General features: G+C 43.4%; 1 protein-coding gene across 1 annotated transcript; it reads right to left on the bottom strand.

Moving 5' to 3' along the window:
• Positions 1–119,397: 119,397 nt before the first annotated feature.
• LOC141084426 (uncharacterized) lies at positions 119,398–248,310 on the bottom strand. The gene is made up of 9 exons (XM_073569151.1): positions 247,905–248,310; positions 247,769–247,829; positions 247,612–247,695; positions 247,286–247,481; positions 246,068–246,227; positions 244,896–245,957; positions 172,189–172,309; positions 123,997–124,240; positions 119,398–119,504 (listed from the first exon to the last, which is right to left on the bottom strand). The coding sequence occupies exons 2-9, from the start codon at positions 247,826–247,828 to the stop codon at positions 119,398–119,400; spliced, it is 2,034 nt and encodes a 677-aa protein (XP_073425252.1). The 5' UTR covers position 247,829; positions 247,905–248,310.
• Between the last annotated feature and the right edge of the window lie 40,048 nt (positions 248,311–288,358).

Genomic DNA, 288,358 nt, shown 5'->3' with positions numbered 1-288,358 from the left:
CTAATTCCAACCCTAATCCTAATTCTATCCCTAACCCTAATTCTAACCCTAACCCTAATTCTAACCCTAACCCTAATTCCAAGCCTAATTCTAACTCTAACCCTAATGGAAAAATGAAAATAAATATATTTTCTTTATTTCATTATCTTTCCCTAACTAAGGGATTGATATGGGGGGGTTATTTACTATTTTTTTTAATTGTGATAAGGTTTATCACAGTGATCAAAATGTACCTGTAATGAATGAATGGAATCTGTCAGCCGGCAAATTTGGCGGGCATACTGCGCATGCGCCCGCAAATTTCATCCCAGATGAAGATGCCAGTGCCTACCGGAGGACGCAGGAGGGCCCGAGGTTCACCGGGAGGTACCAGGGGGGATCGGGAACCCTATTTCTCTCTCCTCTGATGTGCAAAAATAAATGCACAATCGCAGCTTTTTTTTGTGGTTGCCATTATATGGTTAATAATCGCAAAAGCGGGGTCGGTAAAAACCGACCCGAATCATGTTCTCTGGGGTTTCAGCTACCCCGGCTGCTGAGACACCGCAGAAAATCCGACTCTGGGGGGCGCTATACACTTTTTCCACAGCACCGTGAATTCACAGTGCTGTGGTTTAAGTACCCTTAACTAACGCCGTAAAAAGGCGTATCGGCAGTCGTTAAGGGGTTAAGTTTGAAATCGTGGGTGTAAATCCATTTTGACCATTTGCTTGGTCGAGTTATGGAAACTGTGGCACAAAAGCTAATCTGTTCACTAAACTAGATTCCTGAGTAGAGCCTGGACTGTTATATTATCCTTTTTCTGTTTGGTACAATATAGATTGACTCATATTTGTCATGTTTTAAGTGTGATAAGATCCGAAATACAAACTTCAGAATCAGTGTCCGGTGTAATCTTTTTAGCATTGCCATTTGTTGCAGTTCGTGAATCCTCTCACCTGACTGAATCCTGCAGCAAGTGTCTTAGCTCTTACAGAATGACTGTAATAAAAGAATATGTATCTCATTTTTTCATCGCATGCAGGGGGCATTTATGCACACTTTATCGAAGTACAGTTTATCAAAGTACTGGCAGTTATAACATGGATGAAATATGACACACATCTCTATTCTCTTCATACAGGTAACCACTTCTTTCAATCTCTGCTCTGAATCAACTCCTCCATTCAATGTCAGCAAGCAGTTAATCCTGAATGCTCTATATGTCTTTTCAACTCTGCAAGCTTATATCTGGTATATATTTATTTCAACTTACTCTGCTTGTCCCCTTTTGCTCTGAGGTCAAGAAAATTTTCAAAGTGGTTTATGATGCATGTAGGCCTGTACATTGGTTTGTCTGATAATTATCTTTATTGTGCCCTGCTGTCTTAGTTTAGTTTGATTGATTAACGAGAAGAGAGAGAGAAAAAAAAATCTAAGCCTTAGATTCCTATATATTCAGACCTAGCTTGGGGGAGCATTTATGCACACTTTATCGAAGTACAGTTTATCAAGGTACTGGCAGTTATAATACGGCAGTTAGACAGGGCAGGAGACAGGTAAGACATTTATATACATCTACTCCCTGTACATTTGGAGTACACCAAATATATACCATATGCATTTGTGTAATTTATATCCTGGCCGCTGCATTCACACACATCCACCGCCCTGGCATTAACTCTCTACACTCCATCCATATCGGCCCCTCACTCCTTTCCTCTCCTATGTATAGCACTCACACTCTTTTCACATTGTTAAATTGCACATATCCATTCAGTCCAACCATTCAACATAAGAGACGCTCCCACAAATCACTCAACCATCTGGTCACTCTTTCTATCCTCCTTCTCCTAGTTGCAGTAGACATTGCTCCCAACCCTGGTCCCCCATGTTATAGAAAGTCAAACCCCCAACTGCTACACTCAGAAACCCCTCTAATCTTATTAATATTCCCTGCATGCCTTCTGTCTCTCTTAATTGTGCCCTTTGGAATTCTCGCTCAGTGTGTAATAAACTCTCCTTCATCCATGACTTCTTCCTTTCTAATTCTCTTAACCTCCTGGCTCTTACTGAAACCTGGATCCAGCAGTCAGACACTACCGCTGCTGCTCTTTCATATGGGAGATTACACTTCTCTCATACCCCAAGATCAGACAAAAGAGCAGGTGGAGGCGTTGGTCTGCTTCTATCACCAAAATCTACCTTTCAGGTTATCCCTCAAGTATCCTCACTAGTTTTCCCTTATTTTGAGGTCCATGCTGTCAGACTCTACACCCCCTTCTCTATGCGAATGACGGTAGTGTATCGTCCTCCCGGCCCCTCCCATCAGTTCCTGGATCATTTTGCCACTTGGCTTCCACATTTTCTCTCCTGTGACATCCCTACCCTCATCATGGGCAATTTCAACATCCCCATTGCTCTTCCCCTCTCCCCATCTGCTACTCACCTTTTATCTCTAACCTCCTCGTTTGGCCTTTCACAGCTTACTAATTCTCCAACGCATGAAGACGGAAACTCCCTTGACTTGGTCTTCTCTCGGCTTTGTGCAGTGGATGATTTCACAAACTCCCCTCTCCCGCTCTCTGATCACAACCTTCTTTCATTCTCCATCAAAAACTACCAGGCCGCTCAGGTCACCCCCACTGTCCATACTTATAGAAACATACAGGCCATTAACACTCAGAAACTTACGATGAACTTGCGGTCTTCATTGGCCCCTATCTCCTCCCTCTCATGTCCTGATTCTGCACTGAAGCATTACAATGAAACACTTCAAACTGCCCTGGATGATTTTGCACCTCCTATACATAGAATAACACGACAAAGACAGCGACAACCCTGGCACACCCTGCAAACACATTTCCTGCAGTGGTGCTCCAGGTGTGCTGAACGTCTATGGAGAAAATCCAATCTATACGAAGATTTCATCCATTATAAGTTCATGCTTAGAACATACAACACTGCCCTTCACCTCTCCAAACAAACCTATTTGAACACCCTCATCACCTCACTGTCCAATAACCCGAAACGTCTCTTTGACACTTTTCATTCCCTGCTCAACCCAAGAGTGCAGGCCCCAACCACAGAGCTTCGAGCTGACGATCTGGCCAATCACTTCAAAGAAAAAATTGATAATATCTGACAGGAAATTATCTCCCAATCATCTCATACCATGCACTGTCCTCCCTCCCCCACTGCATCTAGCTCACTCTTTGAGTTTGAATCAGTCACAGACGAAGAAGTAAGCAGGATCCTTGCATCTTCTTGCCCAACCACTTGCACCAGTGACCCATTTCCGTCACATCTGCTCCAGTTCCTTTCCCCTGCTGTCACTCCTCACCTAACTAAAATATTTAACCTCTCTCTCTCTTCTGGTATCTTTCCCTCCTTATTTAAGCATGCCATCATACATCCACTACTTAAAAACCATCCCTCGACCAAAACTGTGCCGCTAACTATAGACCTGTCTCTAATCTTCCCTTCATCTCTAAACTCCTGGAACACCTGGTCCACTCCCGTCTGATCCGCTATCTCGCTGATAACTCTCTTCTCGACCCTCTCCAATCCGGTTTCCGCTCTCTACACTCTACTGAAACTGCCCTCACTAAAGTCTCTAATGATCTACTAACAGCTAAATCTAACGGTCACTACTCCTTGCTAATTCTCTTGGATCTCTCTGCAGCATTCGACACAGTGAATCATCAGCTCCTCCTCACTATGCTCCGCTCCATCGGCATCAGTTACACAGTTCTCTCCTGGTTTTCCTCCTATCTCTCTGACCGCTCCTTTACTGTATCTTTTGCCGGCTCCTCCTCCTCTCATGTTCCCCATACTGTTGGGATTCCTCAAGGATCGGTTCTAGGCCCCCTCCTCTTCTCCTTGTACACTGCCCCTATTGGTAAAACAATCAGTAGATTTGGTTTCCAGTACCATCTCTATGCTGATGACACCCAATTATACGCTTCTTCTCCTGATATCATGCCAGCCTTTCTAGAAAACACCGGCAATTGTCTAAATGCTGTGTCTAACATCATGTCCTCACTATATCTGAAACTGAACCTGTCAAAGACTGAACTCCTTGTGTTTCCTCCCTCTACTAATGCACCAATACCCGACACTCCCATTTCCGTGTGTGGTTGCACTATTACTCCCCAGCAACATGCCCACTGTCTTGGGGTCATACTTAACTCCGAGCTTTCATTCACCCCCACATCCAATCACTTGCTCCCTTTTGTTATCTGCATCTCAAAAACATTTCTAGAATTCGACCTTTTCTTACCTTTGACTCTGCAAAAACTCTTACTTTTTCTCTTATTCATTATCGTCTGGACTATTGTAACTCTCTTCTAATCGGTCTCTCTCTTACCAAACTTTCCCCCCTCCAATCTGTATTGAATGCTGCAGCCAGGATCATATTCCTCGCCAATCGTTACACCGATGCCTCTACCTTGTGCCAGTCCTTACACTGGCTACCCATCCACTCCAGAATCCAGTACAAACTTATTACCCTCACCCACAAAGCTCTCCATGGCTCAGCACCACCCTACATCTCCTCCCTTGTTTCAGTTTACCACCCCACCCGTGCCCTCCATTCTGCTGATGACCTGAGGTTAGCATCCTCAATAATCAGAACCTCCCACTCCCGTCTCCAAGACTATACACGTGCTGCGCCAATTCTTTGGAATGCACTTCTCAGGTCAATATGAGCAGTCCCCAATCCCTATAATTTTAAGCGTGCCCTGAAAACTCTTTTATTCAGACTGGCCTACCGCCTCAACACATTAACCTAATCTATCCCTGTGTGGCACAGTCAAAAGTTTTACCATAACCAGGTTCCCCGTATCATGTTCCCACATGCTTTATGCATCTATTTGCCCTCTGTGTCCGTACTGTTACACACTTAACATTATGGCTGGTCGAAGCAATCAGGGCAATTGTTACCACCCACCTTTCGTCTCTCCCCTTTTTCCCTCATAGATTGTAAGCTTGCGAGCAGGGCCCTCATTCCTCTTGGTATCTGTTATGATCTATGTGATTATTGTTATGCTGTAATGTCTATCGTCTGTACAAGTCCCCTCTGAAATGTAAAGTGCTGCGGAATATGTCGGCGCTATAGAAATAAAATTTATTATTATTGTTATTGTTATTATTATTATCGCAAGATGTCACCAAACAGTTAAGTCATATTGCTATTCCATTTCTGTTGCATGATGTAAAAAGAATACCTAAGGTCCACTCATATATCTTTTGCCGTCTGACACATCTCAATATATGAGATGCGTTGCTCTTTGAAATCTTGTGACCCAGCAAGGAGTCCTTTAAAACCATGTTATAACAGAAAACCTTTCTAGATGATAGGCAATCCCCAGTTTACACAAATAATTGAGCTGCCACACACTGATAACAGAGAAATATGTCCTGTATTATCTGAAGAATTGCACAGAGAAATTCTGACATGGGTGACCTTTTTAGGGCAAAAAAAGACACAGCAGTCCCATTGAGCAATCAGGTAGAGGAGTAAAGTGACTCGATTCAATGCTGAAACACAAAGGTGACAAGAGTCAGGAAGGAGAGAATTTGAGATTTTCAAGGAGAGCTTCTGTGTCATCTCCCGTGAAATATTGCCAGACACGTACTTGGCGAACAGCAGCAAAAGTGAGATGGACACATCTGAAAGGCAAATTGAAAACCAGCCTTGGTGGGGGCCTCGTAATAATTTTATTAAGTGAAGGAGTTTTACTAGTAAAAAGATAAACTGTAGAAGAAGTAAGATGATCACTTCAATGTAGGACTCACACATTCTGGTCTTTATCTGGATGTCAAGGCTAAAGTATTGTCATTCAGCATAAGAGTAGGACTTATGGATAAATGTTGATGGGTAGTTTTCGGTTGTTTCGGTGTAGACTAATTTTTTCCATATTTCAAGTTTTATTAGGGTCTAGATGGTCTTAAATCGACTATTCACTTCCAAAATTTGACTTCGAGATATGTTCAGAATTGGATTATCAAAAATTAATTCAATAGATAAATCAGCCCCATTTCCTGTAATGAACAATGCATGACTTGCTCAGCTATGAAAGGCAGCCAGTCCTCTTCATATACATTTTCATGTGCCATAACTTGAAATGCTGGAATGCTTAAAGATAATAATCATGGAACCTTTAGTGTGCTCTGCAGCAGGGTTGCCAACTTGACTTTTTATTTTTTTCTGGACAGGTTATTAAAAAATCACAGATAGACAATATTTTTATGGACACATTGGAAAGCTATAATAAATCATTATGATAATAAGTGATACATGACTAGAGCCCACAATTCTGATATGAAGACATTATCTGCATTAACTGTAAACTGTTAAATGTTGATAATTACAGTCAAAACAATCTATATAAGTTTCCTCAGCTTCAAAAAATCATGGACACCTTAATTTTTTTACAGACAGGGCAAAAAGTGCTCAGTTTTTACATACTGTCAGGAAATTTCTACACGGTTGACAACTTTGTATGGCGGCCACCATGGAAGAAAAGTCACATTGGCTGGCAGTAATAAGCCTCAGTGTTTATCTGGAGTGTCATTACTGTGAATCCAACAAACATAAACGAGCCAAAAGGGACAATGGATAAGAGAAAAAGAGAAGTTGGTAAATGAGTTGTTCACTCCTTTTTATCCAAAACAGAGTCCAACATCATCAAAAATAAAAAAATATATTTTCTTACCAATTGCTCCCGCTGCCACAAAGGATTGGGCCCCCAAGTGGTCTCCGAGCTTCATGTTCCAGAGTTCTCCTCTTCATCATGTGCCACTGTAGTTATTTGTTAACTGCAGCAGTGAACAACACGACACCAGTGCATCCAGTCACATATCTGTATCACCAGAATAGGATGTATAGAGCATAGAGATGACCAGAGACATCTATATATGAAGCTATTATGCCACTTATAACATTTGTAAAGTTTGTTTGTGAAATGTAAAGTAATTGAAATTCACACTAAATATTCAAACCATCTTTTCTTTAAGGGAACCTCACAGCAGATTTATGGTGCTGAAGAAAGGACGACAAGATTCTCTCCTGGGGCCCCTACTTTTTCCCATCTATATTCTTGGCCTAGGACAACTCATAAAACCCCATGGCTTCCAGTACCACCTGTATGAAGATGACACTCAGATCTACCTCTCTGGCCCAGATATCACCTCTCTACTGTCCATAATCCCAGAGTGTCTATCAGCCATATCCTCCTTTTTCACCTCTCGCTTCCTAAAAATCAATGTAGACAAAACTGAACTCATTATCTTTCCTCCATCTCATGTATCTTCCCTACCCGATCTATCTATTATGGTAAACGGCATCACGCTCTCTCCCGCACCTGAAATCCGCTGCCTCGGAGTAACTCTCGACTCTGCCCTGTCCTTCAAACCACAGGTACAATTCCTTGCCACCTCCTGTCACCTCCAACTCAAAAATATTTCCAGAATCCATCCCTTCCTCAGTCCTCAATCTACTAAAACTCTTGTACATGACCAATGACCTTCTGACAGCAAAATGTAACGGTGAACACTCTCTGCTCATTCTTCTCGACCTTTCTGCAGCTTTTGACACTGTTGTCCACCGTCTCCTACTCCATAGGCTCCAGTCACTAGGCATTAAGGACACTGCTCCCTCCTGGTTTCTGACCGCTCCTTCAGTGTTCTGTTTGCTGGCTCCATGTCATCTCCTCTTCCTCTCTCTGTCGGGGTACCTCATGGCTCAGTCCTTGGACCCCTTCTCTTCTCTCTCTATACGGCCCCAATTGGACAGACCATCAGCAGATTTGGCTTTCAGTACCATCTTTATAATGATGATGAACAACTATATACGTCATCCCCGCTGTACTACAGAATGCCAGTGACTGTCCGCAATCTCCAACGTCATGTCCGCTCTCTACCTGAAACTTAACCTCTCAAAAACTGAACTTCTTTTGCTCCCGTCATCTACTTACCTCCCTAAATCTGACATTTCCCTCTCCGTGGGTGGCACCATAATAACACCCCGGCAGCAGGCACGCTGTCAGGGTGTTATTTTGACACCAACCTCTCCTTCACATCCCATATATAATGCCTTGCCCGCTCTTGCCGCCTACACCTAAAAAACATCTCCAGAATTCGCCCTTTTCTCACCATGGAAACAACAAAAACCCTCACTGTAGCATTGATCCACTCCTGCCTGGATTACTGCAACGTTCTATTAATTGGCCTCCTGGCTACTCGACTTTCCCCTCTCCAGTCCATACTTAATGCAGCAGCCAGGGTCATCTACCTGGCTAATCGGTACTCGGATGCTTCTGGTCTTCTCCATTCCTTACATTGGCTGCCCATTCATTATAGGGTCCAATTCAAAGTACTTGTTCTCACCCACAAAGCTCTCCACAGTGCAGCACCCCCCTACATCTCCTCCCTCATTTCTGTCTATCGGCCTAGCCGACCGCTGCGCCCTGCAAAAGACTTTCGACTAACCTCTGCACTAATCCGCACCTCCCACTCCCGACTCCAAGACTTTTCCCGCGCTGCGCCAATCCTCTGTAGTGCTCTACCACAAGAAATTAGGACTATCCACACTTTGCACAGTTTTAGGCACTCTCTCAAAACACATCTATTCAGAGAAGCCTATCACGTTTACTAATCAGTCATTTTATGTGCAAGTGTGAGTATGTAGCCCATTCACTATCTCTGTCCCCCACCTTCTCAAGATGGCTGGACCATTATTGTAAATACATCATTGTAAATACACACCTGTACTTTGTATCTCCCCTTTGTAGATTGTAAGCTCTCACGAGCATGGTCGTCTTATTTTACTTTAATTACTGTATTGTTAACGTTGTTACTTATGACTTGTGCTTTGAAACGGTTAAACTGTAAAGCGCTGCAGAATATGTTGGCACTATATAAATAAAGATTATTACTATTATTATTATTGTACATACCCTCATCATCTCCCATCTAGACTACTGCAACACTCTCCTATGTGGCCTCCCTGCTAACTCTCTTGCACCACTCCAGGCTGTCCTCAATTCTGCTGCCTGACTAATCCACCTCTCTCCTCGCTACTCCCCTGTCTCCCCCCTCTGCAAATCCCTCCATTGGCTCCCAATTCCCCAACGAATCCAGTTCCAACTACTAACACTGACCTACAAAGCCATCCACAACCTTTCCCCTCCCTATATCTCTAATAATAATAATAATATAATAAATTTTATTTTTATAGCGCCGACATATTCCGCAGCACTTTACATTTCAGAGGGGATTTGTACAGACAATAGACATTACAGCATAACAATAATCACATACAGTAGATTATAACAAATACCAAGAGGAGTGAGGGCCCTGCTCGCAAGCTTACAGTCTATGAGGAAAGAGGTAGACATGAAAGGTGGGTGGTACCTCTGAACTAATCTCCCAATATCTTCCCTCACGCAATCTTTGATCCTCCCAAGACCTCTTACTCTCCTCCACACATATTCATTCCTCACACAACCGCCTCCAAGATTTCTTCCGAATATCCCCTATCCTCTGGAATGCCATGCCTCAACATGCCCGATTATCCACCACCCTCGGATCCTTCAAACGGAACCTTAAAACCCATCTTTTCAGGAAAGCTTACAGCCTGCAATAACCATTCTGCCGCCTCACCACCGCCTGAGCTGCCACCACCTCACCACCAGAACTGGTGCACCCCGACCTTCTGTCTCTTCCTCACTATCCCCTAGAATGTAAGTCCGCAAGAACAGGGTCCCCTCCCCTCTGTACCAGTCTGTCATTGTAAATTTGTTTACTGTTAACAATATCTATAACTTTGTATGTAACCCCCTTTCTCATGTACAGCACCATGGAATTAATGGCGCTATATAAATCAATAATAATAATGCTAACATCAATCAGAAATGGGCTGCATTATTGCAGCTGTGCATGTTTTAATTTCATTTTAGAGAAAGCATACATCTAAAAACACAGACAGGTATTATTCATCTTGAATGCCTATTCCAAGATGCCGGTTCCTGGTGGCTTCTCTTCAGCCTGCTTCCATAGATTGACAGGTCTGCACCTACACACATAGGAGAGATCTGTCAGTCTAGTGTAAAGGGGCAGGGAGAAGTCATTGTCAATAGTCATTCAAGACACTGTGACTCCAATTTATCAAGACTATTGTGAAAAACCTTGATGAGGAGGTATGTTAGAATGAGATGAGCCTGATTCTTTAGGAGGTGCATATCTTGTCAAAAATCAGACCCATGTGAAAAGTTGGTTGAGCCTCTTTGCATCTCGCCACAAACCTTACTTCATATTTTGTCAAAAATAAGATGCGCTGTAGTGTCACACTCATTCCACCACAGTCCTGCTCCAAATCTGACCATTTTGATGAAGTTGGGTGAATCTGTCACAAAAACGCCAAAAGTCTTCTCAGTTCGAAATGTAATTAAGAAATGGCAGTTAACAGGAACAGTGGAGGTCAATATAAGGTCTGGAAGACGAGGCAAAATTTCAGTGGAGCTGCTCATAAGATTGCTAGAGAGACAAGTCAGAACCTCCGCTTGACTGAAAAAGACCTTCAGAAAGATTTAGTAGACTCTGGAGTTGTGGTACATTGTTCTACTGTTCAGAGAGAACTGCACAAATATGGCCTTCATGGATGAGTCATCAGAAGAAAACCTCTACTGCAACCTCACCATAAAATTCAGCATCAGAAGTACTGTGTGCAAAAGAACATCTTGTCAAGTCTGATGAATTTTGGAAATGATTCCTGTAGACTGATAAGGTTAAAATAGAATGGCCATGATGATCAAAAGTATATGTGGAGGAAAAAAGACACAGAATTTCCAGAAAAAAAAATGTCACCAACCATTAAGCATGGGGGTGGATCAATAATTTTTTGTGGCTGTTTTTCAGTCAACAGTATGGGAAAAAAAATCATGGGTAGAGAGAAGAATGGATTCAATGAAATTTCAACTTGATGCAAACATAACACCATGTGTAAAAAACTGAAGTTGAAAAGAGGATGGCTTCTGCAAATGAATAATTATCTAAAACACAAGTCAAAATCCACAATAGACTACCTCAAAAGGTGCAAGCTGAAGGTTTTATATTGGGTCTCACAGTCCTTTGATCTAAACATCAATGAAAATCTGTGGCTAGACGTCAGAATATCAGTGCATTAAAGACGACCCAGGAATCTCACAGAACTGTACAAATTTTCCAAGGAAAATTGGATGAAAATACCTCAAATAAGAATTGAAAGACTCTTATCTGGCTACAAAACGTGTTTACAAGCTGTGATGCTTGCAAAAGGGGGTGCTATTAGGTACTTATTAACCATGCAGGGTGCCCAAACTTTTGCATTGGCCCATTTTCCTTTTTGTATTTTTAAAATGTAAAAGATGAAAATATATATATTTTTTGCCTGACATCTTTAACTTTAGGCCTGTTAGAGATCATTTATTCAACTTGATTAACTGTTTACATTAGCAGTACTTTTGATCAGTAGTGCCTAAACTTTTACATGCCACTGTATATTATATTAATTTATCTGATCTATGTCATGAAGGCATGCCTTCCTGCTCCACATCATAAATAACAGGAACAATTTTGCATTAACAAGTTACACCTAGAAGACGAAAGGAGAAATACTTAGGTAAAAATCCAGTTGCAGCAATATGGATTTCTCCAAAGACTTAATCCGCAGAATTTCAGGAGGAACGGATTGCCATGTGTTGTATGTTACAGATAACATCTCCCAAAGGCAGGTGATTTGCCGCCTGCTACAGCACAATCAAACGACAGTACATCTCTAAGTAGAATTGAATGTTCTGTGTCTTTAAGTGAAAGCTGCACTGTTGTTGGGCAAATAAATTTAAACCACTTAACATGGCAGAGAAGGTCAAGCAAGCTTATTAAAGTGATCATAGCGTTACGGCTATTGCGATTGACCGCTGCTCTTTGGAATCGCCAATAATCAGGTGCCGGGAGCTGTGTTTGCTGAGAAAGGTCATCATTCATTTTTCCGAAGCATTAATATCTTTTGTTTGTTTGGCTCAACATGAAACAGGGATCAATAGAGGTAATTCACAGAGCAATTAGCCCCTCATCTGTCAAACCACATCTGGGTGTGTTTAACAGAAAAGGCCTTTGGAAAGGTTTAGATGGAGGAAAGTGTCTTGGTCCAATCAACAATTTATATGCATGCATGACACATCGTATGTATATCCGAGGGGGATGAAGCCTGTTATACCCTTTGGGACAAATATATTGTAAGCTCCAGACATCATGCAGTGACAGAATGTGGTCTCACTGCACACTGACCTGGACAGATTGCTCTCACCCCTGCATCCTTTCTGTGTTAAGGAGCATTAAAGCAGCTCTATCCATTTTCACGCATAGAAAAGCCCTCTGCTCTCTCTGACATTGAAATTCCTTATGGTACGCTGACCAGTCTTTGCCATTAATGCTAAGTACTTATGAAAAATTCATTCACGAGACCAGCAGTGTACATAATACATAAAAGCAACATGTAATTTGCAAACCAAGAGAGTAAGCAACATATATAACACAGGGCATTTCTTCATTTTAACCATTGCGCACCCTTCTTAGAATTGTCTTGTTCCAATACATTGATGCAAACTACTAAGAGTCAGTTTGCCAAAACAGTATTTTTGAAGCCTTAATAAAAACCAACATATGCTCCAGCCATGGCAAGTAGTTTCATATTTTACTTCCATAGTTTGATGGATCTGTAAAGGAATTGGTTTGGTGTTGTGCATGAGACGAACCGCTTTACAGCAGAGTTGAAGTAAGGTAGAGCCGTAGAACTATGATGTAGTGGTCGGTCCATGGTGATAGAGTTTTTCCCCATTCATGGACGATGAGGGGATGCAGTTCAGTAGCTTTACTCACAGGTATGCAATGGGCTTGATGGATTCACAGTCTTGTAAGAGGCATCAAATAGAATTAAAAAGAGGTAGGCAATCGTCATTTGCAGCAGCGATAGCATTGTAGAAGAAACAAAAATGTAGAACTCACCAGTGCATAAAATTCAGAGACTTTATTTCCAAATAGAGAAAGCTAACAGTGTGGTAGTGAATGGCATGCACCTTTGTATGGAGGACAAAAGCCGTTTCACACCAAGCAGGCACTTCTACCTGGTCCTGGGTGAGTGCCTCATGGGTGACTGCTGTAATTTATTTTCTTCTACAATACTATTGGAATTTCTATATATTTATTGCTTAACATAATAAAAAATGAATGGGATAACAATCATAACATGTTTTTACGGAGTGCCGATATTTTTCCTTTCTATTGGACAATTTGCAGAAGTGAGTTTACAGTGGATTTTACCAATATGTGAAACCGTTTATTAGCATTCTCCTCAATAGAACCTTCCCCACTCAGGTTCAGTGTCTGTATAACTTTCCCAGCAAGAGGTCTCTCAATTCCATCCCCACCTCTGGTTTCATTGGCATCAAACTTCTGAAGTAGATTGTTTGAAGCATTTCTCACTCTTGTGGCTTACCCTTCAGTTTCCACGTCACTTTCAAAGACACCTACCGGCTACCTTCTTTTTAAAGGGAACCTGTCATCAGGTTTGGCCAACATAAGATGCGGCCACCACCTTTCAGGGCTTATCTACAGCATTCTATAATACTGTAGAAAAGCCCCCAATACTCACCTACGGGGTTGTCCAGTCCGATGGGTGTCGCTGGTCCGGATCCGGCGCCGACCATTGTCTTACATTACCGCCTTCCTGCTTGCTTCACAGGCTCCCCAGAATCGTGCTCCTGCGCAGGTGTACTTATCTACCCTGTTCAGGGCAGAGCCAATTCCTGTAGTGCGGCCTTTCTGACCTTTCCCGGCACTTGCAGTACTTTGCTCTGACCTCAACAGGACAGAGAAGCTTGCCTGCGCAGTAGCACAATGCCAGGGAGCCATGAAGCAAGCAGAAGGGCTGCGTCGCAAGAAGATGGGAGGTGCCAGACCCGGACCTGCAACACCTATCTGACCGGACAGCCTCCCGGGTGAGTATAATAAATTTTATTTTTCTTATCTTTCACGTCGGATTGGGGGCTTTTCTGCACCATTATAGAATGCTGTAGATAAACCCTGAAAGGCAGTGGCCCTATGTTATACTGGCAAAAACTGCTGACAGGTTTGCTTTAAAGGTGGTACTCTCTCGTGGTCTGGTCTCCTCCACCTGGGACAAACAACACAGGCTCCACTTAAAAAGATTGTTTTAATAAAATGCATCAAATTACCATTGTACCCTTATTTCAGATGTTGTATTAATCTAGCCTGATGAAGAGACCTGAGTAGTCTCGAAAATTTGCAATTTGTTACCATCTTTTCAGTTAGGCTGGAGTCACACACAGCGAATAAAAAATCGGTCCCATTTTAACGGTACGAAATTGCACAAAGAATTCTTGTCCAGGGATCCGTCTGTCATGCCATTTTCCGGTGAAGAACCGATTTTATTTGCATCTAAGCATCAAATTGACATCCAATGTCAATGCCAGATGCTCTTTCTTGTTGACCTGGAGAAGTCTTGCAATTTAATCACAAGTCATACGTGTGGTGCGTTTTCAATGCGATTTTTAATCGCATACATAAACTTGCATTGTCAAATCCGATCCGAAAATCGGTGACAATCGCAGCATGCTGCAATTGTCTCGGTCCGAGGAACGGATGCGATAAAAAAACGCATGATGGGAGCAGCAACATAGAATAACATTGGGACGAATGCAATGCGATTTTTTATCGCATTGCATTCGTCCGATTTTATCGCTAGTGTGACTCCAGCCTTAGCCATTAAAAGGTATCAACCACTGAGGACTCTCAATTCTAAATATTATTCCATTGTGCCCTTAAAATTTTTCACAGAAAATACAATTCCTCCTGCAAAATATCTTCATTAGTCTATATTTATTGGAAGATAAAAATGATATAGCTTTTCGAATGTAGAGATGAAAAACAATATGTGCAACCTTAACGGGAAAATTAGGGTCTGTATTCTTAATGTTTTAAAAAAATGTAGAAAAAAGCAATAAGAAACGCTCCAGGGTGTCACTTGACATTGCTACATTTTTACAGACTGTTATCTATGTTGTGCTGTACATACCAGATCCTGAACACAGTTGTACACAATCCATGGCTAACCATATCAATTCATTACACATTCCATTTAGCTGCATCGTGGTCTTGCAGATGACCGTATTTTCAGACTGGGCGTTATCTGGCAAAATATCGACTCACGCTCAGAAGGAAGTTATGCTATGGATCTGTGCACATGTCAGATTTTTTTCCTAGGGTAGAGCATCTATGATTTGTATCTTGCATTCGAATCGCACTCGGCCATGCAAGTTAATGAATTTGTGGAAAACATCGGACCACACTCAGATAACATTTGAGTCCGATGTGATTTTGATGGACTGACAGAATGAAGACGTTGGAGAATTTTTGTTTCCATCTTCTCCACATCTGAGAAAATGAGAACATGTTGGGATCAAACTCTGTTTACAGTGTGATCAGAGTATGATTAGCATAACCGGCCTAACTCTCTCAGGTGAGAGAAAATATGTGGGTGTGACCCTAGCCTTAGTGTATTTCATATAGGAGAATATGAATATGTGATTAACATCAGAAACTTGCTGATCGGAAGTGTTAAAGATATTATTACTATTGAAAATTTTTACTGCTCCAGTAGTTTGGAACTTGTCAAACTTTAAAGAATAATAGGTCATCATCCATGAACAATATATTAAAATATTTCATTTGAATGTAGAATTGCCAATATAATGGAAATTTGAAGTAAAGACAAAAAAGTCTGTAGCATATTTCATTACTATTGAAATTAATATAAGAACACTTATCAACTATTTCTTAGTTACTAAGAGTTCAATGAAGTCGAGTTCCAAATTAATAATTTGTCATAATAAAATAGTGTTTTTTATCTATAAAAAGTGATCAACTTTTTTTTACACTGCCCACATTTGAATTGGAAACTTTATTCTCAGTTTTCATCAGCATTTTTGCCAGATTTCAAAGCAGGATGGAATACTGACAGAGTCCATAGTAGTTAGGTTGTCTTATGATAGTCTAAAATGTTCAGGTCCAGTGAAGGTTCAGCCTTAAAGGGATCTTGTCAGTAAGTTTTTACACCCCAGGCTAATGTCACCTATGTAAATTGCTGCAATGTTGATTAAATACACTTCTTTGTTTTACAAATCCTTGATTCCATTTGTAAGTCTATTCGTGCACAAAAAATCCATGCTCATTTTTATACAAATGAACTGCAAGTTCAGCAAGTATGTCATTGCAGCTCTCTGGCCTCTCTCCCTATTTCCCCGATCTCCACCTGTCAGTGACTGACAGGTCACTGTTGTCTCCCTAGCCCAAGTTCTCCTGATGAAGAAGGTCCTGATATCATTGTGAGAGCCAGGCTATCGATCTGCACATGCACCACTCCAGGTAGTGATGGCACCTGCGCAAGATCTCTTTCGGGGTGGAAACCACTCTTTCAGCCCAAGACCACTGATAGTTATCAACTAACCCACCATTTACTCAGTAACTCAACTATCAAGCCTTACCAGGCAAAAGAGCAAAACCGTCCTTTACTCCAAAGCAATTTCAACAGGCAAGCTCTTCCCACAGCCTTCTATAAGATCCTAAAACATGTCCCTATTTTTGATCCATCAAATTAATTCATGACAGTGCTCAGATCAACTCCACCCTAGTCCAGGACCTTGTGGGGCTAATAGCTTACTTTGCCCAATGGCACAACACCTCTTCAATTCATGAGCTTCAGCTCACATGAATGCCAAAATCAAATATACAGTGAGACAAAATTAAAAACCTGGACAAAGTCATGGGCCAACCTTGATTTTGATAACATTATTCTCAACAGAAAAAAAAGCTGGGAGGGGTGGGTTGGCGGAATTTGCCTAGGTGCCTTTCTAGAAAACACCAGCGATTGTCTAAATGCTGTGTCTAACATCATGTCCTCACTATATCTGAAACTGAACCTGTCAAAGACTGAACTTCTTGTGTTTCCTCCCTCTACTAATGTATCTATACCCGACATTTCCATGTGTGGTTCCACTATTACTCCCCAGCAACATGCCCGCTGTTTTGGGGTCATACTTGACTCCGAGCTTTCATTCACCCCCCACATCCAATCACTGGCTCGCTCTTGTTATCTGCATCTCAAAAACATTTCCAGAATTCGACCTTTTCTTACTTTTGAATCCGCAAAAACTCTTACTGTTTCTCTTATTCATTCTCGTCTGGACAATTGTAACTCTCTTCTAATCGGTCTCTCTCTTACCAAACTCTCCCCCCTCCATTCTGTCTTGAATGCTGCAGCCAGGGTCATATTCCTCACCAATCGTTACACCGATGCCTCTACCTTGTGCCAGTCCTTACACTGGCTACCCATCCACTCCAGAATCCAGTACAAACTTATTACCCTCACAAACAAAGCTCTCCATGGCACAGCACCACCCTACATCTCCTCCCTTGTTTCAGTATACCACCCTACCCGCGCCCTCCATTCTGCTGATGACCTAAGGTTAGCATCCTCAATAATCAGAACCTCCCACTCCCGTCTCCAAGACTATACACGTGCTGCGCCAATTCTTTGGAATGCACTTCCCAGGTCAATACGATTAGTCCCCAATCCCTACAATTTTAAGCATGCCCTGAAAACGCATTAATTCAGACTGGCCTACCCCCTCAACACATTAACCTAATCTATCCCTGTGTGGCATAGCAAAAAGTTTTACCATAACCACGTTCCCCGTATCAAGTTCCCACATGCTTTATGCATCTATTAGCCCTCTGTGTCTGTACTGTTACACACTTAACATTATGGCTGGTCCATACAATCAGGGCAATTGTTACCACCCACCTTTCGTGTCTACCTTTTTTTCTCATAGATTGCGAGCTTGCGAGCAGGGCCCTCATTCCTCTTGGTATCTGTTATGATCTATGTGATTATTGTTATGCTGTAATGTCTATCGTCTGTACAAGTCCCCTCTGAAATGTAAAGTGCTGCGGAATATGTCGGCGCTATAGAAATAAAATGTATTATTATTATTATTATTATTATTATTATGTTAGATAGAATCCCAATACTGCAGGAGAAGTTAGGGTTGTGGGTATGGTAGATAGCAGTATATAGAGAATCCAAAGGGTATTGTGACTGACAAAAAGAATGAAATATATGTAGAGAACATCAGATGTATAAAAACAGCACTGAAACAATAATATTCAGGGAGTCAAGATGCTGGGGATTAAACAAAAAGGGTAACATCTCAATACAAAGGGAAATGATAACACTGTACAAAAAAAAATGAAGAAGACATGATGAAATAGAGAAATAAAATAAATCATGGCACAAGCACACCGACTCAGTAGCGAACCTGTGCCCTGCTTGTGGAGGATGTAAAGGGTCATAGGTGCTATGCATGCTAAGAGTAAGGGAAAGCCCAAGGGGAGTGTGCGTTGATGTAGGGAGAAAAGAAGGGAACTTCCAGCTTACGTGAATGCCGGTGAGGAAATGGGAGCGTGCTACTATGGGGTGAATTGTAAACAGCCTTGTAGTAACCAGAGAGCATGCCGTATCGGAACCGCGTAATCTGTAGTATTAGGGGTGCATCCAATGTCTTCCAGTGGACCAGCTCTAGTAGACATTTGGTATTTTCTCACACACTAAATATAATTACATTACGGGCTAGATTTGGCCTGCAGACCTGAGTTTGATATCTATGTTCTGGAATCTGACTTCTTCATATTGTTACAAACAGAAGTGCCACATAGGCAGCCCTATGCCTGAGACAATGTTTTTTTTGTTTTTTTGTTTGGCTTTTATTATTCACACTCCTTAGTGGAAATTAAGATATATCATATAGTCGCTTACTCTCAATAATTTATAGCCATTGGTCCCAACTTACATAAGTGTGAATGAACTATTTTTTAACCATGCATTTTCAAAAAATGAAAAAAACAGTTATTAAGTCAGTGTTTTGATTAGTCAGGAGGAGCTGAAATAATAAACACTACTAGGTATACAGTAATAGTACTACTGAGCAAATCAGTGCAGTGAATGTGATTTTACCATTTGTAGTCCGCAGTGGGCAGTCTTCTAATGGACTTTCCACATTAAAAAGCACACATCATTGGTCTCAGTGTCTCTGTCTGCTGCAATAATGCTGTATCAGGCCTTTCCCAATTCTATCAATACAATCTAAACTGCATTCCAAGAAGCTTCACAGAGACCTGAGTGCTAATGAAATGATATACTCACAACTGTGCTCCATGCTGACTTCAGCTGTACAATACACAAGAGGCCACTTGTTACTGGGATAAAAGCTTCATTCCTAATTTGGATTTGTATACAATAAAATGCAATGGTCATTTCCCAAAAATCATCTGTGTAAATTCTAGTGGGAAGCCAAATAGTTTGCAATTAGCAGCTAGGTTATGAATACTGTATCGATAATCATAAAAATCTAAATATTCACTAAAAGGTTTTAGATATTAATAAATATTAGCTCTAGGTTTTCCTCTTGTATGTTTAATTCAGATGTAGGAACATGAACTAGATGTGGATTTATGTACATTTATATGTAATACTGGAACAAGGCTCATAGAATGGTGTAGTGAAAAAAATTGGCACAAAAAATATTCCCCTTCCTGTCAAGAGCCGAAATCCATGTTTATTGAGGTAGCTAGACCAGAGTCTGAAGAAATGTTCTACTTCAGTATTTAATAAAAACAAAGGTAACTGCACATTAACATACTTTCTACTTATCATCACAGAGACCAAAAAATGTATCCTATGTCTTGGAGTTTAGCGTAGCCTGCCAACCAAATCCATATGATGTAATTACGTTAGCATGATGTTCTATTATTACCCATAGGCACAGCACTGAATCATGTTTGTCTGTAGACAAGAGAGTGAGTTGATTCAAGTCAAATTGAATTCTCTTTACGATTCCCCAAAAATCCAGATTTGTAAGAAGGCAAGTATTGTTGCCACTTGATTTGAGGGCAAATCAAGCAAAATGATGGCCGGCAAGGCACAAGTCTCTTTGTGGGTATGCTTGCTCCTACTGTTGGCTTCTTATGGACACAGATCCTGTCTTATGAAGACAGCAGCATGAACAACAACACCCACATAGAGACTCAAGCTGTAACCAAGTTTCGTGATGGACTGAAATGTCCATGAAATCAAGCAAAATGATGGCTGCACTGCCTGAGTCTCTGTGTAGTCTCTTTTGGAGAGATCTGCTGTCTTCTGAAGACAACAACAGGTACAAAGACAACCACAAAAAGATTCAGACCATGACAGATGTCTAGAAGGGCATGAAGCATTGCCCTTCACAGTTTAAATGGATCCAATGCTGATATCCAAAAATAACTACTTTTTTAATCGCATACTGAAAGGTGTGGTTGTCTACTATATAGTCATTGGTGATAATTTCTACCTCAGTGCTCTAGAAGACTGCCCTGGGTGCCAACCATCTAACAGCACATGTGAATAAGACTTGGGTATACTAATAGATCATAGACTGAATATGAGTCAACAGTGTGATGCAGCAGCAAAAAAGGCAAATGCAATTCTAAGATGTATTAACAGAAGCATACAGTCTAGATCACGTGAAGTCATTATTGCCCTCTACTCCTCTTTGGTCAGACCTCATCTGGAATACTGTGTCCAGTTTTGGGCACCACATTTTAAAAAATACATCAACAAACTGGAGCAAGTTCAGAAAAGAGCGACCAGAATGGTGACCGGTCTGCAAACCCTGTCCTATGAGGAAAGGTTGCAGGATTTGGGAATGTTTAGCTTGCAAAAGAGAAGACTGAGAGGAGACTTAATAACTGTCTTCAAATATCTCAAGGGCTGTCACATTGTAGAAGGATCATCTTTATTCTCATTTGCACAAGAAAAGACTAGAAGCAATGGGATGAAACTGAGTGGGAGGAGACACAGATTAGATATTAGAAAAAACTTTTTGACAGTTAAGGCCCTTTTACATTTAGCGATGCACCAGCGATCCGACCAGCGATCCCACCCGGTCAGGATCGCTGGTGCATCGCTAAATGATCGCTAGTGAGCTTTCATACAGAAAGACCTCACAGCGATTCAGCAGCGACGCAGCGCACGATACTTACCATTCACACACAGCGATCCAGACGTCCTCCCGCCCGCCTCCACGCGTCGCTGGTAGTGTTGAGCATTCCGATACCGCAAGTATCGGGTATCGGCCGATACTTGCTGTATCGGAATTCCGATACCGACTTCCGATATTTTTTCAATATCGGAATTCGGCATCGGAATCGGAAGTTCAAAGTTGATTGACAGACTGACTGCATCATGATGCGCGGTGTGTGCGCATCATGATGCGCCGTCATTTCGGGCCTTCCGGGGGTCTCTGCCGGCCTGCCGGGGGGGCTGTGTGGACTGCCCGGGGTCTGTACCGGCCTGCCGGGGGGCTGTGCCGGCCTGCCGGTGGTCTGTGCACCCTGTGGGGGTCTGTGCCGGCCTGCCGGGGGGCTGTGCCGGCCTGCCGGGGGGCTGTGCAGGCTCCGGGGGGCTGTGCCGGCCTGCCGGTGGTCTGTGCAGGCTTCGGGGGTCTGTGCAGGCATCGTCCGATGGGACTACAAGTCCCATCGGGCGATGCCTGCTACCATGACAGTGATTGACACATTAGCCAATGATGGGACAGTAGTAGTCCCATCATCCGGCTAATGTGTTAAATGTTAAAAAAAAAAAAAAAATACTACATACATACTACATGCATGCTACATACATACTACATGCTACATACATACTGCATGCTACATACATACTACATACATACTACATGCATGCTACATACATACTACATGCTACATACATACTACATATATACTACATACATACTACATACATGCTACATACATACTGCATGCTACATACATACCACATACATACTACATACTACATATATACTACATGCATGCTACATACATACTACATGCTACATACATACCACATACATACTACATACATGCTACATACTACATACATACTACATACATACTACATACATGCTACATGCATGCTACATGCATGCTACATACATACTACATGCATGCTACATACATACTACATGCATGCTACATACATACATGCTACATACATACCACATACATACTACATACATACTACATATATACTACATGCATGCTACATACATACTACATGCATGCTACATACATACTACATGCATGCTACATACATACTACATGCTACATACATACATACATACTACATATATACTACATGCATGCTACATACATACTACATGCTACATACATACCACATACATACATGCTACATACATACTACATATATACTACATGCATGCTACATACATACTACATATATACTACATGCATGCTACATACTACATGCATGCTACATACATACTACATGCTACATACATACATACATACTACATATATACTACATGCATGCTACATACATACTACATATATACTACATGCATGCTACATACATACTACATATATACTACATGCATGCTACATACTACATGCATGCTACATACATACTACATGCTACATACATACATACATACTACATATATACTACATGCATGCTACATACATACTACATGCTACATACATACCACATACATACTACATGCTACATACATACCACATACATGCATGCTACATACATACTACATATATACTACATGCATGCTACATACATACTGCATGCTACATGCATGCTACATACATACTACATACATACTACATACATACTACATACATACCACATATATACTACATACATACAATACATTCATACAATACATACATAGACATACAGTACATATAACATAGAGTAACATACTTACCAATACTTGTCACATTGTTCCCCGAAGCCATTGTCGTCTACGGAATAAATATTAACATAACAAACCACAAAAATACTCACCCACGATCCGAAGCAGTCCACGAGTGTGTCCCACGACGATCTTGGGTAGAGAACTGCAGCATCAGATGATGCTGCCGTTCTCTACGGGCTGCAGGAATCCAATGACGGAAGGTAGGTATCCTTCCGCACTGTATTCCTCCGCCACTTAAAAAAAAAAAAGTCCCTAGTCTCACTTTATGCCATTGCTGCGTGGGAAATTCCCACACAGCAATGGCATAAAGTGAGACTAGGGACTTTTTTTTTTTTAAGTGGCGGAGGAATACAGTGCGGAAGGATACCTACCTTCCGTCATTGGATTCCTGCAGCCCGTAGAGAACGGCAGCATCATCTGATGCTGCAGTTCTCTACCCAAGATCGTCGTGGGACACACTCGTGGACTGCTTCGGATCGTGGGTGAGTATTTTTGTGGTTTGTTATGTTAATATTTATTCCGGAAAGACAATGGCTTCGGGGAACAATGTGACAAGTATTGGTAAGTATGTTACTCTATGTTATATGTACTGTATGTCTATGTATGTATTGTATGAATGTATTGTATGTATGTAGTATATATGTGGTATGTATGTAGTATGTATGTAGTATGTATGTAGCATGCATGTAGCATGCAGTATGTATGTAGCATGCATGTAGTATATATGTAGTATGTATGTAGCATGCATGTAGTATATATGTAGTATGTATGTAGCATGTAGTATGTATGTAGCATGCATGTAGTATATATGTAGTATGTATGTAGCATGTAGTATGTATGTAGCATGTATGTAGTATATATGTAGTATGTATGTAGCATGTAGTATGTATGTAGCATGCATGTAGTATATATGTGGTATGTATGTAGCATGTAGTATGTATGTAGCATGCATGTAGTATATATGTAGTATGTATGTAGCATGCAGTATGTATGTAGCATGCATGTAGTATATATGTAGTATGTATGTAGCATGTAGTATGTATGTAGCATGCATGTAGTATGTATGTAGTATGTAGCATGTAGTATGTATGTAGCATGCATGTAGTATATATGTAGTATGTATGTAGTATATATGTAGTATGTATGTTGCATGTAGTATTTATGTAGTATGAATGTAGCATGTATGTAGTATGTAGTATGAATGTAGCATGTATGTAGTATGCATGTTGTATGTATGTAGCATGTAATTTTTTTTTTTTTTTTACATTTAACACATTAGCCGGATGATGGGACTACTACTGTCCCATCATTGGCTAATGTGTCAATCACTGTCATGGTAGCAGGCATCGCCCGATGGGACATGTAGTCCCATCGGACGATGCCTGCACAGACCCCCGAAGCCTGCACAGACCACCGGCAGGCCGGCACAGCCCCCCGGAGCCTGCACAGACCACCGGCAGGCCGGCACAGCCCCCCGGCAGGCCGGCACAGCCCCCCGGAGCCTGCACAGCCCCCCGGCAGGCCGGCACAGCCCACCGGAGCCTGCACAGCCCCCCGGCAGGCCGGCACAGACCACCGGAGCCTGCACAGACCCCCTGGCAGGCCGGCACAGCCCCCCGAAAGGCCCGTACAGACCCCAGAGAGGCTGTACAAGGGCAGGAAAGGGTTTTTCTTATTCCGATACCGGAAGTCCCATAGACTTGAATGGGACTTCCGGTATCGGAATCGGCGATACCGATACTTTTTTTAAAGATCGGCCGATACCATCCGATACGATACTTTGAAGTATCGGACGGTATCGCTCAACTCTAGTCGCTGGACGTCACAGCAGGAAGTCTCAGCAGGAAGCGCCCGACGAGAAATGGAGCCGGACATTCTCGCGCGATCAGCGATGGACAGCGGGGGAGCCGGTCGCTGGTAAGTATCACACATAGCGATATCGCTAGCAATATCGCTATAACGTCACAAAACCAGTGACGTTTTAGCGATATTGCTAGCGATATCGCTTAGTGTAAAACCCCCTTTAGAGTGATCAAAGAGTGGAACAGGCTGCCACGAGAGGTGGTGATATCTCCTTCAATAGAAGTTTTCAAACAGAGGCTGGACAGACATCTGTCTGGGATGATTTAGCGAATCCTGCTTTGAGCAGAGAGTTGGACCAGATGGCCCAGGAGGTCCCTTCCAACTCTACCATTCTATGATTCTATGATTCCTCTTGCAGACAGTAGCTCTCTCTGTTAGGAATGGCGGAATGCACTAAATAAAAATAATAATAAAGTGCGTTCGCCGCTCGGGGTCCACCGTGCAGTAGGTGATATAACCGCTGCTAAGTGGTGGCAGGAGCAATATGGTGGTAATGTGCATAGGGTTAAACTTCACCCAGGTGCGCAGAGCAATCTCAGTTAAGTCACAGAGATGCAAAATAAACACAAATACAAGGACTGAGCCTGTTGAGGTCACAGTACTCAGTATAATACACACACGGTATCTGGTCACAGGAGTAGCCCAAGACGGCGGCACTACGTCCGTCTAGACCTACCGTGTGTGCGGCGTCGGAGCTATGGATGCTAAGGAGAGCTGCTACTGCAGCGCGGCGTGGACACTGCCGCTAAACGCCAAAGCTATGACGCAAGCACAATGTTGGAGGCTAGCAGCTGTGGATGTTGCAGCAGAGGAGCGCTGGCGCTTATTCTAACTCAGTCCCTGACCACATACGTAATATCAGAGGGAAGGGGTTTCATAATGAGTCATTCACCAGAATCATACATCCGTCCTCATACACATACACACAGCAGCAAGTCTATACTAGCACATGGCGGAACAGCCATGCGCGCCTTTTATAGCAGCCGTTACCTTCCACAAGCCTCCATATCTCTGAGATGGACCAATGAGATCTGGAGCGGGACCTGAGCACATGACTCCCGATGTCCAATGGGAGATCGTCCCATGAGCATGCTCAGTAGGAGTACAGAAGGACAGCCTCAGGAGAGATTTGCTGCAAGGCAATCTCCTCTGCAATCTCCTCTGCAGTAGATAAAGAGCAGGAAACTGCAGAATGTGAGGGTCTGGATCCCTGCGGAGTAAACGCAGAAATCCGACTCCTAACACTCTCTATCTTAATGCTTATGAATGCCTCAAAGGTGAAGCTTCCTCATTTGGCAACACTCCCGCAAGTACTCCAGGAGAAAGTTTAACGCCATATGTATAGAATCATGGATATAATGTTAAATCTAAAGATGAGCAGATCAGGCAAAATTCAAATTTGTCTTGAGTTATGACTCTGAAGAGGCCAAAGAGTGTTCTGCGCAGACGTGCTTAATATCACAATGTAATGATGTCACTGCCTATTACCTTGCGCGTACAAGCACAGTACAATCTTGGGCCTCAAAAGAGCCAGATGTTTCGGAGATTCAGTGCTTCTTGGTGATGATAAGAACATGCCTTGCGGACCAGACTATTGACTAGGGATGAGCTTTCCAATATTGAAATATCGGAAATCGGCCCAATATTTGCGATATCGGAATTCCGATTTCCGATTCTGATATTTTTTCACATCGGAAATCGGAAATCCCATAATCCTTCAGCCTCTGAGCGCTCTGTGGAGCCAATCAGGAGCTGAAGAATTGCTGACAACATTTTGTAACTCCCCTAAGCTTGGTAGGGGATGTGATCTGGCTGGATGGTGTGATCAGGCAGTATAAAAGGCTGCGCCTGCCATTTTAGCCTCACTCTACTGTGAAAGCAGATAGGGATAGGTTGCTGTTGGAGATAGGGAGAGATCTCGGATCTAATAGTTTTATAAATTGTTTTTCAGCGACTGTAGCAGCCCCTGTGTGTTACAGAAGCAGTCTTTTTCCTCACTGACCCCGCTTAGTTTCATTTTTTGTGCTGTGCAGGCTCTCAGTGAGGTGCTTAGTGAGACAGTGCAGAGCACATTCACTGCAGCTGCTGCAGCACTGTGTGGTGTGTGTCTCACTGCCTTTTCTTTTCATCCCTTAAATCCCCTTCCCCTATTTTTTCCTAAAAGTTAAACACTATATAGGGATTGAGCTGTGAGGGACCCAAACAACCTCTGTGACTGGTGCCACACAGCACCTGGCCCAGTCCCGGAGAATCCTTTTTTTTTCGTATCACAGCAGTGTCATTTACTGCGCTGTGACATCCGACCGTAACGTGTACACCAATACCACAAACACACGTTACTCTTTGTGTAGGCCATACTAGATTCAAATAAACTGTAGCAGACACACCATCATCACACAGTGCCATTAGTGTTTCTTATACCAGTTTGTAGTCCTACAGGAATAAGCACACTAATTCCTAATAATTACTTTCTTGCCGTTCTGAATCCATCGATAGAGATGAAGAAGACAGGGAGTAAGGGACGTCCCCGCGGTGGCCGTGGAAGAGGTGCATCAGCAGCTAGACATGGTGCACATCCAGAGCAAGCAGCACGCCCAAGTCACTCAGCACCTACTTTCACTCGGCAGCAGTAATTTATTCGCAGCTTGTTAGGAGCACAGGGCCATAGGCTGATAAGAGAGGATCAAGTAGAAACCGTTGTTGGTTGGATGGCAGCTGAGGAATCCACCTCAATGAGCACAGCATCCTACCAGGACCTCTCCACCACATCGGGTCAGGCCACTGAAGAGCAGCACCCATCTGCTTCTTCACCGCCCACTAAATTGCCCAGACATTCAGAGGGCCCGGAGCCAACCTTAATCCTCTTCTCAGAATCTGTTGGCTTTGAATCTGTGTGCCATCCAGACAGCACTCCTGCATCTGAAGAAGAGGTAGTGTGCACAGATGTGCAACCACTGTGTCCATCTGAGGAAGAAGTGGAGGGTGGGCCAGTGCCCAGTGACCAGACCCCAGTCAACAGATGATGATGAAACTCAGCTGCCTGTTTCTGCTGATGAAAGTGTATTGGATGATGAGGTCCTTGACCCATCATGGCATGCTGAGGGGCAGCAAGCAAGTGGGGATAGCTCAGAGGAAGAGCTTGCAGGTGTGGTGCAGCATGGCCGTCCACGTGGGAGAGGAAAAGGGAAAATTTGGTTGTCGGCTCCCTCAACTTCAGCACCCATTAGGAGCAGGGCTCTTTTAAAGAACACAAGGGGTGCACCCAAGAGTTGTGGTGCATGGGCCTTTTTCGACCAAGCTGCAGATGACGCTACAGTAGTCAGATGCAAGCTTTGTCGACAAAGTGTGCGGAGAGGGAAGAACATCAGCAACCTTAATACCACCAATATGTTGACGCATGTCAGGAAGAGGCACCTTGTGGAGTGGCAGCATCACACCCAAGATGGTTCACCACCTGCAGCTGGTTCCCCACCTTCCACCTCTTCAGCAACAGTGGCCACCTCTTACTCCAGCTTGCAAACAGCTGCTCCCGCTTCCTCGCCAGAATGCCAGGGTGCATCTGCAGGCAGTGTTGTGCGTCGGCACAATGTCTGTACTTCGTCAGCTTCAGCATCCCTATCGCTGGCATCCTCACACTCCCAATCCAGTGTGCAGCCATCTGTCACACAGGTGTGGGAGAAAAGGCGCCCGTACTCGGTAAACCACCCATGAGCACAGGGCATGAATTCTCGCATTGCCAAACTGCTTGCACTGGAAATGCTACCATTTTGGCTGGTGAGCAAGCTAGCCTTTATCGATATGTTGGGGTTTGCAATCCCACAATACAGCGTTCCCAGCTGCTTCTACTTCAGCAGGCAAGCCGTCCCCATCCTGCAACAGCATGTGGAGCGTAAAATTAAGCATGTGCTACAAAATGCAATTAGTAGCAAGGTCCACCTGACCACCGACGCGTGGACCAGTCAGCATGGCCAGGGACGCTACATTTCCATCACCACCCATTGGGTAAATGTAGTTGAGCCTGGAACTGAAGTAGACAGTGCAAGTGCAGGGGTACTGCCAACTCCACAGATTACAGGCCTCTCCTCCGTACAAATTGACTCCTCCTCATACTCCTCGTCAGACTCGCCTGCACCCAGACGTACCACAGCAACCGATTTCAGCAATGCATCAGCCAAACATCAACAGGCCATGTTGAAATTGGTTTATCTGGGTGATGTTAGCCACACTGCATCCGAGCTGTGGAACAAGCTCAAAGAGCAGAGCAACATGTGGCTTGCGCCGCTCAACCTCCAGCCAGGTATGGTGGTGTGTGACAACGGCCGAAACCTGGTCGCGGCTCTGGGCCTAGGTGGTCTGACTCACATTCCATGCCTTGCCCATGTCCTAAACTTGGTGGTGCAGAGTTTCCTTAGGAACTATCCTGACCTTGAAGAGCTGCTGCACAAAGTCAGATATGAGTGCTCTCATTTGCGGCGTTCAAGCATGGCTGCATCGCGCCTTTCAGCCATGCAGCCAGGTTGGGCCTGCCCGAGCACCACATCATTGTTGACCTCCCCACCAGGTGGAATTCGACTTTGCATATGCTGCGGAGGTTGTGTGAGAAGCAACCTACAATTATGGAGTTGCAGCTGCAGCAGGCGCAAAGTAGGCGACACACATCTCAGCCCTCCCACTTTACAACCACAGAGTGGGCATCCATGAAGGACATATGCACCATTTTGAAGTGCTTCGAGGACTCCACTCTGATGGTGAGCGCGGATGCTGCCCTACTCAGCCTGACTATTCTCCTTATATGCCTTATAGAATCATCACTTAAAGGACTAAGGGATGAGGTTTCTCTGGAGGAGGAGGAGTATGATGAGACACTTGGACCAACCAGGCAATCTTCATCGGCCCGGTTGGTACAAAGCTCTGTGGGTGCCTCACAAAGATCCAGGCAGGACACAGCAAGTGAGGAGGATGAGGAAGACTATGAGGATGAGCCAGAGGAGGAAAGTAGACAGCGCTCTACTAGTAGTCACCAGATAGAGCGTGGATGGGGTGATGCAGAGCAGCCAGAGCACATCCCCCCAGCTGGTGACAGCGATGCATGGCCAGTTGGCAGCCTTCAGCACATGAGTGACTTCATGCTGCAGTGTCTGAGAAACGACCCACGCGTGGCTTGTATTCTCCACACAAATGACTACTGGGTGGCCACCCTCTTAGATCCACATTACCAGGACGGCCTTCAAAGCCTAATTACACCATTGAACCGGGCACTTAAAATGCAGGAGTACCAAGATGCACTGGTTAATTCACTCATGTACTCTTTTCCACCGCATAGCAGTGATGCGCGTGCACTAGCAGGCACCTCAGTGCGTCCTGGGCCTAGCGGAATCCGTTCAGAAGCTGGTAGCAGAAGCAGTACATCTGCTACTGACAGGTTCAGTATACCCAACCTGTTCCCACGGTTTCTGATCCCGCAAACAGTTCGGGCACCATCAGCACAGACAGTGCAATGCACTAGGAGGCAACGTTACCGTGACATGGTGGCACAATACCTCTCTACCCCTGTCAGTGTGCTTCAGGATGGATCTGCCCCCTTCAAGTTTTGGGTCTCCAAGTTGGATACATGGCCCGAGCTTAGCCAGTATGCCTTGGAGGTCCTGGCTTGTCCTGGTGTCAGTGTGATTTCTGAACGTGTCTTTAGTGCAGCTGGCAATGTACTAACAGACCAACGTACCAGACTATCCGCTGCAAATGTGGACCGGCTTACATTCCTAAAAATGAACCAGGCCTGGATTTCAGGTGACTTTTGCTGCCCTGGGCCAGAGTAGACAGGTTACATGCATGGTTGGTAGCAGTATGCATGCTCTGTCATGTGCCTATGTTTCACACAGCGTCATCTGTTATGCCAGTGCTCTGGCCTCTACTACCAACATCTAGCTCCTGGTTCTGTGACTGACTCTTTCACCTCACACTGTTTTCCATGGGCTCTAGTACCGCCAGCTAGTGCCCATTTCCGTGACTGCCACTTTCACAGCATGCCATGTTTCTAGGCTCTAGTACTGCCAGCTAGTGCCCATTTCTGTGACTGCCACTTTCACAGCATGCTGTGTTTCTGGGCAACAGTAACACCAGCTGTACCTCGTTAGACCAAAGTGGAAAAAAAGGAAGACAGATGACAAACACCTATAGGCAGAAGCACAAGAGGTGGGATCCAGCCACGCCGGCTGTTTCCTGGCAGTGAAGTGCGGACACAAGTGCCTATCCCGAGGGGTAAACCGAGTTCCAGCATCGCCAGCTGGTTCTCGGGAGTGCCCAAGGGCACGGGTACCTCCTGCTTCAAACCGTGTTTCGACAACGCTCGCCGTTACATGGTTGTGTCCGCTGCACTGTTCCACGCCCCCACCGTACATCATTCCAGCTCAGTTTGCTGTTATCCGTGGTGTCGGCAGTGTAGGAGCCCCCTACGTGGACTCCGGGACCTGGCGCTCAAGGCTGGTCTCGACAGTGCCAGTAGGCCCTCCTCCTCCCCTGCTGCGACTGTGGAGTAAAGAAGACTGTGTCCAGGTTGCGGGGGCAAATGTGGCTCTTGCACCTTCTGCTGAGAAGACATTACTCCGGTAGAAGACCCAAGACAGGAAGACAGATGCAGAAGACCCAAGACAGGAAAACAGATGCAGAAGACCCAAGACAAGAAGACAGATGGAGATGTCCCCGGACTCATGTCTTTTTGCTCTTTAACTTGCATCTTTGTGGGGTTTTTTTGGGCTTCTCGGCAGTGCTTTTGGCTTATGTCACTACTACATTGTGGTATCCGGGCTACAGTAATGTCAGCTGTTGCCCAGTACAGCCACTGCCACGTTTACCTTCTGCTGCTTATCTGGGTTCCTGTAACGTCAGCTGGTTCTCAGTAGAGTCAATGGCTTATGTCCCTCCTTTGTGGTATCCGAGATCCAGTAACGTCTGCTGGTCCTTGGTAGTGCATTCTGGCACAGGTTACCTCCTGCTTAGTTATCGGCCTCCGGTAGCATCAGCTGGTGCCCGTTAGTTCCATTGGCTCTTATGCTGATTTCTGCTGCATATACGGGTTCCAGACTCACCAGCTGGTTCTCTCAAGTTCCTGTGCCTACTGTTACTTCTGCGTATTTCCTCTGGGTTTGGGACATTCTGCGATTCTGGATTACTCTAGGAAGTTTTTTACAACTATGTTTGAATCCTAGAGAAATCCATACCATAAGTGTAGATACAGTGAGCGTCTGTTAAAGGGGTTTTCTAGGTTGAAAAGACATTCTGCAGTTAGTCTCTGTGGCTGCAGACTGCACTCACAACTGATGGGTGCTGACCGCTGTTGCTACACCCAATGCACTAATTGTCGAATTTTCTATATGTTAAATGTTTTATTAAAAGGTATATTGATGATACATGCTTGAGGAAGCTCTTTGGAACTGAAACGTTGCACAGGTGAATAATAGTTTTATTTCACTGGACGTGCTGCTTAACTCTCCATATCTTTTGACTATTGGTGACAGTTGATCAAGTCTTTAGTGGAACATATCCCCTCTTTGAAATTGTCTGTGCTGCTGCCTTTCCTTTAACTACCTTTGGTGACACATTAAATTCTTGACACTTATATGGACTCTATGGAAATACACTTTATAAATTTCATGTATGATATTGCATTTAAGATGGTGTTAGTTATTGGGGATGCAGTATCTGATTTGCTGATGCCTAATCATGAGTCTGACAAGCACTGTAGCACTCACGAAATGCCAAACAACACTTTTGTTACATCGGAGTGTATGAGTGACTTGTCAGCAGCACCCTCAGAGCAAGTAGGAGTGACACAGTCCATGCTTGAGAAATTCACTTGGCGCAAATAAATACAATCATAGCTAACAGATTGATGAATAATGTGTAAGTAGAAACATAGCTGCTTTGCTACAAGTATGGAGCAATAAATAACTTAATTTTACTTTGGAACTTCTTGGAAAGCGCTGTCTTAATTTTTCTTATATATATCGGAGAGGGTATCTTTTCATATGGGGGGAATCTTCTCGATTCTGCTTTTAAGATTTTCTTTCGTCTCAGATCATTGCCTTTTATCAGTGTGAATGCACTCTTGTGTATGATGTCCGAAACAACCAAGGAAAGGTTCATTCGTTCCTTTGAAGTTATCCATCAGAGAATACAGAAACCACAGTGGATTGAGCATAATTGGGTAGGTGAAAGGGAATGGTCAGTAATCTAGGTCCTATAAAGTGTAATTAGACTCATAGGCAACAAACAGCAAGAAATAAAGCCAATTGTGTTCCACTTGTCCACTGTGGCTCTGTTCCTCTTCAAATATTAGTCCAGTTTCCAAACCCTTTCTGTTCGGTATATCAATTCTAACTCAGCCTTTAGTTGTATCTTCATTAAGCCAATCTGAAGCTCTTAGTCTATGAGATCGAAAGGAGCAATGTACTTGTAGAGGTTTGATTTAAATCTCCTGAGTTAGCACTTGACGTATTGTACCTGTAGATCATTATCTTACCACAGTATAGGCACCTTCGCTGATCCATACATTTCATTTTATTTGATATTCAATCACACGCTAAGACTATGAAACTCCCATTCTGTAAAGATTCTGTAACAAATTGTTCTTTTGTACCAATGCCAACCTTTAAGACTTATATATAAAAAAAAATAGCAAGGAAAAGTCTAGATAAAATTCAATGATGGCAAAATTAGAGACCCACTAATAAAACCCTATTTTCCTGACACTTTAAGTCAATGCAAAAATAATTGTGAGAATATAAAAGGTTTTTTATGGTCAATTATTCTTGTCTTTAGTAAGTATCTATAATCATAACCACCTTGGAATAGGTAATAATCTTCAATGGGCAGAAGGAAACTTCCCTGCAGTGCCATAAGACGGTAAAACGTTATCACTTTCATGCATAAAATATGCCAATATTGAAAGAATGCCGATGTTAAGGTCATACGGTGAGACATCTTTTTCCAAGGTGATATACTAGGCAACATTATTGGATTATGACATGCTAGCTGATTTGCATTACACATTGCTGGCAAGCGTACCAAGAATACTTTAGTACCTTCTTGTGATGGGTGTTAAGATATCAGTTAAGAGCATTAGTCGAATTTTAAGAATAAGAGAACGATTTAAGGACTGTATAAAACATATATTACGCAAGGACAAATCACAATGAACATCAGGTTAATACAGGTTTTCTAAGAACTGAAAGGAAATTATAAATGTCTTGGATAGATATAGCGCTATTCTAAGTATATAGCAAAGGCTTTTAAATTTGACTATGGGTTTTAAATCATGCAAGAATATGGCAGACTAGATGGTTCATCCGGTTCTACGTCCTATAAAATTCTGCAGGTAATGTATTAATGGCAAAACAGTGAACAGTTATTATTCCAAAAAAGACACAAGTCTTCAAGGATGACATAAACTGTGCTTTAACACAAAGACCAGGGTGTGAAAGGTAGATAAAAAGCTTCATAGCAGCTACTGCGTGTATTATCTTTATCAGGCTATGTCACAAAGTATCAACAGTTTTCCTGAAATGCTCTTTCTTTCTCTTCTACATCCTCAAAGTTCTATGGTGGAGTTCAGACAAGTTCACGCCGTGATGGATTCCCACATCTTTACCACCTTTAAGTTTCTGTTCAATGTGGATATTTATGATATGGGCTTTAATAAAGTTTTAAATGGAATCCATAAGCATTAGAAGATTTACAGTCTTCCGTATGATCTATAAAAATGCCCTAACTTGTCCAGATCCTGCCTGTGCTATCATAACCATTTAAAAGGTTTATTTCTTCATCATAAAAGCAGCCTGGGTTTTATAGCCAATAAGTATGCTCCTTTGTTGCCTATTGGAATTGGAATAGGGATCGTATTCAGGCAAGATAGATAGATAGATATACCTGTTTTTTTCTCCTTTATCTTATCCACAGTAGATATACATTGTTTGATTATTGATTTCCAAGGTATTGTCCCCTTAACTAAAGCAGGCCTTACTAATGATCAGCTAATTGACAAGGGTCTGACATCTAAGGAGCCAGTGCCCAGTAAAGGCTGCACCACATTGCAAAATGAAGGATTTGCTATAATATAGTCAGTAGTGTTGAGTGATACCTTCCGATATCGGGAAATATCGGATCGGATTGGATCGGACCGATACCCCAAAAATATCGGATATCGCCGATTCCGATACCGGAAACCAATGCAAGTCAATGGGACACAAATATTGGAATGAAAATAAACCCTTACTTTCCTTGTAGGTTAATTCTACATGAAGGAAAACAACTAAGAATAATGTAGAATGTATTGGGGGAGGTGGAGGAGACATTAAAGGCATAGTGGTTTAGCCCAATCAAATGGAATAGCAGGAATTATTTTTTTTTAAGACGTTCGGCGTTACAAAGATATTGACTATGTTAAGCTTTTTTATATTTTGTCAGATATTTATGTTTCACTACTTCCATGCTCTTCACCTTCTTTTTTACTTCTCCCACACTTTCTCCTTCATCATCCTCTTCAGGGTCATCTTCTTGGTCTTCTTTGGGGTGGTCTCCAGGGTCGCCGTCTCCAGGGTCGTCGTTTTCGGGGTCGTCGTCTTCTTCAGGGTGGTCTTCAGGGTCGTCGTCTTTAGGGTCGTCGTCAGGGAGATCCAGAGTGATTACCAAAAACCATTTCAAAAAGCTTGAACTTGGAAATGTAGCAGAAGGTACAAGAAGGCTGAGGAACTGCTGAGAACCAGCTGACGGTACTGGAACCTGGATGGGTAGCCGAAGGTACAAGAGCCAATGGAACTACCCAGGACCAGCTGATGGTACTGGAACCTGGTTACTAAGCGGAAGGTACCTGTGCAAGAAAGCACTACAAAGGACCAGCTGACGATGGTGGAACTCGGATACCGAGAAGGAGGCACCAAAGCCAAAGGCTCTGCCTGGAACCAGCTGACGTTACCGGAACCCAGAGAGACATATTCAAGATTGACTCCAAAGAACCAGCTAATGGTACTGGAACTCAGATAGGCAGCAGAAGGTACACATGAAAAAAAAGTTGCAAGGCCGCGAGCCGGCCGGAGTTACCGAAACCCACAGTCCTACAGGGGGAGCTTGTCCTATTGGCACTATGGAACCAGCCTTCATTGCCAGATCCCGCAGTCCACATAGGAAGCACCTAAACTGCAGGCACCATAGAGACGGTTAACCCGACTGCAACACGACAGTACAACGTATTGGAGGCAAAGTGACGTTGACACTACCCGGAAACAACTGGCATGCTGGAACCAGGCTGGGCAAGAGGGAGTACCCATGCCAAAGACACTTCTGAGCAGCAACTGGTGGTGTTGGAGCCCAGAGATTACAGTAGAAACAGAGTGTAGCCAGAGGCCTAATTGGAGCAAGTTTAGTATCTGTAGTAGTGTGAATGTCGACAGAGCAGGAGAAATTGCTGGACACAAAGCAGGGAATCAGCTGACGTTACTGAACCCCAATAGCTCTGGAGCATGTGTTGACTGTGCAGACGGCACTTATGAGCAGCAACTGGCTGTGTTGGAGCCCAGGGATTACAGTTAAGGTGGTAGAAACATGAACACAGCAGGAGGCCTGGATACTGTTGCCACTTGCCAACCAATTATTTAATCTGGAAGAGGACTGGCAAATTCTGGTGAGATCCAGGCCTTGTTCATTTTCAGAAAAGTAAGCCGGTCAACGTTATCGGAGGAAATTTGCGTGCGACGGTCTGTTAGTACACGACCTGCGGCACTGAAGACGCGTTCCGATAATACACTAGCAGCAGGGCAAGCCAGCACCTCCAATGCATACTGGCTAAGCTCTGGCCATGTATCCAGCTTAGAGACCCAAAACTTGAAGGGGGAACAGCCTTGTGGGAGAACACTGAGAGGGCAAGACATGTAGTCTGTCACCATCTGATGGAAATGTTGCCTCCTGCTGACTGGAGCCGTCTGTGATGGTGTAGACATTTGTGGTGGGGACACAAAACTTTGCCACATTTGGGCCATACTGGTCTTGCCTTTTTCTGAGGCACTGCTTCAGCGCCCTCTTTGTGCAGAGCTTCCTCCACTGCCTTGACTCACTGAGCTGCTTTGTAAAGCACTAGCACCACTGCTCTTGGGTGGAATGGAGAACATGATGGAATGCACCAGTGTGTCTTGGTACTCCCACATTTTACGCTTCCGGTTCAATGGTGTTATGAGGCTTTGTAAGTTGTCCCGGTAGCAAGGATCTAGGAAAGTGTACACCCAATAATCAGCCGTGTTGAGAATGTGGGCGATGCGGCGGTCATTTCTCAGGCACTGCAGCATGAAATCAACCATGTGCTGCAGACTGCCAACTGGCCAAGAAACGCTGTTCCCTACTTGAGGCATCATCTCTGCCTCCTCTGCATCACCCCTCCCTCGCTCTACATAATGACTACTAGAGCATTGTGTACCTCCCTCCTCTGGACAGATGTCTTCCTCCTCCATTGACTCCTCCTCATCCTCCTCACAAAGAGTCCCCTGCCTAGGCCTTTGTGAGGAACCACGTTGCGCAGACTGTCCAGAAGCAGATGGCATTTGTGACTCGTCATCCTCCACCTCTTCCACAACCTCCTCCCTTAGGGCTTGCAGTGTTTTTTCAAGCAGGCAGATAAGCGGGATTGTCATGCTGACTAGTGCATCATCTGCACTCGCCATCCTCGCGGAATCATTGAAGGCACGCAAAACGTGGCAGATGTCCTTCATAGAGGCCCACTCAGTGGTGGTGAAGTGTGAATGGCGCGCAGTGCGACTTGTTTGTGCCTGATGCAGCTGATACTCCGTTACTGCTGCCTGCTGCTCACACAACCTCTCCAACATATGTAACGTTGAATTCCACCTGGTGGGTAGGTCACATATGATGCGATGTTCCAGAAGGCGGAATCGGCGCTGCAGAGCTGCAATGCGCGATCTTGCCATGCTGGAATGCCGCAAGTGAGCGCACTCTATGCGGACCTTGTGCACCAGTGCATCAAGATCCAGATGGTTCCTCAAAAAACTCTGCACGACCAAGTTGAGCACATGTGCCAAACATGGGATGTGAGTGAGGTTGCCTAGGCCCAGAGCTGCCACCAGATTTCGGCCATTGTCACACACTACCATGCCTGGCTGGAGATTCGCTGGCACAAACCACACGTCGCTCTCCTGCTTGATGGCATTCCAGAGCTCCTGCGCTGTGTGGCTTCGATTCCCCACAGAAATTAATTTCAATATGGCCTGATGACGTTTGGCCATGGCTGTGCTCATATCGGTCATAACAGGTAAGGGTTCACGGGTCCATGTAGAGGTAGACTGTGATGGCTCCTGCAGCGCTGATTCAGAGGAACTGGAGTATGAGGAGGAGTCAATGTGTACAGACTGGATTCCTGCAATCCTTGGAGTTGGCAGAACACGTACAGCACCACTATCAAGATCTGTACCCGGCTCCACAACATTTACCCAATGGGCAGTGAGGGAAAGATATCATCCCTGTCCATGGTTACTGGTCCACGCATCGGTGGTAAGGTGGACATTGCTACTGACGGCGTTTAGTAGCGCATGTTTAATTTTTCCCTCCACATGCTTTTGCAGGGCAGGGACGGCTTGCCTGCTGAAATAAAAGCAGCTGGGCATGTTGTATTGTGGGATTGCCAATGCCATGAAGTTACGGAAGGTGTCAGTCTCCACCAGCCTGAATGAGAGCATTTCAAGGGACAGTAGTTTTGCAATGCCAGCATTCAGTGCCTGTGCTCAGGGATGGTTTGCCGAGTATGGGCACCTTTGCTCCCATGCCTGTGCTACCGATGGCTGTAGACTGGCCTGGGAGTGTGAGGGTGACAGGGAACGTGGTGCTGTGGGTTGAATGACACTGTGTTTCTGTACAACAGTGCCAGAGGTTCTTCCATGGCGATCCTGTGAGGAAGCCGAACCAGCTGCCTGTGAGCTGGAGGAAGAGGCTACAACACGAGCTGAAGAGGTGGTAGGTGGCACTGTAGGTTGGCCTAGGTCTTCAGTGTGTCTTTGTAACTCCACCACGTGCTTGGTCCGCACATGTTTCCACATATTTGTGGTATTGAGGTTGCTGACACTTTTCCCTCTTTTCACATTCTGATTACACAGCTTGCATTTGACAAAGCAAATGTCATCTGCAACTGTGTCAAAAAAGGACCAGGCACTGCGAGTCTTGGGAGCGCCAGTTTTGGGTTTTGGAAGAGGCATGCTCCTAATGGGTGCCGAAGTGGAAGCTACAGGCAACCGAGTCTGCCCCCTCCCTCTCCCTCCTTTTTTGGCCGTTTGGGGAATCTCTTCCTCAGAGCTGCTCCCACCACCTTCCTGTACCTCACACCATGATGGGTCAAGGACCTCATCATCTACACTACCCTCTTCAAACGACTGCTTCTCATGGGTAGTCTCGACAGCACAGTACGCACCAGAAAGTGGCACCTGAGTCTCATCATCAGATGCGTACTGAGGTGTGCTGACCATAGGCACTGGCCCACCTGCCTCTTCAGATTCAGAGAGACAAAGCTGTTGCGCATCACTGCATACTACCTCTTCTTCAAATTCTCGAATGCTGCTTGGCTGGCCCCCTCTTTCCAAGCCAACAGATTCAGAGAACAGAAGTATAGATGGCTCCTGTCCAGTGCTCTCTGACTGCCTGGGCAATTTGGCAGGTGGTGAAGAGACAGATGGATGCTCTTCAGTGCTCTGGACCTGAGAGGATCTGGAACTAATGAAGTCGATGCGCTAGCTGCCATCCATCCGACAACGGCTTCAATTTGTTCGTCCCGCTGCAGTGGGGTATGGGGATCTCCTACAAAGCTGCGCATAAAGGACTGTTCCCTGGGAAAACTGGAGGATGCTGAGTCACTGGTGTCCGCAGCAGGCACAGAATCCCCACGTCCTCTCCCTGCCTTCTTCATCTTGGTAGACTGATAAAGATAGGCAGAAAAGTACTAAGGGCTTAGTGTGCTTATTCGTGAACAGCTGCTAACAGTTATAAGAAACACTAATTTTATAAAGTGTGGACTAGACTTTAATATGAGCTAATGTGGCCTACACAACTGTAAAGTGGAGTGTTTGGTAAACTTTATTAACTTTTTTTTTCACAAAAAGACACTGGATGTGCCCAAAGATGTAAAACCGATAGTATCACAAACTGTTTGTAGCTATTACAATGCAGGAAGGTAACCTACAATGCAATAGATGAGGCTCCAAAAAGAGGCTAATACTTATCTGGCTGGGGCTGCAGGGCACAAGCCAGCAGAAAGGCTCCTCCATCTACTCCTATATAGTGTTTTCAAATATTCTAGCTGGATATGGATGGAACCACACTAATAGGAGAAATCTGGAAAAATGAGCAGCACTAATGCAAAAAAGTACAATGTATGAGGCAGTGACCAACACTGAGCGGACTACAACCGGAGGTGGCTGCAGAACACACTACAGCGTGAGCTGCACTCACACACAGAGACCTCGCTAAAAGCCGTGAACAGCATTGCAAGGCAAAAGAAAGCTACAGCGGTTGATAAAGTAGTCTGGGAAAAGCACAATATAGCAAATCGCTAGGTCACACAGTCCCTCAGAGCAGCAGCGTCCTATGCTTAACTGAATTCACAGCAGAGTGAACCCAATGCATCATGACATCATTTCAGCAGCCAATCACAGCCATGCCAGTAGTTACATGCCCAACATGCTCTAACAGGATGTGCCCACACTTCTTAGGGTCCTCATTAGCTGAATAAAATCAAACTGGCTCATTGCATTATGGGAACTTCCGATTCCGGTATTTGATATACTAAAAGTATCGGAACTCAGTATCGGAATTCCGTTACCGTGAATATCGGCCGATACCCGATATTGCAGTATCGGAATGCTCAACATTCGTAGTCAATTGTTAATTAAAAAAGACAAAAGATGAGAAACATTGCTGGAATGCCGAAGGTGAGTAGCACAGCCTTATATGGAACGGCACTACCACTCTACCTTGTATTTGCTATAAATTATTATGTTATTGAGGTTCTCTGGGCATCTTGGTTGTGGCTTAACAGTTCAGTTCATCTTCTTACCTTCAATATGTCATTCAGTATGACATGACCCAACAATTGGTCTGTAACCAAAAAATACAGCAACTCAACGCCGATAGAATAGGGGAGAGGAATTCCCTGACAATAGGGAACCAGGGACGGTCACCTCCTGAGCTCCAACCTGAGCCTGTCCCTGCTCTTACCTATCACTCTATGCAGGTCCTTGCCCCTGCCAATATCAGGATACCTCATCCCTAACCTGTCACCTCAAACTGCCCTTGCTAGTGCACTGGCCAGCTTAGGATGCTAGCCTAGCCACTACAGCTAATATACACAAGGGGAGGGGAACAGACACAGAAAGGACGAGGTAACAAAAGTACAGCACTTAGCTTAAGCACCACTGCAAACTCCACACCACAGATAGCACAGCAACAGGACTCCAATACACCAGACTTGGCTGTACACCAGAGAGCTGCTCCTGCTTGGTTGGTCTCCAGAAAGGACCTGTATCACCAACAGTCAGCTGATGCATCAGGTGACCTTTTGAAGGAAGGTGGGAGTCGTCACCTCCTGCATCAGCAAACCCAGCAGCAATGTTATTACACCAGCAGGCCAGCAGGGGGGGGAAATGACATTAACCCCCAATGGCCTGAAAGGAAAAAAGTTTTAATCTGCCACAGATCCAAAAATGGATCTTGCCAGTTCTATCTATATTTGCCTTTCTATAGCTACTGTAAAACCAGAGCTGTCAATCAAGAATTAGAAAGGAAGGTGAACTTGAACTGTTAGGCCATGCCAAGATACCACAAGGGCAGCTCATTAGCATATATAAATAATAATTATTGGTAAACACTGCAATGGATTTGGACAGTAAAGGTAAGATATTTATTACAGCTATATCCACTTCAAAGTGCTTGGTTTGAACAGTCATTTTGTGCCCTTTGAATTAACCGGCATAATAAAAATGATGCATGCTATATCCTAGACAGGTAGGCTGATGTGTTTCCAATACTCCTCACGATCTCCAACAGGTCAAGTTCTTAGGATTTGCTTAGTATTGCACAGGTGGTGGAATCATGAATTCTCTCACCTATAAAAACACTATGGAAATCCTGAAATTATGACCTTTTCTGGGCCTTGAGGACTGGAGTTTCGGAAACACTGATCTGAATGATAGACATCACATGTAGGGCCTCTTGGTCCAATCCAGCAGCATAATTTAAAGGAATATATTAGTTAATTCAATCCACTTCCAGTCCATTGATATACTTTTTTAGTTTTAAATTATAAGTAATTCTGCTGTATTAATAAACTCACTTGATATATTATGAAAATAAGGCTGGAAGTGGGTTGGTGCACTTCCACTGCCTTGGCTTACAGCTTCATACTCCTCCCTTTGCTAAGTGATTTATAAGCTTGTCTGCACTACTGCAGCATGTCAATCACCTAGCGGAGGGCGGAGTTAGGCTGAGAGCAGAGTTGGGACCCGAGGCAGCGGAGGTGCTCTGTCTCACCCGGTGTACTTCTGGCCTAATTTGCATTAAACTTCTAAAGTTGACTTTTCAACAATATATAAGCACTTTTTTAAATAACCATATATAATTACTTATATTCTCCGCCTACAGCACATAGTCAGTGTCATGTAATCAGTTTAGGTTGACTGAACTGGCAGATTTCCTTTAAAAACTAAGAGAATTACTGTGACATACATCAGCAAGTTGTTACCTAGTTGTACACGTAAACAGCATCTTTATTAAATGAATTTTCTAGACTTTAATATTGATTAGTTATCGTTCATTGCTGATTACCTATCATTCACCACAGTGGCAGCCATTACTTTATTTACGTATTAGTTGGAAATCCACTTTGATAGAATAGTCAAACTTCCCTTGCAAAATAAAAGAAATATATACAGTTATCAACAAACATAGGACATCAACTAAAAAACTAAACAATGCCCAGAGTCTTAGCTGAGTGTAAACATTAGATGCAGGGATGCATATACATCATAGCTTTTCTTAAACCTTTTTAGTCTTCTTACTTCAGGTCAAATAAACTTCTCCGGCAGAATATGACCCATCACCTGCGGAGATGTTTGAACCTCGGTTTCAGATGCCGGACAGATGACCGATGCATTTGTAATTTAACTGGCTGGGGAAGTCAAATTGTGATGAGAGGCTTTTCTTGTAATCTTCTTAACATCTTCATGCTGAAGTGCTTGTGAAGTGGAAGCCCTGTTGTCTGTGAGTACTGGGGCTGGAGGTTAATGCAGGAGCATGAAGTATCCTACTGTATGTCTGACCTGATAAACATTCATGTGGACACAGACAGAGCTATTCATTACCTTCTGAGCCAGAGATGAGCTGAGCTCTTACCAATTGCAGCTTGTTAATATTGTACTGTAATCCCAGTTGTCTGGTACCATAAATCTCAACAACAGTCGACATATCCGTATAGGTTATGTAAGCCAGGGCAGCAATATCTTAAAAGTCAGTAAAAGAGCCTCAAAATTTGTCAGTGGGCACTTATAAATGTTTAAATGCTGTTACCCCAAAAAACCCTTACCTGCTATCGTGGCACATAATAAGCCAAGAAAATCAGCAGATTTGCTTAAATTAAGCCCAAAACTTTGATTTGCGCTGAATACATTTATTCAAATGACAATTGAATATACATTATTATGCTCTGAAGTCTCGGCTGACCCTGCAGCATAATAAGCATAGATAAAACTACCGCAAACAATAAAAAAATAAAATTATATATGGTACTCACCTGAATCTCACCTGTCCGTCTGCACAGCCCCACTCTAGTCCTGTCATCTTCCTATGTTCAACCAGTGTTTTTCAAGGGCATCTTTCGTGCCACCATCAATCATGGTATTTTGCTAGATGTTATTAATGTGAATCATAAAACATTTGGATGCAATTACATTAGAATTTTCTGTAAAATTTGAGACAAACTTATGTACTTTGAACCAATATACTCATCTCTAACCAAAATTTATATTACAATATTATTAGTTCATTTGAAGAGAAATATTTGAACCTACTTTTACCCTTTTCTGATTTCAAAGAAACAGTTCCTATACAGTATACTCTTACTATATACAGAATTGATAAAGCAAAGCTGCCAGTTCAAGAAATTAATCTGCTAGAAAGAAAGACTAAAGAATTAAAGAATAGCTGCAAATTACATCTCTACTTTTGGAGGCACCAGAATGGTTATACATTAAAAGAAATCTGTCAACATTTTTTTTGTTAAGTTTCCAGCGATGTATCACTTAGGCTAGTTTCACATTTGTGTATGGAGGAGCTGTGGAGGGCTGTGGACTTCCTCCATGAAACTCAGCCCCCTGCCGCTCCTCCTCTGGTTAGCACCGCCTTCTGAATGCTGCCTCTGTACCCTATCTTTAACATTGGGTACTCAGGTCATGTGGATGTATGTGGATGCTTCCGCATGCATCGTTTTGATGATGCGGCAACCCATTTGCCCATTGGCAAAAAGGTCCTCCGTGCTGTGATGGGCAACCGCAGCTATTGAACAATGGTAGAGTGAAGCTGCTATCAAGCACTGTAAACACACCAAGGTAAAGGTGTGAACAGAGTGCAAAATACCTGACTGTTACTCCACAGAGTGTTATTACAAGAGGAAACACTCGAGACTATACCTTGTTAGATGTTACAGGAGTATAGCGGTAATGATGCTAGTTGGAGGTTCCTATAGCTACCCTCCAAGGAAGACTAGGCTGGTGGTTGTGCTCACTGTGACACTCGGCTGTGCTAACTGCACATGCAATTCAGAACCCCCAGATTCAGATGCTGATCCATGGGGGAGTTCCCACCCTTCCTTTTATACATTCCGTTCAAGTCTAGTCAGACAGGACCTGTTGTGAATTCACTTTCTGGCCTACCTCTGGTTGCTAGTGAAGGTAGTGGAGCTGGTTGTATTGACAGAGGAGTCACAAGTTCTCTTTCCAGGCTACCTCTGGTGGTTACAGGAGGTAATGGAGGTGATCTAATTGACAGAGGCCTGCCATCTGATAATGAGGAGGACGATTGGACATCTGGAGTCTCTGACTGGATTGAAGACAGCCGACTCCCTCTATCCCTGCTGGTGATTTTTCCTGCCTCCTGAGGTCTTAGTTTCCAGTTCAGTCCCTGCATGCTCAAGCTAAGTGCTCTTTGCTATTGTTCACATTTGATTTGGTTTTGTCTATTCAGTTTTGTGTGGTCAGTCAGCCCCGGCTGGGGCTGTGCTGAATTTCCATCCTTATGTTACTGTATGTGCCAGTTTGTTTTTTGTTCCTTATTAGATTGGCCTCGTTTTGCTCTGCTTTCTGAATATGCCAGAGTGCTGATATAGTGGGTGAAGTCTAGTGACTTCAGAGTTTTTTGCTATCAGAAGTGTTGGACATTTTTGCAGGGTTTTTTGCGTGATTGCAGACAATGTCTTTCCTTTCCTGTCCTTTCTAGTTAGTATGGGCTCCATCATTTGCTCAGCCTATTTTCCTACCTATGTTTTTGTTTTCATCTTATCTCACCGACAATATATGTTTGGGGCTATCTATTCCTTTGGGGTCTGCTCTGGGGCAGTTTAGATTTCCCCTTTTCTTGCTTTAGGCTTATTTAGTTCTTCGACTGTGTCGAGGCATCTAGAATCATCGTAGGTATGCTCCACGGCTACTGCTAGTTGTGTGGATAGGATCAGGAGTCTGCAATCTGCTTAGTTACCAACCTCTCTGGTTTTCTGTGGCTTAGCTTGGTCTTGTTTTCCTCCTCGGTGACACAATTATAACAGGACCTTGCTCATGGACCAATTCGGAACTGCTATGTCACCCGAACAGCTGAAAACCGACCACCAATGAGAGGTCGCCACCTCACGAGTATGATCAGTAGGGTTGATTTCTGGATTTAGCCTCTGGAATGTCTGTTTGCCGCTGCCTATTGCTAGTTACTAAAGCTTTGGCTGGAGAGCCAGCAGTAACCAAGCAAAAAGCACAAGTCTAAGCAAGTCGCTGTGAATGACGTCTTTGCTGAGCAGCTCCCACTGCGGCCAAAGCAGAATGGGAGACCGCAGAGGCAGACAAGGCTTGGAATCTACCCCGTGCAGAGGGAGAATCCTTGTGCCTAACACATTGCATACTATTCTATCTCCTTGCTGACTGGCACTTTTCCATAACTCTTAGTGGTAGAAATGTGCATGCACGTCTAGCAAACCAATCTACAGTGAAGAAAATAATTCTTTGATCCTTTTGCTAATTTTGTAAGTTTGCCCACTGACAAAGACATGAACAGTCCATAATTTTAAGGGTAGGTTAATTTTAACATTGAGAGATAGAAAATCAAAAATAAAATCCAGGAAATCACATTGTGTAAATTATATAAATGTATTTTCATTTTGCTGTGAGAAATAAGTATTTGATCCCTCTGGCAAACAAGACTTAATACTTGGTGGCAAAACCCTTGTTGGCAAGCACAGCAGTTAGACATTTTCTGTAGTTAATGATGAGGTTTGCGAACATGTCAGGTAGGGATTTTGGTCCACTCTTCTTTGCAGATCATCTCTAAATCATCAAGATTTTGAGGCTATTGCTTGGCAAATAGGAGCTTCAACTCTTTCCATAAGTTTTCTTTGGGATTAAGGTCTGGAGACTGGCTTGGCCACTCCATGACCTTAATTTGCTTCTTTTTGAGCCACACTTGTTGTCTTGTCTGTATGTTTTGGGTGATTGTTTTGCAGGAAAACCAAGCCATTACCCATTTTTAATGTCCTGAAGGAGGGAAGGAGGATGTCACTCAGGATTTTACAGTACATGGCTTCATCCATTCTCCCAATGAAGTAGTGGTGCCCTTAGCAGAGAAACACCCCCAAGACATAATGTTTCCACCTCCATGCTTCACAGTGGGGACGGTGTTCTTTAGGCCATAGGTTGTATTTCTCCTCCTCCAAACACGGCGAGTTGAGTTAATGCCAAAAACCTCAATTTTTGTCTCGTCTGACCACAGAATCTTTAATCAATCACTCACAGGATCATCCATGAGTTCAATTGCAAACTTGAAAGGTGCCTGCACAAGTGCCTTTTTCAGCAGAGGGACCTCCTGAGCACTGCAGGATTTTAAACTTTAACGCCATAACGTGTTACCATTGGGATTCTTGGTGACTGTGGTGCCAGCTACCTTGAGATCATTAACATGTTCCCCTCGTGTAGTTTTAGGCTGATCGCTCACCTTTCTCATGATCAAGGATACCCTATGAGGTGAGATTTTGCATGGTCCCCAGATCAATGTCGATTGACAGTCATTTTGCATTTCTTCCATTTTCTTACTATTGCACCACAAGTTGTCTCCTTCTCACCTAGCGTCTTACTTATGGTTTTGCAGCCCATTCCAGTTTTGTGCAGGTCTATGATCTTGTCCCTAATAGGTATAAACATAGCACTCAACTTAAGTGTAATCAAAGGAGATTTATTGTAGTATGAAGGTAAAATGTTTCAGTCAATTGATGACCTTTTTCAGTTACGTCTTTATAATAGTTTTCTTGCATTAGGATGTGAACCTATTGAGTAGCTCCGTGTGCTCAGTATAGGGACAGACTGTCCTCAGACTGGCCTGGTAAGCTTAGTATGGTGTGGAGCAGGGGCAAACGTGCCTCCAGATGCGTGGTCTTGCGGTGGATCCCCCATCTCGAGACACCAACTAGATGGCCTCAGAGAAAAAAATAAGAAAGAGGGGATGTGTTACTTCTACGCTCATAAATTCTATGCATACATTGCAAAGCCAATTAAAAAAAAAATAGGGTCATCCAGTCATTCCTAAAACCCATAAGGCAGCAACTGGAGAGCCTCATTAAAATATTGAACAATAAAACAATAAAAACACTTTATGTGCTGTTGTCATCTAGTGGTGTGGAAAATTCTTGTCTAATCCAGTGTTTAAGAGAATCATAGAATCATTGAATGTTAGAGTTGGAAGAGACCTCAAGGGTCATCGCATCCAACCCCCTGCTCAATGCAGCTCAGGATTAAGTAAACAATCTCTTACAGATGACTGCCCATCTTCTGAAGGAGAACTCATTACTAGAGATGAGCGACTTTGCCTTGTTTAGGGTCGAGTCGGGTTTCATGAAACCCGACTTTCTCAAAAGTCGGGTTGAACGAAATCGGCCGACTATAGGGAAAAGTCGGAGGCCGACTGAAACACGAAACCCAATGCCAGTCAATGGGGAAGCAAAGTCGGCAGGGAGTGGAGGACAATAAACACACCTACAGTGCCCCTTTCAATGCCAAAAACATCAATTCTTATTACTGAAGCTTGTCAACCTTAATTTACTTTATAATAATAGTTACGCACTGAAAACTGGGGGTTATTTGGATAAAGTTGTGTGGGGGTAGGGTAGGTTTTCGTGTGCCCTGGGCCAAAAAGTGTCAGTGCGCCCCTTTAACACATACCACAACTCATGATGCTCCGATACGGCACAGAAATATAGGTATAGTACAGTGACAAATACATCACTGCTTCCATGACATGACTGATCTATTTTAAATTGTGCAAAAGCTCAAAAAAAGGACAGTATATTACTCCATACAGTATTATGGTCACCACATTGTGTGCCCTGGGCCAAAGAGCGCCCCTTTAACACATACCACAACTCATGATGCTCCAATATGGCACAGAAATATAGGTATAGTACGATGACAAATACTTCACTGCTTACATAAATGACTGATCTATTTTAAATTCTACCATAGCTCAAAAAAAGGACAGCATATTACTCCATACAGTATTATGGCCACCACATTGTGCGCCATACAGAATAATGAGCCCCATATATTTCTCCATACAGAATAATTGTTCACATATAATGTTCCATACAGTATATGATGACCTCCACATAATACTACAGTATATGATGGTCCCCATGGACGATGCTCCAGTGTGCTATGGGCCCAAATAATGCTCCATATATAATGGGCCCCATTTCTAATGCTCCAGTGTATAATGTGCCCCATAGATGCTGCTCCAGTGTCTGATCTGCCCCATTTAGAATGCTCCAGTATATGATGGGCCCCATAGATGATGCTCCAGTGTTTATGGGCCCTAATAATGCTCCATATATAATGGGCCCCATTTCTAATGCTCCAGGGTATCATGTGCCCCATAGATGCTGCTCCAGTATATGATGGGCCTCATGGATGATGCTCCAGTGTCAGATGTCCCTCATTTGGAATGCTCCAGTATATAATGGGCCTCATGGATGATGATCCAGTGTCAGATGTCCCCCATTTGGAATGCTCCAGTATATGATGGGCCCATTGATGCTGCTCCAGTGTCTGATCTGCCCCATTTAGAATGTTCCAGTATATGATGGACCTCATGGATGATGCTCCAGTGTCAGATGTCCCCCATTTGAAATGCTCCAGTATATGATGGGCCCCATAGATGCTGCCCCAGTGTCTGATCTGCCCCATTTAGAATGCTCCAGTATATGATGGACCTCATGGATGATGCTCCAGTGTCAGATGTCCCCCATTTGAAATGCTCCAGTTTATGATGGGCCCCATTTTTAATTAACCCAGGCATGGTATGTGAAAAAAGCTCACTGGAGTAATCTGAAGTGTGTGCTGCCGCATCCATCACTTTTGGTGTGGGTGAAGGACACAAGGAAAGTGGTTGCTCCTGACCAGAAGCCTGCACTTACGACTCAGTGCTTGCATTTTTTACAACTTCAGAAGAGGAGGTGATAGAGCTGGAGGCTGTTTCAGCAATGTAAGCCAAAAACAGTTCCTGAGGCTCCACCATTCAAAGCAGTTTGCCTACTCCCAGAAAATGGAGCCTTACAGGCCTTCCAGAGCTACACCATGACGCAGGCTCAACACCTCCTGCCTTAGCTGCTATTGCGTTTTTGGCACTACCAGCAGATGCACCACCACCACCATCAGTACCAGGTGGCCCCCCACGCCCACGTCCATGTCTTCTTCCACCATACTTCCTCATGTTTTAGAAAATTGACCCAAAATACCAGCAGAGATATGGTACTTTATCAGAAGCGTACAGCTCTATACAGTCTAGGGATAACAGTAAATCTCTGTATATATTTCATGAGTCATGCACAGATGCTCACAGGCTCAGTATGGATTACCCAATAAAATAAAAAGGTGAAAAAGGGTACAGTATCACCAGATACAAGGTATATATAGTATAGTGTTAACATTCTGAATCTTCATATACATTTCAGGAGGCAGACACAAACGCTCTCAGGCCCAGTATGGATTACACAAGAATATGAAAAGCTGTAAATGGGTAATGTAACACACGCGTACAGCTGTATACAGTGTTGGCCAAATTTGAAATCTCGGTATAGATTTCCGGAGTCACCCTCAGACGCTCACTCAGTCTGGGTTTGACCATAATAAAAAATAATGGAAAAAAGGTACTGGATAACAAGATAGCAAGTATATATATATTATAGGGTACAATTGAAATCACCGTAATGCTAAATGTCGAACAAAGGTACTGTATAACAAGATACAAGCTGTATCGAGTATAGGGTAAAAATTGGTATCTCCGATTCACCGTATACACTCACTGGCCACTTTATTAGGTACACCTGTCCAACTGTGTGTTAAGACTTAATTTCTAATCAGCCAATCACATGGCGGCAACTCAGTGCATTTAGGCATGTAGACATGGTCAAGACAATCTCCTGCAGTTCAAACCGAGCATCAGTATGGGGAAGAAAGGTGATTTGAGTGCCTTTGAACGTGGCATGATTGTTGGTGCCAGAAGGGCTGCTCTGAGTATTTCAGAAACTGCTGATCTACTGGGATTTTCACGCACAACCATCTCTAGGGTTTACAGAGAATGGTCCGAAAAAGAAAAAAAATCCAGTGAGCGGCAGTTCTGTGGCCGGAAATGCCATGTTGATGCCAGAGGTCAGAGGAGAATGGGCAGACTGGTTCGAGCTGATAGAAAGGCAACAGTGACTCAAATTGCCACCCGTTACAACCAAGGTAGGCAGAAGAGCATCTCTGAACGCACAGTGCGTCGAACTTTGAGGCAGATGGGCTACAGCAGCAGAAGACCACACTGGGTACCACTCCTCTCAGCTAAGAACAGGAAACTGAGGCTACAATTTGCACAAGCTCATCGAAATTGGACAGTAGAAGATTGGAAAAACGTTGCCTGGTCTGATGAGTCTCGATTTCTGCTGCGACATTCGGATGGTAGGGTCAGAATTTGGCGTAAACAACATGAAAGCATGGATCCATCCTGCCTTGTATCAACGGTTCAGGCTGGTGGTGGTGGTGTCATGGTGTGGGGAATTTTTTCTGGGCACTCTTTGGGCCCCTTGGTACCAATTGAGCATCGTTGCAACGCCACAGCCTACCTGAGTATTGTTGCTGACCATGTCCATCCCTTTATGACCACAATGTACCCAACATCTGATGGCTAGAGTTGAGCGATACCGTCCGATACTTCAAAGTATCGTATCGGATGGTATCGGCCGATCTTTAAAAAAAGTATCGGTATCGCCGATTCCGATACCGGAAGTCCCATTCAAGTCTATGGGACTTCCGGTATCGGAATAAGAAAAACCCTTTCCTGCCCTTGTACAGCCTCTCGGGGGTCTGTACGGGCCTTTCGGGGGGCTGTGCCGGCCTGCCAGGGGGTCTGTGCAGGCTCCGGTGGTCTGTGCCGACCTGCCGGTGGTCTGTGCAGGCTCCGGGGGGCTGTGCCGGCCTGCCGGGGGGCTGTGCCGGCCTGCCGGGGGGCTGTGCAGGCTCCGGGGGGCTGTGCCGGCCTGCCGGGGGGCTGTGCCGGCCTGCCGGGGGGCTGTGCAGGCTCCGGGGGGCTGTGCCGGCCTGCCGGGGGGCTGTGCCGGCCTGCCGGTGGTCTGTGCAGGCTCCGGGGGTCTGTGCAGGCATCGTCCGATGGGACTACAAGTCCCATCGGGCGATGCCTGCTACCATGACAGTGATTGACACATTAGCCAATGATGGGACAGTAGTAGTCCCATCATCCGGCTAATGTGTTAAATGTAAAAAAAAAAAAAAAAAATTACATGCTACATACATACAACATGCATACTACATATATGCTACATTCATACTACATACTACATACATGCTACATTCATACTACATAAATACTACATGCAACATACATACTACATATATACTACATGCATGCTACATACATACTGCATGCTACATACATACCACATATATACTACATACATACTACATGCATGCTACATGCATGCTACATGCTACATACATAACACATATATACTACATGCATGCTACATACATACTACATGCTACATACTACATATATACTACATGCATGCTACATACTACATGCTACATACATACTACATATATACTACATGCATGCTACATACATACTGCATGCTACATGCATGCTACATACATACTACATACATGCTACATACATACTACATATATACTACATACATACTACATACATACTACATGCATGCTACATGCATGCTACATACATACCACATATATACTACATGCATGCTACATACATACTACATGCTACATACATACTACATGCTACATACATACTACATATATACTACATGCATGCTACATACATACTACATGCTACATACATACTACATATATACTACATGCATGCTACATACATACTACATGCTACATACATACTACATATATACTACATGCATGCTACATACTACATGCTACATACATACTACATATATACTACATGCATGCTACATACATACTACATGCATGCTACATACATACTACATGCTACATACATACCACATATATACTACATACATACAATACATTCATACAATACATACATAGACATACAGTACATATAACATAGAGTAACATACTTACCAATACTTGTCACATTGTTCCCCGAAGCCATTGTCTTTTCCGGGATAAATATTAACATAACAAACCACAAAAATACTCACCCACGATCCGAAGCAGTCCACGAGTGTGTCCCACGACGATCTTGGGTAGAGAACGGCAGCATCAGATGATGCTGCCGTTCTCTACGGGCTGCAGGAATCCAATGACGGAAGGTAGGTATCCTTCCGCACTGTATTCCTCCGCCACTTAAAAAAAAAAAGTCCCTAGTCTCACTTTATGCCATTGCTGTGTGGGAAATTCCCACACAGCAATGGCATAAAGTGAGACTAGGGACTTTTTTTTTTTAAGTGGCGGAGGAATACAGTGCGGAAGGATACCTACCTTCCGTCATTGGATTCCTGCAGCCCGTAGAGAACGGCAGCATCATCTGATGCTGCAGTTCTCTACCCAAGATCGTCGTGGGACACACTCGTGGACTGCTTCGGATCGTGGGTGAGTATTTTTGTGGTTTGTTATGTTAATATTTATCCCGGAAAAGACAATGGCTTCGGGGAACAATGTGACAAGTATTGGTAAGTATGTTACTCTATGTTATATGTACTGTATGTCTATGTATGTATTGTATGAATGTATTGTATGTATGTAGTATATATGTGGTATGTATGTAGCATGTAGTATGTATGTAGCATGCATGTAGCATGCATGTAGTATGTATGTAGCATGCATGTAGTATGTATGTAGCATGCATGTAGTATGTATGTAGTATGTATGTAGTATGTATGTAGCATGCAGTATGTATGTAGCATGTATGTAGTATGTATGTAGTATATATGTAGTATGTATGTAGCATGTAGTATGTATGTAGCATGCATGTAGTATATATGTAGTATGTATGTAGCATGCATGTAGTATGTATGTAGTATGTATGTAGCATGCAGTATGTATGTAGCATGTATGTAGTATGTATGTAGTATATATGTAGTATGTATGTAGCATGCATGTAGTATGTATGTAGTATGTATGTAGCATGCAGTATGTATGTAGCATGTATGTAGTATGTATGTAGTATATATGTAGTATGTATGTAGCATGCATGTAGTATGTATGTAGCATGCATGTAGTATGTATGTAGTATTTTTTTTTTTTTTTTTTTTTTTTTAACATTTAACACATTAGCCGGATGATGGGACTACTACTGTCCCATCATTGGCTAATGTGTCAATCACTGTCATGGTAGCAGGCATCGCCCGATGGGACTTGTAGTCCCATCGGACGATGCTTGCACAGACCCCCGGACATCAGCACAGCCCCCCGGCAGGCCGGCACAGCCCCCCGGCAGGCCGGTACAGACCCCCACAGGGTGCACAGACCACCGGCAGGCCGGCACAGCCCCCCGGCAGGCCGGTACAGACCCCGGGCAGTCCACACAGCCCCCCGGCAGGCCGGCAGAGACCCCCGGAAGGCCCGAAATGATGGCGCATCATGATGCGCACACACCGCGCATCATGATGACGTCAGGCCGTCAATCAACTGAACTTCCGATTCCGATGCCGAATTCCGATATTGAAAAAATATCGGAAGTCGGTATCGGAATTCCGATACAGCAAGTATCGGCCGATACCCGATACTTGCGGTATCGGAATGCTCAACACTACTGATGGCTACTTTCAGCAGGATAATGCGCCATGTCATAAAGCTCGAATCATCTCAGATTGGTTTCTTGAACATGACAATGAGTTTACTGTACTCAAATGGCCTCCTCAGTCACCAGATCTCAATCCAATAGAGCATCTTTGGGATGTGGTGGAACGGGAGATTCGCATCAGGGATGTGCAGCCGACAAATCTGCGCCAACTGTGTGATGCCATCATGTCAATATGGTCCAAAATCTCTTAGGAATGCTTCCAGCACCTTGTTGAATCTCTGCCACGAAGAATTGAGGCAGTTCTGAAGGCAAAAGGGGGTCCAACCCGTTACTAGCATGGTGTACCTAATAAAGTGGCCAGTGAGTGTATATAGAAGGCATAAACCACACACGCTCACTCACTATGGATGATACCATAATACAAAATTTTGAACAAAGGTACTGTATCAGCACATACCAATTTCCGTCTATACTTCCGGAGTCAGACACAGACACTCACAGATATGAAAAAGATACACGAACACCGATTATAATATATTATATATATATATATAATATATAAAAGCACACTGAACTTTGAATGCAGTAGTAGCTGTTTATAATAATTACGTGTTTACATTGCACATGGCACGTTATACTTATATAAGTGATTTATTATTTGACACATATATAAAAAAGTTTTCTTTGAATGTTTCACTTCATATTATTTGGTCACAATAAGTTGTTCATTGCTTATACACAATTTTTCATATGTATATTTTTGAGGATTGCATATATAAATATAAAATATAATTAGGTCTACAATATCAATAATTTTTTGTCCCATTTGTGCACAATGTTTTAAATTGGTTTTTATTGTATTACCACCTATGACACTAATAAAATTCTGTACAACATATCCTGTTTGGTCTTTCCTGTCTATGGGTCCTTCGGTGGTTTAGGATTTGTTTTTATAGACACTCACAGGCTCAGTATGTATTACACCAGAATTTAACAAGTAGAAAAAGGGAAAGGTAGTTGAAGTGTACAATAGTATACAGTGTTGTGGTACTTTTAAATCTTCGTATATATTTCAATCTCAGTAAGCCAGTCCAGACTCTCCGCTACTGGAAACTACATGGATACAAGTACAGACGGAAATTCGAGTGTTATCAGCTACATCTTAACCATCATCGATCAATACACCAAATTTCTAGTGGCCGTCCCTGTGAAGAATTTAACTGCCCAGATTACACAGCGGTGGAGCAAGGAGAGGTAAGCATTGCAGCTTGCAAGTGCTGTGGCCATGACCAAGCAGGGTAGGCACACTCATGGTCAACGGTACTGGCACAGGGCCCCTCATAGTACGCTGGTGTGTCTGACGGTGAGTGGGCCCCCCCACCGTCAGAGACACTGTATTGTACTATGAGGGGCCATTTGCCAGTGCCGTAGGCCATCTGTGGGCCCATCCACCTGTTCAGAGCAACGGCACTTGCCCGGGTGCGCCACGTGTTGACCCGAGCCATTGGGGGGGTGGGCAGCCCACTTATGGAGGTCTAAAAAATGTCATATGTTGATGTGTTGGCAGGACATTCAGCTGCTGCAAAGGGTGGAATTGGGCAAGTCCAAGGAAGAGGAGGACGAAAGCTAGGGAGTTTTCTAGGAACCTATGTGTCATCAGGAGAAGGTGGGACAAAATCCTTTGCAACCCATTCATGGTTCATTTTAATGAAGGTTAGATCATCAACATTTTGGGTAGACAGGCGGGTCCTTTTTTCTGTCAGGATTGATCCAGAAGCACTGAAGACTCTTTCAGATAACACACTAGCAGCAGGGCAAGCGAGCTCCTGTAAGGCATATTGTGCCAATTCAGGCCAGGCATCCAGTTTAGAGGCCCAATAGTCAAAGGGGAATGACTTGTGAGTGAGAACATCGATATGGGAGAAGTAGTTTGTAACCATAGTTGATAACTGCTGTCTCGTGTCACTTTTAATCGATGCAGTGTTAGCAATCGTGAGAGCGGTACTTGAGAAATCATTCCACAGCATGGTCATTAAACCCCTGTCTCCAACGCCGCTTCGGCTGTGTGCAGCACGAACACCTCTTCCATTGTGCCCACTACGGCTCATGGGAGAACCAGCACCGCTGCTGTGTGCTGGGAAAGCCTCAAACAATCTGTTTACCAGAGATGCTTGTTTGTTAGCCAATATTATCCCTAGGTTCTCCTGTGGCATGATGTTGTGTAATTTGCCTTTGTAGCGTGGACCAAGGATGCTGGCCAGCCAGTAGTCGTCATCTCTCATCATTTTGGAAATGCAGGGGTCCCTTTTTAGGATCCGCAAGGCATAATCGCACATGTGGGCCAATGTTCCTGCTGTCAATGATGCACTGCCAGTGGTGGGTGGAGGAGCACATTCTGGCAAATCCACATCCCTACAGTCACGCACAAACACTGTACCTGACCTTGGAATGCCAACATTTTATCTTGCCCCCTGAGATGCATCCTCTTGCCCAAAATAATCATCCGCCTCATCTTCCTCCTCCTCTTCCTCTTCTTTCTCCACCTTGTCCAGGACAGTTCCCTGACCAGACAATGGTTGACTGTCATCAAGGCTTCCCTACTCCTCCTCTGCAGATGCCTGATCCTTAAAGTGCGTCAAACTTTGCATGAGCAGATGCATAAGTGGGATGCTTATGCTTATGATGGCATCATCTGCACTTACCAGCCGTGTGCATTCCTCAAAACACTGAAGGACTTTACAGAGGTCTTTCAGCTTTGACCACTGCACACCTGACAATTCCATGTCTTCCCTCAAACTACCTGCCCGTGTATCCTCCCACAAATGCATTACAGCCTGCCTCTGTTCGCACAGCCTCTCAACCATGTGAAGGGTGGAGTTCCTCCTTGTTGCAACGTCTATGATTAGGCGGTGCTTGGGGAAGTGGAGCAATCACTGCAGCTTCTGCATACGACTGGAGTGTACTGCCGAGCGACGGATGTGCGAGCACAGTCTTTGCACCTTATGGAGCAAGGATGTTGAATCCGGATAATTATTAAGGAAGCACTGCACCGCCAGGTTCAAAGTGTGAGTCAGGCAAGGTATGTGTGTGAGTTTTGCACGGGCTATGGCTGCCACAAAATTACAGCCGTTATCAATGACTACCTTGCCTGCCTCAAGATTTAGACTGACCAGCCATGACTCTGTTTGTCGCTGCAAGTAGTTGGCCAGTATCTCCACGGTGTGTCTGTTGTTGCTCAAAGACATCATCTTTAATACAGCCTGCTGATGCTTACCACTAGCTGTTCGATAGTGGGACACCTCGTGTGCAACACTGCCAGCTGAGGATGGAGTGCTCGTTCGGCTGCGTTCTGTGGACGAGCTTTAGCTGATGGAGGAGGAGCGAAAGCCTACAGCCAACTGTTTCCTATGCCGTGGGCTAGGCAGCACTGTTCCACCGCCGCTGTCCCCAGTGGAGCCTGCATCCACCACATTAACCAAGTGCGCAGTGATGGACACGTAACGACCCTGGCCATGCCTACTGGTCCATGCATCTGTTGTGAAGTGCACCTTTCCACTCACTGACTGTTTTAGTGCATGGACAATGTGGTCTTTCACATGCCAGTGGAGGGCAGGGATGGCTTTTCGAGAAAAGAAGTGCCGACTGGGTAGGTCATAGCCTGGGTCAGCGTAGACCATGAGGTCGCGGAAAGTTTTGCTTTCAACCAAATGGTAGGGCATCATCTCTAATGAGATTAGTTTGGCAATGTAGGCGTTCAAAGAAAGTGTACGTGGATGAGACGATGAGTACTTTCTTGTCCTACTCAGAGTGTCTGGTAGGGTAAGCTGGACTGGAGAGCTGCATATGGGGGAAGTAGCGGTGGACCGGACGGAGTGAGAGGGTGTTGGTGACAGTATTGTTGGTGATGGCCTAGATTTAGTGTTGTCTTGCAAAGCCATTGTGATTCCCTGAGTGCTTTGGCCTTGCAACGACACTTCCACATTTAGTGCTGGTGGTGTGCTTAACGGTGGCGGTGTTCTTACAGTGGGGGAAGCGATGGAGCGCTGCTGGCTACCTTCAGTCGGAGCAGGTGCACATGTCCTACCTGAGGTTTTGTAGTCCGTCCACTCTTGTAAGTGCATATTGATTAAATGTCTAAGCATGCAACTGGTATTAAAATTTCTGAGTTGTTTACCTCGGCTAAAGGTCCTAACGCACTTCTTACAGGTAACCTTTGCCTCATCAGTAGGATTTTGGACAAAGAAATGCCACACTGCACTCTTCCTACTATGGTATACATTTTCTGGCCTTGCACGCTGTACTAAGTTGACCGTCTGGGTAACCTGTCCTGCAACTCTTTTAATTTTTGGCCCATGTTTTTGGACAGCTACGGGCCTGCCAGATAACACCTGCTGCGATGTCAATGCCTGCTGCGGATCCTTCTCCTTATCTGAACTCTTGCCAGCGCCACCCTCCTCCCCCAATGGATGCCAATCTGGGTCAAGAACTGGGTCATCCATCACCTCCTCTTCAAAGTCATCTGCACATTCCTCTTTACCTTCCTCTGTGTCATCGTGTAAGGTGGTATAGTATGATTGAAGGGGCACCTGAGTTTCATCAGGGTCAGATTCTGGCTCAATAGACTGCGAGGGCAATGTAGTGCTCTGGGTCGATGTACCAGCAGAATCATCTAGCAGTGGCTGTGCATCAGTGCACTCCATGTCAGATTCATCTTGGACTGGGGAATTCTGGATTTGACTGGATAACCCAGGCATGGTATGTGAAATGAGCTCCATAGAGTAATCTGAAGTGTGGGTTGCTGCATCCTTAACTTTTGGTGGGGGTGAAGGACACAAGGAAAAGTGTTTTTTGTTGACCAGAACCCTGCACTGACGACTCCGTGCTTGCAGGTTTTGAACGTTCAGAAGAGGAGGCAAAAGAGCTGGTGGCTGTTTCGGCTATGTACGCCAAAACCTGTTCCTGATGCTCCGGCTTCAAAAGCGGTTTTCCTACTCCAAGAAAAGGCAACCTTACAGGTCTTCTTGGGCCAGACGATGACGCAGGCTCAACACTTCCTGCCTTAGCTGCTATTGTGCTTTTGTCAGAACCAGCCGATGCACCACCAACATCAGTACCAGCTGCGCCCCCCTGCCCACGTCCGCAGACTCTTCCACCATACTTCCTCATGTTTGGGAAAATGTACCAAAAATACCAGCAGAGAGATGGTACTGTGTGAGGAGCGTCCAGCTGTGTAAGGTGTATGAAAAAAATTAAATCCACATATATATTTTGTTAGTCACAGACGCTCTCACAATATGTATTGGACTGTAATCCAACAAGCAGATATATGGAAATGTATCAGAAGTATACAGCTGTATACATTTTTTGTGTAACTAACAATCTCCGTATATGTATTTACGGAGTGTCACACACACGCTGACTCTGTACAGATGTTACTGTAATGCGAATGGCAGATATACAAAACTGTTTTGAGAATCAGACAGCTCTATACAGTGTCTGTATGGAAAATTGTCAATCTCCGTCTATTTGTATAGGGACTGACACACGCTGTCTCTGTCTAGTTTTCACTGTAGTCAAACAGGAGATATACGAAACTGTTTGAAAAGCGGACAGCACTCTAAGGTGTAGGTCTGGAAAAATGGAAAAACTCCTCTGCTTTTTTTTCCAGAGTATCACACAGATAGCTTCTATTTGTCCATGATACCAGCCGGTACACAGTAATGTGTGAGGATCGTACACCGCTATACGGTGTCTGTATGGAAAATTGTCAATCTCCATCTATTTCTATAGGGACTGACACACGCTGTCTCTGTCTAGTTTTCACCGTAGTCAAACAGCAGATATACGAAACTGTTTGAAAAGCGGATAGCACTCTAAGATGTAGGTCTGGAAAAGCGGACAAGCTCCTCAGCTTTTCTTCCAGAGTCACACCCAGATAGCTTCTATTTATCCGTGATACCAGCCGGTACACGGTAGTGTGTGAGGAGCGTACACCGCTATGCGGTCTGTGAAAAAATGAACGCTCAGTAACTCACCAGGACAAAATAATAAAAGTTGGAGTGCTTTGAAAAAAGCAGTTTGAACACCAGTGTGCACACAGCAATGCCGCTAGCAGGTAGTCTTACAATGCAGTCTAATCGTCACCAGCGCTGCTGCACAAAAGCAAAAATCCTCCCCTTTCACTGCACACTAACTGTACATTGAAAAGCGCTATCAGCAGAAGCAGTTTTATTTTTCTTCTTCCCTGCCTAAAGCTCTCCCTATTCAGAATCAGCAGCAGCACCTCTCCCTATGCTAAGATCGGCAGAAGTAAGATGGCGGTCGGCGGTCACAGCCTTTTATACCCACTGTGACGCCACACAAAGCCAGCCAATCACTTCAATGCCCTTCTCTAAGATGGTGGTGGTCGCTGACTATGTCATCGCATTGCCCACAGTGTGCGTCCTCCATCATTGGCTGAAAAAAGGCGCTGGAAGCATCATTTGAAACGCGACTTTGGCGCTCGGGTCGCCGACCTCATGGCCGACCTCACTCTATGGTCGGGTATCGTTTCATGAAACCCGACTTTGGCGAAAGTCGGCGATTTTTTAAATTGACTGAGCCATTTCGCTCAACTCTACTCATTACCACTTGTGACAGCCTGTTTCACTCACTGATGACCCTCACTGTCAAACAGTTTTGTCTAATATCTAATCTGCATCTTCTCCCTTTCATTTTCATTCTATTGTTTCCATTTGATAGTTAGAATAAGGATGATCCCTCAACACTGCGACATCCCTCCCAATATTTGTAGACAGCTATTAAGTATCCTTTTAACCTTCTATTTTTGCAAGCTAAATATTCCCAGATCCTTTAACTGTTTTTCGGAGGACATAATTTGCTCTCCTCTCACCATCCTGGTAGCTCTTCTCTGTACTTACTCTAGTTTTTGCAATGTATTTTTTAAAATATGGTGCCCAGAACTGTACACAGTACTCTAGATGAGGACTGCCAAGGAGGAGTAGAGGGGGATAACTACTTCACCTGATCTAGATTCTATGATTCTCTTAATACATCCTAGAACTATGTTTGACTTTTTGCTGTTGCATCACAGTCTGTGATCTATTAGCATACCTTTTTCACATGTGCCATTGCTTAGTTCTATTCCTCCCCTTCTGTAGATGTAATTTTCATTTTTCTTGCCCATATGTAGAATCTTGCAATTCTCCTGTTAAATACCATTCTATTAGTTGATGCTAATTGTTATCTAGATCTTTTTGAATCTTTTTTCTGTCTTCTCTAGTGTTAGCTATCCTTCCTAGCTTTGCATCATGTGAAAATTTGATTAGTTTACATTCAGTTCCTTTATCTGGATCTTTATAAAATTGTTGAACAACATTGGGGCCAGGACAGAGCTTTTTGGTATCCCACTTGAAACACTCTTCCAGTTGGATGTGAAGTCATTTATTACCACTCTGAGTATGAACACTGATCACATAGCCATATGATATCATATTATCACATAACCATAGCCTTTTCAATCCCATACTTGATCATTTTTTCATTAAGGATAGTATGAGAAACTTTTTTAATGCTTTCCTGAAGTCGACATGTACTATTTCTACTGCATTTCCCTTATCCACTCAGTCAGTACTTCCATAAAAAGAAGGAAATTAGATTAGTCTGACATGACATGTTGGTTGCAAATTCATGCTGGCATTGGTTAATGACTGTATTCTTATCCAAGTATTTGCATACATGCTATTTAACAATTTGCTCAAAGATATTTCCTGGGGCATAAGTAAGGCTCACTGGCATGTAATTTCCAGGCTCCATCTCCTTTTATTTTTTGAAGATAGGGATATTTGCCCTTTTCCATTCTTTTGGGACTCCTCCTGTTCTTCAGGATTTTTCAAAGATTCTGGCTAGTGATTCTGCAATTTCCTCTGCCTACTCTTTCACTACTCTAGATATATACAAAGTGTCTCTTCAGAGAGGACTAGAACTCTAGTGCCACCTTTAGGTATTAGCAATCCTAGAAGTCAATGTCGACCCTTTATTGACTTCATTGACTTCTAGCATTGCTACTTCCTATAAGAGGCACTAGAGTTCTAGTCCTGTCCCTCTCAGAAGAGACAATTTGCATATTTCGCAGAGGAGCATTGTGGCTTTAAGTCTCCTCATCTCTACATACTTAACATGTCACTTTCTGCAAGGAGAAAGGGTACCCCTTGAGCACTCCAGGATGCAATTCATCTGCACCAGGAGGTTTAAATTCATTTAAATTAGCTAATTGTTCCCTCACCATCTTTCTGTTTATAAATAGTGTGGATTCTTTTATTCCTTCAGTGGCACTGTGAAGATCAGTTGATGTTACCATTGCTTTCTTAGAGAACATAAATGCAAAACAGTAATTTAAAAGTTTTAAAAGTTTCTCAATCATTTTTGAACACTTCACTCTTTTCATCCTGTGAAAATCCTATAGCATCTTTGACTTTTCTTTTGCTTTTGACACACCCCCAAAATCATTTTTTATTCCTTTTGGTCTCACTTGCAAGCCTAAATTCATTACAGGATTAAGCTCTTCTAACTCTTTCCCTGCATTCCCTGCAACAGCATTATATTCCTCCTTAGATATGCCCCCCTCTTTCCATTTGATATACATTTCTTTTTAACAAGCGATAAAGTTCTGTGTTAATACTTCCTGGTCTCTGTAAATGCTTTAATTTCTTCCTTTTTTTGGATTGTTACCGATTGTGCAGTTTGAATTTCATTTAGCAAAGTCTCCCATCCTTCTTGGACATTTCTGTCCTTTAGAACATCCAGCCTTTGGAACTTTTCTACTGTTTTTCTGAGTCCCTTAAAATATTTAAATCTGCCTTTCAGAAGTGTAACCTTAAAATCCAAAATTCGAGGATAGCATGATCACTGCCACGTAAATTCCCAGCCACCTATACTTCCTCCACCATTTCCTCCCTGTGAGTAAAAATTAGGTCCAATAATGCAGATCCTCTTGTTCTCTCTTCTACCTTTTGAAAGATAAAGTTGTCAGCAAGAAAAGATAACAATTATCTGGACTCATTACTTTTGCCTGGGAGAGATTCTGATCTTCTCAGATTTCTGTTCTTCACTCCTTGTATTCTTACCCAATTTCTACAGAGCTACCAGTCTCTGAAGCTTGGATCCCTGTGGAGACATAAGTTTTCCTAACATACAATACAACACCTCCCCCCTCTTGTTAATCTTGTTTCTAATAAATAATTTGTAGCTCTAAAAGTTTGTATTCCAATCATGTGTATCATCCCACCAAGTTTCAGTGATGCCTTTGACATCATATGTCTCTTACAGTGTTAGAAGCTCCAATTTTCCTTGCTTATTTCCCATTTTGTGCATTTGTATAATAATAATAATGTAATAAACTTGGCACGCAACTTAAATGTTCAAAAGATTTAATGCTTTCCACGGTTTAGTACATCAGTTTCACAAACGTTTCGGTCATATCTTGACCTTCTTCAGTGTACCGACTGCTAATGTGAGGACACTGGTATGAATCGGAAAAGATCTCTGTTGTGAGTTCATTTTTCCCTTCACCATTGAGGTCTGATGAACTCCCTCCTCTAGTGAAGGAAGGTAGTGAGACTGATTGCCAAACACCTGGGCAGCTAGATGATGACTGGGTGGCTGGAATTGAGGACTGGATATAAGGCTGCCGACGCCCTTCTTCCTGGCTGGTGATTTTCCTGCTGGATTCTTGGAGACCAGTCTTATTCCTGCATCTCAAAGCTAAGTTTTTCTGCTCTGCTTTGTACTCTTCAGTTTTGTTTTTGTTTTACCTTGTTTTTTGGGAGTTCTGCCATCCCTGGCCGGGGGTGAGCTGAATTTCATTTTTGACTCTGATCTGTTGATATTTTGCTCTGTCTTCAGAATATACCTGAGTGCTGATATAGTCTTTTGAAGCCTAGCGACTTCAGGGCCTGTTTTTCCTATCAGTCGGTTGGCTCATTTTGATAGGGTTTTTGCGGATGGCAGACAGCAGCTTTCCTATCCTGTCCTATGTAGTTAGCTTGGGCCCCATCATTTGCTCAACCTATCTTTCTATCTGTGTTAGTGGTTTCATCTTGCTTCACCGTCATTATATGTTGGGGGCTGCCTATTGCTTTGGGGTCTGCTCTGGGGCAGTTTAGTTTTTCCCCTTTCTGTCTTTAGGCTATATAGTTCTCCGGCTGTGATCGAGGGGTCTAGGGCACCGTAGGAATCCCCCACGGCTACTGCTAGTTGTTGTGGATGGGTTCAGGGGTCTGCAATCCGATAGCTGCCAACCTCTCTGGTTTTTCTGGACTTAGCTGGTATTTTGTTTTTTCCTCCTTCGGTGACTCATCATAACAGAATCACCAGCCATACCGCAGATCCTAGGATACTCAATAGCAGGAGAGAATTGTAAAATAAAAAAAAAAAAAAAAAAAAAAAAAGGTGTCAGAATTTTTTTTTTTTGTGTGCATATTTTTTCCTCTATATCTTTGAGGCCGTAGGTGGAATTTTTCTCTCAATGGAGATGAAGCAATTGTCTGATCGTGTGGAGCAGCTCGCTGCTGAAGTGCGGGGAATTTCTGCCTATCTTGCTCATTCACATGCTGCTGAACCAAAGATTCCTACTCCTGATGTATTTTTAGGGGATCGGTCTAAATTCTTGAATTTCAAGAATAATTGTAAATTATTTTTTGCCTTGAAGCCTAACTCGTCGGGGAACTCTGCGCAGCAGGTTAAAATTGTCATCTCTTTGCTGCGCGGCGATCCCCAGGATTGGGCGTTTTCTTTGAAACCTGATGATTAGAGTTGAGCGATACCGTCCGATACTTCAAAGTATCGTATCGGATGGTATCGGCCGATCTTTAAAAAAAGTATCGGTATCGCCGATTCCGATACCGGAAGTCCCATTCAAGTCTATGGGACTTCCGGTATCGGAATAAGAAAAACCCTTTCCTGCCCTTGTACAGCCTCTCTGGGGTCTGTACGGGCCTTTCGGGGGGCTGTGCCGGCCTGCCAGGGGGTCTGTGCAGGCTCCGGTGGTCTGTGCCGGCCTGCCGGTGGTCTGTGCAGGCTCCGGGGGGCTGTGCAGGCATCGTCCGATGGGACTACAAGTCCCATCGGGCGATGCCTGCTACCATGACAGTGATTGACACATTAGCCAATGATGGGACAGTAGTAGTCCCATCATCCGGCTAATGTGTTAAATGTAAAAAAAACAAAAAAAAAAAATTACATGCTACATACATACAACATGCATACTACATATATACTACATGCATGCTACATACATACTGCATGCTACATACATACCACATACATACTACATACATACTACATGCATGCTACATGCTACATACATAACACATATATACTACATGCATGCTACATACATACATACTACATGCATGCTACATACTACATGCTACATACATACTACATATATACTACATGCATGCTACATACATACTGCATGCTACATGCATGCTACATACATACTACATACATACTACATGCTACATACATACTACATATATACTACATGCATGCTACATGCATGCTACATACATACCACATACATAACACATATATACTACATGCATGCTACATACATACTACATGCTACATACATACCATATACATACTACATGCATGCTACATACATACTACATGCATGCTACATACATACTACATGCTACATACATACTACATATATACTACATGCATGCTACATACATACTACATGCTACATACATACTACATATATACTACATGCATGCTACATACTAAATGCTACATACATACTACATATATACTACATGCATGCTACATACATACTACATGCATGCTACATACATACTACATGCTACATACATACCACATACATACTACATATATACTACATGCATGCTACATACATACTACATATATACTACATGCATGCTACATACATACTACATGCATGCTACATACATACTACATGCTACATACATACCACATACATGCTACATATATACTACATATATACTACATGCATGCTACATACATACTGCATGCTACATGCATGCTACATACATACTACATGCTACATACATGCTACATACATACTACATATATACTACATGCATGCTACATACATACTGCATGCTACATGCATGCTACATACATACTACATGCTACATACATACCACATATATACTACATACATACTACATACAATACATTCATACAATACATACATAGACATACAGTACATATAACATAGAGTAACATACTTACCAATACTTGTCACATTGTTCCCCGAAGCCATTGTCATCTACGGAATAAATATTAACATAACAAACCACAAAAATACTCACCCACGATCCGAAGCAGTCCACGAGTGTGTCCCACGACGATCTTGGGTAGAGAACTGCAGCATCAGCTGTTGCTGCCGTTCTCTACGGGCTGCAGGAATCCAATGACGGAAGGTAGGTATCCTTCCGCACTGTATTCCTCCGCCACTTAAAAAAAAAAAGTCCCTAGTCTCACTTTATGCCATTGCTGTGTGGGAAATTCCCACGCAGCAATGGCATAAAGTGAGACTAGGGACTTTTTTTTTTTTAAGTGGCGGAGGAATACAGTGCGGAAGGATACCTACCTTCCGTCATTGGATTCCTGCAGCCCGTAGAGAACGGCAGCATCATCTGATGCTGCCGTTCTCTACCCAAGATCGTCGTGGGACACACTCGTGGACTGCTTCGGATCGTGGGTGAGTATTTTTGTGGTTTGTTATGTTAATATTTATTCCGGAAAAGACAATGGCTTCGGGGAACAATATGACAAGTATTGGTAAGTATGTTACTCTATGTTATATGTACTGTATGTCTATGTATGTATTGTATGAATGTATTGTATGTATGTAGTATATATGTGGTATGTATGTAGCATGTAGTATGTATGTAGTATGTATGTAGCATGCATGTAGCATGTAGTATGTATGTAGCATGCATGTAGTATATATGTAGTATGTATGTAGCATGCATGTAGTATATATGTAGCATGTATGTAGTATGTATGTGGTATGTATGTAGCATGTAGTATGTATGTAGCATGCATGTAGTATATATGTAGTATGTATGTAGCATGTAGTATGTATGTAGTATGTATGTAGTATGTATGTGGTATGTATGTAGCATGTAGTATGTATGTAGCATGCATGTAGTATATATGTAGTATGTATGTAGCATGTAGTATGTATGTAGTATGTATGTAGTATGTATTGTATGTATGTAGTATATATGTGGTATGTATGTAGCATGTAGTATGTATGTAGCATGCATGTAGTATATATGTAGTATGTAGTATGTATGTAGTATGTATGTGGTATGTATGTAGCATGTAGTATGTATGTAGCATGCATGTAGTATGTATGTAGCATGTATGTAGTATGTATGTAGCATGTAGTATGTATGTAGCATGCATGTAGTATATATGTAGTATGTATGTAGCATGCATGTAGTATGTATGTAGCATGTAGTATGTATGTAGCATGCATGTAGTATGTATGTAGCATGTATGTAGTATGTATGTAGTATATATGTAGTATGTATGTAGCATGTAGTATGTATGTAGCATGCATGTAGTATGTATGTAGCATGTATGTAGTATGTATGTAGTATATATGTAGTAAGTATGTATGTAGCATGCATGTAGTATGTATGTAGTATTTTTTTTTTTTTTTTTTTTTTAACATTTAACACATTAGCCGGATGCTGGAACTACTACTGTCCCATCATTGGCTAATGTGTCAATCACTGTCATGGTAGCAGGCATCGCCCGATGGGACTTGTAGTCCCATCGGACGATGCTTGCACAGACCCCCGGACATCAGCACAGCCCCCCGGCAGGCCGGCACAGCCCCCCGGCAGGCCGGTACAGACCCCCACAGGGTGCACAGACCACCGGCAGGCCGGCACAGCCCCCCGGCAGGCCGGTACAGACCCCGGGCAGTCCACACAGCCCCCCGGCAGGCCGGCACAGCCCCCCGGCAGGCCGGCAGAGACCCCCGGAAGGCCCGAAATGATGGCGCATCATGATGCGCACACACCGCGCATCATGATGACATCAGGCCGTCAATCAACTGAACTTCCGATTCCGATGCCGAATTCCGATATTGAAAAAATATCGGAAGTCGGTATCGGAATTCCGATACAGCAAGTATCGGCCGATACCCGATACTTGCGGTATCGGAATGCTCAACACTACTGATGATCCTATTCTGAATAATGTGAACGCATTTTTTCAAACCTTGGGGTTGTTGTATGATGAACCTAATGCTATTGATCAGGCTGAAAAGACCCTGTTGGCATTAAGCCAGGGTCGGGATTCGGCAGAGTTGTACTGTCAAAAATTCCGAAAGTGGGCGGTCCTTACTACCTGGAATGATGGTGCCTTGGCAGCCCTCTTTCGGAAGGGTTTGTCAGAAACTGTAAAAGATACTATGGTGGGATTTCCTGTTCCTTCTGGTCTTGATGATTCTATGTCATTAGCCATTCAGGTGGATCGGCGTTTACGTGAACGCAAAACTACACGAGAGATGTTGCCACCTGTTGATCAAATGTCTGAACCTATGCAATGTGATAGAGTTTTGTCTAGGACGCAACGTCAGGAGTTCAGAAGGCATAATAAGCTGTGTTTTTTTTGTGGAGATGCCTCGCATATTATTTCTGTCTGCCCAAAACGAGAGAAACGTTTTGCACACACGTTTTCTGTGGGTGGTGTTCAACCTAAGTTTCTTCTGGCAATTACTCTGATCTGCTCAGTGTCCACATTTTCCGCCAAGGCTTTTGTGGATTCAGAAGCAGCTCTGAACCTGATGGACTTGGATTTTGCTAAACGTTGTGGATTTCCTATGACACCTCTGCGGACGCCTATACCTTTGAGGGGTATTGATGCTACTCCTTTGGCGAAGAATAAACCTCAGTTTTGGACCCAGGTGGTAATGCGGGTCGCCCCAGACCATCAAGAAAATTGCAGATTTTTGGTGTTGCATAATTTGCATGATACCATTGTTCTGGGGTTTCCCTGGTTGCAAATCCATAGTCCAGTTCTGGATTGGAAATCTTTGTCTGTGGTGAGTTGGGGTTGTCGGTGTGCCCTTAGTGATGCTCCTGTTTTCTCCACCTCTCCCCAGTCACATGATGTTCCTGACTATTTGGCTGACTTTTATGATGTATTTAGTGAGAATGAGTCTGCGTCTTTGCCTCCTCATAGGAGTTATGACTGTGCTATTGAGCTGAACCCGGGGTGTAAATTCCCCAAGGGTCGGCTTTTCAATTTATCTGTACCCGAGCATGAGGCTATGCGATCCTATATTAAGGAGTCTTTGGGGAAGGGTCATATTAGACCATCCTCTTCACCCTTAGGTGCTGGGTTTTTTTTCGTGGCTAAAAAGGATGGTTCATTAAGGCCTTGTATTGACTATCGTGCCCTCAATAAAATTACTGTTAAATATCAGTATCCGTTACCCCTGATTTCTGATCTATTCTCCAGAGTTAAAGGTGCTTGCTGGTTTACCAAGCTTGACCTCAGGGGGGCGTATAATCTTATTCGCATTAAGCATGGGGATGAATGGAAGATGGCGTTTAATACTCCGGAGGGACATTTTGAGTACCTGGTGAGACCTTTTGGGCTCACTAATGCCCCTTCTGTCTTCCAGTGCTTCATGAACAATATATTCCGAGATTTTGTGGATAAATTTTTGATTATCTATCTGGATGATATTTTGATCTTCTCCAAGAATTGGGACTCTCATGTGGAACATGTTCGGACTGTGTTCCGGATTTTGAGGGAGAATTCCCTGTATGTCAAGGGATTGAAATGCCTTTTTGGGGTACAGAGGATTTCATTTTTGGGATTTATTTTGTCTCCGTCAACTATTGAAATGGACCCGGCCAAGGTACAGGCCATTTATGATTGGGTTCAGCCCACTTCTTTGAAGGCCCTCCAGAAGTTTTTGGGTTTTGCTAATTTTTATCAGAAATTTATAGCTAATTTTTCTGGTATTGCCAAGCCATTGACGGATTTGACTAGGAAGGGTGCTGATGTGCTGAATTGGTCTCCGGAGGCTGTTTCTTCCTTTCAGGAGCTGAAGCGAAGATTCACTTCTGCTCCGGTTTTGTGGCAACCTGATGTCTCACTCCCGTTTCAGGTGGAGGTGGACGCTTCTGAGATTGGTGCAGGAGCGGTGTTGTCCCAAAAAGATCCTGTGACATCTAAAATGAATCCTTGTGCTTTCTTTTCCCGAAAGTTCTCCCCATCCGAACGTAACTATGATGTGGGGAATCGGGAACTGTTGGCCATGAAATGGGCATTTGAGGAGTGGAGACATTGGTTGGAGGGAGCCAAACACCAAGTCGTGGTCCTTACTGACCACAAGAATTTGATTTACCTGGAGTCGGCCAAGCGCTTGAATCCTAGACAGGCTAGGTGGGCCTTGTTTTTCACACGTTTTGATTTTGCAGTCTCTTTTCTTCCAGGCACTAAGAATGTCAAGGCAGACGCCCTCTCTAGGAGTTTCCTTGCTGATTCTCCTGTTGTGACTAAGCCTGTTACTTTCTTAGGCGAGGGGTTCGTTCTTTCTGCCATCTCGCCCGATTTGAGACGTGCTCTGGAAGAGTTTCAGGAGGACAAACCTGAGCGTTGTCCCAGTGGAAAGTTGTATGTTCCTGACCAGTGGAGGAAGAGAGTGATGTCTGAAGTTCATTGCTCTGCATTGGCTGGTCATCCAGGTATTTTTGGTACTAGAGATCTGGTGAGTCGATCTTTTTGGTGGCCCGCCTTGTCTCATGATGTCAGGAATTTTGTGCAGTCCTGTGGGACTTGCTCCCGGTCTAAACCTTGTTCTCGCTCTAGTGGCTTGTTGATGCCTTTGCCGGTGCTCAGGAGGCCATGGACCCATATTTCAATGGATTTTATCTCTCATATGCCTGTCTCTCAGAGAATGACTGTTATTTGGGTGATTTGTGATAGATTCTCTAAGATGGTCCATCTTGTACCACTCCCTAAGTTGCCATCTTCCTCTGAGTTGGTGCCCTTGTTTTTGCAACAGGTGGTTCGCTTGCACGGGATTCCTGAGAACATTGTATCTGACAGAGGAGTTCAGTTTGTGTCTAGATTTTGGAGGACTTTCTGTTCCAAGCTGGGAATTCAGTTGTCCTTCTCCTCTGCGTTTCACCCTCAGACCAATGGGCAGACAGAGAGAACAAACCAGACTTTGGAGTTGTATATGAGATGTTTTATTTCTGCCGATCAGGATGATTGGGTTTCATTTTTGCCCTTGGCCGAATTTGCTTTAAATAATAGAGCTAGTTCTGCCACTTTGATGTCACCTTTTTTTTGTAACTTTGGTTTTCACCCTCGATTTTCTTCAGGGCAGGTGGAGCCTTCTGCCTGCCCAGGTGTTGACACTGTGGTGGAGAGAATGCACCAGATCTGGGACCAAGTAGTGGATAAGTTGTCTCTCTCCCAGGAAAAGGCCCAGCGGTTTTCCAACTGGCGTAGGACCGTTGGTCCCCAGTTTAAGGTGGGTGATATGGTTTGGTTGTCATCAAAAAATATCGCTATGAAGGTGGCTTCTCCTAAGTTTAAGCCTAGATTTATTGGACCTTACAAGATTTTGGAGATTATTAATCCGGTGTCTTTTCGGTTGGCTCTTCCTGTCACATTTAAAATTCATAATGTGTTTCATAAGTCCTTGTTGAAGAGGTTTGTTGAACCAGTAGTTCCTGTGGTGGCACCTCCTGACCCTATATTGATTGAAGGTAACATGGAATATGAGGTAGAGAAGATACTGGATTCCCGTCTAGCTAGACGGAGACTCCAGTATTTGGTTAAGTGGAAGGGTTATGGTCAGGAGGATAATTCCTGGGTCTCTGCCTCTGATATTCATGCCGAAAGATTGGTGCGTGCCTTTCATCGGGCTCACCCGGATCGCCCTGGTGGCATGGATGAGGGTTCGGTGACCCCTCCTCAAGGGGGAGGTACTGTTGTGAGTTCATTTTTCCCTTCACCATTGAGGTCTGATGAACTCCCTCCTCTAGTGAAGGAAGGTAGTGAGACTGATTGCCAAACACCTGGGCAGCTAGATGATGACTGGGTGGCTGGAATTGAGGACTGGATATAAGGCTGCCGATGCCCTTCTTCCTGGCTGGTGATTTTCCTGCTGGATTCTTGGAGACCAGTCTTATTCCTGCATCTCAAAGCTGTTTTTCTGCTCTGCTTTGTACTCTTCAGTTTTGTTTTTGTTTTACCTTGTTTTTTGGGAGTTCTGCCATCCCCGGCCGGGGGTGAGCTGAATTTCATTTTTGTCTCTGATCTGTTGATATTTTGCTCTGTCTTCAGAATATACCTGAGTGCTGATATAGTCTTTTGAAGCCTAGCGACTTCAGGGCCTGTTTTTCCTATCAGTCGGTTGGCTCATTTTGATAGGGTTTTTGCGGATGGCAGACAGCAGCTTTCCTATCCTGTCCTATGTAGTTAGCTTTGGCCCCATCATTTGCTCAACCTATCTTTCTATCTGTTAGTGGTTTCATCTTGCTTCACCGTCATTATATGTTGGGGGCTGCCTATTGCTTTGGGGTCTGCTCTGGGGCAGTTTAGTTTTTCCCCTGTCTTTAGGCTATATAGTTCTCCGGCTGTGATCGAGGGGTCTAGGGCACCGTAGGAACCCCCCACGGCTACTGCTAGTTGTTGTGGATAGGTTCAGGGGTCTGCAATCCGATAGCTGCCAACCTCTCTGGTTTTTCTGGACTAAGCTGGTATTTTGTTTTTTCCTCCTTCGGTGACTCATCATAACAGATCTCCTTTGAGGTCTTTTGAGCTATGTTGAGCTTTGTGTGAGTATGTATGAGTATCCTACAAGACAAGTTACTTCAAACATTTGAGTACTATAGTATGAAAAGGATGACATAGTGTTCCAGCAGGACAACGTCTTGAAGCATACGTCAAGAATGGAGAAGAACTAGTTAAATGACAATGAAGTACAGGTGCTGAATTGGCCCCCAGAGTCCCCAGTCCTCAACCCAATTGAACATTTGTGGGTAGAGTTGAAAATAAAGCTGTTTACACAACCTAGTGACCAGTATGCACAAACTTTGAACACTCCATGTGATGGCATGGGGCTTAGTAAATGGAAGACCTGGAAACAAGATGGAAGATGATAGGTTTGTTGAATTGAGGCCAGGACACGCAAGAGTTGAACTGAGAGGCACAAGGACAGGTAGCTAAAACATTTTTTAACTACTACCTGGCAATTCTATTTTCATCACATTTTTTCAATACAAATCAAATTTACCTTATGAATTGAGCAAATCTGTCCATGTCGAATTCCGGAAGATTCGATCAACTCTTGTCCTAAGCATTGGTCATCAATATGAGATGTCTGGACAAAAAAAATATATATTTTATAATTCTTTTTATAATTTTAAAGTATTGTAAGAGATGTTTCAGATAATTTTACAATTTATTTCTATCAATCAGTTTAATTTTATCATGTATTTGGTGGTTAATGTACTATACAATATATTGATTAAGGATCATATATGCAGTTCTTTCAAACTTATAGCAGAAGAGTGACTCATACTAAAACCTTTGGGAAAAATTGACATTTTATACCAAGGATTTGAATGCAAGACATCACATTAATGATCCAAAGAACTATATGTAGTAATTTTCCAATCCATAATTAATGTTAATATCTTTTTATGCAATTTTTGTTTTTTAATATGGAGAAAAACTGTGGAGTAAAATTCCAGTGACTTCCTTATTTTTCTTCTGTTGTGTAAGAAAAGGTTTCCTTATTCATTTTTGCAGTCAGCATACACTTAGCATTTACTTTGAGAAATAATTGACAAGGCAAAAGACACCTGCCTGAAAACAGGAACCATAAATCAGAAATAATTTCCAAAATTGGTTGAGTGTTGGAAGCTTTGAATAAGCAAACATAGGTAAAAATCTCTTTATTAGGGCTGACAGAAATAGCAAATGTCAGCAAAGTATTTTATAATATATATGGTGAGATTAATTTTGTGGTGGTTGATTTGTGAGGTGGACCTGCTTCATTTTTGTCTTCTGCAATCTAACAAGTCTGTTTTTACAAACCTGCAAAGAAGCAGATTTGTTTAATTGATGAATAGTCACTCTGAAAGGTTATTCATTTTATTTATTTTTTCTATCCTTCTTTTTGCCTTTTTTTATTTACATGAATGAATAGAAACCCTACCACTAATTGTGCATCTCGTCCCCTTACGGAAGTTTTTGGCAGTAAAATATAGGCGTTCTGATGTCTTCTCAGTGAGGTATTAGGAAGCTTGGGTGTGTAAGGATGTCCTGTAGGCTTTACCTGACGTTTAATTAGCTAACCAAACATAGCAGATCTAGCTACTGAAACTAACAATGTAATTTTCTTGCATCAAGTGAAAGAAATTCACTGTGAATCAGGGCCTCTTTTTTGAAGATCATTTGTGATAAAATTATGAGTTCAGATCTTTTCATTTTAGTCATTGAAATATTATAGTACATTCCATTTATTCCCACACGTGTTTAACATATTTTGCACCAATACACAATCAAATTTCACCTTCCCAGACAAATTATAGACAAATTTATTGGAACAAGGGGAACCTGGACAAAACAACCCCTTAAGGGGTTGTCTGACCTTAGGGTACAAGACTGCATTCACTCTATGTGACTACAGACTTGTAAATTCTTACAGCACGTGTACTGCTCGCTTTGAGCATTCTTCGGTGCCGGGAGCGGGCGGTAATGGGACCACAAGTATGTGATTTGTATACTCTCGGCAATATTCCAACTAGACATGTCTGGCCTCGCTCAATACACTTGCATAGGTCAAGGCCATATGCATCTAGTTGGCACGTGACCTCATATATATTTTAAACACATACTTGTGATCATGCGCCTGGCATTGGATCACCCCGCTTTAATGGATTTGTTACCTTTGGTCAGTTTAAAATTCAAGATCGTAGCACTCTAAGGCAACAATGAAAATTATGAAATTATGTTACTCTGCCTGCTCCATCACATTTCAGTCAATTGGGCACCATGTTGTCTTTACTACAGATGATCAGTGATGGCCAGCTGGTTTATATGAATTGGCAAAGACCTGATCTCTAAGTCTAAATTCACATGACAGTATTTTAGGTCAGGATTTCAGATCAGTATTACTAAGCCAAAGACAAGAGTGGAGGGAATATATAGAAATGGTGACGTGTTTCTATTATACTTTTTCTTTGATTGTTCCTCTCCTTGTTTTGGCTTACAAATACTGATATGAGCTAATGCCCAAAATACTGCCACATGAACATAGTTTTATACTTTGCTCAGTTGATCGTTTTTCATATAGATAGAACATGTACTCATATAATCTTTGGAGCTGTTGTGTTTCTGCAAAAAATCACTATGGCAAGTTCTTTTTGAATTTGTGTCAAGGATAAAAATTACCCATACAGAACTATGGGTCCATGAAAATCACAAACAGCACATATTACTTTGAGTGTGCAGTCTGAGTGTTGACTGTGATTAACATTGCCATGTGGAGCGCCCTGCGGGTCCTGGGGGTACTCGGTACCGGGCACGTCGACTTCAATGGGGGACGGTGTCACGGCGGCGGCGACCCGGTCTGTGGCCCAGAGGCATCCAGTAATAAAATAGGGGAAAGTTGTGTGGTATTTATGTGGTAAAAATAAAGATAATGTTTATAGATGGTGAAATACGTGACGCCACCTGTGGTATTCTGGTCAGAGGTGACCAGTGCTGTGGTGTTGTTCCTCTCGGATGGATGTTGGGCGCAGCTATGATATTGTAGCCCTCCACAGATAGGGCTGTTGTCCCAGGGCAAAGATGTTAAATATATAGTAAAAATGGCTGTAAACGTTGGGGTGCAGATAAATGAGAGAAAGACACAGAGAGGTGCAGTTTCTTTACCTTTTACTGGTAATAGGTTGCAGTCCGGAGTACCACATACAGGTGATGGAATGAATCCGGCTCGCCTGGAGGCATTCAGGGAATCCACCTTGCCAGGTGGGGATTTTGGACCTTCCTTTCTGCGCTTTGTGTGTGGGTCTCCGCTATATATAACTATGCTGCGACCCTCTATTCATGATGGTTTCACTAACCTGTACGGCTGTCAGCGTGAGCTTATTCAACGGGTACCGTTCTATTCACCGTCGGCCCCGGGCTCCTTATCCGCTGCCGTGCCCTCAGGTGTTCAATGTGCACAGGAATTTACAATCCCCTGCACTTTCAGATTCGGCTATCAGGACTTACAGCTCCTATCAGCCTAGGACTCTGATGTCCCTTTTCTCTTTATTAGCGCTTCACTCAGGGGTCTGCTATATGCAGTATTTTGGCTTCCCTAGAGTCTCTCAGTCTCTGCTCTTGTCCTTTCCCTCTTCACAGATCAGCTGCCTGTCTTGAACTGACAGGATCTTCCAGAAAGATCTCTTTACCTCACGTCCTCACGTTTAACTGTCATTTTTCCTCACAGCTCACAGCTGCTTTGTTTCCATGACAACTCCCTCAGCTGATTTCAAGCTGACTCACCAACCCCCTCTGCTGGCCAGAATTTATAAGGCATCTCCCTTTTCTGACCTGCAGCAGGAAATTGTGATTAAATCTATTACCTGGCATGGGGGTCCCTTTCTGCCTCCAAGCATGACTTCACCTCTTAGAGGGAGGTATTGTCACTGTGACAACCGGACTCTGGGGTGTCACACATGTATAGTAGAATCTTTGCAATTTATTTATTTTAAAATATATTTCAATCAATGATGGTAAAAAGTGAACATGCATATTGCCTCTTCAGAGAGTGAGATGACTTTTAGTCTAGTGCCACCTACACGAAGTGGCAATCCTAAAAGTCAATAGTGACCGGGATCATGGAGAGAGGCGGGAAGGCTGCGCAGGACGTCGGAAGGTGAGAATAACAATATTTTTTTTTATTATTACTTTTTACATTCTATCTTTTACTATTGATGCCGCATAGGCGGCCTCAATAGTAAAAAGTTGGTCACACTCGTCAAACACTATGTTTGACGAGTGTGACCAACCTGTCAATCAGTTCTCCAAGCGATTTTCCCGCGGAATGGAATTCCGGAATTCTCACGGTAATTTCAGCGAGAGTTCTGCTACATGTGAACCCAGCCTTAAAGGTAAAAGTTATACGACCACCTCCAAGCAGCTAGATGTTCCTGTGACTATAGTTCCACATATTATTCAGAAATTTAAACTCCATGTGACTGGTGCCAACCTTCCTGGACATGGCTCCAAGAGGAAAATTGATGACAAATCAAAGTGATAATAATAATAATAATAGTAATAAAATTTATTTTTATAGCGCCGACATATTCCGCAGCACTTTACATTTCAGAGGGGACTTGTACAGACAATAGACATTACAGCATAACAATACATAGATCATAACATATACCAAGAAGAATGAGGGCCCTGCTCACAAGCTTACAATCTATGAGGAAAAAAAAAGGGAGACACGAAAGGTCGATGGTAACAGATTGTATGGACCAGCCATAATGTTAAGTGTGTAACAGTACAGACATAGAGGGCTAATGGATGTATAATGCATGTGGGAACATGATGCGGGGAACCTAACTATAGTAAAAACTTTTGGCTGTGCCACACAGGGATAGATTAGGTTAATGTGTTGAGGCGGTAGGCCAGTCTGAATAAATTAGTTTTCAGGACACGCTTAAAATTGTGAGGATTGGGGACTAATCGTATTGACCTGGGAAGTGCATTCCAAAGAATTGGCGCAGCACGTATATAGTCTTGGAGATGGGAGTGGGAGGTTCTGATTATTGTGAATGCTAACCTCAGGTCATCAGCAGAACGGAGGGCACGGGTAGGATGGTATACTGAAACAAGGGAGGAGATGTAGGGTGGTGCTGAGCCAAGGAGAGCTTTGTGGGTGAGGGTAATAAGTTTGTACTGGATTCTGGAGTGGATGGGTAGCCAGTGTAATGACTGGCACAAGGTAGAGGCATCAGTGTAATGATTGACGAGGAATATGATCCTGGCAGCAGAATTTAAGACAGATTGGAGGGGGGAGAGTTTGGTAAGAGGGAGACCGATTAGAAGAGAGTTACAATAGTCCAGACGAGAATGAATAAGAGAAACAGTAAGAGTTTTTGCAGAGTCAAAGGTAAGTAAAGGTCGAATTCTAGAAATGTTTTTGAGGTGCAGATAACAAGAGCGAGCCAGTGATCATATGTGGGGGACAAAGGAAAGCTCGGAGTTGTCACGGCACCGCCAGACTCAGGGACTGCTGTCCCGGCCTCGGCCAGTAGGAGGCGCCGGACTGTCCTATCACCGTCTGACCCGTGGCCTGCAGTTTCGGCCTTGGTCTCTGGGAGGCGTTGTGCTTCAACCCCGAGTGATGGCTGCGATAGTCATGAGGCTCCTGCGCAGGCGTCCGCTGGACGCAGGCTTCGCTCCTCGGTCAGTCATGAAGGGGCTGGTGCATTACCGTCCTGGGGGCGGTCCGGATGACATCATCAGGCCACGGGCCTGTAAGGGATGACCTGATCCCTCAAATACCTTGGGACTGCTCTTGCAGGCCGCCGGATATATTCTTGGTTCCCCTGCGTGTTACTGTGTGAATTGCTGTTGACTGACTCTGACTTTTGCCTGGACTTCTGACTCTGCTTCTGCCTAACGATTCTGTACCTCTGCTGCCCTCCTGGTTTATGACTCTTACTTCGGCCTGGATTCTGACTCTGCTTCTGCCTAACGACTTTGTACCTCTGCTGCCCTCCTGGTTTATGACTCTGACTTCGGCCTGGATTCTGACTCTGCTTCTGCCTAACGATTCTGTACCTCTGCGACTCTCCTGGTTTATGACTCTGGCTTCGGCCTGGAATCTGACTCTGCTCCTGTCTACTGTTTTTGTACCGTTGCTGCCTGACTGGTTTAGTCTCGGATATCATTGCCTCTGTGTCCTGTATTGGAACACCTTTCTGGCGACCGTCCTGCTCTGGTCATTGCTCCTATTCAGACAGCGCCTCCTGGGCTCTGCTATAAATCCAGATCCCTGTATAGGGGTAAAGGGTATCAGTGTTTCTCGGGGTGCTGTCTGGCTGCAGTCCAGACCGCAGGCAGACGCCACATTATATCCGGCCCAAAAAATAAAACGGCTTTTTGTGTCTATACTTAACACATATAAAAGCAGTTTTCCTCACCTTTTTTTTTCCTTCCTCCTGACTGAGCTGATTCTTGGCCCAAACACCTGTTACATTGCACAGCCTGGAAGGTCACTCTCAGGCTCAAGCATGCTGCAGCCTGGAAGCTTCAAAGAAAATGCTGGCTGTTGGAAATCCACATTCCTGGATCATCACCCCCTGGACAGCGCTGGGGGTCAGGTATTGCCCGCAAATGCGGCCAAACTGTTGTTACCAGTTTCCCTTTCTTTTGCTAAGAAACGTCTGTGTGTGAAGGCTTATGTGGATTGTGGTGCTGCCGGCAACCTTATGGATTTTTTATTTGCTAAGAGCCTTGGTGTACCTCTGTCAAGGCTTAAAGCGCCTATTTAGACTACTGCAATTAATGGTACATCAATATTCCAAGGAGGCGTGGAATTCGTTACTGCCGAAATTTCTATGTCAGTGGGGACATTACATAACGAACAAATGTCATTTTTTATTATATACAATTTATCAGATCCAGTTGTGTTAGGCATGCCATGGTTGCACCAACATAATCCGGTTATTGACTGGCGCATAGGTGACGTTGTGCGCTGGAGTCCACGGTGTCAGAGTAACTGTATGTCTTTTTCAGTAAACAAGATTAAAATTAAAACACCTTCTATTCCATATGCGTTTAGGGATTATGAAGATGTTTTCTCTATAGTGGAGTCGGAGAAACTACCTCCTCACAGAGAATACGATTGTCCTATTGAATTGGTCCCTGGTGCCCGTCTCCCTAAGGGGAGAATTTTCAACCTCTCTGGTCCTGAGCGTGTAGCCATGAAGGAATACATAGCAGACAGCCTTCGAAAAGGCTTCATTAGACCTTCCACCTCACCTGTAGGAGCTGGGTTTTTCTTTGTAGAGAAAAAAGATGGTGGACTCAGACCATGCATTGACTACCGTGAGCCGAACGCCATAACCGTAAAAAATCAATACCCGCTGCCACTCATTCCTGATCTGTTTAATCAGTTACTGGGAGCTCGCTGGTTTACTAAGCTTGACCTCCGGGGGGCATATAACCTGGTCCGCATAAGAAATGGGGACGAATGGAAAACGGCCTTTAATACACCCCTTGGCCATTTTGAGTACCTGGTAATGCCCTTCGGACTCAGTAACGCTCCTGCAGTATTTCAGCACTTCGTCAATGATATTTTCAGAGATATTTGTGGGGTGTATGTCGTCGTATATCTGGACGACATTTTGATTTATTCTGCTGACCCTGTGACACATGCTCAACACGTCCGTTCAGTACTGCAAAGACTGCGCGAAAACTCTTTGTTCACGAAATTTGAAAAATGTGTTTTTTTTTGCCGAAGAGGTGCAGTTCTTAGGATGCATGGTCTCAGGCAAGGGGTTCCGCATGGATCCCGCCAAGATTCAACCCATTAAGGATTGGGTACAACCCAAATCGCTGAAAGCACTACAGCGATTTTTGGGATTTGCGAATTATTATCGCAAATTCATCAGGGGATTCTCAGAGATTGCCAAGCCACTCACGGACCTTACCCGGAAAGGGGCGGATGTGACTAATTGGAATCCTGAGGCAACCAGGGCTTTTGCTACACTAAAAGAGTGCTTCGTGGCCAACCCGGTGTTGATTCAACTAAACTTGGACCACCCGTTTATTGTGGAGGTAGATGCCTCCGAAGTCGGAGTGGGAGCAGTGCTCTCACAAGGCACTGCATCCCTCACTCAGCTTCGTCCATGTGCCTTTTTCTCCCGCAAATTCTCTGCCACGGAGAGAAACTATGACATCGGCAACCGAGAATTATTGGCAATTAAGTGGGCCTTCGAGGAATGGCGCCACTTCCTCGAAGGCGCCAAACACAAGGTTACGGTTATTACCGATCACAAAAACCTAACCTACCTAGAGTCGGCTAATAGACTAAACCCTAGGCAGGCCAGGTGGGCATTGTTTTTCTCCAGGTTCGATTTTTTAATCACCTTTCGCCCCGGAACCAAAAAATGTGAGGGCAGATGCCCTCTCCCGCAGCTTTTGTCACACACACACCGAGGACTATGAACCAGCTCCCATATTGGCTAATGGCATTGTCGTGTTGGCAGTATCTCTGGACCTTCTGGAGGAGATCCGTAGGTCATCAGAACAAGCTCCTGACACTACGCCCCCCAAAAAATTATTCGTCCCAGCTACCTTTCGCTTACGAGTGTTAAAAGAATCTCACGACTCCGTCCTGGCAGGCCACCCTGGTCTCAATAATACCACTAGGCTGGTAACCAGGAACTTTTGGTGGCCAACGGTGGCCAAGGACTGTAAGGAGTACGTCTCAGCATGTGAAGTCTGTGCCCGCGCCAAGTCCCCCCATAACCGTCCTGCTGGCTGGCTTCAGCCCTTGCCCACCCCTGAAAGTCCATGGACCCACATCTCCATGGACTTCATTACAGACCTGCCACCCTCCGAGGGGAAAACTTGTATTTGGGTGGTGGTGGACAGGTTCAGTAAACAGTCTCACTTTGTTCCCCTGTCCGGCTTACCCAACTCTGAAACCTTAAGTAAGTTGTTTGTTCTTCACGTTGTACGTTTGCACGGCGTTCCGGCAAATATCGTATCCGACAGGGGTACCCAGTTCGTCTCGAAGTTCTGGAGGGCGTTCTGTAGACGTATTGGTGTTGAGTTGTCCTTTTCCTCGGCATACCATCCCGAGACGATTGGTCAAACTGAGCGTGCCAACCAAACGCTGGAGCAATACCTCCGCTGCTATGTCTCAGCACATCAGTCAGATTGGGTGGAACATTTGCCATTGGCAGAGTTCGCTCTCAATAATAGATACCAAGACTCCATCAAAACCACCCCCTTCTTCTGTAACCTTGGACTACATCCGCGCTTTGGATCATTTTCGGCCAAGATGTCGGAAATCCCAGGGGTTGAGCAAAACATACATCGTCTAATGACTATTTGGTCCGAAGTAAACTCTAATTTAAAAGGGGCTCAAATTAGACAGACTTCGGCAGCTAATAGACGACGATCCCAGGGGCCGCACCTGGGAGTTGGTGACAAGGTTTGGCTCTCTACAAGAAACATCAAACTTAAGGTACCGTCGGCCAAACTGGGTCCCAGGTTCATCAGCCCATATGAAATATTAGAGGTAATTAACCCGGTAGCGTTTCGGTTAAAGCTCCCGCAGTCTTTTAAAATTCCTAACATTTTTCATAAGTCCCTCCTCAAGGTATACTGCTCCCCAATTCGTCCCGTCCGGTCCCCTCCTCCTCCAGTTTTGGTCAAGGGCGCCTTAGAGTACGAGGTCCAAGGCATATTTGATTCCCGTCTAGTGAGAAACTCGGTACAATATTTGGTGCATTGGAAGGGCTACGGCCCAGAGGAGAGGTCCTGGGTCCCCGCTAGTGACATTCGTGCTAAGAGGTTGATTAGGAGGTTTCACCTCCTCCACCCTGACAAACCGGGTTTTGAGGGTCCGGAGGCCCCTCTTAGAGGGGGGGGTACTGTCACGGCACCGCCAGACTCAGGGCCTGCTGTCCCGACCTCGGCCAGTAGGAGGCGCCGGACTGTCCTATCACCGTCTGACCCGTGGCCTGCAGTTTCGGCCTTGGTCTCTGGGAGGCGTTGTGCTTCAACCCCGAGTGATGGCGGCGATAGTCATGAGGCTCCTGCGCAGGCGTCCGCTGGACGCAGGCTTCGCTCCTCGGTCAGTCATGAAGGGGCTGGTGCATTACCGTCCTGGGGGCGGTCCGGATGACATCATCAGGCCACGGGCCTGTAAGGGATGACCTGATCCCTCAAATACCTTGGGACTGCTCTTGCAGGCCGCCGGATATATTCTTGGTTCCCCTGCGTGTTACTGTGTGAATTGCTGTTGACTGACTCTGACTTTTGCCTGGACTTCTGACTCTGCTTCTGCCTAACGATTCTGTACCTCTGCTGCCCTCCTGGTTTATGACTCTTACTTCGGCCTGGATTCTGACTCTGCTTCTGCCTAACGACTTTGTACCTCTGCTGCCCTCCTGGTTTATGACTCTGACTTCGGCCTGGATTCTGACTCTGCTTCTGCCTAACGATTCTGTACCTCTGCGACTCTCCTGGTTTATGACTCTGGCTTCGGCCTGGAATCTGACTCTGCTACTGTCTACTGTTTTTTTACCGTTGCTGCCTGACTGGTTTAGTCTCGGATATCATTGCCTCTGTGTCCTGTATTGGAACACCTTTCTGGCGACCGTCCTGCTCTGGTCATTGCTCCTATTCAGACAGCGCCTCCTGGGCTCTGCTATAAATCCAGATCCCTGTATAGGGGTAAAGGGTATCAGTGTTTCTCGGGGTGCTGTCTGGCTGCAGTCCAGACCGCAGGCAGACGCCACAGGCGTCAAGTATGACCCCAAGACAATGGGCATGTTGCTGGGGAGTAATAGTGGAACCACACACGGAAATGGCAATGTCGGGTATAGGTGCATTAATATGGGGAGGAAACACAAGGAGTTGAGTCTTTGACAGGTTCAGTTTCAGATATAGTGAGGACATGATGTTAGACACAGCATTTAGACAATCGCTGGTGTTTTCTAGAAAGGCAGGCATGATGTCAGGAGAAAAAGTATATAATTGGGTGTCATCAGCATAGAGATGCTACTTGAAACCAAATCTACTGATTGTTTGACCAATAGGGGCAGTGTACAAAGAGAAGAGGAGGGGGCCTAGGGCTGATCCTTGAGGAACCCCAACAGTAAGGGGAAGATGAGAGGAGGAGGAGCCAGCAAAAGATATAGTAAAGGAGCGGTCAGAGAGATAGGAGGAGAACCAGGAGAGAACAGTATCCTTGACACCAATGGAATGGAGCATAGTGAGGAGGAGCTGATGATCCACAGTGTCGAATGCTGCAGAGATCCAAGAGAATTAGCATGGAGTAATGACCATTTGATTTAGCTGTTAGTAGATCATTAGAGACTTTAGTGAGGACAGTTTCAGTAGAATGTAAAGAGCGGAAACCGGATTGGAGAGGGACGAGAAGAGAGTTATCAAAGAGATAGCGGATAAGATGGGAGTGGACCAGGCATTCCAGGAGTTTAGAGCTGAAGGGAAGATTAGAGACAGGTCTATAGTTAGCGGCACAGTTTTGGTCGAGGGATGGTTTTTTAAGTAGTGGATGAATGATGGCATGCTTAAATGAGGAGGGAAAGATACCAGAAGAGAGAGAGAGGTTAAATATTTTAGTTAGGTGAGGGGTGACAGCAGGGGAAAGGGACTGGAGGAGATGTGACGGAAATGGGTCACTGGTGCAAGTGGTTGGGCGAGAAGATGCAGGGAGCCTGCTTACTTCTTCTTCTGTGACTGGTTCAAAATTAGAGAGTGAGCTAGATGCAGTGGGGGAGGGAGGACAGTGCATCGTATGAGGTGATTGGGAGATAATTTCCTGTCAGATCTGGTCAATTTTTTCTTTGAAGTAATTGGCCAGATCGTCAGCTCGAAGCTCCATGGTTGGGACCTGTACTCTTGGGTTGAGTAGAGTGTTATGAACGGGTAGCCGAGGATAAAAAACAAACAAGCTAAGTCTCAGAAAACCAAAGAGGTTGGTAACTATGCATACTGCAGACCCCTGATCCTAACACGCAACTAGCAGCAGTCGTGGAGCGTTCCTACGGTGGTACTAGATGCCTCGTCACAACCGGAGAACTAAATATGCCTAAAGCAGGAAAAGAGGAAAACTAACTGCCCCAGAGCAGACCCCAAAGGATAGACAGTTAAACAAGATGAAAACACAAACAAAGGCAGGAAAATAGGCTGAGCAAACGATGGGGCCCGACTAACTAGAAAGGACAGGAAAGGAAAGATACTGTCTGCAATCTGCCAAAAAACCCTACAAAAATGTCCCACACAACTGATAGCATAATAAACCCTGAAGTCACTAGACTTCTCCCACTATATCAGCACTCTGAGACAGAGCAAAAAAAGGCCAATCCACTAAGGGACAAAAAAGACAATTTGGCAAATAAGTGTGGAAATTCAGCACAGCCCAGCCGGGCTGGCTGACCACACAAAAAAACTGAAATGACCAACAAGAGCAAGTGTGAACATTAGCAAAAAACAAACTTATCTTTGGAAGACTGGAACAGAGCTGAGTCCTAGACCTGAGAAGCAGACTGAATCACCAGCACCTGGATAGGGCATCGGCTGTCTTATATCCATTCTGATACTCCAGAGATTCAATCGTCATCTTCCTCACCAGGTGGCAGATCACTACCACTTAAGCCGACCTCTCAACCTCCTGTCATCACCAGAGGGAGAACGGAAGGGGAACTCTCAACTGGTGGAGCAGAAAATGAGCTCATAACAGTAGAGAATGAAAAGTGTCAAAGAGACGTTTAGGTTTATTGGACAGTGAGGTGTTGAGGGTGTTGAAATAGGTTTGTTTTGAGAGGTGAAGGGCAGTGTTGTATGTTCGAAGCATAAACTTATAATGGATGAAATCTTCGGGTAGGTTGAATTTTCTCCACAGACGTTCGGCGCACCTGGAGCACCGCTGCAGGAAACGTGTTTGCAGGGTGTGCCAGGGTTGTCGCCATCTGTGTTGTGGTGTTCTATGTATAGGAGGTGCAAATTCATCCAGGGCACTTTGAAGTGTTTCATTGTAATGCTTCAATGCAGAATCAGGACATGAGAGGAAGGAGATAGGGGCCAATGAAGACTGCAAGTTCTTCATAAGTTTCTTGGTGTTAATGGCCTGTATTTTTCTATAAATATGGACAGTGGGGGTGACCTGAGCAGCCTGGCAGTTCTTGATAGAGAATGAAAGAAGGTTGTGGTCAGAGAGCGGGAGAGAGGAGTTTGCAAAATCATCCACTGCACAAAGCCGAGAGAAGACCAAGTCGAGGGAGTTTCTGTCTTCATGCGTTGGAGAATTAGTAAGCTGCAAAAGGCCAAACGAGGAGGTTAGAGATAAAAGGTGAGTAGCAGATGGGGAGAGGGGAAGAGCAATGGTGATGTTGAAATTGCCCATGATGAGGGCAGGGAAATCACAGGAGAGAAAATGGTACATATACAAATGGTACAAAAAGCACCCAGAAAAACTTCTAAACAGATTAAAGGTGAACGTCAAGCTCTAGTAACATCAGTGTCAGATCGCATCTTCCGTCGTTGTATGAGCCAAAGTGGACTTCATGAGAGACGGCCAAGGATAACAACATTGTTGAAAAAAAATCATAAAAAAGCCAGACTGGAATTTTCCAAACAACATGTTGACAAGCCACTAATCTTCTGGGAGAATGTCCTATGGATAGATGAGACAAAAATGGAACTTTTTGGCAAGGAACATCAGCTATATGTTCACAGACAGAAAAATGAATCATATCAAGAAAAGAGCACTGTACCTACTGTGAAATATGGAGGATGCTCTTTTATGTTATGGGCTGCTTTGCTGCATCTGGCACAGGGTGTTTAGAATCTGTGCAGGGTACAATGAAATCTCAAAACTATCAATGGATTCTAGAGAGAAATGTGCTGCCCAGTGTCAGAAAGCTTGGTCTCAGTCGCAGGTCATGGGTCTTGCAACAGGATAATGACCCAAAACACACAGCTAAAAAGACCCAAGAATGGCTAAAAGGAAAACATTGGACTATTCTGAAATGGCCTTCTATGAGCTCTGACCTAAATCTTATTGAGCATCTTTGGAAAGAGCTGAAACATGCCGTCTGGAAAAGGCAACCTTCAAACAAGAGACAACTGGAGCAGATTGCTCTTGACGAGTGGGTCTAAATACCTGTCAAGAGGTGCAGAAATCTAATTGACAGTTACAGGAATCATTTGATTTTAGTGATTGCCTCAAAAGTTTGTCCATCAACATATTAAGATAAGGGTACCATCACTTCTGTCCAGGCCTATTTCATGAGGGGTTTCTTTTAATTCTGTGGAAGCATGGTTGAAAAGCAAAGTCTGACTTTCATTTGGATACAGGAAAGATGTATATCTTTGTACCATGTTAGCCAGTAGATAGAAAAATATTTAGAATTGAGAGTCTTCAGTGGTTAATACCTTTTATTAGCTAACTGAAAAGATGGTAACAAATTGCAAGCTTTTGAGACTACTCAGGTCTCTTCATCAGGCTAGACTAATACAAAACCTGAAGAATCACATAGTTATTGTGCTGTGTTGTGCATAAATATGTGATTCTTCAGATTTTGCCTGATGAAGGGACCTGAATAGTCTCGAAAGCTTGGAATTTGTTGCCATCTTTTTAGTTAGCCATTAAAAGGTATCAACAACTGAAGACTCTCAATTCTAAATATTTGACCTTCATTTGTTCATTTTCATAGATTTTTGATTTATTTTCACCTTTGTCAGATTCAAGTTATTTCTGTGACCATGGTGGGCTTTTCTGTCATTAAATGAGGGTACCAACAATTTTGACCATGTGTGTAGATCTGCAGCTTTTCCACATGAAGTATGCAATAGAATTGGCAAAATGTGATGCAGATTTTGCTGAAGAACGTCTACAGCAGGTGAGTCTTGTGGTGATGTGATTTTAGACTTCTCACATGGAAATCTTAGCTGTTATTCCAAGCTGATGACTCCTAAATGGTACATTATAAAACCACGAGGCAGAGTGTGGTCATTTAAGTGAAGATTAAGTAAAGCAGGCTAATCAGTACAGGTACACAGACACTGGTCCGGGAGAGTGGTGATCAAAAAGAACTGGTCAAAACAACAAAAACAAGCATACTTGTCATGTTCCACGACTTGGGAATCATACAGTATTGTATTATCAATCACTGAATTGTTATTGTTGTTGTTATACTTCTATGCAATCAGGTTAGATTCTTTTAGCAGTTTGTCCTGTCTCTCTCCCTGTAGCTGGTACTGGTTCAATACAAACATCCATAGAAACACTGTCTCTAGAGCCCCTCACTTGCAGCCTAATTATGGAGTCAGGATAATAGCCAGAAACTTTGATGCTCAGGTAAGCTACATCTGCAACAGGGATGTCCATATAGTCAGTCTTAGGGCTCACTCACATGAGCCAATATCAGGGCCGAATGATATCTAATGTTTTATTTGATAGCACTCAGACAAGTGTTAATCTATGGGGCAGCGGAGTTCTGCAATTTTTTTTCTTTTGCCAATGCTACATGACAAAACAATAACATCATACTGCGAGTGGCTGTGAGATTCAGCTCACATGCACTGATAATAGTCTATGGGTGCCTGTGAAACATCGGCCTGCAATCTGATGTCTTCTGATTGCAGTGCAATTACACAGGTAATAGAGAAGATGGAGGAATTACATTCTCTGTCTTTTCCGTATCTGTGCTGCGTTCCTTTCACGCAAGAGTATTGGAGCATAGTGCACTGGAACACGAATCTAACTCTGACAGAGCTTGATCCAAAAGTATCTGCATAATCGGCCTCGATTTTCTCGCTTGAAAGAATCGACGGCCATGTGACCCCGGTCATATTCAGACATTGGCAGAAAACCACTTGATACAAGTAGCCTCGTAGCTGTTTTTGACAATTTTTTCAGTCTGGTTCTTGATACAAATTTATTTGTAACATTTGGAGTAGCCATAATTGTATGTTTTTTGTGCATTTCTTAGCTATTTACCTTGGCAATATAAATGTAAAAGACAAGAAAAATATTGTTTTTTAATGAATAGTAGAGAAAGCATCTGTCATGATCCAGGTTGGATATGACAGGTTTTTAATAAGTAACCTTTTTTTTCCTTTGAGCTGGTTGCTGGGAGTTGGTTTTGCCCCCGGTGTCCATTAGGGTTATTACACAGCGATGTCTTTTGTTCTAGTTTGCCCCCAGTGGTGGTGAGCGTCATTGCACATGATAATGAAGCAGGTATCATTCCTTGGGTCCTGCCTAATAAATGTGTAGCAGGTGGTTTCACTCACAGTTGGTGATATTGGTCTTTTCCAACCATCCTTGGGGAAGGAGGAACTTGAGAAGAGTCCTGGGCAGCTCAGTCAGATTCCTGGAGTGGCAGCTATGGTGTCAGCGAAGAGTTCTTGCAAAGCTTGGTGGAGTGGCAGCTATGGTGTCAGCGAGGAGTTCTCGCAAAGCTTGGTGAAGTGGCAGCTATGGTGTCAGCGAGGAGTTCTTGCAAAGCTTGGTGGAGTGGCAGCTATGGTGAAAGCTGCACTCAGATGTTGGACTCTGTTGCTGGAAGAGAGCTGCACTCAGATGCTGGACTCTGTTGCTGGAAAGCTGCACTCAGATGCTGGACTCTGATGCTGTGAAGCTGCACTCAGATGCGGGACTCTGATGCTGGAAAGCTGCACTCAGGTGTTGGATCTGGTTGGAGGAAAAGATGCACTCAAGGAGTCGGACTCTGTTGATTGGCGCATTAGCAGCAGAGCAAAGTTAAGTGGTGTTTCCCTGTTTGTCATTTTCCTCAATGTGTGTTTTAGTGCAGTGGTGGGATTAGTTTCTGCACCGTCCACTTCACTAGTAAGGGATTGGTTCAGGGCGAGCTAGGGATTTCAGGTATCCTGATCGGCACCCGGTGTGGAACCGGCCTACGGATCGTTAGGAGTGTAGAGACACTGACTCATGGGAGTGCAGGAGGTCTCCACATCCCCGTTCCCTATCGCAGGGCCACCATTGTAATTGTTTTCCTGGTTTCCCCCTTTATTCTGAAATTCGCCCTGCTGTAGGCGGTGTATCTAGACATACGTGTACTACTGAAATTTGCCTGCTGGAGGCGGTGTATCCGGCTGCACATTCTATTATTTAAATTCACCCTGCTGGAGGCGGTGTATCCAGGGTCACGCGTGTCATATAAATTCGCCCTGCTGGAGGTGGTGTGTCCAGTCACACGTGACCATGACAGCATCAAGTCAATAAATACAGCAAAATTGCATTAAAAATTGTGGCAAAAACACACAAGGTTGCATTTTCCTGTTCACATGAAAAACAAAACAGGGAGAGATGCTTACTTGTATAAACAGACCTCAATACAAATGCACTAACAGGGTGCAGCGGACCCAATTTCACATGAAATAAAAGTTAGTTGCTAGTGGATGAGAATATTTTAAGGGGATTTTGAGGCGAAAAAAAACACATAAAAATGTTTAAAACGTTTTTGCGAACATACAATTCTGTTATGTGGGATTCATTTTATGTCCTACAAAATAAATCAGGACTATAAATAATGGAAAGTAATGAAAAACTAGAAAAGTAAAATATTTGATCAAACATCTTAGTTTTAGGCATCACATAGACATTCACAGGTAGAACATGTGCCCATTATTGTCTTCATAGCTGTTCGCGTTTGTAAGGCTTTCCAGAAAAAATTCCCAGAAACATGTCTATATTTGATTAGACTCACAGATCATAATCACCAATGTAAGTCTATGCGTTCATGAAAATAATGGACAGTACATAGATGACATCATTGTGAAATCCGCATGCTGTCCTTGGTTAGAACTTCAATAAATCAGAGAAACTTGGTAATTTATATATTTTTTCTTTCGAGAAAAACACTGATGGAAACTGATGGTGAAAATTGACACTGCAAATATTGGTGAAAATTTGATTAACCTTTTAGTGACAGAGCCAATTTTGTACTTAAACCCTTTCTGACATCAGGCGTAATAGTATGCCAACATCAGACTCCCTCCCTTTGATGTGGGCTCAGGCGGTGAACCCACATGTTTCCCAGGACATGTCAGCTGTTTTGAACATGTGCCCAGAATAGCCAAGGGTGGAATCGTGATCCACCCACGGCTAATTAACCCGGTAAATGTGGCTGTCAAAAGTTGACAGCGGCATTTAACTAGCGCTTCCGCACACCAGTGACCCACGTCATGTGATCACGGATTACCAATTCATTGGCATGACAACCAGATGTCTCCTGGAGACCTCTAAGTTTGTCAGTGCCGGCTTGCTGTGAACGCCACCCGGTGGTCGGTGCTCATAGTAAGTGAGTAATTCTACTATATAGAGGTGATCTGACCATCGCCTGTATGTAGCAGAGCCGATCGGGTTGTGGCAGCTTCTAGTCTCCCATGGAGACTATTGAAGCATGCCAAAAGTAAAAAAAGTTTTTAAAAATATTTAAAAAATTAAAAAAATGAAGCTATGTGCACACAATGCGGATTTGTTGTGCTTCCGCAGTGTTTTTTTCTACTCAGAAATGCACCAAAAACGCAAAGGATTACTAAAGCAAGGTTAATCAATGACAATCCTGAATTGTTGTGCATATGATGTGGAAATTTCCGTCCTTATACGCAGCATTTTATTTTCCGCAGCATGTCAATTTTTCTTTTGGATCTGCAGTGTTTTTCACCCATTGACTTCCACTGAGTCACTCAAATCTGCAGCAAAAATGCAGGTGTGAATAGGTTTGAGGATTTGGTGCAGATTAGCTGAGGATTTGGTGCCAAAAGCACAGAAAATTTGTCAAAGAAAATGATGTCAGAAGGAGGAAGAATGTATGGGCGGAGAATATAGAATAGTGCCCATCTTGGTTGAAGCATATTAACAATGGAGGTTGGACAAGGAAATTACATCACATTTTTTTTAAATACTATATCTTTATTTAGCTAGCAAATCCGCAAACAATTCGTCATACAAATGCGCATGTAAATCCACACAAAAACGCATAAAATCCACATAAAAACACGTGGAATTTCCACTGAGTTTTCTGCCAAGAAATACAGAAACCGTGCAGAAATTTACGCAAGCAAATCCGCAATGTACGCACATAGTCTTAAAGTTCAAATCACCCCCCTTTCGCCCATTCAAAATAAAGCAATAAAAAAACAAACAAGCACATATTTGGTATTGCCGTGTTCAGAATTGCCCGATCTATCAATAAAAATAGGTTTAACCTGATCGCTAAACGGCGTAATGAGAAAAAATCAAAGTGCCAGAATTACGCTTCTTAGATTGCGGCGACATTACATTAAAATGCAATAACGGGCGATCAAAAGATCGTATCTACACCAAAATGGTATAATTAAAAACATCAGCTCGGCTCACAAAAAATAAGCCCTCACGCAACCCAAGATCACGAAAAATGGAGACGCTATGGGTATCGGAAAATGGCACAATTTATTTATTTTTTAACAAAGTTTGGAATTTTTTTCCACCACTTAGATAAAAAAGAATCTAGACATGTTTGGTGTCTATGAACTTGTAATGACCTGGAGAATCATAATGTCAATTTCACCGCACTTGGAATAGTTTTCCTTCTTTCTAGTACATGACATGGTAAAACCAATGGTGTTGTTCAAAAGTGCAGCTTGTCCTGCAAAAAAAAAGCCCTCACACGGCCATATTAATGGAAAAATAAAAATGTTATGGCTTTGAGAAGAATGGTAGCAAAAAACGAAAATGCAAAACCGAAAAAAGCTGCGGTCATGATGGGTTGAATGACCAAGCCAGTTTTTACAATTCTGACCACTGTCAATTTATAAGGTTGTGAGGTTATAACTCTGGAACGCTTCAACGGATCCCAATGATTCGGAGAATGTTTTTTTCATAACATATTGTACTTTTTGTTAGTTGTAAAATTTCTTCAATATGACTTAAGTTTATTTATGAAAAAAAACAGAAATTTGGCAAAAATTTTGAAAATTTTTTCAATTTTCAAATTTTTAATTTTTGTACCCTTAAATCAGAGGATCATATCACACAAAATAGTTAAGAAATAACATGTCCCACATGTCTGCTTTACATCACCCTAACGCTAGCTCCAACCCTAGTCCCAACCCTAGCACTTATCCTAACCCTAGCTCTAACCCCAACACTATCCCCAACCTTAACCCTAGCCTCAACCCTAACCATAGCTCTAACCCTAACCCTAGCTCTAACCCTAACCCTAGCCCCAACCCTAAACCTAATGGAAAAATGGAAATAATTTTATTTATTTTTTATTTTGTTATTTTTACCTAACTAAGGGGGTGATAAAGGGGGTTTGAGTTACTATTTTTTATTTTGATCACTGAACTAATAGGAAAATCTTCTATTGTTGCCGGGTGCTAGCCGACAGATCTCGGTGGGCGCACTGTGCATGCGCCCACCATTTTCTTCCTGGATGACGCCGATGGTTGGTGACAGAGATGGAGGTTCTACGGACACCGGAGATACCAGCGTAGGGCTTGAGGGACCCCATTTCTCTCTCCTCTGGTATGCTAGATCATGTCAGAGGAGAAAGAATTAAATGGTAAATCTGAATTTTTTATGCGGTCACTGGGGATGGTAAAAGCTGACCCGAATCATGTCCTATGGGGTCTCGGCTACCCCTTGTAGCCGAGATCCTGGAGATTTTCTTATGCTTGGGGTGCTATTACCTCATTTCTAGGTGCCATTAAAAAGTGACCCTGAGGAATAAGAAACCTTAACTGCTGCCATTAAAAGGCGTATCAGTGGTCATTAAGGGATTAAAAACACTGATGAATTTCTTCCTTTTTTACGTACGTGAAAGATCACTGACGTATGTGGGTCGCCCTCCCAGGGCTGTGGGGTACTCGGTACCGGGCCCGATGAGCTTCAATGGGAGCTGTCACGGCAGCTAGGACCTGGCCCGTGGCCCTGGGAGCCCATTGTAAAAAGGGGAAAGTTTATAAGTGACTCGTGACGCCACCTGTGGTGTTCGACAATGTAGATGTAAGCTGACGCTCCAGACAGATCCTCTGGGACAGATGGTGTGGTGCAGCAGTGATGTTATAGCCCTCCACAGGCAGGGCTGTAGTCCCAGGGCAGAGTAGGTGAAGTGACACTTAGATGGTGGAGTGTCGGGCACAAGGGATGTAGCCGTGCTGGGCGTGTTGGTGCGGGAATAAGTGGAGGACACCAGGGCATGTAGTTCCAAAGCTTTACTCACAGTCTGTTGTGGTACAGGTGCCCGCATCCGTGCTGTGTCCTCCGGGTTAGGAGCTCAGCCAACTTCCAGGCAAGATGAAGTACCCCTTTACAACACTCCACCAACATATGTGCCTTCTCTGAACATCTCCTCTTATAGCGCCTTTGAGTGAAGTACTCACAGTACTGAGTTACACTGGAGTTCCTCCTGTCAGATGTTCTTGTGAACTCTACTTGTATGGCAGACAGCTGTAGCCTGCTTCGAGGACTCCTTACTACCTAGTCCCGGCTCACTATTGTTGCTGTTGTGCCCCCAAGTCTTGTGTGGGAATAAAGTGGTCACTATTTCTATTCCTCTGGTGTCTGCTGCAGGACCATTAGTATCCATACAACCTCGGGGACCGGACCCCGGCCATGCGCTTAGAACTTGGGAAGGGTTCTCTCTTCCAACCCTGATCTTTAGTCCTCCTATTCACCTTACATTCTGTACAAATCCTTTCCAATGGAGAATCAAGCTTCCTTTCTCTGTCTCTTTCCTGTGCCAGCAGACCCAGATCACTGTGGCCTGCTGCAGCACTTCCTTCTTCCATCCCTCTCCCGGGGATCTTCTCTTCCTCACTCTCTGTCCTTCTACATCCTCACTCACTGACTGAATGAAAGACTGACTGACTGACTCAACTCTTCCCGCTCTTTTATGTGAACTAAACTCCACCCACCTCCCAGCACGTTTTGTGTTCCAAGCAGGGAGCCACCAAGGGGTGCTATGCTACACTCAAAGCAGGGAGCCGCCGAAGGTGCTTTGCTACACTACTTTGTGGTGTGGGGTGCAGGTGTTGGAGTGTGGTCAGGTGTCTCCACCTTACTTGAATGGTGGGGCACCACACCTCAGGAGGAGGTGCAGTACCTCTGTGGCGACTGAACCCTCAGGGGCGCCACATATGAATGAGACCTTAAAGGGAATCTGTCAGTACCCTTTTGCTATGTAATTTGAGAGCACCATAATGTTAGAACAGAGACCCTGATTACAGCGATATGGCATTTATTGGACTGTGTTTTGCTATTTCATTGCAATCAGTGTTTTCTCAGGAGAAAATTATCACTACAGGACAACTGGCCTTGTGCCTACTAGTCCAACAAGACCCCTGCACTGATTAGCGGCTCTCTGACACAGTGGCTCTCAATGTGCACAAAAAGATGCTAATTAGTGTTGTGTGGTTGGGATTATACACAGATCAGCAATTGAGCTCTGCTAAATCTGTATTTGAGAAAATTGTGATTCTATCTATTAAACTGAGTGACACATCGCTGGCATCAGGATTTGTATCCATAGCTCATGATGCTTTCAGATTTCATAGCAAAACCTGCTGACAGAACGTTATATATCACAAGGAGCAAATCAGTTTGTCACTAAAAGGCAAATAGCTATCTACCCAGCCATGGTAGGGTCTACAATAGCTATTGATCCCCCAAAAAGGAGCTTACAAAAAAAGTATAGCATTTAATATGCAGGAAGTGCTGCATGGCTTTAATCAATTTTCTATCCACTGTTTAAAAATATTCAGACAGTAAGAACTCAGGAATTCCTTTAATAGTAAGGACGATTTAATTAATTCCTTGAATGACTACTCGGAGGGATTATCAACTTTACAGTGTGAAATTTACATGAAAAAGCTTTCAGCCGATTTTATTTCTGTCCACACTTTGTTATGTTAGAAAAACATTTATTCATCTCATGTCATTCCATCTCATTAGTGTGTTCCGACTGCTCCTAATTCCCACTTCCCTGTCAGCTTAGTTCTACCTATCATCTCGTTCCATGCAAAAGATGCAATTTGTCAAGAAAATACCAACACATCTATGGATGAGGAAGATATCTTTATCAGCTGAGCTGATGATTTGGCCGTGAGCTGGAAGGGGATGGGAACTTGCATCAAAAGACAGCAGCGCAGAATAAAAAGCAACATTTTCCCCAAAGCATTATTGGAAACACTCATTCTGAAGACTAGGATGGCACCTTGGTACCGTTACAAAACACATAAGTAGAGAGAACAGGACAACCAGTCCAGACATGGTGACAGCTGCGCCAGATCTTGTGATAAAATGTATGCACAGCAGCGTGGATAAAAGAACACATATCTTTTGTTAGAATTGTACAACCTGCTCCCAGTGTGCAAAGTCACAGTGTGCTCAAATCAGTTTACTACATAAACTATATATATATATATATATATATATATATATATATATATATATATACACCGTATTTTACGGATTATAAGACCCACTTTTTTTCCCTAAAATTTGTGGGGAAATGGGAGGGGGTCTTATAATGCGTATATACTTTACCGGTACCTTTGCTGCAGGCTGGGATGAGGGGGTGCCCGGCGTTGCTGCTGGGGTGTCTGGCTTTGCTGCTGGGGTGTCCAACAGTACTGTGGGGGTCTGAGGTGCTGCTGCGGGGGATCTCTGGTGCTTCAGGGGGCTCTGCCGACATTTTGTGAAAGGCCAGATACCCCACAGTCCTGTGGTTTCCTGTGCAGTGGACTACGGGAAAATGGCCGCCCGGCAGCGCTGAAATCTCATCTCCCAAGGTCTTGATGCTGAGATCTCCATCTGTGCATGCACCTCCCCCCAGCGGCCATTTTCCAGGACTCCACAGCACAGGAAACCATGGGACTGTGTGGGGGCTCTGGCCTTTCACAAAATGTCGTCAGAGCCCCCCGCAGCACCAGAGACCCCTGCCGCAGCACCGGAGACCCCCGCAGCACCACCAGACACACAAACAGCACCGCTCCGCACCCACAGCATATGACACTCCAGCAGGATCGGACACCCGCAGCGGCGCACTGCACATTGGACACCCTCTTCTCCCAGCCTGGAACCTGCAGCATCACCCCACTCCTGCCTCCTCCTGAAGCGACCCTGGGACCCCGCTTCACCGCAGCCACCACCCTCAGTAAGCAATAAGATGCATGGATTATAAGAAGCACCAACATTTTATTAGAAAAATTCCTATTTTTCTCCCCAAATTTTGCGGTGCGTCTTATAATCCGGAGCGCCTTATAATCCGAAAAATACGAAAGGGAATTTAGATTGTGAGCCTCATCAGGGACAGTGCCAATAATGTCTGTAAAGCAGTGAGGAATTAATGGCACTACTGTATATAAATGAGTAAAATAAATAAAATAAATTTGTGGCTTGATTTCACCCCTCCCGATGACATAGTGTTACGCCACCTGTCACGCCTCTCTCACCTGGGGCAGGGCCCCCGGCCCGGCGTCACCTCTTCAGGTGTCGCGGCCCCTCTGGGGGTCCCATCGGGTGCGCACGCGCACCTCTAGCACCTAGTTCCATGGTTGCTCAATGTTGCTAGTGCATATGCGCGCTCTTCTCAGCTCTGTCTACAGCTATGTCCTCTCTATGGTCCTGGAGGACCTGACCCAGAAATTCTAGCACTCGTGCCCTATATCAGGTTGCCTCTTCCCATGGGAGGTGCCTGATTATTGTTGTGCTTCCTGGCTTGGTCTCCTTTGTACTTGCTGTGCGCTGTATTCGGGTCCTCTGTCTTGTGCTCTGTTGTGCCTCCTGGCACATGTTCTGTCCCTGTACTCTGCCTTGTGCTCTGTTGTGCCTCCTGGCACATGCTCTGTCCCTGTACTCTGCCTGGTGCTCTATTGTGCCTCCTGGCACATGCTCTGTTCCTGCACTGTGTTCTGTCATGCCCCTTGGCACACGCTCTGCTCTATGCTCTGTTGTGCCTCCTGGCACACCTTCTGCCTAGCTTTGCACTCTGGCATGCTTCTTTGCATGCACTCTGCTTTGCTTGCTACCGGGCATGCCAGTCTGTGCACACCATACGTGCCCTCGTGTATCCATCTTGCACTATCCTGTATCTAATGCACTCCCGTGTACACACCCTGTACCGTCCTGTACCCGTTGTGTCCCCGTGTCCACGCTTTGCACATTCCTGGTTGCTATACACTTCTCCTTGTGTCTCCTGTGAGCCAGCCATCTGGTGCCAGCAGTCATGGTAACTTACCCCCTTGGGCTTGCCCCTGACATTCCCTAGTAAATAATGAAGGTAGTGCAATAAGGCATATATAACATGTGGGGGAAAGAAAAATGTGTAATCAACAATCATAAGTTGTAGTTAGTATCCCACCCACATGTGCACCTAAGGACTGTAGATGACCAGTTGTAATAACATGCAAAGCACAAACGAGTGGACGAATCCAACAAATACAACTGAGGGTCATATGTAAAATTGCTTTATTGTGATGAAGGCAAGGTACAAGCATGACATGCTATACAGACGAAGGTGTTCCGAAACGCGCGTTGGGGCGGACACTGGGACCCCTGCTCTTCCATCTGCCAGCTGCTATTTTGTTCAGGTAAATTATTATGTCCATACGTAATTATATCTTTGATTGCTGCCTGGTTCACTATCATCTAGCTTGCTATTTGTGCACCTTTTAATGGCTACCTTATTTATTTTTGTCTTTAACTTGTTATCGTTGGTTGCCTTTGCTCTTTGAGCAATATATATATATATATATATATATATATCACTACTATGTAATCATAGGCGCTATTTAGTGCAGTATTGGCAATTATTTATGATAGTTAGCAATATATACCATTGCCTATGTAAACATATGTGTCATTTAGTGTAGCATTGGCAATCATGTATGATAGTGAGTAAGATTTACCATTGACAATATAACTATACGTATTATTCAGTGCAGCATTGGCCACATGGGTCCTTGTGTCCCTATTTTGTTGTTTTTATTACCTTTTTTTGGCTGTATAGCATGTCATGCTTGTAGCTTGCCTTCATCACAATAAAGCAATTTTACATATGACCCTCAGTTGTATTTGTTGGATTCGTCCACTCGTTTGTCCCTGACATTCCCTGTATAAGGGGTGGTCCTCACTAGGTCAGCTCACCCTGAGAGGGTTGGTGCCATGACCCAGAAGGTACACTCCAGGAGTCGTTACACATAGCCTAGGTATTTGGCCTCTTCCTTCCCTATGGCACATTTTTTCAGATTTATGGTTAACCATGCATTTCTTAAAGCATCCAGAATCACCTGTACCTTTGTCAGATGACTAGCCCAGTCAGGGCTGAAGACCACAATGTCATCAAGGTACGCTGCAGCATATTTCTTATGCTGAGCTAGGGTCTGATCCATAGCTCTATGGAAGGTTGCCAGGGTCCCTTGCAGTCCAAAGAGCATTCTGTTGCATTGAATACACCTATCAGGAGTCAAGAAGGCCGTCTTCTCCTTGGCACTCTGGGACATGGGAATCTACCAATAGTCGTTCTTCAGGTCAGGGGTTGTAATGTACCTCACCAGTCCAAGTTTCTCAATGAGTTCGTCCATAAAAGGCATTCGGTATGCATCAAAACTTGAGACTTCATTCAGCCTGCAGTAGTCAATACAAAACTGCCACTCACCGTCGGGCTTTGATACAAGGATGGGACTTGACCATCCACTTTTCGACTCCTCTATCACTCCAAGGTCTAGCATCCTCTTCACCTCATTTGATATCACCTCTCAACATGCTTTCAGAATTCTATAGGGCTTACATGTGGCTCTGTATACACGCCATGGTCAATCACCTCCGTATGACCTGGTATCTGCGAGAACAGGTCACGGCTCCGCAGCAACAGCTCCAGACACTGTTGCTTCTGGCCTGGCATTAGAGTCTCTGCAATGGTAACATCATCCACTGTGGCTCCCAGGCAAGGGGTTTCCAGCATTTCCTGGTCTCACCAAGGCTTGAGCAAGTTCACATGACAGATTTGGTGAGGCTTTCTTAAACCTGGCTAGTGTGCCTTGTAATTCACCTTGCCCAGTTTTTCAACCACCTCGAATGGACCTTGCCACTTGGCTATGAACTTGCTCTCCACCGTGGGGATAAGCACTAGCACGTGATCCCTGGGCTGGAACTGCTTCAGCCTCGCTGATCCATTATACACCTTTGCCTGTGCCTCCTGTGCCTGGAGAAGATGCTGCTTCATGATTGTCAATACTTTCACCATCCTCTCCTGCAGCTGGGCAACATGCTCTATGAAGCTCTGGTGTGGCACTACCTCAGCTTCGCAGGTTTCCTTGACGATGCCCACTAGCCCTCACGGATGTCGACCATACAGGAGCACAAAATGCGAGAAGCCAGTAGAGGCTCGGTGAATGTCTCTGATGGAAAAGAGCAGAAACGGAAGCAGATAGTCCCAGTCTCGATCGTCCTCAATGACCTTTTTAGAGCATGGCTTTTAAGGTTTTATTGAAGCTCTCTACTAGGCTGTCGGTCTGTGGATGTTAAACTGAAGTTCACAGCTGGGCAATCTGGAGGACCCTACACAGCTCTTTCATTACCTTGCTCATGATGGGGGTTCCCTAGTCTGTCAAAATCTCCTTTGGCTAGCCTGTCCTAGCAAAAATATGGAAAAGTACACTGGCTATATTCTTGGCCGGAGAGTTCCTTAGTGGTACTGCTTCAGGGTATTGGGTCGCATAGTCCATGGTCCATAGTCCTGCCCTCATGCAGGCTTAACTAAAGGACCTACTAGGTCCATGGCAATTCTCTCAAACAGGATCTCTATTACAGGTAAGCGGACTAGGGCACTTTGGAAGTGAGTAGAGGGAGCGGCTATCTGGCAGGTGGGGCAGGACCACGAATAACTCAGGATATCCCGGTAACATCCTGACCAGTAGAACCTCTGCATTATTCTCTCCCATGCTTTCTCTATTCCCAGATGTCCCCCCCAAAACATGCGAATGGGCCATGTCTAAAATCCTCCACCAGAATTACCCTGGAACTTACAGCTGCTCTACTATCTCACCTCTCCGCAGTGTGGTCACTTCATACTACAATTTGCCATTGACTTCAAAGTGTGGGTACCTGATGTCAGCCTGGCTCTCGAGAAACCCCATCAATCACAGACACATTTTTTCAAATGCCCCTTTTAGTGTAAGATCCCGCATTTGAGCAGTCCCAAAATTTTCACAAGAAACCCCCAGTTCATGAACTTCAGCCCCACTGGTCAGCGTTTCATACTCATCACCAGCTAGGACACACAAGGGGAACGCCTCCACCTCTGACTGCGATGGGGATTCATTAGGGTTGCACTTGCTCCTGTCTTAGTCACTTGGCACCCTTGCCTTTCCCCACAAGTCCCAGAACAGGCTAAAGTCCTTCCTGATTATCACAGTGTGTAGCAAGTCTCTGACTACCCTTACCTCATGGAACTCCATACCCCGGCTCATTTTTATCAACACTCTGGCAATAAGCTAGCCCTTGGAGTCCACATTGATACAGTGGACGCCCACATGTTTCCCTGGGATCAACTGGTGGGGAAGTGTGGCTCTTTCAGGTTCAACAAACTGCCTGAGTCCAAGAGTCCTGACATCAGTACTCTGTTTATGGTCACGGGACATGGCTGCGGCCCCTCTCTGGGCTGACAGTCCACACTGCAGGTGGGATAGGCATAGTATGAAGAGCATCTTCCTCTACTCAGAGGACATAGGAAAATGAGCAGCTGTGTCCAGTCTCGTGGCATCTCCAGCAGATCAGGTCTTTTCTAGTAGCCTTTGGCAACCCCTCAACAACTCTTTGGCAGGTTTGTTACTATAATATGTCCAATGATGAACCCTTTTGGGCTCTGACAGACATAGAGACCCCTGAGCATGCCAATATCTCTGTATTTTACTTGGTATCCTGTAAGGCCATGTCAAAATAGGCTTTCTGAGGTTTGCCAGTTAGATAGGGGGCCAGCACCTCTGCCAACTGCTCCAGGAGCAGCCTCTCCCGCTCTGCAACTCATTCAAAAACAGTCAAAAAGGCCTCTATATCATCCCTTAGGGTCATCTTTTGCATAGCTCATCTTACTGCTTTCCAGGCATATGTGTCATCACCCTGATGTGGGGGAGGGGAGGTTTCTCTGCTGCGGACATCTCCCACCAGGATGTCCATTTGCTTTTGCTGTTGATGAATCTGTTGCATCAGGAGTTTTTTCGTCTCCTGCTGTATCTGGTGCTGCTCACCAAACTGTTTCTCTTGGTGCTGCTCCTGCTGTTGATGCAGTTGGTGTCTCAGCTGTTTACTCAGGATCAGATGCTTAATCAGCTCCTCAGAATTGAGAGTCCACAGTGGTTGATACCTTTTAATGACTAACTGTTAGCAGTTAGCCACTAAAAGGTATCAACCACTGAGGACTCTCAATTCTGAATATTTTTCTATCTACTGGCTAACACGGTACAAAGATATACATCTTTCCTAATCAGTTCCTCCATTTTTTCCTACCATTGTTCCATCTCTGTAGCTGCCTTCACCCAGGACATATGATTTGATATCACTTCTGATGATTGCACCCCGCAGGTCATCGACATGCATCACTACAGAGGTCTTTTGGCCTACCCGTTTTGATTACCATTAATTAGCAATGTTCTGACATGGTGGAATTCCACTCTGCACATGTTGCAAAGGCTGTGGCATGAAGCGATGAGTTCAGATGCAGTATGTAATTTTGCATAGCCTGGGCCAACGCCGTCTAGATGAGGTGCACATCATGTTTGCGGAGTGGGCACAGGTGAATGACCCCTGCACACTTCTTCATAGTTTTGAAATGGCTACTAAGATAGTTAGCACTGACAATGCCATCATAAGCATAGTCTGCATGAGGAGGTGATGGTCCCAGAGGAAAAGGTTGAAATAGAGGAAGATGTGGAAGGGATGACAATATCTCAAATTTCCAGACTGTAGCTGCACAGGGAGGGTGGTTCATGGTACCAGACAAACTGTTAGAAAAGATGCAGGAGCTGAGGAACAAATGTAGGGTGACAAGGTGATAGACATGCAACAGTCAGGAGATGAAGAGGATAATGATCTGCTCTCTGTTGTCCGTTGTTGGCGAGAGGGGGCAGAGGAAGCGACCTTGAATGTTACCCCACCTTCTTACTGCACTATCTTCAACACGATGCCCACATTCTTAGGGTAAGAAATAGTGCTGACTAGAGATGAGCGACTTTGCCTTTTTTATGGTCGGGTCGGGTTTCATGAAATCCGACTCTCTCAAAAGTCGGGTCGAACGAAATCGGCCGACTATAGGGAAAAGTCGAAGGCCGACTGAAACACGAAACCCAATGCAAGTCAATGGGGAAGCAAAGTCGGCAGGGAGTGGAGGACAGTAAACACACCTACAGTGCCCATTTCAATGCGAAAAACATCAATTCTTATTGCTGAAGCTTGTAAACCTTAATTTACTTCATAATAATAGTTACGCATTGAAAACGGGGTTATTAGGCTAAAGTTGTGGGGGGGTAGAGCTGGCTCCAGGTTTTCTTGTGCCCTGGGCCAAAGAGTGTCAGTGTGCCCCTTTAACACATACCACAACTCATGATGCTCCGATATGGCACAGAAATATAGGTATAGTACAATGACAAATACTTCACTGCTTACATGACATGACTGATCTATTTTAAATTGTGCAATAGCTCAAAAAAAGGACAGTATATTACTCCATACAGTATTATGGCCACCACATTGTGCGCCATACAGAATAATGAGTCCCATATATTTCTCCATACAGAATAATTGGCCACATATAATGTTCCATACAGTATATGATGAGCTCCACATAATGCTACAGTATATGATGGTCCCCATGGACGATGCTCCAGTGTGTTAGGGGCCAAATAATGCTCCACATATAATGGGCTCCATTTCTAATGCTCCAGAGCATAATGGGCCCCGTAAATGCTGCTCCAGTGTCTGATGTCCCCAATCTGGAATGCTCCAGTGTATGATGGGCCTCATGGATGATGTTATAGTGTGTTATGGGCCTTAATAATGTTCCATATATAATGTGCCCAATTTCTAATGCTCCAGTGTATAAAGGGCCCCGTAAATGCTGCTCCAGTGTCTGATGTCCCACATTTGGAATGCTCCAGTATATGATGGGCCTCATGGATGATGCTCCAGTGTATGATGGGCCCTAATAATGGTCCATATATAATGGGCCCCATTTCTAATGCTCCAGTGTATCATGTGCCCCATAGATGCTGCTCCAGTGTCTGATCTGTCCCATTAGGAATGCTCCAGTATATGATGGGCCTCATGAATGATGCTCCAGTGTCTTATGGGCCCTAATAATGCTCCATATATAATGGGCCCAATTTCTAATGCTCCAGTGTATAAAGGGCCCCGTAAATGCTGCTCCAGTGTCTGATGTCCCACATTTGGAAAGCTCCAGTATATGATGGGCCTCATGGATGATGCTACAGTGTTTGATGGGCCCTAATAATGCTCCATATATAATGGGCCCCATTTCTAATGCTCCAGTGTATCATGTGCCCCATAGATGCTGCTCCAGTGTCTGATCTGCCCCATTTAGAATGCTCCAGTATATGATGGGCCTCATGGATGATGCTCCAGTGTCAGATGTCCCCCATTTGGAATGCTGCAGTATATGATGGGCCCCATTTTTAATTAACCCAGGCATGGTAAGTGAAAAGAGATCCATGGAGTCATCTGAAGTGTGTGCTGCCGCATCCTTCACTTTTGGTGTGGGTGAAGGACACAAGGAAATTGGTTGCTCCTGACCAGAAGCCCACACTTACGACTCAGTGCTTGCATTTTTTTAAACTTTAGAAGAGGAGGCAATAGAGCTGGAGGCTGTTTCAGCAATGTAAGCCAAAAACAGTTCCTTATGCTCCGGCTTTAAAAGCAGTCTACCTACTCCCAGAAAACATAGCCTTACTGGCCTTCCAGAGCTACACCATGATGCAGGCTCAACACCTCCTGCCTTAGCTGCAATTGTGTCTTTGGCACTACCAGCAGATGCACCATCACCACCATCAGTACCATGTGGCCCCCCATGACCACGTCCGTGTCCTCTTCCATCGTACTTCCTCATGTTTTAGAAAATTGACCCAAAATACCAGCAGATATATGGTACTGTGTCAGAAGCGTACAGTACTGCATCCGCTTGTAAGTTGACGTCCATTACAAATGGTAGCCATTGATCATCTGAAGGTAGAGGCCAGCAGGAAAGGCCATAGCTACAGCTTACCCATCATCGATCAATAAACTAAATTTCTAGTGGCCGTCCCTATGAAGGATTTAACTGCCCAGACTACACAGCGGTGGAGCAGGGAGAGGTAAGTATTGCAACTTGCAAGTGCTGTCGCCATGACCAAGCAGGGGGCACACTCGTAGTCGACAGTACTGGCACAGGGCCCCTCATAGTATGCTGGTGTATCTGATGGCGAGTGGGCCCCCCCACCGTCAGAGACACTGTATTGTACTATGAGGGGCCCAGTGCCAGTGCCGTAGGCCATCTGTGGGCCCATCCACCTGTTCAGAGCAACGGCACTTGCCCGGGTGCGCCAGGTGTTGACCCGAGCCATTGGGGGGGCAGCCCACTTAGGGAGGTCTGAAAAATGTCATATGTTGATGTGTTGGCTGGACATTCAGCTGCTGCAAAGGGTGGAATTGGGCAAGTCCAAGGAAGAGGAGGACAAAAGCGAAGCAGTTTTCTGGCAACCTATGTGTCATCAGGGGAAGGTGGGACAAAATCCTTTGCAACCCATTCATGGTTCATTTTAAGGAAGGTTAGATCATCAACATTTTGGGTAGACAGACGGGTCCTTTTTTCTGTCAGGATTGATCCAGCACCACTGAAGACGCTTTCAGATAACACACTAGCAGCAGGGCAAGCGAGCTCCTGTAAGGCATATTGTGCCAATTCAGCCAGGCATCAAGTTTAGAGGCCCAATAGTCAAAGGGGAATGACTTGTGAGGGAGAACATCGATATGGGAGAAGTAGTTTGTAACCATAGTTGATAACTGCTGTCTCCTGTCACTTTTAATCGATGCAGTATTAGCAGTCGTGTGAGCGGTACTTGAGAAATCATTCCACAACATGGTCATTAATCCCCTGTCTCCAACGCCGCTTCGGCTGTGTGCAGCACGAACACCTCTTCCATTGCCCACTACGGCTCATGGGAGAACCAGCACCGCTGCTGTGTGCTGGGAAAGCCTCAAACAACCTGTTTACCAGAGTTGCTTGTTTGTTAGCCAATATTATCTCTAGGTTCTCCTGTGGCATGATGTTGTGTAATTTGCCTTTGAAGCATGGACCGAGGATGCTGGCCAGCCAGTTGTCGTCATCTCTCATCATTTTGGAAATGCGGGGGTCCCTTTTTAGGATCCGCAAGGCATAATCGCACATGTGGCCAATGTTCCAGGTGTCAATGATGCACTGTCATTGGTGGGTGGAGGAGCACTTTCTGGCAAAACACATCCCTACAGTCACGCACAATCACTGTACCTGACCTTGGAACACCAACATTTTCTCTTGCCTCCTGAGAAGCATCCTCCTGCCCAAAATAATCATCCTCCTCCTCTTCCTCTTCTTCCTCCACCTCGTCCAGGACAGTTCCCTGACCAGACAATGGCTGACTGTCATCAAGGCTTCTCTCCTCCTCCTCCGCTGCAGATGCCTGATCCTTAATGTGCGTCAAACTTTGCATGAGCAGATGCATAAGTGGGATGCTCATGCTTATGATTGCATCGTCTGCACTTACCAGCCAAGTGCATTCCTCAAAACACTGAAGGACTTTACAGAGGTCTTTCAGCTTTGACCACTCCACACCCAACAATTCCATATCTTCCCTCAAACTGCCTGCCCATGTATCCTCTCACAAATGCATTACAGCCTGCCTCTGTTCGCACAGCCTCTCAACCATGTGAAGGATGGAGTTCCACCTTGTTGAAACGTCTAATTAGGCGGTGCTTGGGGAGGTAGAGCAATCGCTGCAGCTTCTGCATGCGACTGGATTGTAATGCCGAGCGATGGATGTGCGAGCACTGTCTTCGCACCTTATGGAGCAGGGATGTTAACTCCTGATAATTATTAAGGAAGCACTGTACCACCAGGTTCAAAGTGTGAGCCAGGCAAGGTATGTGCGTGAGTTTTGCACGGGCTATGGCTGCCACAAAATTACGGCCGTTATCACTGACTACCTTGCCTTCCTCAAGATGTAGACTGCCCAGCCATGACTCAGTTTGTCGCTGCAAGTAGTCGGTCAGTACCTCCGTGGTGTGTCTGTTGTCGTCCAAAGACATCATCTTTAACACAGCCTGCTGACGCTTACCACTAGCTGTTCGATAGTGGAACACCTCTTGCGCAACACTACCATCTGCGGATGGAGTGCTCGTGCGACAGCACTCTGTGGACAAGCTTTTGCTGATAGAGGAGGAGGAGGATCGAAAGCCTACAGCCAAATGTTTCCTATACCGTGGGCTAAACAGCACTGTTCCAACGCGATGTCCCCAGTGGAGCCTGCATCCACCACATTAACCCAGTGCGCAGTGATGGACACGTAATGGCCCTGGCCATGCCTACTGGTCCATGCATCTCTTGTGAGGTGCATCTTTCCACTCACTGACTGAATTAGTGCATGGACAATGCGGTCTTTCACATGCTGGTGGAGGGCAGGGATGGCTTTTCGAGAAAAGAAGTGCCGACTGGGTAGGTCATAGCGTGGGACAGCATAGGCCATGAGGTCATGGAAAGCTTCGCTTTCAACCAAACGGTAGGGCATCATTTCTAATGAGATTAGTTTGGCAATGTAGGCATTCAAACACAGTGTACGCGGATGAGAGGTTGAGTACTTTCTTGTCCTACTCAGAGTGTCTGGTAGGGTGAGCTGGACTGGAGAGCTGCATATGGGGGAAGTAGCGGTGGACCGGACGGAGTGAGAGGGGGTTGGTGATGGTATTGGTGGTGATGGCCTTGATTCAGTGTTGTGTTGCAAAACCATTGTGATTCCCTGAGTGCTTTGGCCTTGCGACGACACCTCCACATTTAGTGCTGGTGGTGTGCTTAACGGTGACGGTGGTCTTACAGTGGGGGAAGCGTTGGAGCGTTGCTTGCTACCTTCAGTCGGAGCAGGTTCACATGTGCTACCTGAGGTTTTGTAGTCCGCCCACGCTTGCAAGTGCATATTGATTAAATGTCTAAGCATGCAACTGGTATTCAAATTTCACAGTTGTTTACCTTGGCTAAAGGTCTTTCCGCACTTCTTACAGGTAACCATTGCCTCATCAGTAGGATTTTGGACAAAGAAGTGCCACACTGCACTCTTCCTACTATGGTATACATTTTCTGGCCTTGCACGCTGTGCTAAGTTGATCGTCTGGCCAATCTGTCCTGCAACTCTTTTAGTTTTTGTTCCACGTTTTTGGACAGCTACGGCCTGGCAGAAAACCGCTGCTGCTATGTCAATGCCTGCTGCGTATCCTTCTCCTTATCTGAACTATTGCCAACGCCACCCTCCTCCCCCAATGGATGCCAATCCGGGTCAAGAACGGGGTCATCCATCACCTCCTCTTCAAAGTCATCTGCACCTTCCTCTTTACCTCCCTCTGTGTCACCTTGTAAGGTGATATAGTATGCGGGAAGGGGCACCTGAGTTTCATCAGGGTCAGATTCTGGCTCAGTAGACTGCGAGGGCAATGTAGTGCTCTGGGTCAATGTACCAGCAGAATCATCTAGCAGTGGCTGTGCATCAGTGCACTCCATGTCAGATTCATCTTGGACTGGGGAATTCAGGATTTGACTGGATAACCCAGGCATGGTATGTGAAAAGAGCTCCATAGAGTACTCTGAAGTGTGGGCTGCCGCATCCTTACCTCTTGGTGGGGGTGAAGGACACAAGGAAAGATGTTTTTCCTGACCAGAACCATGCACTGACGACTCCGTGCTTGCAGGTTTCGAACGTTCAGAAGAGGAGGCAATAGAGCTGGTGGCTGTTTCGGCAATGTACACCAAAACCTGTTCCTGATGCTCCGTCTTTAAAAGCGGTTTTCCTACTCCAAGAAAAGGGAACCTTACAGGCCTTCTTGGGCCAGACGATGACGCAGGCTCAACACCTCCTGCCTTAGCTGCTATTGTGCTTTTGCCAGAACCAGCCGATGCACAACCTCCATCAGTACCAGCTGCGCCCCCCTGCCCACGTCCGCGGACTCTTCCACCATACTTCCTCATGTTTGGGAAAATGTACCAAAAACACAAGCAGAGAGATGGTACTGTATGAGGAGCATCCAGCTGTGTAAGGCTACTTTCACACTTGCGTTTTTTGTGGTGCGTTTTTTGCGCACACAAATGCATGAAAAGCGCATACAAACGCTGCATTTTTTTTTAAAGCATTTTTATGCGCATGCAGGAAAAAAATGCAGCATTTGTATGCATTTTTAGTGCGTTTGTGTTGTTTTGCACATTGTTTGTCCTCACCCCAAAAAAATCTAGATAACAATCTTGTCTGGAATTGTTGCAGACACCTGCAGGGCTCTCTGGAACTTTCTTTGTCCTGAATTTATGCCCCTGCCCACCGCTGAAAAGTGGATGGAAATTGCAGACAAATTCTGGACAGTCTGCAATTTCCCCAACTGTTTGGGAGCTGTTGATGGTAAACACATATGGATCATCAAACCCAAAAGAACTGGATCTGAGTACTATAATTACGAAAAGTACTTTTCAATAGTACTCATGGCCATTGCGGATGCCGGATGCATGTTTGTAGCAATGGACATTGGAGCATTTGGCCGTGGTAATGACTCCCAGGCTTTTAAAAACTCAGACATGGGCCGGAGGTTGTATGGCAACCAATTTAATTTCCCTATGCCACGGCCCCTTCCACACACCGAAGCTCCGCCACTGCCCTTTGTAATAGTTGGGGATGAGGCTTTTCAAATGTGCGCAAACCTACTGAAACCCTACTCCAGCTTTGACTTAGACCACACCAAAAAAATCTTTAATTACAGGCTTACCAGGGCCAGAAGAACTGTAGAGTGTGCTTTTGGGATTCTTGTCTCCAGATGGCGAATTCTCGGCACAGCCATTAATCTTAAACTTGAAACAGTTGATGAGGTGGTGAAGACGTGTGTGGTTCTACATAATTTTGTGATGGCTAAAGAGCACCCGACCTTTGAACTCGATGATGCTGCTCCTAACCCATGACCTGAATTCACTCAGCAGCCTATCAGATCATCCGTTGAAGTTGGCCAAATGAGGGACCAATTTGTGGTCTACTTTATCTCTGATGTAGGATGGGTGCACTGGCAAGATGAAATGGTGTAGAAATGTTTTTGTGTGTGTATGTTAATAAAAAACCTGTTTTGATACCAGTTCCGAGTGCACTATGTTTTTTACACTCCAATAAAATAAAAAACTTCCCATGTATACCTGTGAATTCATGATGTTCTCACACCTGGGCAGGTAAATACACACATGAGTTAAACTGCAGCATTGCTAGTCTGCGTGAAATATATTGGTACGTAAGCAACGCTGCAGGTTAAATATGATATGTGTATTAACCAGGCCATGATTGATAAATAGTTATGATTAGAGTTGAGCGACTTTGGTAGGATCGGGTTTCATGAATCCAAATTCGTTTCAAATGAAACTGGTCCGACTAGTGGAAAAAAAGTCGGAGTTTCGTTCAAAATCCGACCCCAATGCAAGTCAATGGGGAATAAAAGTCTGCATTGAGTGGATGAATGTAATCCGCTCAATGCCGACTTTTATTTCCCATTAACTAACATTGTGGTAGGGTTTTGAACGAAACTCAACTTTTTTTTGCCAGAGTTTCACCAGTTTGTGTTTCATGAAACCAGATCCTTGTCGGTCAACTCTAGTTAGTATACTAGGCCTTGGTATATAACATATGACGTGTATTTTACCCATCAGTGGATTCAACACACACGTAATAAGAGTATGTTGTTAATTACAAGGTATATCAATAATCCCCCTTGCCTAGTATCACAATAAGTGAAATGAGGATGGTAAAAACAGCCAATCCTCAAAACACTTTTTATGACACCTTGCAAAGTTTAAGGCGCATTGTGTGTATGGCGCAGTGTGTGTAGGCGACACCAAAAACATTAATCAAACTTTGTTAAGGTGAACCAGAAATTTAAATTTATTTTTAACCAAAAAATTATAAAAAACTTTATTTTTTTCTGTGTTTGGGGTCAGATGGTTGCAAGTTGGGGGTGTGCAGTGAAGATGAACAGCTTATAGTTGATGAAGGTGTTCTAGGGGAAGGGAGTCCAGTTATGGGAATGGAACTAGACACACCAGAAGGAGAGGACAGAGCTTCAGCTAGAGTGGTCCTAACTGTTTGTTTCCTGGCCTGCCTGGACCTACTTGGGCCCAATGCCCGCCTTGATTGTTGACGCCGCCTGGAACTTGGGTCAAATAAGGAATGTGGGTCCGCCTGCTGCTGTGGCTGCTGCTCTATGGTGGCGGTGGCAGTGCTCGTCCTTGCAGGAGGACTGGTGGCGGCAGTGACGGTCCAGGTTTGAGGAGTGGTGGTGGCAGGGCTAGTATATGTTGTAGTGTTTACTGTGGCTGTGCTCCAAGCATGCATGGGTGTGGCGGTGATGCTCCAGACAGGAGCAGCGCTTGCCATGGTGGTGTCGGTGAAGTGACCAGCAGCACCCAGACTTGTGGTGGTGTAATGGTGGGTTTCCTGGCTTTGAATAGAGGTGTCCGTGCAGTGGTATGCAGCACAAGTCGGTAGTGAGGTGAAGCGAGTCAATGGTGGCACAGTTGGAAATGTCACCACTGACTGCTGCCCGTACCAATTATGCTGCATAGCCTGCAAGAAAGCATTGTTGCAGGCCTGCAGCACACTCAGCTGTTGCTCAGGACTAAGGTGTTCCGCCATGCCCTTTTCAATCTTACTAAAAAAATGGTGCGCTGGTCTGTTGAGGTCAGCCTCCAGACGGTCAAGGCGCTGTTCGACAGAATGAAAGTGGTGTTCCAGGTGGCTAAAACCTCGTTCCATGAGTGAAAAACTGCTTTCCACTCTGTCTGACAGCGGCTTGAGGCTGGCATTAAAGGCCTCGCTCAAGTGCATAAACTCGGGCAAGACATTCCTGTCCAAGGCCCTCTGCCGCTGGTGGGTAGTGTCCGCATAACCAGTGGCAGAGACCTGGGACAGGGGAACACCTGATGGACCAGCTTCCTGGTCACCAGCTGTCTGTGTGGCTGACCTGCAAGGTGCTTCCTGGCTGTCGGATGGCTGGGACGGGTCAGAGGACGTCCGATGAAGGACCGCTCCAGGGCCAGGTTGCAGGGTGCTGCTCCAGGTGCTGTGGAAGAAAGGAAAAACATTACTATCATGCCTTTACAAGAAGCATCAGCTGTGGATTAGAAAAACACAGATTAATAAAAATATAAACCAAAAAATTATAATACTTACGATCTGGTGGCAAGGACCGGTCTTAGGAACTGCAACGCTTGATAGTACAGGTATCTTGTTCTTGTCCTTGACGCAGAACCACTGCGAACCTGGCCCTCAGCACGAACATCACTGTCGAAGCGGTCCTTGATCAAGCGCCAACGTGTTTGGACTTTGTCCACTGTTGGAAAAACAAACAAACAACATTTAACAATTGTGTATGATGCACGACATATGCTATCACTAAACCCAACAGTGCCATCACAAACAAAAGTCAATGCGGCACAATACAGCAATACAATGCCCAGAGCAGTCACTGTTGAGCCAGATGACACTGTTGGGTTTCCTGCTAGAATATATCTAGCATGAAAATCAACAGTGCCATCAAGGACAATAGTCACTCCGGCACAATACAGCAATACAATACCCAAAGCAGTCACTGTTGTGCCAGATGACACTATTGGGTTTCCTGCTAGAATATATCTAGCAGGAAACCCAACAGTGCCATCAAGGACAATAGTCACTGCGGCATAACAGAGCAGGGAAATACTTACTAAACGCCTTTTTGGAGGATGCAGTGGCGCTGTCCCAGCCATCCATCAACACTGCGGCCACCTCATTCCATAGCCGCCGAGTCACCACATTGTCCTTGGCAGCCGGTCACGGCTGTCCCACAATGGGGCACGCTCCTGGACCAGGCGCATAAGGTGCTCATTATCCAGGTAGACGTCTTCATCCCATTGTGGAACCTAGACAAAACACATTCATTAGAATATTCAAATTTTGTGTGAATAAAAAGTTAAAAAAAGATCCAGAAAAGAGGAAATATAGAAGATAAAAAATAAAGAACATTACAACTCATTTGATACTTACATTCCGTATCACCACCGGGACTTGGCTTGGCTGCTCATGCCGTTCGCCCTCACTAGTCGCGCCCGCTGAAGATGACGATGTCTGAAAAAAAAACAACAAACGTTAGAGATTTTGAGAAGCAGCAGATATACTTACCAAATGCACGAAAATAATCATCTCACGGTCTGCTTGCGCCAGTTCCTGCCGGGATAGTGAACATTCCGATTCCGAAGACATACTGCATGTAAAAATAATACAAAGCATTAGTACATATGCAATTTAAAAGGATAGGCATACATTTTTAGATGTAATAATACTCACATTCTTGCCGCTGAAGCTGGAATTGAAAATGGGGTCTACTTTTGCAGTCTTTCTGCTCTCCAGGCTGTCTCTATAGTTATGGTACAGTGCTGGCAGACACCTCCTTTTATATAGAGATGAAGTTTTTTTAGGTGGGGATTTTTATAACTAGTCTAACCAATGGACACCAAAAAAACGCATGCGCAAAAAAAGCATACATGCGCATGTCAATGCGCACGTATGCGCACCCATAGACCATAATGGTAATTTTTTGCGCAAATCACATGCGGTTTTTTTAAGCGTTTGGGCAGACCAAAAAATGCAACGCATTGCTTGCGTTGAGAAACATGTGATGGTGTCTCCGCGGCTTGTGTTTTGCATATTTTTACATATTTCCCATAAGGGATGGGGGCTTTGCTCTAGAATCACTGTGTTGAGAAACATGTGATGGTGTTTCTGCAGTGTTGGATGTTGATCTCCATGAGTTCATTCATCCTCATTTTTCACAGTCTTCTACTAGGCATTGCTCCTACTGGCCAGTTTCCTACTCCACACTGATGAGGGGCAATACCCCGAAACAGCTGTCTGTGGATGGTTACCATGTTTTGACATAGGTGGTTTCCTTCATTGGAGACTGCCCTTCCCGTGATTGTTCCTTCCCGGGGAAAGACCTGACTAGTCATTGCTTGCGTTGAGAAACATGTGATGGTGTCTCCGCGGCTTGTGTTTTGCATATTTTTACATATTTCCCATAAGGGAAAGGGGCTTTGCTCTAGCTTTGACCGAAGTCAAACAGCAGATATACGAAACTGTTTGAAAAGCAAACAGCACTCTAAGGTGTAGGTCTGGAAAAACGGAAAAACTCCTCGGCTTTTTCTTCCAGAGTCACACCCAGATAGCTTCTATTTGTCCGTGATACCAGCCGCTACACGGTATTGTGTGAGGAGCGTACACCGCTATACGGTGTGTGAAAAAATGAATGCTCAGTAACTCACCAGGACAAAATAATAAAAATTGGAATGTTTTGAAAAAAGCAGTTTGAACAGCAGTGTGCACACAGCAATGCAGCTAGCAGGTAGCCTTAAAAGGCAGCCTAATCACCACCAGCACTGCTGCATACAACAAAAATCTTCCCCTTTCACTGCACACTAACTGTACAGTGAAAAGCGCAGAAGCAGTTTTTTTTTCTTCTCCCCTGCCTAACGCTCTCCCTGTTCAGAATCAGCAGCAACACCTCTCTCTCTTCTAAGATCGGCAGAAGTAAGATGGCGGTCGGCGATCACAGCCTTTTATACCCACTGTGACGCAACACAAAGCCAGCCAATCACTTCAATGCCCTTCTCTAAGATTGTGGTGGCCGCTGCCCATGTAATCGCGTTGCCCACAGTGTGCGTCCACCTTCATTGGCTGAGAAAAGGCGCTGGAAGCATTATTTGAAACACGACTTTGACGCTCTGATCAGTGACCTCATGGCCGACCTCACGTTATGGTCGGGTTTCGATCGGCGAAACCCGACTTTAGCTAAAGTCGGCTATTTTTGAATTTGACCGACCCTTTTCGCTCAACTCTTGTGCTGACAACTGGGTTGCCACTCTGTTAGATCCACGGTACAATTGTAAATTTATCCAGATGCTTCCCCACCTGGAAAGGGATGCACATATGTTGGAGTATCGATACACGCTTGTAGACAATTCCCTAAGACAGCAGTGAGGCATACAGTGTGCATCCCAGTTCTAGATGTCCAACTCTGGGAACGTCAAGGTGTCATCCAAAAAACATTAGCAGCAGCGTAAGTGGCATAAGCAATTTCTGTGAGTCATTTAAAACATTTTTTAGACCAGCCGTGCATCAGCATAACAGAGTACGCGTCTGAAATGTTGTGAATGACTGGAGAAGATGGTCCAGGAGTATCTGGAGCTCAATATCAATGCCATTGGAAGGTTTGAATCCTTTTGCATTTTGGTCATCAAAAATTGAAGAGTGGCCTGAGCTCGCCTGTCATGCCTTGGAGGTTTTTTCATGACCAGTAGCCTGCGTTCTCTCAGAACGTGTCTTCAGTGCTGCTTGTTGTGTCCTGACAGATAAGCACATCCGGCTGTCCGCTGAAAGTGTAGACCGCCTAACATTCATCAAAATGAACAAGCCATGTATTGATCTCGTGTTATTGCAGTCTGTGGCATCTTTGTGGTGTCTTCTGTGCCTGCTGTTGCTACTGCTGCTGATTTTACAAACAACTTTTTGAAATATGGAGACTCCAATTTGGGTATCCATCTGGTGGGTTGCATGTACTAGAAAGTGTGTCAGAGGCTGGTTATACTGTTTCTACTCTGTGGAAATTGATGTCACTTTGGTGGAGTGTGAGAATATTTTTTATTTAAATGTGGAGACTCAAGGTTCAGTCTCCATATGGTGGGTTGCCTGTATAAGAAGGGCTCCCAGACAGGCAGGTCTGCACTCACTTTCCGTCAACTTCCTGTGTTACTTACATTTTTGTACAAATAGTACTTTAGGAAACTGATGTTTGTGACATCTGAGTGTGGCTGTAAAAAAAAAAGAAAGGTGTTGCATGAGGTATCGCGGCTCTCAGATAAGAAGGCTTACACTGCTCCCTTAGCCACCACGTCTTAATTTAAACTTAAATTCAAAGGTCTAAATGCTGGCACAGAACCTGATACCCTAAAACCACATGCATGGGCCATGGCTGATTGCTTCTGTGCCATTGTGAAAGGTTCTACTCTGGGTCAATTGATCAGTCAACTACCTGTGTTACATTTTTCTACCAATAGTACTGTATGAGACTGTTTTGTTCGTTGAACATGTCTAATCGACTGGCGAATTGAACTGAATCAAACCTTGAAAGGTTCACTCATCTCTAGTTGAGGACACTTATTCTATGTGGGCTGGAGAATTTTGTTTGCCAGGACTGCTTTTTAGTCCCAATCCGACCCATGCCACATGTCACTGTTAACAGAGTTTTTCACATGGGGACTGTCATTGGGTCTTATCATACTGATCACACACCAACTGGCACACATAGTTAAGAATTCATCTGTTTCAGTTTTTAATAACAAAAGTGTCACCCACTAGTGATGAGCGAGCATGCTCGATAATGCTCGGTGCTCGCGATGCTCGGCGGGAGATCTAGTCCCTGTCTTGCATGTTTGGCATTCCTTAGAGCGCCAATCAACATGCAGGCAAAGTCTGTTGTGCACTGTAATGCCACAACCATGTTGGTTGTGGCTGGCCACGCAGCCTTATTAAGTCTATATCAGACCTGGCACCACTCTGCTCGTCCCAGTCAGCTCTGGAATCACCAGTGTAGGGAAAGTTGCTGCAGTGATAGGGACAGAATAGGTGGGGTATCAATTATTGTGGGTATACCATTGTTGAACTCACAAATCCAGCTAAGCCAACAGTCCTTCTAAGGACTAACTATGGGGTATATAGATATCAGTGATAGGTAGGCAGGCAGTGTATGTGGCTATATATATATACTGTGTATATATACAGTGGGGCAAAAAAGTATTTAGTCAGTCAGCAATAGTGCAAGTTCCACCACTTAAAAAGATGAGAGGCGTCTGTAATTTACATCATAGGTAGACCTCAACTATGGGAGACAAACTGAGAAAAAAAAATCCAGAAAATCACATTGTCTGTTTTTTTTTCATTTTATTTGCATATTATGGTGGAAAATAAGTATTTGGTCAGAAACAAAATTTCATCTCAATACTTTGTGATATATCCTTTGTTGGCAATGACTGAGGTCAAACGTTTTCTGTAAGTCTTCACAAGGTTGCCACACACTGTTGTTGGTATGTTGGCCCATTCCTCCATGCAGATCTCCTCTAGAGCAGTGATGTTTTTGGCTTTTCGCTTGGCAACACGGACTTTCAACTCCTTCCAAAGGTTTTCTATAGGGTTGAGATCTGGAGACTGGCTAGGCCACTCCAGGACCTTGAAATGCTTCTTACGAAGCCACTCCTTCGTTGCCCTGGCGGTGTGCTTTGGATCATTGTCATGTTGAAAGACCCAGCCACGTTTCATCATCAATGCCCTTGCTGATGGAAGGAGGTTTGCACTCAAAATCTCACGATACATGGCCCCATTCATTCTTTCATGTACCCGGATCAGTCGTCCTGGCCCCTTTGCAGAGAAACAGCCCCAAAGCATGATGTTTCCACCACCATGCTTTACAGTAGGTATGGTGTTTGATGGATGCAACTCAGTATTCTTTTTCCTCCAAACACGACAAGTTGTGTTTCTACCAAACAGTTCCAGTTTGGTTTCATCAGACCATAGGACATTCTCCCAAAACTCCTCTGGATCATCCAAATGCTCGCTAGCAAACTTCAGATGGGCCCGGACATGTACAGGCTTAAGCAGTGGGACACGTCTGGCACTGCAGGATCTGAGTCCATGGTGGCGTAGTGTGTTATTTATGGTAGGCCTTGTTACATTGGTCCCAGCTCTCTGCAGTTCATTCACTAGGTCCCCCCGCGTGGTTCTGGGATTTTTGCTCACCGTTCTTGTGATCATTCTGACCCCACGGGGTGGGATTTTGCGTGGAGCACCAGATCGAGGGAGATTATCAGTGGTCTTGTATGTCTTCCATTTTCTAATTATTGCTCCCACAGTTGATTTCTTCACTCCAAGCTGGTTGGCTATTGCAGATTCAGTCTTCCCAGCCTGGTGCAGGGCTACAATTTTGTTTCTGGTGTCCTTTGACAGCTCTTTGGTCTTCACCATAGTGGAGTTTGGAGTCAGACTGTTTGAGGGTGTGCACAGGTGTCTTTTTATACTGATAACAAGTTTAAACAGGTGCCATTACTACAGGTAATGAGTGGAGGAAAGAGGAGACTCTTAAAGAAGAAGCTACAGGTCTGTGAGAGCCAGAAATCTTGATTGCTTGTTTCTGACCAAATACTTATTTTCCACCATAATATGCAAATAAAATGAAAAAAAACAGACAATGTGATTTTCTGGATTTTTTTTCTCAGTTTGTCTCCCATAGTTGAGGTCTACCTATGATGTAAATTACAGACGCCTCTCATCTTTTTAAGTGGTGGAACTTGCACTATTGCTGACTGACTAAATACTTTTTTGCCCCACTGTATATCTATATATATATATATATATATATATATATATATATATAAGTGCTAGTCAAGCAGGCGGTGCATGTGGCATACTTTATTGCATACAGCAAGAGCGTCCATTCCATTACTGTCTGCTGCTGCTTGTTACAGATATTGACCACATATACATAGCCCCAGGTATCAATGTGTCAGGAATTATTTGTTTTTGCAATCTTAATCCTGATTATTTTATTTAAAAGCCATCCAGAGGACACTTTTTTTAAATTTGATTAGGATGGAGGTACTGCACCATATTAAAGTGAGAACTACCAGACACTCTGCCCATGGAGGCGGCTTAAAGTGGTGTTACAAGTATTTGGTGACTTTTTTACTTCAGCATTTGTAAGCCAGAACCAAGAGTGGGTAAAAAATGCAGAAATGGTGCACATGTTTCTATTATATTTGACCTCTTATTGTTCCCCTCTTGGTTTTGTCTTGCAAATAGCGAGGCAAAAAAACTAACCAAATACTCAGCGTATGCACGTGGCCTTAGTCATCTGCTCAGCCACAGATTTACAAGAAGCCATGTCTATTTTTGGCAACGTCATATCATTGTTCCGCAAGGTACAGAAAGTACCTAAAACAAAAAATAAAAAAGGGGAAAGTCATGAAAGACAGTTATTTTTGTGCAAATTACACTAAAGTTCTAGTGCATTTACCTTGATAAATATGCCCCAATGTGCATAAGGTAGAAATAAGTAAGGATGAATTTCAAGGTTCCACACAGTGGAAATCCTAAAATGAAAGCTTCTGATAAGATGAGATATCATTAACAGTAAAAGCTAAAATTTTAGTGTTACCTCAGGGGATGGACACCATGATGTCAGAGTCCTACTCATTATCGTAAGCCCAAGGGCAGAGTGAAGCAGCTGCAGAGGATACATGTGATGAAGGAAGACAATATGGAGAGTCTTGGAGGATTGGATGGCAGGTTGTGGAACAGGTGAGAATAGAGGGGTTTATTTAACCTTTTGCCAGCCGTCTACATTCCAGATAAATGGTGGCTGACTATCTGCCATTTTGCTAAATTCCTGAGAGGCAAATTGCCGAAAATTTGGATTCTTGAAAATCAGAATTTTTTGCAAAATTCAAAGAGTTCTACTCAAAAGTAATTGTTCTTCTCTAGTTGTCTCTAATGGAAGGATTCCTTTAGGGCCAATTTATATTTAACAGCCTGAAAATCATCCACGACATCTGATGGATATTTTTTTTATAATGGCAGCAATAACGGATGACCGTTGGGACTTTGTAAATATAAATGTCATTATGAGCGACATTTAGTGATACTTTTATGTGCGCACTATTACGATCAATCAATATTTCTATTAATGATAGCATTATCCATTCATTATAAATTATGACATTTAGATTTGAAATATAAACTGTTTCTATACAGTAGGCGTTAAATGTCCCACAGTCAAGTATTCTATATAGGAAACACAAGTGAAAGGGACAGCTGTAAAATAAAAGTTCAAAGCTTGTAGAAAAGAGTTTAAATATCCCAGAACAGTAATTAATCCCAGGTTTTATGTTTGTTTTATGAGTTTGCTGGAACCAGTAGAGTGAATGGGGGGGACCTCCAGTAAGGAGAAACATTTAAAGGCAGATCATCTTCAAAAGAGGCAATGAATTATCTGCATATAAAATATTCTTTAAACTTGAAGCAGCTACCTCTTGTGGTCTGACGCTGACTTTATACTGCGAACCGTGAGTTATGAGACCTTGCAAAACAGCAGGTCCAGCAGAACTGAGCTATACTTGCTGCTGTCCTGTACCAGCGAATGCCTGATTAACCTTTTCAAGGCTCTAGTTAACCACATGAAAAGGATTTTACGTCATGTTCTGTTATATCATTTATCCATTGAAACTGTAATTTTATCCAGTTCGCTAAAAATTATTTTTGGATAAATGCATATATAGTATCCTTGTCCACAGATCACAGTTTACTAGTTGGACAAAACGTCATATATCCCCCATAGAGCATAATGTGAACCACATTGACAATGGAGGACATTTGACCACCCTTCTGTTTCTATATTTGCCACTATATTTTTTTTTTCATATTTTTTATATATTTATAGTACAGCTTTGAAAACTTTTATAAAAATAAAAACAAATGTTTTATATTATTCCCACATATATAAATTATTAATTTTGATATAAAAATGTTTAGAATTGAGAGTCCTCTAAATATTCAACTGGCTAACATGGTACATAGATAGATATCTTTCCTGTATCAGTAATTTTGATATAGTAATGATTCTAATGGTTGGCATATACTTCAGCTGTTTGTCAGATGAACCGATGACAGACTCCAATCCTCATACGTGTTAAAATTTTAAACATAGTAAAAAAATTAAAAAAAAGTTTATAGATTTGGTATCCCTGTAATCATACTGATGCATAAAATAAAATCAGCATGCACCGAGAAATCTCTGAAAAAAATGAAACCTAAAAACAATGGCAGAATTGCTGGGTTTTTTTTAAAATTAAATTAAAGATTTTTTTATGTGTTTTTCCATACTTTAAGGCTACGCTCCCACAATGAGCTTTTAATGAGTTTTTGATGTTGCAGATTTCTGCACCTATTAAGTAAATTAGGCTGGTTTCACACTTGCATTTTTTTTCGCGGTATTTTAGCGCTAAATAGCGCATGCGTTTTTTTTTCCTATACTTTGCATGGGATGCGCTTATGTGCGCATACACATGTGTTTGTACGCGTTTTTCCGCGCATGCGTTTTTTTGCGGTATGCGCTCGGGCGCACAAAATGCAACCTGTTGCATTTTTTGGTGCGTCCGACTTGCCTCAAAAAAACGCATGCGCGTGCAATGCGTTTTTTTACAGCAAGACACCCATTATAGTCTATGGGTGCGCATATGTGCGCATTGGCATGCTTATGTATGCGTTTTTTTGCACATGCGTTTTTTTTTGTTAACCATGGAATTTAGGGGTTTGGGTTAGAGTTAGGGTTAGTTAAGGGGGTTTAGGGTTAGGGTTAGGGTCAGGGTTAGGGTTAGTAAAGTCATGGTTTGGGTTAGTGTGAGGGGCCACCTAATGTTTGGAAAAAACGCAAACGCGGTAAAAACGCACTAAAAACGCATACAAACGCATAAAAACGCTGCGTTTTTTTCATGCATGCTCATAAAAATGCTTGAAAAAAACGCAGCAGTTGTATGCTTTTGTATGTGTTTTTTCAATGCGTTTTTTTGCGGGAAAAACGCGCTGCAAAAAAAAGCAAGTGTGAAACCAGCCTTAGGCTGATTTTTTAGTGCATTTTTGCGTGTGATTTTTACATGTGTTTTCATCCTGTTTTTGACACTGCAGTTTGTTATCTCTGGTATGTCATGTGTTATACAGAGTGGCTTTGTTTCTTATGCTTCCTGGTATTTGGCTTTGCCAAAACTTTATTGATATAGTCAGTTGGGGACTACATGCATTTTTTATGTGTTTCTGCAGTGGATAAGCACTAAAAATGCATGTGTGTTTTTTCCTTTTGGATTTTCCGCATTTAATTCTAGTCTATGGGAAAAATCTGCGCATAAAACTCTGTGAACCTGCAGGAGAAAATGACATATTGCGGATTTGAAATCCGCACCACAGGTCAGTTTATGCTGAGTTATAAAGGGCGCGAAGTGGGAATGACACCTCTATAAATCCCATCCACTTTTCTGTAACTGTAAGATGCTGTGTTTTTAGCACAGCGAAAATATGCAGCATGAAAAACTCACCAAAACTCATCGTAGGCACACATCAGTATTTGTAAGCAAAAACCAGGAATGGAACAATCATAGAAAACGTATTATAGAAGTGCGTCACCACTAGTGATGAGCGAATATACTCATTACTCGGGTTTCCCAGGGCATGCTCGGATGTCCTCCAAGTATTTTGGCATGCTCGGAGATTTAGTTTGTGTCGATGCAGCTGCATGATTTGCAGCTGCATGATTTGCAGCTGCTGGACAGTCTGAACACATGTGAGAAATGCCTGTTTGTTAGGAATTCCACACATGTTTTCAGGCTGTCTAGCAGCAGTAATTTCATGCAGCTGCTTCGACAAAAACTAAATCTCCGAGCAACGAGTATAATCGCTCATCAATAGTCGCCACTTCTGTATTTATCACTCACTCTCTTTTTGCTTACAAATACTGATGTAAAATACTGACGAAATACTGAACGTGTGAACGTGGCCTAAAGGTACATTTAATTGTGCTATTTTTGGAAAAAAAAAGAAAAGGTGAAAGTGAAAAAGTGTAAAAAGGAGATAAAATAGGGTTAATGAGATTTATAATATACTAGCTGAAGAGCCCGGCGCTGCCCGGGCATAGTAACTAACTGTGGTCAGTTGTAGCAAATTTTAATTATCCTCCATCCCATAGTCCCATGCCCATATACCCATCACACATCCTCCATCCCATAGTCCCGTGCCCATATACCCATCATACATATCCTCCATCCCATAGCCCCATGCCCATATACCCATCATACATATTCGCCATCCCATAGTCGAGTGCCCATATACCCATCATACATATCCTCCATCCCATAGTCCAATGCCCATATACCCATCACACATCCTCCACTGCACTTTTCAATCTATTGACAATTTCTTTAAAACCTCCCTACGTGCAACACACATTGGATGTAGATATACCGTGACAATACTACGGGCACACACTGAAGATAAGCATTAAGATATTAATGTATAATCCATAGAAACTGTGCTGTGAAACTAACAATTCCTATTCTTGATAAATGAGCCATTATGTAAAGTTTAAGGAAAAAAAAGTGGACAAAACCTACATGAAGAGGTTATGATTTTCTCACATTATTAGTGCACCACAAACAATACGTTATTTTAGTGTAACAATGCAGTCTCCCACCCTTTCTATATTGCATGGTGTGGTCAAAGCAAGTTTCTGGGAAAAAAACGTATTATGTTTACAATGTCTTGACAAGAACCAGAAGGACAAGTCAGTGAGATAGGGAAAAATAAAGAAATGTCTCTCTCAATTATTTATTTCTCAACATCTAATATATCTAAAGCTAATAAGAGCACAAGTCCGCCGTACACTGAGCAAATTCCAGGAGAATTCCAAAGGCATGAAGACTCTTTATACCAGACTGAGTTAAGTGGTCTGCATCTCTTCCCTTTTTTTCCTCCCAGATACATTTTTCAGATAGTAACAAAACACATTTTCCGATGAGAAACTGCAGCTTTGAGTAAAAATAAAATGAAGTGATAAAAAGCTCCTCCTCTGGCCAGGACATGTTCACAATTGAAGAACGTCTACGAAACATGTAAGCACGGTTAGACTTCATGGACAGAGGAAAGCGCCATTGATAACATTACACAGGTCAGACGCCGAAATCAACCTTTTCCAACTACTTTTAGCTCGGTTCAAAGGAAACAAGTACAGGAAAGTAAACGAGTGCATAACTATTGTGATTATCTTAAAACAATAAAGACATTGTGAATATCAAAAAATATATTCAATTAGATTAAAAGTAAATTATAGTAAAAATTATTAAAAATTGTGCATATCACCATAGAGCTTCATAAAATGGAGCTTTGTAACACAGTACTTCAACCACAAGGTGGAGTAGTCAAAAAAACATTTTTTTTAATCTGAACCATGCTTTTCCTTTTAGAGTCTAAACATACAAAGCAACTGCAGGTTTACAGGATACAGTTGAGGTGCATACTGTTAGAATGAAGCGCAACATGACAAAGGGGCAGGCAACCTGATTCCAGTGATGTATCACTTACTGGGCTGCTTGCTGCAGGTTTGATAACATCACTGTTTGATCTGCTGCAGATCTTCCAATTCTCTGGATACTCAGCTTTGTATATCTATGTGCTTAAAGGGTAGTGTGCTCTCTGGATACCGTACTGAGCTTTCAGCACTAGCCTACACAGTGTTCCTGCAGCAATCTGAGACTGATGAAGGTCTTCTTTATAGACAGAATCGTTTCATGCTCTTTGGATTGCTATCACAAAGTAAAATTCATCCTTTTTGAGTCACAAACGAGTGCCAAAATTATATATTTTACGTCTCACTGTGATAGGATCCTACTTGAGCACCAACCCACTGGAAATGCCGCGGTTATCTAATTAATCATTTATTTTAGCGATGACTTTATTCATTGTAAATCAAATTTATTTTTACATTTTTATAACATGAGTGAAAAATTATTTAAAAGAATTATGATCACCCAGCCTTTACATGATGGAGTTGCCAATTTGGTCTTCACTAGGCTACCTTTCAGTGCATCCTTATCTTCAGGTCCTCATACTCTGACTATGCTGTGATGTTATTATGTTACAGTACTTGACATCATAGAGGCACAGTTGAAACAGGATCTGATGATAGATGTTAGGCTCTAGAAGATGACAAAAATGGCCCAGTGAATACCGTGCCGAGATTAGAAAAAGGTTGAAGAAATGCAGGACTCACCCATAAGCTGTAATAAATAAAGTCCTTTATTCAACCATACAAGATCTTTGGACACAGTTCATGGGATAAGCACGTGCAGGAGGTTAGCGGGGATAGAGCCGGACACCTGGACCTGTAGAAGCGTCTGCGATGTGAAACATCCGTCGTCCGGCTCTATCCCCGCTAACCTCCTGCATGTGCTTGTCCCATGAACTGTGTACAAATACCTTATATGGTTGAATAAAGGACTTCATTTATTACAGCTTATGGGTGAGTGCTGCATTTCTTCAACCTTTTTCTAATTTTGGATGTTTTTCAATGCTGTGCACCAATAGCCCTAAACGAGCATACCGCTGCTCACTCTATGCCGTTTTCTCCAGTACTGCCAGCCTGAAGATTTGATCTTAGTACCATTCACTTTCCTCTCATTTTTTTTTAATCCCGTGCCATTAAAGGGACCAAAGTAATTAGGTGAGGGTCAGATAAGTAGTAATTTTTTGTTAATTTTTTTAACCCCTTTCTGGTCCTCTGGAAGCCAGAAAAATGGTGACCAGTTGGCCTCCATTTTGCTGTATAATACAATTGCAAAAAATCAGATTCAGGCAAAAACCCAATTTCTTTCATTCAAAGTGAATGAATGCAATTTCTAAGCAAATCTTTCATCTTTAATTTATTCAGTGTCACTGTTACTTACCACATTAAGATCATGCCAGAGCATATGTAAGTGAATTTTCTTCTGTATATGTAGGATTCTACAATGTTTGTGCTTTGCCTATATTTTAATTATTATATAAAATATAAATTACCGAAGTGGCCCAGAGTTTAACACAGTGGTCATCAATTTAGTCAGCCAATGACAACACGTGCATAAAGTGTGTTCTCCCATATTTCTGCACTTATCTTCCAGGTACTTTTGTTTCTTCCTAAACTTCAAAATATGCTGCTAAATAATTTGACTTCCATGGAAACTAGCCCTTGTATGTGTGCAAGATGTAGGGAAATTAGATTGGAAGCACATTATGGGACAGGGACTGAAGAGAATGGGAACAGACTATGTACAGCGCTACAAAATAACTCAGCACCGCGTAAGCAACCATAAACATATCCATTTTCTCCGCCCTATAAAAGAAATCACGTACTGTACAATTGCATTTAACTGCATTCACAATCATAAATATAATAATAATGACACTGTACAGTCAGTATTACTGACATGATTGACAAATAATACTGGAGCATAGCACATAAGTTGGACAACTCCATGATCACCTGAAAGTGATGAGGAGACAAACGAGTTATCCTTCTGGAAAAGCAAAATGAATTTGCTCTGGTCAAGATAAAATTAATTAAAATTATGCAATGTTGCCCTTGTGTTATGTTTAACACAGAGGTTGCAGTGATTTAGGACTACAATTAGTTCTAGTGTTGGAGATAGGAGTTCTGTAATGGAGACAGGACATTTTAATAATCCTGGTTATAAACATAAAATGCATCATCTTTAGGGACTCACAAACACATTGTAATTAACTTTTACAACAGAAATCAATCAGATTGCATTAGCATATTGAAAAAGAAAAAACATTTGCATGATTGAAAGCAAGCTGAGAATATGACATCGGGGCATGGTCTGCGGAGATATTATATTTCATTGTTAGGCCACTTTGGTGTGGCTGTTAATTTACCTATTTTATCATTTTTAGACCCATTTCATACATGACCAAAAATAATGCATAATTTTTGTAAGGCGAGAAAATTGTATCACTTATGATGTGATAGTTGTCATGGTCATTTATATTTATTGGGAATGGATTATATAAATAGATGCAACAAGACAAATAAAAATATAATGCATGGTTAAGTTAAATGTTAGTTATCTTTTCATTACTTATTTATTTTAAATAATATTTTGACCAAATGTTAAATCTAATGGAATTAAACTATTTAATTTAAGAAACTTTTTTTTAATTTAAACTGTTAAATAACAAAGTCAGCTTTCATTGGAGATTTTGTGTAAATGTTTCCACCTTGTAAAATAGTAACACTAAGGCCGGGATCACACACAGCGAGATACGGCCGAGTCTCGCAGGTTAAAACCAAGCTCTGGCGCCGGCACTCTGGAGCGGAACGTGCAGCCGCACAGCAGTACATGGAGCTGCATGCTCCGCTCCGGAGTGCCGGTGCCATAACTTGGTTTTAACCTGCGAGACTCGGCCGTATCTCACTGTAGTGTGATCCCGGCCTTATACTCACCTCCGGTGTCAGTGCCATTCCAGCGGTGTCAGCACTGGCTCTCCCAGGGATCATTTGACGTTATGTCACGCAATCAATGAGGATTCACTCGCCTTTGTCTACCTTCAATTCCAGTTGGTTATGTAGTTCACACTGAAACAGCACAGAAAGAGGACTTAAAAATCCTCCAATAATAGAAAACAGCAAAAGAGCAAAAAGGTTTACCCGTCCAGGCCTCCATACAAATGCACTATCAGGATGCAGTAGACCCATATAATTAAGATGGAAGCAAAGGTGCAAGAATACCGATAAAACAACCGCTCACAACCTACCAATACATGGAGGGGGCGGATGCCTGGTATGTTGATGCGCAATAAAAAACTTTTATGCGGCGCTGTTCACACTATGGCCATGCACAGCATCCAGGCCAGTCTAGTAGTGACACCCTTCTATTAGCCCAGGCGGGCTGGCCCAGCGCTATCAAAATGCATGCCATGTGAACAGACACCGCAGTTTACAAGACCAAATGGGCCCAACTGCACACGGGTAAACCTTTTTGCTCTTTTGCTGTTTTCTATTATTGGAGGATTTTAAAGTCCTCTTTCTGTGCTGTTTCATTGTTAGGAATTAGTGTTAGGTACCCGTAAATGTGGAGACCTTTGGCGCAGGTTACGGGCTCACATATTTTGGCCAAAATATCAGTTAATATTTTTACACTTTTTATTCAGGGTGCAGTTGGGCCCATTTGGTTTTGTAAACTGCGGTGTCTGTTTACATGCATTTTGATAGCACTGGGCCAGCCCGCCTGAGCTAATAGAAGGGTGTCACTACTAGACTGGCCTGGATGCTGTGCATGGCCATAGTGTAAACAGCGCCGCGTACAAGTTTTTTATCGTGCATCAACATACCAGGCAGCCGCCCCCTCCATGTATTGGTAGGTTCTCAATGGTTGTTTTATCAGTATTCTTGCACCTGTGTTTCCATCTTAATTATATGGGTCCACTGCATCCTGATAGTGCATTTGTATGGAGGCCTGGACGGGTAAACCTTTTTGCTCTTTTGCTGTTTTCTATTATGTAGTTCACATGAAAGAAGCCTATGAAAACATGAAACAGCTTTTAAGGTGCCGGAACTATGACCAACATTTGTGGTCCCTCTGTGGTTGCTCTCTTACTTGGTCTTCAGTTAGCCATGCAAGAGAATGTCATTACTATAAAAGAGACTGGCCTCTTAGACATTCATTTCAGCCACGGAATATAACTGTACTGCATCCAACACTTGTTGACCCACATAAGATTTTGTAACCACAATTGCATATCAAGTTGGGCCTAATGAAGAACTATGTAAAGGCAATGGATAAAAATGTACAAGCATTCAACCATCTCATTTATATATTTCTGAGGTTGAGTGAAGCAAAGGTAAAGAAAAGCGTCTTTATTGGACCTCAGATTCGTACGTTTTTTCAAGATGAGGAGTTTCTCCATTTGTTGCAGGGCAAGCAAAAGGCTTTGTAGTTACCTTTCGCATTAGTGGTAACTATTTTTTCGGGAAGTTCAAGAGCAAATAGCTATGAAAAGTGTGGTGGAAAATCTCTTCAAAACATATAAGGATCTTGGTTGGAACATGTCCTTAAAGTTTAATTTCTTATTTTCACATCCAGACTTTTTTTCCACTAAACTGCGGAACAGTGAGCAACGTGCATGGTAAGAGATTTCACCACGATTTTGCAGCTATGGAGAAAAGATATCAAGGAAAATATTCCATCAATGCTTGCAGATTACTGTTGGATAATTGTAAGAGATGATCTGATGCAGGACTACAAGAGACAAGCCAAAAAGAGTAGTCACTGAATAAGGACCAAATTTTGTAGGGAAATTTTGGTGCCATTTTTTCCAACCAACAGAAGTCAGGAGAAAAAAGGATCATGCATTTTGAATTATAACAGAGGTGTTTGGTAAAGAAAGGTGTCTTCCCTCTTTAGAACACATTCACAATCATCTAAGCTAACTAAAATGGATGACCATCCTTTAGGCCACATGGATATTGATGAGTTATTGTTCTGTACAAGTTTTATAGAACAGTGATATGCTCAATAAAGACATATTGAGCCAAAAATTTCCTTAATAAGCCTCCAATTTGCTAAACAAACATGCATTTTTTCTGGAAAATGTACTTTCAATTGTGTCATGCACTATCAGACACTAAGCTAGGAAAGTATTCTTACCTAAAAGTATTGTTACTAATGAATGGGGCTTATCATTGGAGCACAACAAAACACAGCTCTGCAAATTTACTATAAATTTTGCAAGAAATTGGGGCAAATCCATTTGAGCATCTTCAGTATTTGGAGTAGATTTCATTTTCTGTCATAACAATGGCCTCAAGAAATGCCTCTTAACAAATTTGGTATATTTTGTACTTATAGACTGTTGAAGAGGAATCTAGAAACAAGAAATATATCCACTGTGGATTAATCACACAAATTTTATTGAACAATGTATACAAAATATTCAAATACACAGAATAAAATTAGTAAACACAAGTAAGGAGCCACATGATAAATGATGTAATGGTCAAAAACAGACAAGAGGCAAAAGAAAGTCCTATGATGTTATGTCAAAAAATTCTATATCTAAGATGCCTATGATTACCAAGTGAACTAGGAATAACAACAAAATACATCATAACAATGAGATGTACCAAATAGGGAGAGCCCCCACTCCGACGTATGTTTCGCACAGAGTTTTCTCAAGGAGTGCTATTATTTATCATGCGGCTCTCTACTTGTTTTTACTTATATTTATTATGTGTATTAGAATATTTTTTTATTCATCATTATTCAATAAAATGTAGTTGATTAATCTGCAGTGGATATATGTCTTGAGTCTAGGTTTCTCTTTATACTTCCAATGATAATATGCATGATTATTAGTATTGGCAAATGTTTAAGACTCATGTATGAAATGCCAGTCTTAGTAAAGTGCCCCCATAGTGAATAACGCATTCATATTGCCATACTGTACACATTCGAGTCAGATAGCACTGCCATATAGATGAAGCCGTATACATGAGCCCTGATATATTCATTGCTTTAATCAATGAGTAGTAGACTTTTGTATGTTATATCACTTATGTTTGATTTAGTATTCTCTTACAATGAGAATACATAGCATTGACCTATACTTTGATTATTTTTATTTGTATGAAGACATTTTTAAATCACATTGTTTATTACAGATTAACATGGTTCATAATGAAATTTTGGCATAAGCCACTTGTGCTTTAATATGATATTTACTTTACTTTTCCAAACACTTAATGTTATTCTGTTGGCAAACTAACAATACAATTTACTGTCCAAAAGGAGTGCAGAAAAAAATAGTTAAATGGATAATGATTTTGTTTTTCATGCTTTGTCCTTGGGAGGGAATTGGTGTTTATTTTTGTAGACTTTCTGCCACAAATTCTTGTAGCTACACTGATTGCAAACAGTTCTGGATTTAGAAGCAAACACGTTCTGGTACTCTCAGATATTTTTCTTTTCTAAGAAAAACACAGGTATTTCAGATAATGTGAGAAAACTTTTTATAGTCCAAACAGAGCTGCTATAAATTACAAGAAGTAATTAAAGCGATAAACAGATGTTTAAATTGATAGATTTCATAAATAATTATCATAAGAATTACAATAAGAATAATGACACTTCTGATATCTCGATTCATTGTTTTCACTTTGATTTAAAAAATAAAAAAGTAAAACGACAAGATATTTTTAATTTATTCTGTTATTTTCTTTTCGTTGATTATGTCAAATAAAGAAATAAATAATTAGTGAAAAAAATCGAAAGTAACATTAACCCCACCTTCCCCACAATGCCCCTTGAAAAAAATAGAATACATAATGATGAAGTGCTTTAACCTTTTTTTAACCACTTCATGAAAGAAGCATCAATACTACATATAACTAAAGCAGAAAACAAAACTGAGATAATACAAATGGCTAATGAAATATGATGCTTAAATAATTCTATACTTTGATTGCTATAAAATTATCTATAAATAATATTTGATTCATTTATTAAGGGGATTGTTTTGTGCTGGGGCATAAAGTACTTTGCTTGATTTATTAGAGTCAATGTCCATAATTCCAAAAGAGGCAATAAGGTTCAGGTGTGCCACACAGTTTTCAAAATTGCACTGACTATATAAAATGTTATGCCAAAATTTGGAACTTTTCAGAAGTATTTGTTCCTGCAGTTGTTAATATGCAGATTTTCCTTTTCCATGAAATCATACATTTGCAAGCATTGATGGTTCAGTGGTAGAATTCTTGCCCGACATGCAGGAAAAATGGGTTCGATTCCCAGCTAATGCAAGCAACACTTAAACATGAAGTCAGTCACATATTGATCTAGATTCTTCACTTCCTATAGATACTTATTTGTTCTTTGGAATATAAGACAAATGCAAAATTCACAATTGTGATGTTATGCTGAACCAGAATTAAAGCACAAGTTGTATTTCTACTTATAAAATGGCATAGCTATATCATAAAAACTCAGCAACATCAAGAGATCTTGGCGCCCTTGAAGAAGACGAAAGGTGAAACTTGAATTGGTCTCCTGTGTTTTTCTAATAAGATGATCTATTTATGTAATTTTGTAAATATAAATAAATTTTGCACTTTTATCCTGGTTTACTGGATCATCACTATTTTGGATCCCCATTTCGCATTTATCTTATTTTCCACACCACTAACAATCGGCTCCTTTGAACTTAATGGCTTCAGATCTAGAGGTGCTTCTCACAAAATTAGAGTATCAGCAAAAGATAATTTATTTCTGTTCTTCAATACAAAAAGTGAAACTCATATATTATATAGAGTCATTACAAACAGAGTGATCTATTTCAAGTGTTTATTTCGGTTAATGCTGATGATTATGGCTTACAGCCAATGAAAACCCAAAAGTCATTATCTCAGTAAATTAGAATACTTTATAATGCCAGCTTGAAAATGATTTTAATATCCAAAATGTTAGCCTACTGAAATGTATGTTCAGTAAATACACTCAATACTTGGTCGGGGCTCCTTTTGTATCAATTACAGCATCAATCCGGTGTGGCATGGAGGTGATCAGCCTGTGGCACTGCTGAGGTGTTATGGAAGCCCAGGTTGCTTTGATAGCAGCATTCAGGTCATCTTCATTGTTGGGTCTGGTGTTTCTCATCTTCTTATTGACAATACCCCAAAGATTCTCTATGAGGTTAAGGTCAGGCAAGTTTGCTTGTCAATCAAGTATAGTGATACTGTTTTTTAAGCCAGGTATTGGTACTTTTGGCAGTGTGGACAGGTGGCAAGTCCTGCTGGAGAATGAAATGTCCATCTCCAAAAAGCTTGTCAGCACAGGGAAGCATGAAGTGCTCTAAAATTTTCTGATAGACGGCTGTGCTGACTTTGGTGTTGATAAAACACAGTGGACCTACACCAGCAGATGACATGGCTCCCCAAACCATCACTGATTGTGGAATCTTCACACTAGACCTCAAGCAGCTTGGATTGTGGCCTCTCCACTCTTCCTCCAGACTCTGGGACCTTGATTTCCAAATGAAATGCAAAATTTACTTTCATCTGAAAACAACACTTTGGACCACTGAGCAACAGTCCAGTTCTTTTTCTCCTTTGCCTAGGTAAAGACGCTTCTCGCATTTTTTATTGGTCTTGACCTTTTTAAACGCTTAGGAAGCCTTTGCAGGTTTTTTGCTAAATTATTTTAATTTACTGGGATAATGACTTTTGGGTTTTCATTGGCTGTAAGCCATAATCATCAGCATTAACAGAAATAAAACCTTGAAATCGATCACTCTGTTTGCAATGACTCAATATAATATACGAGTTTCACTTTTTGTATTGAAGAACTGAAATAAATTAACTTTTTGATGATATTCTAATTTTGTGAGAAGCATCTGTATATGTGACTGAGCTGATGTTAAAGAAACATCAGCATAGCAACTTCTGCAGGGACAGGTCCTTCTGAGATAAGTTTCAAATTTGGACTTTAGAGGAAAGGTTGAATTTCATATTATTTTTTGTTAGCAGCTGTATGGCTCATAGTTAGAAGTCAGATGTCTTTTCTGAATATACCTTAAGCGGGAGTCACACATAGCAATCTCACTAGTGAGATCGCTGCTGAGTCACAACTTTTGTGACACAACAGCGATCTCACCAGCGAGATCGCTGTGTGTGACAGTGATCAGTGACCGGCCCCCCTGCCAATATCGCTGATCGCTGCAAGAAACCTCTGGACATATTTTTCATCGCTGGTCTCCCGCTGGCCAGCACGCATCGCTGCGTGTGACAGGCGGGAGACCAGCGATCAGCTGTAAAAAAATATTAAAAAAAAATAAAAAATATTGTTATTCTCACCTTCCGACGTCCCGCACAGCCATCCTGCCTCTCTCCACGCTTCCGGTCCCAGTGATCCTTTACACGAATGACAGCAAGATGTCGCGCTGCCGCGAGACCGTGACATTCTCGCGGTCATTCTCGCAAAGGATTACTGGGACCGAAGCGTGGAGAGAGGCAGGATGGCTGCGCGGGACATCGGAAGGTGAGAATAACAATATTTTTTATTTTAATTCTATTTTTTTACAGGGATATGGCATCACGCTAACGAACACAGCGATGCCGGGCGCTCGGCATCGCTGTGCTGATCGCTGGTGAAGCTGTCTGCTTGACAGCTCACCAGCGATCACATAGCGACTTACCAGCGATCCTGACATGTTGATATTGTTGTCGGGATCGCTGGTAAGTCGCTATGTGTGACTCCAGCTTTAAAGGGGCTGTCCATGTGTGGACAAAAGCTTGCAGTCATTGTATGCAACTGCAGACTGTCGAATCGTGACAGTGGATGGTGCGCATCAGTCTTGTGACCACATGTATGTGATTTGCATAATTGTGTAAAATATTATTCTACTTCTCAGAAAAGAAGTGAATTGAATGAAGCTGGAGGAGATTAGTGAAATAGCAAATAACGGAGAGGTGGGCACTATCAAAATATCATAGGAAATATTTGATGAAGGAATCACTGGCAAAGCATGTATGTTATCAAAGTATTATATAAGAACAAAGATGGCTGCTTGACTCAATGATGAAGTTGCTTTAAGGCCGTGATACACTTAGAGAGTTGGTCATACACCTTTTTCCACACATTTTGTAGGTTTGGTTGGTTTTTATTTTTACTAAAGTCACTAACGACTTACTAACCGCCAAGAGCAAGCGACTCTACTCTGTCCTCCTTCTCCTGGACCTGTCCTCTGCCTTCAACACCATAGACCATTCCCTCCTGCTACAGACTCATCTCTTGGCATCACAGACTTGGCCCTGTCCTGGATCTCATCATACCTAACAGACCGAACATTTAGTGTCTCCCTCTCACACACCACCTCCTCCCCTCGCCCCCTGTCTGTCGGTGTTTCTCAAGGCTCTGTCATAGGACCCCTACTATTCTCCATCTACACCTTCGGCTTGGGACAGCTCATAGAATCCCACGGTTTGCAGTATCACCTCTACGCCAATGACATGCAGATCTACCTATCTGGACCCAACCTCTCCTCCTTACTGACTGAATTCCCACAATGTCTGTCTGCTATCTCAGCCTTCTTCTCTGCTCGCTTTCTCAAACTAAAAATGGACAAAACAGAATTCATCATCTTTCCCCATCTCACTCTACCCCTCCACGAGACCTATCCATCAATGTCAATGGCTGCTCTCTTTCCCCAGTCCCACACGCTCGGTGCCTTGGGGTGATCCTCGACTCTGCGCTCTCTTTCAAACCACATATCCAAGCCCTCACCTCCTCCTGCCGCCTCAAACTCAAAAATATTTCCCGGATCCGCTTATTCCTCAACCACGAAACCACAAAAACAATAGTGCATGCTCTTATTATCTCCCGCCTCAGCTACTGCAACCTCCTACTCTCTGGCCTCCCCTCTAGCACTTTAACACCACTCCAGTCCATCCTACACTCTGCTGCCTGACTAATCCACCTGTCTCCCTGCTATTCCCCATCTTCCCCCTTATGCCAGGCCCTTCACTGGCTTCCTATTGCCCAGAGGCTCCAATTTAAAACCCTAACCATGACATACAAAGCCATCCACAACCTGTCTCCTCCATACATCTGTGACATGGTCTCCAGGTACCTACCCGCACTCAACCTTCGATCATCTCAGGATCTCCTTATCTACTCTCCCCTTATCTCTTCTTCCCACAACTGAATACAAGACTTCTACCCGTGCTTCCCCCATACTCTGGAACTCTCTGCCACAACACATTAGACTCTCACCATCAACGGAAACCTTCAAGAAGAACCTGAAGACCCACCTGTTCCAACAAGCCTACAACCTACAATGATCCTCGGTCTAGTGTACCACCGCACGACCTTCTCTACCCTCTCCTACTGTATCCTCACCCATCCCTGTTGACTGTGAGCCCTCACAGGCAGGGTCCCCTCTCCTTATGTACTTGTGTGTCTCTTGTCTTTCACATGTTTATTATACTTGTCTATATTTCCCCTTTTCACATGTAAAGTGCCATGGAATAAATGGCGCTATATAAATGCATAATAATAATAATAATAATAATAATAATAATAATAATAATAATCTGCCTTTCTTCTACAATGTTTAATGCCATATTTATGTTTTATGCTGCCTTTATCTTTCACATGTTCAATTTATTAATATTTTAACATGGTGAATTGATGATTTTCTTTGATAAATTACTTTACTAGTATTTGTCTACTTCTATCTGATCTTTGGTAGTGATCAACCACTGGTATATAGTGATTTTGGTGCCAACGATGTCTGAACGGTTATAGGTGAAGTTTATGGTGCTGATAAAGAACATGACTTTGATTTTGTTAGATTGGCTCTAATTTCTGAGATATTTAATAGTTAATTAAAGTAGAATTTTGGCTTCAAAAAGTCGATTTTATAGCAATGGAAGCCTACAAATAATTATATGTTAAAGAGCCAAAAGACCAAAAGAAATTGCTGTTGTTATCACACACAAGTCGCATTATTTTCATGGAAAACTAGAATCAGTTCGGCAAAAGTAATGGGATTTTAGAATTCCAGTCCCTCAAAATACTCTGAATCAATTACAAAAATATTGGCACCTGAACTATATTTTTTTGTAGCCCTGTGTTTTAATGTGTGTTTTTTGGTATGTATTCTCCATGTTTGTCATCTTGTCTTGGGATAATAGTCTTGGTCCTGAGATAATACTCATGTATACACTATTGATTGTTTTAAGAGTTTTTAAATGTCTTGCTGTGTAAGTCTTTATAATAATAATACTACTAAGAATAATCTTTATTTATATAGCGCCAACATACTCTGCAGTTCATATTTTTATTTGTTATCACTAAAAATCAACTTTAATAACTGTGACATGCAGTTATTCTGTTTGTTTCTTTTTTCTTAAATAGAGGGATAAGAGCAGTCGGCATGCATTCGGTAGTATGCAAATGCCCAACTAGCACAGGGAATAACAGGGATTCATGAGAGCATGAGCACCAAATGCTTTCATGATTCAGCAGTCATATAGAGTGACTGCAGACTTTTTTCCCATGCCTTGGCAACCCTTTTAATTGCAAAGGAACATGTATAAAAAGACTTGTGTTGTGATACAGGAAATGTCATAGTTATCATAGAAGTTTCGACAAACTGAACATGAACAGGAAGTCCAGGATCCGCCACTGCCAAGACTTCCTATTTATCTTTAGTTTGTCCAAAGGTGGAGACAGTGATGCCAGTACTGATTGGGCGCCGGGCATCACGTATCATTTCCATGCATCACAGCCCAGGGACTACGAATGCCAACACCGCTGGAATGATGCTGGCACAGGAGGTGAGTATAGGTTTATTTATTTTATCAGGGCCAAACATTTAGTTTAGGAAGGAGTTGTCCTAATAGTGGACAACTACTTCAAATTTTTTTTTTTTTTGAAGATGGCATAAATAGATACTGCAACAGTGGTATTACCTTATTTTAATGCATTCCTTGCTTAAAAAAATCTAGGACAACTTATTTTGGCTTTTCTTTGCCTTTTTGAGATAGAATTGATTTGACAATGTGAGCAGATGGTAAATGATGACAATATATGTACAACACAACCAAATGTGTTAGTGCTATATAAGCAATAAGAATAAATAAATAACAAAATATGCAGCCCTTAGTACTATTACAGGAGAGTTATTTATGTATTCTACAAAATTTTTCAGATTTTAAAACAAGAAAGGAGATGGACAGTCAGAATGAATGACAAAGAAAGAACTTTGTAGCTTAAAAAAATTCACAGGTTTGTTGCTAGTAGGGACATCCACAATTGAGCGGCTCTTACTTAGACCTCTGGAGGAACCACAAAGGGTTGCTTGTTGGCCCCTTGTAAGTTATAGCAACTTCTTACAAAGTCTTCTGTAGCTAGAAAAAAAAAGAAGTGCAGCACAGCTGTTCCCTGGAGACTGTCCTCATTGATTTAAATGAGCTGTGAGTTAATTAAGACAAGAAAGGGAACCTGTTGAATAATTAACAATCCATTTGCCTAAAATCAATAACTTAATTGCCACACCTAGTGTTAAGCTGGTGTTTAAGCTATTGAAAACCACTTCTGTCTGTTTGTTAACATGGTGATTGGTGGATTATTTGGACCTCCAGGAAGAGTTGTAAAGTGATAATTTACTGAAGAATCAATTTCACTTCTTCAACTAGAGAAAGATGATTAGCCGCTGGCTTGGAATGTGATCAAGGATAGCTAATGTCGATAAAAGATTACTATGTACTTACACATATACATATATAATATATTTATTATTATTATTATAATTTTTGTGTTTTATTAATATTATTATTATTATTAATCATCCAGTTGACTTTGCTATTTTTCACAAGTCACTGTGATTTCACAATATGTTTATCATCTTCCACAGGACAGTGGAAGAGAGGGCATAATATTTAAGTGATCATATATACAGTAGAAACAATTAAGGACAAGTTTAGCTCTGCTACATCTAAGCCGGATTCTCCTCCTGTGTTACCACTCATCATAACACATGTGCTCTTTCTTTTTTCCATGCCTAAGTGTCATTGTGTCTTTAATGATATGTAGATTATGCCTCTCTTTCCTTTTGTGTTTCTGGATGATGAAGTTTGTCTTTAATCCTTTGAATGTCCCAAGCTAAGAAAGCAGACCAAGGTACCAAAGACGAACATTAGGTGCACATGTAAGCAATCCATGATAATCTTTTCAAATTAGCACAGCAAAACCCTCCGAATTCTCATTAGATGCACAGCTAAGATTTATCAGAGCTCATTTGCCTAATATGGGGCCTAACTTTAAGCCATTTCGCCCTTCCGGTAGGGGGTACGACAGAATACAGAGAAGTCCTTTGTCATAGCTGTACAGCCTCACTAATTTGCTCCTCCTAATACACTTATAAATGAACAGAGCTTTTCACATACTGCCTTTATAGGTTATAATAACCTTGGAACCCCATAACCTCCCGCTAGCTGAATTAATCAGATCATTTTAATATTTCTTCTTACTTTCTTTTAACTGGTTCTTCTCTTAATTAAAGGGGGGGCAAAGATGTAAATAGGTTAGGTGTCGGGAAACGTAGCATCACATTATAAACAAGGCTCATTAAAAAGATGGATGTGCCAGCAGATTGTGAAAATTGCTTACTCCGCAAGTGCGCATTTTATAATTTCCTGACGACTAAAAGGGCTAATGCCAGCCTCATTTTTTCCTATTTCCTCCACGTTTATGAAAGATGGTAATTTTTGAACACAGGGGGGAAAAAGGCAAACCCGAGCAACCTATTAATCAAAGTGAATAAAGGTCAGGAATATGGCTTCTCCACCATTCAACAATGAAAAAAATCTTTCTATTGGAAACCAAACTTTAAAATAGAGTCTGTGAACATGACAATGAGTAATTCTGATGTTACCAACTACTATAAAAAGTTACTAATGTCATTAAAGTGGCAACACACCTCAAGTAACAGTCGCCTTGTACTATTAATATACATACATTAAATGATGGAAACATTCTAGTGAATGCAACTTCATAACATATAGACAAACATCTAGACTAAATGTGAAAAAACATATTGCAAGTTTTATATCATAAAACAAATAGCAAACATGCAAGATTTATGAATTACCCAGAAAGGGGTCTCACCTGCTGCAGGGCTGCCCTGATAACTTTCATGTTGCAAGGTGCATATGGGAAGGTAAACTTTGAAAATCTTCTTTTGGGTTATGTGGGTTGCATTTAATTAATTTTCACAAAGGCAAATAAATGCAGAAATATATAAAATAAAGTTTGCATAAATTGCATAAAATGCAAAATGACCATGATTTCTTTGGGACTCAGGTTCACAGGTATTTAAATGGAACCGATCATGTCCTCAAATATGATTAACCTGAAGATATGGTGAATTTGCAAGTTAAAGTACTGTCCAGTTGTTTTACTGAAAACACAGCTACCGGAAGGAAATGAACTTTATTCCTCCCTGAAGCCACTAACTTTCAGTTATAGTCTAAGAGACTACAGTCATCGTTCACAACATTGTGATTAGTGGCTGTAAGCATGCTCCAGCACTTTGATCGACCACTCACTCTGCACAGTTGTGCTGCAGAGTGGGCTGTCAATCAAAGTGCTGGGGTGTGCTTACAGTCGCTGTACTATGACTGAAAGCTGGCAGCTCCCAGGAGGATTAGATCTAATTTTCTCCTAGTATAGGTACAAATGACAGACGGACAGCATTCTAAAGTTACTAATCTACAGAATCATCCCATAGCTACAGGTTAAGAAGTCTTGGAGACATGATAAGTTCTCTTTAAAAATAAATGCACTTAAGAAAAGCATTAGACATCAATGACTCAATATTTATCTTCCCATCATGGTGAGGTTGGAGTTTTAGACTAAGTCGGTTTCTGTTCTCTGAGCTCCAGTTAATCGATATCATAATTCAAACTTTTAACCAATAGTTCCACCTTATGCTGCTCTGCAGTTTTAAATAACCTGCACTTCTAATAATTTATTGGTGGATATTCATAAAAAATGTTTAATTTTTATAAACTGCAAACTAAAGGTGCACCAACACTGGATTAAATGATCACTGACTGGCAAACTGTTTGACTCCGCTTCCAGATGTGCATTGAATGATCAGTAATAATTTGTTTTGTGCACATACGCTGTCATTGATCTTGACAGCTCCGGTCCTATTTTTTAAAAAAATGTGTTCTTGAGAACACTGATCTTTTGTACAAAGCAAAACATAATTTCATGCATCGAACTAGATGTGCATTTCCTGAAGGAAGTACAGATAGTGGTTTGAAATGGTGCCCGGGCTGCCCCTTTAAGAGAGACTTGCCTGCTGCCCCTGCAAGACTTTCAACTCAGGATCCATTTTAACTGTGGGTGCCTCTCAGGGGCCACTTTGGCCTCAGGGTCTGATTTGGTGGGTGGGGCCCCTCAGGATATGATTCATTGGCCTGGGCTCCTCAGGGCTTGAATTGTTGGCCGGGATCCCTCAGGCTCCTATTTTGTGGGTGTGGCCCCTCAGGGTCGGATTTTGTGGGTGGGGCCCCTCAGGGTCCAATTTTGTGAGTGGGGCCCCTCTGGGTCCAATTTTGTGGGTGGGGCCACTCAGGGTCTGATTTTGTGGTTGGGGCCCCTCAGGGTCCAATTTTGTGGGTTGGGCCCTACAGGGCCCGATTTTGTGGCAGGGGCTCCTCAGGGTCCGATTTTGTGGTTGGGGCCCCTCAGGGTCCGATTTTGTGGCTGGGGTCCATCAGGGTCGGATTTTGTGGCCGAGGCCCCGCAGGGTCCGATTTTGTTGGGGCCCCTCAGGGTCTGATTTTGTGGCAGGGGTCCCTCAGGGTCCGATTTTGTGGGTGTGGCCCCTTAGAGTCTGACTTTGTGGGCAGAGCCCCTCTGGGTCCAATTTGGTGGGTGGGAACACTCTGGGTCCGATTTTGTGGGCGGGACCACTCTGGGTCCAATTTGGTGGGCGGGGCCACTCTGGGTCCGAATTAGTGGGCGGGGCCCCACAGGGTCCGATTTGGTAGGCGGGGCCCCTCAGGGTCTGATTTCGTGGGTGGGGCCCCTCAGGATCCGATTCGGTGGCCTGGGCTCCTCAGGGCTTGAAATGGTGAACAGGATCCCTCAGGGTCAGATTTTGTGCCTGGAGCCTCTCGGTCCGATTTTGTGGATGGGGCCCCTTAGGGTCCGATTTTGTAGGCAGAGCCCCTCTGGGTCCAATTTGGTGGGCGGGTCCTCTCTGGGTCCGATTTGGTGGGTGGGGCCACTCTGGGTAAGATTTGGAGGCTGGGGTCGCTCAGCCTCCGATTTGGAGGCCGGGGTCGATGAGCTTCCGATTTGGAGGCTGAGGTCAAAGAGCCTCCGATTTGGAGGCTGGGGTCGATGAGCTTCTGATTTGGAGGCCAGGGTCAATGAGCCTCCGATTTGGAGGCCGGGGTCGTTGAGCCTTCGATTTGGAGGCTGGGGTCATTGAGCCTCCGATTTGGAGGCCGGGGTCGATGAGCCTCCGATTTGGAGGCCGGGGTGGCTCAGCCCCCGGTTTGGAGGCCGGGGGTCGCTCAGCCTCCGATTTGGACCCCAGGGTCGATCAACCTCCGATTTGGAGACTGGGGTCTCTCAGCCTCCGATTTGAAGGCCGGGGTGGCTTAGCCTCCGACTAGGAGGCTGGGGTGGCTCAGCCTCCGATTTGGAGGCCGGGGTGGCTCAGCCTCCGATTTGGAGGCCAGAGCGGCTCAGCCTCTGATTTGGAGGCCGGGGTGGCTCAGCCTCCGATTTGGAGACCGAGGTGGCTCAGCGTCTGATTTGGAGGCTGGGGTCACTCAGCCTCTGATTTGGAGGCCGGGGTGGCTCAGCCTCCTATTTGGAGGCCAGGGTGGCTCAGCCTCTGATTTGGAGGCCGGGGTGGCTCAGCCTCCGATTTGGATGCTGGGGTCGATCAGCCTCCGATTTGTAGGACGGTTTGGCTCAGCCTCTGATTTGGAGGCTGGGGTGGCTCAGCCTCCGATTTGGAGGCCGGGGTGGCTCAGCCTCCGATTTGGAGGCTGGGGTGGCTCAGCCTCCGATTTGGAGGCCGGGGTGGCTCAGCCTCCGATTTGGAGCCTGCGGTCACTCAGCTTTCGATTTGGCGTGTCGGCCGTTTTAGACTCATTTTGGTGCGCCAGCCCTTTAACAATCATTTTGGCGCGTCGGCCCTTTAAAAGCTAGTTTGGCTCACTGGGCTTCTAAATCAACTTTGGCGGACATTCCCTCTCAGGGTCATACGTCATGTGATGAAGCTAGATTTGCATTTGTGCTGTGGATTTTGCTTTAAGAGCTGATATTATGTGGCAGAAGCTCTGTCCTGGCGGTGTCATGTGACGTTCGTAGGCATTGGCATAGTACCTGGGTGTGCCTGCGCATATCAATGAGCTTTACTGCCATTTCAATCGCCTCAGGGCACGTTTTAAGTTTCCCATTGAAAAGCATTGAGACAGTGCATTCCAATGACGGGAAAAAAAATTTCAAACGCAAATTACGCAAAAACTACAAATCTGATCGGCACGAAAAATACTTAGCACACCTCTCGTGGACGCTGTCTTCGAAACGACACCTCAACGGAGTCTGTGCGTGTAGTGGTTCGGGCTGTATTAATTGCGGGAAGAAGAAGAAGAAGTTCGGATTACAATATAGTGGTTTTTTCAAACCACTATAACAAGTGTTTTGTTAGTTCATCGGCTGATCTGCAACCCATTTAGACTGAATGATTATCCTGAAATGAGTTCTAGGAATGTTCTATCTCGATAATCGTGCATAATGCATTGTGACTTCTAACTGCACCTTTTGACTAGACAGTCTTTAAATGTGCCAAATTTATCCATATGCTGTTTAATTATTCTGTTTAATTTTAAGACGATATAGCCTAAGATTCAACCATCTATTACTGTATATACTATAAATTGACACGAGTATAAGCTGAGGCACCTAATTTTTCCATGAAAAACTAGGAAAAATTATTGACTCGAGTATAAGCCAGGTATACGCTGTCTCATCATCCCTATCCTGGTATGCAAGGCTCTCCCATCCCTGTCCTTGTAGACATGGCTCCTTATCCCCTATCCTTGTATGCATGGGTCCTATAAAAAAACACATCCTACTTACCTTCACTGTGTGCTCTCGCTGCATATCTTTCGGCACTAGCACCTCTTCCGGCGATCACGTGACCCCGCTCTTTAAGGTAATGAATATTCACTCCACTTTAACCCCTTAACTCCCCGAGCTCTTTTCAGTTTTGCTTCTTCCCAGAGCCATAACTTTTTTATTTTTCCGTCATTATGGCCAAGTGAGGGGTTATATTTTGTGGGACGAGTTGTAATTTTGAGTGACATCATTGGTTTTAGCATGTTGTGTACTTGAAAACGGGAAAAAAATTCCAAGTGTGATGAAATTACAAATGAAATGCAATCCCGCACTAGTTTTTTGCTTAGCTTTTTTGCAAGGTTCACTAAATGCTAAAACTGACCTGCCATTATGATTCTCCAGGCCATTACGAGTTCATAGACACCAAACATGCCAAGGTTCTCTTTTATCTAAGTGGTGAAAAAAAATTCCAAATTTGCTAAAAATAAATAATTTGCGCCATATTCCGATACCCGTAGCGTGTCAATTTTTCTTGATCTGGGGTTAGGTGAGGGCTTAATTTTTATGTGCAGAACTGGCGTTTTTAAGGATACCATTTATGTGCAGATACCATCTTTTGATCGCCTGTTATAGCATCTTAATGCAATGTCGCGGCGACCAAAAAAACGTAATTCTGGCGTTTTGATTTTTTCTTGCTATGCCGTTTAGTGATTGGGTTAATCCTTTTCTTTTATTGATAGATCGAGTGATTCTAAATGCGGTGATACCTAATATGCGTATGTGTGTTTTTTTATTGTTTTATTTTGAAAGGGGCGAAAGGGGGGTGATTTAAACTTTTTTTTCATATTTTTTAAAACTTTTTTTTTATTTTGGCATGCTTCAATAGCCTCCATGGGAGCCTAGAAGCATCCACAAGTCGATCGGCTCTGCTACATATAGGCGACGAGCAGATCGCCTATATGTAGCAGAATTACAGTATTGCTATGAGAGCCGACCACCGCAATGACTCATCAGCAACCATAGAGGTCTCTATGAGACCTCAGGTTGTTATGGCAACGCATCGCTGATCCCCGATCACGTGACAGGGGTCAGCGATCCTCTAATTTCCGGTCCAGCAGCCGAAAGCGCCGGTTAAATCCTGCTGTCAGCGTTTGACAGCGGGATTTAACTAGTTAATAGGCGCGGGTGGATCGCGATTCCACTCGCACCTATTGTGGGCACATGTCAGCTGTTGAAAACAGCTGACATGTCCCGGCTTTGATGCGGGCTCACCGCCGGAACCCTCATCAAAGCGGGGGATCTGCCATTGGACGTACTATTGCGTCCAATGGCAGAAAGGGGTTAATGAGCGGGGCCACGTCATCGCTCGGCCGGATTAGCTGCTGGCACCTGAATGAACAAGATGCAGCTAAGGCGCACTGGGAAGATATGTAGGATGTGTGCTGAAAGCAGGCATCTGTGGCTGTAACTGTGCGCGCTATAAGAGAAATGAATATTCACTGCCAGCTCAGTGAATATTCATTTCTCTTTAGCAGCAGGCACAGTTACAGCCACAGCCACCAGCTCTTGCTTTTGTGACCCTCTGCTCTGCCGCTCCCCCTCCCCTGCCATCTTTCTGGGACAATGACTCATGTATAAGCCGAGGTGGACATTTTCAGCACAAAAAATATGCTGAAAAACTCGTTATACATGAGTATATATGGTAATTAATTATATTGTACCAGAAACAAGAGCCACAATTTTGCCATACTTTTTAATTCATTGTGTTGCATATTAAGCCAGGCTCTTTGTCCAAAAAGTCACACCCTTTCCAGCAAGGTCACACCCCCTATTCAGACAAGTTATAAAAAGTCTCAAAAACGCATCATTAAAAAAGGTTTGAAAGACTGTTTTTTGAAACAAATTGCTCCAAGATTTGGGTACACTTAGCTTGGTAAATCTACCTTAGGCCTTTTTCACATGTTCAGTGTTTGGTCAGTATTTTACCTCAGTATTTGTAATCCAAAACCAGAAGTGGAACAATCAGAGGAAAAGTATAATAGAAACATGTCACTAATTCTGCATTTTTCATCCACTCTTGATTTTGACTTACTAATACTGATGTAAAATGCTGACCCAATATTGATAGTGTGACCATGACATTACTGTGTTTTAGATTGCCTATTAATCCTTTAGACTTTGAAGAAAAGCAAAGTGCCATATAATGTTAGGTATTCACTGCCAATTGTTATATCTCTTTCATGAAGAACTGAGTCAACTATTTCAGTATACTATATTATATATTTTCAATAAATGTGCTTACCCCTAGATGCAATGACTTCAAGCTAGGCTAAAAAAGGCAATTTCATTTCATTGATGGACTGCGAATTTTTAAAGGGCTTCTGTCAGCCTAAACTGTCAGTATAAAGTAAGCACATAACCGTGTGGGGGATATTGCCCCTATAAAAGCCACACCTTTAGTTGTTATGAATGAGTCACCGAGGAGGAAAAAACAAAAAGCAAGCTAAGCCCAGAAAACCGGAGAGGTTGGTAACTAGCGGATTGCAGACCCCTGATCCTATCTACAACAACTAACAGTAGCCGTGGAGCGTGCCTAAGGTGGTCCTAGATGCCTCTTCATGGCCGGAGAACTAAATAAGCCTAAAGAAAGAAAGGGAAAATCTAAACTGCCCCAGAGCAGACCCCAAAGCAATAGACAGCCCCCAACATGTATTGTCGGTGAAACAAGATGAAAACACAGACACAGATAGAAAGATAGGCTGAGCAAATGATGGGGCCCTCGCTAACTAGAAAGGACAGGAAAGAAAAGCTGCTGTCTGCAATCACGCAAAAAACCCTGCCAAAAAGAATGTCCAACACGTCTGATAGAAAAAGGCCCTGAAGTCGCTAGACTTCAAATCACTATATCAGCATTCAGGTATATTCTGAAGACAGAGCAAAAGAGATCAACTGATCAGAGACAAAATGGGGATTCAGCCCAGTCCCAGCCAGGGCTGGCTGAGCACAAAAACTAAGTAAACCAGACAAAAACTCATATGAACAATAGCAGAGAAAACTTAGGTTTAGAAAGGCAGGAACCAAACTGGAAACCAGGAGCCAGAGTCAGGAAAAATCACCAGCAAGAAACTAGGGAGTCGGCTGCCTTAAATCAAATCAGAAACTCCTGATGTCCAATCGCAGTCCTCCTCCTCAGGTGGCCAGCCATTTAGATCAGCTTCATTACCTCCCTTCACCAACAGAGGGAGTCCAGGTAGAGAACTCATTACTCCTCTGTCAGCACAGCCAGCTCCATAACCCTCACCAGAAGCCAGAGGCAAACTCGAAAATGAGCTCACAACATTTAGTGCTCAGTGCACAGTTCCAGTCACTAGCTTTGCATGCTCCCACCCATGATTGACAGCATGGACTTTCCTAAGCTTTGTTTGAAGGCAGTGCTTAGTCTAGGTAAACCAATGATTGCAATCATCAGTAAGGGAGGTGGAGGCTTGGAAATTTAATGGGTGCTGTACCTCTTGGTCCCTGTAATGGTGCTCTGAGCACATTAGTTAGTATTTTTGATTAACCATCAATTTCTACAGAATGGTGGCAGAGAATGGAACACTAAAGGTGCAATTTTTTTTGAGGCTATTACTGTTACAAAGCTTTGTGCTTAGGCTATATTGTCAGTGTGGGCTGATAAACTCCCTTTAAAATTCCATCTTAATTCACTTTTGAGGCCATTAAGATTTATTTTTATGAAAATGTCTGCTATATTTCTGCTTTGGGAATATCACAGAAAACCAAAAATCATAAAGTAAGGGTGTATGCACAGTGGCATGGAGCCAATATGACAGCCCATTCACACTTGACAAGCCTATGGCACTGGTTCAATGTTATTTCCATCACAATAAAGGTTTAGTGTATAGATCTTTGTCCACTGGAGCATTCTACACCAACAGCACCGTCCTACCGCAAATGAAATTCCTACTCGTACAGAGATTTTGGCTCACTGAATAGGGAGCTGTATACAGCCTCCACATACTGGATCAGTTAGAATTCAAAAGACATAATGTCAGCATTACTTCTAGGGCATATATACCCCATACTTAGGCCATTTGATTGAACATGCTACACTTTTTCTGGTGATATAGGCTCAAAACATGTTAAGGCCATCCTTCAAATCCCAGTTTTTCATAGCTTAACCCCTTTGTGACTGGCCAATTTTTTTAAATTCTGACCAATGTCACTTTATGTGGTCATAACTCTGGAATGCTTCAACAAATCCCAGTGATTTTGAGACTGTTTTTCCGTGGCACATTATAATTTATGATAATAGTAGATTTAGATTGATATTTTTTGTGTTTATTTCTAAAAAAAATATCAGAAACTTGACAAAAATGTAAAAAAAAATTGCAATTTTCAAACTTTGAATTAATATCCCTTTTAATCCAGATAGTCATACCACAGAAAAACATTAATAAATAACATTTCCCTCATGCCTGCTTTACATCAGCACCATTTTTAAAATGCTAGTTTATTTTGTCAGCCTTTTAGGAAGTTTAAAAATGTAGCAGTAATTTTTCATTTTTTCAAGGAAATTTACAAGATTTATTTTTTTGAGGGACCTATCCATGTTTGAAGTGACTTTGGGGGTGCTATATATTGGAAAACCCCAAATGTGATACCATTTTAAAAACAGCACCCCCTGACATATTGAAAACTGCTGTCAGGTAGTTTATTAACCCTTCAGGTGATTTTCAGGAATTAAGGCAAAGTGGTATAGCCGGAATAAAAAAGTGTTTGTTTACCACCTAAATGTCACTAACTAATGAACTGGCCGCTGTAGCCGGGAGACTCTAAGGCCGCTATTTGGCCATGAACAGCTATGGCAAGCATCAGGACCACACAATCATGATCTCGGTGTGTCAATTAGATTAAAGTGCAAGCCTCCAAAATCTATTAACCATTTATTTGATGTAGTCACTTTTGACACCAGCAACTAAGGGGTTAAACAGATATGGACGGTGCCAACACCGATCATTTGTGATAAAGCAAATTGTCAGATATAGTGGACAGCCGAAAGCTGCTGGATTGTCACCTGTATAGGGATGATATTCCCTTATATCTCAGGTCAGTAAAAATACGTATTGGCTGTCATGAAGGGGTTAATTTGTCTCAGGATATATTACCCAATAATCATTTTTTTCTCACTGCTTTATTTATTGGTCTGGATTTTAAAATTATCCTATCTATAATATATATGGAACTCCGCTTTTACAAAAAAAAAAAACATAAAAAAAGTCTTTTCACAGAGCAGCCAATCAGAAGAGGCAACATTCCAGGAGTAGAGCGATAGGAGCAGCCTGAGCCAATGCTCACCTAGGAGGTGTGTCTCAGACTACTTTAGACTTCATGTAGGAACTGTAGCTAAACTGTAGTCGCAGATCAACAGCTCTACCCTGATCGATGTGAGTTCAAAGACAATCAAGAGAAAACATTGATGGAAATAAATAGTGGATAATAAATAGTGGACTTTCATAATGTGGGATGCCAAAATATATTTTAAAAATGGATCAGAAAAAAATTCAAGTATTGTTACCATAAACTCCATAAATGGGCTTTTAACAATAGCACCTAAGTATCAAACTATGGAAACATCACATTGTATGGTGTCGCCCATAATACTACATCTTTACAAGTTTATGATACTTTATGACACCTCTTTATGCCTTTGATTTTATACAATCCAAAAGGATAAAAATCTCAAGCCACATAAGGAAAATATTCTCCTTTAAAAGAAGCGCTCCCAGAAACATATACGTCTGCTATATGGGGTTACACACAGCTACCATATGGCTGCTTTCTGCATTACTCGAATGCAGAGATTCGATGCACGGTGCATGCCCAAAATATCTATGGTAGTGGTTATTGGACCTCCCGTAAGGTAAAGACTTTACCTTAACTAGGTACAACCATTTTTTTCTTTAAATATCATATTTTTGTTACATGCCTAATCACATCAAATGAATAGGTGTCTTATGCAAGAAACAGAGTTTAAAAAAAATCAATTTTTAAAAAAAACCTATATACAAAGGAAACTGTTGCTTTATAATTATTTTTAGCAGTATAAGTGTAAAATATATATTTATAGAAAACTGAAATGTCAAGACTTTCCCTGGCTCTATGTTCTGGTCTGTGCGGCAAATGATTTGTTTTCTCTGCGGTACAGTAGCTGTTTTGTGGATGAGGAAAAGTCCTTTTGACAGAATGATGCATAGCACTGCCAGCCTCAACCTCTCGGCTTCATGAATAAATTACAATTGAAAGTTCAAACCAATACCTGTGTCTGCGCTAAAAAAAAAAGGCTTTAGTCTAATTTACCTAAACATTGTGTGGGGAGCATGGCGCAGAAGGAAAATGTATAGGTGAGAGGTTAATAACAGTGTTTAAATGGAGGGATGGAATCTATCCGGCGCTGTGATTAACAATACAGTATGTTGGCGAAATAGAAAATATTTTAATCAATTCTATGATGACAAAGAATGGATTGTGATGCCACTTTTGATATTATATTAAGGGCTGAATATATATGATGCACTATAGACATGATTACATAGCTAAGTGTACGGTGAATACAGCAAAAAATGTTTCGGGGAACAGCGGCATAGTTTACGTGAAATAGTCAAGCGCTGCACTACAGCAGGTTTTCCATATAGCATTGCTGGCTCTTCTTAGTCAATAAACTTCAGTGCAAGAGAAAGAAACTCTGAAATCCTATTTCTATATTCGCACAAGCTATATCCTTTGGATTTTTCTTTTTGTGCTGGAACAAACATTTCACACCTTCCCCTATTTGTACATCCTAGTAACTACGAGGTTCATGGCAGCTATGCTAGAGTCATTACTCCGACCTATTATCGGGTTGTCCTATTGATTTCATGTTGTGACATCTACTCTTCAGTAGCTCTCTTTATTAGCCAGAGAAGATCAATCCTTGTATATTCACCTAGTGGGCCCTATATATGTACAGTATACTTGACGAGCCTTAACTTCTCTGATCCTCTGATTGCTGGGCTTTAATTTAAAAAGGGTAATCTTTGATAAAAAATAAAACCCTTTAAATTATTTGTAATGCAATCATAAAAAAAAAGTTTCTTCCATAGAGACAGCTAAGCTCCTTTTTAAAGTGAATCTGTCAGTAAACTAATCAGAGAGCAGCATAATGCAGAGACGCTGATTCCAGCGATGTGTCACTTACTTGGCTGCTTAGTGTAGTTTTGACAAATTTTCTGTTTTATCCTCAGGAGATTATCATTAAAGGACTCATAAACCTGTGGCCATACAGTCCTTCATATTCATGAACTCCGTATAACCCCATCCCCACCAGTGATTGGCAGCTTTCTGTGTGCACTGTGCATACGCAGAAATCTGCCAATCAGTTGTATGGGTGGGGTTATACAGAGCTCAGCATTCAGAGAACTACTAAATCTGCAACAGATAAAACAGTGATTTTAACAAAATGACAGTAAGCAGCCAAGTAAGTAGCACATCACTAGAATATGGGTCTCTGTCCCTGCATTATGCTGGTCTCTTATGAGGTAGCAAAACCTTGGTGACAGTATTCCATTTAAGAACTTTTATAATGTCTACTAGAACATACATTACGTTGCTAAATTTATTATTATTATTCATCTTGATCTTAACAAACAATTTAGACTTTTCAGAATCCAAATTATTAGAGATTCCTTTCATCTGAAATCATCTGTGGCACGTATAAAAAAATACCTTCCTGCTCACCTGTCCTACCACTGCAGTCCCTTGTTTGATGCTCCACACGTCCTCTTTGCCCTGCCGTCATCATCAATCTTCACACTTATGGTGCTCAATAGGCCTCAGATATCATGAGACATGTTGTTATGTCACAACACATGCCCTGACATCATGATGCATGACACTCAAGTCCTAGCAAGCCCCTAAGGCATTGTGACATTGTAGTATACTTGATGGCGAGAGAAGATGACAGAAAAGTCAAAGAGGACATGTGGAGGACCAGATATGCAGAGGCCAGCAGATGGAGCTGCCACAGGGGGGCAGGTGAGCAGAGAAAGTTGATTCCTGAGTTTTCTTCTTTTTTTTCCCACCCAATGTTTACTATGCTCTGGGGTCTACAGGGACCCCAGAGAATGATAAAGAGCTTTCTGTTTGCATCAGATAACCTTTATGCAAAACAAAATTAATGGCCAAATTTGAGACTGTTAAATTTGGATTTTGGCAGATTCGATAGTAGTGATAACAAATGTATCATTGGTGGAGAAAGGCTGGACCTTTCAATCTACGTGACTATAAATACAACCTGTCAAAGCCCCCCCAAAAAAGCTAATGAGATTCCTCAGGATTTGTTAGAATTTTTTATAAAATGTGATGACTGCATTAAAAGGATTGTCAGAGATGTAAAACACTGCACACACGTTTCTAGTACTAAACCAAGGAAATAATGCTTCACCCTGTGATCCCGGCCAGTGTTCTCACTGTTCTGTGCCAGTATGCTTTTTAGGCTGACTCTAGATGTCACATCTTATGTATACCTCATGTGACATCTGCAACCGAAAACTGGCCTCGGTGGTATATGACCCAAGACAGCGGAGGTGAGTGATTGGCTGCAGACTACATGTGGAGTATTTATGGCCTGTGACATCTGTAGCTAATATAAATTGTATACCATTTTAAATTGATATTCTTATCTTTCACATTTATGGCATGCATTTCCCTTTGGAAGCATCGGTCGCACGGAATTGGAAAAATGAGGGTCGGTTATGAGGACTCTGTTTTTCTTATTCTTTTCACACATTTATATATATCCTGTGAAAAATGGGAATACCCTTTCGTTAAAAAAAAAGAAGAAAAAAAATCCATAAACTGGACAGACTCCAGATGTTTTGCGTTGTGCATTGCCTTCAAAAATAATTTCGAAGAAATGAACCAAATCATTATGTTCTGTATTACTGCAGTCATTGTTTAAGTTTTAACAAACATGACCACGGCGCACATGAAGACAAGCAAAATAGCAATAACGTAAAAGGCAACAAAAGCAAAACAAAGTTTCCTAACCATGAAACTTCACACTAAGCTTAGCCGTGTTCTCTGTGAACAATAAATGACCTGACATCCCTGGAGTGCTTGATGTGGAGCGGAGAACAAATCCAACAGGCTTTTCAATAGTTGTTTCTGTTTTTGAAAGTCTGAAAGAGCAACACACGTTAATTTCCACATTGTGAATCGACACATGGCCCTACAAAAGACCCCCTCCTTTGAAATGTTATTATTCTGTCATGAGTCCTCCATAGGCCAGGATATTACTTCATTTCCAGCTTTTGTTTGGGGCAGAATGCGAATGATGCTCTTTCAGCAATATACTCTCCATTGCACTCCCTGCTGTAGCCTTACATAAATATACAACACCAGTCTCGGCCTATAACTCACTTCATGGCTGGAAAAATAGTGACTTCCTTTATTGGTCATATTCTCTTGCAATTCCCAACAGCTGCATGTTCTCACCTCAGAGGATCCTTATCTCCAAGTTTCCATTTGTCTCAGCACAATTCTAGAGGAGTGCCAATAAAATTATTACCATTTTTATAACCCCTGAGAACAAATGGAGAAGGCTTTATATATAAATATCTTGATCGTTATAAGTAACTATTATTTACATGTGCTTTACCGGACAGCACTAGATGACATCTAATAACCTTTATTACTGACCAGGACAAAACTAAACCATTAGATTTTTTTCTGAACTATTCCTAAGAGATATCTTTATTCCCTTCCTTTTTGAGATGCCACATTGTATCATCAGTTTCTTGCATTGTTAAAGAAACAACACTTGAACCCTAAAAATGCTGTTTTCACATTTTCTATAGAATGTGTGTTTTATCAGTGTAAGGACCTTTTTCCATCATGGCCATATTTTAGAGTACACAATATTTGAATCTTTGCAGTTCTTCTTGGCTTCGCTTATGCCACAATGAGGTTTTATGGTGATATAGGTTTATTTGAGTAGAACCAAGGGGACTCCAGCGTTGAGGCAGTAATACTATAAGATCTGGAGTCTTTTTTGGTTTAAGGTGTAATCTAAAAGATTTGTATTTGGCATCTCAAATACATATGTCAGACAATGATGCAGGTGATGTACACTAATTTCAGAAATTAGAGTTTATGTAGTATATACTGTAGATACAGTGGGGAAAAAAGTACTTACTCAGCCACGAATTGTGCAAGTTCTCCCACTTAAAAAGATGAGACAGGCCTGTAATTGACTTCATAGGTAGACCACAACTATGAGAGACAAAATGAGAAAACAAAGCCAGACAATCACCTTGTCTGATTTGGCAAGATTTATTTTTCTGTCAGCCATCAAAACCTGTTGTATGGTTCCATACTATTCCATATGCTTTCTAGCTAGCTATGTCAATGGCTTGGGTTCTTATGTCAACCCCTTGTGGCTTTGAGATGCCACCTTACCAGGTGAGCCCTTCCAATCACTCACAGATAGGCGGTATGTAAGATGTAATAATCTGTAACAAAGGTTTCCTGTATCCCAATAATATTCCCAGCTCTTGGGACAATTTTGACTTGCCGGAAAGATGGCACAATGTCCAGAATTCATTTCTGTCCCAAAAAATGTCATACTAGTACAAATATAAATTTCATACAACTGACAATTTTACTTGTTTACGTTCGCAAGTAGCTCGAAACACCGTGTCTGCAAATTGAGATTCTGATTTGGCTTTCATCCTAAGTATATTGTATATTAGCTGGAGAGCCCGGCGCTGCCCAGGCATAGTAACTAACTGTGGTTAGTTATACCAAATTATAATTATCCTCCATCCAATAGTCCCGTGCCCATATACCCATCATACATATCCACCATCCCATAGGCCCATGCCCATATACCCATCATACATATCCTCCATCCCATAGTCGAGTGAACATATACCCATCACACATCCTCCATCCCATAGTCCCATGCCCATATACCCATCACACATCCTTCATCCCATAGTCCCATGCCCATATACCCATCATACATATTCGCCATCCCATGGTCGAGTACCCATATACCCATCACAAATCCTTCATTTCATAGTCCCATGCCCATATACCCATCATACATATCCTCCATCCCATAGTCCCATGCCCATATACCCGTCATACATATCCTCCATCCCATAGTCCAGTGCCCATATACCCATCACACATTCTCCATCCCATAGTCCCATGCCCATATACCCATCATACATATCCTCCATCCCATAGTCCAGTGCCCATTTACCCATCACACATCCTCCATCCCATAGTCAACCATTATGACATCATAATGAGCGGCGGGGCTTGCAACCTATGATGACATCAGCGTCGCCATGGCAACCATTATGACATCATAATGAGGGGCGGGGCTTGATACACACATTTTTTCCCCAGTATGTAGATGGGGCAAAATTGTTTGGTGAATTTGAACGCACAGGGTTAAAATTTCGCCTCACAACATAGCCTAGGACGCTCTCGGGGTCCAGACGTGCGACTGTGCCAAATTTTGCGGCTGTAGCTGCGACGGTGCAGATGCCTATCCCGGACATACACACATACATACACACATACATGCATACATACATACATACACACTTTGAGCTTTATATATTAGATTGCAAGACTCGTTAAAGGGTTGATTGTGACTTGTAGGATCGCTACTTCAAACAGGTGGTGTTTAAATGATAATTTTTCTTGATATTTTTTATGTGGTTGTGCGTGTGACATAGTTGTTGTGGTAGCAGGGCACAGGCATTTCATATATGGCTCATACTGTATATAGGGAAATATGTTGTGGCTCATACTGTACATAAGGGCTATGTGAGGGCTCATACTGTATACAGGAGACTATGTGAGGACTCATGCTGAACATAGAGAGGCTATATAGAGGCTCATACTGTATATAGGGGTATGTAGGGGCTCATGCTGTATATAGGGAACTGAGTGTGGACTCATACTTTATATAGGGGTGCTGTGTGTGGACTCATGCTTTACATAGGGGCATATGTGGGCTCATATAGTATATAGGGGCTGTGTGTGGGCTCATACTGTATGTGGGGGGCTATGTGGGCCAATAACGTATATAGGAGTGCTATGTGTGGACTCATGTTGTATATAGGGGGATATTGGCATGCTTAATTCTACTCAATAATAAGTGATGTATTTAATATTAATATAATTTAATAATTATAATTAATAAGTTAATGATAATATAAAGCAGAATTAATTTCAGCCTATTGTATTGACTCAATTTCCCACCCCTAGTCCATTATGGATAGTGCTGTATATAAGGTTAAAATAAGTTTGAACGTTGCACATAGGGTGCTACTGCCACTGCCATTTTGCATCTACAGATATGTACGAGAGCATAGGTGTGTTAATCACATGACCTATCACATGATCTACCAAACCGGATCATATGACGTGTCACATGATACATCGGGGGCGTGTCTTCTAAACTGCCTGGGGCCCTGGCTACTCTTAAAGGGAATCTGTCACCCCTTTTTTGAGATATCATATAATGATATCATTCAATTGTGTGTCACATAAGGATTCTCTTAGTACTTTTGCTTCCCCCTGACAACGCACCCTTCATGCATAAATACCTTGTTTATATCGGTTCAGATGTATGTAAACTGCTGCTGTCCAGTCCGCTGGGTGGGGCTTATTCACCTGCTCTCCCCCCTCCCTGTCTTGCTCTATGCATTTCTTCTTGTGTAGAGCAAGACAGGGAGGGGGGAGCAGGTGAATAAGCCCCGCCCATCGGACCGGACCGTGGCAGTTTACATACATCTGAACCGATATAAAAAAGGTATTTATGCATGAAAGTTGCAGGGTCAGGGGGAAGCAAAAGTACTAAGAGAATCCTCATGTGACACACAATTGAATGATATCATTATATGATTTCTCAAAAAAGGGGTGACAGATTCCTTTTAATCCGCCCATGGTGCCAGTAAATCTTTCTTACCAACACTTTAGCCTCCACTGTTTTGCAGCATAGCCACTGTCACTATGATAAGGTCACCATAGATCTTTAAAAGAATTTAAAAAAAAAATAACTTTTAAGTTATCGAAAGACCTAAGAAAGTGAGTGATAAGTTCTCAATGTCTTTTTTCCATGTAAATCGTTAGTATACAAATTACTCAAAGTTGAAGTTATTAATTTCTCTTTAATTTATACACAGCTCAGCATTGACCATAAAAATTAACAGTTAAAGCAGCATTTTAGGAAGGTAACAAGCATATGAAAAGACTAAGGATTAGCACTTTGATAACAAAAAGGGCCCTCATGCTGTGGCATAATGTAACATAAGGTCTTTGTAATAAAAATGTCCATGCAATAAGTAACTAGTGCCAGATGTAGATTTAAGGGGGTTTTACACTAAGCGATATCGCTAGCAATATCGCTAAAACGTCACTGGTTTTGTGACGTTATAGCGATATTGCTAGTGATATCGCTATGTGTGATACTTACCAGCGACCGGCTCCCCCGCTGTCCATCGCTGATTGCGCGAGAATGTCCGGCTCCATTTCTCGTCGGGCGCTTCCTGCTGAGACTTCCTGCTGTGACGTCCAGCGACGCGTGGAGGCGGGCGGGAGGATGCCAGGATCGCTGTGTGTGAAAGGTGAGTATCGTGCGCTGCGTCGCTGCTGCATCGCTGTGAGGTCTTTCTGTATGAAAGCTCACTAGCGATCATTTAGCGATGCACCAGCGATCCTGACCGGGTGGGATCGCTGGTCGGATCGCTGGTGCATCGCTAAATGTAAAAGGGCCTTTACTGTGAGAACTGAAGATTATTGTTTGCATAATCATTACCTATCTATCTATCAATCTATCTATCTATCTATCTGTCTACGTATCATCTCTATCCATATGACTTTAAACACCGCTTTTATTAATTTTCTCAACATTGTTTAATTTTCCTTTCCTTTATTAATAGGGTCTTAATAGGACAAATCTATTAAGATTACTCAGACATGAGACTAGAGATCACGATAATTGATTTGTAATAAATAATATTAATTACTAATTTCTTGAAAAATTCGAATTCCTCAGCATCTACATTTTTCAGGCTATGATTCGCATTAATCTACCAAAATGGTGGCCATTAGTGTTGAGCATTCCGATACTGCAAATATCAGGTATCGGCCGATATTCGCTGTATCGGAATTCCGATACCGAGTACCAATATTTTTACAATATCGGATACCGGAATCGGAAGTTCCCATAATGCAATGAGCCAGTGTTGTGGCTGTGATTGGCTGCTGAAATGATGTCATCATGATGCGCGGTATGTGCGGGCCTGCCGGGGGTCTGTGCGGGCTGCTGGGGGTCTGTGCGAGCTGCCGGGGGTCTGTGCGGGCCTGCCGGGGGTCTGTGCGGGCTGCCGGGGGTCTGTGCGGGCCTGCCGGGGGTCTGTACGGGCCTGCCGGGGGTCTGTGCGGGCTGCTGGGGGGGTGTGGGGGCCTGCCGGGGGTCTGTGTGGGCCTGCCAGGGGTCTGTACGGGCCTGCCGGGGGTCTATGCGGGCTGCCGGGGGTCTGTGCGGGCCTGCCGGGGGTCTGTGCGGGCCTGCTGGGGGTCTGTGCGGGCCTACCGGGGGTCTGTGCGGGCCTGCTCGGGGTTGTGTGTGTGTGCAGGCATCGTCCGATGGGACTACAAGTCCCATCGGGCTATGCCTGCTACAATGACAGTGATTGACACATTAGCCAATGATGGGACAGTAGTAGACCCATCATCCGGCTAATGTGTTGAATGTAAAAAAAAAAAAACATACACACTACATACATACTACATATATACAACATTCATGCAACATACATACATACATACATACTACATACTACATATATACTACATTCATATAACATGCATACATACTACATATATACTACATTCATACAACATACATACTACATACAAACTACATTCATACAACATACATACTACATACATACTACATATACTACATTCATACAACATACATACATACTACATACTTCATACATACTACATATATACTACATTCATACAACATACATACATACATACTACATATATAGTACATTCATACAACATACATACATACATACTAAATACAATACATTCATACATTCATACAATACATACATATAGACATACAGTACATATAACATAGAGTACATACTCACCATCACTTGTCACTTTGATCCCCGAAGCCAGTGTCATCTCACTGTAAAAAATATTAAAATAACAAACTAGCAATATACTCCCTGATCCGCAGAAATCCACGAGTGTCCCACGACGATCTCCTGCACTGCATCACTGAGAGGTTACTATAGTTCACTGGTCTCACTTTATGGCAAAAGCTGAGTGGGAACTTTCTCACACAGCAATGCCAAAAGTGAGACTAGGGATTATTTTTTTACAGTGGCGGAGGAATACAGTGCGGAAGGATACCTACCTCCCGGAGCACCTAGAGAGTGGTCGCATCAGCTGATGCTGCTGTTCTCCACGGGAGATCGTCGAGAGACACTCGTGTATTTCTGTGGATCAGGGAGTATATCGGTTGTTTGTTATTTTAATATTTTTTAAAGATGACACTGGCTTCGGGGATCAAAATGACAAGTGATGGTGAGTATGTACTCTATGCTATATGTACTGTATGTCTATATGTATGAATGTATGAATGTATTGTATGTAGTATGTATGTTGTAGGTCTGTAGCATGTTTTATGTATGTATGTATGTAGTATGTACTATGTATGTATGTTGTATGAATTTAGTATGCTTGTTGTATATATGTTGTATGAATGTAGAATATATGTAGTATGTATGTAGCATGTAGTATGTATGATGTATGAATGTAGTATATATGTAGTATGTATGTAGTATATATGTAGTATGTATGTAGTATGTATGTTTTGCTTTTTTTTCCTTTTTTTTTTTACATTCAACACATTAGCCGGATGATGGGATTGCTACTGTCCCATCATTGGCTAATGTGTCAATCACTGTCATTGTAGCAGATATAGCCCGATGGGACTTGTAGTCCCATCGGACGATGCCTGCACACACACACAACCCCCGGCAGGCCCGCACAGACCCCTGGCAGGCCCGTACAGACCCCCGACAGGCCCGCACAGACCCCCGACAGCCCGCACAGACCCCCGGCAGGCCCGCACCGACCCCCGGCAGGCCGCACAGACCCCCGACAGGCCCACACAGACCCCCGGCAGCCCGCACAGACCCCCGGCAGGCCCGCACAGATGCCTGGCAGGCCCACACAGACGCCCGGCAGGCCCGCACAGACCCCCAGCAGGCCCGCACAGACCCCCGGCAGGCCCGCACAGACCCCCGGCAGGTCCGCACAGACCCCTGGCAGGCCCGCACAGACACCGAGAGGCATGTACAGACCCCGCCCGCACACACAGACACGCACAGTGTCCGCCCACACTCTTCCCCCCTCCTGAACTGGATGTACAAGTAAAGAAAGGGTTTTTTTTAATTCCGATATTTCTGTCCCATTGACTTGAATAGGGTTTCCGGTATCGGAATCGGCGATACCCGATACTTTTTGGGTATCGGTCCGATCCAATCTGATACAATACTTCACGATATCGGATGGTATCGCTCAACACTAGTGGCCATGCAGTAACCATTTTGCTGGATTTCTTATATAGCCGGGAAAAGGTTAAAATCCATTAAATGACTATACCAACTTGCTTTAAGCCCACTCCTCATCTATCCTCCCATTGCAGCTCCCATCTGGGTCTTCTATTCATTTTGGGGTGTTGCTGTCTTTGGTATTCTTGTCTTCGGTCTTCTCACCTACAGTGATCTGTCGTTGACTTTCTGGCAGTAAGAAGGCTTTATAATAGCCAGTATAAAAGCAGATGCTGGAAAGACAGCAGCAATTTTAGAGCTAATCTGCCTGAAATGAATTTTGGGACAAACGCAGCAGCCAACATTTTACTTTTCAGCACCATAATATGGTATTTACGCTGGTGTGTGTACAGTGAATATGTGTCAGCAAGCGTTACTAATAATGACCTTCTTTTAACAATGAGTTGTCCCTATACTAAACAAACATACACAACATGGATAATGTATTATTTTACGGGAAGATTCATAATCACTGTAAATAAACACCTGTGTGCAGCACATGGTCATTGATTGATGAGTTGAGGTAGAAAGTCGTCGTCATTTTCACAATCTTTTCTTGGACAGTGCACAGGCGACAACTTGCTTTGAATGAAAATCTAAAATAAATATGACATAAAAGTCAATAAGATAAAAATTTACATTTATCATCTCACTGCCCTTTGTCTAACAATAGTGGAATATGCATGATCAACTTGTTCTGAAAAAATAAACTTCACTCCTTATTTTAAAATTTATATGTGAATAACATACCTATCCAGTGATAATGTTAATGTCACTTACAAGGACAAAAAATATGTACACAGCCTTAACATAGTGATGGAACCGAGTGTAATGTATGAATGCACGTCATCATCACGTGCACTGCACAGTAAAGATGACCAATGAGGCTTGCTTTATCACCACCCTCTGTTCATCACGGCAATCATGATCTAATTTACCTTTCAGATGTACACACAAAAGGACCATCATTTGGTCTATGGGAAATTACGGAATGAATTTTGGCTTTCCTTGACATAACATTTAATGCATGTATGCTAAATGTAAGCTCCAAGTGTCATATCTCCACCCAGGTTTGGTCTAGCAATATGTGATTCTATCGCAAGGAGCTGCCATTTTCACTCTTTAGGAGGACCTGGTAATGGAGATGTTATCTCTGGGAGACACAAATGTTATCCTGCCAAAGACAGCGAAACAAGCATTGGTCTGGTGACCTGCTTGTCTATGTGGGGAATATGGGTTAGAGCCATGAATGATCACCATGCATCTTTGAGCTTTCTTGAAACAGTGGAGCAGTGTGGTTTTTCTCCACTGAGATACTCCAAATCATAGTCATAGTTGTGTTGGAGAGATGTGATGCATCTAACAAAGATCTGATTCTAGGGCAGCACGGTGGCTCAGTGGTTAGCGCGCTGGGGTCCTGGGTTCAAATCCCACTAAGGACAACATCTGCAAGGAGTTTGTATGTTCTCCCCGTGTTTGCGTGGGTTTCCTCTGAGTACTCCGGTTTCCTCCCACACTCCAAAGACATACTGATAGGGAATTTAGATTGTGAGCCCCATCGGGGACAGTGATGAAAAATGTGTGCAAACTGTAAAGCGCTGCGGAATATGTTAGCGCTATATAAAAATCAAGATTATTATTATTATTCTATGTTTAGGCACTGGCACTTAACTCTTATTTTTCTTGGCTAAAATCCCTCACCCCATACACTTAATAGCTAGTCTTGTATCATCTTAGCTTTTCAATTGAACTTGTCTATTTATATTTGTTTGTATACCTGCCCTTTGATATTTTGAATACAATTACAATATTATTAATTAATTTTTCGACTCCATATTTTTCTATATTTAATACTGTTGTGGCTGGGACCTGTGATTCTACTCTGCCAGGCTGAAGGGGGGTGTGCTGTCCAGCAACTAAGCAGAAGTGTTACAAACCTGTCCTGGATATCCGGGATTCTGCTTTCTTCTCCTGAGACTGCTGTCCTTTGTTGTGCTCCACCTCAAAGTTGCACAGCCTGGCTAAATGGCATCATCTCCCTAAATGGTGCACCAGCGATCCCGACAAGGATACAACCTTGCAAGGTTCGCTGGTGCATTGCTACATGATCGCTGGTGAGCTGCCAAACAGGCAGCTTCACCAGCGATCAGCACCAGCGAGGACGCTGGTTTCTAAGGTAAATATCGAGTTACTAAGCGGTGCATGTCACTTAGTTTCCCGATGTGTACCTTAGAAACCTATGTGCTCGCTCCGGGAGCTGCGAGCACGCAGGTTTCTAAGGTACACATCGGGAAACTAAGTGACACGCACCGCTTAGTAACTCGATATTTACCTTAGAGACCAGCTCCCAGCACCTGCTTAGAGCCCTGGGAGCGTCGCTGATCGTTGGCTCCCACTGCCACACGCAGCAAAGCGCGCTGGCCAGCAGGAGAGCAACGATGAAAAAATGGCCCAGGCCGATCGAACATGATCAGTGATACCCGGCAGGGGGCCGAGTCGCTGATACCCGTCACACACAGCGATCTCACTGGTGAGACCGCTGTGGCATCACAAAATCAGCGATCTCGCTAGCTAGATTGCTGTGTGTGACGGGGCCTTAAGTCAATTTAAGGCCCACTCAGACATGCCTGTGTTTTAGGATAAAGGGCCCCATCACACATAGCGATCTCGCTAGCGAGATCACTGCTGAGTCACAAGTTTTGTGACACAACAGAGATCTCACCAGCGAGATCGCTGTGTGTGACAGCGATCAGCGACTGGCCCCCTGCTGGTATCGCTGATCGCTGTAGGAAACCACTGGACATTTCTTTTGTCGCTGGTCTCCCGCTGGCCAGCACGCATCGCTGCGTGTGACAGGCGGGAGACCAGCGATCTGCTGGTAACTAACGTACACATTGGGTATCCAAGGGATGTGCGTCCCTTAGATACCCGATGTGTACGTTAGTTACCAGCTCCCTGCATCAGCGCGCTGGTAACTAACGAACACAGCGACGCTGCGCGCTCGGCGTCGCTGTGCTGATCGCTGGTGAAGCTATTTGTGTGACAGCTCACCTGCGATCACATAGCGACTCACCAGCGATCCTGACACGTTGATATCGTTGTCGGGATCGCTGGTGAGTCGCTATGTGTGACTCCAGCTTAAGGCTGCTAGTTGTTAGTTTGATATGCTTCATCCTTTGTGCATTCTGTGCTCTTACCCCACAAGACCTCTGAGTTGCTGCACATCTTAGGCCTTGAGGGGTATGTGTTGTTTGCCATCTCCTGGATTATCCTCCAGTTGCATTAACTCACAGACTGTGTTGACTTTGCTCATACTATTCACTATATATCTGTTGCCCCTTGGCCTAACTGTGAATATTGCCCTTGACAGGTCCTGTCCTCACTACATCTGTCCTCCTGTGGTCTCCAGTGTGTCAAGTCCTTGCTCCTCACGTGCCTTCCTGCCTGCTGCACCAACATCTGGGGTCCATATGCCAATATGGGCATTAGGTTTTGTGAACCCACCTCCCCAGGTGAGCAAAAATTATTAGTACTCAGCACCCTGCTGTTGCCAATGGGACAGTATCATATTGTAATGGTCAATGACCTCACAATAGTTCCAGCTGCACCATGTTGTCTCGCCCATATGGAAATATTTTTATTAGGTGTTAGGAAATATTATTTACAAGCAAAAATGACAAAAATATATATATTATTGAAACCCTGAAAATGTACAAAGACTGTGGACATGTAATTTACAATATAACCTTGCTGGAACTTTTGAGGAATAGAAATGGAAACTTTTATTAGTTACGTGATGGTTCGAAATATTATGCTCATTAGTTTGTATCATTTAAGGCCTCTTTCACACATCAGGTTTTCGCCGTCAGGTGCGATCCGGCGCTTTTGACAGAAACCAGATCCGGCGAAATGCAATGCCGGATCCGGTTTCCCCCCCATTGACTTGCATTTGCGCCGGATCGCGCCGGATGGCCATGCGTTTCATCCGGTTTTCGCCGGATCCGGCAATGTGTCGCGATCCGGCGTCTGGAAAAAACGGCTACTGTAACGTTTTTTGTCTCCGGCGAAAAAGCCGGACACGCCGGATCCGGCCCGTCCGGCTTTTTCACACAATGAAAGCCTATGAGCGCCGCAATGCGCCGGATCCGGTTTTTTGGTCTGAGCATGCTCAGTAGCTCTGCCCACAGGAGATATATAAAAGCAAGACAATGGGACCCTCAGCCACACCCAACATGCCACCCAAGCCAAGAACCAGGAGCAGGAGAAGGCAGCAGACATCTGCAGCAGCAGCACCATCAGCACCACCCCAAATGGAGCAGCAAATGGAACATGCTGAGGAGGGGAGTCCAGCAGCAGATGAGAGACGGTAATTATCAAATCCCCCATTCCTCCAAACTAGGGCCATGGAATATCAAGATATTCATTGGCCCTTTGTTTCTCTTTATTCAACAGCCGCCAAAGAGATGCAGCAGCAGCAGCAGCATCAGAAATGGCATCACTGGCAGCAGCAACAGCAGCAGCAATACCCACAGCCATGGAGTCTGGCCATCAACAGGACAGCACATCTTCTTCTGGGAGCCCTCCCTCGCATCGTCAGCGTTTGACGGTAAGTTTTTATTTCCAAAATCCATCATCTCTGTAATATATGTCTATTCATTGCCTTTTATTTCAAAACAGGAATCACAAGATGAAGAGGAGCTCCCAGAAGAAGAAGGAAGGGGTGGACAGACACCTGGAGTGGGCTCACAATTGGTAAGTTTTTTGCATCAAACGCAGAAACACAACATCACACTACACACAACACATAGAAAACAATGTTCTGCAGACCACACACAGCAAACAAATGCCTACATCCAAAGACATAACATTTTTTGTTTTCTTCTCTAGTCTTCCCAATCTGGTGCTCGGCCAAGAGGTCCTCGCAGTGCCTCCCAGGGTCGTCGGCGACAGCAACGCGGCGGTCACCAGCGTGTAAGTATAAATATGTTTGCTTTGTTTTTTTGCACTTTTTATTTCATTTCTTTTGTGGAGGCTAATGTTATTTTTGTCTTTTTCTTTAACAGCCTTCACAGCGTGCTCCCGACTCTGACGGTGAGGATGGAGGACTCGATGTGGACCACCTCATCGATCTCGTCAGACAAAGGGAGCCGCTCTGGAATATGGCTGACCGCCGCCACGCTGACCTTATCGTTACCCGACGACTCTGGGAGGAAATCTGTTCGCTCCTTGTGGGCCGCTGGGAGGACCTCGATGTTCGGGCCCAGATTAAAGAGCGTAAGTATATACAGTACCGGTTGCTTGATGTAAACCAGTGTTTCCCGAACTCCAGTCCTCGTGGTCCCCACGGATCATGTGTTCAGGATTTCTATTTACTATGGAAATCCTGAAAACATGACCCCTGGGGACCATGAGGACTGGAGTTTGTGAAACACTGATGTTGTATACTAACCACTCCTTTCTCGTTTCAGGGAACAGAATTGTGAATCGGTGGCGGTCTGTGAGGGATTGTTTCAAGAAGGAGTTCAATAAAGAGATGCGGGCCCCGAGTGGATCTGGAGGACGCAGGAGCAAGTACAAGTACGCACAAGCCCTGTCGTTCCTCCGGGAAACAATGCTCACCAGAAGGTAAATATTACACACCACATGTGAAAAAAAATGTTAGATGTAACTTTTTTTTTTCAGCCAGGGCCATACCATGTCAGTATTTTAATTGTTTTTTTTTCTCTTTATTCCACAGCACGGTGAGCAGCACTCGGGAGCCTGCACGATTGGACCCTTCTGAGGCGATCCCTGAGGAGACCGGCACCGAGGGACACTTCGACCGCCCCGGTACATCTGCACCTTCCCAGCCTTCCCACACATTCGACCCATCTGTCCCATCCACCAGCACAGGAGCATCGTGGCCGCCTACATTACATGAAGCTGCTGGTGAGGAGATCGCTTTCCCTTTACCCCACCCTTCTGCCCCTGCCACCTCTAGTACACCTGCGGGTACTGGGCGGCAGCGGCAGAGGGGTCAGGAAAAGAGTTATGCGCAAGAGTTCTTGCATCTGAATGCATCTTTCCAGAACTGTCTAAAAGTCTTGTCAGAGCAAATCTCCGCAGGCTTTCAGCAGATCAACTCCAGCATTCTGGAGGTGAAGACACTTCTGCAAACCATGCATTCAGAAGCAAGATCTTCGCCAAACCACACCTTTTTCAGGTCTGTTGTGGAGCGCATGGCAACACTATCTCCTACCCAGCAGATGCATGTAATGCATTCGTGCCACGGTGCTCTACAGCAGGTTACCTCCCAACCTCCACCTCCCACCACTGTAGTTCCTCCACCTGCACCCCCTCCAGCCACTTTCCATCCTCCCCCTCCTATTACATCTGCACCCCCTCCAGCCACTTTCCATCCTCCCCCTCCTATTACATCTGCACCCCCTCCAGCCACTTTCCATCCTCCCCCTCCTATTACATCTGCACCCCCTCCAGCCACTTTCCATCCTCCCCCTCCTATTACATACCAGCAACCTCACCAGTACCAGCAACCTCCCCAGTACCAGACATCTCCCCACTTCCAGCAACCTGCCCCGTACCAAACTCCTTCCCCGTACCAAACTCCTTCCCCGTACCAAACTCCTTCCCCATACAACTTTCCATCAACATCATCTGCTCCTACAGTCCCTGCCCAACCCTCCACTCCACCGCCCACCACCTCTTCTGCCTCCAACATGTCCACCCATTCTGTAGCTTTTTCCACACCTTCACCTCTAACTGTTCCTTCCCCACCACGATCCCAGTCCTCTCTCCACACACCCAGTGTCGAAGTGTCCCGCAGCCCCTCCAGCAGTATTTCCACCCCACACTACACAGATTTATGATGTGTTTTGTAATAAAAATGCCCATTGGGTTTAAAACCTTTATTAAAAAAGTTTTTTGCACTTTAAAAACATTTTACAAAAAAAAAAAAAATTTTAAAGAAAAGTTAAATTATCGTTTCACAATGGTTGTCTGTCTTTTCTTTCTGCGGCGAACTATGTTTAAAAAAAAGGTTAAATACAGGGTATTTCAAAGGTAAAAAGGTATTCAAAACCAGGTATATAACTGTGGGTAAATTTTAGCTTTTTGCCACAGTTGTGTTCCTGGTTGTGTTTGAAGCAAAGTATTTCACCTAAAAAGTTGTGTTTATTGTTGGTGATTTCCTAACAATGTACACAACTTTTGTTAAAAGGTGAAATACTTTGCATAAAACACAACCAGGTACACACCTGTGGCCTAAAGCTAAAAATAGTAGACCATGACAAGATAGCCAACTTTGGTTGGCAAAGGTATATACTGTTGGTCCAGAAGGTACACAAGTTTGGTTAGGGCACAAATCTTTCACACTCTGTCATCCTGCCAGTGTACTCTGCCTTGAGGGGCCACAAGGGTCAATTTTAAAAACCGGATCCGGCGTAATCCGTCGAAAAACGGATAGAAAAACGGATGAACCGGATGAGACGGATCCGGTTTTGTCTGTCAAGAACAAGATGGATCCGGCAGAAAACCGGATCCGGCACATCAGGTTTTACAAAACATTTGCCGGATCCGGCATTCCGGCACGACGCCGGATCGCGCCTGACGCCGAAAACCTGATGTGTGAAAGTAGCCTAAGGGAACTGGCAAACCTCTGGGGAGCCACATGCAGGGAGTCTAGAACAATTTGTGATTTCAATGACCCACTTTCTAGATTTATACAGTATATCTAGGTTTTCACCGTCCTACACCAAACAATGTGCAGAAGTTACTCACACAGTAATGCATTTTACAATACATTACATTTAAAGTAGCGCTCCAAATTTTTTTGTCTGTACATTGCAGCATAGGTTGTTTTTAATTCCTTTACCCCCAAGGGTGGTTTGCATGTTATTGACCAGGCCAATTTTTGAACCCCCATAAGTGACTCCATTTTGGAAACCAGACCCCCTAGGGAACTTATCTAGATGTGTGGTGAGCACTTTGAACCCCCAAGTGCTTCATAGAAGTTTACAACGTAGAGCCATAAAAATAAAAGATCATACTTTTTTTTTGCAAAAATGATCTTTTGCCCCCATTTTTTTATTTTCCCTGAAAGGTCACCTGAACCGCACACAGAGGACACCTTAGAGTTAACCCTAGGGGGCGTCGCTTAGCCCCCACTTGCCTACGATCGCTCTGATTGGCTGTTAAAAGTGAAACTGCCAATCAGAGCAATTGTAATATTTCATCAAAGAAATTTGATGAAATATTACAATTCCAACCATGGCCGATGCTGAAATAGCAACGGGCATGGCTGGAGACACTGAACCTACCCCCCCAACTGACTGACAGCGCTGATCGGCCACCGCCACCATCTGACAGCACCGATCGGCAGCTGCTGTCAAAATCTGCCCCCCCGCCTTCCCTCCGGTCTCCCTGCCCTCCGATCACCCTCTCTCACACTCCACGAGGCCTCTGAACTCCCTCTGGCCATCCCGGTGTCCCGCCATCCCGGATCATGGGCGCCACCATCTTGGAAAATGGCGGGCGCATGTGCCGTGCGCCTGCTGGGAATCTGCGACGCTGCAGATTCAATCATTTATTTTGATCACTGTCACAGTGATCAAAATAAATAAAAAAGTAAATCACTGCCCCCCTTATCACCCCATAGGTAGGGACGTATAATAAAATAAAGAAAATATTTTTATTTTTATTTTTCCATCAGGGTTTGGGCTAGGGTTTGGGCTAGGGTTAGGGCTAGGGTTACGGCTAGGGTTAGAATTAGGGTTAGGGTTAGGGCTAGGGTTAGAATTAGGGTTGGAATTAGGGTTAGGGCTAGGGTTAGAATTAGGGTTAGGGTTGGAATTAGGGTTAGTGTTGGAATTAGAGTTGGGGTTGGAATTACTGTTAGGGCCGGAATTAGGGTTAGGGCTGGAATTAGGGTTGGGATTAGGTTTAGGGTTGTAATTAGGATTGGGATTAGGGTTAGCGGTGGGTTGGGGTTGGGATTACGGTTAGGCTTGTGGTTAGGGTTAGAGTTGGGATTAGGGTTAGGGGTGTGTTGGGGTTAGGGTTGTAGTTAGGGTTATGATTAGGGTTGTGATTATGGGTGTGTTGGGGTTGGAGATAGAATTGAGGGGTTTCCACTTTTTAGGCACATTAGGGGGTCTCTAAACGCGACATGGCACCACAATTGATCCCAACCAATTTTGCGTTCAAAAAGTTAAACAGTGCTCCCTCCAATTTGAGCCCCGATGTGCACCCAAAGAGTGGTTTACCCCCACATATGGGGTATCAGCGTACTGAGGAAAAATTGCAAAACAACTTTGGGGGTCTAATTTCTCCTGGTACCCTTGGGAAAATGAAAAATTGGGGGCTAAATAATTATTTTTGTGGAAAAAAAATATTTTTTATTTTCACGGCTCTGCTTTATAAACATTTGTGAAGCACTTGGGGGATCAAAGTGCTCACCACACATCTAGATTAGATCCTTGGGTGGTCTAGTTTGTAAAACGGGGTCACTTGTGGGGGGTTTCCACTGTTTAGGTACATCAGGGGTTCTGCAAATGTGACATAACACCCGCAGACCATTCCATCAAGTCGGCATTTCGAAATGTCACTACTTCCCTTCCGAGCCCCAACGTGTGCCCAAACAGTGGTTCCCCGCCACATATGGGGTACCAGCGTACTCAGGACAAAAACTTTTGGGGTCCAAAAGTATCCTGTTACCCTTGTGAAAATAAAAAATAGTGGGCTAAAAATCATTTTTTGAGGAAATTTTTATTTTTTTTATTTTTACGGCTCTGCGTTATAAACTTCTGTGAAGCACCTGGGGGTTAAAAGTGCTCACTATGCATCTAGATAAGTTCCTTAGGGGGTCTAGTTTCCAAAATGGGGTCATTTGTGGGGGAGCTCCAAAGTTTAGGCACACAGGGGCTCTCCAAACACGACATGGTGTCCGCTAACGATTGGAGCTAATTTTCCATTCAAAAAGTCAAATGATGCTCCTTCCCTTCTGCGCCCTGCCATTTGCCCAAACAGTGGTTTCCCCCCACACATGGGGTACCAGCATACTCAGGAAAAACTGGACAGCAACTTTTGGGTTCAAATTTATCCTGTTACCATTGTGAAAATAAAAAATAGCGGGCTAAAAAAGCTTTTTTGAGCAAAAAAAATGATTTTTATTTTCACTGCTCTGCGTTATAAACTTCTGTGAAGAATTCGGGGGTTCAAAGTGCTCACCACATATCTAGATAAGCTCCTTGGGGGTCTAGTTTCCAAAATGGGGTCACTTGTGGTGGAGTTCCAATGTTTAAGCACACAGGGGCTTTCCAAACGCGACATGGTGTCCGCTAACGATTGGAGCTAATTTTCCAATCAAAAAGTCAAATGGCGCTCCTTCCCTTCCGGGCCCTGCCGTGCGCCCAAAAAGTGGTTTAGACCACATATGAGGTATTGGTGTGCTCAGGAGAAATTGCCCAACAAATTTTAGGATCCATTTTATCCTGCTGCCCATGTGAAAATGAAAAAACTGAGGCTAAATAAAATGTATGTGAAAAAAAGTACTTTTCTTTTATGGATCAATTTGTGAAGCACCTGGGGGATCAAAGTGCTCACTATGCATCTATATAAGTTTCTTGGGGGGTCTAGTTTCCAACATGGGGTCAGTTGTTGGGGAGCTCCAATGTTTAGGCGCACAGTGGCTCTCCAAACGCGACATGGCAACCGCTAAATAATCAAGCATATTTTCCATTCAAAAAGTCAAATGGCGCTCCTTCCCTTCTGAGCCCTGCCGTGCGCCCAAGCAGTGGTTTATGACCACATATGAGGTATTGGTGTACTCAGGAGAAATTGCCCACAAAATTTAGGATATATTTTATCCTGTTACCCATGTGAAAATTATAAAATTGATGCTGAAAGAAAATTTATGTTGGATAAAGTAAAATGTCCATTTTTTTCCTCCACGTTGCTTTAGTTCCTGTGAAGCACCAGAAGGGTTAATAATCTTCTTGAATGTAGTTTTGAGTAGCTTGAGAGGTGCAGTTTTTTAGAATGGTGCCACTTATGGGTATTTTCTGCCATATAGACCCCTCAAAGTGACCTCAAATGTGTGGTGGTCCCTAAAAAAAATGATTTTGTAAATTTTGTCGTAAAAATGAGAAATCGCGAGTCAACTTTTAACCCTTATAACTTCCTAACAAAAAAAGTGTTTCCCAAATTGTCCTGATGTAAAGTAGACATGTGGGAAATGTTATTTATTAACTATTTTGTGTAAGATAACTCTCTGGTTTAACAGAATAAAAATTCAAAATTTGAAAATTGCGAAATTTTCAAAATTTTCGTCAAATTTCCATTTTTTCACAAATAAACGCAAAAATCATCGACCTAAATTTACCACTAACATGAAGCCCAATATGTCACAAAAAACAATCTCAGAATCGCTAGGATGCGTTGAAGCATTCCTGAGTTATTTCTTCATAAAGGGATACTGGTCAGAATTGAAAAAAATGGCCAGGTCATTAAGGTCAAAATAGGCTGGGTCATGAAGGCGTTAAGAGTTCTGACCCCTATAGACCAGATAGACGTTTCAAATCAACTCATTACCTGCATTAAAGACAACTCTCACATAGTAACCGTTATAAAAGACTCCTGTCCACATACTCAATTAATCAGTCAGACTCTAACCTCTACAACATGGGCAAGACTAAAGAGTTTTATAAGGATATCAAGGACAAGATCATAGTCCTGCACAAAGCTGGAATGGGCTACATAACCATAAGCAAGACGAGGGGTGAGAAGGATACAACTGTTCGAGCAATAATAAGAAAATGGAATAAATATAAAATGACTGTCAATCGACATCAATCTGGGGCGACATGCAAAATCTCACCTCATGGAGTATCCTTGATCATGAGGAAGGTGAGAGATCAGCATAAAACTACACACGGGAACTTGTTAATGATCTCAAGGCAGCTGGGACCACAGTCACCAAGAAAACCATTGGTAACACATTACGCCATAAAGTTTTAAAATCCTGCAGTGCCTGCAAGGTCCCCCTGCTCAAGAAAGCACATGTGCAGGCCCAACTGAAGTTTGCGAGTAAACATCTGGATGATTATGTGAGTGATTGCGAGAAGGTGTTGTGGTCAGATGAGACAAAAATTGATCTCTTTCTTATTAACTCAACTTGCCATGTTTCGAGGAAGAGAAATGCTGCCTATGACCCAAAGAACACTATCCCCACTGTCAAGCATGAAGGTGGAAACATTATGTTTTGCGGGTGTTTCTCTGCTATGGGCACAGGACTACTTCACCTCATCAATGGTAGAATGATGGAATCATGTAACGTAAAATCCTGAGTGACAACCTCCTTCCCAGGACACCAAAAATGGGTCGTGGCTGGGTCATCCAGCAAGGCAATGACCCAAAACATACAGCCATGGCAACAAAAAATTGGCTAAAAAAGAAGCATATTACGGTCATGGAGACGACTAGCCAGTCTTCAGACCTTAATCCCATAGAAAACTTATAGAGGGAGATAAAGCTCTGAGTTGCCAAACAGAAGCCTCAAAATATTAATGATTTAGAGATGATCTGCAAAGAGGAGTGGACCAAAATTCCTCCTTACATGTATGCAAACCTCATCATCAACTACAAAAAATGTCTGACTGCTGTGCTTGCCAACAAGGGTTCAACCACCAAGTATTAAGTCTTGTTTGCCAGAGGAACACAAGTACTTATTTCTCACTACAAAATGCAAATAAATTTATGTATTTTATACAATGTGATTTTCTGGATTTTATTTCTGATATTCTATCTCTCATTGTTAAAATTAACCTACCTTTAAAATTATACACTGTTCTGTCTTTGTCAGTGGGCAAACTTGCAAAATCAGCAAGGGATCAAATACTTATTTCACCCACTGTATATTGCAATCATCATATTATATAGCACTGTGTACTTACAATTGCTCATTTTCACCTTCTACCCAGTTCATTATTCTCTTTTCTCTGCTCTATGCAGAAACAGGCAGTCTCTTGCCTTTGCATTTATCGCTCTCCTCTACAGCTCCTGAGCCATCTGCTCCCTCATCACCCTACCATAGACTTTTGCAGTGACTTGTGCAAATGAAATTGACCTTCTCTTTCTACGATTCAGCTAGACAGTTTTTAATCACATGATGTTATAGATTTAATTGAAAACAGAAGAATTAACTGAGTAGAAAGGCAAAATGAGCAATTGTAAGTACATATTGCTATATAATATGACGACTGCAATATATTAAATAGATAAAGAATTGAATGGGAGGAGAGGTTCTTTAATAAACCCTCAAATAGACTTTTATCTATAACAAGAAAATAAGTTCTTGTAAAATACATTAAAGCTAGAACAACAAAAATGAGTAAATAGATAATTTGAAATCTCTTGCCTTGTTAGAGGCCAACTATCTGTACTGTGAGTTAACAAACAGTTAAAATAATAACATCTATATCTTCTCGACAGATATACACAATGAGAGAAGGTGGTTTCTATCATAAAAGGTTGTATAACCAAAAACACTATATTTATTCATTTTTATCTCTTAATCAATAAAATTAAACGATCACTTTATGATGATTAAAAACCCAAGACCGACTTGCAGTGAAATCACTATGTTGTGGTACGGCGGGGAATGCAATGTCTTGCATATGATGTATGATATTTTCTAGGAGTTCGAAGAGCAGATACATTAAGAAAATAGCGCTAATGATATTAAAGTGCTTTACAAGTCTTGCTGCAAAGACCTGACAAACCTGTCAAGAGCATAATGTAGGAGGCCATCGTAACATCTTCAGAAACCCATCCCTCCTCTACCCCATTTCTCTGCAATCTCCTAATAATGGAGCTGAAATAAATTGTAGCCAGCAATGAGATGGAGCCATGGCTTTTCACCCCAATGTGAAGACATGATAAATATAAAAGAAAAAGACTATCAGTTTTGGCGCCCGAACCTTATTACAAAGTCTTAAACTTACTGGCCTCAGCACCTTTTATCATTGCCTTGTTATGAGCTGATGGCTTTTTTATTTGCTTGGAGATGGAGGATGTGTCATGTTCTGTCCGTTTATGAAGCCCAACCTCTGTCATCTTAGATATGTTTTTTCCCCTCCCTTCTATATGTTTATCAGCATTTAACTTCTGTGTAATCACCTGGAATTAATTTTTATAAATGGGGTAAGACAGATTTGGAGGTAGGTTATATGATGACAAAAAAAACTTGGTTAATGGAGGTCTTGCCTGGAGATCATAAACTTTTTTTTACATTCTAGATTTTTTTAAATGGCTATTCTTTCAATTACTATATTCTTTTTTAAACACTGTTGGTTTGCAATTACAATTCTACTAAAGTAGTAATAAAGTTACTGAAACAGTACTGTAAGTATGGACACAACATTACTGCAGCACAAGAAGTCATTCACCATCGCTGGTGTCCTGTAATTACTTCAACCCTTAAAGAGTGGACACAGAAGGTTGGTATGATCAGGTGCATGATATGTCTTATGAACTTAACAAACTCCGAAGAACTTCTGATTGTTTCCCCCTTTAGTTTTCTTACAGATTCTTGATTGATTTTCTGACATGTGTAATGGAAATGTAATATCTATGATTCCTTAATGCAAATGTACTCAGGTCTTCATCCTGATGTGGAATGACTTATTGCATCAGGATTTATAAATACCGTATGTCTTAGGATTGGTGTGCACAGAAGCCACAGCAAGAGTAGGATCAGCTGAGCTTCCACTGTACCTACTTGGAGCAGAGCAAGCAGCAGTTTAATTCCTCACATGCCATGATTAATAACAACCACAGCATCTGAGGAGTTGACAGAGGAAGAAGGCTCCCTCAGTCAGCCCATCACCACCCTCCCTTGCTCATTCAAAGGTTTATTAGATTCTGCTCCAGACTGGGCCTCTTGTTAATGCAACACTTACAGACTAAAGTAGCAATCACATGATCGCATGTTCAAGTCCTCTTTTGGAACTAATAAATATTGTAGAAATAAAATATATGTATGCATTTTTAAGTGTTTTAAGAAAAAGGTCACTATTTTTCCAAAAATTGGTTAAGTTTGAAAAATACCAAATGTACCAAAAAAAGTTAATGAAAAATAATGAAATAGAAAGTCATTGAAAAGTTGTATGAATACCAATCTGGCAACAATGAAAACTACAGGTCTTTATGCACAAAACAGTAAAGCCATGTAAACAGAAGAATTAAAAAAGCTATGGCTCTCAGAATATGACGACCAAAAGAAATGTTTTTTTTTTTTCAAAAGTGATTTACTTGTGTAGAAGTAGTAAAAACAAAAAATCAACTATGTAAACTGTGTATCACCATAATCGTATCAACATATACTATAAAAATACATACATAAAAAACAGCTTAAAAAAATATGAAAAGCAAAAACAGAGTTGGCGACTTGTCCTTATACTTTCTATCAGAATTTAAAATAAAATGTAATGAAAAAGTTGTATGTACTCAAAAATGGCATCAATGAAAAGTGCGTGTTGTTCTGCAAATGTCAAGCTCTCACACAGCGCTCTATCCAGAAAACTAGAAAAGATTATAGGTCTAACTTTTTAAATAGTAGAAAAAATTATAACATCTGTATAGATTTTGCATTATTAGTATTATTTAGACAGGGAGAATAGAGACATCATGTCAAGTATACTAAGTCTCCTTTCACATTGCGTTTTTTCCTACGTTCGTTGGTCACACTGGGGATTATATCCAACCCCCCCAAAAAGCATTATTCGGGCATATGCACCGACTGAGAAATAAATTATAATGGTGCCGACAGACTCAATGTGCGCTCTGTCAAGCATCATTTTAGGAAGTATACACCTATTGGAGGTGGACACTCAGATGTAGTCTACTACATCCTGAAATGATATACGACATAACAAGCATTGGCGCATACACCCGAATCCAGCATTGCAGGGGTTTTCAGACCTAAGCCCCGACGGTATCAACGAACATGGGCAAAGCGCAATGTGAAAGGAGCCTTACTGTTGAATGATATTTTAGAAAACAAAAAGTGTGATTAAAAACAATTTAATGAAAAGTGATCAAAAAGTCATGTGTATCACAAAAATAGTACATATGAAAGCTACATATTGTAATGCAACCAATATGCTCTACTGACGGAAAACAAACGTATGGCTCTCAGAACAGGGTGAGGCAAAAGTATCTGATCGCCTATACTGAATATGTTTATATTTTCATAAAATGAATCCAAAACGTTATAGTCCCTTATCTATGCTTGTCTGCATAAGAGATTGTTGGTGAAGTCTTAGAAAAAATTGAGAAGTAAATTTTCTCGCATATATCAAGTCTATGCTCTGGCGTTATGTGACTTATTCCCACAAGTAAGTACAGTATATTTCCTTTTAAAAGTAATACTCTCATTAAGTATCAAGCAGGGAAGATGAAGAGAATGTAAAGTTAACCAAAGCCAGACTTGGACACAGTTCACTCAGAATATTCCGGGAGAAAAGATGTCTCACACTTATCTAAATATTGTTGTTATATCAAATGCCTCACTTCCTGTCTTCCTTACTTGAGGCCAAAAAAGCACAGACTCCCCTTGAAATCAGGATTCTTCAGAGGGTTTTGTCTTATTAGAAAAACAGATATCTAGTATCAGATATTTGGCAAAATATTTGTTTGCAGCGTTTGGCCTTTGAAGTTTTCGAACATGGTCTCAATAATGTGCACTATTGATGACACAGGAACATGAGTGCCTAAGTGCAGGCTAATTGTAGGACACGAGAGTTAAGGGCTACCATAATGCGTGAATATTTGAAACATATATAAGAATTTGGTCAAGTTACAGGTATCTGGTTTACATTAAATTCTCTAATATGAATAGTGTGACAGGGACAAAAGAATCTATGGAATGGGAAAAAGCTATTTGTATTCTTCAAACTTGAACTGGCTTATCTTTGCATCTCACTTTAGCTACTTACATACAATGTGGCAAGTCCTGAAACTATAAGTTGAGTATTTGCTTGCAGAAATTTCTGCAAGGTTTCTGCATCTCTTGGCAGAAAAAAAATGCTGTGGCGTTTTGCAGAGATTTTTGATTTTTGCAGCGGTTATGTGTGCATTTTTGCATGCATTTTTGCTTGCCTTTTTGTACAGCAATGAAGGCTTTTTTGAGCTAAATAAAGATGCTAAAAAAGTTTTGTGATGTAATTTCTTGTATCAACACGATCTTTTTCATTTCATACCTTTTTAGCATCGGAGTAATGGGATTAGGGCTTGGTGTCAGCAGCAGTCATTGGCACCTAGCTCTAGGCTCAGTAATGAAAAGGCATCAGCCAAACACCCTTATTACTAAGTCGGTAAGTAAACACAAACTCACACAAACACACAAACATACATTGTCACCAGCCTATGAACCTACATAGGCTGTAACCAAACAGCAACTATTAATTTAAAGAAAAAAATGAAAAAAAAAAAAATTGTGTGGGCTCCCACATAATGTTCATAACCAGCAGAGGGAAAGCTGTTGGCTGAGGGTTGATGTTAATATTCTGGCAAGGAGCCAATATTCATAAAGGTTCCCAGGCTATTAATATCAGCTCACAACTGTTTACTTAGCCTTTACTGTCTAGTTTACAGGGGGGCCTCAGAAAAAAATTGACATAGGGTCCCCCTATAAAATCTAACCAGTTAACACTAGGCAGACAGCTGGGGGCTAATATTAATAGCCTAGGAAGGGGCCATGTATATTACCCCCCAGGGTAAAAACATCAGCTTTCAGCCACCCCAGAAAAGGCTTATCTCTAAAATGCACCAATTCTGGCACTTAGCCTCACTCTTCCCACTTACCCTGTAGCAGTGGAAAGTGGGGTGATGATTGTGGAGGTTGATGTCACCTTTGTATTAGCAGGTGACAACAAGCCCACAGGCTAGTAATGTAGAGGCGTCTATAATTACTAACCCCATAGTGATATTGTAAAAACACAGACACCCAGAATGAAGTTCCTTATTTGAAATAAAACCATATTTACCGAACGCCTAATCCACTGATGCCAACATCTCCTGCAACAAAAATAAAATAATAAACCATAATATTCCTCACCTGACCGCAGAGAAGATAATAATCCATAATTTCCCACAATGATCCTGATGATTTTGAGAGCAGTTACTGATGTGACTGCTCTCAAAGATAGACAGTGATACACTGACAGGAGGTAATCGCTCCCATAGTGTATCACTGAGATGCCGGGAGAGAGGTCACCGGAGTTCATAAGCTGATCAGCTCCGGTGCTCTCACTTGTGGCAGCACCACTGGGTGAGAAATTTCTCTCACACAAGTTGTGCCATAAGAGAGATCACTGGAGCTGATCAGCTGATGAATTCCGGTGAACTCTCTCCTGGCAACTCAGTGATACACTGCGGGAGCAATTACACCCTGTCAGTGTATCGCTGGTGGCTAGGTAGAGCAGTCACATCTCCCAATGTGACTGTTCTACATGTGAGATCGCTGTGGGGGCACTCAGGATTACATGAACTTTTGCAGACAGGTGGTGTATTATTTTTTATTTTTTCTAGGAGATATTGGCATCGGGGTTTGGGCGTTAAGGTGAGCATATTTTGTTTTTTACTTTGCATTTTTTCTAGGAGACAAGGGCATCAAGGATTTGGTGTGAGGTGAGTATAATATGTTTTTCATTTTTATTTGAATATACAGCTCTGGCAAAAATTAAGAGGACCACTTTCAAATGTTCAGTTTGTCTGATTTTTCTCTTTATGGGTATATTTTGAGTAAAATGTCAACTGTTCTTTTAGCCTATAAACTTCTGACAACATGTCTCCGAGTTTCCAAGCAATAAATTTTGTATTTTTTTTCAGACAAAGAAAAATGCTCAAAATAAAAAAAAATGTGTTTTCAGACATCAAATAATGCAAAGAAAACAAGTTCATAATCATTTAGAAACAACAATACTAATGTTTTAACTCAGGAAGAGTTCAAAAATCAATATTTTGTGGAATAACCATGATTTTTAAAACCGGCTTTCATGCGTCTTGGCATGCTTACCACTAGTCTTTCACACTGCTTCTGGGGCAAAAATTTCAGCAGTTCTTCTTTGCTTGATGGCTTGTGACTATCCATCATCCTCTTGAATACATTCCAGAGGTTTTCAATGGGGTTCAGGTCAGGAGAATGTGCTGCCCATTACAGGGCTTTGATGTGGTGGTCTCTTAATTTTTGCCAGAGCTGTATATGTAATTATTTTACATGTGTTTTTTTAAGTGTTAGTACAGGTGCCTGCTGATGAGAGACTGTCTCCCATCAGCGGCTCCTGCTGTCATTGTTCTCAGAGACAGAAGATGTAGGCTGATGGGAGCAGTAGACTCATCAGCCCACACCTACTGACCTGCGGTAAGCATTACACTGCTGGTCACTGCTGCGGGCCACAGCTGTGGGGGCATGATGACACCTGACAGCATGACCCTGCAGCGCTCTAACCGATGGTCTTACCGGCGGTAGCATTGCTGTCGATAAGAACCACTGTGCCAGTGTTTCCTACACTGTCTCACAGGTGATAGCATGGGAAACACCATAGGAAGCCAGTAAAAATGCAATAAAAACTCAGCAAATCCGCAAACATTATTATACCTTGGTTTTTGCTGCAGATTTGACTGACTCAGGTGAAGTCAATGTATGGAAAACTTTACAAATCCACACAAAGAATTGACATACTGCAGAAAAAATGCGCTGTTTACTGATCATGTGCACAACACTTCAGGATTGTCATTGAATTAGCTTGTATAAGGCTTTTATAGCATATTTGGTCCATATCCGCATGAAAAAAAACACCACGAAAACGCAACAAAAACGCACCGAGTGCACATAGCCTAAAGAATGATAACCGTGTATAAATGTTTGCTTTACCCTATTGGAAAAGTTGTATTGACCAACAGAACTTGTAAATTTGATGAAAGTAAATTATCTATTTTAGGGAGAGTGACATACCGGCTCTGGAATGCCAAGGTAAGAAGGCTTATTCGCCATGTGATGCTCCTCTGGAAAATGTAATAAGAGGAGCATTGCATGGTGAATAAACCTCCTTACCTTGGCATGTCAAAGGCGGTATGTCATTCCCTGCAAGGAGAAACATTACCCCTTCGACCTCACTCAAGAGCCTCTCACCTACCAAATACTTCACACTGACAAGGGGCAATACCCCGAAACTCTGTGACTGCAAATTGAAATTATGATGTGGCTTTTATCCTAAGTTATATTTTATGGCAATTTGCATACTAGTTTAGGGAAGCATTGGGTATATTTAGGATACGGCAGAGAAAAAGGAAAGCTAAAGCAAAAAAATACAAGTGCAAACATGATGTCAAAGAATCTGTAAATACTTGTAAATTGATGGTGCAACACAGTGCTGCCCTCTTGAAACTGAGATGAGATTTCTACCACGTCTTGAAGTTTATATGAGCCAATAATGATGGCACATGAGAAATAAGAGACTGATGTCTTCTTTTCTATGAAATAAGATACAAATTAACCAGTCTCCTTTAGAATCTCTATTTTAGTTCTTTAGTACAGCGTATAAATAGTAAGGGCTTGGTCACACGTCTGATTTTGTTGAATGAGTGCTAGCCTTGGTTTTCACTGACAGTATTTGCACCTATTATATTCTATTGGGATGTGCGCATGTCCGATTCTTTCCTCAGACCGAGCGGTCAGCGCAGCAGAAAATACCTGTGACATGTCCGATTTTGATCCAAGGGTCGGATCAATATCAGCAACGCTAGTTTATGGGTCTGATTTTCTTGGACTGTCAGAAAGGAAAAACTTTTTTTTTCCTATCTCCATGTACAAGAAAAACTGATGGCACTCAGACCATACTCTGATCAGACTATGATCAAATTCTGATCAAGGACTGATCAGAATAAGCGGTCCGGTTTTCTCGTATGTGGAAAATACTGACGTGTTAATGAGCCCTTACTCATAGACTGTGCATATTTTTCTCCAAAGAAATCTAGAATCAACACTGTCGCACTCAGTTGGTGTAATTTTGTCAATACATCTTCATTTATGGTTTCTATGAACATACTTGAACTGGAGTTGGGGAACCAATCTAAATAACTGGTGGAGCACAGTGTAAACAAATGTGTTTGAAAACTTAAAGGATGAAATAAAAAACTCTAGTATTTTTAGCCAAATATAATTTTTGTAAATGTGTTTCATCAAAAATGTTGAACTATTTGCCTTTATAGCCTCTGTGTAAGTGGTCACTCACCTCTGTTTTATCCGATAGCACTCGAACCAATGTTATTCTATGGGGCAGCGCTGATCACCGTTGTATTTCTCATACCAATTTAGCATGAGAAAAAAATTGCAGAAAGCTGCAAGTGACTCCGTCAACCAGATGCCACTCACCCACTCAAGTTTATGGGTGTGTTGAGATCATCAGACTGCTCTCGAATGATATCTGAGTGCAGTCAGATTCTGCAGACTCGTACAATGGCGAAGATAGAGAAATCTTGTTCTCCATCTTCTCCTCTCCTGTGCTACTATTCTTTCATCTGAGAGTATCAGATCACACTAGGCTGACACTCTGATCAAACTTGGACCAGAGTTTGATTGGGGTGTCATTACCATAATCGAGACAATTCTCTCGCAGAAGAAAATTTATGCTTGTGTGACCCCAGCTTTTTACTGTTTTTTTCTGGGCATAGAATAAGCTTACTGAGAAACTGTTCTGCGGAGTGAGTGCTATCACTGACTCATCCCTTACTATTTATGAGCTCCCAGCTAATTAATGACCACAATGTTCATCTCAAATTTCATTAGACACATTTTGTACATAAACGATGATTCATGTGATCCACCTTTTCCCTATTGCCAAGGGAGAGGAAGAGTTAGGCATGCTGACTTTCAATATGCTCAATCATCTATTCTTAACAGAGACTGAGATGATTAAATCCTATTAGAAAACAAATTTGGTTGCACGAAGCTTAGTTGCTCCAATTAAAGGTCTATATTATTTTTTCATAAATATTAGTAAAATTAGTTGGGAAAAATGTTGCTACTTTTGGCGTTTTCACGTCAGTTGGGGAAAAGCCAGGGCGTCGTTACTCTCGCCCAATGTTTCTGGTGAGACTCATGGTTGCGCCTGCTGGGATAAGATGCACTAAATTCATTAATGGATTCCTGCACCAAACACCAGTCTTAATGAATAGGGGCCATAGTGTGTATTTCAGCACACTTCTGTTATCAGTGACTTCACAATTACAAAATATTTGGACTTGAAGAACTTGCATAAAAAAGCCTCTAAAAAGTCATAATTTCATAAAGAACCATCCTATTGTTACATGTAAGTATTAGTTTTATGAACATCTTGATTTAACACATGCAGACAAATTAAAGCACAGCAGTAAAACAAAAGGTCTGCTGCAAAAAGCACTCCATTCCCCGCCCAAAGCCTACAACAGAGCAAAAAATTATTGAATGCAGTATTGCGGATGGTGTGGCATCAATGCGTTCCCTCCAGCACAGACAGGCATGGACAATGCTGACCACAAAAGGCATCCTTGAATAGACAATTAGCTACTGCTTCACTTAGAAAACACAGAAATATTAAATAGTCTAAAGGTTTTCATTTTTATTCTGTAGTGTGACCTGAATATTTGAGATGAGCGAATAAGGCAAATTTCAAACTAGACTGCTCTCACATTTTTTCCTAGGAGACTCAAATTCAATGTCCCTTATTATGTTCTGGAGTCTCTACAGCCCCCAGAAGAAAATAAAGGTATTATGTATATACGAGTTATTGAAAAAAAATCCATAATTTCCCTTTAATGCTCTCCTCGCTGTCACCCATCCAGTCCTCATCGCACCTTCTGACTCCTGCCCCAAAAGTCCCGGCTCAGTGTGAGAGGCCCAGAGATTTCGGAGGTGAGCAACTGGATCAGAGGATGTGAACCGATGGGTGACTGTGAGGAGCTGAGAGATCAGAGTGATGAGCGGTAACATGCCCATGTGGATTTTTTTTTTTACATTTTTTAATCTTTTGGTGGCCCTTTATAATTTTGAAAAATGGCATGTAGCGGCCGCCATTTTGCTAAATCGGCAAAGTCCGCATCTTGGAAAAAGTGGATTTTTATAAGGTTTGAGTAGAACTTACTTTTGCATGAAGTTATTCTCCCATCTCTACTGAATATGTATCAATTTTGATAAAGAACATTGTGAAAGTTGTTTTTTCTTTCAGTTGTGTAACCTGAAGCCTTACACAGTATGTCATGAAGTGCTGCTAACTTATTATCCTCTAACTTGGTTTTCTCACTAAGATTCCATATAGTCACAGGTCTAGGTCTAAGAAAATAAAAATCTCTTGGGAGTGCTTCATGAAGGTTATATGTTGTCACCCAATGTTATGATAGCATCTGAGGTCAAACTGGATAAATGGTTTACACAAGGCACTGCATCTAAGTACATTCTTAGAGAACTGCCATTAACCTTTGCTGCTATGGTTGACATCATAAAGAGAAGCCTGCCTTCAACCAAATGGGAATGACACTGCAGATTAAAGGAACTTTAAATTATGCATCTGGAATCCTAGAAAGACATTGCTGGTTATGAGCAGACCATCTTATAAACATTGATTAGCCACATCATTTACTCCCAAAGGTTCTGCACTGATAACACGCTCATCGTCATTGATTCAGTGTCACATAGCTACAATATCACTACTGATACTACAACCGTGGGCTATTGTTTTAAAATAAAAGTTATACTATAACAAATAATATATGTCAATACATATAACCTGAATATGATGTGCAGATAATTGTGTAACAGCCCTACAATACAATTTTGCACCATGAATTTGCTGTTGGTGCTGCTAGTTTGAATTTACCATATGTCTGAAAATTTCCATACCTGTTAAATAAAACCCTGCTTCACCAGTTATAAAATACTGCAATTGGTCCAACTAGACATCTACAATCACATTCAGTAGTCAATTGAAAAATGTCACACACTGATATTAATCCTTACTTTTTAACAAAAGCACCGTTCACATACCGCGGTATCTTGAGTTATTCCAGAACACATGGAAAAGTTGTTGCTGAGAATTTCTTGCTGACATCGTTTTTTGCGGTGATTTCCTTGGGCTTCTCATAATCCTCTCCTTGATGTCTGCAACAATAATCTGTGTCCAAACATACAGTAATTCTCCATTTCCCTGTGTGTACATCAGCCTTCATTATCCTGTGTACAGTGTACATAGTCACCATTTCCTATGTGTACAAAGTACTCCACTATCATGTGTGTACATAGTCCTCTACTATCCTGTATGTACATAGTCCTCCACTATCCTGTGTGTACATAGTCCTCCATTATCCTGTGTGTACATAGTCCTCCACTATCCTTTATGTACATAGTCCTCCACTATCCTGTATGTTCATAGTCCTCCACTATCCTGTGTGTACATAGTCCTCCACTATCCTGTGTGTACATTGTCCTCCAGTATCATATGTGTACATAGGCCTCCAACATCCTGTGTGCACATAGTCCTCCCTTATTCTATGAGCACATAGTACTCCCTTATCCTGTGTGTACATTGTCTTCCTCTATCCTGTGTGCATATAGTCCCTCATTATCCTGTGTACATAGTCTTCCTCCATCCTGTGTACATAGGCCTCCAATATCCTGTGTGTACATAGTCCTCCTCTATCCTGTGTGTACATTGTCCTCCACTATCCTCTGTGTACATTGTCCTCACTATCATATGTGTATATAGGCCTCCAATATCCTGTGTATACATAGGCCTTGTCAGATCCCGCCGCTGACACCGGTATGTCACGGACGGAGGTATGCAACGCACTGCCGACACACGGCTATCACAGGCACAGGGGGCTGGCACCATGTGGTAAAAACACTAGTCTTGCCCTAACAATTTATCGCAGGGGGGTTATTTTGGATGTCCCACCACTGCTAACAATCTTTCACGAACTGCAGGGATTTATGTATATCCCACTTTTCAGTTCCACTTTGGAATTCGCAGCTCTCCGGCGCCCCCTTACCCTCAGGTCAGTCAGGGAACTACATCTGAGATAATTGGTTGCCAGTCGGCTGACTCAATGAGGTCTGGCCACCCGGCACACGCTGCAGTGAGGGAATTACAAATGCTCTGGCCGCAGCCACCCAATTAGCTTAATTAACATTCCTTAGCTTTGGAGAGGGGAATGTTTGCACAGGAAGTGTCTGGTGTAGGGTTACAAGCAGGCACAGAGCTGTGGGGGAAGAAGAGGGGTCGCAGCTATGTGGCAGGCAAATTCTCATCTGTAGTTTAGAGAATGGAAGATTCTGGAATGTTCCAGAGAAGTTATATCTTACTTATCAAATCTTATATTATCATTACCGGCCTCCAATATCCTGTGTGTACATAGTCCTCATTTATCCTGTGTACATAGTCCTTCCACTATCCTCTGTGTACATTGCCCTCCACTATCCTGTGTACATAGTCATCCACTATCCTGCATGTACATAGGCCTCCAATATCCTGTGTCTTCATAGTCTTCCACTATCCTGTGTGTACATTGTCCTCCATGATCCACTGTGTACATTGTCCTCCACTATGCTATGTTTACATTGCACTCCAATATCCTGTGTGTACATTGTCTTCCACTATTCTGTCTGTACATTGTTCTCCACAATCCTGTGTGTACCTAGTCCTCTACTATCTTGTTTGTTCATTGTACTCCACTGTCTTCTGTGTACATAGTTCTTCACTATCCTGTGTGTACATTGTCCTCCAATATCCTCTGTGTACATAGTCCTCCTCTATCTGGGTGTACATTGTCCTCCAATATCCTTTGTGCACATTATCCTCCACTATCCTGTGTACCTAGTCCTCTACTATCCTGAGTGTACATAGTTATCCACTATCCTGTGTGTACATAGTTATCCACTATCCTGTGTGTGCATAGTTCTCCACTATCCTGTGTATGCATTGTCCTCCACTATCCTTTGTGTACCTAGTCCTCCACTATAATATATGTTTACATAGGCTTCCAATATCCTGTGTCTACAAAGTCCTTCACTATCCTGTGTATACAAAGTCATGATGGGATTTTATTTTCCAAAGACCTTGCCTTTACCTTAGCTTTATAGCATTTTAATCAATATTTCTTTTTACACTTAAAGAGAACTGTTCACCAGTTTGAGTTTGCTAAACTAGCCACATCATGGAATAGTGGCTGCAGAAATAAGAAGAACATAATTTTTATAATTTTAAATTCTTCTCTATATAGCAGAGCTTGTAAAGTTTAGGTTATAAATTATTTTTTTAGTTGAACTGGCTGATACAATTTAAGCTGTCAGAGTGCTGTCAACTCTCACCCTTTCCCAGCCTGACTGCCGTGACATGAGTCTTGAAGTGATGGCAATGATAAATAAATCAGCTTTGCTGTATCGCTACACAGTAGCTGTAGCAATATGTTATATGTTGATGTGGCCTCTAGGAGTCTCACTACTTTGATGTGTGTACTATAGAGTGTAAGAACTTGTTGGTTAGTTGTTGTTAGCAGACATCTTGTAATGGAGGACTGTATCACAAGTCTCATGTAATAAACAAGCCTGGAGATATCAAAGGAGTGTGATCCTTGACCGGAAATACATAACAGAACAGTAGCTTCAGAGATAAGTGTGGAGAGGAAGATGTGTTATGCATGACACTGCATGCTTATGAATGGTCAACCTCATGCATGGGAAGAAGTTCACGCCCCCAGATACAAATCTCTGCTAACACCCAGCTGAACTATAGTATAAATCAAACCTAAACTTTAAAAGCAAATATCTCTGCAATGGATAGGAGAAATTAAAAAATATAAACTCAGTTCTGCAGCCATTATTCCATGATGTAGCCAGTTTTACATGCTCAAACTCTTGAAAGGTCTCAATTGAAGGGGTTATCCAGCAATTAAAATTGATGGCTTCTCTTTAGCACAAGCAATCAATATTAGATCTCTGGGGAGGCTGACCACTGTCTACCCTTCTGAGCACTGCAATTTCTTCAGTATTTTCATCAGCTTACTGGTTAGTTCATACTTGTAGTATTTTGGAAGGCATTTAAGACATTCCAGCATTGTTCCACTGATATGAAAGGAACAACACTGTAATATCTTGAATTGCCATGGCCTTTAATGGCAGCAGTCACTTGACCAATAGATGGGACACCACTTTCAATATAGAGGTTGACCAGAGAAGTGTTGCTAGAGCTCATCATTTGGGCAATTTTATAAATTCTCAGAAAAAAAACAACTTTATCAGAATGTGAAAAGTTTTTAAAACAGCCTTAAAGACATAGAAAGTTTGGTATAAATGGGGTGACGAATAGGGCATTCTGAAAAATAGACATACATTAAAGCTATTAACCAGACCAAATGCCAGCCATTTGACCTTGCATGGCTCTTTCAACCATGGGCTTACAGCACAGCAATGTTTCGTTGAAATCCTCTTAGCATCAGCTGGTATGTGCGGCGATAGCTCACATATGTGATATCATTGTCACTAAATATATGACTTCTTTATTTTCTCCCATGATTATCTTCTTAGCTTGAGCCTGTTGGTCGAGGGCTTACTATTACGACGTGCTCTGGCTGGATGACATTACACAGAGGAGAATAAGATCTCTCAGCAGTCGAGGACTGCAGGGCTGATTTTTACAGCAATTTCCTAATCATTTTTGCTACTTCAATTCAAAGCTATGCCCTTCAACTGATGTAATTCTGCAGCCTCTCTTCCCTCTTCCTTTATTTTTTTTTCTATCTGGCAAGCCGAGCTTTGGCCCTGTGGTTGTTTGTGCAGTGTCATGAATGTGCTCCGAGCAGAGTTATTATATAGCATTATTTGGAGAAACATTGCGTTAATAACCAGAGTTCAAGGGCAAAGCATATAAACAAAGCAAATTGTAGTCTGAACAGATATATAGCTTTTGCTAAAAGGGACACTGGCTATTGCTTTATTTACTGAGAGCTAGTATATTTGCAAAGGAAAAAAAAACACTTATAACTTAATGAAAGTGCGCGTTGTATACAGTACAGTTTACCGGTGGAGGGGATTTCCGACTCAAGTTAAATAAATAACATTTGCCGTTTTTTCTTTTCTATTTTTCTATTTTTTTTGCATTACAATAAGCTGGAACACATTACCTGTAGAGGATTTGATTATTTCACAGCCAGAGATGCAATTTTATGTTAAAGCTTTGGGGATAGCAGGGACTTGGAGAGATGTAATATAGTCATGGTATGATCACACTACAGATCAGCTCGCCTCCCAGGATGATTTCTAAATGCTGAAAAAACTCCTTCAGACTTCAGATCTTGTCACAGTAGATCTACTCACAAAATGCAACCATGAAATTGCAGATTACCAGGACCAGTGGTTTTGTTTAATCCAACATTCACCTTTTTACATCAAACTAAAATAACAATGAGATTAAATGGACCTTGGGAGTGTTAAGATAGTGGCACTTCCAGACTGCTCTCTGAGATGAGTAAACATTTTAATAAAATGCTAATTGAGTTCTCAGACAAACAGTAGTGGTGCGTGCCAACCTCTGAGACTTGGCATAGTGGAATATACTCAATTATCTTTATTTTTCACACATAAAAAGTATCATTAACTAGAATCAATAAAAACATATTTATGTCGGATGCATAAACAAGTAAATGAATACATGTAAAAAAAGACAAACTCCTGAATACTAATAATGCTGTGTGATCAAGCTGAATCATCGTCAAAAGTCAAAATGCAATATGTAAATCAGTATGCAGCACCACCGTTAGAGTACAGATAGACGGTCGCATCACGTGCGAGCATCATTTCGCAATCCTTGTACTGACCATCTGCTCTCCTGACCTGAGCGTGACAGCTGCTTGGAAAAACATCACACTGACGCGCTCAGGTCAGGGGAGGTGTCGGACCAGTACGTTCACGGTAATGCAATCCTCATATGAGAAATACTACTGTCTGTTTGTGCCCTTAGGGTAGATTACACGCCCGTATAAAAAAACATCCAGAGTTTAATCCGGAAAAGTGGGAACATTTTTTTTCTCACTTGCCATCCGTATGGAATGTGTGCAGTTTGTATACATTTTTTTTTTTTTTTTTTTTACATCAGCAGCAATTATTCATTTACTAGACAATTTATAGTTTCCTATGGTACAGAATTGCAGTGTATCCATAAAAGTCCAAAGCTACACTGTGGCCCTGTTTGGCATTTGATTTTTTCTTTGCACACTCATAGATTTGAACAGGTGGGTCTCATCCAATTTAGGGAGGAAAGTTGTGCATGCTGTGATTTTTTTCACACACCGATTTGGTTGATGGAAAAAAAATCTGTCATCTGCAATGCCCCATTGGAAAACATTGGTCCTAGTGGTATCCATTTTTTTCAAGGATAGCAATCGGACCGAAAATATGGTCGTGTACGCAGGCCCTTTGTGGAGACCTGAGGATCAGGGGGTGCTCTCATCCACTGGCCTGGCTGTCTTTAGCGAGACCACATGGACCAGGGCTCTTTCCAATGAATGCCCTTTTTCCTTCCCTGTGGGCAGAATACTACTCAGACAACACATGGTGCCTTGGCTGTCATACTCTAGTGTCTCACTGGAAACAGAGGCTGATCCCCTTTTATACTCCATAGGGAATTCATCCACAGGATTGTTTGAAGGAGGTAGTCCATCATTGTTCGAATGTTCAATTAACCTGCATATTTTGTCCTCCAAGGTTGGTGGGAATACAAATTGCAGGGCTGGTACAATAGGTAATCAGCAGGCATTCAACATATTAACAAACATCTATTGTTAAATTAACCTGCATCTTTGTCCTCCAAGGTTATTTTAATAATAAACTGAAGGGGCTGGTACAATAGGTAATCAGCAAGCCTTCAACAAATTAATATACAAGTCAACATTCAACAAAAGTCAACGTGCAGGCTCATATTAACAAAGGCTCATGTCTCTTGACCCACTGAATAATAGATCTGTCATAATTAACCACAAGAAAAGCACCATGGAATAAATGGTACTATAATAATAAATAATAATAATTAAGAATAAATGCTGTGTCATCACACCCTTAAAGTTAGCATGTCGTCTGGTTTTGTATGCAACTTTTTATAGTTTCTGTGAATTTATCATTGCACAGTTAGCCATGCACTGGGATACATGACTCATAGGCTACAACTCAACCTCTCCATAAAATGTAACCCATGTTGTATATTGTATATGTATTTTATTTTATTGTGTCCCCATGCAAATGAAAGCATACCCTTCATAGAATGCACATGAGATCTACAATTAATTTGAAAGCACAAAAGGCGTAGCTCAGAGATCCTCAACCTGCAGCTTAGGAGCCATGTGTGGATTGCGAGACCTAGATGTCTAGCTCACAGCTGTCTGCCAGTTTGCTGCATTAGCACCTGCTTCATAAAAACCACTATGAAGAGAAGTTGGTGATTTTTGTGATTTACCCTCATAGAAGAGTAAATCTGGATGTGCATATACTGACTTTGAGGGATGAGAGAGTGTAGAGGGAGTGTTTGGTGCAAGTATACTGCCTTGGGGTGCTTGCAACTGTGAAATATTGTGTCTGCTTGCATACATTTATGTTCTAAAAAAGTGTCTCTTGGCAGGATAAATGCAGAGTAAAGATACGCACATTTTTGCCACTTTTTTAGAGAAGTTTTTCATGCATTTCTTTGTTTTTTCTTGCATATATTAGAAAAAGAAAATGTAAAAAGACTGAAAAAATTGACATGCTGCAGATTCAAAACGGCTTCAAGTCGGCAAGGTAAAAATAAGCAACATGTGCATGAGTCTTCAGAAATGTAATTCATTCTGTTGCAATTGGGGAAATGCTTCAGTTTTTGTGGCAAAAATTTTGTAAAAAACTGACAAAAACCCAGCAACTACTTAACAAGTGCACATGGGATTTCTGCGAGGAAGTTTGGGCTGTTATTATAACAGTATTGGGGGCTCTTAAGGGGGTTTTACACATAGCGATATCGCTAGCAATATCGCTAAAGTGTCACCGATTTTGTGACGCAGCAGCGATATTGCTAGCGATATCGCAATGTGTGATACTTACCTCCAACCGGCTCCGCCGCTGTCTGTCGCTGATCGAGCGAAATCGGCCTTGTCCATTTTTCGTTGGGCGCATCGCTGCGTGTGAAAGGTAAGTAACAACCGCTACTGCGTCACTACATCGCTAGTGAGATCTGCCTGTTTGGCAGCTCACTAGCGACCATTTAGCGATGCACCAGCGATCCTGACCGGGTCGTGCCGTGGTCGGATCGCTGGTGCATCGCTAAATGTAAAGGGGCATTTAGTGTCATTACTGTAGAGGAGAAAGGAGCTGGATGTCACTGGGGAGTTCTGGATGTGGCTTGCAATCTCTCAGAGCTGAATGTGGCTGTTGAGGTAAGAAAGGTTGGGGTTTAGTGATGGGCGAGTATGCTCTTTTCTCGAGATTTCCAAGCATGCTCGGGTGTTCTCTGAATAGTTTGGGCGTGCTCAGAGATTTAGTTTGTGTCGCCACAGCTGCATGATTTGCAAATGCAACATGCAAAGGATGGATTCTGGAAATTGATTTGAGTTGGAGGCAGCAGGAGGTGGAAAGTGCCTGGATGTGCAGTTTGAAGGACAGGATCGACCTTTATTCTGAGCCAGTGTACTTCCAGTACAGGGGAAAATGTGATGTAATTTATTGTGATAAATTGATCAGGTAGGGGAATTAAGTGTGATGGATGAAAGATGACATGTTCAGGTTTGTCCACATTGAGGTTTAAGAAACATGTTGATAAGAAGGAGGATATGGGTGATAGACCTTCTGGGATTCTGGATTGCAGAGAGGTGATGTCTGGCCATAGATGTATATGTAAATGTCATCAGCGTATAGGTAGTACTGGAAGCCATGAAACTTTTTATGAGTTATCCCAGGCCAAAGGTATAGATGGAGAAGCGTAGGGATTCAAAAACAGAGCCTTGAAGGACAGCAACATAAAGAGGGTGAATTGATGGAGTATTATGGGAATGGAAGACGCTAAATGTGCAGTTAGAAAGGTATGAGAAGATTCAGGAGAGGGATGTCGATTATACATTAGTTACTCAAATTAGTGATACCATCAATTTCTGGTTACTGGTGTTGGAAGACTAATGAATTAATTGTGTGAAGAGTTTTTGCTTCTTAATTTTTATTTTTTTAACTCTATCTTTTGTTTCCTTTCTAGACTCCATTCTTTTCAGTTTTCATGAGCCAGCTCGGTACACCACAGCGTATATATAATAAAGTATGAAGGATGAGGCAACGCCTGTAAATATTTTTGATACTGCCTTATTTCTACAATATTGGTAGACTGTATTCAGGCCATCCTCAGTTATTATCAACATTTGAAAGGAAATAAAGAAAGGAAACTTAATATAAATCAGAATTTGGGGTTCCGACCAAAGTGAATATTGAGTTTCCCCTTGAAGAGAATTTTCTTCCCCCACAGAGATAAAATAGCAGCTAATTTTTAGAATCTAAACACTTCCCGTTAGGTCCCTTTGTTAAGCAGTTCTGCTCATTTCATTTGTTTCTGTTACAGCTCTGTGACCACTTGTATTTACATACGCGGGGAACCCTGCTGTTCACAACTCTCAGCTCTCAAGACAGGGCAATTAATCATTCCCAAATCCTCCTGCAGAGCATTCAATGACTTTGACAGAATGTACAGCCAATCGTATAGAGCAGGTGGGACTTCAACCTGCGGGGGAGCCTAGCTCTCATATAGCAGTAAGATGTCTTACCTTTCCCTCTAGATAGAAAAACAGGTACCCTTGGAACAAGTAACTACAGGTTAAGTGCATGGTAAATAGTGAAAGTTATACTGAAAGCTGGTATCAAATATGTTATTGGTAGACACCCCGAATGGTATATTACACAGCAGGCATCAAACAAATGCTTGGCATGTAGTTCCTTCTTGGCTAAAAGACTTCTGTAATCATTATCCCAGGCATTACATTTATTTAAAAATGTACAAATAATATTAATTTTATTTCTAATTTTACTATTTAGTCATAAAAGTTCTAATAACCATAGACGTAAAGATATAGCCATTCCATTCCATTTTATTTAGAAAGGATCAAGAAGGTGACAGATATAAGAAGATGAAAGGAAATCATTTGTTTTTGCAGCACAATTAAGTTTACATCTGTCAAACTCATTTATTTTAAATTTTGGAAATAATGGCTGTGTCTAAAGATGAACAAATTGGTTCGGGCACATCCAGTCCATTGTCCAGGTCAGATTTCTCTGGCCATAAGCAGGAACTCTGCAAATTTCTTTACTCTTCCGTATCCCAGGCTCTGCATATGATTTACCAAAAAATAAAAAAACAGACATGAGCTCACCAGTGTACGAGATCCATAAATATGGGCGCCATGCAATGAAGCTTCAGGACTGTTCTTGGGCAATGGGAACTTTGAGAAAAAAGTAGAAAAAAATCCAGGGACCAGAGAAAAAAAGTGAAAAAGCATCACATTTATTTGGAATGTTAAAACCAGAGATATGAATAACAGCACACGAAAAAACATGAAGGGCCGGAAGCACGCGTGTGCAGATTGAGATCTCTGTGGTCATTTTCCTGAATCCGAGGGCCGCAAAGATCTCAATCAGTGCACGCGTCGCCTCGGCTTCAGGAAGATGGCCGCAGGGAAAACAGTGATGCATTCGGCTCTTCTCGTCGTGGACATCGGCCGTGATATTGCCACATTTCTGCTACCGGCATCCTGAGGAAGAGACCCTGCTCCATACTCTACCTCACCGCGGACTTTGGACCTGCAGCATTGCACCCTGGGATTGCAGCATTGCCTCACTTCTGCTGCTGCCAGCTTCCTGAGGAAGGGACCATGCCTCCTGTGACCCCGCTCTACCACCGCTGGCCCTCAGGTAAGATACTTTAAATTCGGACAATAAGATGGACCCCCATCTTTTTTTTCTGCTATTTTCCACCCCAAAATTTGGGGTGCGTCTAATGGTCCGGTGCATCTTATAGTCCGAAAAATATGATACCATTTTTTTTTTTTTTGCCAAAGCCACATTGCAATAAAATGCAACAAGATGAGAACAAAACATTGTTTCTATCTGCAAATGGTATCAGTAAAAATGTCAGCTAAGGGCACAAAAGATAAGCCCTCAGGTAAGCCCAGGTCCCAAAAATTGAAATTACAGTATTATGAGTCTTGGAAAATGACAACAGAAGCAAAATTGTTTTATTTTTTTGACAAATTTCTGAATTTTTTGTGACCACTTAAATAAAAATAAAAAACAATGAGTGTTTTGAATTTGGTTAATCATACTGACCCGAAGAATCATATTGCCAGACAGTTTTACAATATAATGAACATGGTAAATAAAAAAAACCTAGAAAACAATTTGTGGAATTGCATTTTGTTTGTAATTTCAACGCACTTGAAATTTTTTTCCAGTTCTCCATTCCATCACATGATAAAATGAATAATGTCATTTAAAACTACAACCTGTCAAACATAAAACTAACCCTTATACAGTTACATGAAGAGAAAAATAAAAAAGGGGAGGAAAAAAACAAAACAAAAATAAATTTAAAAAAGGCCAGTCATGAAGGGGTTAACTAATGTTGACTTTAATGTTAGCGTGCGATGTACAGTTTTTTTCATCAGATTAGGAAAAATTGTGCATTGTACCAATGATGAAACATTGGTAAAATACATAGTAAAAGACGAGCCAGTCTGAATGAATGGGGCAGAGAGAAGCTTGTGGAGACCTACCTCTGTGACCTGCGACCCTGATAATCTAACCCCCTGACAATGTTTTCAAATATGTTTTCTTTGAAATGCTGCAGTATTTCAGAGCTAAATTTCAATTTCTGCATTAACGTAGCCTGTCTCTGTAATTAGTGCAATGTGACAAGTTCATGTCAAAGACTAGGAGCAAATCACCGCATAGCCTTTAAAGGGAACTAGTGTCATGTTAAAAATTGTTTTGATCTGTAGGCAGGATGTTATGGAGAAATAGGAGCTGAGAAGATTGATATACATTTTTCTGTGATACATTTTTTCATTGATTTATTATTTATTATTATTATTATTATTCATTTATATAGCACCATTTATTCCATGACGCTTTACATGTGAAAAGGGGAAATATAGACAAGTATAGTAAACATGTGTAAGACAAGGGACACACAAGTACATAATGAGAAGGGACCCTGCCCGCGAGGGCTCACAGTCTACAGGGATGGGTGAGGATACAGTAGGAGAGGGTAGAGCAGGTCATGCGGTGGTTCAGTAGACCGAGGATCATTGCAGGCTGTAGGCTTGTCGGAACAGGTGGGTCTTCAGGTTCTTCTTGAAGGTTTCTGTTGATGGTGAGAGTCTGATGTGTTGCGGCAGAGAGTTCCAGAGTATGGGGGAAGCACGGGAGAAGTCTTGTATGCGGTTGTGGGAAGAAGAGATAAGGGGGGAGTAGAGAAGGAGATCTTGAAATGACCGAAGGTTGCGTTCGGGTAGGTACCTAGAGACCATGTCACAGATATATGGCAGAGACAGGTTGTGGATGGCTTTGTATGTCATGGTTAGGGTTTTGAATTGGAGCCTCTGGGCAATAGGAAGCCAGTGAAGGGCCTGGCATAGGGAGAGGCTGGGGAATAGCGGGGAGACAGATGGATTAGTCGGGCAGCAGAGTGTAGGAAGGACTGGAGCGGAGCCAGAGTGATAGAGGGGAGGCCAGAGAGTAGGAGGTTGCAGTAGTCGAGGCGGGAGATGATAAGAGTATGCACTAGTGTTTTTGTGGTTTCGTGGTTGAGGAATGAGCGGATGATCCGGGAAATATTTTTGAGTTTGAGGCGGCAGGAGGAGGCGAGGGCTTGGATATGTGGTTTTAAAGAGAGCGCAGAGTCGAGGATCACCCCAAGGCACCGAGCGCGCGGGACTGGGGAAAGAAAGCAGCCATTGACATTGATGGATAGGTCTGGTGGAGGGGTAGAGTGAGATGGGGAAAGATGATGAATTCTGTTTTGTCCATGTTCAGTTTGAGAAAGTGAGCAGAGAAGAAGGCTGAGATAGCAGACAGACATTGTGGGATTTCAGTCAGTAAGGAGGCGAGGTTGGGTCCAGATAGGTAGATCTGCGTGTCATAGGCATAGAGGTGAAACTGCAAACCGTAGGATTCTATGAGCTGTCCCAAGCCAAAGGTGTAGATGGAGAATAGTAGGAGTCCTAGGACAAAGCCTTGAGGAACACCAACAGACAGGGGGCAAGGTGAGGAGGTGGTGTGTGAAAGGGAGACACTAAATGTTCGGTCTGTTAGGTATGATGAGATCCGAGATAGGGCCATTCATTCAAATAAATGGTGTACAAATAAGAGTCCAGTGGGCGGTCCTATTCAGTGATTGACAGTCGTCCCTGTTTAATTTTGCAAGCAGAGATAATGTCAATCACTAAATAGGACCACCCACTGGACTCATATACATGCAAATATAAGGAGAAGACCCGGACCAGGCCTACCTACTCCGTGACGGATCCGGAACTGTCGAGGATGTCACCCAGGTTTCACAGGGGAAAGCTTAAGGCCCTGGACCGACCTCTGCACCTAGGAGTAGGGGGCATGGCTAAGAAAAAAGGGCGACAGCGCACAGAAAATCAGTTGGTTGCTGCGGGAACGTGCAGCTTGCAGGAGGGCAGTGTCAGGGCTTCTGCAAGTAAACCAACTTCCAGAAAGGGGCCAAAACGAGCAGAGGCAAAAAGCTGCTAACAGAGACTACCGACAACGATGTACCTGGTACCCACTGACATCGCTGACCATGAGTGACAAGACGCCCATTCAGTACATGAGCGCGCGCACACACCGACTGGAGAATTGGGACACCCGCTTTGAGGGGTTTCCCTTTGTACCTGAGTCACGTCGCTCGTTGTCCCTGTACGCTGACACACCGATCACCGACCGGACCACGAGGAATCACCGTCGCCACCAGGAGCCAAGACGTCATCTTTTCCAGGACTACACTGGACCACGAGGAATCAATGCTGCTGCCAGGATCCAGGATGCCTTCTTTTCCAGCACCATACTGGACCCCTTATGAGCCAATGCTTTGGCGCCAACATCCACATCCTGTACTAACTGCATTCTGAAGTTGTCTGACTGATAAGTTTGCTAATCTTGAACTTCCTTCCCTATTCTTCACACCTGTTTCCCCTGAGTTACATCCCCTGTGTCCCTTTATACTGTTTTCTTCCTGCGAGGAGTATACCTGTTAAATTAAACCCCACGTTAACCCTTGCGCTGCCTCCGACCCGTTAGTGCATCTTAGTACCTGCTTACACTAACACCAGAAACACCATTCAATAACAAGTACTACTGAATCTTTTCCAACAAGCCAAAATATTATTCTGCTCCGCTTCTTTGCTCTACTCCACGGTGTCCACAGATCGGACTGCACATACAATGTGACTGGGATTTCTTCCCACAACCAATTGGATGCTGCATCCAAGCTGTTACTTATAATGTGCATGCCATAGGATGGTCAACAATCTTCATTATTGTAATGGGAAACAAGTAAATGAATCCAATAACTTTCAGAGATGGAGATTAGTTAGGGCATGGACGAGCACTTAAAAGCTTTGCCGTGCCTCTGGGTGATGTTATGTACTGATGTCTTGACCATAAATATCTCTTATAAGATACCCATGCATAAGAATTATTTTATATAAATTAACTGTTAATTTTGGGGACCATGACTGCAGCAGGAGGAGAAGGATTTCTAAAAAAAAATGCATATTTTTCTCCATTAATTGAGTAGTAATTATGCATTCTTCGAAATCTTTTTCAAAAAGATACTGAGACATAGATTCATAAATATAAAAAACATATGCATAGATTTTATGGGGACACTGCCTAAAAAGTCATGCTTGGTTTAAGAGTTAACAAAAATCTTATCCCACTTATCCCACTTTTCATGATTTCTTTTCAGGATAAACTGTTCTGGCTTAAATGTTATTTTTATATCGTGTAGCATCACGGAATTATGAAATGAAGCCCATGTTCTCTTCTAAGGTACATTATGATCTTGTAGGCAGGTGTTAGTGTTCTCTCACACCGTATTAAGGAGCAGTGATAGGGACAAGTATGCTTTTTGACACATCATATATCATATGCCTTTCTAATGTGCCAATTAGAATTCAAGTTCCCTTAGCACATTATGAGTATCCTCTCCCAACCTTAAGTGATAACATTCTGTGACCCCATTCAAAGATTCTCCACCAAAAATGATAGAATGACATATTGCTCACAGCTGAGCTGTGAAAAATATTTAGAACAAATGAATAAGAAAAGATTATATGTAACACATCTAAAGGGAAAAACTATGACGGACATGCAAGTAATTATTTCATATGAGACTATGGATTTGCACTTGGTTTTACCAATCAGTAACTGCTAGATCAATATACAAAATCCTCCTTCATGCTCCATATTATAATTTACGTAGGATACAGAATTCTTAGAATGCTCTGCATGTACCTAATGTGTATGATGTATGTTATCATAATGTTTCCAATTAACATAAAGCAACAGTACATAGAGAGGGCAGTTATGTTTTTACAGGTAAAATATACAAATTAGCTTAATGAGAAGGTCATTACGTGTTACGCATTGCCAATTATTTCAAGTAGTTGGAAGATAAATTACGTAGTGTTAGTTGCCTCAAAAATTACAGTCTAGTTATCATGAAATTAGTATGTACCCACCAGGCAAAGAAGGTAGCAGAAGCATCTATTTTTGGTTGATCCAGACAATTAAGTTGTACAGTACTGTGCAAAAGTTTTTTTGTCAGGTATGGAAAAAGTAAGAATGCTTTCAAGCATAGAAGTGTTAATAGTTAGTGTTGAGCATTCCGATACTGCAATATCGGGTATCGGATGATATTCGCGGTATCGGAATTCCAATACTGAGTTCCGATACTTTTAGTATATCGAATACCGGAATCGGAAGTTCCCATAATGCAATGAGCCAGTTTGATTTTATTCAGCCAATAAGGATCCTAAGAAGTGTGAGCATATCCTGTTAGAGCATGTTAGGCATGTAACTACTGGCATGGCTGTGATTGGCTGCTGAAATGATGTCATGATGCACTATAAAAGCCGCCGCCGCCATTTTGGGTTCACTTTGCAGTGAATTCAGTTAGGGATAGGACGCTGCTGTTCTGAGGGACAGTGTAACCTAGCGATTTGCTATAGTGTGCTTTACCCAGGCTACTTTATCAACCGCTGTAGCTTTCTTTTGCCTTGCAGCACTGTTGACGGCTGTCTGCGAGGTCTCTGTGTGTGAGTGCAGCTCACGCTGTAGTGTATTCTGCACCAGCCACCTCCGGTTGTAGTCCACTCAGCGTGCGTCACTGCCTCATACATTTTCCTTTTTTGCATTAGTGCTGCTCATTTTTCCTGATTTCTCCCATTAGAGTGCTTCCATCCGTATCCAACTAGATTGCTTGCAAACAATATATAGGAGTAGGTAGAGGAGCCTTTCTGCAGCCGTGCAGCGCTAGTGCACAGTTCTCTGCACTGTTCATGGCTGTCTGCGAGGTCTCTGTGTGTGAGTGCAGCTCATGCTGTAGTGTGTTCCGCAGCCAGCCACCTCCAGTTGTAGTCCTTTCAGCGTGTGGCACTGCCTCATACATTGTCCTTTTTTGCATTAGTGCAGCTCATTTTTCCTGATTTCTCCTATTAGTGTGGTTCCATCCATATCCAGCTAGATTGCTTGAAAACACTATATAGTAGCAGATAGAGGAGCTTTTCAGCAGCCTTGCAGCGCTGTTCACGGCTGTCTGCCAGGTCTCTGTGTGTGAGTGCAGCTCACGCTGTAGTGTGTTCTGCAGCCACCTCCGGTTGTAGTCCGCTAAGCATGTGTCACTGCCTCATACATTGTCCTTTTTTGCATTAGTGCTGCTCATTTTTTCAGATTTCTCCTATTAGTGTGGTTCCATCCATATCCAGCTAGAATATTTGCAAACGCTATATAGGAGTAGATAGAGGAGCCTTTCTGCTGGCTTGTGCCCTGCAGCCCCAGCCAGATTAGTATTAGCCTATATTTTGGAGCCTCATCTATTGCATTGTAGGTTACCTTCCTGCATTGTAATAGCTACAAAAAGTTTGTGATACTATCGGTTTTACATCTTTGGGCACATCCAGTGTCTTTTTGTGAAAAAAAAAAGTTAATAAAGTTCACCAAACATTCCACTTTACAGTTGTGTAGGCCACATTAGCTCATATTAAAGTCTAGTCCACACTTTATAAAATTAGTGTTTCTTATACCTGTTAGCAGCTGTTCAGGAATAAGCACATTAAGCCCTTAGTACTTTTCAGCCTATCTTTATCAGTCTACCAAGATGAAGAAGGCAGGGAGTAAGGCACGTGGTCGTGGGCATGGAGTTTGTGCAGGGAGAGGACCTGGGGATTCTGTGCCTGCTGCGGGCACCAGTGACTCAGCATCCTCCAGTTTTCCCAGGGAACAGTCCTTTATGCGCAGCTTTGCAGGAGCTCGCGGTAACCCACCGCTGCGGGACGAACAAATTGAAGCCGTTGTCGGATGAATGGCAGTTAACGCATCGACTTCAATTAGTTCCAGATCCTCTCAAGTCCAGAGCACTGAAGAGCACCCATCTGTCTCTTCACCACCTGCCAAATTGCCCAGGCGGTCAGAGAGCCCTGGACAGGAGCCATCTCTACTTCTGTTCTCTGAATCTGTTGGCTTGGAAAGAGGGGGCCAGCCAAGCAGCATTCGAGAATTTGAAGAAGAGGTAGTATGCAGTGATGTGCAACAGCTTTGTCTCTCTGAATCTGAAGAGGCAGGTGGGCCAGTGCCTATGGTCAGCACACCTCAGTACGCATCTGATGATGAGACTCAGGTGCCACTTTCTGGTGCGCACTGTGCTGTTGAGACTACCCAGGAGAAGCAGTCGTTTGAAGAGGGTAGTGTAGATGATGAGGTCCTTGACCCATCATGGCGTGAGGTACAGGAAGGTGGTGGGAGCAGCTCTGAGGAAGAGATTCCCCGAATGGCCAAAAATGGAGGGAGAGGGAGGGGGCAGACTCGGTTGCCTGTAGCCTCCACTTCGGCACCCATTAGGAGCATGCCTCTTCCAAAACCCAAAACGGGCGCTCCCAAGACTTGCAGTGCTTGGTCCTTTTTTGACACAGTTGCAGATGACATTTGGTTTATCAAACGCAAGCTGTGTAATCAAAAAGTGAAAAGAGGGAAAAGTGTCAGCAACCTCAATACCACAAATATGTGGAGACATGTGCGGACCAAGCAAGTGGTGGAGTTACAAAGACACACTGAAGACCTAGGCCAGCCTACAGCGCCACCTACCACCTCTTCAGCTCGCGTTGTAGCCTCTTCCTCCAGCTCACACACAGCTGGTTCGGCTTCCTCACAGGATCGCCATGGAAGAACCTCTGGCACTGTTGTATAGAGACACAGTGTCATTCCACTCACAGCACCTTGTTCCCTGTCATCCTCACACTCCCAGGCCAGTCTACAGCCATCGGTAGCACAGGCATGGGAGAAAAGGCACCCATACTCGGCAAACAACCCCCAAGCACAGGCTCTGAATGCTGGCATTGCAAAACTACTGTCTCTTGAAATGCTCTCATTCAGGCTGGTGGAGACTGACGCCTCCCGTAACTTCATGGCATTGGCAGTCCCACAATGCAACGTGCCCAGCCGATTTTATTTCAGCAGGCAAGCCGTCCCTGCCCTGCAAAAGCATGTGGAGGGAAAAATTAAACATGCGCTACTAAACGCCGTCAGTAGCAAGGTCCACCTGACCACCGATGCGTGGACCTGTAACCATGGACAGGGATGATATCTTTCCCTCACTGCCCATTGGATAAATGTTGTGGAGCCGGGTACAGATCTTGAGAGTGGCGCTGTACGTGTTCTGCCAACTCCAAGGATTGCAGGAATCCAGTCTGTACACATTGACTCCTCCTCATACTCCAGTTCCTCGGAATCAGCGCTGCAGGAGCCATCACAGTCTACCTCCACATGGACCCGTGAACGCTTACCTTTTACGACTGATATGAGCACAGCCGTGGCCAAACGTCAACAGGACATACTGAAATTAATTTCTTTGGGGAATCGAAGCCACACAGCGCAGGAGCTCTGGAATGCCATCAAGCAGGAGAGCGACGTGTGGTTTGTGCCAGCGAATCTGCATCCAGGCATGGTAGTGTGTTGTGAGTTCATTTTTCCCTTCACCATTGAGGTCTGATGAACTCCTTCCTCTGGTGAAGGAAGGTAGTGAGGCTGATTACCAAACACATGGGCAGCTAGATGATGACTGGGTGGCTGGAATTGAGGACTGGATATAAGGCTGCTGACGCCCTTCTTCCTGGCTGGTGATTTTCCTGCTGGATTCTTGGAGACCAGTCTGATTCCTGCATCTCAAAGCTAAGTTTTTCTGCTCTTCTTTGTACTCTTCAGTATTGTTTTTGTTTTGCCTTGTTTTTTGGGAGTTCTGCCATCCCCGGCCGGGGGTGAGCTGAACTCCATTTTTGTCTCTTATCTGTTGATATTTTGCTCTGTCTTCAGAATATACCTGAGTGCTGATATAGTCTTTTGAAGCCTAGCGACTTCAGGGCCTGTTTTTCCTATCAGTCGGTTGGCTCATTTTGATAGGGTTTTTGCAGATGGCAGACAGCAGCTTTCCTATCCTGTCCTATGTAGTTAGCTTGGGCCCCATCATTTGCTCAACCTATCTTTCTATCTGTGTTAGTGTTTTCATCTTGCTTCACCGTCATTATATGTTGGGGGCTGCCTATTGCTTTGGGGTCTGCTCTGGGGCAGTTAAGTTTTTCCCCTTTCTGTCTTTAGGCTATATAGTTCTCCGGCTGTGATCGAGGGGTCTAGGTCACCGTGGGAACCCCCCACGGTTACTGCTATTTGTTGTGGATGGGTTCAGGGGTCTGCAATCCGATAGCTACCAACTTCTCTGGTTTTTCTGGACTTAGCTGGCATTTTGTTTTTTCCTCCTCTGGTGACTCATCTTAACAGAATCACCAGCCATACCGCAGATCCTAGGGTACTCAATAGCAGGAGAGAATAGTAAAAAAAAAAAAAAGTGTCAGAATTTTTTTTTTTTTTTGTGTGCATATTTTTTCCTCTATATCTCTGAGGTCGTAGGGGGAATTTTTCTCTCAATGGAGATGAAGCAATTGTCTGATCGTATGGAGCAGCTCGCTGCTGAAGTGCGGGGAATTTCCGCCTATCTTGCTCATTCACATGCTGCTGAACCAAAGATTCCTACTCCAGATGTATTTTTGGGGGATCAGTCTAAATTCTTGAATTTCAAGAATAATTGTAAATTATTTTTTGCCTTGAAGCCTAACTCGTCGGGGAACTCCGCGCAGCAGGTTAAAATTGTCATCTCTTTGCTGCGCGGCGATCCCCAGGATTGGGCGTTTTCTTTGAAACCTGATGATCCTATTCTGAATAATGTGAATGCATTTTTTCAAGCCTTGGGGTTGTTGTATGATGAACCTAATGCTATTGATCAGGCTGAAAAGACCCTGTTGGCATTAAGCCAGGGTCGGGATTCGGCAGAGTTGTACTGTCAAAAATTCCGAAAGTGGGCGGTCCTTACTACCTGGAATGATGGTACCTTGGCAGCCCTCTTTCGGAAGGGTTTGTCAGAAACTGTAAAAGATACTATGGTGGGATTTCCTGTTCCCTCTGGTCTTGACGATTCTATGTCATTAGCCATTCAGGTGGATCGGCGTTTACGTGAACGCAAAACTACACGAGAGATGTTACCACCTGTTGAACAAATGTCTGAACCTATGCAATGTGATAGAGTTTTGTCTAGGGCGCAACGTCAGGAGTTCAGAAGGCGTAATAAGCTGTGTTTTTTTTGTGGAGATGCCTCGCATATTATTTCTGTCTGCCCTAAACGAGAGAAACGTTGTGCACACACTTTTTCTGTGGGTGGTGTTCAACCTAAGTTTCTTCTGGCAATTACTCTGATCTGCTCCCTGTCCACATTTTCCGCTAAGGCTTTTGTGGATTCGGGAGCAGCTCTGAACCTGATTGACTTGGATTTTGCTAAACGTTGTGGATTTCCTATGACACCTCTGCGGATGCCTATCCCTTTGAGGGGTATTGATGCTACTCCTTTGGCGAAGAATAAACCTCAGTTTTGGACCCAGGTGGTAATGCGGGTCGCCCCAGACCATCAAGAAAATTGCAGATTTTTGGTGTTGCATAATTTGCATGATACCATTGTTCTGGGGTTTCCCTGGTTGCAAATCCATAATCCAGTTCTGGATTGGAAATCTTTGTCTGTGGTGAGTTGGGGTTGTCGGTGTGCCCTTAGTGATGCTCCTGTTTTCTCCACCTCTCCCCAGTCGCATGATGTTCCTGACTATTTGGCTGACTTTTATGATGTATTTAGTGAGAATGAGTCTGCGCCTTTGCCTCCTCATAGGAGTTATGACTGTGCAATTGAGCTGAACCTGGGGTGTAAATTCCCCAAGGGTCGGCTTTTCAATTTGTCTGTACCCGAGTACGAGGCTATGCGATCCTATATTAAGGAGGCATTGGAGAAAGGTCATATTAGACCATCCTCTTCACCCTTATGTGCTGGGGTTTTTTTCGTGGCTAAAAAGGATGGTTCATTAAGGCCTTGTATTGACTATCGTGCCCTCAACAAAATTACTGTTAAATATCAGTATCCGTTACCCCTGATTTCTGATCTATTCTCCAGAGTTAAAGGTGCTTGCTGGTTTACCAAGTTTGACCTCAGGGGGGTGTATAATCTTATGCGCATTAAGCATGGGGATGAATGGAAGACGGCGTTTAATACTCCGGAGGGACATTTTGAGTACCTGGTGATGCCTTTTGGGCTCACTAATGCCCCTTCTGTCTTCCAGTGCTTCATGAACGATATATTCCGAGACTTTGTGGATAAATTTTTGATTATCTATCTGGATGATATTTTGATCTTCTCCAAGAATTGGGACTCTCATGTGGAACATGTTCGGACTGTGTTCCGGATATTGAGGGAGAATTCCCTGTATGTCAAGGAATCGAAATGCCTTTTTGGGGTACAGAGAATTTCATTTTTGGGATTTATTTTGTCTCTGTCAACTATTGAAATGGACCCGGCCAAGGTACAAGCCATTTATGATTGGGTTCAGCCCACTTCTTTGAAGGCCCTCCAGAAGTTTTTGGGTTTTGCTAATTTTTATCGGAAATTTATAGCTAATTTTTCTGGTATTGCCAAGCCATTGATGGATTTGACTAGGAAGGGTGCTGATGTGCTGAATTGGTCTCCGGAGGCTGTTTCTTCCTTTCAGGAGCCGAAGCAAAGATTCACTTCTGCTCCGGTTTTGCGGCAACCTGATGTCTCACTCCCGTTTCAGGTGGAGGTGGACGCTTCTGAGATTGGTGCAGGAGCGGTGTTGTCCCAAAAAGATCCTGTGACATCTAAAATGAATCCTTGTGCTTTCTTTTCCCGAATTTTCTCCCCATCCGAACGTAACTATGATGTGGGGAATCAGGAACTGTTGGCCATGAAATGGGCATTTGAGGAGTGGAGACATTGGTTGGAGGGAGCCAAACACCAAGTCGTGGTCCTTACTGACCACAAGAATTTGATTTTCCTGGAGTCGGCCAAGTGCTTGAATCCTAGACAGGCTAGGTGGGCCTTGTTTTTCACACGTTTTGATTTTGTGGTCTCTTTTCTTCCGGGCACTAAGAATGTCAAGGCAGACGCCCTCTCTAGGAGTTTCCTTGCTGATTCTCCTGTTGTGACTAAGCCTGCTACCATCTTAGGCGAGGGGGTAGTTCTTTCTGCCATCTCGCCCGATTTGAGACGTGCTCTGGAAGAGTTTCAGGAGGACAAACCTGAACATTGTCCCAGTGGAAAGTTGTATGTTCCTGACCAGTGGAAGAAGAGAGTGATGTCTGAAGTTCATTGCTCTGCATTGGCTGGTCATCCAGGTACTTTTGGTACTAGAGATCTGGTGAGTCGGTCTTTTTGGTGGCCCGCCTTGTCACATGATGTCAGGAATTTTGTGCACTCCTGTGGGACTTGCTCCCGGTCTAAACCTTGATCTCGCTCTAGTGGCTTGTTGATGCCTTTGCCGGTGCCCAGGAGGCCATGGACCCATATTTCAATGGATTTTATCTCTGATATGCCTGTCTCTCAGAGAATGACTGTTATTTGGGTGATTTGTGATAGATTCTCTAAGATAGTCCATCTTGTACCACTCCCTAAGTTGCCATCTTCCTCTGAGTTGGTGCCCTTGTTTTTGCAACAGGTGGTTCGCTTGCACGGGATTCCTGAGAACATTGTATCTGACAGAGGAGTTCAGTTTGTGTCTAGATTTTGGAGGACTTTCTGTTCCAAGCTGGGAATTCAGTTGTCCTTCTCCTCTGCGTTTCACCCTCAGACCAATAGGCAGATGGAGAGAACAAACCAGACTTTGGAGTCGTATTTGAGATGTTTTATTTCTGCCGATCAGGATGATTGGGTTTCATTTTTGCCCTTGGCCGAATTTGCTTTAAATAATAGAGCTAGTTCTGCCACTTTGATGTCACCTTTTTTTTGTAACTTTGGTTTTCACCCTTGATTTTCTTCAGGGCAGGTGGAGCCATCTGCCTGCCCAGGTGTTGACACTGTGGTGGAGAGAATGCACCATATCTGGGACCAAGTAGTGGATAAGTTGTCTCTCTCCCAGGAAAAGGCCCAGCGGATTTCCAACTGGCGTAGGACCGTTGGTCCCCAGTTTAAGGTGGGTGATATGGTTTGGCTGTCATCAAAAAATATCGCTGTGAAGGTGGCTTCTCCTAAGTTTAAGCCTAGATTTATTGGACCTTACAAGATTTTGGAGATTATTAATCTGGTCTCTGTTCGGTTGGCTCTTCCTGTCACATTTAAAATTCATAAGGTGTTTCATAAGTCCTTGTTGAAGAGGTTTGTTGAACCAGTAGTTCCTGTGGTGGCACCTCCTGACCCTATATTGGTTGAAGGTAACATGGAAAATGAGGTAGAGAAGATACTGGATTCCCGTCTGGCTAGACAGAGACTCCAGTATTTGGTTAAGTGGAAGGGTTATGGTCAGGAGGATAATTCCTGGGTCTCTGGCTGGTTTCACATTTGCGTTTTTTAGCGCTGGAAAAAAACGCATACGTGCGCATGCGATTTTTCCCCTATATTTAACATGGGTGCGCATACCTGCGCGCTTGTAAGCGCATGTATGCGATTTTCATGCGCTGCGTTTTTTTGAGGTGTGCGTTGGTATTTTCCAGACGCTGCATGTTGCATTTTTTGGTCCTTGAAAAAATCGCATGCGCACGTATGCGCACGTTTTGCGCTAAAAATGGCCATTATAGCCTATGGATGCGCATACGTGCGCACTGGCATGCGCAGGTATGCGATTTTTTAGCGCTGCGTTTTTTGGGTGGTGTCCACTTTTTATCCTAGTTAGAATCTTCTAAAGTCAAAAAAAAAAAGTCTATATAAAGGAGGTGCCTGCCAAAACTCTGCCACTACTACACTAGACAGATTGAAGAGCAGACATTCAACCAAGAACCCATTATATCAGCGAAGAATGTGAGTATATTACATTATATGCCTGTCCTTTTAAATTATGTATGTACTAATGATTTTTATTATTTTTACATGCAGTATGTCTTCAGAATCTGAGTATTCCCCATCGCGGCAGGAATTGGCGCAAGCAGACCGTGAGGTGATTATTTTCGTGCATCTGGTAAGTATATCTGCTGCTTCTCCAAATCTCTTACGTTTTTTTCAACTTTCAGACATCGTCATCATCATCTGTGGACGGGAATAGTGAGGGCGAAGAGCAGGAGCAGCGAAGCCAAGTCCCGGTGGTGATACGGAATGTAAGTATCAAATGATTTGTAATGTTCTTTATTTTTTTTTTATCTTCTATTTTTACTCTTTTTTTTGTTTCTTTTTTTGTAACTTTTTAGTCAATTTAAATTTGATTATTCTAATGAATGTGTTTTGTCTAGGTTCCACAACGGGATGAAGACGTCTACCTGGATAATGAGCAGCTCATCAGCCTGGTCCAGGAGCGTTCGCCGTTGTGGGACAGCCGTGACCGGCTGTACAAGGACAATGTGGTGACCCGGCGGCTATGGAATGAGGTGGCCGCAGCGTTGATGGATGGCTGGGACAGCGCCACAGCATCCGCCAAAAAGGCGTTTAGTGAGTATTTCCCTGCTCTGTATTGTGCCGCAGTGACTGTTGTCCTTGACGGCACTGTTGGGTTTCGTGCTAGGCGTATTCTAGCAGGAAACCCAACAGTGTCATCGGGGTCTACAGTGACTGCTTTGAGTGTTGTATTGCTACATTGTGCCGCAGTGACTGTTGTCCTTGACGGCACTGTTGGGTTTCGTGCTAGGCGTATTCTAGCAGGAAACCCAACAGTGTCATCGGGGTCTACAGTGACTGCTTTGAGTATTGTATTGCTACATTGTGCCGCAGTGACTGTTGTCCTTGACGGCACTGTTGGGTTTCGTGCTAGGCGTATTCTAGCAGGAAACCCAACAGTGTCATCGGGGTCTACAGTGACTGCTTTGAGTATTGTATTGCTACATTGTGCCGCAGTGACTGTTGTCCTTGACGGCACTGTTGGGTTTCGTGCTAGGCGTATTCTAGCAGGAAACCCAACAGTGTCATCGGGGTCTACAGTGACTGCTTTGAGTATTGTATTGCTACATTGTGCCGCAGTGACTGTTGTCCTTGACGGCACTGTTGGGTTTCGTGCTAGGCGTATTCTAGCAGGAAACCCAACAGTGTCGTCGGGGTCTACAGTGACTGCTTTGAGTATTGTATTGCTACATTGTGCCGCAGTGACTGTTGTCCTTGACGGCACTGTTGGGTTTCGTGCTAGGCGTATTCTAGCAGGAAACCCAACAGTGTCATCGGGGTCTACAGTGACTGCTTTGAGTATTGTATTGCTACATTGTGCCGCAGTGACTGTTGTCCTTGACGGCACTGTTTTTTTTTTTTATCAACAGTGGACAAAGTCCGAACACGTTGGCGTTCGATCAAGGACCGCTTCAACAGTGATGTTCGTGCTGAGGGCCAGGTTCGCAGTGGATCTGCATCAAGGACCAGAACTAGATACCGTCACTATCACGCGTTGCAGTTCCTAAGACCGGTCCTTGCCACAAGATCGTAAGTATTATACATTTTGGGTTTTTATTTTTATTAATCTGTGTTTTTCTAATCCACAGCTGATGCTTCTTGTAAAGGCATGGTAGTAATGATTTTCCTTTCTTCCACAGCACCTGGAGCAGCACCCTGCAACCTGGCCCTGGAGCGGTCCTTCCTCGGACGTCCTCTGACCCGTCCCAGCCATCCGACAGCCAGGAAGCACCTTGCAGGTCCCACACACACACAGCTGGTGACCAGGAAGCTGGGCCATCAGGTGTTCCCCTGTCCCAGGTCTCTGCCACTGGTTATGCGGGCACTACCCGCCAGCGGCAGAGGGCCTTGGACAGGAATGTCTTGCCCGAGTTTATGCATTTGAGCGAGACATTTAATTCCAGCCTCAAGTCACTGTCCGACAGAGTTGAAAGCGGTTTTGCACTGATGGAACGTGGTTTTAACCACTTTGAACACCGCTTCAATTCTGTAGAACAGCGCCTTGACCGTCTGGAGGCCGACCTCAACAGACCAGCACACCATTTTTTTAGTAAGATTGAAAAGGGCATGGCGGAACACCTTAGTCCTGATCAACAGCTGAATGTGCTGCAGGCCTGCAACAATGCTTTCTTGCAGGCTATGCAGCATAATCGGTACGGTCAGCAGTCAGTGGTGTCCTTTCCACCTGTGCCACCATTGACTCGCTTCACCTCACTACCGACTTATGCTGCATACCACTGCACGGACACCTCTCTTCAAAGCCAGGACACCCACCGTTACACCACCACAAGTCTGAGTGCAGCTGGTCACTTCACCGACACCACCATGGCAAGCGCTGCTCCTGTCTGGAGCACCACCGCCAATCCCATGCATGCGTGGAGCTCAGCCACCACTAGGCAAACATGGAACAGCCCTGCCGCTACAACAACATGTAGTAGCCCTGCCACCACCACTCTGCAAACCTGGACCATCACTGCCGCCACCAGTCCTCCTGCAAGGACGAGCACTGACAACGAAGAGCAGCAGCAGCCACCTCAGCAGCAGCAGCCACCTCAGCAGCAGCCACCTCAGCAGCAGCCGCCACCTCAGCAGCAGCAGCAACCACCTCAGCAGCAGCAGCCACCTCAGCAGCAGCCGCAACCTCAGCAGCAGCAGCCACCTCAGCAGCAGCCGCCACCTGAGCAGCAGCAGCCACCTCAGCAGCAGCCGCCACCTCAGCAGCAGTCGCCACCTCAGCAGCAGCCATACCAGCAGACGGGGGACCTGCATTCCATATTTGCCCCTAGTTCTAGGCGAAATCAATCAAGGCGGGCATTGGGCCAAAGTCGGTCCAGGCACACAAGCCTACGGCGACATGCCATTACAACTAATGTACCTGAACAGATTTCCTCTCCTACAAGTGTTCCTACTTTAATTCCCTTAACTGGACTACCTTCCCCCACAAGTTTTGTTGCCCCTTCCCCTCAAACACCGTCTTCAACTGCAAGTGTTGCATATTCCCTGCACACCCCCAAATTGAAACCATCTGCCCCCAAACGCCGTAAAAAATAATTTTTAGTTTTATTTTTGTGATAAAAAATAAATTTACATTTGTGGTTCACCATTAATAAGTTTCATTAATGTTGTTTGCGCCGCTCACACACACTGATGGGTAAATACATGTTAAAAACAAACCCAAGGGCTAGTATAGTCATATGTGAAATAACATGGACTAGTATAGTCATTCCAAGGCCTAGTGTAATAACTCTATTTTTACCAAATAGAATCTGGTTTCATGAAAAACAAACTGTTGAAACTTGTCTAAAAAATAAGTTTCTTTCTAGTTTCACCAGTTTGTTTTTTGTGAAACAAGATGCTAGTTGTTAAAAATCGAGTTATTACAGTAGGCCTTGGTATGACTATACTAGGCCGTGGTATTTCACATATTACTATACTACTAAGGCCTACTATACTCATATTTGAAATACCACGGCCTAGTATAGTCATTACAAGGCCTAGTGTAATAACTCTAGTTTTACCAAATATAATCTGGTTTCATGAAAAACAAACTGTTGAAACTTGTCTAAAAAATAAGTTTATGTCTAGTTTCACCAGTTTGTTTTTTGTGAAAAAAGATGCTAGTTGTTTAAAATCGAGTTATTACAGTAGGCCTTGGTATGACTATACTAGGCCGTGGTATTTCACATATTACTATACTACTAGCCCCAAGGCCTACTATACTCATATTTGAAATACCACGGCCTAGTATAGTCATTCCAAGGCCTAGTGTAATAACTCTATTTTTACCAAATAGAATATGGTTTCATGAAAAACAAACTGTTGAAACTTGTCTAAAAAATAAGTTTCTTTCTAGTTTCACCAGTTTGTTTTTTGTGAAAAAAGATGCTAGTTGTTTAAAATCGAGTTATTACAGTAGGCCTTGGTATGACTATACTAGGCCGTGGTATTTCACATATTACTATACTACTAGCACCAAGGCCTACTATACTCATATTTGAAATACCACGGCCTAGTATAGTCATTCCAAGGCCTAGTGTAATAACTCTATTTTTACCAAATAGAATCTGGTTTCATGAAAAACAAACTGTTGAAACTTGTCTAAAAAATAAGTTTCTTTCTAAAAAATAAGTTTCTTTCTAGTTTCACCAGTTTGTTTTTTGTGAAACAAGATGCCAGTTGTTAAAAATCGAGTTATTACAGTAGGCCTTGGTATGACTATACTAGGCCGTGGTATTTCACATATTACTATACTACTAGCCCCAAGGCCTACTATACTCATATTTGAAATACCACGGCCTAGTATAGTCATTACAAGGCCTAGTGTAATAACTCTAGTTTTACCAAACTGTTGAAACTTGTCAAGTTTTGTGAAACAAGATACTAGTTTGCCAAAATCGAGTAGGCCTTGTGGCCTTGTTATGACTATACTAGGCCGTGGTATTTCACATATGAATATACTATTAGGCACAAGGCCTAATATACTCATATTTGAAATACCACGGCCTAGTATAGTCATTCCAAGGCCTAGTGTAACTTACTTGTATTCCCCATGGACTTTCATTTGGGTTGGGTTTTGAGGGTTGTGTTTTGAGAAAATCACATACTTTGTTTTAAACTAGTTGCACAATTTTCGATTGAAAAAAAAATTGTTTCATGATTCATGGCCTGCAGCTTTGCTCATTCCAATATATTTCACGCAGACTAGCAATGCTGAATTTTAACTCATATGTGTATTTACCTGCCCAGGTGTGTGAACATAAAAAAATTCAGTTATACATGGGAAGTTTTTTAATTAATTGGAGTTTAAAAAATATAGTGCACTCAGTAATGGTATCAAATAAGGATTTTTATTACCATAAACAACAACATTACACCATTTCATCTTGCCAGTGCACCCGTCCTACATCAGAAATAAAGTAGGCCGCAAATTTGTCCCTCATTTGGCCAACTTCAACGGATGACCTGAGAGTGTGCTGAGTGAATTCAGGCAATGGGTTAGGAGCATCATCGTCCAGTTCAAAGGTCGGGTGCTCTTTAGCCATCACAAAGTTATGTAGAACCACACAGGCCTTCACCACCTCATCGACTGTTTCAAGTTTAAGATTAATGGCCGTGCCCAGAATTCGCCATCTGGAAACAAGAATCCCAAAAGCACACTCGACAGTTCTTCTGGCCCTGGTCAGCCTGTAATTAAATATTTTTTTGGTGTGGTCCAAGTCCCGGCTGGAGTAGGGTTTCAGTAAGTTTCCGCACATTTGAAAAGCCTCATCGCCAACCATTACAAAGGGCAGTGGCGGAGCTTCGGTGTGAGGAAGAGGCCGTGGCATAGGGAAATTAAATTGGTTGCCATACAACCTCCGGCCCATGTCTGAGTTTTTAAAAGCCTGCGAGTCATTACCACGGCCAAATGCTCCAATGTCCACTGCTACAAACATACATCCGGCATCCGCAATTGCAATGAGTACTATTGAAAAGTACTTTTTGTAATTATAGTACTCAGATCCCGTTCTTTGGGGTTTGATGATCCGTATGTGTTTCCCATCAACAGCTCCCAAACAGTTGGGAAAATTGCATACTGTCCAGAATTTGTCAGCAATTTCCATCCACTTTTCAGCGGTGGGCAGGGGCATCAATTCTGGGCAAAGAACATTCCAGAGAGCCCGGCAGGTGTCAGCAACAATTCCAGACAAGGTAGAGATTCCAATACGGTACTGGAAGTGTAGTGAGGATAGGGTTTCTCCAGTCGCCAGGAATCTGTGAACAGACAAAGAAGTAAAATTAATATTTATGTATATTATTTTTAAAAACTATAAAATAAGATATTAGTACATTCACGAAAACTAATTACCCAAGGTTTTGAATACTAAATTTCCATAAAAAAAATCAGACCACACCCCTTTGTTTTTAAAACATACCGTAATGTCACCAGTAGCCGTTCCTCAGGAGGAATCGCACGACGGAGCTGTGTGTCCTGTCTCCGGATGGATTGTTGGACACGAGCAAGCAAATCCATGAAACTTTCGTGGGACATCCGGATATAATCATTAAATTTCTCCGGGTTTGCACGTAGCTCGCTGTAGAGGGTGTGGTATGCCCCACGGCTCTCCCGGAGTTCAACAATCGGATGTATCCACATACGCCGCCGTCTTCGCTGCCTCTCTCTCTTCCTTTGTTCATGGCAAGCAACTGCATACGCCTGAGCCATCGCGATGTCCAAATCCAAGTTGAAGTGAAAACTCTTCCAGCGCAGATCCATGGTCACGAGAAGAATCAAGCAAATGTGAAGAATACTGTAGACAAGGTCTATATATATTAACATACCACACCCACAATGAAGTCCCATTGGTCTTGTGTGTTGTTGAATGGTTGTATTTTCTTTTTTGTGGGGTTTTTCCAAAATCTGTAAAAAAACGCAAACGCACAAAAAACGCATACAAACGCGCAAAAACGCTGCGTTTTTTTCCTGCATGCGCATTAAAATGCTGGAAAAAAACGCAGCGTTTGTATGCATTTGTATGCGTTTTTTTAATGCGTTTTTTTGCGGGAAAAACGCGCTGCAAAAAAAAGCAAGTGTGAAACTAGCCTCAGCCTCTGATATTCATGCAGAAAGATTGGTGCGTGCCTTTCATCGGGCTCACCCGGATCGCCCTGGTGGCATGGATGAGGGTTCGGTGACCCCTCCTCAAGGGGGAGGTACTGTTGTGAGTTCATTTTTCCCTTCACCATTGAGGTCTGATGAACTCCCTTTTCTGGTGAAGGAAGTTAGTGAGGCTGATTACCAAACACATGGGCAACTAGATGATGACTGGGTGGCTGGAATTGAGGACTGGATATAAGGCTGCCGACGCCCTTCTTCCTGGCTGGTGATTTTCCTGCTGGATTCTTGGAGGCCAGTCTGATTCCTGCATCTCAAAGCTAAGTTTTTCTGCTCTTCTTTGTACTCTTCAGTTTTGTTTTTGTTTTGCCTTGTTTTTTGGGAGTTCTGCCATCCCCGGCCGGGAGTGAGCTGAACTCCATTTTTGTCTCTGATCTGTTGATATTTTGCTCTGTCTTCAGAATATACCTGAGTGCTGATATAGTCTTTTGAAGCCTAGCGACTTCAGGGCCTGTTTTTCCTATCAGTCGGTTGGCTCATTTTGATAGGGTTTTTGCGGATGGCAGACAGCAGCTTTCCTATCCTGTCCTATGTAGTTAGCTTGGGCCCCATCATTTGCTCAATCTATCTTTCTATCTGTGTTAGTGTTTTCATCTTGCTTCACCGTCATTATATGTTGGGGGCTGCCTATTGCTTTGGGGTCTGCTCTGGGGCAGTTTGTTTTTCCCCTTTCTGTCTTTAGGCTATATAGTTCTCCGGCTGTGATCGAGGGGTCTAGGGCACCGTAGGAACCCCCCACGGCTACTGCTAGTTGTTGTGGATGGGTTCAGGGGTCTGCAATTCGATAGCTGCCAACCTCTCTGGTTTTTCTGGACTTAGCTGGTATTTTGTTTTTTCCTCCTTCGGTGACTCATCATAACAGTAGTGTGTGACAGTGGCCGAAATCTGGTGGCAGCACTGGGCCTAGGCAACCTCACTCACATCCCATGTCTGGCACATGTGCTCATCTTGGTCATGCAGAGTTTTTTGAGGGACTATCTGGATCTTGATGCACTGCTGCACAAGGTCCGCATAGAGTGCGCTCACTTGCGGCATTCCAGCATGGCAAGATCGCGCATTGCAGCTCTGCAGCGCCAATTCCGCCTTCTGGAACGTCGCATCATATGTGACCTACCCACCAGGTGGAATTCAACGTTACATATGTTGGAGAGGTTGTGTGAGCAGCAGGCAGCAGTAATGGAGTAGCAGCTGCATCAGGCGCAAAGAAGTCGCACTGCGTGCCGTTCACACTTCACCACAACTGAGTGGGCCTCTATGAAGGACGTCTGCCACGTTTTGCGTGCCTTCGATGATTCCACGCGGATGGCGAGTGCAGATGATGCACTAGTCAGCATGAGTATCTCCCTTATCTGCCTGCTTGAAAAAACATTTCAAGCACTAAGGGAGGAGGTTGTGGAAGATGTGGAGGATGAGGAGTCACAAATGCCATCTGCTTCTGGACAGTCTGCGCAATGTGGTTCCTCACAAAGGCCTAGGCAGGGGACACTTTTTGAGGAGGATGAGGAGCAGTCAATGGAGGAGGAAGACATCTGTCCAGAGGAGGTAGGTACACAGTGCTCTAGTAGTCAGTATGTAGAGCGAGGGTGGGGTGATGCAGAGCAGGCAGAGATGATGCCTCAAGCAGGGGACAGCGTTTCTTGGCCAGTTGGCAGTCTGCAGCACATGGTTGATTTCATGCTGCAGTGCCTGAGAAACGACCGCCGCATCGCCCACATTCTCAACACGGCTGATTATTGGGTGTACACCCTCCTAGATCCTCGCTACCGGGACAACTTACAAATCCTCATGACACCATTGAACTGGGAGCGTAAAATGCGGGAGTGCCAAGACACACTGGTGCATTTCATCATGTTCTCCATTCCACCCGAGAGCAGTGCTACTAGTGCTTTACAAAGCAGCTCAGTGCGTCGTGGCAGAGGAGGATGCTCTGCACAAAGAGGGAGCAGAAGCAGCGCCTCAGCACAAGGCAAGACCAGTATGGCCCAAATGTGGCAAAGTTTTGTGTCCTGCCACAAATGTCTACACCATCACAGACTGCTCCAGTCAGCAGGAGGCAACGTTTCTGTCAGATGGGGACAGACTACATGTCTTGCCCTCTCAGTGTTCTCCCACACGGCTCTTCCCCCTTCAAGTTTTGGGTCTCTAAGCTGGATACATGGCCAGAGCTTAGCCAGTAAGCATTGGAGGTGCTGGCTTGCCCTGCTGCTAGTGTATTATCGGAACGCGTCTTTAGTGCCGCAGGTGGTGTAGTAACAGACCGTCGCATGCAACTATCCTCCGCTAACATTGACCGGCTTACTTTTCTGAAAATGAACAAGGCCTGGATCTCGCAGGAATTTGCCAGTCCTCTTCCAGATTAAATAATTGGTTGGCAACAGTATCCAGGTCTCCTGTTGTGTTCATGTTTCTACCACCTGAACTGTAATCCCTGAGCTCCAACACAGCCAGTTGCTGCTCATTAGTACCATCTGCACAGTCAACACATACTCCAGTGTTATTGGGGTTCAGTAACGTCAGCTGATCCCCTGCTGTGTGTCCGGCAATTTCTCCTGCTCTGTCCACATTCACACTACTACAGATATTAAACTTGCTCCAATTAGGCCTCTGGCTACACTCTGTTTCTACTGTAATCCCTGGGCTCCAACACCGCCAGTTGCTGCTCAGAAGTGTCTTTGGCATGGGTACTCCCTTCTACCCAGCCTGGTTCCAGCACGCCAGCTGTTTCCGGGTAGTGTCAATGTCACTTTGCCTCCAATACGTTGTAATGTCGTGTTGCAGTAGGGTTAGCCGACTCTATGGTGCCTGCAGTTTAGGTGCTTCCTATGTGGGCTGCGGGATCTGACAATGAAGGCTGGTTCCGTAGTGCCAATAGGACAAGCTCCCCCTGTAGGTCTGTGGGTTTCGGTAACTCCGGCCGGCTCGCGGCCTTGCAACTTTTTTTTTCATGTGTACCTTCTGCTGCCTATCTGAGTTCCAGTACCATTAGCTGGTTCTTTGGAAGTCAATCTTGAATATGTCCCCCTGGGTTCCAGTAATGTCAGCTGGTTCCAGGCAGAGCCTTTGGCTTAGGTGCCTCCTTCTCGGAAGCTGGTCCTCGGTAGTTCCATTAGCTCTTGTACCTTCGGCTACCCATCCAAGTTCCAGTACCATCAGCTGGTTCTCAGCCGTTCCTCAGCCTTCTTGTACCTTCTGCTACACTTCCAAGTTCAAGCTTTTTGAAATGGTTTTTGGTAATCACTTTGGATCTCCCTGACGACGACCTGAAGACCACCCCAAAGAAGACGACGACCCTGGTGACGACGACCCTGGTGACGACGACCCTGAAGACCACCCTGAAGAAGACCAAGAAGATGACCCTGAAGAGGATGATGAAGGGGAAAGTGTGGGAGAAGTAAAAAAGAAGATGAAGAGCATGGAAGTAGTGAAACATAAATATCTGACAAAATATAAAAAAGATTAACATAGTCAATATCTTTGTAACTCCGAATGTCTTTAAAAAAATTAATTCCTGCTATTCCATTTGATTGGGCTAAACCTCTATGCCTTTAATGTCTCCTCCACCTCCCCCAATGCATTCTACATTATTCTTAGTTGTTTTCCTTCATGTAGAATTAACCTACAAGGAAAGTAAGGGTTTATTTTCATTCCGATATTTGTGTCCCATTAACTTGCATTGGTTTCCGGTATCGGAATCGGCGATATTCGATATTTTTGGGGTATCGGTCCGATCCAATCTGATCCGATATCGGAAGGTATCAGTCAACACTATTAATAGTTAATTTTTATGAATCAGCAAAATGTAAAGTGAATGAACAAAAAAATTGTGTAAATCTTAATCAAATCAATATTTGGGGTGACCACTCTAAACTTTTAAAGCAGCATCAGTTCTTCCAGCTACACTTGTACAATGTTTTTGAAGGAATTCGGCAGGAGGTTGCTCCAAATATCTTGGAGAACTAACCACAAATCTTCTGCGGATGTAAGCTTGCACAAATTCTGCTGTCTTGATAATGTTGAGTTCAAGGATGATTGGAGGTAAGATTCAATGCCACCTGAATCTCAGTGTCCAGCGTCACTGTTCAGTGCTGTTATATCCTACCTTAGTTGTGTTACCATTGACTCTGTTAGTGTACAACCTGTTTATATGTAAGTTATATTGCTAATATGTCATTATGTGTGATTATACTCCATATTATAAGCTGTAATATGGTGTTATATATGTTGCATTGTGCGAGCAATGTACCATTGCTAAATAGTATTATTTTATGTGAGTTATGTGATGAAGCTGCAAGAAAAATATGTAATATGCCTCATAATAGATGTGCTGTAGGTAAGTAGTAACGACAGAGTTACTGAGAAGTGAGTGAAACACTCAAAGTCAAAAAATGCTTAATGCAGAGTGTCATTGGATAGCAGTTTTAGTGTCTAAGGTACTGTTACAGACCTGTCCCCGGTATCCTCTGCTTCGCTCCTTTCTTCTGGGTCTGTTGCCCACTGTTGTCCTCCATGTTGGGTTTTGCAGGTTGCCTGACTTAGATCCATAATATCACTTCCTTAGACCTATTTAAGCCCCTTTGACACTCACATCTGTGTCTCGGGATTTAGTTTCTACACCTCTATGTTTGGTGTGCTCCATAATCTGTGCTTTTGTGTTTTATGTTTGCACTTGGTTCCATTTCTACTGGTATACACTTCATCCACCCTGCTCCTCCTGATATCCCAGAGTGTGTAAAGCTTTTGCTGCCTACATGCCTTTGAGCCCGGGTTCTGGGTGCCTACCTGGACCTAATGCTTAGAGGATCCACCTAACCTGCTGAGCCTTGACAGATATTGCTGCCAAAAGCAAGGATTTTTGAAATGTGCTCTAAGACTTGTGCATTAGCTTGATGGTGATATGGCTAGGTCAAGGGATAGTATTGTATAAGCAGTTTAATGGCTTTGGCACATCCCACAATATATAAAAAAAAGTTGCTTATCAATGTGAAATATATAAAGTATGAATAGCAATAAGGCTTCTGAATATTACGGGAAAAAAACATAATTTGGCCATTTCATGTCTTCCCATCACTTCCCACATTACATTCCGAAAGAAAAAGAAGCAGTCTTTTTTTTACCAGTAGAGGTCAGAAACACGTACACAGCGTAAACTTGTGTGACGCAATGCTTGAAATATCGTAGACCCTTCAGAATTTTCAATTTTTCTGCATAAATTCGACCTAAAACTACATCAGATTTTTACACAACTCATGAAAGTAAATAAAGAGAACCAAATCAAACAAATAAGGGGCAAATATTTCACATTTCAATAAAAGTGATCTAATATCACTTGTCAGTAAGTGGCAAAAGTATGTGAATCTTTAGGATTAGCAGATAATGTAAATGTAAAATTGGAGTCTGTTTTTCTCAATCAATGTGATGACAATCAGGCTTAAGTGGGTGACATGTTTATTTGATAAATCCTTGTTTTTTAAAGTACGATATTCACCATGCATTTGTAGAAGAATATCATGGAATGAAAAAGGGAAGAGAATATATTGATACTCATCAGGCTGAAAAACATCTTTAAAATGTTTTGACACCACCAGTTTACAGTCAGACACATTGTGTGCAGATTCACTACCATTATTACCTTTCCCAGGAGGGGTCGACCAAAAAAAGGTCACTCCAAGAACAAGGATTTTGATTGTCTGCAAGGTCACAAAGGAACTTAAGCTAATAGCTAAGCAACTAAAAGCCTCTCTCATATTATCAAACGTTAATGTTCAGGAGTCCACCATTACAAGGACTCTGAACAACAAGAGTGTTCATGGTAGGATTCCAAGTAGAAAGCCATTTGTTTCCAAAAAAGAATATTGCTGCCCATCAGCTGATTGTAAAGGACAACCTGGGCAACACAAAATGCTATATGAACAATGTTGAGTATAAGGATGAGACCAAAATAGAGCTTTTTGTTGTAGGTGGAAAGAGTTATGTTTGGAGAAAGAAAAACATTGCATTACAGCATAACACATGATTTAACCTGTGAAACGCAGTGGTGGTATACTGGTTTGGGCCTGTTTTGTTGCAACTGGGCCAGAATGGCTTGGCATTACAGATGAATTGATGGGGCAAATTTTTTATTTGCTTGTTTGTTCAGATTTTCCTATGAAATTCGGTTGCAGAGACATTATTCTCCACGAGCTTAATATCACTTATTATGCATTGGAGTACTTAGAGAACACAAAGCATATTACACGTAAGATGCAAAAAAAAATCCTTGTACTCACCTTACTGGTATCTGTGCTCCTTGTCAACTGTTCAGTCCTCACCGCATCATCTGATCACACTGATCATGCTGAAATCCTGGGCAAGTGTGAGAAAGGTCATGGCGTCATTATGTGCCCAGATTCTATCCAGGGATTTCAGGGTGAGCAAATGTCTAAAGTAGAAACGCCGAAGACAGAACAGGGGCTCATGAGAAGCGAAGGGCCAAAAAGGTGAATGGTAAGGAGAGTATAATAACCTTTTAATGGTCTTAAATGGTTTAGAAAATTGGTAGCCTACTAGCCAGTGATCACTATTTTGTTGAATCCGCATGGAAGCAAATTACAGAAAATGCACACTTTGGTGAACGCAGATTTTTGTAAAATTTGAGTAGAATTCACTAGAGTTGAGCGAAACAGTTCGGTCAGATTCAAAAATCGCCGACTTTCGCCAAAGATGGGTTTTGCCGATCGAAACCCGACCCTAGCGTGAGGTCGGCCATGAGGTCTCCGATCAGCGCGCCAAAGTCGCGTTTCAAATTTTCAAATGATGCTTGCGGCGCCTTTTCTCACCCAATGATGGAGGACGCACACTGTGGGCAACGCAATGACATGTGCAGCGGCCACCACCATCTTAGAGAAGGGCATTGAAGTGATTGGCTGGCTTTGAGTGCCGTCACAGTGGGTATAAAAGACTGTGAACGCCGCCATCTTACTTATGCCGATCTTACAATAGGGAGAGGTGCTGCTGCTGATTCTGAACAGGGAGAGCGTTAGGCAGGGAAGAAGAAAAAAAATAAACTGCTTCTGCTGATAGCGCTCTTCACTGTACAGTTAGTGTGCAGTGAAAGGGGAGGATTTTTGTTGTGTGCAGCAGTGCTGGTGGTGATTAGGCTGCCTTTTAAGGCTACCTGATAGGGTACCGTTACACCTAGCGATGGACCAGCGATCCCGACTAGCGATATGACGCGGTCAGGATCGCTGGTGCATCGCTAGGTGGTCGCTAGTGAGCTGCCACAAAGGCAGATCTCACCAGCGACATCGCTGGGGATGGGGATCGCTACTTGCCTGTCAGACACGGCGATCCTGACGTCCTCCCGCCTGGTTCCACGCGTTGCTCGTCGGCGCCACAGGAAGCCCCAGCAGGAAGTGGCCGATGAGAAATGATCCAGCAGCTTCTTGCGCGATCAGCGATAATCAGCGGGGGAGCCGGTCGGAGGTAAGTATCACATGCAGCGATATCGCTAGCAATATCGCTGTAACGTCACAAAATCGGTGACTTTACAGCGATATTGCTAGCGATATCGCAGTGTGTAACGGGGGCTATAGCTGCATTGCTGTGTGCACACTGCTGTTCAAACTGCTTTTTTCAAAGCACTCCAAATTTTATTATTTTGTCCTGGTGAGTTACTGAGCTTCATTTTTTCACACACCGTCTAGCGGTGTACGCTCCTCACACACTACTGTGTACCGGCTGGTATCACAGACAAATAGAAACTATCTAGGTGTGACTCTGGAAGAAAAAGCCAAGGAGTTTGTCCAGACCTACACCGTAGAGTCGTGTCCGCTTTTCAAACAGTTTCGTATATCTGCTGTTTGATGATGGTCAAAACTAGACAGAGACAGCGTGTGTAAGTGTTAGGCGTCGGGTTCCTGTTGCTGCACAGCGGGAATCCCGAGCCCTGCTCCCGGCAGTCTCCCATTCCTCCCCAGCCGCAGAGGAGGTTGCTCAGCAAACTCGTCGGGCACGGCACTCTGCCCAGACCACCTCCGTGGGATTGCTTGCTGCTGCCACCTCTGGCACAGCTATGGCAATGCAGGCTGCTCAGCAGCGAGATTCTCCAGGGACTAAGTCCTCATTTCGGGCCACTGAGCATTCCCGTGGAGTGATCTCCCATTGGAGATCGAAGGTCACGTGCTCAGGTCCTGCTCCTGCTCGGATTGGCCCATCCAAGAAGCCAGGAATGTCCCGGACGCTCGCGGCTATAAAAGGTTTACATAGCCGCTCGGCCATGCGCTAGGATACTCTGTATTTTCAGACCATGAGGAGTGAGTGATGTATGCACGTATGAATGTCTCTGGTGACTGACTCATTATGAAACCCCTACCTTGGTATGCATGTGTTAGCAAGCTTAGCCTGCTAGTGCCCAGGCTTAGGTGTAGGTAGGGCAGAGTCGGAGTCAGGCATTAGTCCCCATCAGTGACTCGGCATGCCACAGTGCACGTGTCATGGCTGGGCAGTCTACATCTTGAGGCAGGCAAAGTAGTCAGTGATAATAGCCGTAATTTTGTGCAGCCATAGCCCGTGCAAAATTCACACACATACCTTGCCTGGCTCACACTTTGAACCTGGTGGTGCAGTGCTTCCTTAATAATTATCAGGAGTTAACATCCCTGCTCCATAAGGTGCGAAGACTGTGCTCGCACATCCGTCGCTCGGCCGTACACTCCAGTTGTATGCAGAAGCTGCAGCGATTGCTCCACCTCCCCAAGCACCGCCTAATCATAGACATTGCAACAAGGTGGAACTCCACCCTGCACATGGTTGAGAGGCTGTGCGAACAGAGGCAGGCTGTAATGCATTTGTGGGAGGATGCACGGGCAGGCAGTTTGAGGGAAGACATGGAATTGTCGGGTGTGCAGTGGTCAAAGCTGAAAGACCTCTGTAAAGTCCTTCAGTGTTTTGAGGAATGCACATGGCTGGTAAGTGCAGACGACGCCATCATAAGCATGAGCATCCCACGTATGCGTCTGCTCATGCAAAGTTTGACGAACATTAAGGATCAGGTGTCTGCAGCGGAGGATGAGGAGGAGGGAAGCATTGATGACAGTCAGCCATTGTCTGGTCAGGGAACAATCCTGGATGAGGTGGAGGAAGAAGAGGAAGAGGAGGAGGATGAGGAGGAGGGGGATGATTATTTTGGGCGCGAGGATGTTTCTCAGAGGGCAAGAGAAAATGTTGGCGTTCCAAGGTCAGGTACAGTGATTGTGCGTGACTGTAGGGATGTGGATTTGCCAGAAACTGCTCCTCCACCCACCAAGGGTAGTGCATCATTGACACCTGGAACATTGGCCCACATGTGGGATTATGCCTTGCAGATCCTAAAAAGGGACCCCCGCATTGCCAAAATGATGAGAGATGATGACTACTGGCTGGCCAGCATCCTCTATCCATGCTACAAAGGCAAATTACACAACATCATGCCACAGGAGAACCTAGAGATAATATTGGCAAACAAACAAGCAACTCTGGTAAACCATTTGTTTGAGGCTTTCCCAGCACACAGCAGCGGTGTGCCATAGTGGGCAAAATGGAAGAGGTGTTCGTGGTGCACACAGCAGAAGTGGCGTTGGAGACAGGGGTTTAATGACCATGTTGTGGAATGATTTCTCAAATACCGCTCAAACGACTGCTAATACTGCATCGATTAAAAGTGACAGGAGGTAGCAGTTGTCAACTATGGTTACAAACTACTTTTCCTCCCATATCGATGTTCTCCCTCACAGGTCAATCCCCTTTGACTATTGGGCCTCTAAACTGGACGCCTGACCTGAATTGGCACAATATGCCTTACAGGAGCTCGCTTGCCCTGCTGCTAGTGTGTTATCTGAAAGAGTCTTCAGTGCTGCTGGATCAATCCTGAGAGAAAAATAGACCCGTCTGTCGACCCTAAATGTTGATGATCTAACCTTCATTAAAATGAACCATGCATGGGTTTCAAAGGATTTTGTCCCACCTTCCCCTGATGACACATAGGTTACCAGAAAAGTGCCTCAGTTTTTTCCTCCTCTTCCTCATACTTGCCCAATTACGCCCTTTGCAGCAGCTGAATGTCCAGCCAACACATCAACATATGCCAATTTTTAATCCTCCCTAACTGGGCTGCCCACCCCTCCCCCAACGGCTGAGGTCAAGACCTGGCGCACCCGAGCAAGTGCCATTGCTCTGAACAGGTGGATGGGCCCACTGATGGCTGATGGCAATGGCACAGGGCTCCTCATAGTACCATACAAATACAGTGTCTCAGACGGTGGGAGGGCCCACTCGCCGTCAGACACACCAGCTTACTATGAGGGGCCCAGTGCCAGTACCATCGACCACGATTGTGCCCCCCCTGCTTGGTCATGGCCACAGCACTTGCAAGTTGCAATACTTACCTCTCCCTGCTCCACCGCTGTGTAGTCTGGGCAGTTAAATCCTTCACAGGGACGGCCACTAGAAATTCGATGTATTGATCAATGATGGTAATGATGTAGCTAAGGCCTGTCCTGCTGGTCTCTATTTCTGCTAACACTCAACTTTGCGTCTATACTTGTATCCATGTAGTTTCCAGTAGCGGAGATTCTTGACTGGCTTACTACTAAGATTGAAATATATACGAAGATTTAAAAGTATCACAACACTGTATACTGGTGTACGCTATGAAAACCTTTCCATTTTTCTACTTTTTTAATTCTGGTGTAATACATAGTGAGCCTGTGAGTGTCTGTGTCTGACTCCGGAAGTATAGACGGAAATTTAACCCTTGACTGGACATACCTGGTATGTGCTGATACAGTACCTTGTTTCAAAAATTTGTATTAATGTATCATCTGTAGGATAAACAACTGTGGGGGAGGACCCTATTCTTGCCGCAGACAAACACGAGACTGAGACAGAGTTTGTATTGAACAGGTCCGTTTTTAGTGCCCATCTTTCTGTCGACAACAGCAACTCACCACAGCCGTTTCACATTTCTCTGTACACAGGCCCCAGTACCTTCACTTCCTTTGTAACTATAATCATGGCGCCCTCTGTGGCTCTTCCACTGTGGCTGGCCTAGGCCCAACCACCACAGCACTGCACCAGTCTGAGCACACCGTCCATATGATAGCCCCAGGCTGTCTTCGTCTGCAGCTACCGTCCTCTGGGCCATCCCCTCATGACCGCCTCAACTGTCAGTCCTCCCTGGAGCCTTTCCACTGTCTCTTTCCTCAGCAGAGCTTCCTTTTTACTGTGCTTCCTTCGCTGACTGACTCTTCCAGAACTTTCCCTCAGCCTTTTATACTTCCAGTTCTGGTATCTCCGCCCACCATCACCTAACAGTTTCTCTGACCAATGGCAGTTATTCAGTCCCACTCCAACACTCTCCACTGCCCTCCAATGGGCAAGCTAAAACACTGTACCCTTTCTCTTTATCTCAGCGGTTTCACACCTACACTGCGCTACACCTCTGCTTCTCACTACAGGCTGGTTTGTCTGTCAGTCCACCTTCCCTACATCATCCATAGTGAGTGAGCATGTGTGGGTTACGCCTTCTATATATACGGTGAATCGGAAAAAAAAATTTTTACACTATACTCGATACAGCTTGTATCTTGTTATACAGTATCTTTGTTCGACATTTAGCATTACGGTCAAATCCATACTGTGTAAGCGTCTGAGAGTGACTACGGGACTATTTATATGGAGATTTCAATTGTACCCTAAAAAATATATATTTGCTATTGTGTTATCCAGGACATTTATTACAAAATTTTTTATTATGGTCAAAGCAAACTGAGTGAGCGTCTGAGGGTGACTACGGAAATATATACCGATATTTTTAATTTGGCCAACACTGTATACAGCAGAACGCTTCTGATACAGTAGCCTTTTTAGCTATTTAGATTCTGGTGTAATCCATAATGAGCCTGTAAACGTCTGTCTGTTACTCCGGCAATATATTTGGGACTTTAAGATTGCCCCAACACTGTATACAGCTGTACGCTTGTGTTACATAACCCATTTACAGCTTTTCATATTCTTGTGTAATCCATACTGGGCCTGAGAGCGTTTGTGTCTGCCTCCTGAAATGTATATGGAGAAACAGAATGTTTACACTATACTATATATACCTTGTATCTGGTGATACTGTACCCTTTTTCAACTTGTTAATTTATTGGGTAATCCATACTGAGCCTGTGAGCATCTGTGTATGCCTCATGAAATATATACAGAGATTTACTGTTATCCCTAGATTGTATAGAGCTGTACGCTTCTGATACAGTACCATATATCTGCTGGTATTTTGGGTCCATTTTCAAAAAAATGAGGAAGTATGGTGGAAGAGGACACGGATGTGGGCGTGGAGGGCCACCTGGTACTGATGGCAGTGCATCTGCTGGTAGTGCCAAAAACACAATAGCAGCTAAGGCAGGAGGTGTTGAGCCAGCATCATGGTGTAGCTCTGGAAGGCCTGAAAGGATCCCTTTTCTGGGAGTAGGCAGACTGCTTTTAAAGCCGGAGTATCAGGAACTGTTTGTAGCTTACATTGCTAAAACAGCTCTATCGCCTCCTCTTCTGAAGTTGTAAAAAATGCAAGCACTGAGTCGTAACTGCAGGCTTCTGGTCAGGAGCAACCCCTTTCCTTGTGTCCTTCACCCACACCAAAGTGAAGGATGTGGAAGCACACACCTCAGATTACTCCATGGAGCTCTTTTCACATACCATGCCTGGGTTAATTAAAAATAGGGCCCATCATGTACTGGAGCAATGTAAATGGGGCAGATCAGACACTGGAGCAGCATCTAAGGGGCACATTATACACTGGGCCATTACAAATGGGGCCCATCATATATGGAGCATTATTAGAGCCCATCATACACTGGAGCATCATCCATGAGGCACATCATGTACTGGAGCAATGTAAATGGGGCAGATCAGACACTGGAGCAGCATCTAAGGGGAACATTATACACTGGAGCATTACAAATGGGGCCCATTATATATGGAGCATTATTAGGGCCCATGATACACTGGAGCATCATCAATGAGGCCCATCATGTACTGGAGCATTGTAAATGGGGCAGATCAGACACTGGAGCAGCATCTAAGGGGCACATTATACACTGGAGCATTACAAATGGGGCCCACTATATATGGAGCATTATGTGGAGCTCATCGGATACTGTATGGAACATTATATGTGACTAATTATTTGGTATGGAGAAATATATGGGGCTCATTATTCTGTATGGCACATAATGTGGTGGCCATAACACTGTATGGAGTAATATACTCTCCTGTTTTTGAGCTATTGTACAATTTAAAATAGATCAGTCATGTCATGTGAGCAGTGAAGTATGTGTCATTGTGCTATACCTATATTTCTGTGGCGTATCATGAGTTGTGGTATGTGTTAAAGGGGCGCACTGACACTCTTTGGCCCTGGACACACGAAAACCTGGAGCCAGCCCAAACCCCCCCCCACCAACTTTAGCCAAATAACCCCCAGATTTCAATGCGTAACTATTATTAGGAAGTAAATTAAGGTTGACTAGCTTCAGTTATAAGAATTGATGTTTTTGGCATTGAAATGGGCACTGTAGGTGTGTTTACTGTCTTCCACTCCCTGCCGACTTTGCTACCCCATTGACTTGCATTGGGTTTTATTTCAGTCGGCCTCCGACTTTTCCCTATAGTCGGCCAATTTCGTTCGACCTGACTTTTGCGAAAGTCGGGTTTCATGAAACTCGACTCGACCCAAAAAAAGGCAAAGTCGCTAGAATTCAGCCCTTCTAGAATATATTCTCTTATTTCAACAGTACTTGCCATCATTGACAGAAGAATTCTCAATTATAGCAGCAAATTTTACAGGAAAATGACAGGACATCTGTCCATTATCTAAATCTTAAGAATCATCTAGTCAAGACAAGGACCCAAAGCTCGCAAGTAAATCTACACAATAATGTCAAAAGAAGTACAGTTTTAGGAATAGGAATATCTGACCTAAATCCTTTAGAAATGTTGTGGAAGGACCTAAAGGGAGCAGTTCATGGGAATAAATGCACCAATAGAATGGAGTTGAAGCTGTTTTGCAGGTAATAATGTACTAAAATTTCACCCAGCCGTTCTGCAGGACTAAATAACAATTACTGGAAACATTTAGATGCAGTTATTGCTGCACAAGGAAGACACACATATATTTTTCCACTTACAGACACATGATATTGGATCATTAGCCTCATTTAAAAATTGACAATGTCTAATATTTTTGACTCATTCATTTGATTTAGTTCTCTTCTGAAGCGTTCACAAACTTTCAAAAACCTTTGTAGCTAGCAAGTGAGGATGAGTACAACCTGTTTTTAACCAATTGACCACCTTCCCATTTTGTTTTTTGTTCCCCTTCTTCCCAAAGTCATAACTTTTAATTTTTTCATCAATATGGCCATGTGAGGGCTTGGTTTTGGCAGGACGAGTTGTACTTTTGAACAACACCATTGGATTTACCATATATTGTACTGGAAAACAAGAAAAAAAAATTAAGTGCAGCAAAATTGTAAAAAAAATTTCAATTCCACATTTTTTATTTAATTATTTTTTTTACCATGTTCACTAAATCCTAAAACTGACCTGCCATTCTCCAGGTCATTACGAGTTTGTAGATACCAAAAGTGTATATCTTCTTTTTTATTTAAGTGGTGAAAACAAATCCAAAGTTTGTTAAAAAAAAAAAAAAGTGGCACCATTTTCCATAGAGAATCCATTTTTTGGGATCTGGGGTGGGGTCAGGGCTTATTTTTTACTCACCGAGCTGACGTTTTCATGTGCTGATCAAAACAAGTGTAATTTTGGAGGATTTTTTTTCTCATTATGCTGCTTACCAATCAGATTAATTCTTTTTATATTTTGATAGATTGGGTGCTTCTTAATTGTTTTATTTTGAATGGGGCAAAAGGGGGGTGATTTGAACTTTTCGACTTCTTTTATTTCTTCATTCTTAAACCCTTTTTTTTACTTTTTACTTGCTTCAATATTCTCCTAAGAAAATTTGAAGCTGCGATCATATGATCGCTTTTGCTGCACTTAGCAGGACTGCAGCCCTGCTATGAACTGCAAAAATGCTCATCTGCTATGAGTGCTGGCCATAGAGCGGCATTCAAAGCAGTTTGGCAATGACAACCACAGAGTTGTCAGAGATTGACAATGGCATTTAACTTGTTAACAGTCATGGATGGATCGCAGGACTGCAGCCCTGCTATTGACAAAGGCATTTAACTTGTTAACAGCCATGGGTGGATCACAGGACTGCAGCCCTGCTATGAATTGCAAAAATGCTCATCTGCTATGAGTGCTTGCCACGGAGTGACATTCATAGCAGTTTGGCGATGACAACCATAGAGCTGTCAGAGATTGACAATGGCATTTAACTTGTTAACAGCCATGGGTGGATCGCAGCTGTCATGTGCCTGAAAAGACATTGCGGCAGCCAATCAGTGAGCTCAGCATCTGAGGGCTGGGTGTTCCTTCTGCGTGGAATGCCTCCTGAGAGCCGCTGATCTCAATAATAGGCTGTCAGTGACACAGCAATGCCACGTACCGGGAGCAGCAGTGAAGACTAGTACAGTACAGTATTTTGCAACAAAATGTGGCAAGAGAAATTGTACTTGAATGAAAACAACCTTAAGGCACATCTCCCAAAAACATAGTGAGGTCCAAACAGGACTGCTCCTGCCATGAGATGTGAAGAGCATCTGCTGTCTGACAGAGGGCAGGAAAATGCTGCTATTACCTGGTCAGACAAGAACACTGTGCTATGGTCAGCAGGCAGTGTCATGATGAGTGTTATTTTCAGCTGGATTTGTATTCTAGAGTGCTTTATGAGTTAAAAACCATTGTGGAGCTAGTAGCCACTAGGTCCCTGTCCACAATACCTGTTCACACCACTAGCCAATGAGAGGCCAGCAGCAGGTGTCTCATCGCAGGCAGAGCAATGGTGCCATTGCAGTGCGCCACCTACATTTGGCAATGTAGGAGAAAACAAAGCTGGGAAAGCAAAGCAGAAAGTCATATTAATAGTACTAATGTAATTATTTGTGAAAAGTATCTTTTGCACTCCCCCAAGTATAAATGTCATGGAGTAACTCCCACCTCTGTGCTTTCTGTAGCTACAACCTCCTGAAAAACTGCAGAAACCAAAAGAATTTTTGCAAAAAGAGAACAACAAAATGAATACAGTATATTTGCTCCCTATAGCATAAAAATAACACATTTAGATATAACCTCACCACAATTTACTACTTATCGTTGGACCAGCAATTTTCAAGGAAATTATCCCTGCAATAAGTGGAGAAGATCAGCAGTCTTGAGGAACACTCCTTATTCGATTTCTCTGACCTTTCTAAAGGTCTATAATTCCAATACCAGGACATCCTGCCCCAATGTTTTACCTTACAACTTCTAAAATATGTAGTAAGAAGGGATAACAGTACAGTACAATAATAATATAATAATACAGGATATGCAACATATGCCCCAATACATTTTAAAATATTTGAAGAAATGTCTTATTTTACAATAAAGATAGCTCCCTAGCAAGATGCTTGTTTTTTTGTATTGTAAACCATAAATTATCAATATCCTTGCGTGCTTTGTTTCTTGGACGCTAATCCTTTTTACCACATTCTTTTGGGTCAAGCAGAGCATATAGAGAATAATAAACATATATTTAGTTAATGAAGCACTCCCATTAATTTTTGCATCAGTATTTGTAAGCCAAACCCAGCGTGGAACAATCAGACAAAAAGTATAATAGAAACACGTCACCACTAGAGTTGAGCGAAACGGGTCGAAAAAATTCAAAAGTCGCCGACTTTTGGCAAAGTCGGGTTTCATGAAACGAAACCCGACCCTAGGATGAGGTCGGCCACGAGGTCGGCGACTTACGCGCCAAAGTCGCGTTTCAAAAGTTTGTTTTGCGCTCTTTTTCAGGCAATCAGGATCCACGGACACTGTGGGCAACGTGATGACATAGGCAGGGGTCACCACCATCTTTCAGAAGGGCATGCAAGTGATTGGCTTGCTTTGGTGGGTGTCACAGGGGGTATAAAAGGGCGTGCACGCCGACCGCCATCTTAGGCTGGTTTCACATTTGCGTTTTTTAGCGCTGGAAAAAAACGCACACCTGCGCATGCGTTTTTTCCCCTATATTTAACATGGGTGTGCATACCTGCGCACTGGTCAGCGCATGTATGCGATTTTCATGCGCTGCGTTTTTTTGGGGTGTGCGTTGGGATTTTCCAGACGCAGCATGTTGCATTTTTTGGCCCTGCAAAAAAGCGCATGCGCACATATGCGCACGTTTTGCACTAAAAATGGCCATTATAGCCTATGGATGCGCATATGTGCGCACTGGCATGCTCATGTATGCGTTTTTTTGCATATGCGTTTTTTTTTTTAAACCATGGAATTTAGGGGTTTGGGTTAGAGTTAGGGTTAGTTAAGGGGGTTTAGGGTTAGGGTTATGGTCAGGGTCAGGGTTAGGGTTAGGGTCAGGGTTAGGGTTAAGTATGGTTTTGTTAAGGATTAGGGTCATGGTTAGGGTCAGGATTAGGGTTAAGTATGGTTTTGTTAAGGGTTAGGGTCAGGGTTAGGGTTAGGGTTAGGGTTAGGGTCAGGGTTAGGGTTAGGGTTAGGGTTAGGGTCAGGGTTAGGGTCAGGATTAGGGTTAAGTATGGTTTTGTTAAGGATTAGGGTCAGGGTTAGGGTCAGGATTAGGGTTAAGTATGGTTTTGTTAAGGGTTAGGGTCAGGGTTAGGGTTAGGGTTAGGGTCAGGGTTAGGGTCAGGATTAGGGTTAGGGTTAGGGTTAGGGTTAGGGTCAGGGTTAGGGTTAAGTATGGTTTTGTTAAGGGTTAGGGTCAGGGTTAGGGTTAGGGTTAGGGTCAGGGTTAGGGTCAGGATTAGGGTTAAGTATGGTTTTGTTAAGGATTAGGGTCAGGGTTAGGGTCAGGATTAGGGTTAAGTATGGTTTTGTTAAGGGTTAGGGTCAGGGTTAGGGTTAGGGTTAGGGTTAGGGTCAGGGTTAGGGTCAGGATTAGGGTTAGGGTTAGGGTTAGGGTTAGGGTTAGGGTCAGGGTTAGGGTTAAGTATGGTTTTGTTAAGGGTTAGGGTCAGGGTTAGGGTTAGGGTTAGGGTCAGGGTTAGGGTTAGGGTTAGGGTTAGGGTTAGGGTCAGGGTTAGGGTTAGGGTTAGGGTCAGGGTTAGGGTTAGGGTTAGGGTTAGTTAGGGTTTAGGGTTTGGGTTAGGGTTAAGTATGATTTGGTTAAGGGTTAGGGTCAGGGTTAGGGTTAGGGTTAGGGTCAGGGTTAGGGTTAGGGTTAGGGTCAGGGTTAGGGTTAGTAAAGTCATGGTTTGGGTAGTGTGAGGGGCCACCTAAAAATGTTGGAAAAAAACGCAAACACGGTAAAAACGCGCTAAAAACGCATACAAACGCATAAAAACGCTGCGTTTTTTTCATGCATGCTCATAAAAATGCTTGAAAAAAACGCAGCAGTTGTATGCTTATGTATGCGTTTTTTCAATGCGTTTTTTTGCGGGAAAAACGCGCTGCAAAAAAAAGCAAGTGTGAAACTAGCCTTACTTCTGCCGATCTCAGTATAGGGAGAGGTTGCTGATTCTGTAGGGAGAGCGTTAGGCAGGGAAGAAGACAAAAAAACAGCTTCTGCTGCTAGCGATTTGGCCTGCACAACACACCAGTCACTGTGTGTGCAGTGCAAGGGGAGGCTATATAGTGGTGTATCAGTGGTGTTGGTTGTTGGGCTGCCTTCTAAGGCTTCCTGACATTCCTGCATTGCTGTTTACCCACTGCTCCGCAAACTGCTTTTTTAAAAGCAATCCAATCTCCCTTATCCTCTAGTCACTTTTGTCACAGCTGTGCCATCGAGCCTGTGACATACAGTAGCGCTCAGATATCAGTGGGCCTCACACAATCCAAAAGTGTCCAGTGTCCAAAAGTGTGTGCAGAGATTCAAAATCTCCCTTATCCTCTAGTCACTTTGGTCACAGCTGTGCCATCGAGCCTGTCACATTGCGCTCAGATATTCATTGGGCCTCACACAATCCAAAAGTGTCCAGTGTCCAAAAGTGTGTGCAGAGATTCAAAATCTCCCTTATCCTCTAGTCACTTTGGTCACAGCTGTGTCATCGAGCCTGTCACATAGCGCTCAGATATTCATTGGGCCTCACACAATTCAAAAGTGTCCAGTGTCCAAAAGTGTGTGCAGAGATTCAAAATCTCCCTTATCCTCTAGTCACTTTGGTCACAGCTGTGCCATCGAGCCTGTCACATAGCGCTCAGATATTCATTGGGCCTCACACAATCCAAAAGTGTCCAGTGTCCAAAAGTGTGTGCACAGATTCAAAATCTCCCTTATCCTCTAGTCACTTTGGTCACAGCTGTGCCATCGAGCCTGTGACATAGCGCTCAGATATCAGTGGGCCTCACACAATCCAAAAGTGTCCAGTGTCCAAAAGTGTGTGCAGAGATTCAAAATCTCCCTTATCCTCTAGTCACTTTGGTCACAGCTGTGCCATCGAGCCTGTCACATAGCGCTCAGATATTCATTGGGCCTCACACAATCCAAAAGTGTCCAGTGTCCAAAAGTGTGTGCAGAGATTCAAAATCTTCCTTATCCTCTAGTCACTTTGGTCACAGCTGTGCCATCGAGCCTGTGACATAGCGCTCAGATTTGCATCAGCTGAATGTCCAACATCAACATATGCCACTTTCTAAAACTCCCTAACTGTGCTGCCTCCCCCCCCATGGCCGGGGTCACCACCTAGCGCACGACACCGTGCAAGTGCCGTTGCCCTGGACAGGTGGGTAAGCCGACTCTTGGGCGCGGGCACTGGCACAGGGTCCCTCATAGTGCAATCAAGTGTCTCTGACGGTGGTGGTGCACACCCGCCGTCAGACACACCGCTGTACTATGAGGGGCCCAGTGCCAGTACCGACGCCCACGAGTGGGCCCCCCTTGCTTGGGCAGGGCCCCAGCATTTGCTATCTTTACCTCTCCCTGCTCCACCGCTGTGTAATCTGGGCCATCAAATCCATACTGTGCCTGACACCGTCTGAGCCTGCCTCCTGATGTATAGACATATATTTTGAATGTGTACGCTATCCATACATGTTATCCGAGGATACGGTACCCTTTCTAACCTTTGTGCAATCACGTGCAATCCATACTGGGCCTAACACCGTCTGAGCCTGCCTCCTGATGTATAGACATATATTTTGAATGTGTACGCTATCCATACATGTTATCCAGGGACACGGTACCCTTTCTAACCTTTGTGCAATCACGTGCAATCCATACTGGGCCTAACACCGTCTGAGCCTGCCTCCTGAGACATATATTTTGAATGTGTATGCTATCCATACATGTTATCTGGGGATACGGTACCCTTTCTAACCTTTGTGCAATCACGTGCAATCCATACTGGGCCTGACACCGTCTGAGCCTGCCTCCTGATGTATAGACATATATTTTGAATGTGTACGCTATCCATACATGTTATCCGGGGATACGGTACCCTTTCTAACCTTTGTGCAATCACGTGCAATCCATACTGGGCCTGACACCGTCTGAGCCTGCCTCCTGAGACATATATTTTGAATGTGTACGCTATCCATACATGTTATCCAGGGATACGGTACCCTTTCTAACCTTTGTGCAATCACGTGCAATCCATACTGGGCCTAACACCGTCTGAGCCTGCCTCCTGATGTATAGACATATATTTTGAATGTGTACGCTATCCATACATGTTATCCGGGGATACGGTACCCTTTCTAACCTTTGTGCAATCACGTGCAATCCATACTGGGCCTAACACCGTCTGAGCCTGCCTCCTGAGACATATATTTTGAATGTGTACGCTATCCATACATGTTATCTGGGGATACGGTACCCTTTCTCACCTTTGTGCAATCACGTGTAATCCATACTGGGCGTGAGAACGGCTGGCGAGCTGTTAAGCAAGCTACAGCACCTGTGGTTTGCACACGTAAGTTTTTCATTTTTTCAGGAATGACGGTTAGGCCTAATTCCGGAACTGCGGTTGACCTGCACTTACTGGGAAATCATTGTTCGCGGGTAATAATTGTAATCAGTGATCCCCATCACTAACGTTGTTCAGCGGGTTATCTGCACCTGTAAGCGACAAACGCTGGCCTTTTCAGTGTAGCGCACATGCAGCCACGGACATGTAAGGGCATGACACACCAGTTATTGGCCAATCTCATGTGCCAGAGCCTCACGTGTCCCTCTAGTAAGCCGGACTCGGACCGCGGGGCATGACGGAGTCTCGCTCGTTAACGGAATTAAGCTTGCAATGTGTGCATCTGTTCTGTAGCTGGCATGGTTGAGGTTTCCCAGGTGGAGTCGAATTTAACCGTAGGCTCCACTCCTGGTGGTGCCCTTCTGGACATTCCTTTAAGGTTCAGCTTTGCAACCATACTGCCCACGTAAAACAAACACTTTGCCTTCATGAACGCTGTTTGGAGGGTCATGACTCGTGGGAATAACGCCGCCCAATCAGTTAACCTGCTAGAGAGATCGTTCGTTGCTCCCAAGCATGACATCACACTCCCTAGGAAGAAGGTAATGCTACTGTGGCGACCGTACTCCTGGGGGCGACACAAGTGCACTGATGCCCAGCCACTGCTCGATGAATCTGCTGGTACATTGACCCAGACCACTACATTCCCCTCGCACGCTACCCGGCCTGAATCTGACCCTGATGAAACTCAGGTTACCCTTCCAATATACAGTTACATCTTACACGGTGACAAAGAGGAAGCTGCAGATGAAAGTGCAGGTTCGGCCCACCCGCCATCAGACACACCACCGTACTATCAGGGGCCCTGTGCCAGTGCCGTCGCCAACGAGTGGGCCCCCCCTGCTTGCCCAGGATCACAGCACTTGCAAAGTTGAAATACTGTGCAGTGAGATGGAAGATGGGGACGACGAGGAGTCTAGACTAGTACAGGGATTCCCTAGCGAGGAGACTTATTTGATTGTTTTCAATGTTGGGACAGCAATTTTTGGGAGCACTATACTCTGGAGAATGATAGATGGGGCCCACCATACACTGGAACATTCCAAAGGTGGACATCAGACACTGGAGCAGCATTTACAGGGCCCATTATACACTAGAGCATTAGAAATGGGGCCCATTATGTTTGGAGCATTATTTGGGCCCATAAGACAGTGGAGCTTCATCCATGGGGACCAACATATACTGTAGCATTATGTGGAGCTCATCATATACTGTTTCAAACATTATATGGGACCAATGATTCTGTATGGAGAAATAGATGGGCCTCGTCATGAGATGTAAAAAGTGAGGTATTTTTCATTGTACTATACCGCTATTTCTCTGCCGTATCGGAGCATGATGAGTTGTGGTATGTGTTAAAGGGGCGCTCTTTCGCTCAGGGCACATGAAAACCTGGAGCCAGCCCTCCCCCCCCACAACTTTAGCCAAATAACCCCCATTTTTCAGTGCGTAACTTGTATTATGAAGTTAATTAAGGTTGACAAGCTTAAGTAAGAAGAATTGATGCTTTTGGCATTCAAATGGGCACTGTAGGTGTGTTTCCTGTCCTCCTCTCACTGCCGACTTTTATTCCCCATTGACTTACATTGGGTTTCGTGTTTCGGGACGACCCCGACTTTTCCCTATAATCGGACGATCTTGCTCGACCCGACTTTTGGAAAAGTCGGGTTCCACGAAACGAAACTCGACCCTAAAAATCGAAAAGTCGCTCAACTCTGGTCACCACTTCTGTATTTTTCACCAAATTCTGGATTTGTCTTCCAAATACTGGTGTAAAATGCTGACCAAATATGGATAGTGTGAATGTCCCCTAAAACAGACTTTCAAATCACACAAAGAACATAGAGTGTACAGTGAGCCGGCTAGTCTGAAGTGTGGTGACATCACTCAGAAGAGGAGCTCAACACGCTGAAACTCGGTAGGTGAGTATGTTAATACGTTTGCACTACACTACATGCATGTACACACATTTAACCCCTTCATTCCGCAATATGGCCATGTGAGGGCTTGTTTTTTGCAAGACAAGTAGTACTTTTGAATGACAACATTTTTTTTACCATGTACTAGAAAACAATTCCAAGTAACATAACATAGTAACATAGTTTTGAAGGCTGAAGGAAGACCTTATGTCCATCTAGTTCAGCCTATTTTTAGTGCAGCTGTTCTGCATTGTTGATCCTGGGGAAGGCAAAAAACTCAAAAAACCACAGAGTAGAAGCCAATTTTCTCCATAGGGAAAAAAATTCCTTCCTCTAAGCTGGGTCAATCATCTACCTATAATATTATGTTATTCATAACCTTCTATACTGTTACTCACAAAAAAGCATCCATTCCTTTCTTAAATTCATTCAGTGATTTGGCCATCACCACTTCCTCAGGAAGAGAATTCCAGAGCCTCACTGCTCTTACCGTGAAGAACCCTCTTCTATGCTGGTGCAGAAATTTTCTTTCCTCCAAACGAAGAGAATGCCCCCTTGTTCATGTCACAGTCCTTGGTACAAACAGTTCATTGGAGAGATCTCTGTATTGCCCTCTGATATACTTGTACATATATATTAGGCCTCCCCTAAGTCTTCTCTTTTCTAGAGTAAATAGACCTAATTTTGATAACCTTTCTGGGTATTGTAGTGAACCAACTCCATTTATCATTTTAGTAGCCCGCCTTTGAACCCTTTCAAGTTCAGTAATGTCTTTCTTGAGCACCAGCGTCCAAAATTGCACACAATACTCCAAGTGTGGTCTGACGAGTGATTTGTACAGAGGGAGAATTATGTTTTCATCTCGTGTCCCCAGACCTCTTCTAATGCATCCCATGACCATATTTGCTTTGGTGGCAGCTGCCTGACACTGGGCACTACAATTTAGATTCTTATTGACTAAGATGCCTAAGTCTTTTTCCATGTCTGATTTCCCCAGCATCTTCCCATTTAGTAAGTAATTGTAGCATCTGTTTCTCCTTCCCATGTGCATAACCTTACACTTATCTGTGTTAAACCTCATTTGCCATTTTTCAGCCCAATTCTCCAATTTACTCAAATCTGTCTGTAGTTGCAAACTGTCCTCCTTTGTGTTAACTACCTTAGTTTTGTATCATCTGCAAATACTGATATTTTACTGTGTAAGCCATCCACTAGATCATTAATAAATAAATTAAATAGTAGGGGGCCCTATACAGAACCCTGTGGTACCCCACTAGTAACCCTGGCCCAATCTGAGTATGCCCCATTAACAACCACTCTTTGTTTTCTATCACTAAGCCAGCTACCTACCCATCTACACACATTTTCCCCTAGCCCAAGCTTTCTCATCTTACTTACCAATCTTTTATGTGGGACAGTGTCAAATGCTTTAGAGAAGTCGATATAAATGACATCCAATGATTCTCCTTGGTCCATTTGAGAGCTTACATCCTCTCATAGAAGCTGATCAGGTTAGTTTGACAGGAGCGATCCTTCATAAATCCATGTTGATATGGAGTTAAACATTTATTAACATTGAGATATTCCATAATGGTATCCCTTAGAAACCCTTCAAAAATTTTACCCACAACAGATGTTAAGCTTACCAGCCTATAGTTTCCAGGTTCCCTTTTACACCCCTTTTTGAATATTGGTACCACATCTGCTTGCCGCCAATCAAAAGGAACAGACCCTGTTTCTATAGAGTCTTTAAATATAAGGAATAGAGGCCTGTCTATCACATTACTTAACTCCCTTAATACCCGAGGGTGAATGCCATCAGGGCCTGCTGATTTGTCAATTTTAATCTTACTAAGGTGGTTCTGCACTTCTTCCTGGGTAAGGCTAGTTTCACACTTGCTTTTTTTTGCAGCGCGTTTTTCCCGCAAAAAAACGCATTAAAAAAACGCATACAAATGCATACAAACGCTGCGTTTTTTTCCAGCATTTTAATGCGCATGCAGGAAAAAAACGCAGCGTTTTTGCGCGTTTGTATGCGTTTTTTGTGCGTTTGCGTTTTTTTACAGATTTTGGAAAAACCCCACAAAAAAGAAAAAACAACCATTCAACAACACACAAGACCAATGGGACTTCATTGTGGGTGTGGTATGTTAATATATATACACCCTGTCTACAGTATTCTTCACATTTGCTTGATTCTTCTCGTGACCATGGATCTGCGCTGGAAGAGTTTTCACTTCAACTTGGATTTGGACATCGCGATGGCTCAGGCGTATGCAGTTGCTTGCCATGAACAAAGGAAGAGAGAGAGGCAGCGAAGACGGCGGCGTTTGTGGATACATCCGATTGTTGAACTCCGGGAGAGCCGTGGGGCATACCACACCCTCTACAGCGAGCTACGTGCAAACCCGGAGAAATTTACTGATTATATCCGGATGTCCCACGAAAGTTTCATGGATTTGCTTGCTCGTGTCCAACAATCCATCCGGAGACAGGACACACAGCTCCGTCGTGCGATTCCTCCTGAGGAACGGCTACTGGTGACATTACGGTATGTTTTAAAAACAAAGGGGTGTGGTCTGATGTTTTTTTTTGTAAATTTAGTATTCAAAACCTTGGGTAATTAGTTTTCGTGAATGTACTAATATTTTTTTTATAGTTTTTAAAAATAATATACATAAATATTAATTTTACTTCTTTGTCTGTTCACAGATTCCTGGCGACTGGAGAAACCCTATCCTCACTACACTTCCAGTACCGTATTGGAATCTCTACCTTGTCTGGAATTGTTGCTGACACCTGCCGGGCTCTCTGGAATGTTCTTTGCCCAGAATTTATGCCCCTGCCCACCGCTGAAAAGTGGATGGAAATTGCTGACAAATTCTGGACAGTATGCAATTTTCCCAACTGTTTGGGAGCTGTTGATGGGAAACACATACGGATCATCAAACCCCAAAGAACGGGATCTGAGTACTATAATTACAAAAAGTACTTTTCAATAGTACTCATTGCAATTGCGGATGCCGGATGTATGTTTGTAGCAGTGGACATTGGAGCATTTGGCCGTGGTAATGACTCGCAGGCTTTTAAAAACTCAGACATGGGCCGGAGGTTGTATGGCAACCAATTTAATTTCCCTATGCCACGGCCTCTTCCTCACACCGAAGCTCCGCCACTGCCCTTTGTAATGGTTGGCGATGAGGCTTTTCAAATGTGCGGAAACTTACTGAAACCCTACTCCAGCCGGGACTTGGACCACACCAAAAAAATTTTTAATTACAGGCTGACCAGGGCCAGAAGAACTGTCGAGTGTGCTTTTGGGATTCTTGTTTCCAGATGGCGAATTCTGGGCACGGCCATTAATCTTAAACTTGAAACAGTCGATGAGGTGGTGAAGGCCTGTGTGGTTCTACATAACTTTGTGATGGCTAAAGAGCAACCGACCTTTGAACTGGACGATGATGCTCCTAACCCATTGCCTGAATTCACTCAGCACACTCTCAGGTCATCCGTTGAAGTTGGCCAAATGAGGGACAAATTTGCGGCCTACTTTATTTCTGATGTAGGACGGGTGCACTGGCAAGATGAAATGGTGTAATGTTGTTGTTTATGGTAATAAAAATCCTTATTTGATACCATTACTGAGTGCACTATATTTTTTAAACTCCGATTAATTAAAAAACTTCCCATGTATAACTGAATTTTGTTATGTTCACACACCTGGGCAGGTAAATACACATACGAGTTAAAATGCAGCATTGCTAGTCTGCGTTAAATATATTGGAATGAGCAAAGCTGCAGGCCATGAATCAGGAAACCATTTTTTTTCAAGATAAAATTGTGCAAATAGTTTAAAACAAAGTATGTGATTTTCTCAAAACACAACACTCAAAACCCAACCCCAATGAAAGTCCATGGGGAATACAAGTCAGCATTGAGTGGATGAATGTAATCTGCTCCATTAAAAGTTATTACACTAGGCCTTTGAATGACTATACTAGGCCGTGGTATTTCAAATATGAGTATACTAGGCCTTGGGGCTAGTAGTATAGTAATATGTGAAATACCACGGCCTAGTATAGTCATACCAAGGCCTACTGTAATAACTCGATTTTTAACAACTAGCATCTTGTTTCACCAAAAACAAACTGGTGAAACTAGAAAGAAACTTATTTTTTAGACAAGTTTCAACAGTTTGTTTTTCATGAAACCAGATTCTATTTTGTAAAACTAGAGTTATTACACTAGGCCTTGGAATGACTATACTAGGCCGTGGTATTTCAAATATGAGTATACTAGGCCTTGGGGCTAGTAGTATATGTGAAATACCACGGCCTAGTATAGTCATACCAAGGCCTACTGTAATAACTCGATTTTTAACAACTAGCATCTTGTTTCACCAAAAACAAACTGGTGAAACTAGAAAGAAACTTATTTTTTAGACAAGTTTCAACAGTTTGTTTTTCATGAAACCAGATTCTATTTTGTAAAACTAGAGTTATTACACTAGGCCTTGGAATGACTATACTAGGCCGTGGTATTTCAAATATGAGTATACTAGGCCTTGGGGCTAGTAGTATATGTGAAATACCACGGCCTAGTATAGTCATACCAAGGCCTACTGTAATAACTCGATTTTTAACAACTAGCATCTTGTTTCACCAAAAACAAACTGGTGAAACTAGAAAGAAACTTATTTTTTAGACAAGTTTCAACAGTTTGTTTTTCATGAAACCAGATTCTATTTTGTAAAACTAGAGTTATTACACTAGGCCTTGGAATGACTATACTAGGCCGTGGTATTTCAAATATGAGTATACTAGGCCTTGGGGCTAGTAGTATATGTGAAATACCACGGCCTAGTATAGTCATACCAAGGCCTACTGTAATAACTCGATTTTTAACAACTAGCATCTTGTTTCACCAAAAACAAACTGGTGAAACTAGAAAGAAACTTATTTTTTAGACAAGTTTCAACAGTTTGTTTTTCATGAAACCAGATTCTATTTTGTAAAACTAGAGTTATTACACTAGGCCTTGGAATGACTATACTAGGCCGTGGTATTTCAAATATGAGTATACTAGGCCTTGGGGCTAGTAGTATATGTGAAATACCACGGCCTAGTATAGTCATACCAAGGCCTACTGTAATAACTCGATTTTTAACAACTAGCATCTTGTTTCACCAAAAACAAACTGGTGAAACTAGAAAGAAACTTATTTTTTAGACAAGTTTCAACAGTTTGTTTTTCATGAAACCAGATTCTATTTTGTAAAACTAGAGTTATTACACTAGGCCTTGGAATGACTATACTAGGCCGTGGTATTTCAAATATGAGTATACTAGGCCTTGGGGCTAGTAGTATATGTGAAATACCACGGCCTAGTATAGTCATACCAAGGCCTACTGTAATAACTCGATTTTTAACAACTAGCATCTTGTTTCACCAAAAACAAACTGGTGAAACTAGAAAGAAACTTATTTTTTAGACAAGTTTCAACAGTTTGTTTTTCATGAAACCAGATTCTATTTTGTAAAACTAGAGTTATTACACTAGGCCTTGGAATGACTATACTAGGCCGTGGTATTTCAAATATGAGTATACTAGGCCTTGGGGCTAGTAGTATATGTGAAATACCACGGCCTAGTATAGTCATACCAAGGCCTACTGTAATAACTCGATTTTTAACAACTAGCATCTTGTTTCACCAAAAACAAACTGGTGAAACTAGAAAGAAACTTATTTTTTAGACAAGTTTCAACAGTTTGTTTTTCATGAAACCAGATTCTATTTTGTAAAACTAGAGTTATTACACTAGGCCTTGGAATGACTATACTAGGCCGTGGTATTTCAAATATGAGTATACTAGGCCTTGGGGCTAGTAGTATATGTGAAATACCACGGCCTAGTATAGTCATACCAAGGCCTACTGTAATAACTCGATTTTTAACAACTAGCATCTTGTTTCACCAAAAACAAACTGGTGAAACTAGAAAGAAACTTATTTTTTAGACAAGTTTCAACAGTTTGTTTTTCATGAAACCAGATTCTATTTTGTAAAACTAGAGTTATTACACTAGGCCTTGGAATGACTATACTAGGCCGTGGTATTTCAAATATGAGTATACTAGGCCTTGGGGCTAGTAGTATATGTGAAATACCACGGCCTAGTATAGTCATACCAAGGCCTACTGTAATAACTCGATTTTTAACAACTAGCATTTTAAACAACTAGCATCTTGTTTCACCAAAAACAAAGTGGTGAAACTAGAAAGAAACTTTATTTTTTAGACAAGTTTCAACAATTTGTTTTTCATGAAACCAGATTCTATTTGGTAAAACTAGAGTTATTACACTAGGCCTTTGAATGACTATACTAGTCCATGTTATTTCACATATGACTATACTAGCCCTTGGTTTGGTTTTTAACATGTATTTACCCATCAGTGTGTGTGAGCGGCGCAAACAACATTAATGAAACTTATTAATGGTGAACCACAAATGTAAATTTATTTTTTATCACAAAAAAAAAATTTAAAAATTATTTTTTACGGCGTTTGGGGGCAGATGGTTTCAATTTGGGGGTGTGCAGGGAATATGCAACACTTGCAGTTGAAGACGGTGTTTGAGGGGAAGGGGCAACAAAACTTGTGGGGGAAGGTAGTCCAGTTAAGGGAATTAAACTTGGAACACTTGTAGGAGAGGAAATCTGTTCAGTTACATTAGTTGTAATGGCATGTCGCCGTAGGCTTGTGTGCCTGGACCGACTTTGGCCCAATGCCCGCCTTGATTGATTTCGCCTTGAAGTAGGGGCAAATATGGAATGTAGGTCCCCCGTCTGCTGGTATGGCTGCTGCTGCTGAGGTGGCGGCTGCTGCTGCAGAGGTTGCGGCTGCTGCTGAGGTGGCGGCTGCTGCTGAGGTGGCGGCTGCTGCTGAGGTGGCAGCTGCTGCTGAGGTGGTTGCTGCTGCTGAGGTGGTTGCTGCTGCTGCTGAGGTGGCGGCTGCTGCTGAGGTGGTTGCTGCTGCTGCTGAGGTGGCGGCTGCTGCTGAGGTGGCTGCTGCTGCTGAGGTGGCGGCTGCTGAGTTGGCTGCTGCTGCTGAGGTGGCTGATGCTGCTCTTCTTGGTCAGTGCTCGTCCTTGCAGGAGGACTGGTGGCGGCAGTGATGGCCCAGGTTTGCAGAGTGGTGGTGGCAGGGCTACTACATGTTGTTGTAGCGGCAGGGCTGTTCCATGTTTGCCTAGTGGTGGCTGAGCTCCACGCATGCATGGGATTGGCGGTGGTGCTCCAGACAGGAGCAGCGCTTGCCATGGTGGTGTCGGTGAAGTGACCAGCTGCACTCAGACTTGTGGTGGTGTAACGGTGGGTGTCCAGCCTTTGAAGAGAGGTGTCCGTGCAGTGGTATGCAGCACAAGTCGGTAGTGAGGTGAAGCGAGTCAATGGTGGCACAGGTGGAAAGGACACCACTGACTGCTGACCGTACCGATTATGCTGCATAGCCTGCAAGAAAGCATTGTTGCAGGCCTGCAGCACATTCAGCTGTTGATCAGGACTAAGGTGTTCCGCCATGCCCTTTTCAATCTTACTAAAAAAATGGTGTGCTGGTCTGTTGAGGTCGGCCTCCAGACGGTCAAGGCGCTGTTCTACAGAATTGAAGCGGTGTTCAAAGTGGTTAAAACCACGTTCCATCAGTGCAAAACCGCTTTCAACTCTGTCGGACAGTGACTTGAGGCTGGAATTAAATGTCTCGCTCAAATGCATAAACTCGGGCAAGACATTCCTGTCCAAGGCCCTCTGCCGCTGGCGGGTAGTGCCCGCATAACCAGTGGCAGAGACCTGGGACAGGGGAACACCTGATGGCCCAGCTTCCTGGTCACCAGCTGTGTGTGTGTGGGACCTGCAAGGTGCTTCCTGGCTGTCGGATGGCTGGGACGGGTCAGAGGACGTCCGACGAAGGACCGCTCCAGGGCCAGGTTGCAGGGTGCTGCTCCAGGTGCTGTGGAAGAAAGGAAAATCATTACTACCATGCCTTTACAAGAAGCATCAGCTGTGGATTAGAAAAACACAGATTAATAAAAATAAAAACCCAAAATGTATAATACTTACGATCTTGTGGCAAGGACCGGTCTTAGGAACTGCAACGCGTGATAGTGACGGTATCTAGTTCTGGTCCTTGACGCAGATCCACTGCGAACCTGGCCCTCAGCACGAACATCACTGTTGAAGCGGTCCTTGATCGAACGCCAACGTGTTCGGACTTTGTCCACTGTTGATAAAAAAAAACAGTGCCGTCAAGTACAACAGTCACTGCTTCACAATTTAGCAATACAATACTCAAAGCAGTCACTGTACACCCCGATGACACTGTTGGGTTTCCTGCTAGAATACACCTAGCACGAAACCCAACAGTGCCGTCAAGGACAACAGTCACTGCGGCACAATGTAGCAATACAATACTCAAAGCAGTCACTGTAGACCACGATGACACTGTTGGGTTTCCTGCTAGAATACGCCTAGCACGAAACCCAACAGTGCCGTCAAGGACAACAGTCACTGCGGCACAATGTAGCAATACAATACTCAAAGCAGTCACTGTAGACCACGATGACACTGTTGGGTTTCCTGCTAGAATACGCCTAGCACGAAACCCAACAGTGCCGTCAAGGACAACAGTCACTGCGGCACAATGTAGCAATACAATACTCAAAGCAGTCACTGTAGACCACGATGACACTGTTGGGTTTCCTGCTAGAATACGCCTAGCACGAAACCCAACAGTGCCGTCAAGGACAACAGTCACTGCGGCACAATGTAGCAATACAATACTCAAAGCAGTCACTGTAGACCCCGATGACACTGTTGGGTTTCCTGCTAGAATACGCCTAGCACGAAACCCAACAGTGCCGTCAAGGACAACAGTCACTGCGGCACAATGTAGCAATACAATACTCAAAGCAGTCACTGTAGACCACGATGACACTGTTGGGTTTCCTGCTAGAATACGCCTAGCACGAAACCCAACAGTGCCGTCAAGGACAACAGTCACTGCGGCACAATGTAGCAATACAATACTCAAAGCAGTCACTGTAGACCCCGATGACACTGTTGGGTTTCCTGCTAGAATACGCCTAGCACGAAACCCAACAGTGCCGTCAAGGACAACAGTCACTGCGGCACAATGTAGCAATACAATACTCAAAGCAGTCACTGTAGACCACGATGACACTGTTGGGTTTCCTGCTAGAATACGCCTAGCACGAAACCCAACAGTGCCGTCAAGGACAACAGTCACTGCGGCACAATACAGAGCAGGGAAATACTCACTAAACGCCTTTTTGGCGGATGCTGTGGCGCTGTCCCAGCCATCCATCAACGCTGCGGCCACCTCATTCCATAGCCGCCGTGTCACCACATTGTCCTTGTACAGCCGGTCACGGCTGTCCCACAACGGCGAACGCTCCTGGACCAGGCTGATGAGCTGCTCATTATCCAGGTAGACGTCTTCATCCCGTTGTGGAACCTAGACAAAACACATTCATTAGAATAATCAAATTTAAATTGACTAAAAAGTTACAAAAAAAGAAAAAAAAAAAAGAGTAAAAATAGAAGATAAAAAAAAAAAAAAACATTACAAATCATTTGATACTTACATTACGTATCACCACCGGGACTTGGCTTCGCTGCTCCTGCTGTTCGCCCTCACTATTCCCGTCCGCAGATGATGATGACGATGTCTGAAAGTTGAAAAAAACGTAAGAGATTTGGAGAAGCAGCAGATATACTTACCAGATGCACGAAAATAATCACCTCACGGTCTGCTTGCGCCAATTCCTGCCGCGATGGGGAATACTCCGATTCTGAAGACATACTGCATGTAAAAATAATAAAAATCATTAGTACATACATAATTTAAAAGGACAGGCATATAATGTAATATACTCACATTCTTCGCTGATATAATGGGTTCTTGGTTGAATGTCTGCTCTTCAATCTGTCTAGTGTAGTAGTGGCAGAGTTTTGGCAGGCACCTCCTTTATATAGCCTTTTTTTTTTGGACTTTAGAAGATTCTAACTAGGATAAAAAGTGGACACCACCCAAAAAACGCTGCGCTAAAAAAGCGCATACCTGCGCATGCCAGTGCGCACGTATGCGCATCCATAGGCTATAATGGCCATTTTTAGCGCAAAACGTGCGCATACGTGCGCATGCGATTTTTTCAAGGGCCAAAAAATGCAACATGCAGCGTCTGGAAAATACCAACGCACACCCCAAAAAAACGCAGCGCATGAAAATCGCATACATGCGCTTACAAGTGCGCAGGTATGCGCACCCATGTTAAATATAGGGGAAAAATCGCATGCGCACGTATGCGTTTTTTTCCAGCGCTAAAAAACGCAAATGTGAAACCAGCCTAAGGCAGGTAATACTTAAAGGGGAGTTTACATTATCACTTAGCTTCTTAAATGCCTTGTTCTTGTTATTTATTGCCCTTTTTACATCCTTATTTAGCCACATTGGTGTTCTCCTGTTCCTAGCCCTTTTATTTCTGTACGGTATGGCTAGCTCGCAGTGGGTGTGTAAAACTGTTTGAAATATTTCCCATTTATTTTCTGTGCTCCTATTTTTGAGGACATTGTCCCAATCAATTCGGCGAAGGTCCTCGATAAGCTGATCAAATTTTGCTTTCCTGAAATTCAGCGTTTTTGTAACCCCCTTCCAGGGCACCTTACTGAAGGACAAGTGGAATTGTATTATATTGTGGTCACTGGTCCCTGGGTGCCCATCAACTTGTACATCTGTTATTCTATCTGTTCTGTTGCTTAAAATTAAGTCCAGAAGGCCTGCCCCTCTAGTTGGGCCCTGCACAAGTTGTGACAGATAATTATCCTTAGTCACTGACAGAAATTGGTTTCCTTTCTGAGATACGCAGGTTTCAGTTTCCCAGTCTATGTCGGGGTACTTGAAGTCCCCCATAATAATCACCTCATTGTGATTTGCTGCTTTGTCTATTTGTTTCAATAATAGATTTTCAGTGGCTTCTGTTATATTTGGTGGCTTATAACAAACCCCTATGAGGATTTTATTACTTTTCCCTCCTTGTATCTCCACCCATAGAGACTCCACCTCTTCATTTCCCTCTGGTATATCTTCTCTTAGTGTGGGCTTTAAAGTGGACTTTATAAATAGACAGACTCCACCCCCTTTCCTTTTTTTACGATCCCTCCTAAACAAATCATATCCTTGCAAGTTAGCCGCCCAGTCATAGCTGTCGTCTAACCATGTCTCAGTTATTCCTACTATGTCGTATTTTTCCTCATACATTACCAACTCCAGATCTTCAATCTTATTGGTCAGGCTCCTTGCGTTGGTCAGCATGCAGGAAAGAAGTTTTGCTTCCTTTTTCTTAGCTTCCTTCTGAGTACCCTGTCTTGGGTCCTCTGTACCACATCTAGTATCCTTGATTAGTTTGTCCTTCTGCTGCATGTTCTTGTCTGCTGTTTTTCCTCCCATCCCCTCTTCTTCTAGTTTAAAGCCCTCCTGATGAGTGTGGCAAGTCTTCTGGCGAATGTGTGTTTCCCAGGTTTTGTGAGGTGTATCCCATCTCTTGCGAGAAGTCCACCGTAGAGGTAATTCATGCCATGGTCCAAGAATCCAAATCCTTGCTGCCTGCACCACCGTCGTAGCCAGTTGTTCACCTCTAGTATCCTATTCCATCTTCTGATGCCATGACCATCGACTGGGAGGATTCATGAGAAAACAACCTCTACCTTCCGTTCCTTTATTTTCTTCCCCAGAATTTCAAAGTCTTCGCAGATAGTTGGTAGGTCATTTCTTGCCGTGTCGTTTGTGCCTACATGTATCAGTAGGAAAGGGTAGTCATCCTTGGATTTGAGGATAGTTGGTATCCTGTTGGCCACATCCTTGATTTTTGCTCCTGGGAGGCAGCATAGTTCTCGTGTGGTTATGTCCAGCCTGCAGATAGTTGCCTCTGTGCCTCTTAGTAGTGAGTGACCCACAGCTACCACTCTTCTTTTCTTTCCAGACGCACTGCTTGTTGCTCATGAGTGTTTTTGAGTGTCATTTGTTTCCGCCTTTGTTGACACAATAACTTCTTTTGTTGATAGTGTGTCCTCTCTTGTAGATACGGTATGATCCTGAGCTGTGCCATTTTCGTTCTCCTGCATGAGGGCTTCATATTGGTTACTAAGCTGTGTGGGTGGTGATGACCACTTGATCCGTTTGCTTCTTTTCGTCACATGGCTCCACTTTTCAGCCTCTGTATGTGCTCTGAAGCTTTTCTTATTTTCCGTATCCTGAATGGTTGCTTCTTCTTCATCCAAGAAGTCCTCATGTTCTTTAATTACCTTCAATGTTGCTATTCTTTCTTCCAGTCCCTGCACCTTTTCCTCTAAGAGGGCAACAAGTTTGCACTTCTGACAGGTAAAGTTGAGTTTTTGGGCTGGAAGATCCGTAAACATGTAGCATGTGTTGCAGGTGACCATGTGGATTTTCTTCTCTTCCATATTGCAATTGCAGTTTATGATGGGTGGAAACTCCCAGCGATCGATCAGCTTAAGGCGACTCTTCGACTCTTCCCAGAATGCACAGGAAATATGCAGCTGAGCTTCCTGCTTCTCCAATCCCAGGTTTTGCAATGTCCTCAAACAGCGAGACCCGGCAAGTCCCAGCGATCGATCAGCTTAAGGCGACTCTTCTCCTCTTCCCTGAATGCACCGGAAATATGCAGATGAGCTTCCTGCTCCTGCAATCCCTGGTTTTGCGATGTCCTCAAACAGCGAGACCCAGCAAGTCCCAGCGATCGATCAGCTTAAGGCGACTCCTTCCCAGAATGCACAGGAAATATGCAGATGAGCTTCCTGCTTCTCCAATCCCTGGTTTTGCGATGTCCTCAAACAGCGAGACCTGGCAAGTCCCAGCAATCGATCAGCTTAAGGCGACTCTTCTCCTCTTCCAAGAATGCACCGGAAATATGCAGATGAGCTTCCTGCTTCTCCAATCCCTAAAGTACAATTCCACACCTTTCTTTTTAATTTTTTTTACCATGTTCACCAAATTCTAAAACTCACCGGCCATTATGATTCTCTAGGTTATTATGAGTTTATAGATAACAAACATGTATACGTTGTCTTTTATTTACATGGTTAAAAAAATCCAAAGTTTGTTAAAAAATAAAAAAATAAAATTGTGTCATTCTCTGACACATGTAGCGTCTCCATTTTTCATGATCTGGGGCTGGGTGAGGGCTTATTTTTGGCGTGCCGGGCTGACATTTTAAATTATATAATTTTGGTGTGGATATGATCTTTTGATCTCCCGTTATTGCACTTTCATGCAATGTTGCAGCAACTAAAACAACGAAATTCTGGCGTTATGACTTTTTTTTAACTTTGCCGTTTACCGATTTGGATCAATTCTTTTTATAGCTTGATAGATTGGGTGATACCATATATGTGTATATATTTTTTTAATTGTTTTATTTTGAATGGGGCAAATGGGGCGTGATTTGAACTTTTACGTCTATTTTTTTTAATACTTTTAAAAACATTTTTGTTTTACTTTTCACTTGCTTCAATAGTCTCCATAGGAGACTAAAAGCTGCGATAAAGCGACCGCCTCTGCTACAAAGAGGCGATGATCAGATCACCTTTGTGTAGCAGAATTGCTCATAGAACTTTGGCTATGACAACCATAGACATCTGCTGGAGACCTCTGGTTGTCATGCCGACCCATCGGTGACCTGCGGTCATGTGACAGGGTCACCGATGGGCCGGATTAGTGATATGCTTCTGGCGCGATCACCTTAAATACTGCTGTCAGAGATTGACAGTGGCTTTGAAAGGGTTAACAGCCGTGGGTGGATCGCAATTCCACCCATGGTTGTTAGGGGCACATGTCAGCTGTTCAAAACATAATTACCAAAGAGATTGAACCTACTATGAGTGGACCACTATAGTTATGGTCCTTGGAAAGCCACATGGTCTTCACCTATGGAACATGCAGTGGCATGTAAAAATTTGGGCACCCCTGTCCTCTAATTGTGAACAGTTAAGCAAGATGAAGATGAAATGATCTCTAAAGGGGCTAAAGTTAAAGATGACACATTTCCTTTGTATTTTCAGCAAAAAATATATATGTATATTGTCATCTTTTACATTTTAACACCTTTGCATCAGCGCCCATCTTCGTTTTTGCGTTTCTGTTTTTTGCACCCCTTCTTCCCAGAGCCATAACTTTTTTATTTTTCAGTCAATATGGCCGTGTGAGGGCTAGTTTTTTGTGGGATGAGTTGTACTTTTGAAAAACACCATTGGTTTTACCATATTGTGTACTGGAAAATGGGGAAAAAAATTCCCAGTGTGGTGAATTTGCAAAAAAAAGTGCAATCCCACACTGCGCCATTTTCCGATACCCATAGCGTCTCCATTTTCGTGATCTTGGGTTGGGTGAGGGCTTATTTTTTGAGTGTCGAGCTGATATTTTTAATTATACCATTTTTGTGCAGATATGTTCTTTTGGTGGCCCGTTATTGCATTTTAACGCAATGTGGAGGAAACCAAAAAAATGTAATTCTGGCATTTTGATTTTTTTTCTCACAATGCCGTTTAGTGATCAGGGTAATCCTTCGTTTTATTGATAGATTGGGCAATTCCGAACTCAGCAATACCAAATATGTGTATATTTGATTTTTTTCTATTGTTTTATTTTGAATGGGGCAATAGGGAGGTGATCTGAACTTTTGTATTTTTTTAATTTTTTTATATTTTTAGAAGCTTCTATAGCCTGATTGGCTCTGCTGAATATAGGTGATGAGCAGATCGCCTATATGGAGCTGAATTACTGCATTGCTATGAGCGCTAACCACTGGGTGGCGCTCACAGCAATCTGGCATCAACAACCATAGAGGTCTCAAGGTTGTTGGGCCTATGCACCGATGACCTCTGATCATGTGACCGGGGTCAGCGATGCGTGTATCTCTGGCCTGATGGCCAGAAGCACTTGTTAAATGCTGCTGTCAGAGTTTGACAGTGGAATTTAACTAGTTAATTGCCGCGGATCGCGATTCCACCTGCAGCTATTGCGGGCACATATCAGCTGTTGAAAACAGCTGATATGTCCCGACTTTGAGGTGAGCTCACCGCCAGAGCTCACTTCAAAGGGGGAGATGCAACATGCAACCTACTAGTTTGGCGTATGTCGCAAAGGGTTCAAAATTTCAAAAATGAAAATGGGCAGATGCAAAAATTTGGTAACCCTTCATGCATTTTTTTTAAGTAGCGAATTTGCACATAAAAAGAAATAGCAAATTCAAATAAATTGTATGGTCCATTTTCTCCTGTTACCCTTTTGAAAATGCAACATTTGTGGTTAAAACAATATTATTGTGGGTAAGAGGAAAATTTTCCTTCCACATTGCTTTAATTCCTGTGAAGCCCTTAAAGGGTTAATATACTTCTTAAATGTGGTTTTCAGCACTTTGAGGAATGTAGTTTTTAAAATGGTGTCAATTTTGTGTATTTTCTGTCACATAGAAAATTAAAGTCACTTTAACCCCTTCACGCCATGCGCCATATATGTACTGCGCATGTCGGGTCTCTGCCTTTTATGTGAGCTCTGGCGCTGATCCCACATCTTTTCCAGCACATGTCAGCTGATTTGGACAGCTGACATGTGCCCCAAACAGTCAAGGGTGGAATCACAATCCACCTCTGGCTGTTAACATGTTAAATGCCGCTGTCATTCTCTGAGACTGGCATTTAATTTGATTGCGCCGGAAGTGCATCACTAATCCCTGCATGCGCATCACCGATTGGTTGGCATGAGAACCCGGGGTCTGCAGGAGACTCCTGTGGTTTTCATTGCCAGATTGCTATGAGCGCCGCCCACACATATTTGGTATCGCCCGTTCAGAATCGCCTGATCTATCAATATATATAAAAATAATTAATCTGATCGTTAAACAGTATAGCGAAAAAAAGGTCAAAACCTTATAATTATCATGTTTTTATGGTTGCCGCAGCAGTACATTAAAATGCAATAACGGGCAATGAAAAGATCATATCTGCACCAAAATTGTATCCTTAGATACGTCAGCTTGGTGCACAAAAAATAAGCCCTCACTCAGCCCCAGATCCTTAAAAATGGAGAAGCTCCTGGTCTTGGAAAATTACACATTTTTTTTAAACAAATGGATTTCTTTTCACCACTTACATAAAAAACAACTTAGACATGCTTGGTGTCTACGAACTCATAATGACCTGTAGAATCATAATCACAGGTCTGTTTTAGCGATCGGTGTACAGGGTAAAAGTAAAAAATGGAATTGCACTTCTTTTGCAAATTCACCGTCCTTGGAATTTTTTTCCCATCTTCCAGTACAAGATATGGAAAAAACAATTTTGTCATTTAAAAGGACAACTCGTCCCAGAGAAAACAAGCCCTCACTTGGCGATATTGACAAAAAAATAAAAAGTTATGGATTTGGTAAGAAGGGGTGCAAAAAACGAAAAAGGAATAACCAAAGGTGGTAAAGGGGTTTAAAGCAGGTTGTACTCACCCTCACTTGCTAGCTACAGTAGTTTTTGAAAGTTTTGGAACCATTCTGAAGAGAATCAAATCAAACAAATGTGTCAAATATATTAGACAATGTGATTTTTTAAGTGAAGCTAATGATCCAATATCACATGTCTGTAAGTGGAAAAATTGAGAGAAACATAAACTATTAAGTAGTCTGTGTGGCATAACTATCTGGTTTAAGAGCATACATATAAAAAATTTGAGGGTATGTGTACATGTTGCAGATTTGTCTGCGGATTTTTCCGCGAGGAATCTACAGAATCCGCAGGTCAAAATGCCTGCGTTTTATCTGTGGATTTCCTGTGGATTTACAGCAGATTTAGTGCGGATTTCGCCTGTGATTTTACACTTGTGGATTCCTAGAATGGAATAGTTGTAAAAACGCTGCGGAATCCGCACAAAGAATTGATATGCTGCAGAAAATAAACTGCTGCGTTTCCACGTGGAATTTTCCACAGCATGTGCACAGCGTTTTTTGTTTTCCATAGGATAGCAGGGTACTGTACAACGCATGGAAAACTGCTGCGGATCCGCAGGGCCAAATCCGCTGCGAATCTGCAGACGAATCCGCAACGTGTGCACTTACCCTGACAATTGCAACATATTCTAATTTTTTTTCAAAGTTTTGATAAGTACAACATGTCACACAAAAAAAGCTCAGAATCATTGGGATCCTTGAGGTGTTCCAGCGTTATAGCCTCATAAAGTGACACTGGTCAGAATTGAAAAAAAAATTGGCCTGGTCAGGATGGTGAAAACAGGCTGGGGGTGAAGGGGTTAAAATTACGAATGGTAAAGATTTGTTTGCTAGTTCAACCATTCATTAGTATGGGTGACAAAGGAGGTATTGAATTAGTTGGCTACTGGCCAGATAAAATAGCATAGGGAGCTAAGCAGGGGAAAATAAAAACAATTTTGATATTTATTCTCCAGGTAATGTAATAAGTAATAGAAAGCAAAGGATATAGCATAATCATTGGATAATCGTTAGATAGAAAGATTAACCTTTATTTATAAGCAGACTGAAACTGAGCCGTTTGGGCTAATGTCAGATCAATGTGTCAGTATGAGTATGGTACAGTAGTCGGGGGGTGAATCGATCAGGGCTTTGTTGCTGCACTGTTCACTGCTCTACCTGTATATTACATAGAAAAGAGTTTTAGTTAAGGATTTTTGGGGTGTTTTTTATTTTTAGATTTAATTTACATTGAAACTGAGCTCTCAACCTCGTTTCTATTGTATCGCTGTTTGTCTGCTATTCCAGTGGAAAGCTGTCATTTCTGACTGCTGGTGATTCATCAAACGCCTTTTTGTGTTAACGTGGCCATTCCAGCCGCAACACCCATTGACTTGATACTGGAGTGGAAGTTCCCAGCGTAGCGGCCACATTAACACATAAGAGAGATTGATGAATTGCACCCTCTGATAGTATGTGACTCTTGCTGATTTGGAGTCAGCTCACTTTTATGAATTCTTGCATATCTGATATAATGTGCAAAGAACATCACAGTAAACAGGGGAGGGGTGGGGGATTTCGTCCAAAATTCATATGAGAAAAATATCTTTTGGACTTCAGGATAACATTTTCACATAGTTAATCAGAAATGCTGAGGTCAAAACTCGTGTTATGTAGATAGCAGTGACTCCAGCCAGCTTTTGGTCACAGTTATAAAAGGGAAGCACAAAAAAAGAAAAGAATGGGAATTCTGAACTGTATTGTTTGCAGAGGGCACAAGTCCATTTGATAATGAAAATATCTTTGTTTTCAAACTTTTGCTACATCTGCATATTTTTGTCACAAATATAAATGAATGATTATAAGAACAGCTATACTTGTATTGTGTATATGTATATATATATATATATATATATATATATATATACATACAGGGTGGGCCATTTATATGGATACACCTAAATAAAATGAGAATGGTGATGGTTTTCTTGCGTAGGGTGTCTTGCATTGAAATCTGTTGCAATGACCTGGGTACTGCGTTCACCAGACATCAACACAATTTGTATCCGCTCCTCACGTGCTAACCTCTGCGACATGTCAATGGCTGTAACCAAAGAGAAACTTGTAAATAACTCATGAAAGAAAAAAGTTATGTTAAAACCAAACACTCCATTGATTTTCTTGTGAAATTCTCAATAAGTTTGATGTGTCACATGACCCTCTTCCAAATGAAAAAAATAAAGTTGGATCCAAAATGGCCAACTTTAAAATGACTGCCATGGTAACCACTCATCTTGGAAAGTTTCCCCCTCCCATATACTAATGGGCCACAAACAGGAAGTTAATATCACTAACCATTCCCATTTTATTTAGGTGCATCCATATAAATGGCCCATCCTGTAAATGTATATATACTCATGTATATATATATATAAATATATATATATATATATATATAATGCAAATGGAAGTACTCAACCAAGAGGTTCTGTCATATACATCTGTCATGGCTACAAATTATTTTGAGTTGTGTAGCTAACCCTTTGATGAAAAGGCTATAGAGGCTATGTGTATCATTTTGCATCCCCCGAACCAGAGATGAGCAGATTGATTCACGAAAGATGTAATTCAAGTCAAATTTCCTGAAATTTGAGGTTGTACACAAATTCAATCATTTTGAGATGCGATTCATGGTTCACAAAGAAAAACAAACACTTGGCCGGCACTTTTTCACAGACTGCTGAAGCATCAGAGAGCAGGCAAATGAATTTTGTGTGACTGCGTCGGCCTACCCATAATGCCCTGCACTTATGACATGTTATGGATTATCATACCTTGTACTGTGGCAGTCAGTGCCTTTGTCACCACAGATCAGCAGTTCCTAGCAGTGCACAGTTTTTCCAGCAGATTTATTTTCTATCTCCGTAGTCTCTGTCATCTGTAGAGTGTAAGCTCTTATTGTTAATGGAATCTCCCCACCCCTCACTTTCCTGGAAAGTGGAAGCTCTTATGGTCAGCAAGGTGCTCTCTCCTGTAGAGAATAAGCTGTCATAGACAGTGGAGCCCTCTCTCTCGCCGGTAAAGTGTTAGCCAGTGTCACCCCAGGGTCACTCAGGCTCCGGAGCAATATAATTTATTAGATGGTGGCCCGATTCTATTGCATCGGGTATTCTAGAGTCTCTGCTAAAATAAAAAATAGTGATATACTCACCTTCCAACGGCCCCCGGACTCTGTCCCTCCTCTCACCACGCGCCCGGCATCTTCGGGTCCCAGTAATGCTTTGCGCGAAACACCGCTGATGACGTCGCGCTCTCGCGAGAGTGACGTCATCTCTGGCCCTTCTCGCTAAGCATTACCGGGACCGGTAATCGGTAGAATTGGGCCACCGTTTAGTGTATTATACTCCTGTTACACTCAGAGCTGCTGTCACTGTTCTGCTGTTACCTAATGCATTGTACTCCAGTTACAGCCAGAGCTGCAGTCACTGTTCTGCTGTTACCGAATGTATTGTACTCCATTTACACCCAGAGCTGCTGTCACTGTTCTGCTGTTATCTAATGTATTGTACTCCAGTTACTCCCATAGCTGCAGTCACTGTTCTGCTTTTACCTAATGTATTGTAGTCCAGTTACACCGAGAGCTGCAGTCACCGTTCTGCGCTTACCTAATGTATTATACTCCTGTTACAGCCAGAACTGCAGTCACTGTTCAGATCTTACCAAATGTATTGTACTCAAGTTACACCCAGAGCTGCAGTCACTGTTCTGCTCTTACCTAATGTATTGTACTCCAGTTACACCCAGATCTGCAGTCACTGTTCTGCTGTTACCTAATGTACTCCTGTTACACCCAGACCTGCAGTCACTGTTCAGCTGTTACCTAATATAGTGTACTCCAGTTACACCCAGATCTGCAGTCACTGTTCTGCTGTTATCTAATGTATTGTACTCCAGTTACTCCCAGAGCTGCAGTCACTGTTCTGCTTTTACCTAATGTATTGTAGTCCAGTTACACCCAGAGCTGCAGTCACCGTTCTGCTCTTACCTAATGTATTATACTCCTGTTACAGCTAGAGCTGCAGTCACTGCTCAGATCTTACCGAATGTATTGAACTCCAGTTACACCCAGAGCTGCAGTCACTTTTCTGCTGTTACCTAATGTATTGTACGCAAGTTACACCCAGAGCTGCAGTCATTGTTCTACTGTTACTTAATGTATTGTACTCCAGTTACACCCAGATCTGCAGTCACTGTTCTGCTGTTACCTAATGTACTCCTGTTACACCCAGATCTGCAGTCACTGTTCTGCTGTTATCTAATGTAGTGTACTCCAGTTACATCCAGATCTGCTGTCACTGATCTGCTGTTACCTAATGTATTGTGCTCCAGTTACACCCAGAGCTGCAGTCACTGTTCTGCTCTTACCTAATGTATTGTACTCCAGTTACACCCAGAGCTGTAGTCACTGCTCTGCTGTCATCTAATGTAGTGTACTCCAGTTACACCCAGTGCTGCAGAAAAGGTTCTGCTCTTACCTAATGTATTGTACTCCAGTTATACCCAGAGCTGTAGTAACTGTTTTGCTCTTACCTAATGTAATGTACTCCAGTTACACCCAGATCTGCTGTCACTGTTCTGCTGTTACCTAATGTAGTGAACTCCAGTTACACTCAGAGCTGCTGTCACTGTTCTGCTGTTACCTAATGTATTGTGCTCCAGTTACACCCAGAGCTGCAGAAAAGGTTCTGCTCTTACCTAATGTATTGTACTCCAATTACACCCAGAGCTGCAGTCACTGTTCTGCTCTTACCTAATGTAATGTACTCCAGTTACACCTAGAGCTGCAGTCACTGTTCTGCTCTTACCTAATGTACTCCTGTTACACCCATAATTTTAAAAATTAAAAAAAGGATATACTCATCTTCGATCTTCTTTCCACGTGCCTGACCTCGCGTAATGAGCGACGCAGCAGTGATGCTTTTAACGGCTGTAATGTGCCTGTACAATATGCAATGCGGCAGTTAGGCCGCGAACAATCAGCGAGGCGGGATTTCCATGACAGACAGACAGAATTAGACAATTATATAGTACTGTAGATTACAGGTCTGAGGGAAGAGGTGATGATAACTGTTATTTTGTCCATGTGGCCTATTTTCCATGTGGGCAACTTTCCTTGTGAGCAATTTTCCAGTGGGCATTTAAGGCTGGAACTTCTTTCTGTGGGCATTTTTCCTGTGGGCATTTTTCCTGTGGGCATTGTTCTTTGTGCAATTTTCTGGTCACCATCTCTTTACAGGGTTGATACCCCAAAAATTTTCATTACACAACTGAGGCAGAAACCATCCTCGACTATTACACTTCTGTTTCATTCCAGCTTTCAAGTTTTTTATTTCAATAGTGCCACCATATTCCACATCACTTTATATTTTAGAGGGGACTTGTACAGATAAAAAATACATTACAGAATAACACATATTGTAGATAGATAGATAATAGTTAGATTAATAGATAGTCCATCAAAAATGAAGGCAGCACACCATGTTGGTTTTCAACAAAGTATTTTTTTAATAGCCCATATGGCTATGTGCCCATGCAGCAACGTTTCGGTTCAATAAGTGTGAACCTTTCTCAAGGTTCATACCTATTGAACCGAAACATTGCTGCATGGACACATAGCCATATGGGCAATTTAAAAACATACTTTGTTGAAAACCAACATGGTGTGCTGCCTTCATTTTTGATTTACTATTTGGAGGTCTGGTATATACCTGGAGGGCCGGCAGCCGAAACTTTTTTCTATTTTGTGCTGTTTTTTCAATTTTGTTCAAGAGATTAATAGCTAGATAGATAGATAATAGATAGATAGATAGATAGATAGATAGATAATAGATACATAAGACAGATAGATAGATAGTTAGATAGATAGATAAAGATAGAGAGATAAAGAGATATATTGATAATAGATAGCTCATAGACAAATTAATAGATAGATGATAAATAGATAGATAGTGAAGTAGTTAGATAGATAGACAGATATATACAGTAGATGATAGATACTGTAGATAGATAGATGATTGATTAGATTGATAGATGATTATTATTATTATTATTATTATTATTATTATTTATTTATAAAGCACCATTGATTCCATGGTGCTGTACATGAGAAGGGGTTACATACGAATTACAGATATCACTTACAGTAAAGAAACTAACAATCACAGATAGATAGATAGAAAGACAGATAGATGAAAATAGAAAGGTAAATGGATAGAGAGATAGGTGGACAGACAGGCAGACATAGATAGATAGATAGATAGATAGATAGATAGATAGATAGATAGATAGATAAATAGATAATACTTGATATTTTTAGGAATGTTATTATACAAAGCAAGTGATTCCATTTTACACAGACCATCTCTGTTAAGCAGATATCATATTTCTTAGCAAGAATCCCAAGAGTTCTTTATATCAGAATTTTGAATTTTTAATTACAAGCAGTTCTTGGCAGCCATAGCTCTCAGAATCAACTGTTCCATTCCCAAGTTATTTTCCCACTGATAGGAATTCCCACTTTGGATCTCTATCAAATTTGAAGGGTGAGAATTTTAGTGAGGAAACCGTCTATAGCAAAATGACCTCTTCTTTGAGAGCGCTATCCAGAGTATGTTGTATTCAGCTCTGATATGAATGAAAGTTTCTGACCTTTAAAGTGGGAAAGTGCAAGATATAAATCAATGATCTATAGGGCAGGAAAAAGCTACAACAATTACATAGCGGATATAGTGAAATATGTGTAGATTTATGTTTTTACATTATCCCACTACAAAAACAGCTATTCCCATCCCCAGAAGACCTACACTATATAGATACACAAAATTTATGCCATGCAATAAAGACTCGATATTAAATAGCAATTATGCGGCTACTTTTTGTGTATTTTTTTAATGACCAAAATGTATTTCTAGTGCACAGATGAGGTGCCGTGTATTGCAGTACATTTCAGCATGGCTGCGTGTAAGGTTTCTCATAGACCTTAACCTAATATATTTAAATAACAAAACAATTTTAGTAGTTTTCAATGGAATATGGTATATTTGTAATATATTTTCCTTTTGTATTCTTGCCTTAGGTCATATTTCATTTGTTTTCATTTGCTTTTAAGATTTTCTTTAGATTTTCTGTTAGGCCTTACAATTTCATCAAGTCCCATTGAAAGTATCATCTCTACCACATTATGCAAATGTCCATTTGGCAGAGGTCCAACCCATATACCTTTTCTGTGACCAACCAGAAAACCACTGAACTTTTTTTTTGCTTTTTTTTTCTCAAATTTTCTGCAGAGCTGAACAGAGATTGTCATCACTCACATCCGCTCTTGTCCTATCCCATAGGTGTCCCACCACAGACAATAGGGTCAACTTCATTAGAAGTCAATTTGCATATCAAAACAGCATGTTTTGGAATCTGAGAAACCAAAGGAAACTGAACTAAACATGCATACAAAATACAAGCACTATGAGGATTTTTGCAACATATGAATCTAATGCCATGTTGGAATGTAAAAGTAGCTACACTCTTTCCGGCATCCTATAAAGTAGGGGTGCACCACTCCAGCACTTAAAGGGAATCTGTTACCTATTTTTTGGCCTATAAGCTGCTGGGACCACCATGAGTTGCTTATCTACAGCATTACAGAATGATGTAGATAAGCCCCCGTTGTAACCTGAAAGAGAAGAAAAATGAGTTATATTATTATTATTATTATTATTATTTATTGTTATAGCGCCATTTATTCCATGGCGCTTTACATGTGAGGGGGGTATACATAAAAACAAGTACAATAATCTTAAACAATACAAGTCATAACTGGTACAGGAGGAGAGAGGACCCTGCCCGCGAGGGCTCACAATCTTCAAGGGATGGGTGATAATACAGTAGGCGAGGGTAGAGCTGGTCGTGCAGCGGTTTGGTCGATCGGTGGTTACTGCAGGTTACAGGCTTGTCGGAAGAGGTGGGTCTTCAGGCTCTTTTTGAAGGTTTCGATGGTAGGTGAGAGTCTGATATGTTGTGGTAGAGAGTTCCAGAGTAGGGGTGATGCGCGAGAGAAATCTTGTATGCGATTGTGGGAAGAGGAGATAAGAGGGGAGTAGAGAAGGAGATCTTGTGAGGATCGGAGGTTGCGTGCAGGAAAGTACCGGGAGACGAGGTCACAGATGTATGGAGGAGACAAGTTGTGGATGGCTTTGTATGTCATGGTTAGGGTTTTGTAATGGAGTCTCTGGGCAATTGGGAGCCAGTGAAGGGATTGACAAAGGGGAGAAGCTGGGGAATAGCGGGGGGACAGGTGGATTAGTCGGGCAGCAGAGTTTAGAATAGATTGGAGGGGTGCGAGAGTGTTTGAGGGGAGGCCGCAGAGCATGAGGTTGCAGTAGTCAAGGCGAGAGATGATGAGGGCATGGACTAGGGTTTTTGCAGATTCTTGGGTGAGGAATGAACGGATGCGTGAAATATTTTTGAGTTGAAGTCGGCAGGAAGTGGAAAGGGTTTGGATATGTGGTTTGAAGGAGAGATCAGCATCAAGGATTACTCCGAGGCAGCGAGCTTGTGGGACTGGGGAGAGTGGGCAGTCATTTACTGTAATTGATAGGTTCGTAGGGGGGGTCACGTGAGATGGGGGAAAGATGATGAATTCTGTTTTGTCCATGTTGAGTTTCAGATATCTAGTGGAGAAGAAGGATGAAATAGTGGACAGACATTGAGGGATTCTGGTTAGTAGGGAGGTGATATCTGGTCCAGAGATGTAGATCTGTGTGTCATCAGCATAAAGATGATACTGAAAGCCATGAGATTCTATGAGCTGTCCCAGGCCAAAGGTGTAAATAGAGAACAGCAGGGGCCCTAGGACTGAACCTTGTGGGACTCCGACAGATAGGGGGCGAGGTGAGGAGGTGGTGTGTGAGTGGGAGACGCTGAATGTCCGGTCTGTTAGGTATGATGAGATCCAGGAGAGGGCCAAGTCTGTGATGCCGAGGGATGAGAGGGTCTGTAATAATAGGGAATGGTCCACTGTGTCAAAGGCAGCCGACAGGTCCAGGAGGAGGAGGACAGAGTAGTGTCGCTTGCTCTTGGCAGTTAAGAGGTCATTGGTGACCTTAGTAAGGGCAGTTTCAGTGGAGTGGTGTGACCGGAAGCCAGATTGTAAGCGGTCGAAGAGGGAGCAAGAAGAGAGATGGGAGGACAGTTCAAGGTAGACGTGTTGTTCCAGTAGCTTGGAGGCGTATGGGAGAAGTGATATAGGGCGATAGCTAGATGCAGAGGATGGGTCAAGAGAGGGCTTTTTGAGGATAGGTGTGATGGAGGCATGTTTAAAGCTTGAGGGGAAAACACCAGTTGTTAGTGATAGGTTGAAGAGATGGGTTAGGGTTGGGATGAAGACTGTGGTGAGGTTTGGGATGAAGTGGGATGGGATCGGGTCGAGTGCACAGGTGGTGAGATGTGATCTTGAGAGTAGAGTGGAGAGTCGATCTTCTGTAATGGTGGAGAAGTTGGTTTTGAAGGTGGAGGGCTGGGAAGTCGGGAGGAAGGGCTCTGGGGGTTGTTGACCAAAACTGTCCCTGATGTTATCAATTTTCTGCTTGAAAAATGAGGCAAAGTCTTCAGCTGAGATGAGTGGGGAGGGAGGAGGTGCTGGGGGGCGGAGGAGAGAATTGAAGGTGTTGAATAACTGTTTAGGGTTGTGAGACAGGGAGGATATGAGAGATGAGAAGTAGGTTTGTTTAGCTGTGGCGAGTGTGGTCTTGAAAGTAGTGAGGGACTGTTTGAATGCGATGAAATGCTCGTTGGAGTGGGATCTTTTCCATCTGCGCTCAGCAGCCCTGGAAGCTCGCCTCAGCTCTTTGGTCAGGCTGGTGTGCCAGGGCTGTCTGTTGATTTTGCGAGTTTTGGTATGTGTAAGTGGGGCAGCGGATTCCAAAGCTACAGCTATTGTGGTGTTATATAGAGCGGCAGCGTCATCCGCATTGTGTAAGGAACTTATATCTGTAAGAGGGAGGAGGGATTCGGAGAATGAGTGTAGGTCAAGGTGTTTAAGATTCCTGCGAGGGTGTGAAAGTTTGTGGGGTGGGGATTGTAGACATGGAGTGAAGAGGGAAGAGAATGTGAGCAGGTTGTGGTCAGAGAGAGGAAGAGGTGAGTTAGAGAGGTTAGATAGGGAGCAGAGGCAGGTGAAGATGAGGTCCAGTGTGTGGCCATCTTTGTGGGTGGCTGTAGAAGACCATTGAGTGAGGCCGAAGGAGGAAGTGAGAGATAGAAGTTTAGTGGCAGCTGAGAGGGAAGTGTCAATGGGGATGTTGAAGTCACCCATGATGATAGTAGGGATGTCCGCGGAAAGGAAATGAAGTAACCAGGTGGTGAAGTGGTCAAAGAAGGTGGTGGCTGGCCCTGGGGGGCGGTAGATGACAGCCAGTTGGAGGTTGGAGGGGGAGTAGATGCGCACAGAGTGCACCTCAAAGGAAGGGAGGGTAACAGAGGGTGGCAGTGGGATTGGGGTGAAGGAGCAGGTATCTGACAGGAGAAAACCAACTCCTCCACCATGTTTGCTGCTGGGGCGGGGGGTGTGAGAAAGGTGGAAGCCGCCATATGAAAGTGCAGCAGGAGAGGCTGTGTCAGAAGGGGTGAGCCAGGTTTCGGTGATGGCGAGGAAGGAGAGTTTGGTAGTAACAAAAAGATCATGGATGTAGGAAAGCTTGTTGCAGACAGAGCGAGCGTTCCACAGAGCTCCTGTTAGTGGGACTGGGGAAGCGGGGGCTGGGTGAATGGGTATAAGGTTGGAGAGGTTACGGAAGGTTGTGATAGAGCGTGGATGGGAGGTAGAAATGACTGTGGGAATGTGGTGAGGAGGACCAGGATTTGGAGAGATATCACCAGCAGTGAGAAGGAGCAGAGAAAGTGTTAGCAGGTGGGAGCAGGAGAGGGAATGAGGGGGCTGTCTGTGTTTGGAGACAGAGGATTGTATGTTAAGGAACAGTTTTGAGGCGGAGGTGAGGTGGATGGGGAGGATTGAAGAAGAGATGAACAGTTCCTTACTAGGAGTAGGGATTAGGGGAATTAGCAGAAAGTGAAGGATTATTGGGGTGAAAGTGAAAACAAACAGAAACATTGTTTACAGTGACTGTGTCCAGTTACCTTCAGTTCCCTTCTGGTTCAATTCTGGTTTTAATTCTTAAATTAATCTTCACACTTCTAGCACACACTTCTAGCAATCACAATGCAGACTGAAGTCTATGCAGACTTGTACTCTGCAATATATGTACAACTAAGTGCAGTCAGGTGTGAAGCAGAGAGGAGTGGTCTCTGCTCATCTTGGCCAGACAATTAAGAGTGGACCAGATGTATATGATCAAGCCAGAGTAAACAAGGTCATAAATAACACTGGGGTAAGCTGGGGTTAGCTGAAAGGCATACCATGTGAATGCTAGGTGCAGAGGCAAGTCTATGTGCAAAGCTGGGTGACGCACTGTGTGTCCTTCATAGACAGACAGCAGGAGAGCAGGAGAGCTGGGTGGATGGACATACCATGTGAATGCTAGGTGCAGAGGCAAGTCTATGTGCAAAGCTGGGTGACGCACTGTGTGTCCTTCATAGACAGACAGCAGGAGAGCAGGAGAGCTGGGTGGATGGACATACCATGTGAATGCTAGGTGCAGAGGCAAGTCTATGTGCAAAGCTGGGTGACGCACTGTGTGTCCTTCATAGACAGACAGCAGGAGAGCAGGAGAGCTGGGTGGATGGACATACCATGTGAATGCTAGGTGCAGAGGCAAGTCTATGTGCAAAGCTGGGTGACGCACTGTGTGTCCTTCATAGACAGACAGCAGGAGAGCAGGAGAGCTGGGTGGATGGACATACCTGTCGGAAGAATAGAGATGCTTGTTAGAGTGCGATGGTGGCAGGTAGCAGGGCACAGTCTGTATTCATCCTTCTGGTTTTAATTCTTAAATATTATACTCACCCAGGGGCGGTCCGGGTCCGGTCTTGGTCCGATGGGTGTGGCAGTCCGGTCCGGCGCCTCCCATCTTCTAACGGCGACGTCCTCTTCTTTGCTTCCCGTCACAGCGCAGGTGCACTGTTCGGTCCTGTTGAGGGCAGAGCAGAGTAATGCAGTGCATAGGCGCTGGACCAGACTGCATAAAGATGGACCGGACTGGACTGGACTGGACCGCGACACCCATTGGACCAAAACCGGACCCGGACTGAGTATAATATAACTCATTTTTCTTCTCTTTCAGGTTACATCGGAGGCTTATCTACAGCATTACAGAATTGTGTAGATAAGCCCCTGATGGTGGTGCCAGCAGCTGATAGGCCCAAAAAAAGGTGACTGATTCCCTTTAAGAGCCACCAACAGAGCACGTATTGAGAATGTCTTTAGTGCGGCACAGGTGATGCAATTATTACCTGGCAATTCTATAGAAATCCTGAAAACTCGATCTGTTGGTGGCGCATCTTTAGCCATTACTTTTTTAAAAGAGGCATTTCAAAAGCTTTTTCTCAGGATTGGTGGAGGTTCCAGCGATCAAACCCCCACAACCTACAAATTGCCATTTCTGTTTTGGGTATGTGATAACTTATAATGGTGGGATTAGCCCTCCAATGTCTCCATGGTAGGCTATGCTCACATCTTCTCATCTATGCCTATGTGGGCTCGCTCACACCACTGTAAATTGGACTAGTGTTATCCGATTTTTTTTATCAGATTGCACGCAGACCAATGTTATTCAATGGTGCAGTGCTGATGATAATTTCTTTCACAGACAGAATCTGTGAAAAACACGCTGTGATTTCACTCTGAAATCAGATGGGTGTGAGAGAAAAATTGAATGGCACAGTATGCAATCTTATTTTACGGATACATTACAATTCTGCAGCATAGAAAACCGTAAATGGTCTTGTAAATGATTAATAGCTGCTGAGTAAAAAAATTAATTACACTGGCTGCCCATCTGCTACAACATAAACTTATCTCTTTCACCCACAAAGTGCTCCATGGTTTAGCACCACCCTACATATCCTCCCTCGTCTCAGTCTACCACCCTGCCCATGCTCTCCGTTCTGCTACTGACATAAGATTAACATCCTCAGTCATCCGAACCTCCCACTCCTGTGTCCAACACTTCTCAAGTGCTGCACCAATTCTTTGGAATATATTACCCAGGACAGTTCAATTAATTGCCTATATCCACTGTTTTAAGTGTGCACTAAAAACACATTTCTTTTGGCTGGCCTATCTCCTCAACACACCTATCGACCTACCCTGTTTTTCCCACACAAAATTTTCTTCCATATAAGGACCCTCTTAGCATCTGTTCACACACCCTTCACTCGCTTATTAGCCCTCTGTGTCTGTACTTGTAAAAATACTTGTACTGATACTGGATGGTAACCGGTTCATGCAGCGTTGTGAATCCCTCTATGTTTTTTTTATTGATGGCTGGACTGTACAATACAAGAATTTTTTAAAATTCTCCTTCCATCTTTCCCGTATTTCTTTAAGCTTGCAAACAGGACCCTCACTTCTTTTGGTATCTGTTGATTTTATGTATTTTTCTGTAATGTCTCTATTATCTTTACAAGTCCCCTCTAATATATAAAGTGCTGTGGAATATGTGGGCTCTATAGAAATAAAATTCTTACTATAATTAAATATGGACAGCACATGGATAACAAGTGAGAAAAAATTTATCCCACTTTTCTGTTGTGTGACCGTTGCATAATAGAAACTATTGGTGTGGATTAGTCATATGATTATAATAATAATAATAATAATAATAACAACTTTTTATACAGCACTAACATATTCTGCAGTGACCTTTAGGTTACATGTGCAAACAAGCAAATAATATTAGACATTACAGAGTAACACACAACTCTACATTTCAAAAGGAAAAAGGGAGACACAAGAAGTACATTTAGTGTATGGTCCAGCCATCGTTATAATATACAAAGTGTAGAACAACACTAAATGATCATCAGCCAATACATATATATATATATATATATATATATATACTGTGGTTACAAATTCTACTGAGCACATGGAGTGGGTGGTAAGTGATGATAGAAAGGACCAGAGTCTGAAGGGAATTTAGGTAAGAAGAAAAAAAAAGTGTTGTGAGATGATGGGTCATTCAAAATTATGTGTTTTGGGTCACACCTAATACTGTGGATACTGGGGATAAACCAGGTTGTCTCAGAGAGTGCATTCCAGAAAAGTGGCATGCCACAAGAAAAGTCTGAGAGACGGGATTGTGAGATTTGGAATACAAAAGATGTTAGTCTTAAGGCCCTTTTACATTTAGTGAAGCACCAGCGATCCGACGAGCGATCCGACCCGGTCAGGATCGCTGGTGCATCGCTAAATGATCGCTAGTGAGTAGTGTTGAGCATTCCGATACCGCAAGTATCGGGTATCGGCCGATACTTGCTGTATCGGAATTCCGATATCGACTTCCGATATTTTTTCAATATCGGAAGTCGGCATCGGAATCGGAAGTTCAAAGTTGATTGACAGCCTGACGTCATCATGATGCGCGGTGTGTGCGCATCATGATGCGCCGTCATTTCGGGCCTTCCGGGGGTCTCTGCCGGCCTGCCGGGGGGCTGTGTGGACTGCCCGGGGTCTGTACCGGCCTGCCGGGGGGCTGTGCCGGCCTGCCGGTGGTCTGTGCACCCTGTGGGGGTCTGTACCGGCCTGCCGGGGGGCTGTGCCGGCCTGCCGGTGGTCTGTGCACCCTGTGGGGGTCTGTACCGGCCTGCAGGGGGGCTGTGCTGATGTCCGGGGGTCTGTGCAAGCATCGTCCGATGGGACTACAAGTCCCATCTGGCGATGCCTGCTACCATGACAGTGATTGACACATTAGCCAATGATGGGACAGTAGTAGTCCCATCATCCGGCTAATGTGTTAAATGTTAAAAAAAAAAAAAAAAAAACTACATACATACTACATGCATGCTACATACATACTACATGCTACATACATACTACATACATACCACATACATACTACATACATACTACATACATACCACATATATACTACATACATACTACATACATACTACATACATACTACATACATACATAACACATATATACTACATGCATGCTACATACATACTACATGCTACATATATACTACATACATACTACATATATACTACATGCATGCTACATACATACTACATGCTACATACATACTACATATATACTACATACATACTACATACATACTACATGCATGCTACATACATACTACATGCTACATACATACCACATACATACTACATACATACTACATGCATGCTACATACATACTACATGCTACATACATACTACATATATACTACATGCATGCTACATACATACTACATGCTACATACATACTACATATATACTACATGCATGCTACATACATACTACATGCTACATACATACTACATATATACTACATACATACTACATACATACTACATGCTACATACATACCACATACATACTACATACATACTACATGCTACATACATACTACATATATACTACATGCATGCTACATACATACTACATGCTACATACATACTACATACATACTACATGCATGCTACATACATACTACATGCTACATACATACCACATACATACTACATACATACTACATGCTACATACATACTACATATATACTACATGCATGCTACATACATACTGCATGCTACATGCATGCTACATACATACTACATACATACTACATGCTACATACATACCACATATATACTACATACATACTACATACAATACATTCATACAATACATACATAGACATACAGTACATATAACATAGAGTAACATACTTACCAATACTTGTCACATTGTTCCCCGAAGCCATTGTCTTTTACGGAATAAATATTAACATAACAAACCACAAAAATACTCACCCACGATCCGAAGCAGTCCACGAGTGTGTCCCACGACGATCTTGGGTAGAGAACTGCAGCATTAGCTGTTGCTGCCGTTCTCTACGGGCTGCAGGAATCCAATGACGGAAGGTAGGTATCCTTCCGCACTGTATTCCTCCGCCACTTAAAAAAAAAAAAGTCCCTAGTCTCACTTTATGCCATTGCTGTGTGGGAAATTCCCACGCAGCAATGGCATAAAGTGAGACTAGGGACTTTTTTTTTTAAGTGGCGGAGGAATAAAGTGCGGAAGGATACCTACCTTCCGTCATTGGATTCCTGCAGCCCGTAGAGAACGGCAGCAACAGCTGATGCTGCAGTTCTCTACCCAAGATCGTCGTGGGACACACTCGTGGACTGCTTCGGATCGTGGGTGAGTATTTTTGTGGTTTGTTATGTTAATATTTATTCCGTAAAAGACAATGGCTTCGGGGAACAATGTGACAAGTATTGGTAAGTATGCTACTCTATGTTATATGTACTGTATGTCTATGTATGTATTGTATGAATGTATTGTATGTAGTATGTATGTAGTATATATGTGGTATGTATGTAGCATGTAGTATGTATGTAGTATGTATGTAGCATGCATGTAGCATGCAGTATGTATGTAGCATGCATGTAGTATATATGTAGTATATATGTAGCATGTAGTATGTATGTAGTATGTTTGTGGTATGTATGTAGCATGTAGTATGTATGTAGCATGCATGTAGTATGTATGTAGTATATATGTAGCATGTAGTATGTATGTAGTATGTATGTAGTATGTATGTGGTATGTATGTGGTATGTATGTAGTATGTATGTGGTATGTATGTAGTATGTATGTAGCATGTAGTATGTAGCATGCATGTAGTATGTATGTGGTATGTATGTAGAATGTAGTATGTATGTAGCATGCATGTAGTATATATGTAGTATGTATGTAGCATGTAGTATGTATGTAGTATGTATGTAGCATATATGTAGTATGTATGTAGCATGTAGTATATATGTAGTATATATGTAGCATGTAGTATGTATGTAGTATGTATGTGGTATGTATGTAGCATGTAGTATGTATGTAGCATGCAGTATGTATGTAGTATATATGTAGTATGTATGTAGCATGTAGTATATATGTAGTATGCATGTTGCATGCATGTAGTATATATGTAGTATGTATGTTGCATGTAGTATATATGTAGTATGTATGTTGCATGTAGTATATATGTAGTATGCATGTTGCATGCATGTAGTATATATGTAGCATGCAGTATGTATGTAGTATATGTAGTATGTATGTTGCATGTAGTATATATGTAGTATGCATGTTGCATGCATGTAGTATATATGTAGTATGTATGTTGCATGTAGTATATATGTAGTATGAATGTAGCATGTATGTAGTATGTAGTATGAATGTAGCATGTATGTAGTATGCATGTTGTATGTATGTAGCATGTATGTAGCATGTAATATTTTTTTTTTTTTTTTTTTTTTACATTCAACACATTAGCCGGATGATGGGACTACTACTGTCCCATCATTGGCTAATGTGTCAATCACTGTCATGGTAGCAGGCATCGCCCGATGGGACTTGTAGTCCCATCGGACGATGCTTGCACAGACCCCTGAAGCCTGCACAGCCCCCCGGCAGGCCGGCACAGCCCCCCGGAGCCTGCACAGCCCCCCGGCAGGCCGGCACAGACCACCGGAGCCTGCACAGACCCCCTGGCAGGCCGGCACAGCCCCCCGAAAGGCCCGTACAGACCCCAGAGAGGCTGTACAAGGGAAAAACAGGATTTTTCTTATTCCGATACCGGAAGTCCCATAGACTTGAATGGGACTTCCGGTATCGGAATCGGCGATACCGATACTTTTTTTTAAGATCGGCCGATCCATTCCGATCCGATACTTTGAAGTATCGGACGGTATCGCTCAACTCTACTAGTGAGCTGTCACACAGGCAGATCTCACAGCGATGCAGCAGCGACGCAGCGCACGATACTCACCTTTCACACACAGCGATCCAGACGTCCTCCCGCCCGCCTCCACGCGTCGCTCGTCTCACACAGCAGGAAGCCCAGCAGGAAGCTGACGACAAGAAATGGAGCCACCCAATCTCGCGCGATCAGCGATGGACAGCGGGGGAGCCGGTCGGAGGTAAGTATCACACATAGCGATATCGCTAGCGATATCGCTATAACGTCACAAAATCAGTGACGTTTTAGCGATATTGCTAGCGATATCGCTATGTGTAAAACCCCCTTTAGATTCTTAGCAAAATGGAGAGCATGAGTAGGGTAGTAGAAAGAGATAAGGGAGGGCGGTGCACACCTGTTTGGAGCTTTGTGGGTGAGTGATAAGGCCCCGTACACATAGCGACGCACCAGCGATCCCAACAACGATATGACCTTGTCAGGATCGCTGGTGTGTCGCTACATGATCGCTGGTGAGCTGCCAAACAGGCAGCTTCACCAGCGATCAGCACCAGTGACATGGGGGTAACAAGCGACGAACGTCGCTTAGTTACCCACTGTGTACCTTAGTTACCAGCGCGCTGGTGCAGGGAGCTGGTAACCAAGGTACACATCGGGTTTCTAAGCTGTGCACGCCGCTTAGATACTCTGTGTTTACCTTAATTACCAGCGCCAGATTGCTGATCGCTGGTCTCCCTCCTGCCACACACAGTGATGCGTGCTGGCCAGCGGGAGACCAGCAACCAAAAAAATATCCAGAGCTTTAAAGAACAATCAGCAATACCCGGTAGGGGGGCCGGTCGCTGATAGATGTCACACACAGCGATCTCGCTGGTGAAATCGCTGTTGCGTCACAAAACTTGTGACTCAGCAGCGATCTCGCTAGCGAGATCGCTATGTCTGATGGGGGCTTTACAAATTTATTCTATAATGGCTGCAGGGGCAGACATTGCATTGACACAACTTGTGTAGCCACACAAGGGACTAAAAAAAAAGCAGCAGTCAGCATTAATCACAGACACATAGTTGCATAGTTAAAGGACAACAAGTGCAATCAGTGGCACAGAGTGGGAGCGTTGGGGTAATAGATGGACAGAAATATGACTCTGGCTGTTGCATTCAGGATAGATTGGACTGGGAACAGTTTAATAAAAGGGAGATGATTGGTAAGGAGTAGTTTAGATACACAAAAATGGAAAAATAAGATTTCGGTAGATTAGTAGAGTAAGAAAACACAAAAAAATCTGGTTTTGAAAATATTCAGTTTCAAATAGAGACATAAGACAAAGATAGCAGACAGACAATCACTTATATTTTTAGTCGGGTGGGGGGGGGTGATGTCAGGAGCAGATGTGTATAATTGCGTGTCATCAGCCTATAAATAAATAAATAAATAACCCAGACAGTAAAGTGAAGAGAAGAGGATGAGGAGCCAGCAAATTGTACACTAAAGGAGCAGTCCTAGAGATAGAAGATCCAAAAAAGAATAGCATCCTTGGGACTAGAGATGAGTGGCTTAGCTTTTTTAGGGTCGAGCCAGGTTTCATAGAATCATAGAATCGTAGAGTTGGAAGGGACCTCCTGGGCCATCTGGTCCAACCCCCTGCTCAAAGCAGGATTCGCAAAATCTTCCCAGTCAGATGTCTGTCCAGCCTCTGTTTGAAGACTTCCATTGAAGGAGAACTCACCACTTCTCGTGGCAGCCTGTTCCACTCATTGATCACTCTAACTGTCAAAAAGTTTTTTATAATATCTAATCTGTGTCTCCTCCCATTCAGTTTCATCCCATTGCTTCTAGTCTTTCCTTGTGCAAATGAGAATAAAGTTGTTCCTTCTACAATGTGACAGCTAGAGTTGAGCGATACCAGCCGATACTTGAAAATATCGGATCGGAATGGATCGGCCGATCTTAAAAAAAAGTATCGGTATCGCCGATTCCGATACCGGGAACCAATGCAAGTCAATGGGGCCAAAATATCGGAATTAAAAAAAACCCTTTCTTTCCTTGTAGGTTAATTCTACATGAAGAAAAACAACTAAGAATAATGTAGAATGTATTGTGGGAGGTGGAGGAGACATTAAAGCCATAGAGGTTTAGCCCAATCAAATGGAATAGCAGGAATTAAACTTTTTTTTTTAAAGATGTTAGGAGTTACAAAGATATTGACTATGTTAGCCTCATTTATATTTTGCCAGACATGTATGTCTTCTTCTTCTACTTCCTTTTTTTACATTCTTCTTCTTCTTCTTCTACTTCCTTTTTTTACATTCTTCTTCTTCTTCTACTACTTCCTTTTTTTACATTCTTCTTCTTATTCCTTTTTTTACATTCTTCTTCTTCTTCTTCTACTTCCTTTTTTTACATTCTTCTTCTTCTTCTTCTTCTTCTTCTTCTTCTTCTTCTTCTTCTTCTTCTTCTTCTTCTTCTTCCTTTTCTTACATTCTTCATATTCTTCTTATTCAACAATTATTATTCTACATATTCAGCTTCTTCATCTTCTTCCTATTCTTCTTCATCATATTCTTGTTTGTGTCAGGCATTCCTGTAGTTGTTATCTAGAAAAGTTAGAAGTTTACACCTTCCGTTCTGCCTGTCACAAAAGATTTACAACAGGATTTGTCCGCGTTCAGTTTGGCCTGCAGAAGCAGGCCTTTTCCAGGGGCACCACGAGGAGGAACGGACTCACCCCCATACACTGCTTAGTCTTCTTCTGCTTATAAATAAGATAATATCATTTGCTCAGAGTATTAGTCTTATGCTTAATGTTCTTCTGCTTTGTTTTTTTTATGCTTCTTTGTCTTCTCTCTCTTGTTGTTCTGCATCTTGGTGGTTGTCTTCCTGTTCTTTGTCCTCTTGAACCAGCTGACGGTACTGGCACCCGGAGGGGCAGCAGAAGGAACAAGAGCCAATGGCACTACCGAGGACCAGCTGACGGTGCTGGAACCCGGTTACTAAGCAGGAGGTACCTGTGCTACAAAGCACTACCAAGGACCAGCAGACGTTGCCGGAACTCGGATACCGAGATGGAGGCACCTAGGCCAAAGGCTCTGACGAGAACCAGCTGACGGTGCTGGAACCCGGAGGGGTAGCATAAGCTGCAAGAGCAAATGGAAATAGCGAGGACCAGCTGACAGTGCTGGCACCCGGAGGGGCAGCAGAAGGAATAAGAGCCAATGGCACAACCGAGGACCAGCTGACGGTGCTGGAACCCGGTTACTAAGCAGGAGGTACCTGTGCTACAAAGCACTACCAAGGACCAGCAGACGTTGCCGGAACTCGGATACCGAGATGGAGGCACCTAGGCCAAAGGCTCTGACGAGAACCAGCTGACGGTGCTGGAACCCGGAGGGGTAGCATAAGCTGCAAGAGCAAATGGAAATAGCGAGGACCAGCTGACAGTGCTGGCACCCGGAGGGGCAGCAGAAGGAATAAGAGCCAATGGCACAACCGAGGACCAGCTGACGGTGCTGGAACCCGGTTACTAAGCAGGAGGTACCTGTGCTACAAAGCACTACCAAGGACCAGCAGACGTTGCTGGAACTCGGATACCGAGATGGAGGCACCTAGGCCAAAGGCTCTGATGAGAACCAGCTGACGGTGCTGGAACCCGGAGGGGTATCAGAAGTTACCCCTGAAAAGCAAAGTTGGCATGCCGCAAGCTGGCCGCAGTTACCGAATCACACAGTCCTACAGGGGGTGCTTGTCCTACTGGCACTATGGAACAAACCTTTCTTACCAGAACCCGCAGTCCACATAGGAAGCACCTAAACTGCTGGCACCCTAGCCTCGGCTAACCCAACCGCAACACGACATGGCAACTTGGGGTGGCAAACTGACATTGACACTTCCCGGAAACAGCAGGCAGGGCTGGAACCAAGCTGGGCAGGAGGGAGTACCCGTGCCAAAGTCAGTTGTGAGCAGCAACTGGCGATGTTGGAGCCCAGGACAAGCACTTAGCAGGCTGAGGCCTGATGTGCTGTCAATTGGGAGGCAGCAGGACAGATTGCCATCAAAACAGCAGGGGAACAGCTGACGTTACTGAACCCCACAAACACAGGAGCTAGTGTTTTACTCTGTGAAGACGGCACTTCCGAGCAACAACTGGCTGTGTTGAAGCCCAGGGACAAGCACGGAGCAGGCTTAGGCTGCATTGAAGAAATTTTAAGATCGGTTGTAGACTACTAATTTGAACCAAGCTCCACTTAGGCCTGTGGATTCACTGATTTTCGTATTTCCCCTGTCCTCCAACCCCGCCAGTTACAGCTCCGAAGTGGCGTCTGCACAATCCACACTTGTTCCTGTGTTACAGGTGTTCAGTCCGGTCAGTTAATCCCCTGATGTGTGTCCGGCAATGTCGCCTGCTCTGTCCACATTCCGATAATGGGAATGTGGACAGAGCAGGCGACATTGCCGGACACACATCAGGGGATTAACTGATCGGACTGAACACCTGTAACACAGGAACAAGTGTGGATTGTGCAGACGCCACTTCGGAGCTGTAACTGGCAGGGTTGGAGGACAGGGGAAATACGAGAGACAGTGGAGCCACAGGCCTAATTGGAGCACGGTTAAAAATCAGTAGTGGTACGACTGTGTAGGCAGCAGGAGACTTTGCCATCCACACAGCAGGGGATCAGCTGACATTACTGAACCCCACTGAGACACGGGAGCAAGTATCTCTTTCCGTGTGGACGGCACTTCCGAACTACAACTGGCTGTGTTGAAGCCCAGGAAATAGGAGGGTGTAGGCAGAGGCCTACTGTATTTTGAATGAGTTTACAGCAGGAGAGACTGCCATCCACACAGCAGGGGATCAGCTGACGTTACTGAACCCCACTGAGACACGGGAGCAAGTGTCTCTTTCCGTGTGGACGGCACTTCCGAACTACAACTGGCTGTGTTGAAGCCCAGGAAATAGGAGGGTGTAGGCAGAGGCCTACTGTATTTTGAATGAGTTTACAGCAGGAGAGACTGCCATCCACACAGCAGGGGATCAGCTGACGTTACTGAACCCCACTGAGACACGGGAGCAAGTATCTCTTTCCGTGTGGACGGCACTTCCGAACTACAACTGGCTGTGTTGAAGCCCAGGAAATAGGAGGGTGTAGGCAGAGGCCTACTGTATTTTGAATGAGTTTACAGCAGGAGAGACTGCCATCCACACAGCAGGGGATCAGCTGACGTTACTGAACCCCACTGAGACACGGGAGCAAGTATCTCTTTCCGTGTGGACGGCACTTCCGAACTACAACTGGCTGTGTTGAAGCCCAGGAAATAGGAGGGTGTAGGCAGAGGCCTACTGTATTTTGAATGAGTTTACAGCAGGAGAGACTGCCATCCACACAGCAGGGGATCAGCTGACGTTACTGAACCCCACTGAGACACGGGAGCAAGTATCTCTTTCCGTGTGGACGGCACTTCCGAACTACAACTGGCTGTGTTGAAGCCCAGGAAATAGGAGGGTGTAGGCAGAGGCCTACTGAATTTTGAATGAGGTGACAGCAGGAGAGACTGCCATCCACACAGCAGGGGATCAGCTGACGTTACTGAACCCCACTGAGACACGGGAGCAAGTATCTCTTTCCGTGTGGACGGCACTTCCGAACTACAACTGGCTGTGTTGAAGCCCAGGAAATAGGAGGGTGTAGGCAGAGGCCTACTGTATTTTGAATGAGTTTACAGCAGGAGAGACTGCCATCCACACAGCAGGGGATCAGCTGACGTTACTGAACCCCACTGAGACACGGGAGCAAGTGTCTCTTTCCGTGTGGACGGCACTTCCGAACTACAACTGGCTGTGTTGAAGCCCAGGAAATAGGAGGGTGTAGGCAGAGGCCTACTGTATTTTGAATGAGTTTACAGCAGGAGAGACTGCCATCCACACAGCAGGGGATCAGCTGACGTTACTGAACCCCACTGAGACACGGGAGCAAGTATCTCTTTCCGTGTGGACGGCACTTCCGAACTACAACTGGCTGTGTTGAAGCCCAGGAAATAGGAGGGTGTAGGCAGAGGCCTACTGTATTTTGAATGAGTTTACAGCAGGAGAGACTGCCATCCACACAGCAGGGGATCAGCTGACGTTACTGAACCCCACTGAGACACGGGAGCAAGTATCTCTTTCCGTGTGGACGGCACTTCCGAACTACAACTGGCTGTGTTGAAGCCCAGGAAATAGGAGGGTGTAGGCAGAGGCCTACTGTCTTTGTAATGCGGAGACAGCAGGAGAGACTGCCATCTCCACAGCAGGGGAACAGCTGGCAGTGCTGAACCCCACTAACACTTGAACGAATGTGTTTGGCTCTGTGGAGACGACACTTCTGAACACCAACTGACGCTGTTGGAGCCCAGGATTAGGCGAGGAGCAGGCTGGGGCCTACTGGATTTTGGCAGGTGAATGCAGCAGGAGACTTGCCATCTCCACAGCAGGGGAACAGCTGGCAGTGCTGAACCCCACTAACACTTGAACGAATGTGTTTGGCTCTGTGGAGACGACACTTCTGAACACCAACTGACGCTGTTGGAGCCCAGGATTAGGCGAGGAGCAGGCTGGGGCCTACTGGATTTTGGCAGGTGAAGGCAGCAGGAGACTTGCCATCTCCACAGCAGGGGAACAGCTGGCAGTGCTGAACCCCACTAACACTTGAACGAATGTGTTTGGCTCTGTGGAGACGACACTTCTGAACACCAACTGACGCTGTTGGAGCCCAGGATTAGGCGAGGAGCAGGCTGGGGCCTACTGGATTTTGGCAGGTGAAGGCAGCAGGAGACTTGCCATCTCCACAGCAGGGGAACAGCTGGCAGTGCTGAACCCCACTAACACTTGAACGAATGTGTTTGGCTCTGTGGAGACGACACTTCTGAACACCAACTGACGCTGTTGGTGCCCAGGATTACGCATGCCGCATGCAGAGGCCAATGGGCAGCGGTTTTTATGGAGGTTGTGGACTACTACTGATTCTAACCATGCTCCACTTAGGCCTCTGGCTCCACTGTCTCTACTATTTACCCTGGCCTCCAACCCCGCCAGCTACATCTCTGAAGTGGCGTCAGCACAATCTACACTTGTTCCTGTGTTACTGGTGCTCAGTCCCATCAGTTGATCCCCTGATGTTTGTCCGGCAAGTTCGCCAGCTCTGTCCTCATTCCCACTACTGGTTATGGGAATGTGGACAGAGCAGGAGACCTTGCCGGACACACATCAGGGGATAAACTGATGGGACTGAGCCACAGGAACACAGGAACAAGTGTAGATTGTGCTGACGCCACTTCAGAGATGTAGATGGCGGGGTTGGAGGTCAGGGGAAATAGTAGAGACAGTGGAGCCAGAGACCTAAGTTGGGCACGGTTAAAAATCAGTAGTGGTTTGAATGTTGATGGAGCTGGTGACTCTGCCGTCCACACAGCAGGGGATCAGCTGGCATTACTGAACCCCAGTAACACAGGAGCTAGTGTGTTTCTCTGTGCAGACGACACATCTGAGCGACAACTGGCTGTGTTGAAGCACAGGGATTATAGTTCAGGTGGTAGAAAAATGAACACACCAGCAGACCTGGATACAGTTGCCAACCACTAATTTAGTCTGTAAGAGGAATGGCAAAGTCTTTGGAGATCCAGGCCTTGTTCATTTTCAGAAAAGTCAGCCGGTCAACATTATCGGAAGATAGTCGCGTGCGACGGTCTGTTAGTACACCACCTGCGGCACTAAAGACACGTTCCGATAATACACTGGCAGCAGGGCAAGCCAGCACCTCCAATGCATACTGGCTAAGCTCTGGCCATGTATCCAGCTTAGAGACCCAAAACTTGAAGGGGGAAGAGCCATCTGGGAGTACAGCGACAGGGCAAGACATGTAGTCTGACACCATCTGACGGAAGCGTTGCCTCCTGCTGACTCGAGGCGTCGCTGATGGTGTAGACAATTGTGGTGGACACACAAAACTTTGCCACATTTGGGCCATAGTGGTCTTGCCTTGTGCTGCGGCACTGCCTCTGCTCCCTCTTTGTGCAGAGTTTCCTCCACTGCCTCGACGCACAGAGCTGCTTTGTAAAGCACTTGCAACAATGCTGTCGGGTGGAATGGAAAACATTATGGACTGCACCAGTGACTCTTCGTACTCCCGCATTTTACGCTCCCGGTTCAACGTTGGTATGAGCCTTTGTACGCTGTCCCGGTAGCGAGGATCTAGGAGGGTGTACACCCAATAATCAGCCGAGACGAGAATGTGGGCGATGCGGCGGTCGTTTCTCAGGCACTGCAGCATGAAATCAACCATGTGCTGCAGACTCCCAACTGCCAAAGAACCGCTGTCCCCTGTTTGAGGCGTGACCTCGACCTGCTCTGCATCACCCCACCCTCGCTGTACATACTGAGTAGAGGTTTGTGTACCTCCCTCCTCTGGAGAGATGTCTTCCTCCTCCATCGACTCCTCCTCATCCTCCTCACAAAGTGTCCCCTGCCTAGGCCTTTGTGAGGAAACACGTAGCGCAGACTGTCCAGAAGCAGATGGCATTTGGGACTCCTCATCCTCCACCTCTTCTGAAACCTCATCCCTTAGTGCTTGCAGTGTTTGTTGAAGCAGGCAGATAAGGGGGACAGTCATGCTGACTAGTGCATCATCTGCACTCGCCATCCGCGTGGATTCATCGAAGGCACGCAAAACGAGGCAGATGTCCTTCATAGAGGCCCACTCAATGGTGCTGAAGTGTGAACGGCGCACAGTGCGACTTGTTTGCGCCTGATGCAGCTGGTACTCCATGACTGCTGCCTGCTGCTCACACAACCGCTCCAACATATGTAACGTTGAATTCCACCGGGTGGGTAGGTCACATATGATGCGATGTTCTGGAAGGCCAAATCGTCGCTGCAGAGCAGCGAGGCGCGATCTTGCCGTGCTGGAACGTCGCAAGTGAGCGCACTCTATGCGGACCTTGTGCAACAGTGCATCAAGATCCGGATAGTCCCTCAGAAAGCTCTGCACGACCAAGTTAAGAACATGTGCCAGACATGGGATGTGTGTGAGGTTGCCTAGGCCAAGAGCTGCCACCAGATTTCGGCCATTGTCACACACTACCAAGCCCGGCTGGAGATTCGCTGGCCCAAACCACACATCGCTCTCCAGCTTGATAGCATTCCAGAGCTCCTGCGCTGTGTGGCTTCGATTCCCCAAAGAAATTAATTTGAGTACAGCCTGTTGACGTTTGGCCACGGCTGTGCTCATATCGGTCGTAACAGGCTCCTGCTCTGCTGTTTCTGAGGAACTTGAGTAGGAGGAGGAGTCTATGTGTACAGACTGGAGTCCTGCAATCCGTGGCGTTGGAAGAACACGTACAGCGCCACTCTCCAGATCCGTACCCGGCTCCACAACATTGACCCAGTGGGCAGTGAGGGAAAGGTATCGTCCCTGTCCATGGTTACTGGTCCACGCATCGGTGGTCAGGTGGACCTTGCTACTAACGGCGTTTAGTAGCGCATGTTTTATTTTGCCCTCAACATGTTTCTGCAGGGCAGGGACGGCTCGCCTGCTGAAATAAAAGCGGCTGGGCACATTGTATTGGGGGACTGCCAATGCCATTAAGTCCCGGAAGGTGTCAGTGTCCACCAGCCTGAATGACAGCATTTCAACTGCCAGAAGTTTGGCAATGCCAGCATTCAGAGACTGTGCTCGGGGATGGTTTGCCGAGTAAGGGCGCCTTTTATCCCATGCCTGTGCTACCGATGGCTGTGATGGATGGGAACGTGCTGTTATGGGTGGAATCTGACAGGGTCTCCGGACAACAGTGGCAGAGGTTCTTCCTTGGCGATCCTGTGAGGAAGCCGAACCAGCAGTGTGTGAGCTGGAGGAAGAGGGCCCAACACGAACTGAAGAGGTGGTAGGTGGTGCTGTACGTTGGCCTACGTCTTGAGGGTGTCTCTGCAACTCCAACTCGTGCTTGGTGCGCACATGTTTCCACATATTTGTGGTATTGAGGTTGCTGACATTTCTCCCTCTTTTGACTCTCTGATGACACAGCTTGCATTTGACAAAGCAAATGTCATCTGCAACTGTGTCAAAAAAGGACCACGCACTGCAACTCTTGTGAGCGCCCGGTTTGCCTTTGGAAGGAGGAATGCTCCTAACGGGTGCCGAAGTGGAGGGTACAGGCAACCAAGTCTTCCCCCTCCCTCTGCCTCCTGTTTTGGCCGGTAGGGGAATCTCTTCCTCCGAGCTGCTCCCACCACCTTCCTGTTGCTCACGCCATGATGGGTCAAGGACCTCATCATCTTCCCTCCCCTCTTCAAACAGCTGCTTCTCCGGGGTTGTCTCGCCAGCACCGTACGCACCAGAAAGTGGCAACTGAGTCTCGTCATCATCTGATGCGTACTGAGGTGTGCTGACCATAGGCACTGGCCCACTCGCCTCTTCAGATTCAGAGGGACAAAGAAGTTGCGCATCACTGCATACTCCCTCTTCTTCACATTCAGGAATGCTGCTTGGCTGGCCCCCTCTTTCCAAGCCAACAGATTCCGAGAACAGAAGTAGAGATTGTGATGGCTCCTGTCCATGTCTCTCTGACTGCCTGGGCACTTTGGCAGGTGGTGAAGAGACAGATGGTTGCTCTTCGGTGCTCTGACCCTGAGAGGATGCGGAAGTAATTGAAGTCAATGCGTTAGCTGCCATCCATCCGACAACGGCTTCAATTTGTTCCTCCCGCAGCAGTGGGGTACGTTGAGGTCCTACAAAGCTGCGCATAAAGGACTGTTGCCTGCTAAAACTGGGGGATGCTGATCCACTGGTGCCCGCAGCAGGCCCAGAATCCCCACGTCCTCTACCTGTAGAATCCCCACGTCCTCTCCCTGCAGAATCCCCACGTCCTCTCCCTGCTGAAACTCCACGCCCACGCCCACGCCCCCGCGCCTTACTCCCTGCCTTCTTCATCTTGCAAGACTGCTTAAGATAGGCAAAAAAGGACAAAGGGGGGCCTTAGTGTGCTTATTCCTGAACAGCTGGTTACAGGTACAAGAAACACTAATTTTATGAAGTGTGTGTGTGTGGACTAGACTTTAATAGGAGCTGATGTGGCCTACACAAGTTCAAAATGTAGTGTTTGGTGAACTTTTTATGTGGTTTCTTTGTTTGAAACAAACTCAAAGTATGAGAAAAAAGAATTGAAACTGATAGTATCACCAACTTTTTGGAGCTATTACAATGCAGGCAGGTAACCTACAATGCAAAAGATGAGGCTCCAAAAAAATTGGGTAATACTAATCTGGCTGCGCCGGCAGGGCACAAGCCAGAAAAAAAGGCTCCTCTATCTACTCCTATATAGTGTTTGCAACCAACCAATGTTGATGGATACGGATGGATGCACACTAATAGGAGAAGAAAAAATGAGCTGCACTCAGAGACAAATATGTGTGAGGCAGTGACGCACGTTGAGCGTCCTACAACCAGACGTAGCTGCAGGACACTCTACTCAGCGTGAGCTGCACTCACACACAGTCAGAGACCTCTCAGACAGCCGTCAACAGTGCAGCTAAGTGGGCACTGGCACTGACAGGCTGCAGAAAGGCTCTGCTGTGTACTCCTATATAGTGTTTGCAACCACCGTAGATGGAGACGGATGGATGCACACTAATAGAAGAAAAAATGAGCTGCACTCAAATAAAAATATGTGTGAGGCAGTGACGCACGCTGAGCGTCCTACAGCCAGACGTAGCTGCAGGACACACTACTCAGCGTGAGCTGCACTCACACACAGTCAGAGACCTCTCAGACAGCCGTGAACAGTGCAGCAAAGTGGACACTAGCACTGAAAGGCTGCAGAAAGGCTCCGCTGTCTACTACTAGTGTTTGCAACCAACGTATATGGATACGGATGGAAGCACACTAGATTGAAATTATTTAAAAAATGCAGCTCAAAAAATAAAAGATGTATGAGGCAGCAGTGATCACACTGGGTGGCCTACAGCCTGACGTGGCTGCAGGACCCACTCCACAGCGTGAGCTGCACTCACACAGCCCTTGCAGACAGCTGTGAAAACAGCGCTGCTAGGGAAAAGCAAGCTACAGTGGTGGTTTATGTAGCCTGGATAAAGCACAATATTGTTTTTAGAATCGCTATTTCTAACTGTCCCTCACAGTCTTCTACAGCAGCCTGTCCCTAACTGAATTCACAGCAGAGTGACCAGAAATGGCGGCTGCGGTGGCTTTTATAGTGCATCATGACATCATTTCGGCAGCCAATCACAGCCATGCCAATAGTTAACATGCCTACATGCCTAACAGGATGTGCCCACACTTCGGAGGATTCCCATTGGCTTAATCAAAGCAAGCAGGCTCATAGCATGATGGGAACTTCCTATTCCGATTCCGATCCCGGAATCCGATATGAAAAAAGTATCGGAATTAAGTATCGGAATTCCGATACCGCTAATATCGGCCGATACCCGATACTTGCGGTATCGGAATGCTCAACACTAGTGACAGCCCTTGAGATATTTGTAGAAGGATCAACTTTATTCTCATTTGCACAATAGAGATATTTCATGAAACCCGAATTTCGCAAACGTCGGGTCAAACGAAATCGGCCGACTATAGGGAAAAGTCGGAGGCCGACTGAAACAAGAAACCCAATGCAAGTCAATGGGGAAGCAAAGTCGGCAGGGAGTAAAGGAGAGTAAACATACCTACAGTACCCATTTCAATGCCAACAAAGATCAATTCTTATTACTGAAGCTTGTCAACCTTAATTTACTTCATAATAATAGTTACGCATTGAAAACTGGGGGTTATTTGGCTAAAGTTGTGGGGGGGTTGGGCTGGCACCAGGTTTTCGTGTGCCGTGGGCCAAAGAGTGTCAGTGCGCCCCTTTAACACATACCACAACTCATGATGCTCCGATGCGACACAGAAATATAGGTATAGTACAATGACAAATACTTCACTGCTTACATGACATGACTGATCTATTTTAAATTGTACAATAGCTCAAAAAAAAGGACAGTATATTACTCCATACAGTATTATAGCCATCACATTGTGCACCATACAGAATAATGAGCTCCATATATTTCTCCATACAGAATAATTGGTCACATATAATGTTCCATACATTACATGATGAGCTCCACATAATGCTACAGTATATGATGGTCCCCATGGATGATGCTCCAGTGTGTTATGGGCCCAAATAAAGCTCCATATATAATGGACCCCATTTCTAATGCTCCAGTGTATAATGTGCCCCATAGATGCTGCTCCAGTGTCTGATCTGCCCCATTTAGAATGCTCCAGTATATGATGGGCCCCATGGATGATGCTCCAGTGTCTTATGGGCCCAAATAATGCTCCATATATAATGGGCTCTATTTCTAATGCTCCAGTGTATAATTGGCCCCGTAAATGCTGCTCCAGTGTCTGATGTCCCCCATTTGGAATGCTCCAGTATGTAATGGGCCTCATGGATGATGCTCCAGTGTCTGATGTCCCCCATTTGGAATGCTCCAGTATATGATGGGCCCCATTTTTAATGAACCCAGGCATGGTATGTGAAAAGAGCTCCATGGAGTAATCTGAAGTGTGTGCTGCTGCATCCTTCACTTTTGGTGTGGGTGAAGGACACAAGGAAAGGGGTTGTTCCTAACCAGAAGCCTGCACTGATGACTCAGTGCTTGCATTTTTTGAAACTTCAGAAGAGGAGGCGATAGAGCTGGAGGCTGTTTCAGCAATGTAAGCCAAAAACAGTTCCTGATGCTCCAACTTTAAAAGCAGTCTGCCTACCCCCAGAAAAGGGAGCCTTCCAGGCCTTCCAGAGCTACACCATCATGCAGGCTCAACACCTCCTGCCTTAGCTGCTATTGTGTTTTTGGCACTACCAGCAGATGCACCACCACCACCATCAGTACCAGGTGGCCCCCCACGCCCACGTCAGCATCCTCTTCCACCATACATCCTCATGTTTTGGAAAATGGACCCAAAATACCAGCAGATATATGGTACTGTATCAGAAGTGTACAACTCTATGCAGTCTAGGGATAACAGTAAATCCCCGTATATATTTCATGAGTTCTACACAGACGCTCACAGGCTCAGTATGGATAACACAATAAAATAAAGTTGAAAAAGGGTACAGTATCACCAGATACAAGGTATATATAGCATGGTGTAAATATTCTGAATCTCCGCATATATTTCAGGAGGCAGACACAAACGCTCTCAGGCCCAGTAAGGATTACACAAGAATATGAAAAGCTGTAAATGGGTAATGTAACACGCGCGTACATCTGTATACAGTGTTGGGGTAATCTTAAATCTCCAAATGTATTTCCGGAGTAGCAGACATATGTTCACAGGCTCACTATGGATTACACCAGAATCTAAATAGCTAAAAAGGTTACTGTATCAGAAGTGTACAGCTGTATACAGTGTTGGCCAAATTTGAAATCTCGGTATATATTTCTGGAGTCATCCTCAGACGCTCACTCAGTCTGGGTTTGATCATAATAAAAAATGTTGTAATAAAGGTACTGGATAACAAGATAGCAAGTACATATATTACAGGGTACAATTGAAATCTCCGTAAACATAGTCGCGTAGTCACTCTCAGACGTTTACTTAGTATGGATTTGACAGTAATAGTAAATGTCGAACAAAGGTACTGTATAACAAGATACAACCTGTATCGAGTATAGGGTAAAAATTGGTATCTCCGATTCACCGTATATATAGAAGGAGTAAACCACACACGCTCACTCACTATTGATGATACCGTAATAACAAATTTTGAACAAAGGTACTGTATCAGCACATACCAGGTGTATCCATTCTAGGGGTAATTGTAAATTTCCATCTATACTTCTGGAGTCAGACACAGACACTTACAGGCTCACTATGTATTACACCAGAATTTAAAAAGCAGAAAAAGGGAAAGGTATTCGAAACGTACACCAATAGTCAGTGTTGCGGTACTTTTAAATCTTCGTATATATTTCAATCTCAGTAAGCCAGTCCAGACTCTCCACTACTGGAAACTACATGGATACAAGTACAGACGGAAATTCGAGTGTTATCAGCTACATCTTAACCATCATCGATCAATACACCAAATTTCTAGTGGCCGTCCCTGTGAAGAATTTAACTGCCCAGGTTACACAGCGGTGGAGCAGGGAGAGGTAAGTATTGCAGAAATTTGGGAATAAACTCATGGTGGGAAAACCTCCTGGTAGATGTTGCAGAGGCGATGCAGACCCTCAATTACTGTGTCTGTGGAGACAGTGAAAACGGTTCTTTGTGAAGAAAGGTTTGCTTTATCGCAGTAGCGTGGATCACATCACCGTTACTCGTCTCCATCAAATTGTGATCACAGGGAGAGATGTAGACATGGTCCTCACTGCCTATCATAATGTGTCTGGTCATTTTGGAGTGCAAAAGACAGAAGCCACAGGCCGTAGGCGATTCTGAGAGGAGACATTGAAAAATGGTGGCAGGAATGTCACACGTCTGTGACTATCACAACTGTGAAAGGTGATTATAAAGCACCACTGCATCTGCTTGTAAGTTGACGTCCATTACAAATGGTAGCCATTGATCATCTGAAGGTAGAGGCCAGCAGGACAGGCCACAGCTACATCTTAAACATCATTGATCAATACACCAAATTTCGAGTGGCCATCCCTGTGAAGGATTTAACTGCCCAGACTACACAGTGGTGGAGCAGGGAGAGGTAAGTATTGCAACTTGCAAGTGCTGTGGCAATGACATAGCAGGGGGGGCACACTCGTGGGCGATGGTACTGGCAAAGGGCCACTCATAGTACGCTGGTGTGTCTGACGGCGAGTGGGCCCCCCCACTGTCAGAGACACTGTATTGTACTATGAGGGGCCCTG

This window comes from Dendrobates tinctorius, unplaced genomic scaffold (assembly GCF_039654945.1).
Source record: "Dendrobates tinctorius isolate UK_male_01 unplaced genomic scaffold, ASM3965494v1 ptg000022l, whole genome shotgun sequence".
Taxonomy (NCBI): domain Eukaryota; kingdom Metazoa; phylum Chordata; class Amphibia; order Anura; family Dendrobatidae; genus Dendrobates; species Dendrobates tinctorius.
Note: the sequence above shows the minus strand (reverse complement) of the source record. Positions and strands in the feature narration are given on the sequence as shown.

What these genes read in the sequence shown, in the direction of transcription:
- LOC141084426 (XM_073569151.1), bottom strand. Translation starts at nt 247,828, where the DNA reads ATGTCTTCAGAATCGGAGTATTCCCCATCGCGGCAGGAATTGGCGCAA. An exon ending in TGGCGCAAGCAGACCGTGAG is followed by an intron (nt 247,696 to 247,768) that starts GTGATTATTTTC and finishes TTCAACTTTCAG; the next exon opens with ACATCGTCATCATCATCTGC. An exon ending in GTCTTGCCCATGTTGTAGAG is followed by an intron (nt 124,241 to 172,188) that starts GTTAGAGTCTGA and finishes CTGTCCATGAAG; the next exon opens with TCTAACCGTGCTTACATGTT.